Here is a 242,362-nt window from a genome sequence, read left to right as displayed (position 1 = left end):
CCCTCTCTGATGTTTTCCATGGAAGGCAGGAGTGAAAATGGGAGCAAAAGCACTCACTCACGACCCTGAGTCCAAGAAAGTTCTGGCTGCTGTGTAGGCTTTTCTTCCTGGGGTTTGCAGACTAAGCACCTCCTCAACCCTTCACATACTGCACTGGAGCCACAACATTGCTGGCGACTCTTGATTGCCCAGAACAGTGGCAAAGGCCTCCTTTTCCCACCACTCACTCACGTTCACTGTCTCTAGGCTGGTGCCAGACCTCGTGCCGGGGGCTGGAGACCCAGATGACTCTGCCGTGACCCCTGCACCTGAGTTGCTCCAGGAGGCATAAAGAGGAGGAAATGGGCTATTCTGGGGAGTGCAGTGCCAGGCTCCACCACAAGGGGATGCTGTGCCCTGGGGCCGTGACCACTGTCCGGCAGCAGGAGGAACAGAAGCCAGGACGTTAGGGTTGAGCTTGGTAAGAGAGGGGGACCCAGAGGGGACAGCAAAGGTGCAGAGGGCCTAGAGGGAACTATAGCTGGAATGGAGAAGCAGGGTAGGGGAGGGAGGAAATGGACCAGGCTGGTAGGAAATGAGGCTGAAATGCAAGGTAGGTGCTCAGGTCAGCCGGGGGCTTCACACTCTGCTACAGACCATGGAGGACTTCACGCAGGAGACCAGACTTAGCATCTGAATGGTGAGTCTGGTTATCGAATATGGCTGATAGGAGGAGGAAAGGGGACAGCCAGGGTCCTGGCCTCGTTTCTCAGGAGTGATGACCTTGGCAGACTCAAGGGCCTTCCCACTGCAGTTAGGAGTGGCGGGGGGCATCGTGGATGTAGAGGACTGGCTGGTGTCCCACCCTCAGAACCATGAATGTGCCCCTCCCCCAGCCAGGGCGTAATTCCTCACGGGAGCAGCTTTGGCTGCATCTTGGCAGGGTTCTCACCCCAGCACATTAGACTCCCCTGGAGGGTGGGGGGAGTTACCTGTGACATTTCTCCACCCCAAAGAGTCTGATTCAACTCGTCTTGGCTTCAGTATAGTTTTGTTTTGTTTTGTTTTTAATTTTAATTTTATTTTTTAATTTATTTGTGGCTGTGCTGGGTCCTCATTGCTGTGCATGGGCTTTCTCTAGTTGCGGAGAGCGGGGGCTACTCTTCATTGCAGTGCACAGGCTTCTCAGTGTGGTGGCTCCTCTTGTTGCAGAGCATGGGTTCTAGGGCACACAGGCTTCAGTAGTTGTGGTGTGTAGGCTCAGTAGTTGTGGCTCATGGGCTCTAGAGCACTGGCTCAGTAGCTGTGGTGCATGGGCTTAGTTGCGCCACAGCATGTGGGATCTTTCTGGACCAGAGGTCGAACCCATGTCCCCTGCATTGGCAGACAGATTCTTAACCAATGCACCATGAGGGAAGTCCTCAGTATAGTTTTTAAAGTTCCCCAACCCACTCTGAAAAAGTATTAAAAAGAATGCAGGGCCGCAGAAGGAAAGAGCACCCTCTGTGGTCACTCTGCCTCCCCCTTGGTTTTATTCAGCTGGTGGGGAAGCAGGGGCTCCTGATGGTGAAAACCAGCTCTCCAAAGGGAGTGTGGAATGAGATCATGGTGATGGTTGCACCACAATCGACTAAAACCACTGAATTGTACACTTCAAAATGGTTTTACAGTATGTGACTCACATCTCAATTTTGTTTTTTAATGAATGTGATAGAGAAGGCAACAGGTGTGGATGCACGCAGGAAGGACTGCCAAGAAAATGTTATTCCGACAGCCCTTGACAGGTAAAGAAAGTTCCTATAAACACAGTAGAGGGTAGCATAAAGGAGAAGTAAGACAGAGGGAAGACCACAGAGGTCTTCACCTTGCGAAAGCTGGTCCCGGAGCATCTTGAGATGCTTTTCCAGGAGCTGTCCACCATTGGGAAGCCCTGGCAGCCATCAGCTGGACTGTAGCCCATCTCCCCACACGGATAAGCACTGGGCACTGAGAGGGTCCTGATGGAGAAGGGGGTCCTGAGGTAGAGAGAACCATGGAGAAGTAGGCAGAGAGCCCCTAACAGGCCTGTAGGGGAGCAGCCCAAGTTGTATTCCAGGAAATAATCAGTGTCTAGGAACTCAATTACAGTGTGTTGTGGATTCCATGATACAAGTGTCATAACTTAAAAATTTAAATGAAGGACCCAGCAATCCCACTCCAAGGTATCTACCCAAGAAAACTGAAAACATGTTCACCCAAACACTAGTTTGGGAATGTTCCAAAAAAAAAAAAACAAACTCATGTAAAACATGTACATCAATGTTTTGGCATTATTCACAGTAACCAAAAGGTGGAACCAGCCCAAGTGTCCATCAACTGATGAATGAATACACAAAACGTATATCAAGAACAAAACCATCCCCAGATGATTCTGTTACACAGCCAAGGTTGAGAAGGCCAGGGTTAAGGGGTAGAATCTGCCTAAAGGAATCCCAGTACCTCCTTTGGGTGCTCTATGGGGCAGTGACCTCCTCCTGCTTTCCTCCACTCTGAGGCGAGACTGATCAGGGGCAGCCAGCCCCCAGGGCCCCTGCTGGGGTGACGCATCCCTCTTGCCACCGCATCCCCGGCACTGGCAGATCCTGGCATACGGTGGGTGCTCGGGAGCAGGTACCCAATCAGCCTGTGCTTCGTCTCCATCGCCAGCCTGTGCTTCATCTTCAACTTCCCCCACTGGGATGAAGGTCGACTGCAGCTGTGGAACAGCGTACAGTCAGTTTTTGTCTCCAAGGGTGGACTCAAATGGGGCATTTTCTTTTTGTTTTTTTTTTTTTTTAATTGTAGTTGATTTACAATATTGTGTTAGTTTCAGGTGTACAGGGAAGTGATTCAGTGACATATTTTTTCAGATTATTTTCCATTATAGTTATTGTAAGATATTGAATATAGTTCCGTGTTATACAGTAAACCCTTGCTGCTTATCTATTTTATGTGTAATTCCGTATAACTGTTAATCCCATACTCCTAATTTATGCCTCCCTCCCTCCCTTTCCCCTTTGGTAATCATGAGTTTGTTCTCTACGTCTGTGAGTCTGTTTCTGTTTTGTACATGGATTCGTGTTAATTTTTAGATTTCACATATAAGTAATATCACATGTGTCACTGACTTACTTCACTTAGTGTGATAATCACTAGGTCCATCCATGTTACCGCAAATGGCGATATTTCATTCTTCTTTATGGCTGAGTAGTATTCCATTGTATATATACAGATCTTAAACCAATCATCTGTTGATGGGCACTCGGGTTGTTTTCATGTCTTAGCTTATTGTAAATAGTGCTGCTATGAACATTGGGTGCATGTGTCTTTTTGAATTTGTGTTTTTGTTTTTTCCAGATACATGCTCAGGATTGGAATTGCTGGATCATATGGTAGTTCTACTTTTAGGTTTTTAAGGAATCTACGTCCTGTTCCGCATAGTGGCTGCACCAACATGTGTATCAACAGTGTACAAGGGTTTCCTTTTCACATCCTCTCCAGTGTTTATTATTTGTAGACTTTGATGATGGCCATTTTGACCGGCGTGAGGATGATACCTCATTGTGGTTTTTGATCTGCGTTTCCTTAACAATTAGCGATGTTGAGCTCTTTTCATGTGCCTATTGGCCATCTGTATCTCTTCTTTGGAGAAATGGCTATTTAGGTCTTCTGCTAATTTTTGATTGGTTTGTTTTCTTGATATTGAGTTGCATGAGCTGTTGGTATATTTTGGCTGTTAACCCCTTGTCAGTCTCATCATTTGCAATTATTTTCTCCCATTCTGTAGGTTGTCTTTTTGTTTTGTTGACGGTTTCCTTTGCTGTGCAAAAGCTTTCAAATTTGATGAGGCCCCAGGGGTCAAAGGGGGCATTTCCTGATGGGCATGGCTTTGTGTCCTCTACACGCTAGTCTCCTGGCACTTCTGCTGCCACCAGGCCACCACAGTGATGGGAAGACTAAGCTTCTCTGCTCCCCACCCTGTGGGCCGTCCCCACCCCCACTCTCACCAGCTACATCCCACCTGTTTGCCTCCCTGGCAAGAGAGTGGACTCCTGGTTTGAGGAGGGGACCACGGAATCTGGATTCATCCTTCTAAATGTGACTGCTGAGCACGCCCCTCGGTGTGGCCCCAGATCTGAGAAAATACACCTGAGAAGGACTCCAAACATCGTCTCAGCTCACACTTAATCTGGGCTGCTGCTGCTCCAGGCTGAGCAGCAAGGTTTGTGTGAAAGAAAGGCTGGGATTTCATATTTGGTGCAGCGTGAGTCTCTGGGTAAGGCATCCTGGAGAGAGAAAGGTGGGTGTGGGGTTTTGTGGGGAGGGAATAAGTTCCTGGGGGACAGTCCTGGGGCCGGGTGGGCCTGTGCTGGGTGCTGTCCCCAAGGCCATCCATCTGAAAGGGCCTGTCTGTGCGTCACACCAAACGGTTAGGCCGAGGCAGCAGATGAGTTCTGATGTAGCGACTACAGAAAGAATGGCCCTTGGGACGGCTTGAGCCACTCTCATTGGTGGTCGGGAGGTGCTGGAACCGGATGCCACGCAGGAGAACAGTGTGGATCTTCACAGACACAGCCCGAGCTTTCGCCCTGGGCCGGGTTAGCTGGGCACTTAGCCAGGCCGTCACCCGCTGGGCCAAGTCAGCACCGTCTCCACTGCAGGGTTCTCAGCGTCTGACTGTCTAGCAGAACACAGTAAGTGCATAATAAGTGTTTCCTGAAATGTTGGAAATATGGGCAGCCATCTAGTCAAGGGACAAGCGAGGTGGTGACAGGATTCTGCATGTGTCAGGGCTGACCTGACCAGAGTGGCGCCACGTTTCTTATTAGCTGATTTAAGGGTCTGCGCACAGTGACAGCCTGTCCTCCCCCAGAACTGTTATGAAGTGGCAGCCTGCGCGTCTGCCCAGGGCTCAGGGGGATGGAAGGCAGAGACCCAAGCGCCTTGGAAGGGACTGTCCACTGAGGGAGACGGTGGTGGGGCCCCTACACCTTCTCCGGGCTCTGCACGGACCCCAGTGCCCTTGAATGCACGGAGTCTGATTGTAAGGAGAGAGGTCACGTCAGGGTGGCCCATGGTGGCTTCCCTCAGGGTGTCACCCACGCACACACTAACACGAGAGGAGCCCAGGGCCTGCACACGCTGACCCTTCACAGGAACAAGATGAGAAATCACAGCAACCGAGCCAATGGCGTAGAAGGCCTCTCTGGGAGGGGCCGGGAACAAGAGGAAAAAAGCTGAGATGGGACGTGAGCACAGAGGACAGCCACGGGAAGGTCCTGGCAGATGCATTCCAGCCGGGAACCCCCGTCACCCACAAAGGGCACAGCCACGCCTCCTGGCCGGGGAGACCAGACCCGACTGAGAGACGCTGGGTTTTAAGACAAATCCAAGGACGTCCCTTAATACACTCTGGGTGCCATGTCCAGGGTAGAGGTTGTTACTGGATCTGAGTCTTGGTTGCCACTTGAGGGGAGGCTAAAAACCATCCCCACATCCGACGGAGACCGTCCCCACACGTAGCTGGGGGGACCCCACCTGCCCTTCAGGGCCATCGCCCTCTGCCAATCACCATGTGCTTCAAGGCATGTATCTCCCTGAGGAAGGATCACACTGTTCTTCACCGATAGGGGGACATGGTCCTCGGCCCAATGAGGAGCTCTAGGAAGGAAAGTGACAGGTGGCTTTCAGTTTCTATTTCAAGTTACAGAAATACTTTGCTGTAATAAACATAAGAACTGGTCCCCCTACAGAGAAGTGGAGGTGGCATGAGCCCAGACGTGGGGTCCCAGGGCTGCTGCCCCAGACACCGCCTGGCCAGGTCCCACTGCCTCAGGTCACGGCGAGGACACTGGCTCGGTGACACTTCCGCTTTAAACCGCCACCCTCCTGACATCGCCCGTCCCGCTCCTGCTTTTTCTCCACAGCCCACGCAACCACCGAACGCACTTCGCGTTTTGCGTGTCGATTGTCTGTTTTGCCTCCTTAAGTGTAAGCATCATGAGACCTGCTTACAGGGATTTTTTTGTGACCTAGTGTGATTAACTGTGTGGACTGAGTGAATAAAAGGCAGGGGATACAGGCAAACCATGAGTGAGAGCCCAGTGTGCGACACGATTACCGGTTGTTTTTATAGAGGAAGTCCCCTACACATGAACAAGTTCCGAGAGTGCGTTCATAAGTCCAATTTGTTCATTAAGCCCAACAAAGTTAGCCTAGGTGCCCAGCTTACCTAGGCAGCTCCCCTGCCCAGTACTGCACCGTACTGGGTTTATAACACTTTTGTTTCTGTCATTATTGCTTGGCACTTCTTAGCAGTACCAGCTACACCGCCGCAGCTTTCACGCTTGCTTCCGCACATCCTGGGCTTCAAATAAAGATACTGTACTACTGTACCCTATACAGTACTGTATAGTAAAGTACGCAAAAGCACAACCACTTGTAGAGGATGCACGCACATGACAATGTACGCCAGACACGTGAATTAACTAACTTATGTGATTAGACATGCGAACGCACGTTCGCATCTTTGAAAGTTTGTAACTTGAAGGTTCGTATGTAGGGGACTTACTGTACTTCACCATTTTCTCCCAGTTGCACTGCAGGAGCAGACTCTGGTCAGAAAACAGTTTTCATGTGGAACTGTCTTTCAGAGTATTTTTCACTGGCTTCTAGTTGCCTCTTTACCAAAAGCCTTGTTTTTGCAAGCTAATCTCTAAATGATCAGGATAAAATAAAAAGCCCTCTCCAGTTCTTAAAAATGAAAAGGCAGAAAACAGACTTTATTCCAAAAGAGATTTTTAAAAGATGTTTTTAAAGAAAAATGTTACATTACTAACACAAATTCTTCCCCCCGTTTCTGAATTGTCCTTCTCCAAGGCTAGCACTCCAGCCAAGCTTTCGTGGGATGTACTCAGAGCCCTCAGCCCACAAGAGTTTGGCCTTGATCTTCTTCCTGAGGGGACTTCTCAAGTCTTCTAAGCCAGGCAGTAAGAATGGTTACAAGGCTGGTGACAGCCGTGGGCCCGCAGGGTCCCGGGCTGCTGCCCACCGGCGTTTCCAGGGAGAACCCCAGTGCAAAGGGTTTCGGCTGATGTCCTGGCAGTGAGCAGAGATGGCTGAGCAAGCTAAGCTTCCTGAAGACCAGACGTGACACCAGAAGCTGTCGTGCACTCCCTGGAAGGAGCAGAGATGAGCAGACCATCCTCGCCCTGCCGGGGCTACCACACAGCCCTGGGGCTCGACCAATAATGGCGGCATCTGTGCCAAGTACAGCAAGTCTCACCCTCAGCAAAAGTGAGGACCACGTCCCGGCACTTCTAGTCGCGCTGCCCTGGGCTGCGGGAGAGGGCAGCACAGCACAGGGAGGGCCCTGACCCTCTCGGGCCCCATCCGGAGCCCCAGCGGCCACCCCTGCTGAGCAGTCCAAGTGGTCCTGAGGCCGGGGCCGGGCTCGCGCAGGTCAGGGAGGAGGTTCAGATGAAGGACTTGGCCAGAGTCACCATGTGATCCACACCACACGCCACGTCCACGGGCTCCCCAGGCATCGTCACCTGAAAAAACAAGACCCAGCGCACCGTGAGGGGAGGTGGCCTGGCAGCGGCCCAACAAACACCTGACCCCGCCTCTGGGTAGGTGACTTAACCGCTCTGAGCCTTGGCTCCCTCACCTGGAAATGGGGTGTTTACACCCACCTGGCGAGTCTGCTGGGAAGGGTCAATGTGCTCACCGTGGGAAGGGCCATCGCGACTCCCCATCCAGACGAGGGTGACACCCCCCCCCCACCCCAGACGCCACTCCAGGCGCACGTACAGACCCTGCATGCATCACCCCAGGACGTGCACACCCCACAGAGGCTGCTCCCCTATGAGCGTGACTCCCAGAGGGCAGCACCTGCGCTCGAGCCAGCTGTTCAGTGACCTTTCCTAGGGGCTCCAGAAACTCTCCTGCCCTGTCCTGCCCTCAGGGTCCACTTTGGGAAGGAGGCCTCCCAGCCCAGTATCTTCAGCCGCTTTACCCATCAGCTCTGGACCCAGGGAGGCTGCTCCCAGGTCCCGTGCACCCTGGAGGAGAGGTGTTTACTGCGTCTCAGAAGGTGCCAGAGCCTGGCTGACAGCCCTGCCGACACTCCCACCCACGCTGACAACACTCCATCACAGGCAGGCCCAGCCCTCCAGGCGATGCGCAGACAGCCTCGTGCAGGTGTGAAGCCTCTGGCCTGAGGGCTTTTAAGGTCATGTCTCTCATTGTTCCACAGCCAGGCCTTGGAGATGGACAACCTCCACCCCAAACTCCATGGTACCCACGACATGGGCAGGACCTCCAGGTCCACACACCCCCAGTTCTCCAGGAGAAGGGGACTTTGCTTTCTCCTACTGTATTATTATTATACATGTTATTATTACTACTGTTATTACTTTGAATAGGTAATAGTCACATGGCTACAATATAAAATGACATTCAGTAAAAAAGAAAAAAGGTATTAAATACCTTCGGACACCACCCTGCATCATCTGCCCTGCTCCCCACCTTCCCTCTGAACTGGAAACTACTTTTAACTGGTTTCCTGTCTTTCCAGAGATTCTGGATGCAGAAAGCTGGTGCGAGTGCAGCGTCTTCTTAGCAATTTCTAAGACAGAGCACCCACACCATGTCCTCCGCAGCCCCCGCCAGGGTGCTGACGCAGCTCTCCTGACCGGATCCAAATCCTGCCCTCCCTCCCCAGCGGCAGCGCTCAGCAGGGCAGCATGACAGCTGGAGAGCCACCTGTAACAGCCTGCAGAGTTTACTGAGCTTCAGAGGGGAAGGCCTCGTCCAGATGGCCTGCCCTAAAAGCCCAGGGGCAGTGACGCCGACCGTGTGCAGACAAGTCCATTAAGGTCTCCTGGTCACAAGGCAAACGGACGCTAGTAACCAGCTCGTGCTACTCACCCCTCCCTAAACAAACGCCTTTAGCAAAACCTGTTACAGAAATCACTGAACAAACATGCAGCAGTGCCCGCAGCTCATCACAAAGGCCCAGGGCTGCAGAAAGCGTTCCAGGCTGGCCGCAGAAGCAGAAGAAAGCATGCTGCCCGGGGTGACCAGGCCAGGGGAGCTCCTAGCAACCCCCCGGGGCCACGAGGGCGCCTTCATTGACCTTCCCCGGGAGAGGGCCACTGCGCTGACCTGCAGCCGAGCTACTGCACTTAAACACCTCTGTCCTTGTTCCCCAAGGGCTGTGGCCATTAGAGCCCAAAGCAGAGGGGGCCACGTGGCCTTGGCTGACTCACCAGGATGATGGCCGTGGCTGACGCTGGCCCCGGGCACCTCTCCGCAGAGCAGCAGGCAGCTCCCGAGGCTGCGGCTCCCCCAGGAACCACCTCTCAGTCTCAGCCTCTGAACTGAGTCCAAGAAAAGGCTGCCCTCGGCCACGTTTTATTTGTGTCCTCATCAAGGTTAAAAAGCAGTTCCTATTCTAAACCAATTTATATTCACATTATTGCAAAGGCAAACGGTTCCAGAAAGCAAGCCATATTTGGCCTCAATGACTGAAACGTGTGAGCAGCATCAGTGTAGGACCACCTCTCTGCACAAGGACAAGCTCCTGAGACACGCCCACCAGGAGAGGGACAGAGGAAGGCAAGGAAGAGCGCTGGTCCAGTGGTGACCAGGCTGCCGGACTCGCCGAGGGGAACCGGCTCAGCCTGCGAGGAGGCCCGGCCCCCGCAGCGCACCCTCGCCTGAGATGTCAGAACTGCCTGGGCCTGTGGCTCCTGAAGCGGCCGGAAAGAGGTCCAGAAGGCAGGGGGTTCCCAGCTGGTGCCCCAACCCAGGCCCGACCAGAGGAGCATGCACCACAGTCTGCACTGAGAGAACCAAGTTCACGGCGCAGCCCAGCCCACTGAGCAGCTGAGAGACGGGGCCAGCGGCTTCAACTCCCGAAGTCAGTGTGCACAGGTGTGGGCTGGGGGGACAGCCCGACCTTCACAGGTTGCTCTGAGGCTGAGAGACAGTGCAAAGCGCCAGCATCCGGGATGGCTCCATGCTCCCAAGATGGCTGTCATGTTTCTATGGAAAGTGAGTGCAAGGCTGGGGTGGGGGCCACTTGAAAGCTCTCCCTAGTGGCCTGTCCCCAGGCCCACAGGGCTGCCACTGGGCAGAGGGTCCCCGCCTCTGCACTCACCCTCCCCTCCACTGCGGGGACTCCAGCTCAGGCCCTCGCAGAGGAGGGGGACCACAGTGACATCTCGAAGTCAGACATTCTGAGTCTGAATCTTGGCTCTGCTTCTTACTAGGTGTGTGACCTTAAAGAAATCACTAAACTTCTCTGAGCATCAATGTGGAGCAGGAAAACATCCTGGATACCTTCTGAAGGAGAGGTTTCAATCAGGTGACTCAGCTGTCACTTCCTGGGCCTACGACCCACCAGAAAAGCCCAGGCTCTATAAGTAAGTCTAAGAATAACTAGTTAATACCACTGTAGGAGCTACAAATATGGCTTTACTCTTTTCTTTCTTTCTTGGAATACTTTTTAAATGATGTAAAGATTAATAAGAAAATACAGTTTCTAAGGAAAAAAAACACCTGCGATTTTTTTTTTTTAAATGAAACAACAGAACAGACTGCAGAAAGGTCCAACTAGCCAACAACAGACTAACCTCTAAGGAATCCAACCTAGTTGATCGAAAACCTGGTTCCTGCCACCACCGCTCTCCCAGAGCCCCAGCCTCGCATCTTGGAACCGGCAAGGACCTCAGTGCTATCCTCCCAGCCCCAACCAAAAGGTGACAAGGGGGCAAAGGAGTTCCACACACTGAGGGCTCCACAGACACACAAGAGGAGACCGCGCTGTGGCATGAAAGCAGCCGCCGCGGGAGCAGACCAGAGTGTCCTTTCCCTGATGGCACAGAGGCCGGCAATCACCCTTCCAGAGGGACCCTCAGTGCAGCGGGTCCCGTCTGAACAGCCGGGCATCCACCCCCAGGCCTGCCGCTCCCCGCTCCACCGCAGAGGCCAAGGCTGGCCCGGCCACTTCAACAGCAAGAGCGCTCAAACCTGATTTCCTGGCTGATCTTCCCTCTAACTTGGAGGAAAGGAAGGCAGGCAGGGAGCCTCTAGCCTCAATGGTCATTCATTCACAACCCAGTTGCCTGGCCATTTCCCCAGCTGCCCCTCAGAAAGCAGTCCCTGGGCGGGGCGGGGTGGTTAAAGAGAGGGCGGCAAGGAGGTCCCACGAGGACGAGCAGGATCCAACCTGCTCCACATCCTCCCTCCCAGAGCTGCCACCTGCTGTCCGCCACCACTGCGCTTTTCCTCACCCGGGCTGGGGTCCCCAGGGAACAGGTGGGTCAGCACCAGCCAGGCTGGGCACAACTCTGGGCACATTTTTTTTTTCCAAAAAGTTTAAAGTCTCCCTTTTGACGTGTTCTCTTAGCAGCACCGGAGTCAGGGGAGCCAGCGGCCAAGGGAATGGCTGAGACAAACGGCCCCTAAAATACCAAAGCGCCTCAAAACATTTTCTGTGGGTTTCTGACCGATAAATCCTTATTTTAAATTACACTTTTCTTCTGCATTTTTACATATTTTTTAAAAATGCTTTACACAACCTCAAAACACATCATTAAAACCTAACCTTCAAAGAAAACACTGTGGCACGCACACACGCACGTGCACACGCAGGCGCGCATGGCGCCTGCTCCTCCACACACAGACCACCTCTGGGGGGACAGGGTGAAACCAGAACCAGCGGCTGCTGCTGGGACAAGAGGCGGGAGACTTATTTTTCATAATACATTCTGTACCACATCCATGTGTTCTGTATTCAAAAAATAAATAGGCTTTTTTTTTTTTAGAACTTAAAGAACTGACTCAATAAACAACACTAAGATAAACTACAACTTAAGAAGGAACCTCCTTCCCCTTTAATTTTGAAGTGAGCCTTTTTGTATAATTGCATCCTCCCCTAAGAAGAGCCTTCGTCTTGCTCTGGTGGCTGTGGTAAGGCACTCTAAACACTAAACATCCTGCTTTCTTTTAAATTCGCTGTGAAACCCTCCTCTCCACGGGCCTCTGTACACAGCTCCTGGCAGGTCAATTTCTTCATCTCAACCCTCTCCCTCTCAGAGCCCTGTGGCGCCCAGCCCGCAGCTCGCTCCTCCCTGAGGCACCCATGCGCCCGCGGCCAGCTCTCCGATGAGGCTTCTTACAGGCACCACGGGACTGGAACCCCAGGGACCAGGGCTGGCCCGGCTGCCGCGTCAGGCAAGTCTGCTCTGCGGGCACGCAGCCCTCAAGCCCGCCCGGCCCAGCCTTACCCTCCACGGGAAGTACTGGTCTTCCAGGCGACCAATTCCCAGGCACCCTCGGATGTTCTTGCCCCACACAAACAGCTCTCCTCTGTCTGCAAAGAAAGAAAAACAGTGGTTTGGCTGGGGCTTAGGCCAAGGGCAAGTCTCCAAGAGAAGGAAGGGTTATGAGAATAGGCTTTCTAGAACCAGGTACAAAATCAAAGTTCAACTTCTCCCAAGCATTAATGCTTTCTTTCGAAGGGGCAAGTATACAGTACCCTCCCCATACCAAAAACACGTCCCAGCCCGGATTCATGCTGTGTCTTTCTCACAAACATATGAGAGAGCATATGCCTGGCGGTGGGCCCAGGTACACACAGACCCCTCTGCTCGACCCTTACACACACCCCCAGTTATGTCCAACCAAACCCTGCCCTCCACAAATCCTGAAATCTCAGCATCCTCAAAGCCGCAGGTCACACCCTGACAGAGTGAGAAGTAGGACAACATGTCATTTCTTGTCTGGGTCTCCACGTCTCAGGAGCATTTGGTCAAGTGGCACACGGTGACTGGGTGCCCCTCTGGGTCAAGTCTACATCTGTGTGCTAGAATCTGGGCCAGAATGGGGACTGACATGCATGTTCCTGTCCTTGTGGGGAGGAGCTAGTCAAAGAGTGAAAATTAAACTAAACAAATGCATGTTTTCAATGTAAAAAGTGCCACAAAGGAAAAGGACAGGCAGGGTGCTGTAGGGAGAGGCCAGGAGACTGAATCCAGACTGGGGCTCTAGGAACGCCAGCCTCCAGGACAGACCCCCAGACCTGGCAGGGCTCTCAGTCCAGACTTTTGTCCACACCAGCTTGGGGCATCCTCAGCACAGAGGCCCCATTCGCCAGCCCCATCTGGCAGAAGGCTCTGGTCATGGGAAGAAGAAGAGAAGACACGGAGGAGCTGAGACTGAAACAAGCCAGCTGATTAATGAAGGATCCTACTGTGACACGCTGTCAGTGCCCTCCGCTCTTCCTGCCCTCCTTGGTCTTCCACCTCAGAGGTTATGTGTTTAACAGAACAATTCAGCCCGGCCCCCAACACGTTAGCAGACCCCAGCGTAAACCAACCAACTTCAACTGCCAGCTGGCCACAGACAGGGGAGAAACCCAGGCTCTGAGGCTCCCTCCACTGAGGGGCAGTCACTGGCACTCGGAGGGTGGCTTTAGGTCTTGGGGGAAATCTAGGTAGGATTTCATTTCAGTGTGACCCGAGATGGCCACACAGCACAACAGCAGAAAAAGGAATCTACCCTAGTCAAAGGCTTCGTATGGACTTCCAAGCACATGAATTTGCACATAGTTTAAGCCTCAAACGTTTGGGAAATAAGTAATGGTTACCTCCAGAATTCTCCCATACTGACTCTATTTGCTACATCAGAATAGCTTTAAAATGCTCATATGACAGATGCATTTGCAGATGAAGGTGGCCGACCCTGCGTGAGGGGTGGTGAGGGCCCTTCACCCCAGTGACCGCTGTGACCACGCAGTGCCTCGTGCAGGCAGACAACCCTCCGCCCAGCACCACAGCAGCCCACGCTGCAGCTGCTGCTGCTCAAGCCTCCAAAGTCTGAGATGCAGACGGTGGCTGAATGGCAGCAAGGACTCTGGAACAGAGGGTGGTCATCTGGAGCGGTCCTCACGTTAGCATGAGGCCAGGGAACACAGACGAGGATGACCCAAACTGACTGCCCCAGCCCCAGTGTTTAAAAAGGAAACTACTTGCCATGAGACTTTAAATTACAAAGAAAAAGCGAATTTACATGAGAATCACAAAATGAAATTAATGTAGTTCAGTCTTAACTATTCAAGTCAACTAAAGAGGAGCAAATTGAACCGACAGGCACGGTGGTGGCAAGAAGCGCAGACACACTGGAGATCTGCAGAGTAACTGGATATTTCATGGCTTTGTAACTGGGCAAACCTTTGAGAAAACCTCCATTTCAGCCTCCCCTTTGATCACTCTCTCCCCCAGCACTTTGGAGAAACTGGGCACATCTACCTCCTCAAAACCACAGGACAGTCTTACAAATGTGCCTCTTGCCGCCCCATGTTCCTGGGTCAGAAGAGGGTTGGGCTTGGCCAGGGGCCGTGATGAAGCCCCACACGTCCATTTCCTCCTCGCCCACCGCGGACGCACCAAACCTCCGCTGGTTTTCCCCAGCAGCCTGGCCCACTCAAGGGTCCCCTCTCCCACCACCGACTGCATCCTGTTGAGAAAATTCACTGTAATGTTAGCCTAACCACAAACCAAATGAACCGAACACAAACCTCCGGGATGAAAAGGAGACACACATTATACAACCTCAAGCCAAACAACTTCTGGATTAGCCATGCTCTCTAATTATCCACGCAAAGGCGCCACCCCGCTGGACAGATGGAAACTGAGAGCAGCCCAGGGTTTGGGGCTGAACCTGAGAGGCCTTGGGGCCACACAGGCTTGGTCACTTACTGGTCAGGGCAGCAAAGTGGCTGAGTCCACAGCGAATGCGGGAAACCTGGACTCCTGGGTTGAACTCCGTCAAGCCAAAGAGAGTGGGTGGAATCATCTCTGGAAGAGCAGTTTCCAAGAGGTTTGGTCCTTTCCCAAGAATTCCATAGCCCCAGACGAAAACATGTCCTTCTCCTGGATTACAGTAAAAACAATGGTCAGGAAGTCAAACCAAGTGCAGTCCTCCCTTGCTAGAAATTCAAACCACACCACCAAGATGCATTATATCCACATGGATTTTTTTTTTCTCTTCTTGCTTGGCAAGAACATGTTGATAGATATTTAAAATAATGTTTCTCTTCTCCTCTTTCAAATTCTTGCTTGTGGAGTATGTCTAGCCAGCTAACCAATCTCAGAATACAAATGTCCTACATCTTGAGGCTGCTGGACGGGGCCACTCCATAAATCACCCACAAACCCCACATGAACACAGGAGAGCCTTAGAAAGGCTGCTTTTCCTAATAACTCTACATTTCACACAGATGAGAAGACCAAGCCAAGGACACACACAACCCCTGGCCCAGTTCTGAAACTCACGATGACTGTCAGGCTATAAGAAGTTGAATACTCATCAGTGCTGCCAGATGTTTAACCCCGGGGCAAGGACCTCAGTACCTCAACCCTCAGGCTCTCCTCCTGTGTGCCTGTGGGTCCTTGGCACAGCCTCTTTGGAGAAGACAGGGCTGGAGATTTTTGCCCAGGCTCAGGGAGAGGAAGCAAGCAGTTCAATCTCCACTCCAGAGGTGCGCCATAGCTACCCAGCTCTGTGCTGGCTGTTCATCAACATATAAATCGTGGCCGTTATCCTTCTGTCAAGAATGTCACCCTCACCCACTATTAACTGAACTCAAATTAACTAGATCTTCCCACAACCGTGCTCCCCGCACTGAAAACCACAGCCTGAATCCAATGGACACCAACCCTTCCTCACCCACCCCACCCTCAGCTTCCCAATGAACTGCCTGCAAGAGGGTCTCACCGTTTAATACAGCACAGCCTGTCCCCCCACACGCAGCCTGCTTCACCTGGCCCACTCCTGAGAAGGGCAAGCACCGGGGGACGTTCACCTGAATCAAAGAAAGGGTCCACACTGTTAGGAAGACAAACCAGTGAGAACTTGGAAACACTCTGTTTCATGTACGGAGAGCTAAGTCCCAGTTCATTCATTCCCTCCTCAAATATCTCCTGAACAACGTGCACATGCTAAGCGCCTAACTGGGTGCTGGGAAGATGACAGGAGCAGGAGACCCAGGCCCGCTCTCAGAGTACAGTCCAACAGAGGCGGCAGACGTCAGCCAAAACCAACACAGGATGAATCTGCACTGAATGTAGTGAAGGAGAGTACAGCGGTCTCTGGGTGTGACTGCCGGGGAACCTGACCTCGTGTGTTGGGAGGAGCCGTCAGGAGTAAGCAGGCCAGGGGACAAGAAAAGGAAATCCCAAGTCGGTGATGGACGTGCAAAGGGAGCGAGGTGAGCACAGCACATTCAGGAGTTTAAACAAGGTCAGAATGGCTGAAGCAGGCAGGCGAGAGGGAGCATCTATAAGATGCTGGTGGGGAGAAGGGACACCAGAGCACGCAGGATGCTGTTGACCACAGTAAGGATTTGGCCTCTATCCTAAGCACAACAGGGAGGCAGCAAGGGTTCCAAGCAGGAGAGGGACGTGATTTCTAGAGGGGATGTGGGGGAGGAGGGCCAGGGTATCAGCATCAGCGTGAATTCACTCTGGGATGTGAACTTGCAGTGCCTGGGGACAGCCAAGTGGCACGTCTGCTCAGAGTGAGAGACGGGAAGGCCAGGGGTTGGGAAAATGAAGTGTGGCCAACTTCGCTTTCCAGCAGGATTTGGTCTTGGCGCCTCTACTGAGGAATAACTTTGCAAGATAGATTTTAAATGCTTCCATGGCCACCACAAATCTTTTTAGAGTCACTTGCAAACGGAGACAGCTGGAGGATAACAATCCCTAAGTTGACTCCAAAGGAATGAAGGGGCTTCCTGATCCTGGAGGATGCTCTGGCCTGGCTGTCACAGCTTCTCTTCCAACTGGGCTCTGGCGCAACGCCCTCGGCAAAGGCTTAGAAACGCTCCAGCAAAGACCCATTGGATACGCACCACTGTTGTCACCGACAGGATGAGGCTCGGGCCACGTAAAGAATCACGGATGTGATGGGCTGCTTCCAAAACAATTGTCTGTCTCCTGCTTGTCACTGTGTATAATCTGCACCCTAGTGTGTGGGGGCAGGGCCTAGTGACTTGCTTCTAAAGAACAAAATTCCAACAAACGTGAGGGGAAGGCACTGCCCAGGTGAACTTATAAAGCACTGGCTTCTGTCTCGCTGACATGCTCTCTCGCCCTCTTATTTGCTCGCTCAGCTGAAGCCATGCTGTGAGCCGCCACGTGGAGAAGCCTGCATGGCAAGGAGCCGACGAAGACTTGGGCAACCACTAGGAGCTGGCCAAGTGTCAGCAAGGACCTGGGGCCCCAGGGCCAACAGTCCACGAGGACTTGCACCCTGCTGCCAACCACCAGAGTGGGCCCGGAGGCAGAGCCTTCCCAAGGTGAACCCCAAGATGACGTCAGCCTTTGAGTGACTCAGAGCCTAAGACCCAGCTAAGCCACCCCTAGATTCCTGACCCACAGAAACTGTGAGATAATAAATGCATGTTGTTTTAAGCCACTACGTGTTGGGGTCATTTGTTACGCAGCACAGATAACAATGACATGACCCTGGATCTGCCCCCATGGGAAGGCCAGCCGTGTGAGACACTGATCTCAGGCCTTGGTATCAGGAAGCCCAGTCCTTCTCCTGAACATTTTATTTGCTGTTTATCTTATGGAAACAATGAATCATTTAAATGACCACATTTTCACCTCTGTTTTGGCTACTAGAGAGCTCAGAGCCAAATCTGCAGCTAATTCTAGCCAGGGTCAGACTGTAGAGGATGAATTTTTTCATCCGATTGGCTGGTCTTTATCTCTTTGTGCATATCTCTCATCTATTAACACATATTTAAAACCCTTCTGCATGCTGTCAGAAGTTTGATGACATTAAACCCTTATCACTTAGAGATCCATATGATTTGTAGATATGATGTCTAGGATTTGCTTCAAAATAATGCAGGACAGAGAAGCAGATGGAATTACAGATACAACAAGACTGCCCATTAGGTGTTTGGGGCCTTTTGGAGAGGAGGGCGGAGAGGGTTAATGAAAATGTTCTGGAATTAGATAGTGGTGACAATTGCACAACCTTGTGAATGTACTAAAAACCCACAGAGTCACGCAATTTAAAACAGTAAATTATCTATTTTTTTGAATGGGCCATTAGCTGGTAACTGCTGACCATGGGTGATGGACACAAAGAGATTAATTATGTAGTGAGGTCTACTTTTTGCTTATATTTGGAATTTTCCTTACTGAAACATTTAAAACCCTACTGTACTGTATTGATGGTGGCTCCCTTCAGTGAAGGCAGGGCTGTGACAGGGAGAGGCCACCAGTAGGGTTGCCAGTGCCCTACTGCGTGATCTGGGGGCCGCACAGGTGTCTTCAACAAGGTGCACACCTCAGATCTGTGTGTCTGGGGCTACACACACTAGACAGCAACAAGAGGCCCACTGTGACGTCACAGGCACTTATGTAAACAGCCTCACATCCCTTTCAGAACAAGAAGGGCACACAGACACACCCAAATTACTGCTCTAAACCAGAACTATCTCATCAAAGTATCAATGATGACTTCTGAATCTAAGCTTTCTTTTCAGGCTCCAATGATATCGCCAAGAACTCGGCCCCTTGAAGAGGTGAGGCGTACACAGCACTCTATACATCACCCCTTGATGAAGGACCTCTTCTAAATGTCCTTACCACTCCATTTCCAAACCCCCAGCCCCGGGCTGCAGTGACCTCACACCTGTGTGGAGTCAGTGACAGAGGCCAGCTGCAGGTACTCAGAGTTCCCCCAGCCGAAGAGGCCACCATCGGCTGACACAGCCAGGCAGCAGTCCCCGTAGGTGGCCACCTGGACGACGTTCACTCCGGCAAGGTCTCCACCCAGCTTGGTTGGCATGCTGGTGATATCGTAGTGACCCAGACCTGAAACGATGGAAAACTGTGTTACTTTTAATTGTTTATTCTTTTTTAACACACACTTGCATTGACTTACTATTTGCCAAATGCAGTGTGAAGCACTTTGCAAATATCATCTCAAAATCCTGCTCCGTTCCTCTACACACTGCACAACTTCACTTTCACGTCTCACCTTACTCCTTGGCTTATGCTGTCAAATGTATCAACAATTTCATTCGTTTTATAAAAAGCTAACTTTAAAAGTCACCCACACTAAGATTTTAAAAAATAAAAAGAAGCTTCAACTTTATAGATACTAAAGAAATGCACATTTTAAAAACGGGCTTCGTAATTAAACTAGGACACTTAAATTAACAATGCTCACTGCTAGAGAGGTTATGATTACATTGGTACTTCTATACATTGCTGATGGCAATATAAACTACAAAAACTTGGAAAAGCAATTTAACAACACATTCTGAAAACAATAAAAATGTTCTAATCCTCTGACCCACTCCTGGCAATTTAATCCTAGGGCAACAATCCAAATGAATGAAAAAGCTAGATGTGTATACATGACAAATGTCACATCTCAATGGCTACTGCACCCCTCCCAAAAATATGCCTCTTGACAAATGGTTAATGGGTAATTACCTGATAAAATGATTACATGATTAATTTACCTTATGGTACATAAGTTTGACACTGTATCATACAAATATTAAAAACTGCAACTGAAAGTTATACCAACACAGAAAAATGTTTCATGTAAATTTAATGATAAAACAAGCATATAAAATCACACCTATGCTATGATTACCATAAAAGATGTTCACATATGAACAAGGACTGGGAGAAAACATGAGTCAAGGAAGCAAGATGATATGATGAGGGAGCAGGATTAGAGAGGATTTACACAAGATTTAAATCTTAAATTTAAGGCTCTCCCTTCAGACAAATATCAAAACACAGAAAGATAAGCTACACAAGGATGACAGAGCTTATCCTTCATTCCTCCCTCCCTTAATCACATTCTTCACAAATCAGTTAAAATCGAGCTCCCTTTAGGTGCCGTATGCCTCTTAAAAGACTGACTTGTGGCGGGTGCCTCCAATCCTCTACCAGTCCGGGAGTTGGGGGTGATGGCGACAAGAGAGGGAAGAGTCAATGAAGGCAGGTGCACCATCCCACAGGGAGAGGCTGAGGGGGGTGGGGGTGGGGGTAAGGGACGCTACCTGTCTGCCCATCCGCGCCCCATCCACAGGAATACACGTCTCCTTTATCTGTCAGGAACAGACTATGGTCCTGACCACAGGCAACCTATCACACAAACAGAGGTGCGGTTGGTGAGAAGGAATCCTTAGAAGCTGGAGTCCCGGTCCAAGTGCCCGAAGCATGGCAGCACTCTCCACCGCTCCTCAGTGCTGAGGGGGCCAGGCCAGCAGGCTGCCCCGCTCTGCTCCATATCTGACTCTTTCTCAATCCAGCGCAGCCCAGCTTGTGTCTCCCGCTGCCCTGAAACTGCTCTTGCTAAAACACACAGCACCAGGTGTTCTACGGCGTGAACCTGAGAGCCCCTGCAGCCCACTCCACCCAAGCAGCCGCTCCCTCCTCCGCAAGCCTTCCCCGCCGCTCCTTCCCCAGGTGCCCACTCAGGCCCTTCAGTGCTGGAATGCTCCTCCGAGGTCTGTCCTCTGCCCTCTCCCCTCCTTGCTCTGCATGCTTCCTGGGAGAAGGCACCCACCCCCAAGGCTTTTGCGGCCACCACCACACTGTCAACTCCAGTCTCAACCACTCTAGTGAGTCCCAGACCTATTTTGCTAACTGCCTAATGAAAAGCACCACTTAGCAAACATCCCTAATGCCAGGTGCTGTGCTAATAAGTCAATGACCAAGGCCACCCAGTAAGAAACCCAATTTCAGAGAGGTTTGGTAACTTGCTCAAAGTCACCCAGTTAACATGTGGAGAAGCAGGGACTTAAACTCGAATCCCTGTGGCTCTGAAGCCTGTGCAAGAAGCACACTCCATTCCACTGCCACTGCCACCTTGAAAACAAATTTCCAGGGAATTCCCTGGTGGTGCAGTGGTTAAGAATCCGCCTGCCAATGCAGGGGACAAGGGTTCCAGCCCTGGTCCAGAAGGATCCCACGTGCTGTGGAGCAGTTAAGCCCGTGTGCCACAACTACTGAACCCATGCACTGCAACTACTAAAGCTTGAGCCTAGAGCCCATGCTCTGCAACTAGAGAAGCCACCACACTGAGAAGCCTGCACACTGCAACGAAGTGTAGCCCCCACTTGCCACAACTAGAGAAAGCCCAGGTGCAGAAACAAAGACCCAACACAGCCAAAAATACATAAATATTACAGAAAAAAAAGAGAAAACAAATTCCCTCTCCACCTCCTCCTCGCCTACCCTGCTCCAGACTCCGCCATCTGGCCTAAGAGCATCAGCGCCACTCATGTGCCTGTGGAGTCACTTGGCTCCTGCTAGCTCCCCCACTGCCCATCTAACCAAGCCTCGAATCTTGTCAATTTTCCCACGTGTCTCCACACCTGTCCCTTCTCCCCACAGCTTCCCAACGGGCCTTCACCTTCTCACCCAACTCTATTCTATGGCCAAAGTTATCTTTCTAAACAGATCGTGACTTGGCTGTCACCTGCTTATAACCTTTGACAGCCCCCAACCATCAAGAAGACGCACTCTAAACTCCTTAGCAAGGCGTACAAGACCCTGCATTGTCCCCTCTCAACCCGTCTTCCAGCCAGTTCCACCCTGCCCCCCACCCCCACCCCCGCAGGCAGGCACACCACACTCCAGCCACACTGCATGCTCTCAGCACCATCAAGCCTTCAGGCTGCTCCTTCTGCCATAAAACCCTTCCCACCACCCGACCCTGGTCCAGCTGGTCAGTTCCTCGGCCACCTCCTCCATGACGCTGTCTCTCCTTCCAATCCACCCCTGGTAGACGTAACAATTCTCCTTCTGGTGCTCTCATAAGTGCTTTCTGTATACACTCATTTACATATTTAAGTATTTAAGTATCTACCATGTGCCAGACACTGCACCAAGGATGGGAATAAAATGGCCAGCAAGACAAAGCAGCCTGGAACACACACAGCCCTAACATACTCTGAGACAGCTAGTTGTTATAACCTGCTTCTCCCACTAGAGTGTTACCCGCCCCGCCCCACCCCCAATGTGTATTAAACTTTGTATCCCCACAAGCTAGCATAAATCCTGGCCTATAGTAGACAGGCGATAATATTTACTAAAATAATTTATTAATTCAGAAAATCCCCCTAACAATTTGCCATCACCTCACCCAACTTTCGCCCTTCCAAAATCACCCCCCAGGGCAGGACCAGTGGTTCTCAGCCCACGTCTCTTACCTGGACCACCTGTCCATTGAAGTCCTGCATCCTATGGACTTTGTGACTTTCGCTACAGCCAGGAGCAATTTGGGGAGAACCAAAAAATATGGTCATGGTAAGCACTGTGTGATTCTGGCCCCTCCCGTCACCCCAACTGGCAGCCCCCACAGGCATAGTAACATTAGGGAAACTCTCAAGGTCAAAAATAAGGAAGAGGTAAGTCTAGGCATGAAAGTAAAACAAAACAAAATCCTTTTGTGATTTTAATATGCTGCAGATTTGTGACTGGAATTTAGACCTACCAGCATAATGTTAGGAACTAAAGGGAAATTTTTTTAAAGACTAGAGGAATTTTTAAGTTAATCAATTTGGTGCAAATAAACTAAATCAAAGAAGTTCCACGCATCACAGTCAATGCTCACACACCCTCCCTCCCACCTGTGCTGGAATGACACTCTCACAGCCTTCCAGTGAGCTCTCGCTGCCCCTCTCTGGCATGAGGAACCTCACCTTTCACTGCCCTGGGGTCTATCACACTGTAGTCACTCAGGAGGTGTTTAATGCTTGACATAATTTGGGGACACTCCTTTTGGGAACTCACCTGTAAATTTCGTTTTCAACCACCTTTCTTCCACACTGCCCATAAGAATTGTTGCCCATGCTGAAGACTAAAGGATAACACCGCCAATTAAATCAGTTCTGCAGGTTCATGGAATCCTCGAATACCAGGACTGGAAGGGGGTCTCAAAAGTGGTCCTAATCTGACCACTCACCCTAGCTGCCCACTTGGCTTCCTTCTCCAACATTCACAGCCTCTGCAGGCACCCCCACAGGCATGCTGGGGTCCAGGCCGGCCACAGCCTGGGCCACTGCTGCTAGGCCTTCTGCCTCCCTGCCCGGGCGCTGGCTGCACTCCTCAGGAATTTCACAGTATGAGGCAAGCACATTCTATGAAAGGCCTCAGCATCCCCATTCCCTGTACCTGTCACTAGGCTGCCCGCAATGCCAAGCCCCCTTTTGAAAGAGTTCCTAACACCACCTTCAACTTTTCCTACAAAGCACACTAAGCCAAAAAAATGAAATTTGAAAACTTTAGTCAAGTTGAACTTCCCTTGGAAACAATTGCTCTTCTGGAGAGGGCAGGGGTGAGCCAGGAGACTGGACTGTGGAATCCCCCCACCACCTGGAAGAATTGTGAGCAAACAGGATGCTTTCAGTGCAAGAGAAAAAGCCGTCTATACACACAGTCCAGATTGGTGGCTCTACGGCTAAGGAGCAGGAGACCATAATAAGGCTGCCCGGTGTGTGCCATCACATTTATAAATACCTGAGATCGTCTAAGAAGCACAGAGGGCAGAGACCATGAAAGAGTTAGCGAGGTGTGCCTGACACAGCTCTCTTGCACCATTCTACTGACTTGCTCTGGAAATGCCAACAGCTTCACTAACTAGATGTGGCTCAAAGGAACAAGCCACTTCAGGCCCAACAGTGGGAAAGCGGTCCCCACTCTCCCATCCACCTGGAACAGGTCCGTCACCTCCTTCGCTGTCTGTCAGAACGAGAGAGTGGGCTCTGCCACAGGAGACCTGCAGCACTTTCGTCTCCTGAGGTCTGTCCAGCGGCAGTGGGACGGGCGAGGGCTCCAAAACATACTCATATCCCCTCGCTGAAACGAAAAGGGCCAAGTGCACACACATTACACTGCCTGACGGACTCCGTTAGTGGCAGAGCTAAGACAGGAACTCTGGCACCACTCCCAGCCCTCGGCCTCCATCACATGTTGGGTTGTTGAAAAGTATACTTAGCTATATTAAAGAAACCTCTTCCCACATCATTTATACCTTCTGGATTTTTTTTTCTTTTTCTCTCTTTCTTTTTTTTTTTTTTTGGTCACACTGCACAGCATGCAGGATCTTAGTTCCCCAACCAGGGATCAAACCCACGCCCTCTGCAATGGAAGTGCAGAGTCTTAACCACTGGACCACCCACCTTCTGAATTTTTAAAGAAAGGAAAAGCATTTTCTTCCTGCAATACCCACTAGAATTTCTAGTAAAGTGAAGAACAGCATATATGGTATGATACCACTTAGATTAAAAGGAAGTAAAAAGAATACACAGATATATGTGCTTGCATATACAGAAAGTCTCTCTAGAAAGATAAACTGGAAACTGTTGACAAAGGTTGTCTTCAGAGACAAAAACTGTTTGGCTGGGAGGACAGGGGTGGAAAGCAGACTTTTCAACATATATTCAACTGCACCTTTAGGATTCTGAGGTATACAAATATGTTAACTATTCAAAAAAAATTTTTTTAATATTTAAATAAGCAAGAAAGGGTGAGAGTGTTTTAGAAGGCACTCTAAAGAAGAACCTTATCATTCTTCATAATCCTACTGGAGAAGCCAGAATGGGTCTATACAGGGAATTCCTACAGTAGATTTTAAACAATGAGCTTCTGAATATTTATAATGGAGGCTGGAGTTAAGGAGAAGATCTGCAACCCACTCCCCACTAATGACTCTTCTCTTTTCTCCTATGAGCCCCATGTTTAAGAACATTTTGTCCCGGGGAATTCCCTGGCAGTCCAGTGGTTAAGACCTCACACCTCCACTGCAAGGGGCGTGGGTTCGACCCCTGGTTGGGGAACTAAGATCCTGCATGCCACACAGCGCAGCCAAACAATTTTAAAATATTTTAAATAAAAACAAAAACATTTTGTCTTATTATTACACTTGCCTGTCAGTATGCATTAGTGACTGATACAATTTTCAAACAGAGTTTTTGATCAGCATGGGACAACTAATCTATCACAATAAGATAATGTAATTCTAAGCAAAACCAAAGACCCTGGACAATGCTGTTAGTGTATACAGCCTTGTCAGCTGCAAAAATACAGTACTTTAAAATACTAAAAACTTACATCTCCTGTTAGTATCTTCACTGACCCCCTAAGGGCCTGGGAAGCAGTAAATACATAACATTTAAAGGGAACCTGAAGTGTTACAGCTCCTTTTTTAAAAAATAAACAAACAAATAAATAAATAAATGGAATCTGGCTCCACATCCAACTACCAATTGACAGGAAACACAGAGGACAGAGGACCACATTAAACAGCACCACAGGGATGCATTCAGCAAACTCCAGACTGGAAACTTCTACAGGGGAATCAACATGATCCCTTCAATACATAAATATCAAGGAGAAAAACACTGACACAAACTCACAACTCTTTTAAAAGTCTTATCAACCAATTGCAATGGCCAGACCTTATCTGGACCTTGATTCAAATAAATTTAAAATAAAATAAAAGCCTAATGACATTCATGACACAACTGGCAATTAAAACACCAGAGGGGAGTTCCCTGGTAACCTAGTGGTTAGGAGCCGCCACTTTCACTGCTGCAGCCCGGGTCCAACCCCTGGCTGGGTAACTGAGATCCTGGCAAGCCGTGCAGCGCAGTCAAAAAAAGAAAAAAAGTTAAAAATGAAACAAACACTGGATATCTGGTGATATTAAAAGATTATACGGTTGATTATTTTTAGGTGTGGTAATGATGTGTTTATTTCTCTAAGTCCTTAATTTTTTAGATATGTGCTGAAATAGTTATGAAAACATCAATACCGTTAGGATTTGCTTCATATCTGTGGAGGGGGATGGTGGGGGAAGTGAATACACCATGACTGGTGGGAGCTGATGGCTGCTGGAGCTGATGGTGGCACAGGGGACGCATTATACTCCCTGCCCATTTCTGTATATAATAAAGGTATAAAAGAATGTGATGTGGCGTCTTACACAGCTGACAAAGACTGCAGTACCACTTTATAAGAGAATACTGATATAAAATTAAGTGACAAAAGGCAGAAAACAAAACATACGCTGTAATCAAAATTATATTTTAACATATTTGCGTATGAGTAGGGGAAGGGGAAAAATTGGGGGGAAAAAAAAGACTTGTCCAGTATATTTCTGGGTAATTTCCCCTTTGTTTTAAAAATTGTTTCTTATTATACTTATATTCACTGGCTAGGGTCTACTGTTTAAAATGTCATTATAAATCATTTCTAACATTTTTACAATTCAAGTTTCAAATATTTGGAATCAAACCTCCATCTTAAGGATTTCACTGGGGGCTTCCTAGGTGGCGCAGTGGTTGGGAGTCTGCCTGCCAATGTGGAGGACATGAGTTCGATCCCTGCTCCAGGAAGATCCCACATGCAGCGGAGCAACTAAGCCCGTGTGCCAAAAAATAAATAAAAAAAAAAAAAAAAAAAAAAAAAAAAGGATTTCACTGAATTTTTCCCTAGACCATATTCTAGGCACTAAAGAACATTTCAAGTGATGTCCAACCAAGGAAAGAAAGGTCACCTCTTTGGGGCCAAAAAAGAACACTTTTACTTACCAGCAAATGCCCTTTTGCCTAAAAGTTCAATGTTATCACCAAACAGGTTAAAAAATAATGCCGTCTAGATGGTTTCAAACAACATTCCTTTAAAGCCTCCATCTATTTTTTTGTTATGGTTTGGTTTATGAAATCATAGTCTTAAAAATCAAAGGGTGCTTTTTCAGACTAATCACAGCAGATAGAAACCAAGGTGAGAATGCTCACTTTTATCTTTCCGGCTCCTGTGAAATCCAAGCTGCGAGTCTTTGTTGAGCCCCATACCCCAAACTTTCGTAACATCCTTAGTTTTAGAGGACAGCAACGTGAATCCATAGCCACAGGCAGCAGATGAAATCTGAAAAACAATTCCCATAAAGCACGGACTGATGTGTGACATCAAGCTTTCCCAGCAACAAATGACAGGTTGTGTATCCATTCCCAGAGCACACACTATCACTACAGCAACTAACATTTATTGGACATTTACTATGTGTTAAGGGCTTGATATGTACTATTTCATTTAATCGTCACAACCACCCAATGGTCTAGGTGTCACATCACCCCCATTCACCAAGACACAGTCTTGCACAGCAGTTAAGCTGAAGACTACCTTAGTTTGAATCTTGGCAAGGCCACAGGGTTTACAACTGGTAAACCCTTACCAGCTGTGTGACCTGAGATAGACTGCTTAACTTCTCTGTGTCTGTTTCCCTCTATGAAAAATGGAGATAATGAAAGTCTCTCTCTTATTGGGTAGTTGTGAGGACTAAATGAGTTAATATAGTTAAAACCCTTAGAGTAGGGACTTGCCTAGCAGTCCAATGGCTAAGATCCCTCGCTCCCAATGCAGGGGGCCCAGGTTTGATCCCTAATCAGGGAACTAGATCCCGCACACCATAAGTATAGATCCCACATGCCACAACTAAAGATCCCGCATGCCACAAATGAGACCCAGTGCAGCCAAATAGATAAATAAATAAATATTTTAAAAAACAAAAACAAAAATAGAGTAAATAGTACCTGACAATGTAAGAGCTATATAATGTACTTATTACTGGTGGTGGTAGTATGGTAGGTAGATGAGAAAATCAAGGCTCCTAGAGATTAAGTAACTTGCCTACTACAGTCTCACAGCTAGTAAGTGGAAGCTGTCTGATAGCAGAGTGCATGCTCTTAACTTTTATGCTACACTGTTACATGTTACACTGTTACATTCTCAAACCTCCCCTGCCATGAAGAATTAGTATCACAGGGGCCTTGTCTCTGCTGGTGCTGCACCCACACTGCTATCAATCCTCACCTTCACTGATCACAGGAGGACACTAAGGCTTCAGTGGGGCTGGAAGCAAACCAAAGGCAGCCTGGCTTTAGGGTCAACCCCCTTTCCCTAATACCCAGGGTGGTCTGAGATAGTCCTGGTTTACATCTGACATCCCAAGGTTCACTCTCAAGCAGATGATGACAAATTACGCGGTCACCCTCATGATCCCCCACTATCTCTCGGTTGTTTACAGTTTACCAAAGGCCTATGTGGTCAATCTCAGAGACTACATGTAAATCTAACCTAATCCTGATGAAAATGCCAGCTTCCCACTGATAATGAACAAATGTGAGGTTTTTCTTTTAACTCCAGCATTTCTTGAAGAGAGCAAGCTAAATATTTCTTTTAAATTTGATGACTTGTTTGAGTCATCCAAAAGTTACGTATCCTTCCTTCTGCCTTGTGACATTTTCTCTCATAACACTCACGTGGAACGTACACACGTGCACTCCCTGTATTAGTAAATCAGTCAATCAATAAATAACACCTCAGTTCTCTGGCCTTCGGGAATGGCTCTACCTCCATAGAAACGCCCCACTGGGGAGACAGGAGCCAGCAGCCCCTGACCACACAGCAGGAAACACAGACAGGTGAGTCCAAAGCTGATGCCCAGCACACTACTATTATTCCCATCTGCTTATTCAACATTCAACAAATATTTGGGAAGCACCTACTAGATTGTTAAATCTGTTAATATGTGAAAAGGCTTTGAACAATACCTGACGGAGAGTCAGCACTAAGCAGTGTTTGTTATAATAATGTGCTAGAAGGGGACTTTCCAACTACCATGGTGTGAAGAGGTTGGCGAATCTCTTCCCAAACAACAAGTGTTAAACTGGAGAAAACTGCATACAAACCGACAACCATTTCAGGGCTCCAGAAGTCAATCAAAGGCAAATAAATCAAGAAATTACTCATGAAGGGCTGCGAGGACTACAGGCAAGAATATCAGGGGTCTGTAGACTTCCTGTCCTGGGCTGCTCCATCTACCCCAGCTCAGTCAGCACAGACGTTAGAAAAGGGCAGAGCTGGCCATGAAAACCATCAGCTTTGCTGCCAGAAAGGACAATTTCAGGTAAAGGCTCAAAATTCATGCCCCACAGCAAACTCAGCAGAAAACAAACAAGGAAGATCCACAACTCAGCGAGCCTGAGGTTGCAATCCTGACTGGGGTAAGAGGAGAGGCAGACCAGCCAGAAATTTAATGGGAAGAGTCTAGAAATGAGAGAGCCATGGAAGGCTCTCCACACCTGCGTGGCTGACTGGGAAATTGCAAAGAGCTCCCAGGGGAAAGAAAAGCTGAGGCAGACCTGAGATCAGGCTGAACTTTGAATGGGATCCCCAACCCACACACAGAATCAAAGGTGGAGGATAGGAACCTTGTAAGCTCAAGGTGTTTGAGCACAGCCTCTGCCCAAATCACTGGCTAACCAGAAAGGTATGCAGATAAGGGGCAACCCTCAAAAAGCCTGGCTTTAAAAAAAAAAGACAGTGGAGGGAGAGAGAGGGCGCTAGGAAGGGGAACAAAACATAAAGCCAAGCAAAGACACTGGTGGCAGTGGCCACCCACAGCAGGGGAGACTGACTCCCTAGATTACATAAAAGTTACCCCCACCCCCAAAAAAAAGACAAAAACAAAGAACTCAGGGAACATAATGTCAGAATCTGAAGTTGTTATATCAAAAAGTCCAGTCTTCAATAAACAAGTACAGGGTTTCCCTAGTGGTGCAGTGGTTAAGAATCCACCTGCCAACGCAGGGGACACAGGTTTGAGCTTTGGTCCAGGAAGATCCCATAAGCCGCAGAGCAACTAAGCCTGTGCACCACAACTACTGAGCCTGAGTTCTAGAGTCCTCGAGCCACAACTACTGAGCCCACGCACTGCAACTACTGAAGCCCGCGCACCTAGAGCCTGTGCTCCCCAACAAGGGAAGCGATTGTAATGAGAAGCCTGCGCACTGCAATGAAGAGTAGCCCCCTACTCTCCACAACTACAGAAAAGCTCACGTGCAGCAATGAAGACCAAACGCAGCCAATAAATAAAAGTAAATAAATACAGACTACTGCTATCATAGGTCTTAAAAAATAAACAAATGAATAAATAAAAATAAACAAGTACAAGACATGCAAAGAAACAAGAAAGTATGACCTATACTGAGGGGGAAGCAGCCAAGAGAAACTAAGTCGACCAAGATGCTGGATTTATCAAAAACTCCAAGAACTACTGTTCAAAGAATATTTTAAAAACCATGTTTAAAGAATTAAAGGAGGGACGTCCCGGTAGTCCAGTAGGTAAGACTCCGTGCTCCCAATTCCGGGGGTTCTGGGTTTGATCCCTGGTCGGGGAACTAGATCCCACATGCATGCTGCAACTAAGAAGTCCACACGCCACAACAAAAGATCCCACACACTGCAACTAAAGATCCCACATGCCGCAACGAAGACCTGGCACAGCCTAAATAATTAATTAATTAGTAAAAATAAAATATTTTTAAAAATAGCTATCACCTAGGGAGGATGGGGATATGTGTATCAATAGAACTGATTCATTTTGGTGTACCTTAAAAATTGGCACAGCAGTGTAAAGCAATTATATTCCAATAAAGGGCTTAAATTAAAAAAAAATAGCGATCATCTTTAGAAAACAACAAAAAACAAAATAAAATAAAGAACTGAAGGAAAATATGACAACAATGACCCAACAAACATGGAATCTGAATACAGAAATAAAAACATTAAAAGCCTACATGGAAATTCTAGGATGGTAGAATAACCCAAATTTTAAAATTCACTATATAGGCTCAACAGATTTGAGATGGCAAAAGAATCAGTTAAGGTGAAAAATATCAATAGAAATTATTCATTTTGAAAAACAGGAAAAAAAGAAACATTGGAGAAAAAAAAAAGAATAGTGCCTCAGAGACCTGCAAAACGACATCAAGTAGATCAACACCTACATAATGGGAGTCCCAGAAGGGCAAGAGAGAAAGAAAGAGGTAGGAAAAAAATACTTAAATAACAGCAGAAAACTTACCAAATTCTATTAAAAAAAACACACACATACATAAATCTATAGATTAAACTTGCTCAACAAATCAGTTAAACTTTTGAAAGATGAAGAGAAAATTCTAAAAGCATCAAAAGAAAATGGATTCATCAGCTACAAGGGAACAATAAGATTAACAGTTAACGTCTCACTAGAAACAATGGAGACCAGAAACCAGTAGGATGACACACTCAAAGTGTTGAAGGACAAAAACTGTCGACCAAGAATTCTATATCCAGCAAAACTATCCTTTAAAAAAAAAGAAAATGAAATAAAGACATTCCCAAAGATTGAGAGAATTCAGTGCTAGCAGACCTGCTTTAAGAAGTACTAGAGAACTTCTTCCAGTTGAAAGGAAATGACAGCAGATGGTCACTAAAAATCACAAGAAATGAAGAACACCAGCAGAAGTAATTATAAAGATAAACATAAAACACTGCATAAATAACTTCTCTTTTCCCCCTTAAATGATTTAAAAGAAAACTGCATAAAATAATTATAAAATTGTATTGTTGGGCTTAAAATGTACAAAGATGTAATATATATCCCAATAACCACACAAGAGAGAAGAGGAAATGGGGCTATGTTGGAACAAAGTTGCTACAGTTTTTTCAGAATTAGGTCACTGTTCACCTAAAATAGATTATGATAAATTATATATTATAATCCCAAGACCAACCACTAAAAAATCGAAAGCTCAAAAAATATAGTAAAACACCCAACAAAGGAATTTAAAGGGTCCAATAGAAAACTACCTATTTAACATAAAAGAAGGCAGCAAAGGAAAAACCAACAAAGAAGACATATAGAAACAAACAGTGAAGTGGAAGATGCAATCCAATCATGTTAGTAATTACATTAAAAGGACATGGATTCATAATCAGAAAATGGGCAGAGGACCTAAATAGTCATTTCTCCAAAGAAGACATACAGATGGCCAACAGGCACACGAAAAGATGCTCAGCATCGCTAATTGTTAGTGAAATGCAAATTAAAACTATTGATATAATGAGGTACCACCTCACACAGGTCAGAATGGCCATCATTAAAAAGTCAACAAATAACCATATGATCCAGTAATCCCACTCCTGGGCATATATCCAAAGAAAACCATAATCCCAAAAGAAACATGTACCATAATGTTTATTGCAGCACTATTTACAATAGCCAGGACATGGAAGCAACCTAAATGCCCATCAACAAATGAATGGATACAGAAGATGTGGCATATATATACAATGGAATATTACTCAGCTATAAAAAGGGATGATGGGCTTCCTAGGTGGCGCAGTGGTTAAGAATCCGCCTGACATTGCAGAGGTCACAGGTTCGATCCCAGCTCCAGGAAGATCCCACATGCCACGGAGCAACTAAGCCCGCGTGCCAAAATAAAAAATAAAAAAAAAAAAAAAAAAAAAAGGGATGAGATGGAGCTATATGTAATGAGGTGGATAGAACTACAATCTGTCATACATAGTGAAGTAAGTCAGAAAGAGAAGGACAAATATTGTATGCTAACTCACATATACGGAATCTAAAAATGGTACTGATGAACTCCAGTGACAAGAATAAGGATGCAGATACAGAGAATGGACTGGAGAACTCAAGGTATGGGAGGGGGCGGGGGGTGAAGGGGAAGCTGAGACGAAGCGAGAGAGTAGCACAGACATATATATACTACCAACTGTAAAACAGTCGGTGGGAAGTTGTTGTATAACAAAGGGAGTCCAACTCGAGGATGGAAGATGCCTTAGAGGACTGGGGCAGGGAGGGTGGCGGGGACTCGAGGAGGGGGAGTCAAGGAAGGGAGGGAATACGTGGATATGTGTATAAAAACAGATGATTGAACCTGATGTACCCCCCCCAAAAAAAATAAAATAAAAATTAAAAAAAAAAAAAAAGTCAACAAATAATAAATGTTAGAGACAGTCTGGAGAAAAGGGAATCCCCTCATACTGTTGATGGGAATGTAAATTGGTGCAGCCATTATAGAAAACAGTACAGAGATTCCTCAAAATACTTGAGTTGCTACCTGATCCACCAATCCCACTCCTGGGCATATACCCAGATAAGCTATAATTCGAAAAGATACATGTGGGACGTCCCTTGTGGTCCAGTGGTAAAGAATCTGCCTTCTAATGTAGGGGACGCGGGTTTGATCCCTGGTCAGGGAACTAAGATTCCACATGTCGCAGGGCAACTAAGCCCATGTGCCACAAACTACAGAGCCCACGTGCTCTGAAACCCGCATGCCACAACTACACAGCCCATGGGCCCTGGAGCCTGCGTGCCACAGCTAGAGAAGAGAAAACCCGCACACTACAACTAGAGAGAAGCCCGCGCGCCGCAATGAAAGATCCCGCATGCCTCAAAGATCCCACGTGCCACAACTAAGACCCAATGCAGCCAAAAAATAAATACTTTTTTTAAGAAAAGAAAGAAAAGATACATGCAATTCTATATTCACAGCAGCACTATTCACAATAGCCAAGACATGGAAACCACCTAAATATCCATCAACAGATGAATGAATAAAGATGTGGTATATACATACAATAGAATATCCTCAGCCATAAAAAAGAAGAAAATAACACCATTTGCAGCAACATGGATGGACCTGGAGATTATCATACTAAGTGAAGTATGTCAGAAAAAAAAGACAAATACCATATGACATCACTTATATATATGGACTCTAAAATATGACATAAATGCACTTATCCAGGAAAAAGAAACAGACTCACAAAGAATAGATTTGTGGTTGCCAGTGGGGGGGGGGGGGGGGTGGGGGGTGGGAAGGACTGGGAGTTTAGGATTAGCAGATGCAAACTAGCATATGTAGGATGAATAAACAAAAAGGTCCTACTGTAGAGCACAGGAAACTATATTCAATATCCTGTGATAAACCATAATGGAAAAGAATATGAAAAAGAATGTATAGGGACTTCCCTGGCAGTCCAGTAGTTAAGACTCCGCACTTCCACTGCTCAGGGCTCAAGTTGGATCCCTGCTTGGGGAACTAAGATCCCACATGTCATGCAGTGTGGCCAAAATATATGTATATATTTTATATAAATGTATAACTGAGCCACTTTGCCATACAGCAGAAATTAACACAACATTGTAAATCTACTATACTTCAATAAAATTTTTTTTAAAAAAAGAAAAAGGATATGGATTGAGTTACATCAGTGAAAATGGCGAGGCAATAAGAACACTGGCAAACGTTGTCAGAATCAATTCTTTCAGAACTCTAGAAATTAACCAAGGACTTAAAGAAATCTGGGGAATGTTTACTCAAGAAAAGCAGCTGAAACTCAGAACAGCAAGCTTTGCAGCATTAATCTTCACCTATTCCCATCCACCTCTCCAGAGCTCACAATTATGCTGAAAACCATCCATCTGTAAGCCATTGGAGGAGGAGATCAGACTGGAGGAACTTCAAAGCCTCATTCCCAGGAATTCTCATTTGATCTGTCTAGTGGTTCCCCGGGAGATCCAATCACAAGGCTCAGATATCACCCAGGGTAAAACAGCCTTTTCCCCAGGGATGTTTGTTGAAAATTGTCAGAGACTAATGATGAATACTGCAGCTGCCTGGATACTGGTGGATAACAGCTGGAGCAAACAAAAGATTAACCAAGAAGCTATCAACCAACTTGACCTTGACATCTATAGAACACTCCACCCAAACAACAACAGAATACACATACTTTTCAAACACACATGGAACATTCTCCAGGAGAGACCATATGCTAGGCTATAAAACAAAGTCTCAATACATTTAAAAGGACTGAAATTCAAGTATGTTCTGTAACCACAATAGAATTAAGTTGTACATAAATGAATAAAGAAATCAGGGAAAACATACATATTTGGAAACTAAACATTTGTAAATATCTCACAGGTCAAAGAAGTAATCACATAGGAAATTGAAAAATATTTTAAGGTGAATAAAGACCAAAATACAGCATAACAAAATTTATGGGCTGCAGCTAAACAGTGTTTAAAGAGAAAATTATATCTATAAACACCTTCATTACAAAAGAAGAAAGCCCTCAACAATAGCCTAACCTTCCACCATAAGAAACTAGAGAAGAAAAGCAAACTGAACCCAAAGCAAGCACAGGGATAAAATAACAAAAATTCAAATGGAAATTAATGAAACAAAAAACAGAAAAACAATACCAAAAAATGAAAAAATGAATTAAACTAAATGTTGGTTCTTTCAAAAGATTAACAAAGCTGACAAATCTTTAGCTAGCCCTACATTTACTGTCAACTAATTTTCACAAAGGTGCCAAGATAATTCAATAAGGAAAGGATGGTGTTTTCCATCAGTGATAGGACAACTGGATAGCCACATGCAAAAAGCCCCTTACCCCACATCATACACAAAATCAACTCAAATGACTGGTTCATAGACCTAAATATAAGAACTCAAATTATGAAGTTCCTAGACAAAAACAGAGGAAAATCATCTTTGTTATCTTGGGTTAGGCAAAGATTTCTTAGATATACCAAAAGCGTGATCCACAGCAGAAAAACTGATCAACCGAACTACAGTAACTTTAAAAATTTCTGCTCTCCAAAGGACACTATTAACAAAATAAAACAGAAATCCATGGAGTAGCAGAAAATATGTGATAAAGTATCTATATCCAAAATACATAAATAATTCTCACAACTCATTAAGAAGCCAAACAACCCAACTTTTCATTCACCTAGAGTTTAAATTCCCTGTCTCTCTCCATCTCCCCTTTTAGGGCAAAAGATCATTTGTTATCCTTGACAGAGAAGTCAGAAGCCAAACTGGTCAAGTCTGCTGCTTTTTCACCACCCACCAAGATGTCCACAACCACGCCAAGTAAGAACCTAACCTAAACATCCATTTTTGTTTTTCTGGATGTTGGCTGCCAAGATAAGCCGCCGTCCGGTAACTGTTCTTGGCTGCATGTTTTCAAATCTGAGTCAATTCAGGGGGCTCCTGTGCAACCATTCCAGTGTGGTTTGAGCTTTCATCCTTCCTCTCATTCCTGTTACTGCTCCAGTTAACCATTTTCTTTCCGAGTTGTTCACGGACTCCAGTCAGCCAACGTTTTCTCTGACCTTCTTAAGTCGGCTTTCCTAACAGCAGAACTTTTGGAGTCTGGCCCGAAGGCGAATCCCAAAGCACAAACACCTCCCAGCGGTGGGGCCGCGGGCCTGGCTCCTAACCTCTCGGAGCCTCCCTGTTCTCCCCCGTAACTGAGAACCCGGACTCCGGGACGCCGCGAGCCGGGCACACCTGGCACATTTCGGCCACTCGGTAAACGCAGCAGCGCCCCCCGGCAGCCCGCTCGAGCGAGGGTCGTCCTCTCCGAAGTTTGTCCACCCAGCGTCGCCAACCTCTCCAGGAGGGCCGAGTGCCTCGGGAGGAGAGGCCGAGGCCAGAAGGCAGGACGGAGGGAGGGAGCCGACGTGCTCACCTTCTGGTCCAACTCCAGGCGGTAGGGCACGGCCTGGACCCTGCGGCGCGGCCGCGAGCCGGCGCGGGGCTGGGGCCCGGAGCCCGGCAGCACGAAGGTGGGCACGCCCAGCGCCCCCGAAAAGCTGAAGCCCCACACGAAGATGCGGTCGGTGCGGGTCGCGCGCTCGCCCACGTACTGGAACACGGGCGCGTCCGCCTCGGCCTCCGCCGCCTCGCGCCGGCTCCGCGAGCGGCCCGCCGCCGTCCAGTGTCCGCGCCCTGGTCCCGGCCCGCTCAGCCGGCGCCCCAGCCGAGCCCCCGCTGCCAGCGCTGCCAGCGCCATCCTCCGCTACACGCCTCAGCCGTTCCCGGGCGCCGCCATATTGGTGACCCTTGACCTCACGCCCCGGCGGAAGAGCCTGCGGCCACGTTTCCTATTGGCTGAAAGCAAAGGTCCTGCGGGCAGCCGACAGCTCAGGGCTGCGGGAGGGCCGGGCCGGGCCGGGCCGGGCCGGGCCGGGCCGGGCCTGGTATCCCCAGATCCTGAGTGAGTCGCGTAGGGGACCCTTCCGGGCGCTGCCAGCTTAGTGCGCGACCCTTCTCCGAGCTCCGGGAGCCGGCCCGAACTCACTCGCCTTCCCGCAGAGCGCACGTTTGCTGAGCACCTTCCCGGCTCCGGCGGGCGCTCTCGTTTTGCAAAGGTCCTTTGCTTTTTGGCAATCAGCAGGAGTAATGCGAGTCTGGCGCAGTGCTCTCCCCTGTCCACTGTCCCTCGACATTTCTTACCTGGCCTTGCCTTGTTGCCTCCGTTCCCGCTCCCACGCCGCCCAGTCGGTGCTCCGGCCACAGTGAGCTCCCTGCTGCCTTCGACAGTGCATCCTCCTCCCAGCGTCACCTCGCCCCTCAGCCCATTACTCCATGTAAGCCAGGTGGCTCTACTTGTAATTTCTGAATCCCAGGGATGTTTCACGCCTTACTTTGCAGACAGTGCCTTGAATGCCTTTCCCACTGCCCTTCTCTCCCTGCAGGTGTCTAGCAAACTCCTACTCATCTAAGATCCAGCTGGAGCACCTCCTTTGCACTTCCATGAAAGCAAGAACTTCATTCAGATTGTCCTCACCAGTTTAGTGCTAGAGTTTAGCATGCAGCCAGGAACAAGGGATGCCCTCATGAATGATTTGGGAGTCTGGGGACCTGGGTTCCTGTCCTGGCTCTGCTGCTGACTTCTCCGGTGATGTTGGGAAGTTGTCTCCCTTCTCCGAATCTCACCTCTAAAATGAGGAGGTTAAAAAAAAATCAGTGCATGAAAGGAATTTTTGAACTTCATGGCCTGTAGGGTCTCTTGCAGCCCATTATGATCCACCACAGTCATTCCCGAATACTAGTCCCAAATGCTGAGGACAAACTACCTCTTTTCTTCCCTCCTTTTGCTTCCTTTTCTCTCCTTCTCTTTGTATGCTTGATACCCATGTCAGCTTTAATAATGCAGTAGCCAGTTATTTTGCCAGCAAAAGTGAAGTTACTTAGGAATAGGAAGAGAAATTGCAAATCGTGACACAAGCTGTGGCAGACCACAGGCAAATCCAGAGAACAAGGAAAGGGAACTTGCTTTTATAGGGAAAGGGGGATAACTGGGAGGAGCTGTGATAACTAAAGAGTCCACTGGAGGAAGCTGGGAGTCCAAAGTATGGTGGTTTCTCATTGGTTGGGTAGAGGCACCTTCCTGTCCCAGGTGTGGGCATTTGTCTCCTCCTGTTTGGAGTGACTGAAGATGCCTGGTGGGGCATGAGACCTCCCCCTACAGGCCTGTCCCGACTCCAGTTTTAGCCGAGGTTCTTTAATTCCACAACACCTCCATGGGATTAGATGGGCAAGGATTTTATTAGGGAAAATATCTCTGTCAGACAAAAAGGGGGAGGGAGGTGCTGGGAGAGCCATCAGGCCACGATACAAGTCTGACTCTAAAAGAGGGAGAGAAAGAGGGGAGTCTGGGTAAAAGTGTTCTACACTGCTGTACAGTCTAAGGAAGGCTTGGTAAGGTCACTGGGGAGTGCTGGAGCCCACGATGACCATAGGAGGAATCCATGTCTCCCAGGATCGGGTCTGCCTGAATGTCTGTCCCTGCCTCATTCAGTCATTGGGAGCAGTCCAAGGGAAGCATGACCTCCGTGCAAACAGAGGATAGAGTTCATAGCTTTGGTTAATTACATCCCCTGTGGTTGGAGGCCTTTGAGGAGCAGTCTCACAGCTACCATGTCTTATCAATTTTCCCCCATCACCCTCTATAAAATAGCTTCACAGAAGGGTAAAACATCGACCACATTTCACCAGGAACAGTAAAAACACGTTTCACAGAATGACACAAGGCACATTCCAGGACAACAAAGTAATTTGAACTGGTCTTGGTAGCACATTAAAACTGCATATGTTCCAGGTGTGGAATTAATTCAAGAAACTCAGCTAAAATTGGAGTTGGGACAGGCCTGTAGGGGGACCTCTCGTGCCCTGCCATGCCTCATCAATTACTCCAAACAGGAGGAAACAAATGCATATATCTGGGACCGGAAGGCGCTGCTACTTTAGCAGCCCAACCAATAATGACGACCACCAGCACAGCTCCTGCAGCAGGCGGTGGCCCGCAGCACAGAGCAGCCCACAGCCTCCTGCAGCAGCCCCCTCAGGCAGTGTCAGAGTGCCTCCTATGAAGCACCTCCCCATGGAACGCTTTCCTTGGCCCCCAAAAGAGTGCATTTCTGTAAAGTTCCAGAGTGCACCTTTCCTGTGACCTTTGCTAGCACAGCACTACAATGACCCCTACCATTCAGCGAGCCATGGCTGAGCCGTTCCCAGCAAGGTCTGGGGCTCAGCTCTGGGGGTGGCCTCTTTTGGGGGCACCCTATCTCAGCCCCAGGGGTGGGGGCAGCTCCCTGTATCTACCACCCCTGTATTCTTTAGCGCTCTCTTTACTTCATACCAGCCAAACTCTTGTTACTCCAACCCCTTGTTATCATTAATAATACTTCATATTAAAATTTCCCCATTCAAATCATAAGGTGGTTCCTGTCTCCTCATTGGACTTTGACACGCCAACTAACAAACCACTAATTTCACTAAACCCACGTCTAACATTCATTAAGCTAATTAGCAAACCCTGCAGTGCTGATGGAACGAGAGATGCCTGGAGGCTCCTGGGAGCTGCCTCTGGTGTGTGGCTACTCTGATTAAATGCTAACTGACCACACCGGGAGTGTGTTTGGGACCCCACCCCCACTCCACCCCATGCACTCCTCAACACACACAGAGAGCGGGGTGGTTGGAGCTGAGTGAGGAGGTGGACAGAGGTAGGAGATGAGGTTGGAAAGATGGAAGAAGAAGGGCGGCAGATCACCTTTGGCCTTTTGGCCATGGTAAAGTTTGGGGCTTTCACCCAAATTTGCGACTCTATAGATATGTACTGGAGCAGGTGCATCCAGTGTCCTTACCCCTCTCAGCCTTAGTCTGACCTATCCGACGTGGGAGGATGAGCAGTTCCATGCAAGCTTTGACTCTCCTCAAGCTTCTTGTCCCATGTGCATTCTAGGCATTTTTAAATTTCGACCAAAAATTCCACAGATGCCTTAGACACAGAAAGGAGCTCACAGGGGCCATACACACATGCAACCTGGAAGAGAGGAGGAATTAACATCCTAGAGGCAAACTTCAACCAATGGGCTTCGCAGCTGATGGATAAATGCCACCACTGAGGTCCATTCGGTGAGGCCCTCTGTGCCCTTCTCGAGATCCTGACAGAATCAGGACCCCGTTGACCACAGTGACAGCCTCAATAGTGACCCTTATATCTGCTTTTCCTACCTGACTCTTGCCACCCCCTCTCTCCTCTTCCTTACAGTCACCTCCCAAGTAAGCCACTGGGGAACAAGTCTTTATGTAAGGCTCTGTTTGGCGAAGAACACACGCTAAAAGCATTGGCACCTAACGTGGGGTGGCAATACCCCTGGCTTGCAGTGGCATCATGATTACTAAGGTTCTTTTTACTTGAGGTGGAGGGATGAGGTGCAGGTAGACTCAGAGCATTTGGTTAAGCTATATCTCTATAATACAAATACTACGGGGTTAATAGTAATTACAAGTTTGTGCAGTTGGCTGGCTTTGTTAACTGTGTAGGAAGCCTTGAAGAAATAATGACAAGTTTAGGGCAGCCAGCTATTCACTTGGGGCATGCTGAGAAAACCAACAGGCCTCCAGGATGCTGTTTAAAAAGACTTTCATCTCCTGCAGCCAAAAAGGAGCCAGGGGCCTGGGATTTCAGGGTGACAGAGCTGCAGAGGAGGCCCGGTGTACAGCCTTGGGTCTCCTAGGTTGAAGTAAAACCCTGATAGCAAAGGGGTGGGAACATGAGATTAGGGTCGGGTATTGGGACTGTGCACCTGAGAAAATTACAACACAGGCGCCGACCCCCCCCCCCTAATTTCCAGGCCAGCAGACGGCCCCCTCTCCCTTGATGGAGGGGAGCAGCCTCCCCTTGCCTAGATACCATGCTGAGACGCCACCTGAGTGGAGGCCTCACAAGATGATGATTGTTCGTCTCAAGGTGCAACCCACTTTGTCTCATTGCTGCCAGACCGATATTCGGTCAGGTCTCAGCAGAACCTGAGTTGAGGAAGAGCAGTCCCTATTGTAAGAGGAAACAGCTTACTCACTGATAGAATTGCAGGACTGGGCTCAGCAGGACTAGGGGAATATGTGTGGGTGCATGTGTACCTTTAGGGTGTTGGTCCAGAAGAGCAGAATAAAAGAATGGATGGGGAGAGTTTGTTAACACAGGGTCAGCTCCTTCAGGATTTAGCATCCTGGCAAGGAGCCAATTCTAATATGCTGCTGGCATGGCTCAGTGAAGCTTACATATGACAACAGTATCAATAAATGAGGTGGAAATGCTGGAACTGCCTGGAAAAGAGGCAGAAGGCTGGGGGAGGTGGGCATGCTGGAGCAGACTGACCCACCCTGGGAGGGTCCAGAGGACCCTTGCTTCACCGAGGCGATAAGAGATGCACTGTGAGGAAGTTCTGGCATCCCTGAAGAGCTCAGCATGGCGAAGCCAGGGTGACAGCGGCAGATGCCGTTCTGCAACAAGACTCCCAAAGATGATGGTAGGTTCTGGAACAGCAGAGCCAGGTGGCTAGACTTTGCCATCAGAAGGTGTGTGGACTTGGTAGAACAAGAGGCAAGGGCAAAATGGCAACTGTAGTGTCTTGGCGCTGGCAACCTGCAGCATGACTATCTGACCACGGGATCCCAAGGGATAAGATGGAAGGGCATACAGGCAGGGTGCTTCCTTGCCTTGTGTAACTGGAAAAAAACTGGTGAGCAGAAGGCTGACATTGGTTAGTACAATGGAAAATCAATCTCTCACCCGGTTTTAGGATCTGACCCAGTTCTCAGGTCACAGTCCAGCAGTTATAGGGGAGGCTGGGTCCACTTGTGGAAGGACCCTGAAGAGCCACTAAAGTAGCATCAATAAATATGCTCCTTATCAGTTCTCTAAGGCACCTGCGGTTATTTACCAGTGTTACTATCCACTGGAGAAACAAGAATCAGATTTCCCAAGAGCTGGACTGAGGGTCTGAGTTGACACAGACACCACAGGAACACCAACAAGGCCCCAGTGAGAGTGAGGGCACATGAAGCCAGGAAAAAGTATGTCCCACAGGAGGTCAAATGTGTTCACACACCCACCCTGTAGAGATTTCCTTGATTCCCAGGTACACAGTCGGGACAGACACTCTTAGCAGCTCTCATTGGTTCCCTCACTGTGTCTTGACCCAGGAATTATTAAAAGAGAAGACACACTGCAACCCAGGTGGAATTGTAGACCTGAGCACCAACTTCTAAGATGTGAAGGACTCAGAAGTGGTGGTTCCCATCACATCTCCATTTAGTTCACCTGCTTGACTCCTGAAAAAAACAGATGGGTTACGGCAGACAACTGTAAACTATAAACTTAGCTAAGTGCTTAGTGCAATCATAGCTGCTGTGTCGGGGGTAGTATTCTACTGGAATAGAGCAACATGGTTTCCAGAACTTCCCAGGGGATACTGATCTGGTGGATGGGTTCTTTTCAATCCTAATGGTAAAGAGGATCAAAGAACAGCGCTACTCATTAACTCTCCCTGCTCTCACTCCTGATACCTCCAAGATTAAGGTTCTGGGTACAAGACTTTGTCCCCAGCTCTGCTTTTATTGATAAAGCTGAGACATGTATTGATAAAGGAGAATTATGTGAATATTATTGTATGAGGGTTCTCCAGAGAAACAGAACTGACAGGAGAAACAGGAATCCCACTATCTGCCATCTGCAAGCTGGAGAATCAGGAAGGCTGTGGGGTAGTTCCAGTCTGAGCCCAAAGGCCTGAGAACCAGTGCAAAAATGGTGTAAGTCCCAGTTTGCAGGCAGGGAACGTCCTGGGTCAAACAGGCAAGGAGAGACAGAGAGAAAAAGAGAGAGGAACATTCAATCTTCCTCTGCCTTTTTGTTCTACTGGGGCCCTCAGTAGGCTGGATACTCAGTCCAGCAATACAAATGCTCATCTCTTCCAGAAACACCACCACAAGCACACTCAGAAATGATGTTTTACCACCTCTGGGCATCCTGTGGCCTAGCTGAGTTGACACACAAAATCAACCAGCACAATTATTAATACAGTCATAGTATACTTATATATGTATGAAATGCATATAAATTTTCAACTGTTCTTTCATAAGCAGGACTATCCTTTTATCTAGTGTATGGCCTCTCTGATTTTTTGTTTTAAGTATCTGTTCTTTTACAAAACCGGCAATGCTGGTATAGAGAAGGCTTTTTAAAATAGAGTAGGCTTTTAAAAAATCTTTACTTGCCAGAATTAAAAAATTGATAACACTATGTGGGTCTCCTGAATTTCTAGAACATTTTTCTTTTAAAGGACATCTAAAGAACCATTGGTTTGAGATTTAGGAACAAAAGGGCGCAGTAACAAACTCTGCAATGTGAACCATAGCCATTGGGTGGCGATGCTTGCCCATCAATTTTGTGGCTCACACGAACAGAGAAACAGGATAAAACAGCCTAAAAGCTGCGTTTGGCCGAAGGAGACCTGGATTTACAGTTACAACTAGGCTTTTATATTTTACTATCAAAGCCTGGTTGGTTTCATATACTGGCTGTATGCTGGCAAGTACTTACATTTTTGTCCAAATTGCTATTCTGAAAAGATGATCCTACAGCAAAATATTAGCTCCCCCAAAGTATTAAAATGTCTGCAAACTGGTAGCCAAACTAAACCTTCTCCCTAACCTATAAAGACATTTGCCTGTAGAGGTTCTAATTTCTTTGTTACTTGGGGTAGCTGATATTCTCTAGTTTGGGAAAGAGTGAATTTAATTAGCCTTATATATTTTAATTTTTATTATTAACTTTTAAACATACAATTAATCTATGACTTTTACCTTCATAGAAAAATTAATTAATAAAGCACTATACATGGCTAAGGCTAAAGGCTCCTTTAACCACAGCACCACATATATGTTACCATGGAAAAACATTTTATTTTTCTTGTGTGTGTGTGTTTAAAAAACTGGGATTAATATGTATCTCATTCTGCAACTTCATCTTTTTACTCAAAACTATTTTGGAGGGACCTCCCTGGTGGCACAGTGGTTAAGAATCCACCTGCCAATACAGGGGACACGGGTTCGATCCCTAGTCCGGGAAGATCCCACATGCCACGGAGCAACGAAGCCTGTGCACCACAACTAGAGCCTGCACTCTAGAGCCCTCAAGCCACAACTAGTGAGCCCAAGCACCACAACTACTGAAGCCTGCATGCCTAGAGCCTGTGCTCCACAACAAGAGCAGCCACCGCAATGAGAAGCCCAAGCACCGCAACGAAGAGTAGCTCCCAATCACCACAACTAGAGAAAGCCTGCATGTAGCAACAGACCTCATGCACCCAAAAATAAATAAATAAAATTAATTAAAAAAATATATTGGAGATACTTTTACAACAATTTGTTTGGACTTACCCCATTCTTCTCCACTCTTGGACATTAGTGTGAATAAACTACATCTTGTTTAACCATTCTTCTTTTGATGGACATTTGAGTTGTTTCTATTTTTTTATATTACAGTGAATATTCTTGTACGCGTTCCTTTTGCACTTATTTGAGGGTATATCCTGGGTAGATACTGATAAACAGAACTACTGGGTCACAGAAAATGCTCAATTAAAAAATTTAATAGATGTTTTTAATTTGTCTCTAAAAGTTGTGCTTCAATAGTATATGGGTGGATTCATTTTTCCATATACCAAACACCTGATACAAACTTTTAAAATGCTTGTAAATCTAATACCAAAAGCATATCTTATTATTGATTCACTTTATATTTCTGTAATCTCTAGGAAGTTTAAACATCTATGGTTACTAGCATTTCATGTTTCCTTTACTAAGAACTGTTTGTTTAAAAAAAAGAGAATTAAAAAAATTTTTTTTAAAAGAACCGTTGGTTTATTCATATTCTTGGCCACATTACTATTGAGTTGTTTCTTATTAATTTATAGAAGTAATTGATATATTCTGCATAGAAACCCGTATGTGTTGAAATGTGTTGAAATATTTTCTGTCTTTTTTCTTAATTTATGGTGTCTGTTGTCTTGCACAATTTTATTTTCTTGTAGTCAGTTTTACTAACTATATCATTTAGAGCTTCTGCCTTCTGAGTGTTGTTTAGGAAAACTATTACCCAAGATAATAAGGATATTCTGTAATATTTGTAAAACACTTACTCTAATGCTTTCATTTTGCCTATGTAGATTTGGAGTTGATTTTTATGAGTGGTATGAGACAAGATTGTATATTTCTTGGTATTTTTTCAAACAGATATCTGATTGTCCCCAAATTATTCGCTATTAACAGACTTTATCTGAAGACTTGAAATGCCATTTATAACATATGATAAATTTCCACATACATGGATCAATTTCTGACTTCAGTTTTTGTTTCTACTGATTTATTCTCACACTAATATGACAAGGTTTCACCTGCTACAGCTTTATAATATGATCTGATTTTTACTCAATCAAATCACTCCTCTTTGTTCTTTTACAAAATTGCCTTCGCTATTCATAACATTTACTTTCAAATAAATTTTAAAATCATCTTGCCAAGTTGCATTAAAAAATCCCAGTGGGATTTTTTTTTTATTGAAATTGCATTAAATTCATGAGCTAATTGAGAGAAATTAACTAGGAGAAATGACATTTTACAATCCTGAGTCTTCCCATGTCCCATAAATGTGGCATACTCCAATATTACCATTGGTTTCAGCCATCTGCTTGATGAATTCAGCTCACTGCTTGTGGATAAATTCTTCTTTGTTTTCTGAGAAAAGGGGTCTTCCAACTTTCTAGGGTGGTAGTCTCCAAATTATTTTGATTATGCATCCCCAGAGGAAAATTTGTGACCTAAAAATATATATATATGTCATTTGCACATATTATTATACTAATATGTACTTTATGAAATATACAAAGAAATTATTTAAATAATGAGATAAAGATTAAATAAACAGTAATTTTTAAAGAAATGTCTTGTTTTTTAAACTCTTTACTCTCATTAAAAATAGTCATGGTAGGAAACTATCAATAGTTAAGATGATTTTTAGCAAAAACAATGTGACTACATATGCTTAATTTAAAATAATTTTAAATTATTTTTCAGGAAACAGGAATGTGAAGCACTGGCTTTTTAAACAATGTGGGGATAGAATTTATGTAAAATAAACTGCATTCAAACTATAGTTTGAAGAATTCTGAAAAATGTATTCACCTGTGTGAGCACCATCACAATTGAGATAGAGCATAATTCCTTTCCCTTCAAAAGCATCCTCATGTCCTTTGTAGTCAATCCCTTTCTCCACCCTGGTGCTAGGAAATTGACATGTTTTCTGCCACTATAAAATAGTTTGGGGCTTCCCTGGTGGCACAGTGGTTAAGAATCCGCCTGCCAATGCAGGGGACACAGTTTCGAGCCCTGGGCCAGGAAGATCCCACATGCCATGGAGCAACTAAGCCCGTGCACCACAACTACTGAAGCTGCACTCTAGAGCCCGGGAGCCACAACTACGGAGCCCATGTGCCACAACTACTGAAGCCCATGCACCTAGAGCCCGTGCTCCGCAACAAGAGAAACCACCACAAGAAGCCTGCACACCACAATGAAGAGTAGTCCCCGCTTGCCACAACTAGAGAAAAGCCTGCAAGCAGCAACGAAGACCCAACGCAGCAAAAAAAATAATTTTTAAAACAAAAATAAATAAAATAGTTTGCATCTTCTAGAATTACATATATGAACAATCATAAAATATGGGCTTTCATGTGTGTCTTCACTGACTAAGCATGATGAATTTGGAGATTCCCGGTACCTGTAATTCGTTCTTTTTTACTGCTGAGTACCATTCCATTATATGGAAGTATCATAATTTGTTTACCTGTTGACTGACATTTGGCCTTTTCCCTGTATTCAGATATTATGAATAAAGCTGTTAACATTTGTGTGCAAATCTTTGTATTCACATATATTCTTTTTATCTTGAAAAAAAAAGTTCATTGGAAATGTTTACATGTATGTGCAAGAGGGACGTTGGCCTGTGCCTTTCTCTTGTGATGTCTTTGTATAGTTTTGGTATCATGGCAATGCTGTCCCCATAGAGTTAGAATGTATCTCCTTCTCTTCAAGTTTTGGGAATAGTTTGTGTAAATTTATTTTTATCTTAAATGACCAGCAGAAATTATCAGTGAAGCCATCTGAGCCTGGAATTTTCTTTACGGGAAGATTTTTAACTAAATTTCCAATCCTTTTATAGACACAGGGCTATTCAAACTATCTATTTCCCTTGAGGAAGCTTTGGTACTCTGTGTCCGTCAAAGAATTTGTCCATTTCTCTTAAATTGGCAAATTTAGTGCCAAAAATTTGCTCATAATTTCCCTCATTATCATATATTTTCTTTGTTTATTTTTGAGTCATTTCAGACAACAGGATAAATCCAATCCTTGTCACTTTATATTGGCCAGAAGCAAAAATCAAGACATTTACACTTACTCTGTGATGGAGAGTTATTGGATAGTTTTGAGCAGAGTGAAATGAGTTACAAATTACAAAATTCTCCAGGTTGTGGTGCTACGAACAGTCTGAGGGTTAAGGGCAGAATCAGAGAGACAAATTAGGAGCCTACTGCAAAAGATGATGTTGGTTTGGACAAGTGTGGTGGTAGTGGTGGTCAGAAAGCGGCAGTTTTGGTGAAATTAGAGCTGACTGGGTTGTCTGAAGGATTCGTGTGGGGTATGGGAGAAGTAAAGGATGCTTCTAAGCTTTGGGGCCTGAGTAACTGGAAGAATTTAATTGAGAAGGGGAAGACTGCAGGAGGAACTGGGGAGAGTGTGGGAAACGTTCTGCTTGAGATGCCTACCTATCCTCCAAGTGAGGATTTGAAAGTAGGCAGTTGGTTATAGAGACTGGGATTGAGGGGACCGATCTGGGCTAGAGATACGCGCTTGAGAGTCATAACACTATCAATGCTATCTAAGGCCCTGGGACTGGATGAGGTTTTCTAAGGAATGAGAGCAGACAAGAAAGAGATCCAAGACTAAACCCTAAGTCACTGCACTACATAAAGGTTGGAGGGAGCCTCGGAGCAACTAAGCCCGTATGCCACAACTACTGAGCCTGAGCTCTAGAGCCCGTGCACTTAGAGCCCGAGCTCCACAAGACAAACCACCTTACTGGGAAGCCTTTACACTGCAACGAAGAGTAGCCCCCTCCCACTGCAAACAGAGAAAGCCCATGCTCAGCAACAAAGACCCAACGTAGCCAAAAAAAAAAAAGAAAAGGTTGGGGGGAAAAGAAGGACCTGCAACAGATTAAGAGAAGCAGTCAGAAGAGTAGGCAGAACAGCAGCCAAGTGTGGTGTCTTAGAAGCCCAGAAGAGTTTCAAAGAGGATGAAGTGATTGGTTGTCAAATGCTGATAAAGTGATTCATGGACTGAAAAACAACTATAGCAACATGGTGGTCACTTGTGACCTTGGAAATTAGTCTTAGTGGAGTTATGGGGGTTAATTGGAATGGGTGCAAGAGAGAACGAGAGAAATGAGATAGTACATATACACAACACTTCTTGCTGTCAATCAGTTGTTCTTTCAAATCAGAAGTGTATCTTGACATTTTTGACAAATGGGTCAAAACACTGAAACTCTTCATGTAGAAGATTTTAAAGCAGATTAGAAAACTGTTTTCAAGTTAAGTTTTCAAGTATGAGAGTTTTATACTCCCATTGTTTTGGGCAACAAAATAGAATTAATCCTTATTATTCACTAACTCCATATTTGTGAATTCACCTACTCACTACAATTTATAGGTAAACTTAAAAGCAATACTCACTCTGCTTTCCCTGCTTATTTGCAGACACAGCACATTGGCAAAAGAAAGCTGTTTTGCCTGCCACACATATTCCCAGCTGAGGTAGAACAAAATGACACCAGCTCTCATGCTGTAAACAAGTGTCCTTTTCCTGGTCTATTTAATGCTACACTTTCCACATTTTGTGCTTTTTTTCCCTTTTCTTATGATTTTGCTGTTTAAACGGTCCTCAAACGTAGTGAAGTGTTGTCTAGTATCTCCAAGCACAAGAAGACTGCTATGCGCCTTATGTAGAAAATACTTGTGTTAGCGAAACTTCCTTCACACATGAGTTACAGTGCTGTTGGCCATAAGCTCAGCTAATGAATCAACAATACACGTTAAACAAGGTGTCTTTAAACAGACACACACATAAAACAAGGTTATGTATTGATAGTTCACAAAAATGTGAAAAGGCTGGTAGAAACCAACTTTGTATTCCTCCTAGGAGCAGTATTCAGTTTTGCTCAATGTTTGCTAAGAATTTATAGACCATAACTCCTCTGAATAGGCAGAATCAACTATAACATAATGGAAATATTTTCAAACATCTCTTTTAAAAGTGAGGTATCTCTTTCAAAAAAGCAGGCACCATCTCCACTAATTGCTTAATGGTTATCTCTACCTTGAAAGGACAGCTTTTTTAACAGCATCTGCTAGGAAGCATATCTTTGTCAGACACTTACAGAAAAAAAGTGAATTTGGGACACCTGTATTTTTGGTAAAAGAAAATGTGTATTAGAACATATATATTAACTTCAAGACAGTAAACAAAAGAGGAATGAGAATGGTGCCTTCAATTGTGTCTGAATAGTCCTTTAAAACAAGAAATAAGGCACCTTATGTTAAATCTGAGCAATGGGTAAAGTGTTTCTATTATACTATTCCTTTTGGCATATTTAAAAAATATGTAACTGGGGCTTCCCTGGTGGTGCAGTGGTTAAGAATCTGCCTGTCAATACAGGGGATGGAACCCAACACGGGTTCCATCCCCGGTCTGGGAAGATTCCACGTGTGGGGAGCAACTAAACCCCTGTGCCACAACTACTGAAGCCCCTGCGCCTAGAGCCTGTGCTCTGTAACAAGAGAAGCCACCTCAATGAGAAGCCTATGCACTGCAGTGAAGAGTAGCCGCACCCACCCCAACCCCAAACAGAAAAAACCTGTGCAGCAGCAAGGAAGACCCAACACTGCCAACGAATGAATGAATGAATTAAAAAATATGTAACTGTAACTTTGATTAAACAACACTTGCTGGCGTGCCAGCCCCATCTGATGGACAGCTCATGACTGGTCGGTTATGTCGCTGATCCCCATCAGAAGGTCCGGACGCGCTGTGACACTATTGTAACAAATAACCCGCCGGCTTTAAGGCAGGTTCACCAGTCACTGGAGTTGTGGCCTCACCGCTTTAAAGGCACAAACCGCAATCATGCGAAATTATCAAATTAAGTCACAGCAAGAAAGTAGGTCCACGTACGGGGGCGGCGTCAGGGGTGAGACCAGACACGTGCAGCCACCCATCACATGCTGAAGATGGACGAGCACGTCTGGCCTTGGACTGAGCGGGGCTAGGAGACTTCCAACCAGCTCAGTGTGCTGCCGAACAGGATTCCACGGCACCGGAAACGGCAACTCCCACTTGGGGCGCTGCGGACACACGAGTCGAGGCCGCCTTCCAGGAAGCCAAAAAAAAAAAAAAAAAAAGGAAAAGAAAGAAAGAGAAAAAGGAGGGATAGGGGAGAGCAGGGCTTCGGCCGCCGCCCACACGCCGCGCCCTCGCCTCATCGCGGTCGCGGCCGCCGCCCTCGGCCCCCCGGCCACTCCCAGGTGGCCCAGCCCTCGGACCCCGCGGCCGGCCGGGCGCTGCCCGCCGGCGGGGACCTCAGGTGCGTACCCCGCCCCCGCCGCAGCCGCCATTAAGAGCGGGTGCTTTGCTTGGAACCTTCTCGTCCCTCGGGCCTGGCGGGAGAGAGAGGCCCGGAGAGGCCGTCTGCCCAGACGCGGCGGCGAAAGCGCCCCCGTCCCCACCGGCCTGACGGGCCCCGCGAACCGGTTCCTCGCGGGCAGGGCCCGAGGAGTGGGGGTGGGGTAGGGAAGCCCTGGCGCTGGGGCAACGGTCGCACGCACGGAACGCGCATCCCTCTCCCTTCTGATTGGCTAACGGAGGCGCGGGGGGGCGGGGGTGCTGCCGGCTCTGGGCTCTCTAGGACCCGATGTGCGTGAGGTCACGCCCCGGCTGGCGTACGTGGGGATATTGCGCTGCGTGCGGACGCGCTTGATTAGTTACGTGGGGCGGGGGGGCGGGGCGGGGCAGCCGCTGTTGCCTGGTAACTGCGCCTGGCTACACGGCGGAGGCGTCCCCACACCGCCCCTCACGTCGCGCCCGTTGCTGAGTGGCGCGCGCGGCGTGGGTTTTGTAGTGGGTGTGGTCAGGGGGGCGGCCACCAGCGGCCCGTTTGTTGGCAGGAAACCAATCCAGAGGCCAGCAGGAGAGTCTCTGGTCCTAGGCGACAGTCCCTCAGGATGATGATTTAGAGATAACGGAGAAAAAAGGCTTGCAGGGCTGGATTCCCTGCCCCCTTCGAATCCAAGCTTTGCCGTGTAATAGCAGCTTTACTGACTGAAGGCCATGAAACTCACCTTTAAAAGTGTGTGATTCAGTGGTTTTTGTTAATTCACAGAGCTGTGCATCCATCACCACTAATTCCAGAACGTTTTCATCACTCCCCCCCCCCCAGAGAAACCCCTATGCATTAGGCAGTCATTTCCCTTTCCCACCCCAGCCCTGGACACCCAACCATGTGCTTTCTGTCCCTGTGTCTCTGCCTATTGCAGATATTTCCTAAGGAGAGAATCATCAAAGAGGGCCTTTTGGATCTGGCTTCTTTCATTCCCTCTTATGCTGAATAATAATCCATTGTATGGATATACCACATTTTCATTTTCCACCAATGGTTGAACGTTTTTAGATTTTTTTCCCCCACTTTTCGGCTACTATGAATACGGCTGTGAACATCCGTGTTCTCTTTTTTGCGTGGACATTTGTGTTCAACTCTTGGGTACGTGCCAGGGAGTGGAATTGCGGAGCCAAAAACGTCACTGTTTAGTTTCCGCTGGTAATTTGAAGTAGGCAGATGCCTAGATATAAGATTGGAAATTGGCGAATTGGATATGGCTCCTAGCTGCAGTTGAAGAATTGAGCAGCGTTTTCTCCTCTTTTTTCTTCCCACTTGGAGATCTGTGATCTGTGTGACCGGCCACCTTGCCTTCCGTGGACACGGCTTGGCGCCAGGCTACTGCAGGTGTTAATTCATTTGCAGCAGGTCACCGTTCATCCTGCCTTAGTTCCCCGACCAGGGATTGAACCCGGGGAGTCCTAACCACTGGACCGTCAGGGAATTCCCAAGCATTTAATTTTGACCTTTTTTTTCTCCATTTTTTTTGGCATTGAAAATACATGTTATTTCCAGTTCTTTTCCATACTCCTTGGTCATTCCAGGAGAGTCCTGGTTGTCTTGAAATTTGTTATTATTCTTTTCTTAGGATTTTTTCCCCCAGATTGAGATATAATTGACGTATAACATTGTATTAGTTTTAGGAGTACAACATAGTGATTTGACATATGTATGTACTGTGAAATGGCTACCACAATAAGTTTAGTCAACATCCATCACATCACAGTTACAATTTTGTGTGTGTGTGTGTGTGGTAAAATCTACTCTCTCAGCAACTTTCAAAAAAACAGTACAGTATTGTTAACTATAGTTACCATGCTGTATGTTATATCCCCAGGACTTATTTTATACCTGGGAGTTTGTACCTCTTGACCACTTCAATATATTTCTGTTGAATGCTGAATAGGAACACTTGGGTTTGCAGTTTCCACTTATTGTAGGCCTGGGCTGAGTCAGGGAGAAGGTGGCACCTTGGGAACTTGCTAATTAAAATCAAGGCCTCGGGGACCTGAAAAATTAAACTTTGGAAAGGAAAATCTAGAAACAGTTTGAAAAATAAAGCAGGTGTCTATTTCAAGATTTCAGAAGTTTGACAAATGGAGTGGATGACATTCCAAATGATGAAAATTGTAAGTGGTGGAAATGAATTCTAGAACAAGGATGGGCAAACTTTTTTTGTAAAGGGGCAGATAATAAATATTTACAGCTCTGAGGACATGTGAACTCTGTCACATGCAACCCTGCCTCTGCAGGACAGCGGTCAACGGGCAAGATGTAAGCCAATGAGTGTGGCTGTGTTCTAATAAAACTTTATTTACAAAATAGGTGGCAGTCTGGTTTTGATGTTTGCTTTTCATTAGTAAAATATAACATTGAAAAGGAGAGAAAGTCCTCAAAGATTGCTGGGAAAACTATGACATTTGAGAGTTGTTTTAGTTTACATCTCCATTTTTAAAAAAGCAAAAAGTTAAGCACTTTATAAAATCTGTGATCTAAATGAACATAGCCGGTGCTTTAGATTTCAGTAGAGAAGTTAATCACCATATAGGCTTTGGGGGGTTGAATTCTATGGTACAAGCTCTCATTGTCAAGGATTTTTAGCTTTATTAGAATGCAATGATTTTTTTTTCTCAGGGAAATGTTCTCAAGGTGGGAAACCACATGATTAGCTTATAATCATGGTTCATTAGTTTGGATGTGCTATTTACACATGGTGTGTTCTAAATCATAAAACATAAAAGACACAGTTCCTGCCTCCATTTGTTGTTAAGTAAAGGGTGCAAACAGAGCAATAATTATGAAACATTCATTTTTAAAATTATTGCTGGTAGCATAGTCGATACCAACCGATAATATCTTTTTTGAGTTCCACCTAGTTTCATTCTGCCTACTGTTCTATTCTCTGTTCTGGCATCACAGTCCTCTCAGAGATTACTGTGATATAATTACAGAATAGGTGCGAGCATAAGATAAGAGCCTGGAAGATGCCAGTCCCTTAAATGGGGACTTCCCTGGTGGTCCAGTGGTTAAGACTCCATGCTCCCAATGCAGGGGGCCTGAGTTTGATCCTTGGTCAGGGAACTAGACCCCACACGAATGCCACAGCTGAGAGTCCACATGCCCCAACTAAGAAGCCTGCACGCCACAACTAAAAGATCCTGCGTGCCTCAACGAAGATCCTGCATGCTGCAACTTAGACCTGGCCCAGCCAAAATAAATAAATAAATAAATATTTTTAAAAAATTATTTCAAGCTGGGCCTTTCAACATGAAGTAATTTAATCAGAATTCTTGATGATGCATTCTAGATACTGAATGTAACAGGAATTCAAAAGGAATTATAAAACCCATAGTACTGACCTACAATTTTAAAAAACAGAAACATACATGTAATTGACATGCTTTAAAAATAATTTTTAAAAATTTGAAACAATCGAACTTACAGAAAAATTGCAAGTATAGTACAAAGAACTTTTATTTTTTCTGAACCATTTGAGAGAAATTATCAACCTGTGGTCACATCATTCCCATATACTTTACAGTGTACATTTCCTATAAACAAGAATATCCTCCTATATAACAACAATATTACAATCAAAGTTAAAGTAACCTTGATACGTTACAATCCTAAGACCTCATTAAGTTTTATCAGTTGTCTCTGTACTGTTCTCTATAGCAAAAGGGAAAATATTTGCAGATCACATGTAAAAGATTTGTATCCAGAAAGTATAAAGAATTCTATAAATTCTATTCTATGATAAATAAGCAGACAATCCAGTTTTAAAATGGACAAAAGATTTGAGCAGGCATTTCACTAAAGAAGCTGTATGGATGACAGATAAATACATGAAAAGATGCCTAGCGTCATTAGTCATTAGGAGAATGCAAACTAAAACTGCAAAGTGATATCACCACTCACCTATTCGAATTGCTAAAAAAAAATTTTTTTAAGCTGAAAACACTATGTTGAAAAGGATGCAGAGCAACTGGAATTCTCATATATTAGTGGTAGGGATACAAAATGGTACAGCCACTTTGGAAAACAGTTGGTTTCTTACAAAGCTTAAAAAAAAAAAAAAGCTTCAGATATATGACCCAGCAATCCCACTCTTAGGTATTTACACAAGAGAAATGAAACCTTAGGCTGACACAAAAGCCTGTATGTGAATGGTCGCAGTGGCTTTTTTCACAATCAAAAAATTTCAAACAGCTCAAAAGTTCTTTAACTGGCTAAGGGATAAAGAAACTGTGACAGCCCTACAATGGATTTTTCAGTAATACAAAGAATAAACTACTGATACTCTGAACAACACAGCATAGGATTCCACTTATATGATATTCGGGAATAGGCAAAATTATGGGGACAGAAAACAGATCAGTTATTGCCAGAGGGCGGGGTCGGGGTATGAATTGACCACAAAGAGGCATGGAGGAATTGGGGGGAGAGGGGGCGGGCTGGAACTGTTCTATACCTTGATTTCAGTGGTGGCTACATGACTTTGTATTTGTTAAAAATATACAGAACTGTACATTTAAAAAAGGTGAACTTTATGTAAATTATACCTTAATTAAAAAAAATTTTAAGGGGAAGTCTTTGCAGTCCAGTGGTTAAGACTCTGAGCTTTCACTGCCAAGGGCCCAGGTTCAATCCCTGGTCAGGGAACTAAGATCCCACAAGTTGTGGCTCAGCTGGGAAAAAAAAAAAAAATTTAGGATACAGGACATCATGTTCAAGTGATGTTTTTTCATATCACAAACCACCCACATGTAAACATGTTACAGTGCATCTTCCAGGCATTTGAGAGTGAAGGCAGAACTATTAATAATTTACCTGTAGGACAGGTGCACTAGATCTGTCCTGGCCCTGGAGGTTCTTTTTCTAAGTTCCCTGTGCTCTCTGGTTTGCTTGTCTGCTCCTCCACTGCATCACCAGCCCCTGTTCCGCCACAAATGATCTGTACACCCTGAGCAGGCTCCCTCCCCATTCTGTGTGCTTGCATGGGAATAATTTCTCCCTTAGAGGATGTGTGAGTATCAAACTGGATGATCAGAAACACACTGGCACGTAGTATGTGTTCAGTGAGTGTTAATTTCCTCTCTGCCATCCAACCTCTCTTTGATTTCATTTGATTTTTAAAAATTTTTCTTTCATTTATTTATTTATTTTGGCCAAGCAGCATCTGGGATCTTAGTTCGCCGATCAGAGATTGAACCCACGCCCCCCTGCACTGGAAGCACAGAGTCTTAACCACTGGACCTCCACGGAAGTCCCACCATTAGATTTTTTTAATAGCTTCTTGTTGTTGTTGGGCCTGCAGTGTGGCTTGTGGGATCTTAGTTCCCTGACCAGGGATTGAACCCAGGGCCTGGGCAGTGAAGGCACTGAGTGCTAACCACTGGACTGCCAGGGAAGTCCCTTTAATAGCCTTTTTGAGATAAAATTCGCCTGTCATACAATTCACCCATTTAAAGTGTACAAGTCAGTGGTTTTTAATATATGCATGGAGTTGGGCAATCATCACCACAGTCAATTTTAGAATGTTTTCATCACCCTGAAAAGAAACCCTGTCCCTTTAGCCACCCCACCTCCCAGCCCTAAGCAACCACTAATCTACTTTCTGTCTCTATCGATTTCCCTATTCTGGACATTTCATACACATAGACTCATATAATATGTGGTTCACCTGATTTTAAAACGAGGGGGTGCGGGGTTTCATACGTAGCAGAGCAGCTCCCTCACTGCAATCTATTGAAAGTCAACCCTCGACACAAGGGTCTGTAAAATAAAAAAAAATAAAACAAGGGGGTGGACTTCCCTGGTGGCCCAGTGGTTAAGAATCCACCTGCCAATGCAGGGGACAGGGTTCAATCCCTGGGCCGGGAAGATCCCACATGCTGTGGAGCAACTAAGCCCATGCACCACAACTACTAAGCCTGCACTCTAGAGCCCTCGAGCCACAACTATTGAGCCCGAGTGCCACAACTACTGAAGCCCATGTGCCTAGTGCCCATTCTCTGCAACAAGAGAAGCCACTGCGATGAGAAGCCCATGCACCGCAATGAACAGTAGCCCCACTCGCCGCAATTAGAGAAAGCCCGTGCACAGCAACGGAGACCCAAGGCAGCCAAAAATAAAAATAAATAAATTTAAAACAAGGGGGCTCATAAAAGTTCAGAGGTGAAAGGAACCTTCATAGTAGGTGATTGATTTAGAGTCTCTGTTCACAGAGGAGGGGCCTGAGGGCTGCCCACTGGGGTCCTGGAGCTGGTTGGTGGTCTGGGGAACCCACCACCTGGCTTTCCTGGCTCCCGGTTCTGTGAGGACCAGCCCATCATGCCTCGTGCTCTGTAAGCGTGTGTCACCAGCCTGGCCTGGTGTGTCCTCTGGTGGTCATTGTTAATGCCACTGTGTGATGGCAGTGTCTCTCTGGCAAAGGGAGAAGGAGAGGATGCAGTCGCCGGGTTAGGGGTGCAGCCAATGTTCTGTGAACAGTGTTGACTAAAGACTGTAGGGAAATGACCTCTTGGGACAGGCAAAGGACAGTTCGGTGAATTTCTGTGGTAATCCAGAGGCAGCTATTTCTAGAGAGCAGAAAGCCCCGCACAAAATGCATCCTTCCCCATCAGTCCTGAGTGGGCTCAGTCCCTTCCAGTATTCTTACCATCAAAAAGTGCTAAGATGCTCTTGAAACGCCTGTGGCGTCCCCACGGGCTGTTGGTATGGCGTCCCTTCCATTTCTTAACACACACCGAATGTGACTGACATCGTAGCAGATCCATGGCAATTGAAGGTGAGAAGTAGAAACAGCAGTAGGCAGAAAGTTGCCCTGGTTCTAGCTTTGCATGGACGAATCAACGTGTTTACAACTTGAGAGTACATCTGCTCCTTTTTCTCTGTCTGGGACAGTAAAGGCAAAATCAGAATTATGAATGAAAATATTCTGAGCTCCCAAAGTAATGAGGATAGAGCATAATCTAAGTGAATATTCTGGTAAGTGGCAAAAATATCATGCCTTTGCTGTTTGATACTTGTGATACAAATTTCCTCGGCCTGATGTACTAGGTGATAATCATGGAACTGAGACAGGAGAGTTTCTAAGCGTTAACACGTGTCCTTGTCGGGTGCTGCTTGCTGCTGCTTCTGACTCCTGCTCTGTTGGAATAGAGTCCTTGCTATGGCAAACAATATTCACCAACTTCTATTTGTTCTCAAATGTGGGTGTGATAACGAGAAGAGTGTCAAAGGCTTGATTTTAAGATAATTATTTAAAAGCTTCAAATGGGGACTTCCCTGGCAGTCCAGTGGTTAGGACTCTGAGCTTCCACTGCATGGGGCATGGGTTCGATCCCTGGTCGGGAAACTAAGATCCCGCATGCCCACTCGGCATGCCTAAGTAAATAAATACATTTTTAAAAAAATAAATAAAATCTTCAAATTGAAGTGTATTTCCTCACCTGTTCATGCCCAGGTCATGTTCCTGGTATGAAGTCACACTCTCATGTTCTATTTCATAATAGGGAAAGTTATAAAAAAAATTTTAAGTCAAACAATTTGCATCCTAATGGCTCTGTATGTGCTAGTCTGTGTTCTTTTTCAAGAAGACTTTAGCTCTGGGGCTTCCTAGGTGGCGCAGTGGTTAAGAATCCGCCTGCCAATGCAGGGGACACGGGTTCGAGCCCTGCTCCAGGACGATCCCACATGCTGTGGAGCAACTAAGCCCGTGCGCCACAACTATTGAGCCTGTGCTTTAGAGCCCATGAGCCGCAACTATTGAGCCCATGTGCTGCAACTACTGAAGCCCACGCGCCTAGAGCCCATGCTCTACAACAAGAGAAGCCACGGCAATGAGGAGCCAGCGCACCACAATGAAGAGCAGCCCCCACTCATCACAACTAAAAGAAGCCCACGCACAGCAAAAAAGACCCAACACATCCAATAAAATCAATAAATTTATATATATAAAAAAAAAAGACTTTAGCTCTAACTTAGGGACCTCAAGGATCCTCAAGTGTCTTCTGAAAACCTAGACAGATGCGTAGTTACGTATTTAGAATTCCTTTCCAGCCTGCTATATCCATCTAGATTGGCTAGGGTAGGCAATGGTTAAAAACACCACCAGATTTTGGTGCGTTCAAGGAGCAAGGATGTATTCCTTGCTTGCACTAGAGGTCTCTTGTGAGTTGGCTGTAGGTCTGATCCACAGTTTTCTCAATCTGGAACTCAAGCATATGAAGTGTAGCAGATCCACTGCAGAGGAAGAGGGAGTGTGGGGGAAACCTCAGCATGGAAGTGATGTCACTTCCGTGACATCCTCAGCCAAGGCAAGGCACATGGCCACACACCTTCAAGTGGGCAAGGAATAGAACCATGAGCTCAGAAAAAAGCATTTGCAAATATTTCTGAATAGCCTTATAGGACCACCATACTTCACCCCCACAGATCTTCAGGCTCCCTCCCACATTCATATTTATGTTGACCTGTTTATCTTTTGCTTACACATATAGTTAAGCCAGATATTGCAGGGGCAGGACACAATGACAAGTATTTACACTGCGTGCTCTATTTCAAAGAACTCTTCATGGTGTCGGAGAAACTTTTTCAAAGAAACTTTTTAATGCTCAGTTGATTTAGAGTTTGGCAAAAATAAGAATGAACTTTCATGCAGAAGAAGTCCTAGCAGGAAAGGAAGGAAGGGATTTTCTCTTCCCATCTTTAGTACACAAAGCCACTTCTCTCCTTTTTCTGTGTATGTGGACCAGAATGTGGTGTCAGGCACGGCCATGCTGAAATCTGACAAAACAACACTGAATCAATAAAGGATGTTATCTTCTGTCCTCCTCATCTGGGAAATAGTTAACATGCCTCTCTAGCAGAATACCTGAATTTATAAGAAGGTGATATCTAGCTTTCGTGGAAAATACACTAGGGAAAGTAAGCATTGCTCTACAGAGATCTTAGGCAAATCAACTTTAAAGGAAGGTTTGAACTAGGTCACCTGTGAGGACCCTGACAGCTCTAAGCGTGTTGAGTAGGACATTGAATTTCTACCACTCACTTTCTTATTACTTCTCTTTCCTAGGGATCATGGCCCAAGTAGCAATGTCCACCCCGCCCGTCGCAAATGAGGAGTCTTCGGAGAGCAGGATGGTGGTGACGTTCCTCATGTCTGCTCTTGAGTCCATGGTGAGATGGCTTTGCAGGTCTATAAAATGTCACATGGTTGGACCACTGCCAAACATCAGAACAGTGAAACACTTCGCCAATCGCTTTTTTTTAAATTTATTTTTTATTTTATTTTTTAGGCCATGTTGGGTCTTTGTTACTGAGCACGGGCTTTCTCTAGATGTGGCAAGCGGGGGCTACTCTTCCTTGTGGTGCTCAGGGTTTTTCTCAGTGCAGTGGCTTTTCTTGTTGCGGAGCACAGGCTCTAGGCTCGTGGGCTTCAGTAAATGTGACACTCGGACTCAGTAGTTGTGGCACACGGGCTTAGTTGCTGCAAGGCACGTGGGATCTGCCCAGCCCAGGGATCTAACCCATGTCCCCTGCATTGGCAGGCAGATTCTTAACCACTGCACCACCAGGGAAGCCCTCACCGATACACTTTTGACGTTCAGCTTCAGTGTTACATCCTATCTGTGTACACATAGCCTTTTTTTTTTTTTTTTTCCACATAGCCTTTTTTATAGAGGGTGATGGGCTTGTCAGATAAGAAGTTTTTTTCTTACATTATGGATGGAATTGTATAAATGTAAGCTCTCCGGATCTGAAAATTTAATGAAGGCACCTCTGTTACCTTGTTTGAGAATACTTTTTGTTTAAATTCAAAGGTAAGTTGATAATCCATTGATGTGCCTCTATTTACATGCAAAGTGTAAAATTTACCTTGTGGGTGAAAATTTGAGGGGAAATTTACATAACCTCAAAGCATCTGATCACAAGACACGTATCGACTAAAAAAGGGACAATCAGTAGCTTTATAAAAGTGGAGAAACCTGACAGCCACCCCCTTAATCAAGTGACCAAGGGGAACATCAGCAGCAGTGGGACAGAGGGACTTCCCGAGCTTCCGGGTAGGAGGCACCAAGGAGGAGCGGTACCACGTCCATGGCATTCCCGCCTCTAAGGAGGAAGCATCAGACAAGCTCAAATTTAGGGACGTGCTACAAAATAACCGGGCTGCACTTCCATAAATGTCAGTCACACGAAAGACAAAGATGGAGATCTGTCTGTCCCGCATGGAAGGAGACTACAGAGACAGGACAGCAAATAGAAAGTGCGACCCTGGATTGGATCCTGCACCAGAAACACATCTAGAGAGAGACTGTTCTTTTTCTATAAAGAACATTATTGAGTCAATTGGCAAAGTACCACACACATAACTCATTCACATACATACACACACACACGCACACCTAGACCCATCATATTTAAACTGTAGAAAACCAGATATAGAGAGAAATTTTAAAGCAATGATGGTAAACTGAATAACAGAATCTATACCAGGGGCCCCAGCCCTCAGGCCTTTGAACGACACCACCGGCTTTCCTGCTCCAGCTTGCAGATGGTGGGGCTTCTCAGCTTCTGTTATCACGGGCGCCAATTCCTTATGATAAATCCCATCATAGGTACATATGTGTACAGTATACATGTCATAATTATGTAACATTGTGATTACATTTATATATGTATATAACATCTCCTCTTGGTTCTGTTTCTCGGGAGGACTCTAATGTAAGTCGTGTCAGCCACCTTTCTCCACTGTCAAGTTTCTATTTTTTCTTCTCCAAGTCCTGTTCGTGGGAACCAGGTCACTAAGGCCAGCCCACAAACAATGATTCTCAGTGCTCATCATGGTCAGGTGATGTGGCCTCTCTCACAGGGCTGGTGGGGGTGAGAGCCCCTCTGGAATGCTACTTGTAATGTGTCAAGAACCTTAGGAGAATTTACACCCTTTGAGTCAGGTGTTCCACTTATATGATTCCAGCCCATGAAATAATCAAACAGAAATGTTTACGTCCTTGCATTTTTGGTTTTGTTTTTTTGAGGTATAATTGATGTACAACTTGGATGTTTATTGTAGTGTTATTTGTAATAGGAAAATAACTTCAGTAATGTTATGGGTAAACTATGGCATATACATAGAATAGAGTATTATATATATTCATTCAAAAATCATGTTTTTCAGGATTATAAATGCTCAAAAATAAGGAAAGGTGAATAAAGCAGAATGCCAACCTATATACAGTAATATGTTTCTAATTTTGTTTTTAAAAACTGTGCATGTGCAGATTTTAAAATGTGAATAGTGGGTAATTTGGGGTCATGGAATTCGAGGTGATTTCTTTTTCTTTCTGTGGACTTTTCTATATCTGCTAACATTTTTATAACATGCATAATGAGAAAAAAATGCTTTTAAAAAGATCTTTTCTACCAACAATGACCTAAGTAAGACTAAAGATTGATAACTTCACCTAATACCAGATGCTATACTTTAGCCAAATGGCTGAATTTTTGGTTCATTTGACACAGAGATAGATTTGCCATGAAGTTAATGGAGCTGAAAAGTTTCTGGGCACCTCCCTTGCCCTGGCCCCTTCCGTGGCATTGGGGCGGGGGGTGTGGTCCTAGCAACACATGCACAGATGTTTTTGGAAAATCTGCTGAAGAAAGATATTTCAACCAGTTAAGGTTGCTGTCTCCTACTCTGCCTTCCTGTTTCTGTCACAAGCCCAGTGTTGGCTTCCTCTTGCTGCTATAATGAATTACACAAGTTTCGAGGCTTTATACATCACACACTTATCTGACGACGGTTCTGGAAGGTCAGAAGGCAGACAGTGGGTTTTACGGGGCTAAAATCAAGGTGTCAACAGACTGTATGCCTTCTGGAGGCTCCCAGGCAGACGCGGTGCCTCGCCCTTTCCAGCTGCTCGGGCTGGAATTCTTTGGCTTGCGGTCCCTTCCAGCAAGAGCACCAATCTGCCCGCAGATTCCCTTGTCATTCCCTTCTTTCTCCCTCTCTTCCTTATTAGGACCCTTGTGGTGACATTAGAGGACCCTTGTGGGCCCGCCAGATAATCAAGATATTCTCATCTCAAGATCTTAACTGTAATCCCATCTGCAAAGTCCCTTTTGCCATGTAAGGTGACATACCAGGTCTGGGGATTAGGATGTGGACATTTTTGGGGCCATTATTCTGCCCCCTGTAATCTACTGTGTCAGGTGATGTTGGAGTGGACATGGGCATTTTTGGCATCTCAAGAAGGGGAAGTTGGCTTGGGGTTACATTTAGTTTTCGTTTAGTGGTAAGTCTTATGTGGTTTGATGTTATTTCTGTGTCTGGGTAAGTTATTGCTAGATGTCCCGGTATAGGAATGGTTTCCAGGAATAATCCTATGGTTGACTGTGTCAACCCTTCTGGTAACTTGACATGAGGGGCAAGACCCAAGGTCGTATTGTGGTGTGAACATGTTCCCAACTCCAAAAGTATGTGAATAGTAGAGGAGAAACAAAGGGTTTTGTTTGTTTGTTCATTTTTGGCTATGTTGGGTCTTCTTTGCTGCACATGGGCTTTCTCTAGTTGTGGTGAGCAGCGGCTATTCTCCACTGCAGTGTGTGGGCTTCTCATTGTGGTGGCTTCTCTTGTTGTGGAGCACAGGCTCTAGAGCGCAGGCTCAGTAGTTGTGGCGCACAGGCTTAGTTGCTTCACAGCATGTGGGAGCTTCCCAGCCCGGGGATCGAACCTGTATCCCCTGCATTGGCAGGTGGATTCTTAACCACTGTGCCACCAAGGAACTCTGAGAAACAAGATTTTAAATATACAGAGCCAGAAGCTGGCCTGTGGGAAATTCTTGAGTCATTAAATGGGTATAATTGTCAACAGAGGATTTGTTTTCCATTGATGCCTTGTCAAAACAGAAGTTCTCTCTGGTCAGGAAGATACTCAGTACTGTAGCATATTCAGTTATAAATACACCATTCTTTTAAATTGTTGAAAGGAACTACACAAAGTAGGGTTTATCAGCATTCTTGTCTGTAGGAGAAAGACCTGTAGCACCACGATGACAAACAGGACGTGTGTCTGTGCATGGACGTTCATGTTTCATGCACCCTCACCAATAATAAAAATGCAACCAATCATGTTAGGGGAAATATTAAATTATCTCTATTCTCTCCATAGAAAATGATGTCACAGGAAGAGGCAAAGAGTCTACAGCCAAAGATGTAGGGACAAAAAACACATTAGAGAGGCATGTCAGGTATCAGGCGGTCAAGATTCTGCACTTAATTCCATTGTGGGTTTTTTCCCCACACCAACAAGCAATTCTTCGACACCAGCTGGGGGTTCTACCACTCACCTCAATCCGAACGCTACTTACCTGGAGAGAGCAACAGGTTCCACAGATTAAGGGCTCAGTCCTGCAAGACTGTCTTCCCTTCGCCCCCAACTTCAGATGCCATTGGCAAGCCCGCATTGTCACCTGTGCTTCTGACCAAACAGTTATAGGTTGGGTGTTCCCATATCCCCATCCTCAGGTTTGATTAATTTGCTAGAGCCACTCACAGAACTCTGAGAAGCATGTGACTTACTAGATTACCAGTTTATTATGAAAGGATGTAACTCCAGAACAGCCAGATGGGAGAGATGCACAGGGCAAGGTGTGGGGCACTTCCATGCCCTCTCCAGGTGCGCCACTCTCCCTAAACCTCCACATGTTCACCAACCCTACCCTGTTCTTTTGGGTTTTCCTAGAGGCTTCATTACATAGGCACGATGGATTAAACCATTGGCTGTTGTTTCCTGGAGGTTAGGGGGGTGGGACTGAAAGTCCAACCCTCTAATCACCTGCTTGGTTCTCCTAGCAACCAGCCCCCATCCTTAGGCATGGTCCCAAAGTCACCTCATTAATATAGCAAAAGACACCTTTATCGTGCTCTTAGAAAATTCCAAGGGTATTAGGAGCCTTGTGCTGCTAACAGTGGAAGTTGACCAAATACACATTTCTTACTATAAACCACAAACAACATCATGGGTGGTGAATAAAAATCTTCTTCTCAGGGTTTTATGATATTAATGATATTTACTTGATAAGTTTATTTTGGTTTTTCCTAATGGTTTTTCTCATTCTAAAGAAATATTTGTTTTTGTACTTAATTTTGTACTTTTTTCTTAAGGCAGACCTCTCAGGCCCCACAAAATCTGGATCTGCCCTTGTAGATAACATTTCATTCATTTTTTTTTTTTCCATTTCAGTGTAAAGAACTGGCCAAGTCCAAGGCAGAAGTGGCCTGCATTGCAATGTATGAAGCAGATGTGTTTGTCGTTGGAACAGAGAAAGGACGTGCTTTTGTCAACGCCAGGACGGATTTGCAGAAGGATTTTGCAAAATACTGTAGGTGTTCACAATTATTATACTTTGTATTCATAAATCTTAGAATATTTGCAGGCAAGACTTATATATTGTTTTCTTCTACGATGTCGTAAGCACTACCCTAAAAATGGTTCTGACACACCCCTTTGACTTAGCAAAACACTGAGTCCAAGAAACATGGTCAATGTATTTTGCACTGTGTCCTCAGCAGGGCCCTGGTTTTGTAGAATAAATCTGAAGAACACAGAGGAAACTGTCTTTCATTCCTAAAATAAATACTCTTATTTTACTCCTTCCCAAAAGAAAGGGAAAAACTCCTTCAAGGCCTACTCGTTTTTTCTTTCAGTTAATTATGATTATACTCCTTTGTCTTTATTTTTATTTATTTATTTTACTGTGGGACTTTCAGAGCCTTTAATGTGCCAATATGTGTTACAAAGAGCATTAGTGAGCATACGTGGCCATTTGTGTGTTAAAACCTACACACTGTATAATGAGTATCTCTACCACTGTAGGTCCTCTGCCAGGTTTTTTTTTTTATTTTTTATAAATTTATTTATTTTATTTATTTATTGGCTGTGTTGGGTCTTCGTTGCTGCACACGGGCTCTCTCTAGTTGCTGCGAGCGGGAGCTACTCTTCATTGTGGTGCGCAGGCTCCTCATTGTAGTGGCTTCTCTTGTTGTGGAGCACAGGCTCTAGGTGCGTGGGCTTCAATAGTTGCGGCACATGGGCTCAATAGTTGTGGCTCATGGGCTCTAAAGCACAGGCTCAATAGTTGTGGCGCACAGGCTTAGTTGCTCCGTGGCATGTGGAATCTTCCCAGGGCAGGGCTCGAACCCGTGTCCCCTGCATTGGCAGGCAGATTCTTTACCACTGTGCCACCTAGGAAGTCCTCTGCCAAGTATTGAATTAGCAACTTTGGATTCCCTGGAACCAAGAAAGGAAAAAAAAAAAAAAGTTTAACACTGTGTGTATTGGGATGTGTTTGTGTTTGTGTGTGTGTGTGTGCATGCATGTGTAGGGGGCTATGGGTATAGATATATAGCTATCTCTAAGGGTTGGCAAAGGATGTATATATCCTCCCTATATATGTATACAGTTGACCTTTGAACAACACGGGTTTTAACTGCACAGGTCCATGTATATTTGAATTTTTTTCAGTAGTAAATATACAGTATTGCACCATCTGTGGTTAGTTGAATCCAGAAATGAGAAACCATGGGTACAGAAGAAACGTGGATACTGAAAGCTGACACTAAATTATACGCAGATTTTCACCTGCACAGAAGGTCAGCACCCCTAACCCTCACGTTGTTCAAGGGCCAACTGTATACCATTTTACTACAAAACAAACCTGTATCTATAAAAGATCATATATATATGAGAGAGAGAGAGTGAGTGATTCGGATTGACTTCTAAGACCAAACTTAGGGTCTCTAGTATTAATAAGAGTAAAAAAATGAAGCAGTCTCTAAATAATATAGTGAGTATGTAATTGATGACCAAGAAGGGTATTCTCAGATCAATGTCAGCTGCCAATTGGACTTCTAATCGTTGAAATTGAATTACATATTTTTTCTGTTTTCACAGTTGCATGCTAATTTTTCATATATAAGGCTACTCATTTTTTCTTCTTGTACCCCTCTTAGTAAATTTTATCTTTCAATTTTAATTTGTCCATTTCATCTAAGATGGAAGGGGATTAAGTCTGCCTTCAAACACATCTAATGAATTGTTCAGTTCAGTTATTGTATTTTTCAGCCCCAGAAATGCCGTTTGGTTCTTTTTATAGTCCCTCTTTTTCAGTATTCTCATTTTGTTCATGCATCACTGGCTGTCTTTCTACATTCTCTTTTAGCGAATATACAGGATGTTTATTTTAAATTCTTTGTCAGGTAGTTCACAGGTCTACATTTCCTTAGGACTGGTATCTGGAGTTTTATTTTGTTCCTTTGAGTGGCCCTTGTCTCCCTGTTTCTTTGTATGTCTTGTATTTTTTCTTTTTTTTTTTTTTTTTCCCTGGGATTTGAGCATTTGAAAAGACAGCCACCTCTCCTGGTCTTTGCTTACTGGCTCTGTACAGGGAAGACTACCCATCAGCCCTGCTGGCTGTTCTAGAACCTTTCAAACCTTTTTGAATCTCTTTCGCCCCCCTGGTGTCTGCCCATAGAACTGCAGCTCTGAGTTAAGCCAGTGCTCTGAGTCACACAAGATAGAAATCAGTTCGTCCAGCAACCCCTAGACAAGCCAGAATGTTGGACACACAGTCCATTCTTTTGTTTCCACCCCCAGGGAGGAGCCCCAGTCTGGGGGTTCCTTCCCAGCTGCTCTGCACTATGCCATGTAGAGGGAGAAGCACGAACAGGCACACCAAATGCCTGTAGGGAATCTTCCTACCCCTGTGCTGAAATCTCTTTGCGGCTTTCCAGTGGCTGGGATGCCACAGCTTCTCAGCTGGCCTGCAGAGTTCTCACAGAAGTGTTCTGGGCAGTATATTGGTAATTTGATGTATCTGTGGAGGCAGGAGGGCCCGTTGCTTGCTAGTCTGTCATCTTGCCAGCATCGTTCTCCTTGCTTTCGTTTCTGAAGAATATTTTATTTTTTGAAGTATAGTTGATTTACAATGTCAGTTTCGGGTATATAGCAAAGTGAGTCAGTTATACATATATTTATAAATTATTTTCCAGATTCTTTTCCATTATGGGTTATTACAAGATATTGAATATAGTTCCCTGTGCCATGCAGTAGGTCCTTGTTGTTTTTTGAAGACTGTTTTTACTCAATATGGAATCTGGCTTGACTTTCTTTTTCCCTCCAGCCCCTCCCCCCTTTTTGGGGGGCGGTGGAGGAGTGGTGCACTGGGCAGTTTGCGGGATCTTAGCTTCCCTGACCAGGGATTGAACTTGCACCCTTGGTAGTGAAAGCATGGAGCCCTAACTGCTGGACCACCAGGGAACTCCCTTTCTCCAACACTTTCATTCCATGGCCTCCTGGCTGCCGCTGTTTTAGATACAAAGTCAGGTTAGAATTCTTATTTTTGTTCTGCTGAAGGTAATGTATCTTGTTCCTTAGCTCTGTCTCATCTTTGGTTTTCAGCAGTTTGGCCACAAAATGCCTATTTATGGCCTTTCTTTTAACCCTGCTTGGTCTGTGGCGCTTGTTGAATCTGCAGGTTGACATCTTCATCAGTGTTGGCTCTTCTTCATTTACGCAGAGAAGGAAATTTGCTATTCATGGTCTCACAGGTCATTACAGCTCTGTTCTTTTTTTTTTTTTTACCCCCTGTCTGTATTCAAGCTTCAGATTGGATAGTTTCTATTGGCATTTCTTTGAGGACACTGATTCTTCCTCCTGCCATATCCAGGGTGCTGTTAAGTCCTGATGAAATTTTTGTTTCTGATTATTTTCCATTTCTAGAATTTCATTTTCTTTTTTCCTCTTCTGGTTAGCATTTTCATTTCTCTGTTGGAGTTCCCCTTATATTCATTTGTTGTGTTCACCACCCCTATATAAAGTCTTTCATGTATTTATAGCTGTTGTTTTGAGTCCTTATCTGGTAATTTCAACATCTGGGTCATTTGTGGTTCTGAGACTGTAGGGTTTTTTTCTGTCTTGGTCATGGGTCACATTTTCCTGATTCACACGTCTACAAATTTTTAATTTTATAGTGGGTATTATGCATGATATGTTGTAAAAATCTGCTAAATAAAATTGCACTTTGTTCTGGCAGGGAGTCAAATTGCTGGCAGGTCACCCTGTCCCTGTGTGGACGAGTGTTGTCCTTGGCCCCAGAGCATCCCTCTTAGTCTCGGAAGGCGGCCCCTCCTCCTAAGGTGTGCCCCGTCATTTCACAAGGTGTTTAATAAGCTTCTCAGGCTTGGCGGATATTGAATCCTAAACCCTGTCTTTCTAGCACCACACAGCTGTTTCAATCTCTGCTCAGCAATGTCGCTTCCAAATGCTGCTTTTCCTTAAAGCCTCACCCTGTGCTTGCACAGTTTAGGGACCAGTCGAGAATCTGAGGGAGTTTCTATGATGATACTGGGTCTCCCACCTCTGTGACTCACTCTCTCCAGAATTTCCCCTTCAGTATCTAACCAGAATGGCAGTCCTGACATGTGACATGGATTTCCTTGTTTCACTAAGACTGCTGCTTTTTGGTTAAGCTCTGTTTCTCTCTGAGTCCCACAGGAAGCAAGGAGTTCCCATGGGGGGAAAGCCAGGTCAACATGCATCTCACTCCGTAGGGGTGACTTCCCGTCTTTCGAGGATAGCACTGCTTCCTGTGTTTGCCTGTTTCCGGTTGTTCTTCAGTGCTTTCAAATAGTTGATCGTAACATTTCGTCCAGAGCCTGTCATCATTCCTGGCAAATACACACTTCTCTGCCATTGCCGGAACAGGAATACCGGGTGTCATTCTTGAATATGTGATGGTTATTTCTTTAGAAGTTGTCTTGGAAGTAAGGAAAAATTGCCGTGGAATTGCATCAAAAGCACATCTACCTTCCCTCTGAAGTTAGGAACCAACTCCCTGTGGTATAAGCGTTTCTTCACAAATTTCATCCTCAAAACAGCAAGAATTTAGAATCAACCTGGGTTAGGGTTATAGGCGCCTACTAGTAAAGCAATATAGAGTAAACCAGGGGCTGACAAGCTTTTTCTGTAATGGAACTGAATGTTTTAGTCCCTGTGGGGCACTACAGCCTCTGTCGCAGCCACTCACCTTGCTTCTGTAGCATGAAAGCAGAAGCAGCCCTTTTGGTGATGCATGTGCCTGGTCGATAAAACTTTACTTATGGCCCTGAAATGTGAATTTCGTGTCATTTGCTCAGGTCATGAAGTCACACTCTCCTTTTGAACTTATTTAACCACTTCAAAACATGAAAAACCATTCTTAGCTCACAGATCACACAAAAAATGGGCAGCAGGCAGGATGTGGCCTCCAGGCTGTAGTTCACTGACCCCTGGAGTAAACCTGCAGGCAATACTGTCAATTCTCTTTGACTCTGTTCACCTCTTACTTTCCCTATGGGCCAAAATTGTTTGAATGACCAAACACACATAGGTTTTCACCTGCTTCTTTCTTTTAGCTGAATTGGTTCTGAAAGGCAAACATGCCTAAGAATTGCTTTGGAGAATTTTTACACAAAACTATATATCCTGTACTTCCAGGATGTCTGAGGGTTTTTATTTTTATTTATTTATTTAAAGCTCTTCATTCGAATATAATTGCTTTACACTCTTGTACCAGTTTTTGAGGTACACCAAAGTGAATCAGCTGTATTTATACATATATCCCCATATCCCCTCCCTCCTGCGACTCCCTCCCACCCTCCCTATCCTGGCCCTCTAAGTCATCACCCATCATCGAGTTTATCTCCCTATGTTATGCAGCAACTTCCCACTAGCTATCTATCTGAGGGTTTTTAGATATAATTTTGTCTGTGCACGATTTTCCCCTTACATTTGACCTTGGAACATAATTCCATTGTATGAGCCTCTCTGGCCCAAGAAATTGCTTTGTCAGCTTTCAAGTTACTGCCTCTCTATTCCAAGTTCACCCTTCTTTGTTTTGCCTTGTGATGCTGGAGCTGGACCCTGGAAATATTTCTCCCTTGGCAGCTGGCATGGGGCCTACCTTGGAGGCTCAGGAATTCCCTGGAGGAGAAAGGCGCTTCTCTTCTCATCTCCAGTGGGTTCTCACCTGCTTGTACCTGCAGCATGGGGTGACCAACAGCACTTAGGATTCCCAGGGGCACTCCTGCTGCACACAGCGTCCAGTTGGCTCCCCTGGCATCCCGGTCGGCTTCCCAGCAAATCACAAAGAAGTCCCAGAAAGTTCCAGAGAATCTCAGGGGCTCCACACTCACAGGCAGTTTCCCAGGGAGTTAGTTCGGCCACTGCCTGAGAGAGGGGCCTCCCAGAAAGTTCAGCTGGCATCACCCCGCAGGTGGTTTCCAGGGTTCTGCCACCACCCCTGGGAACAGCTTCCCTGCAACAGCAAATCTTGCCGGCACCCCATGGACTACTTGCCAGCAGTTTCCACTGGCACCTCCAGAGAGCTGGTCCCTGCTTGCCAGCCCCAGCTTGCGGCACCCCTGTGGACTCTGCCTCTCCCCAGAGAGGCCTGGATCTCAGCCCCCGGGGGGACCCTCTTCCAGGATTACTCCCTCCCTTAGTCCTAGTGGGAGTCGTGGCTCCTGCTCTCTGCTACCTGTTTACTGTTTAGAGTTCTCATCACCCCTTAGCAGTTAATCCTTGTTACTAAGGATTCTTTTTTTTTTTTTTTAATTAGGGTGTAGTTGTTTTACAATGCTGTGTTGGTTTCTACTGTACAGTGGAGTTCCCTGTGCTATACAGCAGGTTCTCATTAGTTATCTGTTTTATACGTATTAGTGTATCTATGTCCATCCCAATCTCCCAATTCATCCCACCCCCTCTTTCCCCCCTTGATGTCCATACATTTGTTCTTTACATCTGTGTCTCTGTTTCTGCCTTGCAAACCGGTTCATCTGTACCATTTTTCTAGATTCCACATATACACGTTAATATGCAATGTTTTTCTCTTTCTGACTTACTTCACTCTGTATGACAGACTAATGATTCTTTTATTAAGCTTTCACTGTTCAAATTAATGTGTGGTTTCTGTCTTGTAACCCCGATGAAAATGATCAGTTTCAAATATTTTGGAGTAGCAGCGGATTGGCGGGTTGGTCCCGAACCTGCCCAGTGCTGAGGGTCTTCCTACACAGTGACTGTCACTTGAAGACTGGGTAGCAAATAATTTTCTCTTTTTTTTTTGGCCACCCACGTAGCATGCGGGATCAAATCTGCGTCCTCCGCAGCGGAAGCCTAGAGTCTTAACCACTGGACCACCAGGGAAATCCCAGCAAATAACTTTCCGTTATCATTTCCTTTGAACTACTAATATTTCCTTGTATGTTGAACTACTTAAGTTTATCAATATATTCATTTCAGAGATGATCACTGTGTTATTTTATCCCATTCATCATAAATAGCCTGTTCTTTGTTGTTGTGGTGTGTTTTTAATCAAAAGATCCTGTTTTATGTCTATTCCCTTTCTTTCCCCTTTTTCCTTTCAGTACCAGAAGCATGGACGGTAAGGAAACGTACAGTACGGGTACTTGGATACTGACTTTGTACTGATCACTTCTTTACAGGCGTTGCTGAAGGGCTGCAGGAGGTGAAACCCCCAGGCCCTGCCAATGGGATGCAGATCAATTCAGGAGAGACAGAAATACTCAGAAAAGCAGTTGAGGACTATTTCTGCTTTTGTTATGGTAAAGCTCCCTTTAAGCATTAATTCTCTGAATAGTTTACTACAGAAGACAGTATTAGAGATCATTTTATCAGCATAACTTTTAATATTAATTAACTTATTTATTTTTGGCTGTGTTGGGTGTTCGTTACTTTCTCTAGTTGTGGCGAGCAGGGGCTACTCTTTGTGGCGGTGCATGGGCTTCTCATTGCCATGGCTTCTCTTGTTGTAGAGCACAGGCTCTAGGCTCATGAGCTTTAGTAGTTGCAGCATGCAGGCTCAGTAGTTGTGGTACATGGGGTTAGTTGCTCCGTAGCATGTGGGATCTTCCCGGACCAGGGATCGAACCTGTGTCCCCTGCATTGGCAGGCGGATTCTCAACCACTGTGCCACCAGGGAAGTCCCCAACATGACTATTTAGACGGTCTCCAACGTTGGAAAAATCCACATTCTTATCAGGGCAAGAGCCACTTAAGTACCAGATCATGTCTTCTTACGGAAGACAACTTGGTCTCTCCCGGCCCCTCAGAACCTTCATCAGCCTTCAGTCTTTGCGGAGCCCCCTCCCACGGCCACACAGTTATTACAGATGTTCGTGGTTGGTTCACATACCAGCCTCATCCTCATTGGTCTCCCCACCTACCCGCTGTCTTCCCACAGGCATGAAGACAGGGATTTCTTTTTTTTTTTTAATACCTACACAGTACTTTAAAAAAACTAGATAACAAGGAAGTCTGCCGGTGTTGTACTTGTGATAGAAACGCCTTAGCATCTTAGGGCCCGGGTCTTCATTCCTAGACAGCTGCACACATCTATGTGACCTGCGAGCCCCTGTGAGCATTTGGAGTTTGGGGACCCCCCAGCATAAGGGATCTTAGGGTCTCAGGCTACACTTCCCTATGAGAAACGGAGCTCCAGCACCTCGGGGCTGGTCAGCCAGTGCAGAGAGACCAACATGCCCCTGGTGGTGCCCTGAGGCCTTGTGGACTCAGCTTTCTACAGGCAAGTTGGCCTGATCTGTACAGCGTGGCACAGGGACAGTTAAGCTTTGGGTCGGGCTCTCATCCTCCTTCCCTGCAGCCCTGGGTGCACCAGGGTGAGTACCCTGAATTATGCAATCTCCAAGAGAATGGAGAAGAAGACCTATTATTTCCTTTCTTTTGAAAATAGATTATTTTTAGTTAATTAATTTACTTATTGAAATATAGTTGACTTCAGATGTACACCATAGCGATGCAATATTTTTATAGATTATGCAACCTGTTTTCTCTTATGTGAAGATTTTAAGTAAAACATTTTATACTTTTTCTTTTGGCCCTTTGGTTGGAAATTTGATGAACTTGAGATATAGAGGCATAAGACACTTTAGGCTCTTAATAAACTTCAGAGCCAACTGTTACCACCTGTGTTTATGACACTAATTGAAATTGACTGTCAGGGTTTTATGCTCGAATTGTTTAAAGACATCCTGCTTCTAGGCAAAGCCTTGGGGACGACAGCGATGGTGCCTGTTCCTTATGAGAAGATGCTGAGGGACCAGGCGGCCGTGGTGGTACAGGGGCTCCCGGAAGGGGTCCCCTTTCAACACCCTGAGAACTATGACCTCGCAACCCTGAAGTGGATTTTGGAGAACAAAGCAGGGATTTCATTTATCATCAACAGGTGACAGGCTCTACCCCCCTCCTAACCGCTAAACTGACAGCTTAATTCCAGTTAATTCTGTCCCATTACATTTAGAAGTTGGTTACTCAAATGTTTCATCTGTCTCTCTTGTATGTTCATGTCGGGTAACAGTGTTGGTTTTCTTGCAGACCTTTCCTGTGTCCAGCCAATCAGCTATGTAAGTGACAGCTTCTCATACTTGGTGACTTCCCTTGACTGCTAAATCAGTTCTGCTTTTCTTAGTTCAAATGCAAGTTTGGCACTTTCTAAAGCTTGCTTATGCTTTGCCTTCCTCATATTGAGGAGGCCACCTCTAATCCCGGGGCCGGGGGCAGTGGTGATGTTTGCAGGGACTACAGCTCAGGGAAACACACACATCCAGCCCGAGAGCTGAGACGCCACCCTCCTCCCAGCCTGCGTGCCAGTGAGCTTCTGCATCCAGGCCTCAGAGGGCAGGAGACCTACCTTGTCCACGTGCACGGTAGTGTGAGGATGCTGGGGTGACTTCCTGGTCTTTCAGCACCAGCCACAGGCCAGGCATTGTGGGGTTCAGGAGTGGTCTGGGCTGTGTGACCGCTCCCATGCCTCTGAGATGCATGGTCTGGGAGAAGGAAAGGGACTGTTCAGAGAACCAGGCCTGACCCATGGGGGAAATCCCTGAGAGCCCAGGGAAGGGGTTAAATTGTGTGGTCAGAAGAGCTTCCTGGCGGAGCTGGCCCCCAGGATAAGCAGGGTCTCAACAGCCTGGTTTCCCCGGGAAGCCCATTCCATGTGGTCAGGTAGAAAGCTATGAGCAGGGTGTTTGAGACCACGTTTGGGAACCCAGGATCCCTCGTAATCTCCTTATAATGATGTAGGGACCAAAAAAAAAGGTAATTTTACCAGGAGCGCCTAGGCCCACTTCTTATTTTCTCAGATTATTATTCTGCAGTGTAGTTGGAAACCTTGGGTCATGAAAGGTTCATGAAAGACCAGGTCTAAAGAGGGTGTTATGCTGAGCCTACATAGGTACAGAAGCCAAGTGGCCAGGGTGGGTGGGGGTCTCACCGTCCACAAGGCCCACCTTGGAGTACAGAGGGCAGTGAGACACTCCTGCACGTGGGCTACCTACAGTGCTAGTATTTCTGGAGCAGTTGTGAGTTCCTGGGGTCCCCCAGTTCACCTTAAAGGAGGGACTGGAGGGTGAAGGGTGGCAGGTGACCAGGTGACTGTTTTCCCAAGTGGCTTTATAGAAGATGTTCTTATTGAAGAAGGTCGCTATAGAATAATGATAGCAGCTGCTGACACATTCTGTAATAGGCATGGTTCCACTCACTTTGCATGTATTAATCAATCCTCATTCAACCACCATTTTCAAAGGAGGAAACTGAGGCACAAGGAGGCTTAGTAACCTGCCAGAGGTCCCTCCTGCCCTTGTCTGCCGCTCAGCTCTCATTCTGCCCACACAGATGGCCCAGAACCCAGGGGCTGCTGTGAGGCGGTCTCTCCTCCGTTGCTATTCCATGATGACCTAGAGCCAGGAGTTCTGTTCTCTTTGCACTCGCTTTCCCTTTATATGCCTTTGAATGTTGTCATATTTCAAGGTGCAGACAGGGGCTAGCGTGTGTCTTTTTACTCCTGCACAGGTGGGCCTGGGGTGGTAACAGATGCTGAGAGATCAGTGACATCACCAAGTGAAAGGTAAGGGATAAATAAAAAGTTAAGTCCACATCTAACCCCAGTGTATTAGCTTTTAGACTATGGAATGTCTTATTTTGTTACATATTCTTTATTCAAAAGGATGTTTAGAGTTATGAGACTATATTCCATTGACACCTTTAAAGTTCTTAATAATTTGTTACAAAATTAAAGTTGGGGTAGCTGTGCATTCAATTGGATGGGGGGAGGGGAGCTATGATGGTGTGGAGATCCGGGCACTGGATTCAGTGTGTCCAGATGCCTGTGGGCAGTTCTCACCCTGCCTGTCTTGACCAGCATTCCCTTCTCCTTTTAGCTGTGCCCCCATCAGTGTGAAGACTGAACCCATGGAAGATTCTGGTATGTACACTGATGCTTGTAGAATCAAGTGTCCAGCAGGTCATTATTTAACTCCTTTCTTTTGTTTCACTTAAAAATGGCACTTTCAATAAACTAAGAATAGAGGGGAACTTCCGAAACTTGATTTAAAAAAATCTACAAAAAACGTACAGCTAACATATTTCATGGTGAGAAACCAGAATCTTTCACACTAAGATCAGGAACAAGGCAAGGTTTGTCCCCTCTCATCACTCCCTTTCAATATCATACTGAAAGTCCTAGCTAATGCAATAAGACAAGAAAAGGAAATATAAGGTATATGGATTGGGAATGATGAACTAAAACTGCCTTTAATTTGCAGATGATATATTGGTCCATATTTGGGTAGAAAATCCCAAAGAATTAACAAAATAATGGGGATAGGGCATTAACTAACCTCAACTGAGGTCTTATTTGCAGAATAATCATTTTACTCAAATATCTAGAAAAAAGCCTTCTAACTCAATAAATACTAGCTACTAAGACGTTATCAAGTAGATATATTTGTAGACAAAGTATTATTTTAATTATACGGAAATGAGAACCTGACTGCTAAATGAGTAAAAAGTCTTGAATACACAGTTGGAATTATGAATTTGATTTATGAATAAAGCAGTGTTTTTATTTTTGGACATAGCCTCTTTTATTGCTCTCTTACACTCTGTCATTTCTAAATGTTCTGCAATAGACATGCTTTTCTATGACAATGTATATTGGAAAAAAAATCCCTCTTTGAGGAATGAGAGTAGTTAACACCCCGGTCCCTGCCTCTCCCACTCCTCGGAAGGAAGGAAGGCAGGCAGGCAGGCATCAGAGGGGAAAATGTTAAAGGTTAAAAAAAGAAATGTTAAAACTCAAATGTGGAATCAAAGGATGGAAAAATATTGAAAGCATTAGAAGTAGAAAGGTTAGAAAACCTAAAATAAACAAGCACGTAAAACTAAAACTCAAAGCTCAAAAAGATAAAGGTGAACACAAGCTGGCTATAAGGGAGGAAAACTAGAATTTAATAATGTTTAGAAAAGCAACCTAGAAATAAATAAATCGTTCCAAATGTAAAGTTAAAATTAAATCTGAGATAATCGAAAACTATTCAATATTAAGAAAAGACGTAGAGAAAAGGCAGAGAGAGCCTTGACCTCCAGTGAAATGGAGGTCAGAGCACCAGCGCTGCAGGTGTCCGGTGTGGTTTATGCTCAGCTGCCTCCCCAGTTCCTTGGGTCAGGAGTAGCCTGACTCCTCCCTTGTCATACGCCAGGGTCACTTGTGTCCACATGTAAACATGTGCTTGGTAGAGGCTCCACCTTAAATGTCGTAGTCTGAAAAGTAAGAGTGCCTGTCCATGTTAGTTATTCTAGGTAAAACCAACACAAGTCAACAAAAAGGAGCCAAGTATTTCAGCTAATAGAATTCAGCTGTGGAGTCCTCATCCCACTTACACCTGGCATGCCGTACACGCTTGCCCCTTTCATCTTAGCCCTGGATGTGTTTCCAAGCTCAGATACGTTCTACCTGCATCTTTGTTGGTCACAGAGAATTCAAAACCCCCAAGCTGGGCTTCCCTGGTGGCGGAGTGGTTAAGAATCCTGCCAATGCAGGGGACACGGGTTTGATCCCTGATCCGGGAAGATCCCACATGCCTCAGAGCAACTAAGCTCATGTGCCTTAAAAAAAAAAGAGAGAAAACCCAAGCCACAGTCTCCTCTCAGACTCTGGGAAAACAAGTGGGTTGGGAGTGAGAGGTTGTCAGCTCTCCCCAGGGTTGGGGTGGGGAGGGTGCCTTTCAAGGACCCACGGCCCCACCGTCTCCCTTTCCCTCCTAACCAGCTATGGGGTGGTTGAGTGTTTCCCACCAGCCTTAAAATAGGCCTCTTTTGTTGAGGCCTCTCTTTGGAGATGTGATTCCCTTCAAACAAGCTCCCTGATATTGTGACTTTCTACTGTGGATTTCATGACACGAATTGCTTCCAGCTGCCTGCAGGCTTCTGTGAGCTGACCATCCATTGGCCTTATTTCCTGTGATGTTTGTGTAGCACTTGCTGCACAGAACGTTTACATGGTTTTGACTTTTGAATTTCCCCCTCCCCCCTCCTATTTTGAGGAAAGGCTGAAGCAAATCTGTTTCATTAGCATTTCAAACACATTCTGCATTCAGCACCGTCAAATCTGCTTTCAATTGCCTGCATTAAAGAGGAATTTTTCTTTGACAGCCCAGCTGTCACATATTTATCAAATGTTTGTTAGTTGAGTTATTAGTGCCTAATCGACTTGGAACTTGTAAAGTTTTACTATAAATTACAAAAGTTATACATGTTTAAAACAAAAATTCAGACCTAGTAATAAGTAGTAATCAGTAAAATTCCTCTTCACTCTCCCCTCTCAAAACTCCATCTCTCTTAAATCTCACTGCACTTCAAATTCCATCCCCATTTTAAGGGCAATAGCTCTTAACCAATCTGTGAAAATGCTTTCAAAAATCACTTACAAACACAAAAATAGCTTTTTTCTTTTTTTATGCATAAGTAGACCTCCATTTGTGACCTCTCCTTTAATCTTTCTATCTGATTAAGCTCTCTGTCCCATTTCTGAGCGATTTCCTCAACTTTATCTTCCATTTCACCGGCATGGCCATCGTCCATGTCCATTCTGTTCCTCAGTTTAACAAATTTTTCTTTTTGAAAATCACGTTCTTAAATACCCATTCTCACTATCCCTATGCCAACAGAGCTGTTAAAGATTTTCAGAAGACCCCTCCCCCACCCCCGAACTTGTAAATTAATGCTGAACAGTGATATCCCAAGCTTGTCGCTGTTTTTGCTCCTATTAACTTGCCCAGTTAAATTATATGTATACTTCAGTATCAGTGATCTATCGCTGTATTAAAAAGCACCCCAGAACTTAGTGACTTCAAACAATGATTTAGTCTTTCTTACACTTCTTTATGTTGGCCAGGCCATCCTTCTGGTCTGGGCTGGCCTTGCTCCTGGGGCCGAGACCTCAGCTGGCAGAGCTGGGCCTCCCTCTCCTCTTGGTCTCACATCCTCCAGGCTCCTTAACACGGCAACTCTGTTCCAAAAACAGCAGACTCTGATGCAGAAGCACTTTTCAAGCCTCTGCCTATAGCCCATTGGCCAAAGCAAGTCACATGGCCAGGCCCAGCATTAAAAGGTGGAGTATTTTTCCACTGCTGGAAAATAGGAGTGGGACAGTTACATTGCAAACAGGTGTGTATACTGGGATGGGAGACATTTGTGGCTAATTTTTGCCATCTACCACACCTTTCCCTGATAAAGCCCTTTGGTTTTACTAATGCAGTTTTCCCAGGTTTTGAAATTCATTTCGTTATAGTAAGTAAATTAAGATTATCTGTGCCAATTCGGGCCCCCTTGCAGAAGAATATTTACAATATTTCACATAAATGCATGTACATATTCAGCCATCTTGAAAAGAAAAATTTCCCCAAACTGGGAACTAGATCTCTTTCTCCTTCCCTTCTTTTCCTCCCTCCCTCCACCCATCTCTCCTCCCTTCCTTCTTTGCTGTATGTTGTTTTATTATTTTATATTTATATTTTTATATGGATAAACCACTTGTTCCTAGTGCATGAGCTACAGGCTCTTTTGCTGATTGCAGTGTTGCTGTGTTAATCCAAACAGACCCTAGAAGAAACACTAGCCTATCATATCTCTGTTGGTGAGTCTAGCCTAACACGTGATTTTATCATTTCCGTTGCATTCAAAGGCATTTCACTGAAAGCAGCAGTTGTGTCAGTCAAGAAAGAATCAGAAGACCCTAATTACTATGAATATAACATGCAAGGTAATGCCATTTTATAATAATTTTCTCCTTTAGAAGTTATCTGTGATGAAAAATTTTCATTAGCACCAGGAAAAAGAGTCATAAAGATCCATGTACATTTACCCAGGATCTAGCACAGTGCCATTAGGGTAAACAGTTTTACAGTCATAAATTGATATTTAGCCTGAATCCATGTGATTCTAGGCATATGTGAATGTAAAGATATTTCAGGCTGCATTTTACTTGAGTTTGTCTATTAAATGTTATTTTATGTGTTCTAAAATATCCCCCCACCTTAATCCTCTTCTGTCCAGTCTGTCCCCTGAGTTGCTGAGAAAATATTGAGTTTAAAAGAGATGAAGGTGAGTTAAGAAATTCAAGTGCCTTTTCTTAATGGTTGTTTCACTGACAGCATACAAGTTCCATGGGGAGAAGACAGTTGTTACCAAATACACAGACTTTCCACAGGCGGGTGGTGTGTGCAGCTGGGCGGCTTGGTTCTCTACCCAAAGACCAGAGTCCTGCTGGAGCCCAGAGTGATGTCAGCTTGATGATACGGCACCATCGTGTTGCTATGACTGCCGTACAGGGTTCAGATCCTTTCTCCATCTTCCAGCTCCCCTGTGAACGGAGGCCGAGTGCAGGACCATTTGCAATTACATCCTCAAACATTATCAGATTGGAAATGTTTCCTACAAAAGCATAACTTTGAAAAATTTTCTGCAGCATTACATAGCTCTGAAAGGTTTACTAAAAAATTGTTTCAAAAAATCTAAAGGTAGAGGCCGATGGCAGTTCTGTTGTAATTGCGCTGTCCTGGGCCCCGCCCCACCCCCTCCACCCCCATCTGGCCTGTCCCTTGTGACCCATCTCCTTATGTCTGGGCAGAACAGCTCTTTTCAATCCATCCCACAACCCCCACTCATTTATTCTTTGAACACTGAGATCTGTCCACCTCTCTCCCCCATTCACACTGTCTGTGGATCCTTGTCACCTGTAAAGTCCCAGTTTCCTTCCACGTTCCTGCTGCTCTTTCTGGTCTCCCCTCCTATGTCATCTGCCTCCCCCACCATCACCCTCCCTTGGCTCTTCAGACACAGCTGTGAGTCCTTAAAGGTGCCCTGAATCTGCCTTCCACGGGGCTCTTATATAAGCTGATCCCTCCCCGTGACTCCCTTCCTGCCCTGCAGACTTCTGAGGAGTCTCCCCGCTTGTGTCTGGGCACAATCAGAATCTCAACTCCTGCAGGGAGCTTCCAGTATTTAGTGTGACCTGCTGTGTTTTATTTATTCTTTTGCCGAGGACTCCCTCAGCTAGTGGCAGGTCACACAGCATCTTACTCCCGCCCTAGGGCCCCAAGCCCGGGGCTTTTTACATCCTGGGCACTCAGATGTGCTCGCTGAATTGAGTGTGACCCTCATGATGAATCAGTGTAACATTTGTTTCTAAATTACTGTTGTTTTGAACAAACTACTTTTAATTAAATTCTGTCTTGACTGCCAAGAATATATATTTGAACTTAAATGACCTTGGTGTTGATCAAACCGTGTGCGGTCAGGGATAGGATGCTTACAGATTCTGCCCCGAAAGTCATCAGTGAAATAAATAAATTAGATGTACCTGCAATCATTCTATTTTAACTTTTCAAAAAGAAGTACATTATTTGAAGAAAAACATTTACGTTAAATGTGTGAATTTATAGTCTTTCTCCCGCTGCGCTTGGAAATGACAGGACTATTCAGATCTTTGTAGAACGGCTTCCTTCTTGATGCCAAAAAATTCCAAACTGCCTGACATCACAGACTGTATTCCATAGTACTGAATATTTTTGTAACCATTTAAGTTAAATACTTACATGCTGAAGTTTCTTTTTTTAATTTTATTTATTTATTTTATTTATTTATTGGCTGCATTGGGTCTTCGTTGCTGCTCACGGGCTTTCTCTAGTTGCTGAGAGCGGGGGCTACTCTTCATTGTGGTGCTCAGGCTCCTCATTGTAGTGGCTTTTCTTGTTGTGAAGCACGGGCCTTAGGCACGTGGGCTTCAATAGCTGCGGCACACAGGCTTAGTTGCTCAGTGGCATGTGGAATCTTCCCAGAGCAGGGCTTGAACCCATGTCCCCAGCATTGGCAGGCAGATTCTTTATCACTGCGCCACCCAGGAAGTCCCATGCTGAAGTATTGATGTCTTTCTATATCCTTTAAGTAAGGGAGACATTTTTAAATCCAGAAATACAATCAACGTGACCTGCTCAGAATGGCAACTGGCCCCTGGGGAGCCCCCAGTGAAGTCAGTCACAGGTGCTCAGAAGCTACCCCCACCAGGACCTCACGATCCATCTGCAACACAGATCTCTCAGAAGACCCCTGACACACATTCACACATGTACACATCACATCTTGGCCCATGTGAAGCCCCCGGAAGTCCCATAGGTCTTTTACATGTGCAGGAACCCCATCTCCAGGGTCCCCAGAAATGAAGACTGCACAGTACAAGCTTTGCTGAGATATACTGCATCCAGGCTTCCTTGATTTTGATGGATGTCAGAGCATCAGTGCCATTCTGTTTTCTTCCTGGCTGACACTGCGTGATGTGGGGGAGAAGCCTTCCAGGCCAAGAGAACGTGGATGCAGAAGCCCAAGGTCAAGGAATTAGCATAGTCTTTCTCAAATCACACCACTCCGACACTGGCTCTTGCGCTTCCCTTTTCCACATTTAAATACCCCGTAGATTGACTACATGGAGCCCAGGTGGATAATGCGGGATAATTTTTTCTGAAGGTTATCAATGAGCACACTCAATCCCATCTGCAACCTAATTGCCCCTTGCCATGTAATATAATATATTCACAGCTTCTGGATATCTTTGGGGGGGCATCTCTTATCACAAGTACTAAACAGCTGTACGCCAACAAATCGAGTAACCCAGATGAAATGGACAAACTACTGAAACTGACTAAAGATATAACACAAAATTTGATTAGTCACATAACAAGAATTTGAATTAGTGGAACTTCCCTGGTGGTGCAGTGGTTAAGAATCTACCTGCCAATGCAGGGGAACACAGGTTCGATCCCTGGTCCGGGAAGATCTCACATGCTGAGGAGCAAACAAGCCCATGCGCCACAACTACTGAGCTTGTGCTCTAGAGCCTGTGAGCCACAACATCTGAGTCTGTGTGCCGCAACTACTGAAGCCCGCATGCCTAGAGCCGGTGCTCCACAAGAGAAGCCACCGCACAAGAAGCCGGAGCACTGCAACAAAGAGTAGCCCCCACTTGCCATAACTAGAGAAAACCCTTGGGCATCAATGAAGACCCAATGAAGCCAAAAATACATACATACATACATAAATTTATTTTTAAAAATTTGAATTAGTAATTGAAAAACTTCCTACAGACAAAAGCCCAGGACCACATGACTTCCCTGGTGAATTCTACCAAGTGTTTAAAGAATTAACACCAGTCCTTCACAAACTCTTACAAAAAATAGAGGAGGGAACACTTCTCAACTCATTCTGTTAGGCCAGTATCATCCTGATACCAAAACCAGACAAAAACAACACAAGAAAACTATAGACATACAAAAATTTTCAATAAAATGCTAGCAAATGAATCCAGGAACATATAAAAAGGATTATACATCATGACTGTTGGGCTGCACCCCACAGGCCTGCAAGACTTGTAGTTGCCCAGCCTCGAGACCAAAGAAGGAGCCTAGCGACAGAGACATAAGTGGCTTATTGGACAGGGGACCTTACACACCTGAAGCAAAGTCCTGCGGCAAACAGCAGGCAGGACGTAACAGCAACCTTTGCTACTCGGAGGAGGAGGAGGAGGAGGCGGCTACCATTTATAGGGCGAATTGATGTCAGGTTGGCTCGTCAGTTACCAGGGAAACCAGCAGCTGGGGCAGGGGGCAAGCACGTAGGCAGTTACTAATTAAGCCCAATAATTAAGAGGATTGGGTGGTCGTGTGAGTAAAGCAGGGACTGGTCGCGCAGGGGATGTACAGAGAGCAGGAGAACAGCCATCTTGAATGGCCTGACCATACAATGACCAAGTGGGATTGATCCCAGGAAGGCAAGATTAATTCAGCATATGGAAATCAATCAATGCAGTAACAACATAATGAGTAAAGGACAAAACCCACGATTCTCCCTATAGATGCAGGAAAAAGGCATCTGACAAAATCCAGTACCCTTTCATGATTAAAAAAAAAAAAGCACTCAAACTAGGAAGCGAAGGGAACTTTCTCAACTGATTAAGAGCATCTACAGAAAACCTATATAGCTCACGGCACACTCAATGATGAAAGACTGAAGGCTTTCCCCCTGAGACCAGGAACAAGACAAGGACGTCTGTTTTTGCCACTTCTTTTCAACATTGTACTGGAGGTTCTAGGCAGGGCAAATAGGGAAAATTTAAAAAAACGCATCCAGATCGGAAAGGAAGATGTAAAACTATTTCTGTTTTGCAGAGACATGATCTTGTGTATAGAAAATCCCAAGGAATACACACACACACACAAATTAGAGCTAATAAATGAGTCTAGTGTGGTTGTAGGATACAAGGTCAATATACAGAAATCGATTGTATTTCCATTTGTTAGCAATAAACAATCAAAAACTGAAATTTAAAAAATTCCATTTACCCAAGCATCAAAAAGAATACAATAGTTAGGAATAAATTTAACCAAAGTGCAAGACTTGTACACTGAAAACTACAAAACAGGGACTTTCCTGGTGGTCCAGTGTTTAAGACTCCACACTCCCAATCCAGCGGGCCTGGGTTCAACCCCTGGTCAGGGAACTAGATCCCACACGCATGCCGCAACTAAAAATCCCGCAAGCCTCAACGAAGAGCTGGTGCAGCCAAATAAATATTTTTAAAAAACACACAAAGTGGCTGTACCATTTTATTAAAAAACAAAACAAAACAAACAAAAAACTACAAAAGTCTTGAAAAATTAAAGAACTAAATAAATGGAAAGACATCCTGTGTTCATAGATTGGAAAACTTCCCTACAATTCATACGGAAATGCAGGGGACCCCAAAGAGCCAAAACAGTCTTGGAAAAGAACAAAGTTGGAAGATGTGTACTTCCTAATTTCAAAACCTACTACAAGCTGTCATTATCAACATTCCGTGGTACTGGCATGAGGATGGACATATGAATCAATGGAACAGAATGGAGAGTCCAGAAATAAACCACTATCTTTATAGTCAATTGATTTTCAACAAGGGTGCCCAAAACTAGTCAATGGGGAAACAATAGTCTTTTCAAAAAATGGTGCTGGAACAACCGGATATCCACCTGCAAAAAAGATCACTTTGGACCTCCACCTCACACCATATAAAAAAATAAACTCAAAATGGATCAAAGACCTAAGTATAAAAGCTAAAACTATAGTGCTCTTAGAAGAAAATGTAGATATAGATCTTTGTGACCTTGGATTAGACAGTGGTCTCTCAGATAAGACATCTAAAGCACAAGCAGCTGAAGAAGAAAATAAACTGAACTTCACCAAAATTAAAAACTCTTGTTGTGCTTCAAGGAATATTATCAGAAATATGAAAGGACCACCTACAGAATGAGAGAAAACATTTGCAAATTATATATCTGATAAAAATCTAGCATCCAGAATATATAAGAACTCTTTCCACACAATAATAACAATACAAACTACCCAATTTAAAAATGGGCAAGTGATTTGAATAGGCATTTCTCCAAAGAATATATAAAGTGGCCAACGTGCATATGAAAAGATGCTCAATGTAATTAATCACTAGAGAAATGGAAACCAAAATCACGAAATGCCACTTCATACCCACTAGGATCATGTTCAAAAGGCAGACAATCACAAGTGTTGGTGAAGACGTGGAGAAATTAGAATCCTCATACATTGCTGGTGGGACTGTAAAATGGTACTGCTGCTTTTCAGAATAGTCAGGCAATTCCTCAAAATGTTATACAAAGAGTTAGCATATGACCCAGCAATTCCACTCTTAGATATATACCCAATTCTACATTTTCCCAAGAGAAAATATATGTCGACACAAAAATGTATACATTATTCTTCATAGCCAAAAGGTGGAAACAATCCTTTGTTTTCATAAGCTGATGAATGGAGAAACTACATGCAGTCTATCCATACGATGGAATATTATTCAGTCATTAAAAAGAATGTAGTACCGATACACACTGTAACATGGATGAACCTTGAAAACACAAGCTAAGTGAGAGAAGCCAGACACAAAAAGGTACATATGCTATGATTCCATTTATATGAAATGTCCAGAATAGGCAAATCTATAGAGGCAGAAAGTCCATTAGTGATTACAGAGTCTGAAGAGAGAAGGGAGTGGGGAATGACCCCCAGTGGTCACAGGGATTCTTTGGGGGGGGTGATGAAAATATTCTAGAAATAGTGATGATGGTTGTACAACCTTGTGACTATATGGAAAACCACTGAACTGTACACTTTAATAGGATGAATTTTATGATATGTGAATTATATCTCTTTAAAAAGCAGATTCAATGTAAGATTAACTTGTATAATCTGTATAAATCATCTGTATAAAATAAAATTTGTGATTCATTTTGACTTGAAAGGACTGATTATCAGATCGTTTTGAACACATTCGATACCCATTCAATATATAGGGTTTTCTCTGTCAGAACTTTAGACCAGGAATATTTTCGCTGTAACTGTGAATAAATTTAACAGAGAGCACTCATCCTCTTGGTAAATTGATACTAGTCATCTTATCACTCATTTTCTTTTTAAAAAATTATTATCATGGAATTCCCTGGCGGTCCAGTGGTTGGGACTCAGAGCTTTCACTGCTGGAGCCCCCGGTTCGATCCCTGGTTGGGGAACTAAGATCCTGCCAACCACACGGCACGGCCAAAAAAAAAAATCATTATTGTGGTAGAATATACACGACATAATATTTGCCATTGTAACCACTTTTAAATGCACAGGTCAGTGGCATTAAGCACATTCACAGTGCTGTGTGACTACCACCACCATCCATCTGCAGAACTTTTTTATCATCACAAACAGCAACTCTGTCCCCACTGAGGAGTAACTCTGCATTCCCTTCCTCTCTGCCCCTGGCCACCCCCATTCTGCTTTCTGTCTCTATAAATTTGCCTGTTCTCGGTGCCTCATATAACTGGAATCAGGCCGTATCTATCCTTTGGTGAATGGCTTATTTCACTAAGTGTAATGTCATCCAGGTTCTTCCGTGTTGTAGCAGGTGTCAGAATTTCATCGCCACTCATTTTTAACTTTGCCTTTTCTCTTTATGGAATGGCTGCGAATCCATATCTCTAACCCAAATTTGACGACGAAATTTGTGCTCCAAAGCAGGTCCTTCAAAAACTGATCCTTCAAAAAATTCCTCATTTGAAGTATTTCAGAGGTCTCTTCCTCCACGTCCACTTTGCAGAGCATGTCAGTATTTTAAAGTTAATCTACATTGAATTTATTGTGTGTGATATTTAGTTCTGGGTTGGTTTTTCTGTTTGTTTTTGTTTTTTGTTTTTACTTTTTGAAATGGAGGAGGAGAAAAAGAAATGCATTGGCCTACTTCTGGGATTTTTTGTGTTTTGGTTTTTTTTTTTTTAATGTAAACATGATCTTGTTGCTTAGGCTTGTACCTAACAAGAGGCAATTTGGTTTTGTTTTTGTTTTTTTAATTTGTTTTTAAATTACCAATATTTAACTCGACTTCTGTTTGGTAAGGTCACATAATGAGATTCAACATGGGTGCGTGACTTGCTTTTACGTTTAAGCAATTTGATCTTTGTTGCATTTGTGGCTACGTGTTGCACAACCTGACCAGTTTGATGATGCAGCGTTGAAGTTACATGGTTTTCTACAAATGAACCAAAGATGGCCTCTGTATATTGGCCTCTAGGTGGTTTATTTCTTCACAGAAGGATGAGCCGTATCAGCATGAAAGCCTGCCAGCCCCAAATTCCAGGTGCCTGTGGATGTGATACTCTGAGAAGGACACACCATCATCTAGAAGGACACACCATCATCTAGGCAGTGCTCTGACTGAGAATGCAAGACCTGAGTCTTATCATCAGGAAACATCAGACAGACTCAAAATGAGGAACATTCTAGTGTGGAGGGGAAGGGAGGGACTCAAATCTTTAAAAATGGCAATGCCATAAAAAACACAGACAGACTATGGAACCATTCCAGATTAAAGGAAATCATTCCAGACATGACAGCTAAAAACAAGACCTGACCCCAAAACTGGATCCCATACTGGAAGGGAAAAGCTATAATGGACATTTGGGCAACTGATAAAATTAGAATATGAATGGTAGAATAGATAAAATTGTCTCAAATGCTAAATTTTGCAAGTTTATAATTATACTGTGATCATATAAAAGAATATGCCTATTCTAAGGAAATAGTCACTGAAGTGTTTAGAGATAAAGGTCCATGATGTATGTACCTTTCCCTCAAATGCTTCAGAAAAAAAAAGTATGTGTATATACAACTATCTCTCTATATAGATGGGAAGAGAGAGAGACAAAGATTACAAACAAACAGGGTAAACTCTTAACATTATGTTATCTGAGTAAAGGGTAGATGGATCTTCTTTGCACTGTTTTATTTTTGCAACTTTTCTGTAAGTTTAAAACTATTTCCAGTATAAAGTTTTTTTTAAAAAAGACATTTATGAGACAATTGAGGAAATTTGAAAAATGACTAGATATGAGATGTTGATACAGAATCATTGTTAATTCGGGGGGGTCATCATGATATCATGGTGATGCTAACAGAAGAGAGATGTCCTTACTTGTAGGTACGCAGTATTTGCACATTGAATTCTGGGACTCACTTTAAACTACCAGTGGAGGTGGGGTGGGCACAGATAAAACAGGATGACGTGGGCTGATGACTTGATGCTGGGGAATGGGCACATGGCTCCATTATGCCATCTCTCTGCTTTTCTATGTTTGAAAATGTTCCAAGCACAGATAAAATAACAAAGAAAAGTAAAGAAAGGATCATTTCATGTGAATCTGATTTTAAGGAGTTGAATTATTTCATGTATATTCCTGTGCAGGTCTTGAATTATCTACATTCTTTTAAATGATTTCTTTTTTAAAATTTGTATTTCTGCCTTTTTTATGTATTGTTTGCTTTCCTTTCAGAGAGCTATCATTCTTCTGTGAGCACTGAAGTAATAGACACGGAATTACCAATGGAAGGTTAGAAAAATGAGGCATTCTCTCTCTCATTTTAGTTTACAGTATTTTGCAGAGAATACACTCTTTTAAACACACATATCTGAAAATATAGAAGGCAACTTCCTTTGTACTTCTTTGTACTATTAGAGAAGTGGCTGCGTCTTCGTCCTAAGATATGTAATGTATTAAGAACTCTGTCACTCTCTTACTCTTCTGATTTGTAAGTGATTCTACTTTAAGCACCTGGATATAGAAGTTAAGTGGTAAGAAGACGTCACACTGATGCCATTTGTTACTTTATTTCATTTTGTCTTCTTGATGGGCATGCCAAAATTTTTTGAGCAGAGTTGAATAGAATTTTAAGAAATTCTTTTTTTTTAAAATAAATTTGTTTATATGTTTATTGGCTGCATTGGGTCTTCATTGCTGCATGGGCTTTCTCAAGTTGCAGTGAGTGGGGGCTACTGTTTGTTGCGGTGCGCGAGCTTCTCATTGCGGTGGCTTCTCTTGTTGTAGAGCAGGGCTCTAGGCTCGTGGGCTTCAGTAGTTGTGGCACATGGGCTCAGTAATTGTGGTTCATGGGCTTAGTTGCTCCGCAGCATGTGGGATCTTCCCAGACCAGGGCTCAAACCCGTGTCCCCTGCATTGGCAGGCAGATTCTTAACCTTTGTGTCACCAGGGAAGTCCAGAATTTTAAGAAATTCTTGAATCAGAGGTACAACTTGATAATACTTTCCTCCATTTGTATATAAAACCTGAGCATCATAGGGAGTCTAGAATTTTTTGTTGTAGAGGATGGTTCCAACCTCCCCCTGAGCAATTTGTCCATGTCTCTGACCTAAAAGAATTTTGGCAGATTTTGCCAGAGAACATACTATGATAGAGGCCAGTCTTAGAATTGTTGATTCATTCAGGAAAGTAGTCATTTTGAACTTCATAGCTTTAAAACCAAGAAGACAGGCTGACTCTGTCATTATTTAACTCTTGTTTATTTTTTTAAATTATGTATTTTTATTGTGGTTAAAAAATACATAGCATAAAATTTACCCTCTTAACCACTGTGAAGTGTGCAGTTCACTGGTGTTGAATATATTTACATTGTTGTGAAACAGATCTCCAGAAATTTTCACCTTGCAAATCCATCCCCATTAAACAACAACTCCCCCCTCCCCCATCCCCCCTCCTGGCAGCCTCCATTCTACTTTCTGTCTCTTCGAATTTGACTACTTTCAGTATCTCGTGTAAGTGCGATCATCAGGTATTTGCCATTTTGTGACTGGCTTATTTCACTAAGCGTAATGCCCTCAGGGTTCATCCATGCTGTATCAGGTGTCAGGATTCTTCCAGTTCTTCAACTCAATCTCTGACCTTCTCTGGATGTAAGAGAGGACAATTATTTTGAATTTAGTTTAAATCTGTTCCTCCCTTATGACATTTTACTTTCCTTTGTTAAAGCCTGTTAAGGTATTGTTTGGTCATTTTTTCAATGGATGGATAGTATTTAGAAAGAAAACCTGTGTAGAAGTCAGTTGTAGAATTGGTGTTGAGTGAGAATCAGAAAGATTTCATTGGATGTTGGCCTTCAAAATAGTTCATTTCTAAAGAGATTGTTTTTATTACCAGGATATAGTGGGAAGCCCGTTTACAATAGAGTTGCATTTGTTTGATTTTTAAAACCTTTTTATTTTATGTCGGTCCTTTTATTGTTTGTTTGTTTGTTTTTCTTTACTGGCCACTCCGCACGGCTTGCAGGATCTCAGTTCCCTGACTAGGCGTTGAACCCAGGCCACAGCAGTGAAAACACGGAATCCTAACCACTAGGCCCCCAGGGAACTCCCTGAAAGCTTTTTATTTTAAAAGAATTATAGATTCACAAGAAGCTACAAGAATAGTACAGAGCCGTCCAATGTACCTTCACCCATTTTTCCCCAAGGTTACATCCTACATAACGATAGTATAATATCAAAACAGTTGCATTCTAGTCTTTCTTCTTTTACTAACAATTAATGTAAGCGTTGACAAATTTTTCTAAAATGAAGCAAAGTTAGGTGAGATAATCTAGCCAGGCTTTTGTCTGTATGTAGAACTTAATGTACGTGTCATCATCCTTATCCACCAGAGAACTCAATTATGCACCATATAATAATAGGCCATGAATCACCTGGGGGCTGCTAGCAGGATAAGAGGGGAGCGAATGGCTTTTTTTAATCCCCGTAATTCCCAATGACAACCAGAAAACACTGTGACCATGTGCCTTCCATTAGCTCAAGCAGAAGGATATTCTGTGTCCGTTACTGTGGGTAACTTCATATTATTTGATAATATCTGAAAGTTTCTTATCCCCCCTTACCCCTTATAAGGTTATCCTTTATTACCCTATTATCCCTTTTAAAATTGAAATTACCTTTGTGTTTATACCTCAGTTTATGAAATAGGAACTGTATTGAAAATGCCAGGATAAGCGACTTTTTGAGTATAGGAGCAGTACAATTTGGAACATGAGAATACATAACAATGAATGTCATTTTTGAAATTTCTTTTTTTCAAGATTCTACTCAGCTTTTCCCTTCAGAAACGAGTGAGGATCCTGAAGCTGAGGTGAAAATTGAAGGTTGGTTGCCAAAAACCTCGCCACAATCACATGGCTAAGTACAGTTTTCATTTTTTCTGAAAGGATCACTGTGGGGAAAAGATTGCACTCAGTGTGTGTGTAACTATGACCAGAGCAACCCATGTTCCCATCAGCTACCCAGTGCTCTGGGCTTTCCAGACAACAGTCAGGCTGTGTACATTAGCCCTGACCAGGGTGAGGCCAAACTGTGCTCGGTCCAGCGAGGAAAGAATGAAGCCCGAAGCGGGGGGAATGAAGCAGGGAGGGAAGAATGAAGGGGAAGGGGGAAGAATGATGGTGTGTCTCCTTGTGTCCCTTTGAGGTCTTGCTCTTCAGATGCAGAATCTCAAACACCCAAATGGTTTAATCGTTCACAAAACACAGGAACTGAACTTTGAGTCCCTCAGAAAGGACTAGACAGGCTCATTTACATTTCTCACATAGAACTTAAGTGACCAGAAACCATGATAATGTCAACTATGCTTTTACTACTCAACCCCATCCCAGCCTTTCCTTGACTGTCTGTTACATCATTTCTCATAGGACATCTGCTGCTTAAGTGTCCTCTTGGATACATCTGTATGTCTTATTTCCTCCCTCCCCACCTTTAAACTGAGAATAACAACAAAGTAGCTTTTTTCCTTTTTCTTTTTTTTCTTTCTTTCTTTCTTTTTTTTTTTTTTTGTTTTTGTTTGTTTGTTTGTTTTGGCCAAGTGGCAGGCAGGATCGTAGTTCCCTGACCAGGGATCGAACCCATGGCCCCTGCATTGGGAGCTTGGAGTCTTAACCACTGGACCACCAGGGAAGTCCGAGGAAATATGTTTTCAAACACCCTTCTTTTTAAATGAAATTAGACTGACTGAAGTATCAGGGGCTACAAACTAAATAAAAGCCATGGCGCCCTTTCCCCTTTGACATCGACATTAAACTCTAGAGACTCAAATATCAATTAATGCCAAGCCAGCTCATTATTATACAGTTAAATGTTCTCTGGAATTTTAAAAATTTAGTCTGTTCTTTTTTTTTTGGCCATGCCGCACAGCTTGCAGAATCTTAGTTCTCTGACCAGGGATTGAATCCAGACCCCAGCAGTGAAAGCGCTGAGTCCTAATCACTGGACTGCCAGGGAAGTCCCTAGTCTGGCCTTCTGATCAAAGTGGCAATTTGAGTTTTAGAGGAGCAGTAGCCTAATTTTCTATAAGTTCTAAATTTCAATTTCTGTTTAAGGAAACACCAATTCATCCAGTATTACAAATTCTGCAGCAGGTGTTGAAGATCTTAACATCGTTCAAGTGACGATTCCAGGTATGGAATTCTGTGACTTTATCATAGTTTAGATTATGTTTTTCATTTTGTTATATTTAACCACTTTGTGACATGGGTTAGTCTCTTGGAGCTATTTTTTGGCTTAGTTCACCCTGTCAACTATGGAAAGACAATTCCGGAACATAAAGTATGCTGCCAATTGCTGCACACTGAATATCTTACTATATCGTACCTTATCAGACATATTGATTCTCACAGCCCTGCCCGGGTGCATTTCCTGGAAAATACGCCTTAGGGCAGCCAACTCCAAGCACCAGCTACCACTGAATTGGAATTGGCCATAGAGGTGAAATGTATCTTCTTTTCTGAATAGGTGTATGTAGAATATACTGGAGAGATACGAAAGAATCTAATAGCATAGATCCTCCCAAGAAGGAAACTTGAGAGCTAAGATAGGGATGAAAGGGAGACATTTCACGATGTTGTACTAGTTTATATCTCTTGAATTTTGAACCACATAATTGCTTTAGTTATTCAAAATTAAATAGAACAAAAATTTCAAGTATTAAAAAATTTTCCCTCCTAATCCTAGTACATACCTTTTATTCCCTTTTACCTGCCATATTGCACTGGCTAGGATCTCTATTATAATGTTGAAGAGTAGGGGTGAAAGTGGACATCCTTATCTTGCATGATATTGAAAATGTTCCCTAAAGTAGTATGTTTTCTATTTACACAGAGTCATAATTTGGAAAATTCTCTGTCATTTATTATGCCTTAAATTTACGAATTTCCAAAATGCTTAATTATTGCTAAAACTAAATTGAATGATAAGTCTGGTAAAGTGCTTTCTCATGTGCTAACAGGAGTTTCCTCCAACAGCTTTTCTGGGGGCAAATGCATGAATAAACCTGGTTTGCTTGTTTTTTTAATTTTTTTAGATAATGAGAAGGAAAGATTATCAAGCATTGAAAAAATAAAACAACTAAGAGAACAAGTCAATGACCTCTTTAGCCGAAAATTTGGTATGTTTTTACATTGTTACATATCCAAATGTTATACATTTGAAATATTTCTCTCTAATTGATTATCTAAGAAATTGATCTTTCTGTAAAGGAGCTGTGATCAAAATTAGTGTATATTTTTACTGAAGAAGGGTTTTTACATGGAAACACTGTACATAATAATAATAGCTATCTTTTGGCCAATAGGCACCTGAAAAGATACTCAACATTGCTAATTATTAGAGCAATGCAAATCAAAACCACAATGAGGTACCACCTCACACCTGTCAGAATGGTCATCATTAAAAAGTCTACAAATAATAAATGATGGAGAGGGTGTGGCAAGAAGGGAACCCGCCTACATCATTCGTGGGAATGTAAGTTGGTACAGCCACTATGGAGGACAGTATGGGGGTTCCTTAGAAAACTAAAAATAGAGTCACCATATGATCCTGCAATCCCACTCCTGGGCATATATCCAGACAAAACTATATTTCAAAAAGATACATGCACCTCTATGTTCAGCACTATTCAGAATAGCCAAGACATGGAAACAACCTAAACATTCATCGACAGATGAATGGATAAAGAAGATGTGATACATATATACAATGGAATATTAGCCATAAAATGGAATGAAATAATGCCATTTGCAGCAACATTGATGCACTAGAGATTATCATACTAAGTGAAGTAAGTCAGAAAGAGAAAGACAAATACCACATGATATCACTTGTGTGGAATCTAAAATATGACACAAACGAATATATCTACAAAACAGAAATAGAATCACAGACACAGAGAACAGACTGATGGTTGCCAAGGGGGGCATGGCGTGTTGGGAGAGGGCTGGAGTGGGAGGTTGGGGTTGGCAGATGTAAGCTTTTATGTATAGAATGGATAAACAACAAAGTCCTACTCCATAGCACAAGAGAACTATATTCAATATCGTATGATAAATCATAATGGAAAAGAATATTAAAAAAGGAATATGTATATGTATAACTGAATCACTTTGCTGTACAGCAGAAATTAACATAACGTTGTAGATCAACTGTACTTCAATGCAAATTTTTTTTAAATAGCTATCTTTATCAAATCATTGTTCTATACCCAAAACTATTATGTCAATTATAACAATTAAAAAATAATTTTTAAATATTTAAAAAATAATTATAATAGCTATTTTACTTCTGACTTCTTACCATGGCTGAATATTGTTTTTAGTGTTTGACATGTGATTAATCATTTAATCCTCACAAAATCATTTTCAGGTATATACTATGATAATCCCTACTTCATGGGTAGAGAAACTGAGACTGCTATACTACCCATTACTAATCGCAAAATCAATAAAATTATTCATACATCCTAGCTCGGCTGGAAAGTAAAGTAATGGCTGATCATCAATGTTGTCACTTGATATATTTTAAAATCTTAATATTAAAGATAAAGCACGGTTTGGGAAAAGCAAGTGACAAACTCAACTGGTTTTACGCTCTTTGTCTTATCACAGGTGAAGCAATTGGAGTGGATTTTCCTGTGAAAGTTCCCTACAGGAAAATCACCTTCAACCCTGGCTGTGTGGTCATCGATGGCATGCCCCCGGGGGTGGTATTCAAAGCCCCTGGATACCTGGAAATCAGCTCCATGAGAAGGATTTTGGATGCCGCAGAATTTATCAAATTCACAGTCATCAGGTACGTGAGAGTTCCCTGCCTGGTCAGGAAAATGAGCTGCAGGTGGTAACTTGCTCAAGGTGGACAAGCCAGGGGCACAGGGATTCTCACTCCAGGAGGTGGTCAGGGGGTCCCTGCAGTCAAGTGCTATGTCACACTCAGCGCATCGCATTCTGCTTCTGGGAGCTGTGTGCCCTCACTCCCGTTTCTTGGTGATCATGGGCAGCCTGTCTTAGTTTAGAGTCTTGTTGACACTCACAAAAGTTTGTCAGATAGAACTAAATGGGGACTTCCCTGGTGGCACAGTGGTTAAGAATCCGCCTGCCAATGCAGGGGACACAGGTTCGATCCCTGGTCCGGGAAGATCCCACATGCCTCGGAGCAATTAAGCCCGTGTGCCACAACCACTGAGCCCTTGTGCTGCAACTACTGAAGCCCCCGTGCCTAGAGTCCATGCTCTGCAACAAGAGGAGCCCCCGCTCACCACAACTAGAGAAAGCCCATGAGCAATGAAGACCCAAAGCAGCCAGATAAATAAATAAAATAAAAATATCATAGATGGGGTAGGTTAAACAACAGAAATTTATGTTAAAGTATATATATATATATATATATATATATATATATATATATATATATAACTAAATGGACAAGAGAGGAAAAGTGACCCGTGTTGCACTCACCAACGTCTCTTTCTCTTCAGACCACTTCCCGGCCTTGAGCTCAGCAATGGTGAGTATTCTAGGGGTGAGAAGATGGTTCCAGCTGCTGTACTGCACAGGCTGTCTCAGTGCAGTACAGCACTCACCATGAGTCTCAGAGCAAAGCATGCCGCTGTTTATGTGTATTTTGTTTTTCCTGCTTCTCATAAAGCCCTTTGATTCTGTTGCTCGAGTTTTATTGGCCAGGCATTTTTTTCTCATATAACAATTGGATGGAGCTTGCTGTGTGTGATGACATATCACATTCTTATTCAAGAGTCCTTTATGGGGGGGGAGGGGACGGCTCATATCATAATACTGAACTACCACTCTCCCGTAGTTGGTAAATAGCACCTGCCTGGCCACCCCAGTCCCACCCCCAGGATCTCCCACCCCTGACCTCCCCACAGTCCAGAACCAACAGGGCTACTGCCTGGCACAGCAGGGCTCCCAGAACCCCCTCCAGTTGACTTCTGTTCTGATTGGGCCATGTCCCAGCCACTGTGCTTGTTAAATATTTTTAATGTCTCCCCTAAAGTCCTCGCAAGCAAGTCAAAATGCTATTGGATAGTAAAGCAGAAGACGTAACCAACAAGGACCTTCTGTACAGCACAGGGAACTAACTGTACTCATCCTGCAATAACCTACAATATAAAAGAATCTAAAAAAGAACATATATATATTTACTTATATATATATGCATATGTATATATAACTGAATCACTTTGCTGTACACCTGAAACTAACACAACATTGTAAATAACTATATTTCAATAAAATTTTTAAAAAATATAAAGTACTTATAGAAAGAAAAAAAAAGCATCAGATGTAGAGATGTTCCCAAGAGTCATCTAGGGCACCTCCTCATGTAAATTCTGGAAACTAAAGTGTTCTTTTAAAATGCAAAGAAATTATTATTCTGAAACTCCTCTGGTTGTTAAATGGCTTTTTTCACATTTTTAATAGCTTTATTATGGCATAAATTTATATACTATAAAATTCACTTGTGCAAACTGTACACAATCCAGTGGTTTTCAGTAAATGTACAGAGTTGTGCAACTGTCACCACAATCTAATATTAGAACATTTCCATCATCCCCAGAAGATTCCTCCTCCCCATTTCTAGTCATTTCCCATTCCCACCCCCAGTCCCAGGCAACCACTAAATTGACAGTCTGTCTCCGCCTACATTTCCTTAAAGTGAATTTTTGTACCTGTGCTCTCTTGAAGTAAAGCTCACCTGCCTCATGGTCCGTTTCTTTACATTTAAAACAAGTGAGTTCTTTGAGGGTCTGTGGCTGTCACCAGTGTCTTTTGGGACTCACAGCAGGTAAATTATACGCCTTCTGTGCTCATCCTCTTCGCTGTTATTTCACAGTTCTCTTGGAAATCAAATGAAAAAAATATATGTTAAAATGCAGGTGCACTCTTCAAATCATTCTCATTTAAACCAGATGGGGCAAACATAGCCACTTGCAGAACCTCACCAAAGATGTCTTTCGTTCGGTTCACCCACCTTTTGAAAAGGGGAATTAGTGGCCAACATTGAAAAACTGGGGACTTTTTCAGAAAAATCCATTTCCAGGTTTTCTTTAGAAATCTGAAGATCCAGCCGGGCCAGGACCATGCTCCCTTTGGCAATAGTTTGTTGGTCCTGAGTGTCCCCTGTCTCCATCCCCACCCCACCCCCTGCAGGGCTGGGTTACTCTCGGGTTTAACCATGCCCCCCCAGCCACCTTAGCCCCGGCCTTTGTCATCACGGTCTTGCTGGTGTTTTCCTAACATTTGATGTGAGAGAAAAGTGAACTCTCTCTTGTCTCCATGTCTCTATCAAAAGTGGGAAAAAGAAAGATAGACCAAGAGGGCCGTGTGTTTCAAGAAAAGTGGGAGAGAGCATATTTCTTCGTGGAAGTACAGAATATCCCTACGTGTTTAATATGCAAACAGAGCATGTCTGTGTCCAAAGAATACAACCTGAGACGCCATTATCAAACCAACCACAGCAAGCACTATGACCAGTACACTGAAAAGATGCGTGATGAGAAGCTTCAGGAGCTGAAGAAAGGGCTCAGAAAGTATCTCTTAGGGTCATCAGACATGGCGTGTCCCGAGCAAAAACAAGCGTTTGCAAACGCGAGTCCAAGGGAAAACCCTGCCGTCCAGCCCGTAGAAGATGTGGCCGGGAACTTGTGGGAGAAGTTACGTGAAAAAATCAGATCATTTGTGGCCTATTCTATTGCCATCGATGAGATCACAGATATAAATAACACCACCCAGCTGGCTATATTCATCCGGGGCGTCGATGAGAATTTTGATGTATCCGAAGAACTTTTGGATACGGTGCCCATGACGGGGACGAAATCTGGAAATGAGATCTTTGTGCGTGTTGAGAAGAGTCTTAAAAAGTTTAACATCGACTGGTCGAAATTAGTAAGTGTGGCCTCGACTGGCACCCCAGCGATGGTAGATGCCAGCGACGGGCTGGTCACAAAACTCAAGTCCAAGGTGGCAACGGTTTGCAAGGGCTCAGATCTGAAGTCCGTTTGTTGCATTATTCACCCGGAATCGCTGTGTGCTCAAAAGTTAAAGATGGACCACATCATGACCGTGGTAGTTAACGCCGTGAACTGGATCTGCTCCCGAGGGCTGAACCACAGCGAGTTCACGACTTTGCTCTATGAGCTGGACAGCCAATATGGCAGCCTTCTGTACTACACGGAGATTAAGTGGCTCAGCCGTGGGCTGGTGCTGAAGAGGTTCTTCGAATCATTGGAAGAAATCGACTCCTTCATGTCCTCCAGAGGCAAGCCCCTGCCTCAGCTGAGCTCTCAAGATTGGATCAAAGACTTGGCCTTCTTGGTGGACATGACCATGCATCTGAACACGTTGAACATGTCTCTCCAAGGGCATTCCCAAATTGTGACACAGATGTACGACTTGATCCGGGCATTCTTGGCCAAACTGTGCCTCTGGGAGACTCATTTGGCCAGGAATAACCTGGCCCACTTTCCCACCCTGAAATCTGTTTCCAGAAACGAAAGCGATGGCCTGAACTACATTCCCAAAATCGTGGAGCTGAAGGCAGAATTCCAGAAAAGGCTGTCCGATTTCAAACTCTACGAAAGTGAACTGACCTTGTTCAGTTCCCCTTTCTCCATGAAGATCGAGAGCGTTCAGGAAGCGCTCCAGATGGAGGTGATTGATCTGCAGTGCAACACGGTCCTGAAAACCAAATACGACAAGGTTGGAATCCCGGAATTCTATAAATACCTCTGGAGCAGCTACCCCAAGTACAAAACCCACTGTGCCAAGATCCTCTCCATGTTCGGGAGTACCTACATTTGTGAACAGCTCTTTTCCATTATGAAACTGAGTAAAACAGAATACTGCTCCCAGTTGAAGGACTCCCAGTGGGATTCTGTACTCCACATCTCGACGTGACGAAACACGCTCCCGCAGGGGCCCGTGGGCTGGGAGCCTAGAATCCTCTAGGCCCAAGGGGTTGCAAGATGAGAAAATGAGTTATTAAATATATCTGGTTTTCCATTTTTTCCACTTTGACTTGGAAATATCATTTGCAGTTATCATACCTGTTTGTGTGACATTTTATGTTTCCCCATAGCCCAGTAAAAAAAATCAAGAAAGTTTTATTGTATTTCCAGTAGTTGACTCTTCTTACACCTGCCCTCTTTCACTCGCTCCCATACTTGCCTGACCCCTGTGGGCATTGGGGCTGCATCCTGAAGTTTAAATCAGTTCACAGAGAGACAGAGAGAGAGACAGAGAGAGAGAGATGCATATATGCCGTGGGGGTATATGGGCACACACATGCATCTCCCCGGCGTCTGCATGGCATTCCGTGTGACCTCAAGTGTTTCCACGTTGAAGGAGAATCAGTTACAGACGTGTTCACATACTGAGGTGTCCCTAGCTTTTCTGTCCCTGCCTCCACACGAACCCGGAAAGGTAGGACTTCAAGTGGAAAACCCCAAAACAAATAACGTAGGCTTTCAAAGCCTAAGTTAAGGTTTGGAGGCTCTTTTTTTTTTTTTTTAACTTTATTTTGAAATAATTTCAAATGTATAGAAAAGTTGCAGAAATGAAAAGCACGTGAAGAACACTTAATGCCCTTCTGCCAGATTCTCATATTGTTAACATTTTACCTGTTTTTTCATTTGTTTGCTTTCTCTCCCCCTCTCTCATGTGTGTGTAAAACATTTCCTGTGTGTATAAATGACTGTCTATGATTATCTGTAATACGTGTATAAACGTATGTGCATAGCTTTTTTCTGAACCATTAGAGGGAAAGTTACATACCTCATTTATCCCTAAATACTTTAGGGAATATTTTTAAGAAGAAAGATATTCTTTTCCATCACCATCAGTTAGTTCCCAACTCCAGTAAATTGAACACTGATGCAATATTTTTATCTGGTTTACCATTCATATTCCAGTTTTGTCAGTTGACCAAATAATGTCCTTTCCTTTATAGCATTTTCCTCCCTGGAGGGTTGTCACTTAAAAGCATATAGATGCTCCTGAAACTAACACAACTTTGTAAATTAACTATACTTCAATTACAACAAAAAAAATCACACAAGGTAACAAAAATTTATCAACTCAAAAAAAAGCATATAGATACGGATGCAGATATAGACACAGGTATAGGTATAGATATAAAGTTAGAAATATCTGTGTTCTTACTATCTATTAGCTGCTGGAATTAGTGACCCCAAATTGGGAATACTTTCCAGAATTGGAGGAATTAATATGATTAGGGTACAGAAAGGCTGACGATCTTACCTGACGACCCTTTCAGGAAGCAGTGGAGGAAAAGACTTTGGTAGAAATGAAGGGAGAGACCAGCCCCCAGGTGGTCAACTGCACAGGGGACCTAGCCCCAGCTGGGGCCTGAATGTATGTCCTCAGACACAGAAATGACCCAACCCAGGCAGTTCTTGTCCTTAGAAGGTTGACTGCAGGTCCAGTTGAGTCTGGCTGGCTCAGAGGCTCACTTCCTGAGAAGTGATTACAGGATGGACTGGTTCACAGTGAGAGTCTGGGGAGGCCAGCTAATGGTGTACCAGAGCAGCATGGTCCTGCAAACCCTGTGGGGAAAGACCAGCCCCTACATTTTTAGACAGGCAGCTGGGGCTCAGAGTGATTAAATGTCCTGCCCGAAGCCATACAGCCAAGAGATGATTCAGACCAGGTCCACGTGACTCCAAAGTCCATGTTCTTCTTCCTTTTCTAAGCAGCCACCATGCTTACGTGGAGACCTAGTAGGCATCTATCATAGAGCCCCTGCTCATCATTGTTATGTGTGGCTCCAGGGTGGTTAGCCCATCGGGTAACAGGAAGGGGACCGCAGGGTTCAGCCTGGGCTGCCTTCTGTTGGTTGGACCATTCATGGGGCTGTTCTGCTTTGAATCAACTCCCAAGGTCCCCAGGTTCCTTCTTTACCTGCAGTGTGTGCTGGGACCAGGTGGTTTGACTAGCATGGTCACTTGTATGACTGAGCCAAGACTGGGGGAAACTGACTTCCTTTTATCTCTAAGCGACCAGCCTTATCCAGCCTCACATGCTGCTTCCCACACAGGAAGAGAAGCTCTCCATGCCACCCATGGCCTTCAGGACAAGCTGCATCTTTTACAAGGTTTTCAGCTCCAGTTTGCATCATACTATCTTTGCATTTGGGGACAGACCCACCAGCAAAGACTTGAAGGCCGTGGGCTGGCAGCAGTGCTGGGGTGGGTGGTGAATACAACCTCCTAACTGGGCAGGCTCTCAGTGAATAAGCAGAGGTGCCCCCTCACTGTAGCTAAATTACAATTATTTGTCTGTGTAATAAACTATTATTCTTCACTGAATACTCATAGCTCTATTAGCCAAGACCCCCACTGTTTCTCAGGGAGTAAAAACTGGGTAGACATCCAAATTTCTGTGCTCATTCTACGGCTTAGCAATGGCCCCAGGACTTCTATTTTCAACTGAATCTGGAATGAGGGCTCAATAATATTCTGTTTATATTTGCCAGTTTAAAAAATGTTTATTCAATTTATAAACTAAAGAAAGAAATAAGTAAATAACAATTCACCCATTTCTCCCCCCACCCCTCACCTTCCACTTATTGCAACCATCAATCTGTTTAATGTATCCAAAAGCTTGGTTGTTTTTTGTTTGTTTCTTTGTCTTTTAGATTCCACACGTAAGAGAGATAATACAGTATTTGTCTTTCTCTGACTTATTTCACATAGCATAATGCCCTCGAAGTCCATCCATTTTGTTGCAAGTGGCAAGATTTTATTATTTTTTATGGCTGAATAATATTCCATTGTATATTTATGCCGCAATTTCTTTATCTGGTCATCCATTGATGGCTGCTTAGGTTTCCATATCCTAGCTATTGTAAATGATGCTGCAATGAACATCAAGGTGCAGTTACCTTTTCAAATTAGTGCTTTCATTTTCTTCACATAATACCTAGATTCTAATGCAATAACTGGATCATATGGTAGTTCTATTTTTAATTTTTTTGAGAAACCTCCATGCTGTTTTCCATAGTGGCTGAGCCAATTTACATTCCCACCAACAGTGCACATGTCTTCCCTTTTCTCCACATCCTTGCCAACACTTGTTACTTTTTGTCTTTTTGATAATAGCCATTCTAACAGGTATGAGGTGATATGTCATTGTGGTTTTGATTTGTATTTCCCTAAACAAATGATGTTCAGCATCTTTTCATGTACCTGTTGGCCATCTGTATGTCTTCTTTGGAGAAATGTCTATTCAGATCTTCTTCCATTTTTTAATTGGATTGTTTTTTTGATATTGAGTTATCAAATATTGATAACAAGTTCTTCATATATTTTGGACATTAAATCCTTATCAAATATATGATTTGCAGTTATTTTCTCCCATTCAATGGCTGCATTTTCATTTTGTTTATTGTTTACATTGCTGTGCAGAAACTTTGTTTGATGTAGTCCCACTTGTTTATTTTTGCATTTGTTGTTTTTGCTTTTGGTGCAGATTCAAAAAATCATCGCCAAGACCTACATCTAAGAGTTTACTGTCTATGTTTTCTTCTAGGAGTTTTATGGTTTCAGGTTTTGTCTTGTTTTGTTTGTGCTTTGGGTTTTTTTTTTTTTTATGACAGTAAATTTATTCTTTATTCCCAAAGTGAAAATGTCTGATTTCTAAAAGAGCAACATGGTTTCAGGTCTTACACTCAAGTTTTTAATCTATTTTGTGTATTGTGTAAGATAGTGGTCCAGTTTTCTCAAACACTATTTATTGAAGACTGTTCTCTCCCCATTATATATTCTTGGCTCCTTTGTTGTAAATTAATTGACCATATATGCATGAGTTTATTTCTGGGATCTCTGTTCTGTTCTATTGATCTATGCATCTGTTTTCATGCCAATATCATACTGTTTTAATTACTAAAGCTTTGTAACATAGTTTGAAATTGGGGTGTGTGATGCCTCAAGCTTTGTTCTTTTTCCTCAAGATTGCTTTGGCCATTTGGGGTCTTTTGTGGTTTCATACAAATTTTAGGATTGTTTTTTCTATTTCTGTGAAAAATACCATTGGAATTTTGATAGGGATTGCATTGAATTGGGTAGTATGGATATTTTAACAAGATTAATTTTTACAATCCATGAGCACAGAATATCTTTCCATTTTCTGTGTCTCCTTCCATTTCTTTCATCAATGTCTCATAGTTTTCATTATACAGGTCTTTTACCTCCTTGGTTAAATTTATTCCTAGGTATTTTATTCTTTTTGATGCAACCATAAATGCGATTGTCTTCTTTCTGATAGTTTCTCATTCTGATAGTTCATTATAAGCATAAAGGAACACAACAGATGTTTGTGTTGATTTTGTATCCTCCAACTTTACTAAATTTGTTAATTAGTACTGTTTTTAATGGAGTCTTTAAGGTTTTCTATATATATCATGTCATCTGCAAATAGTGATAGTTTTACTTCTTCCTTTCCAATTTGGGTGCCTTTTATTTCCTTTTTTCCCCCCAACCACTCTGGCTAAAACTTCTAATACTATGTTGAATAAAAGTGGTGAGTGTGTGCAACCTTGTCTTGTTCCTGATCTTAGAGGAAAAGCTTTTAGCTTCCCACCATTGAGTATGATGTTAGCTATGTGCTTGTCATATGTGGCCTTTACTATGTTGAGGTATATTCCCTCTATACCCGTTTTGTTGAGTGTTTTTATCATAAATAGATGTTGGATTTTGTCACATGCTTCTTCTGCATCTATTGAGATGATCATATGATTTTTATCCTTTGTTTTGTTAATGTGGTGTATCATTGACTGATTTCTGGATATTGAACCATCACTGCATCCCTGGAATAAATTCCACTTGATCATGGTGTTACCCTTTTAAGGTATTGTTGAATTCTGTTTGCTAATACATTTTGGAATATTTTTGCATCTATGGTAATCAGGGATATTGCCCTGTAATTTTTTTTGTGGCATCCTTGTCTGATTTTGGTATCAGGGTAATGCTGGCCTCATAAAATATGTTTGAAAGAGTTCCCCTCTCATTTATTTTTTGGAAGAGTTTGAGAAGGATTGATATTAACTCTTCTTTGAATGTTTGGTAGAAATCACCAGTGAAGCCATCTGGTCCTGGACTTTTTGTTTGTCGGGATGTTTTTTATTGCTGATTCAATCTCCTTGCTAGTAATCAGTCTGTTCAGATTTTCTATTTCATCACAACTAAGCCTTTGTAGGTTGTATGTTTCTAGCAATTTATCCATTTTTTCTTGGTTGTCCAATTTATCCATTTCTTCTAGTCTGGCATATAATTGTTCATCGTAGTCATTTATGATCCTTTGTAATCTGGTGGTATCAGTTGTAACATCTTTCTGATTTTGAGAACTCTCTTTCTTACTGAGTCTAGATAAAGTTTGTCAGTTTTGTTTCTCTTTTCTAAGAACCAGCTCTTAGTTTCATTGATCTTTTCTATTGTCTTTTCAGTCTTTATTTCAATTATTTCTGCTCTAATTTTTGTTCCTTCCTTTTGCTAACTTTGGGCTTCATGTGTTCTTTTTCTAGTTCCTTGGAGTGTAGAGTTAGGTTGTTTGAGACTTCTTGTTTCTTGAGGTAAGCATTTATTGCTATGAACTTCCCTCTCAGAACTGCTTTTACTGCATCTCATAAATTTTGGTATGTTACATTTCCATTTTCATTTGTCTCAAAGTATTTTGTTGTTTCTCTTTTGATTCCTTCTTTGACCAGTTGGTTGTTTGTAACTTCTTGTTTAATCTCCACATGTTTGTGAGTCTTCCAGTTTTCTTCATGTAATTAATTTCTAGTTTCATACCATCATGGCTAGAAAAAAATGCTTGATATGACTTCAGTCCTCTTAAATTTGTTAAAATTTGTTTTGTGGCCTAACATATGATTTATCTGGGAAAATCCTTATTGATTTTCTGTCTGGATGACTTACCCATTGATGTAAACGAAGTATTAAAGTCCCCTACTATTATTGTACTGCTGTCTATTTCTCCCTTTAGGTCTGTAAATATTTGCTTTATATATGTTAGTGCTCCTATGTTGGGTGCATAAATATTTACAAATGTTATACCCTCTTATTGGATTTACCCCTTTATTGTTATGTTAATGCCTTTGTCTCTTATTACAGTCTTTGTTACAAAGTCTATTTTATCTAACTATAGCTACTCCAGCTGTATTTCTGTTTCCATTTGCAGGAAGTATCTTTTTCCATCCTTTCACTTTCACTTTGTGTTATGTCCTTATATCTAAAGTGTATCTCCCTATACCTAAATTACATTATTTTTTGGCAATCACGGTGCACACACAAGGTCGCCTACAGCCCTGACTCACCCCCCGTCCACTACTTCTTAGAGCTCTTCTGCAGTGAGCCCAGAGTTCAAGCAGGCAGTCTGTCCAGACAAACACCCAGAGGGGGCTGGGGTTTCCTCTTGCACTTGGCCTTGTGCAAACTTGGTCTTGGCCAAGGCCAGGAAAGTGTGCAACCGGACCTCAGTTCTTGCAACTTCCCCCAACAGAGCTCACAGGCTTCAGTCCAAATTCTAGAAACACCAAGGGTGTTGCCCAGCCCACAGTGCGATTTTGCAAAGCATCAGTCCACTCCAAGCAACATTTATTAAGGGTGGCGAATAGCTAGGTGGGGCGGGGCCAGGGGCTGCCCTCTGCGGCCGAACCTCAGGGTCTATACATGTATATACAGGGAGAGGAGCTGGAGATGGGGAGAACACAATGTGGGGGTGGCCTCAGACGGCGGGGGCCAGCTTCCGCTTGGTGCTCTCGCTGCAGCGGTGCAGGATGAGGTCTGCGCTGGGCCTCGGGGGCACAGCTGGCTGCGGCTTGGGGCGCTCGGTCTTGCGCTGCTCCTCCTCTGCTGGTGGACCGCGCCAGGTGAGGCCCGCCCCACCTGCTCGCCCAGCTTCTCTTCACCTTCCAGGCCCCACCCCTCGAGGCCCCGCCTCCATCATCCATCCCCGCCCCAGGCTCTGCCCCAGGCATCACCTGGGACGCTGACCCCATCCCTCCTCTCCTCTGGCCCGCCCCAGGCCCCGCCCCCAGACTCAGGCTCCATCCCCAGGCCCCAGCCCTCACTCACTCAGCGGGTTCCCAGGGTTCTGTGGCCCCGGCCGTCCCTTTTGGCCCCGGCGCTGCTGCAAAAATCGGACGCTGTTGCGCCGATAGGCGTCCTGGCTGAGGCGCTTCCGTGACCGTTGGTGGATGCTGTGCGCGTTACGGATGGACGACCTGGGCCCAGCAGGATGGGGGCTTCAGTCAGCGCCCTGCGTCCCCGCCCTTCCCGCATCCCTGCCCGAGGGGACTCTCATGGCCACCCCTGGGATCCAGCGACTAGCCCGGGGAGGTGAAGAGCGGCAGGGAGGAGAGGTGGAGGGATCCAGCACTGCCTGGGCGGGGGCACGAAGGCAATGGCCCCTCACCGACGCGGATTCCTGCCCTGACTCAGAGCCCAGGCCCATTTCCCACACCCCTCGCCAGCCTTCAGCCTCCCCCCTCCATAGGAAGCCCTCCGAACTGCCACAGCCCTCACAGGCACTTCCATCTCACACCCCTGCTTTCTTGCTGCCCTGTGCCAGCCCCGCAATGTGGGAAGGGGCCTCCATCCAGTGAGGATGCTGCCTCCTCCACCAGGCTGGGCACCCCTGCCCCAGCACTGCCAATCCAGGGCCTGGACCGACAGGGAAGCCGTGGTACACCCTCCTCAGGCCCTGCCCAGCCTGCCCCCCCCGCCCCCTGCCCCCTGCCCCCCAGGGACCCTTGCTCACCTGCGGGGCGGTGCCCCCCTCTTGATCTGGCTTTGGGCCTGGGCTATGTCCTCCCCCGCCTTCTGCAGGTACATAGATGGGAAGTAACCTGTGACATCTTCTTTCCTGCAACAGAGGCAGCCCTTGAGGACAAACTTGAGCAAACTTGGGGTCAAGGCTCCCTCTAAACAGTTGGGATCAAGGCAGCTGGGAGGTTGCAAACACAGCAGCCAACACCACCCTGCACCTGTGTGCCTCAGTTTCCTCATCGGTGTGACACAGGCTTTCCCAGTTGTGACCTTGGGAAGGGGAGGAAGTTAGCAGATCCATCTCCCCGGGGACAGGTGTTGGCTCTAAAACATCTGCAATATTGTATTTGTCAGTTTTTTCTTTTATGGTGAATGTCTTCTGTGTCCTAAGATACCTTTGCCTACCTCCAAGTCACTAAGTTCTCTTATGCTTTCTTCCAAAAGCTTCTTAGTTTTGGGTTTTGTGCTTGGTAAAACCTGTATCTGTCCCAAATAAAGGTGTATGGTGTGAGGCAGGGATCTAGGTTCATTTTTTCCCCCTCATAGGGGAAGCAACCCAGTTGTTTCAGCACCATTTGTTGAAAAGATTTTTCTTTCCATTCTCACTACATTTGGTAGTTAAAACAAAAAAGCCATTGCATAATACAAACCTCACTCGGCAAAACTCTGATTCTCCTCGGCTGGCGGGAGAATCACAAACATTGTCTCAGGGGTGCATGATGGGGGTTAACTGAGTCTGGGTCGAAAAACTAATTCACTTTGCTCTACAGCAGAAATTAACACAACATTCTAAAGCAACCATATGCCAATAAAAATTTTTTTTAAAAAAGGTTGAAAAATCCTGCCTTAAAGTCCCCAGCCAAGGGCCACACTGGTGGAGAGTGTTGTGGCCACAAGCTCACTGGGATCATGAATGAGTCCTATGACTCAGGGCTCTGAAATCATGTGCAAGACCCTGGGATTCTGCTTTCCTCAGAACGAGGAAAACAAATTAGTATTCCTACATTCGTTTGGAGGAATAAACAGATGGAAATTTCAATGAAGGATTTAAAAGGAAAAGGGATGACAGGGTCTGCTCTAGCAGCTATCAAATATAATAATTAATACAATTAATTGTGTTGCTGGAGAATGAATAGATGGACTGGTCAGGGGACGTGATCCCAAGTCACAAAGGAAAGATGTACCCACTCAGACAAGGACACTGAACCCCAAGATACAGGCAGGCTGGGATTATCACGAGTCTGCTTCCAAAATGGAAACAGCCCAGAGAGAGGCAGTGGCCTACCCAGAGTCACACAGCCAAGTCAGGCTAAGCACAGGCCCAGGCCCAGCCCCAGGCCAGGCTGCCTCTCAGTGCAGGTACAGTGGGAGGAAGGGCACAGCTCTCCTACCTGATGACCCACCAGCCATCCAGGAGCTTATGAATGACCTCAATGGTTTCGCCCTGCTCCAAGGACACCTCATCCTCCAATAGGGCAGTGTAGGCTTTGATGGCGACATAGGGCTCACCTGGAGCGGGGGAGGGACACAGTGCGAAGGTCCACCCAGCATGCGACTTGCCACCCCTCCCCTCCTCTCTGGGCCTGGGGCTTCCTCCAGCTGGAGCCCAGGACTCCTTCTTCTCCAGCTCTCCCCGCCACCTCCTGGAGGCACCCTGGACTTCTGCCCTCTGCCTACTTTCGCTCACTCTCACCACCACCATCCACACCAGAAGCCAGGAGCTCTGATGACTGTAGAGACCTGGCCAGGCACGTAAACACGAGGAGTGGCCAGGCAAGAAGTGTGGAGGTCAAGTGCCCATCCAGTAGCCCTTGAGCCACTTAACTCCAGCCCACTCTTCGCATGTGGGGCTGCAGGCTCAGCACACATGCCTTTCCCAGTTTTTAAAGAGGGGCTATAAATCCACATAAAATTGTAAAAATCTTTCTATTTTAAAATTTGGGCAACCAATACTAATTTTTTTCAAACGCCACGTGGGCCCCTTCCAGGGGCTGCCAGTTTTTCTATTCTAGTCAGCCATGGTGCCCCCACCTCCAGGCAGCCCTCCTTGCTGAGCCTCAGGTTGGCTAATCGGGCAGCTTCCCCCTGGACCCAGCCCCAGGCTGGCAGCTATCACGTGGCCTAGGCGGATCTCATCAGCCCCTCACCTCTATTCTACCTCTTGGTTCCCCCTGTCCTGACCAAGGGCACCAGCTCCTACCGCAACCTAGACTATGGGGTCTCAGCTCTGCCTCCCCCTCTGCCCAGCCCACAGTCATGTCGGACCCCAAAGCAGTCACTTCTGGCTCCTCAATATCCCCGGGACCCTCCTGCCCCTCCCTCCCACCCCTGCGGGCAAGGAGGGTAGGGGGCACCTGCATAGTTGGGTTCTGGGTCCTCCGCCTCATCGGGACTGTCGAGGGGCTCCAAGTAGGACGCTGGGACCCAGCCCCGCTTTGTCTTCATTTGGCAGAACCACCAGCCTGTGCCAGGGATACGGGGCAGTACGTCTGGGTGGGCCCGGGAGCCTCCCTCAGCCGTCAGCGGGGGGCGGGGGTGGGTGACGCTCAGACACAGACACACGGGCATCCAACACTCGGATTCAGAAAGGTCACCTGCACCACACTCCACACCAAGATCACACACACCGGTACACACAGGGCCACAGAACTACAGCTCAGAACCCACTTCACACACACGAGGAGAAGTTCGCCTGCCCACACAGACGCAACCCCCAGAGCTGCAGGGTCACGGCCCAGAATGTGTACAGAGCCCCAGAGCCCCCCTCTCCAGGCGCACGCTCAGAGAGAGGGTGACCCGCCGTGTGGGGAGGACAGTCAGGGCCCCCGAAGGAGGCAGAGTCCCCCCGGTGGACCAGGCTGGGAGGAGGCCCGGGGCCGCTTGGCGGGGGCAGAGCCTTGGTGGGGTCTTGTGGCCATGGGCTCAGGCACCAGGGGAGGCAGGTCCAGGCAGGGCAGGGAGGCTGACCACTCTCGCTCTTCTCCACGACATCCACCACGTCACCCGTGGCCAGAGCCATCTCGGAGCCTGAGTTCTTCTCGTAGTCAGCGATGACGCGGTACGTCTGCAGGATGATGGGGCCGGTGATGTCTGGGCAGAGGGAGGGCTGGGTGAGTGGACACGGTGGGCGCCTCCTCCTGGCTCTCCCCTGTGGGCCCCGTGTGGGCCACAGAACAGGCACTGGCATCCCGTCCCCACCCAGCTCCAGGCACACCAGGGGCGGACGCGCCCTGTGTCCTGGAAAGCAGCAGAGACAAACTAGTCTTTGCAGCCCTGCATTTCTTGAGCGCCTAGTATGTTCCAGACACTGGTCACACACGTCACACATGTTCTCCTTCTCATCTGATGAAGTCAGCAGGCAGTCCTTCTCAACTTTACTGTGCACACAAATCACCCAGGGGTCTTGCTGAAACACAGGTGCTGATTCCACAGGTCTCCGGTGGGACCTGAGAGTCTGCGTTTCCTCCCAGCCCCCAGGTCGTCCTGCTGCTGCCTCTTATGGGCTGAATTGTGTCCCCCAGCCCCAATTCACATGTTGAAGCCCTAACCCCAGAACCTTAGAATCGGAGTGTGTTTAGAGATAGAGCCTTTAAGGAGGTGATTAAGGTTAACGAGGTCGTAAGGGTGGGGCCCTGATCTAATAGGACAGGTGTCCTTATAGGAGAGGAAGATACACCAGGGGGTTGCATGCACAGAGGAAAGGCCACATGAGGACATAGCAAGAAGGCAGCTGTTTGCAAGCCAAGGAGACAGGCCTCAGCTGAACCCAAACCTGCCCATACCTTAATCTCAGCCTTCCAGCCTCCAGAACTATGAGAAAATTCATTTTTTCTATTTAAGCCACCCAGTCTATGACACTTTGCTGGTGCCTGGGCCACACTTTGAGTGGCCCAGAGTGTCCCACCAACTGGTTGAAATCCTACTCCACATTTAGTAGCTGTGTGTCCCTTGGCAAGAGTCTCAACTTAAATCAAGCCTCAGTGTGTCCAGTTGCAAAATGGGGATAATAGCGCAGATGTACCTATTTCATACTGTTACAGAAACAATTACATGAGTTAATACATGGAAAACATTTAAAATTGTGCCTGGCACAGGGTAAACGATCGATAAATGTTAGGTAGTGTTATTAACAATTACCATGCAATAAAGATTAGATACGGTCATGCCCCTGCATCACCCCTAAAGGCCACTTTTGCCCCCAAATCTATTCATTCATTTGGCCAGAACATCCCCAGGGCTGTTGGGAGCCAGGGTCTGTGCTGGGCGATGCAGCCACAGAGGTGAGCTCCCTTCACTGCCCAGTGACCCTCAAAGACCCCAACTCTTCAATGCAGCCACCAAGACCCTTCACAGCTGCTCTCACCTCCTGTTCTTTTCCCTGCACACCCTGAGCTCAGGGTCCCTGGTGGTGTCAACAGCCCCTTAGGGTGACCCGCGTTTGTCTGGCCCCTGGCCTCTCACCTGCAGCATTACTCTTGCCATCTCTGGGCATCAGGAATGTCTCTGGTTTTTTCACCCTGCAGCAGAGAACAGTCTGGGTTAGACACTCGGCTTCCGCCTGGGAAACAGGATGCTCCAGGTGGACCTACAGAAGAACTTCCCAAGAAAGTTCCCAAAAGGAATGTGGGAAATGGGGGCCACCGCTGAGAGAAGGTAGTGACTTGACTGGGAGGAAGGGGCTTTGAGGAGAACAAGATCTGCTCAGCCAGCCCGAGGAGCGGCCCCAGCCTCCTGCAGACCCAAAGGAGAGGGTTCATGGGCCAGCTCCCTTCTGCAGGAGCCTCAAAAGAGAGAGGCCAACGGCAGTGAGTGCCCCCATCTCCCGGGGCTGATGGGAGCCGCCCTGCCCAGGACCAGGGATATGCTCAGGGGCCCAGAAGCACTGCTGTCTGTCTGTCTATGGCAGTCCTGTCCTCCAGGCCCCCCCCGGCACTCAGTACCAGAGAGGGACAGAGAGAGGGAGCTTCTGCAGCACATCCTCCGGAGATCTCACTCAGCATCTGCGATGCTGTCCACACAGGGCCCTGAGTACAGGAGACCCTGGGGGCAGGGGCAGGCAGAGAATGAGGCGACAAAGGACAGGCAGGGGCCTGAGACACGCTCAGGAATGAGCAGAGGCCACTGACCCCCTACATCTTCTCAGGGGCTCCACACTTCACAGTTTATAAGCACTCTCCCCAGCACCCACTACTGCACCCTCTCGCCCTCACCACCCGGTCACAGATGGGGAAGCTGCTTTCAGAAGTCTCCAGGTCCCAAGGCCAGGCAGTCTCAGAGTCAGGACAAGGACTTAGGACCTTAGACCCCCCCACCAGCCCAGAGTGTCTCCCCACCCCAGCACCCTGAGGCTCAGAGGGGTCCAGGTAGAAACTTGCCAGGGATTCTAGAGTTGGGTGGGGGGAGGTGGTTCAGCGTTGGAATCCTGCCTCTTTGGCTTTCCCTGCTGTGTGACTTTGGGCAAGTCGCCTCCCCTCTCTGAGCCTCAAGCTCCCCCTGTATAATATGGGGAAAGTCCCACCCCCTCCTGGCCAGGGTCTGACCACCCCCTTCCCTCCCTAGCCTCCCCACCACTCACTGGTTGTCCGTGGGGAGCTTGAGGTCATCGGGGCGCACCTTGAAGAAGTTGAGAAGGTGGGGGCAGCGGGAGATCTTGACAGGCAGGCCCATGAGCGTGTTGCAGTACTCAGTGAGGGTGCCCTGGCGGCTCTCAGCCACCCGCTGCCCATCAAACCACCGTGGGGCTGGCCAGACCAGGGAAGGGCACCAGAGGACCAGTGAGCACCCCCACAAGGTCAAGTCCAGAGAGGGTGGGAGTGGAGGGGGCAGTCAGAGGGCAGGTGAGGGGAGCCGGGACAGGTGAGCCCACCCAGGTGCCTCAGCCCTGCTCCTCACCTGGCAGGTGGGGGATGATCCTGTTCTCTGGGTTGATGTCCCCCGCCTCAATAGGAAACATCTCCTTTAAGATTTTCTAGAAAAGCAGACATGAAGGAATCTGTTTTATCACAGCACTGCAAAAGCACAGAATGGGACATGACCTAAATACCCTTCCAATCTCTCAGGCTAGAAGCTTCTGGTGGCACCCAGGATTCTTCTTTCTCTTCCACCTCACATCCAATCCATCAGCAAATCCTTTTGGTTCTGCTCCCCAAAACTATTCAGAGCCTGATCCTTCTCACTACGCTTGCTGCCCCCACCCTGGTCTGAGCTTCCACCGGGCCTGGCTATCATAACCTTCTTAGGTCACTCCGCCCTCCCCGCTTGTCTGTCCTCAATCCAGCAACCAGAGGGATCCTCTTAAAACCTAAGTTGCATCCTGTCCCTCTTCTGCTCAGAACCCTCCCTGCCTCTCAGGTCGCTCAGAATGGAAGCCAAAAGCTCCACGTTAGTCTACAAGGCGCCACGTGACCAGCCTCTGCCCGCCTTGCTCACCTCTCCTGCCACCCGTCTCCCTCTGTTCACTCTGCTCTAGCCACCCTTGAATGCTCCATGCCCACTCCTGCCCCAGGACCTTTGCACATGCTATTCCCATTCTTCCCCCACACAGATCAACAGCTCACTCTCTCTCTTTCTCCTTCTTCAAGTCCTTGCTCAGCTATCTGCCCCTCCATGAGGCCTCCTCCCTGACAATTGTCCCTCCCTGTCCCTCCTTTCCCATCCCTCCTTCCTGCTTTATTTTTCTCTGTAGTTCTAAGGACCACCTAACATACTATACAAATTACTTACTTTTTTAATTTGTCTGTTATCCTTACTCCTCCATTAGAACATAAGGTCTGCTAGGGTGGGCAAGGATTTGAATCTGTTTTTTATCCCTTTAGCAGCATTTCCTGCTCACTAAGGAGAACATGCCTGGCACTTAGTAGGCTTGATAAATAGTGGCTGGATGAATGAATGAGTCCACCAATTAATAAAAGGAGCTAATCCTACAATGGAATAGCCCAGAACAGTTTAAAGAGGTGAGATGGAGCCCCATAATGTATCAGTATGGACTGGTCTCAAAAATGTAACCTCATGACATAATAAGATTGAGAAAGAGGCAAAAGGCACACTGATGGCATTTCTAAACACTACAGAAAATGTACGCTCCATGCTACTGCATGTTGTTCCTGGGCTGTGCGTGTGTATATGTGCGTGTGTGTGTGTGTGTGGCCACCCCGGGTAGGAGCCGGGACAGGCTATGAGATGAAGGGCGATTTCCACTGCTTCTGTAATGTTTTATCTCCTTTATCTTAATAAAGCCTTGTTGCAAACGGCCCAGAGACATCAGCTGTGATTCCAGGTGCTGGGTATGCAAGGCTGCTTGTAGTTTTCTTTGCATTTATCTGCATTTCACTTTAAATAATTCACACACGGGAAGTGCAGGAACCTGGACACTTCCCGGACCACCTTCCCTGGTTAAGGAGGGCTCTGTGTGTAGAGTGAGCCCTGGTGGGGGGGACCCATCTGGCTTTTGTGGGCCTTCCATCCACCTGACCTTGTCTCAGACCAGGGCCCAGCAGCCAAGCTGTGCACCCTGTGACCCCCGATGACCACCCTCAATTTTGTCCAGCCAGCCTCCGGTGTCAGGAACCCTGGGGGATTCTCTCATGTAAACCTTGGTGATAGCAGGCACCCACAAAGCAAGAGGACCTGGTTTCTTGGGTGTCAGGATTATCCAGCCTTCTCCTGATCCACCAGGGGCCCTCATCAGGCCAGTGATGGCGAGTGAAAGAGCAAGCTCCTGGGATGACACCTGCAGTGGTGACACTGGCCAGGCTGCCCCCTGCAGGGACAGAGCACTCAGGGCCCTTGAGAGGGCCCCCTTGAGATCCTGTGGAGTGGGTGCAGAGTTTCGGTTTGGGAAGACGGAAATGTTTAGAAATGGGTGGCGGTGATGCTTGCGTGACATTGTGAACGTACTTAATGACACTGGCTTGTACACTTAAAATGGGTAAAATGGTAAATGTATGTTATGTATATTTCACCAAAATAAAAACTGCTTTAAGTAAAATGGTTTTTAGAGTTTAAAAATAATGTCCCTTCATCTGTGGGCTGGGAGGCGATGGGGGTACTCTGGGCTCCTCCGCTCCCAGCCAGCACCTGGGCTGCTTCCCTCCCCAGAGGGCAGAGCTGGGACTGGGTGTGGCCTCCCCTCCCCGGACCCCCAACACAGGGCACTCACATGGAATTCATAGATCTCGGTGAAGCGCCGGTAGACCACCTTCTCAGACAGGTCCTGCCACTTCACCAGGAACATGTAGACCTGGGGGCAGCAGGAGTGGGGGACCTCGTTCAGCCATGCACCTGCGCAGCCCCCCACCCACTAGTGGAAGCCCACAGGACTAGGGGTAGAAGGGAAAGTGCTCTTTGGGGCAACCTGGGCCATAGAAAGAGCACCAAGTTCATGGACCCCAGGGCAAGAGTGATGGCGTCTCTCACATTAACTCAAACTTCTCATCTGTAAACTGGAGGTAAAAGTAGGACCTCACTGCTAGGGCTGGTATCAGAGTTAACAGGAGGTAAGATACAGAAAAAGGCTGGCCTCAGACAACACAAGAACTCAGTAAGATGTTGTATGGTTCCATGTATATGAAATGTCCAGGGAGTTCCCTGGTGGTCCAGTGGTTAGGATTCCATACTTTCACTGTTGAGGGCCTGGGTTCAGTCCCTGGTTGGGGAACTGAGATCCCACAAGCCAAGCGTGTGGTCACACACACACACACAAAAAGTCCAGAAGACACAGAAAGTAGACTAGTGGTTGCCAGGGGCTGGGCAGGGTTGGGGGTTGGGCAGCTGAGGCTTCACTGCTAATGGGTATGCGATTTCTTTTGGGTGATAAAGAAAATCTTCTAAAATCGATTGTAGTGATGGTTGTGCAACTCTGTGAACATGCTAAAAACCACTGAATTGTACAATTCACATAAGTTAATCATATGGTATAGGAATTATATCTCAAAAAAGCCATTATTTAAAAAAAAAAAAACTCAGTAAAGAAAAATAAGCATGCAAAATAGGAGAATACCACTCAGCCACAAAAAAAGAACAAATTACTGCTATTTGCAACCACGTGAATGAATCTCAAAAGCATTAAGTTATGCTGAGTGAAAGGCTACAAATGATTCCGTATCTATGACATTCTAGAGCAAGCACAACCAATTTAAGATAGAAAAAACCACAACAGTGGTTGCCTCTGGGGATGGGGAGGAGTGACTGGGGCGTGAGATGGATGGATGATGGTTGAGATCTATGTTTTGATGAGAGTTTGGGTTACATAGGGAGACATATTGTCAAATCTCAGCAAATGTATCTCTAAGATTTGTGGGTTTCACTTCACATAAATTTTACAACAAAAGAGAAAAAAACTATAAACAAATACTGAACCCTAGTTGTGAGATGCATGCTGAAGTATTTGGGTTGGCCAAAAAGTTCCTTCTGGCTTTTCCATAAGACCTTAAATTAAAGCAACAGGGTTTTTTATCTTCAAAGTTGGAAACAAACAGAAACAAATGAACTTAACTATATATAAAATGGGTAACAACCTAAATATTAAAGAAAAGTAGAAAAGAATCCAAGTAGCTTTTAGTACAGCACTTTCACTATTCTCAGTCCAAAAGGACCAAAAGAACGGCAAAGAAAACTTAAATTTGACTTAATAGGTTAGTAGGTTTATTGTTAATAGTGGCGTGTGTGTGGTTATTCCGAAACAAGTTTATGTGTATTCTAGAATTGAGTGAATATACTGATCTCGTTGGGAGTCAGGGTTCCACAGTGAGAGAAAGGAGCAACAAATATATATGATGAGAGGCAAGAATGATATGAAATAACTATTTCCCCCAGTCTGTCCACTGAAAAGGCAGTCACGAGGCATGACACCTCAGTGGCAATGAGCACACCTAACTTCCAGATCTTGGGTTCTAATATCACCCCCACTGAAAAGAACCAGGGCTCCTCAGTGAAATGGTTGAGTCCAGGACTAGGGCTGGGAGAGTCCAGGTTAAGCTGGACCACTTTGTCCCATAAGAATGTATTCAGCTGCCCCCTCAAAAACAAAACAAAATAAAACAAAACAAAAAAACACAGAAGCCAACCTGAAGGAGCTCCCAGTCACCAAATCTGGGACATTCTGAGCATCAAATAAGTAATGATAGTAATGGATTATAACCCACTGAACAAAATAGGAATCCACGGATCCACGCAGATATAAATAAGAAAGAAGGGAAGACAGGAAAGTGTTAGCTAATAAATGCAGAAGGCCCAACAGAGTATAAAAATCATTATTTGGCAACCATTATAGTAATTTGATTCAGGCAAGAGTCATACAGGTACTGTAAGGCACAGGATATTCACGTAGCTTTACATACCCTCCCCACAGTTTTGTTGTTCATTACAAAGGGGAAAATATTAACTTTACAGCAGAGAAACTTGGAGGACATGTCCAGGACTTAGTGATCAAAGTGAACATCACCAATAAAGGAACAAATCAAAATTACCTGTCACCTGACAGGATTAACGAGATGAACATAATTCTGGGGTATTCCTGAATTACCAGGATCTAACAAAGTATGACACACCCAAATCGAGGGGTGTCCTGTAAAATAACTGGCCCCATCTCTTCAAAAAGGTAGAGTTGAGAAGGACAAAGACTAAGACTGATCTAGATTAAAGAACGTCAAAGAGACGGCAACTCAGATGCAACAGCTGATCCTGGATTGCTTGTGTTTATTTAATTTGTGTAATCTTGGATTGGGTCCTTGACCTGAAAAGATTTTCCTACAGAGGGACAAGTAGGACAACTGGTGAAAGCTGAATGAAGTCTATGGGTTGGACAATAGAGTTTTATCACTGTTAATTACCTCATTTTGACACCTTTGGTTATGTAAGAGAACGTCCCTGATTTTAAGAAATATGCACCTGTAATGTTTACAGGTAAAGAAGCACAACGTCTCCATATAACTCTCAAATGATTCAGAAAATGTATATTCAGAGAGAGGTCGGTGGTGGCAAAGAGACAGAGAGACGGAGGGAGGGAGGGAGAGGGAGAAAGAAAATGTGGGTGAAGGAATATCGGAGTTACTGGTACTTTGGGGGGCAACATTTCTGTAAAGTTGAAATTACTTCAAAATTAAAAGTTAAAAAAAAGAAGGGTCTTGGCATATACACTAAAAGCATCATGCAAGTGCCAATTTACAAATCGGATCCCTCCCCGGCCTTCCCTGGGGCTTGGGGACCCCACGATGGGGTGGCCAGTGTCTGGGCCTGCACTTCCCCAGCTCCCTCAGGGCAGGAGGGCGGGCTCTTCTGGTCCCTGTGGTGGTGTCACCCTGCTGGAGCGGCCACGACTCTAATGTAACTGATGGCCACCAGCGCGCCCTCCCGAGGACCCTTCCCAGAGGGGCCGCGGGGACACGTGCCGGGCGCGGAGAGGGGACGCCGGGCTGGGGCGGGCAGGCGGGGGGCCGGGCCGCTGTCCCCGCACCAAGGGCCCGGGGGGCGGCGCGCATCTTTTGAAGGGTGCACATCGGCTGCGGCCCCGGACGGGCGGCCTGAGGCCCGGAGCCGGGGAGCCTTGGCCACGACCCCGCGCCCTCACCCCTCGGCGCCCGCGTCTCGGGCCGGGAGCCCCGGGGCTGCGCAGGGACCGGCATCTGCGCGCTCCCCTGCCCCCCGCGCCTGTTCCCCGCCGCTACTCACGTAGTGCTGGCTGGGGACGAAGCGCTTCTCGAAGCCCAGGATGGCGATGTGGCGGATGAAGGGGTCCCCCATGGCTGGGCTGCGTGCGATGCCCTCTCCTCCGGGGTGCTGCGGGCGGGGACTTAAATAGCCTGGAAAGAGGAAGTCGCCTCTGCCGCGGCGGGGCCGGGGGGCAGGAGGGGGCAGGGAGAGTGCTGATAGGGCTTTGCTGCTTCTTTCAGTTTCTGGAATTCCTCGGACTCCCATGTTGTGAACATGCGTGGCCACACGTACGCAGGTGTGCGGGGACATGCTCGTTCTTCTCCTCCCCGTGGCCTACAGGGTCCCACAGGAGGGGTGCCAGACTCCCAGCTCCCTCCCGTCTCCTCTGGGCCGGCCACGTGGGCCCCTCTGCTCTGGGAACAAGCCCAGGTGCTCCCACCTCAGGGCCTTTGCACAAGCCATTCCACCCGGACCATCTCCCACACACCTGTAACTCCCACCCTCATTTTCTACAGGTTCTGCTCAAAGGGCACCTCCTCTGAGAGGCCTTCCTTGATAACTTCACATAAAATAGCAAAACTTCAGGCAGCCCCCACCCCTTTTCTGTTTTGTTTTGTTTTTTTTTTGTCAGAGTACTCAGCACTATTTTATTTTCACAATGTCTTTCCCTGCCAGAATGGGAGCTTCATGAGAGAAGCATTTGGCCTGTTTTGACAAGGGCTCTGGCCCCAAGCCCTAGAGCTGGTGCCTGGCAGGCAGTGGACCCTCTGTAAGTATTCAGATAGTAACTGCAACTCCAAGGGTATGTGTGCAAGCCTCAGGTGCACATCCCAGGTGAGTGTGGCTGAGAGCAGGGGCAGTGGGGCAGACTGAGACCTGAGTTCAAATCCTGATCAAAGAATGGTCCCTCAGAGCCAACATGGTTTCCTCCTGAGTGAAAGGGGACCCCCCCCCCAGCTCTGCTGAAAAAGGGGAGAAGAGGATTTGGTATGAAGGGGTTGGGAGGGGAGCAGCTTGCTGGGGGAGAGGCTGGGGCCTTACTAAAGCCTGGGGTGCTTGGCCAGGTAGATGGGGGGCCTGGGGAGCTCAGAGGTTCTAGAGCTTGTTCAAGGTCACGTAGCAAGTGGCCTTAGACTCAGGCAGTTGAGCTGCAGGCTCAGGTGGACAGGGCCAGTTTGCCACCCAGATCCATTAGCAGTGGGGACCCTCTGAAAGCCACAGGGCCCCTGGACCACCAGGGGTAAGGGTTCGCCTCTGGGAGGGGGTTTTATCTAGGAAACGCGAGGTCTGTTTCCTCTGCTCTGAAAGATTTGCCTGTTAGGTCCCCTCTCTCCACTGCTGCTCCCTAACACCCTAAGGTCACCAGCCCTGGGTGTGACCAGCCTTGCAAGTCCTTCTGATCATTTCCATTTCCACATCAAGGCTCTTCCTGCACTACTCAGCAATGGGAAGGAACTGCCGCACACAAGGGTGAACCTTCCAGACACGATGCGGGGATAAAGGCAGACACAAAGCGCACCTTCTGCGGGATGCCACTGACACCAAGCTCAAAAATTGCCCAAGCCAGTCAGTGGGGTCGGAAGCCAGGGTGACTTCCATGGCAGAGGCTGGGTCCAGGAGTGAGTGGAGGGGTGTAGGAGGCAGCAGGTGATTTGCTCTCTGTAGATAAGGATGCCACATCACAAGTGCGCTCACTTTCTGCAAATTAATCCAGCCCCAGGCACGTGAGTTTCACGCACAGCCCTTTTCTGTGGGTGTGTTGTACCTCAACAGAAAGTTGAAAGCAAAGAATAGATTGAGTGGGAGCACATGATGGATGGTGGTCCTCGCTTAATTCCACATTGGTGGCCTCTGCAGCACAAGGCACTTGGCTCACAGCTGAGTGGCTGTCTTTTAATTATTCACTGAATGCCCCTCCCTGAGGGATGCCCAGCTTGTCTCAGGTCTTCCCTGTCCCACGTGGTGCTGCCTTGCAGTCCCCACACAGAGGTCAGACTCACAGCATTGCTCACCTGGGAAGGGCAGAGGAAGTGGCCTGTGGCTCTGGCTGCAAGTGGTACCCCGTCCTGGGCCCCGGCAGTTCCTTCCCTTCTTCTCAGTGGTCTTTCCACTCTTGCATAATTGCCCGGCCAGGCTGCCCTGTCCTGCAGACACCAGGCACGACCCAGCAGCCTAAGCCGTCAACTGCTGCCTCTCCACTTCCCTCCTGTGGTCCCCAAACCTCACCTTGGGCTCGTGTTTACCTTGTAAAGACCTCTGTAAGCAGGCTCACAGCCTTTTGTTGGGATGAGATAGGATATCCTTTAATGCGTGGATGAAACGAGTGACCAAATGCTTAAGTTAAAAAAAATGAACAAAAATGGAGGTAATTCATAAGTAAAAGTTTGGTGTTTTCTTTTGGGTGGGGGGGAGGGGAGATACAAACTTAAAAAGTTTAGAACTTTCAAATTGTGAAACTATAGAAAACTGCAGGAAAATGAAGTTTAAGTTTAATATTTTAGCTAACATTATAAAGGAGATTATCTCGTTATCCATCACCCGGGTATTAGATGAATACGAGTCCCCAGAATCCCCCCCACTTCCCATCGAGTGCTAACAGAGGACTGAGCCTGGCTCAGGAGTGCTTTATATTTATGATCACATCTTATCCTCACAGGGAGACTATTAGGTAGGCACTGTTATTTCTCCCACTTTACAGATGGGAAAACTGAGGCACAGAGCGGTAAATAGGTTGCCACCACTGGTAAGTAAAAAGCTGGGTCTTGAACCTAGCAGTCTGGACCTGGACCCACGCTCTTGACCATCGGCTTCCCTGAGTGAATGAATGATGACTGGGGGTTCACGAGGGGCCAGACTGTGCAAATGCCCCAAAGAGGGAGATTCTTACAACAGGCCAGACTGGACGGGAGGCAGGACTTCCCAGTCTGCCCCAAAGACCTTGGCCTCTCTCCAGAGGCCACTTTCCCCAGATGAACCGGGCTGGGCAGTTCCTCAGTCAGGAAATCCCCAAGGCTGGGCCTTGGAAGGCTGCGTGGAGAGGAGTTTGGCATGGGAGACTGATGCCCAGGCAGTGCCCTCTGGGACCTTCTGTCAGGCTTCCCAAGATGGGAACAAAGCAGCCCTCACTATGGGACAGTTCTTTCCCAAGTCTCAGTTAAACCCCTCCTGCTGGTCCCATGCCAGGCCTGCGACGAAGGCCTCCTGGGCCAGCCCGCAGACCCAGTTCTCTCCGGGTGCCTGGAGGAGTAGGAGAGGCCCTGAGGCACGGCTGGCCGGTAGGCTGAGGGCTCCCCTGGCGGTGGGGCTGGCTGACAGCAAGCAGGTGTCGCTATGTGAACATGCAGGCCACTCACAACTTGCTTCCTGAGGGACCCCGAGCCTCCCTTTCTCAGCAAATCAGACCAGGAACGGGCTCTGGCTGGGTCAGGGATGGACCTTGAGGCCTCATCAGAAGAGAACCAGGAGCCTGTCCTCAGGAGCGTGGCTTAGGACACATCTGAGTCATACCTGGGAATTCCTTCTCCACTGGACCTGATGACACGGCTGTCCAGTCCTTGGCCTAGGGACACAGGAATGAGGGCTCCAGTCCTGAACGTTCACGAGTCAGACTGAGCCTTTGGTCTGCAGGAGGCCACCCACACACCTACTGCTGGCTATGGGTACGTGGCCTGGAGCCCAACCCACACTGACCTTCTCTCATACAGAGTTGTGTGCCCCTTGGCAAGCTCCAACCCTCCGTTTTTTCCATCTGTAAAACGGCATTAGCAACTGTACCGACTGCAAGGACTGTGGAGGACTTAGGGAGATCCAAGGCAGCTTCTCGTCATTTAAACCGGCCTTGAACGAGGGGCGTGTCCCACGAACGGGAGCTGGCACTCCAGGCTGCTGGGGCAAACTGTGCAAGGCTCAGACCCCAGGGCAGGCCCACGTTCTCTGCTGGAGCTGTCACCAGAGAGCTGCGTGGGCCAGGGTGTGGCGCAGCCCCCGTTCCAGCCCTGGGAGAGCGCCGCTGTGCCCAGGGCCGTGGAGGTGGGGTGGGGACGTTCCCAGGCCAGGTTGGTGAGGAGAGCAGTCTGAGTTCCGGGGGCAGGGCTGGGGCCGTCCGCTCTGCACTCCAGCGTGTGGCAGAGGTCCTGACACCACGTGGGCCCTCAGCAAATACCAAATGGACGGGGACGCTGCGCGCTGGTCCCACTCCAAAGCCAGGACCCCGATGGTGCCCCCACGGGCCCCCAGGAACTGCCTGTGCCCGCCTCCCACCCCACCTCCTCACTGGGGGCTGATGTATCTTGTGGTGAGTTATTTCAAGCCCATCGACCAACCATCAAGGCTAAGTCCAGCAGCTTGCTGCTGCCGCCTCAGAGAGGTTTGTGATTTGTTTTGAACCGGAAGCTAATTCCAGTAATGAGGCAATCCCGCCCCCTAAATCCAGTCACGGGCGCTAGGTCACCATTTCCACATCTCCCCAGCCCACAGTGCAGAGAAGTCAGCTGGCAGAGTGATGAAGTCAGTCAGTCTGGGACCTGCCGAGGGCTCGGTACCTCTGCCACTTCCAAGGGGGTGCAGAACAGTAAAGACACAGGCCTGGGGTGAAGGGCTGGTCACCTGGAGCAGGTGGTTTGCTTACAAAGGTGTCTGGCAGTGCCTCGTCCTGCCATCAAGCACCAGGGGCAATGATTCCACTCCCCTGGGAAGAAAGCTCTTCTTCCGAAGGCCAACAACTGCTGTGGCTTTTTGACCATATGCCACGGGGTGCCTGCTCTGACCTTGCCTTTCTGGAAACCTGCACTTGCTTTCATTAAGGATTTTCCCTAGAGGATCTACTGATGGCTCGTTGTAAGGGAGAGGACAGTGTGTCTACATGACAGAGGATGCAGAATCTATAGATCCTTAGAATTTATCTAAATCTTCTTAGGAGCCTTGGAGGTGGGCTCTTCTGCTGCCTCTGGGTGGGGCTCCCCAACTGATTTTTACTGAAGTGAGTGGGATGAGCAGGCACCACCAAGCACATGGACTTGGTAAGGGTCACTGTCGCTTTCTGGAACTTGAGGCACTCTGGGTTTCAAACAGGCATCCTGAGATCATGCATGAAGTTGATGTACAAAAGGCCCACCAACCACCTACTCTCACTTCTGAGAAGGAACCTGGCAGGAAACACTATTACAAATGGGTATTTTACCATAGCTTATTTTCAGTGCTACCTTTCCTGATACTTCCTCAAAATAAAACCACAAGGTATGGGGCGGTTGGAGGGTGGGATGGGACAGGAGGGAGGTGACACACAAGACCATTGTTGACCAGAGTGGGGGAGCTGGGAAGACAAGGAGTTTTGCTGTTTTTCACCCAGTTCCCGGGGTGACAAAGCCCTCTGGAGCAGCAGCTAGGTCCACCCACGGTGATTTGTCAACGGGCCACCACACCCTGAGGTACTTGTGATTTCAACAACCTGCTACAGCTGCTCTCTTACCTGACCTTTGAGCCAAGGAAGTTGGCAGCCAAGAGGTGAAGTACAGAAAGCTAACCATCCCTTCTTAGTAGTACCGGAGTAAAACATAATCCAAACTGCACAGGCTGGAGAGCAACTCTATAGGGTTCTAACCAGAAGGCTCCACAATCCCACTTGTACTCAATTTACTGGACTCAGGGCTGAGTAGAACAGGGAACCCAGAGCAAGAGAGGGTCCCAGAGACCACCTCCATTCCCCAAATCCTTCTTCCCTATTATAGGGAAACCAAGGCATACCTGGGAGAACACACCTTTCAAAATACACACAAATGCATAAAGTGGGGCTTCCACTCAGGAAGGCGAGTACCAGATGGTACATGTCCAGAGATGCCCTTTGGTGTGTGCCAGTCACCTTTCCACTAATGGTAAGCCAACCGGGATCTTGAGTTTATTTAGACTGGGGCCTGGGGTGTAGAAACCGGAAAGGCCTGCTCTCTCAATCTTCCTCTCCAATGGACCTTTTGGTCCCTCGTGGGGAGGAAAAAGAAAAGCAGAAATAAGGCTGGAAGGATGCTCTGACAGGCAACCTCCTTCAGAGGGCAACTGGCTGCCCGCTGTAGCAGACAGCTCCATCCTGGGAATATCGGGCGCTACAGACCTGGGCCCAGTCTCGTCGTCTTGGAGGTGAGACAGTGGTAATGACTCGATTCCCGGCCTGTAGCACAGGACGTGAATGCACAGTGAATACACCTGACCTCACTTGCTGTATCACAGAAGACTTTGACCCACGGAAAGACAAAGGTCTCTTGGGATGTGCTAACTGCTCAGCAGGGTGAGCTTATGTGCGCTGCACAGTCTGAGTGGCGGTAGGCTGGGCAAACGCAAAAGATTTCTCTCCGCTCTGCCGCCCGCCTGAGGGTAGAGGCTGCCCAGGAACAGAGCCCGGTTCTCCCCGCCAGCCACAGCCCGGCGCTGGGCACGGGGTTGTCGGCACGCGGCTCGGCCAACACAACTCACACAATCTCGTGACGGACACATTTCTTTGTTAGAAACGAAGTTAACAGCTGTCCAGAAGCAGAGCCTAGACATGTTCACAAAGCCATTCTGCTGCATTTCCTGGTAAAATAAGGTTTGACCATCAACTACCATGGAATCGGGACGTTGTTTCAGAAACACGTTAGAATTACTGATGGGACCGATGTGAACTGTAGTTTTTCAGACTGGTCCTTGCTGATCTAATAAAGACCTTGGAGGGGGAGTTTCATACCCCCGCGCTCTGAAGGGCTGCGCTATTTATCACCGGCTCATGTGCGCGTCCGCCGCTTGCTCACTAACACAGGCGAGGGCTCGCCTGTCTCGTACACCGTTCCTGGTTCCTGGGCCCCGGGTGCCAGCCAGTTCCACCAGCCCATGGCGCCCCAGCCAGGGCTAATTTTGACCTCTGCAGGCAGGTGGCCGCTTGGTAAGGCAGTCACCTCACCAGAAAGCAGTGCTGTCCCGCGGGAGGCTTCACTGAGAGACCCCTGACTGTGGGAAGCAGAGCGTGGAGGAGGCATGTTAAAACCTTTGGAAGACGGGGTGAGTTAGTAAAAACGACGTGTTCCACCTCCAGGCTCTTCCACTCAAAGACGCGGGAACAGCTTCCCTTGCCTGAGGTTCAACATTTCTTAAAGGAACCAACAAGCCTGTTTAGAGGAGAAGCAGAAAGGGACAGGACAGCGTTCCTTAAACCTTTCAAAAGTTCCGAAAGGACACAGCACTGCTTCTGTGCTGCTGTCCACACTACAGAAACTGATGCACTTGTTAGACGTAGAAACTTTAAAAAAAAAAAAAGGCTTTTCTGACAGTATATATAAAAATGAAAGCCACGTGGATGCATATATACAGACTTTTCATACTGGATGTATACACTCACACTGAATAGGAAAACAGATCTCTTTTTAAGTCTGTGCTCCCACAAACTTTTTGTTAAAGAGTCATGTGTACAAGCTTAACTCCTTGTAAAAGCAGCTTTTGGATGACTGTGATTCTCCAGTGACTGGGACGGGAAGTGTGGGTGGAAGGGGCAAGGTGGGGTACACCGCTTTACAACACCCTGAGGTCCTGCTGCAGTAGCTGTCTCCTCCTAATGGCAGTGGGTAACTTAGTAACACATCGGCTTTGCTTTCCCTGAGGTCACACCTGTGAGGGTGAAGCAGAGGCAGAGGGGGATGGTTGAGAGAACAGAGAAGGCCTGGAGTGAGGGTGTGGTTCTCCCACGGGGTGGGGGGGAGGGAGCGGGGCAACGGGTTCGGAGTCTATCCGGGGAGGGATTCTGACCTCAAACATCAGACATAAGCTGCACACAGTTGGCATGTCACAGACAGAGGCAGAGGCTCCAGACCCAGTGCAGACCAGAGGCACAGGGGTCTCAGACACACCCTGCGCACTGGACAGGGCCCACCTAACCTCAGCTGCCATCCGCCTACCGCCCAGCCGGCCCGCGTTTCCCCACACAGTCATGAAAACACCTTAGAAAGAAATGAATTAGTGTGTGAAAGGCATGGATGGATTTTATTTATTACCCTATATCTACAATTTAATTTGAGGTAAAATATAAGCAACACATAAAAATGCCTATTTCTGCTACCATGTAATATAATTCTCCATTGTGAATATTGTGATAAAGCTAACGAAAACTCTATGCTGTCACATACTCTAGCTTTTCTTATAGCTGGTATTTTACAACTCTTCCTGTCTGTGACGTCTCAACACATGTAAGATTCCCCTACAGATGGTGCAGATTACCAGAGGCTGCCTCATCAGCTTACTGACCCCTCACTCCCCACGCTGCAGCCTCCGTGTTACAAGTAAAACTGTGAAGTAATGAAGGCAACGAGACCCCCTTGAGTTTCTGATCCAAGCTGGAGTAGTGTTCCAAAGGATGCCACACCACGGTGGGTGACATGGTAGGGAGGCTTAGTGTCATTCAGCGTGCCCGAACACTCATACCTGATCTGAAGCTTCCGGTACACCATGCATTTTATTTAGATGAAAAGTAAATGTGGATGGTAGAGGTTCTCTGTATTCCATCTATAAGCCACACGCTGAGATACTGACCTCGTACTGGCTGTTAGGTGATCCAGATGGTTGGTTTTTAATTATGATAAAAAACATATGAACCATGATTGAGAGCTTAGGAAAAGGTTTAGTCAAATATACAGATATACTAACTGTTCACTCAGTCATTAAGGAGAGCCGTGAACAAAAGGATCATTTAAGTGATTTTCCAAATAGAAAAACTAAAGAACTGAACTATCAAGGTGTTTTCTTCACTGCAGAAGCTGAGATGTTCCAGTAGGAGCTATCTTCACTTGATTGGAAAATAAACACCATAGCCGAAGGCTCTGCTGCATACATAAAAAATCTGATGAGATTCATCCCTGTCATTTTCCCTGTCATTTTTCCAGCACTGCTGTAAAATCCTTATAATACATTCCAAAGGAAACCAGCCATTCCAAATCTACAGTCACTCTGCTCTTTAATTCAATTCACAGAACTGCTGAAAAAGTAGACATTTCTATCTAAAAGTAGAAAAAAAGGTTTGTATAGAAGGTATTTCTGTTATACAAGTATATTACACAGCTTGGGGCAGTAACAGGTCCGAAAAGCTCTTCTCACCCACTGATACTTTAAGCTAAAATAGGAGAGAAAACAAACAAGCAAGAAAACAGGTTAATCTGATTATAGGAATTTATGATTCACTAATATCACAACTTAATTACCATTTAAATCCATGGACTGACAGTACAAGGCCACTTCCATGACCAAAAAAGTCTCTGTATAAAAAAACTGGAGTGTCAGGTACAGATGAGAGCTAACAGTATCCTCTAACTAGCACGAAAACATTGAACAGCTGGGGCTTAGTGTGGTTCAATACGACACGAAAACCAAGTTTTGCTGACTCCTGGTCTAGAGACGCCCCTCCTGGGTAGTAACCTGGCCAAGTTTAAGATGTCTGGAATAATCGGATCAGGCCTGTAACTTAATTATGCAAGATGCACAATGGACTGTGTAGCTCAGCCATACTGTGCGAATACTGCTGTTATGATTAGGGCAAGAAGTCTGGTGATACTGACTCACAGTGAATTCTAATGGCAAGGACAAGTTTTAACCTACAGATTAGAAACAAAACATTTTCCATTTGAGGCAAAGTGCTGTAACATCTTTGCCTGACAAGACATATACTGATCCAAGGAAAAATCTCTCTGCTTGAATCTCCTAGCTCAAACCACCCAGTATGCTTATACTTAGTCCTCACGTGCCCTGAAGGCTGGGCCACCATTTATGGCTGATGCAGGGATAATACTTCAGCCTGTGAATATACAGGTGGGTTCAGATGGGCACCATGTGGCATCCTGGGCACAGAAGCTGATTTACCCTAGGAGGGAAGAGGTCTACCACGTAGGGTCTGGTTCTTGCTTGATTTGAGAGCTTCCATCAGTCTCTTTTATTTCTGTCAATAAAAACAAAAGGGAACTGATTAATTGCACTATCAATGCAAATCTGCTCCATTATAAATCTACTCATACCAAACTATTCATTACAATGACTTAATAGGAATTACAAGATACTAAAAATAACATCTTCAGACTTTTCTCTAGCAGTAAAAGTTCTAAATTTTGTTACTTAGATTTTCAAAGTAACAAACATTAATTACGCATGTAAAGGACCCACACTAACTATATCTAGGTTATATAGCAGTCATTCAGCTATTTCAGAATTCATTAAGAGTCATTTGGGGAAAATAGAGGAAAAGAACCCATGAGTCACCTCTAAACACAATGTTTCTAGGCATAAACTACTAATCCAATTCACCCAGAAACAAAACCACCACACAGTTCCAGTTAAACTTTAATACCACAATTAATCCTTTGTCTTTGGCACTTCAGTTTTTGACAACCAGACTACTCTTTTTACCTTCTGTTGCAGGAACTTCCAACTGGCTTGGCTCAGCTGATTCTGAAGAGAAACACATGAAGATTTTATTTTAATACTGTTTACAAGCTGCTTTCAATTATTTAAAGAGCCCAGAGGGAGAAAGCGCTCTAGATATTGTACACAAAGCACACATCTAGGGTGAAACAAAAGCCATAGATTCTTGGGATTAAACACTGTTACACTCAACCAGACTTTCAAAAATCTGCTTTTCTGAAACCTATTAAGTTAGCTTACACAATCGAAATCCTAAGTAACAATCTTAACACAGCTCTAACACGAAAGTAGGAGGTTTTCTCCAAGTCTTTTTTCCCTTTCTTCTGTGGGCTCCCTTTTAATAAAAATCTTTCGTTACTTTCAATGACTCACACAGCAGGCCTAAGCACTTTGTTTTTAAGGAATTTTTAAAACTATAATGCATGAATTTCCATCCAACACAATTGCTTACAGCAATCATTAGAAACAAATGACCTATGGCCTGAGCTTATACAGGTTTTCAGACAAAGGAGTCAAAGCAACCAAGTCTGTGTGTGTATGGGCGTGTGGATACGTGTGTACATGTGTGCCGTGGAATTCACTTTCCTTGGAGTTAGGTAAACATAAGCATTTGAGCCCACACAATTTATGCGACCTGTTTTATTGAATAAGTAGGAGCACTTCTATGTTTCACCCTGCTTAATTTACCTTGGATCACTGGGCCTTCTGACTCACTCTGATCAACCAACTCTGAAAAGAAAGCAGATTCATTTAAGTAATAATTTAATGACATGCTGTTACATTTGAAAAGCATTTTTTACACACATTCTCTAATCTGATGCTCCAATTTTGCTATAACAGGCACTATTTTCCTTATGACAAGAAGGGAACGAATAGTAAAAGTTCTATTTTTGTTTGTTTTTTGGGCACACGGGCTTAGTTGCTCCGTGGCATGTGGGATCTTCCTGGAGCAGGAATCGAACCTGTGTCCCCTGCACTGGCAGGCGGATTCTTAACCACTGCGCCACCTAGGAAGCCCTAAAAGTTCTAATATGTCCCATCAAAGTAACTAATTCATAGTAATTACCATAAAATTCTATAACAGACTACTACAGACTACTGCACAAGGAAAAGAACAAAACTGAACATTTTAAACATAAGATAAAGGGGCAGGGAGGCATAAAATACGTCTTTTAAAATTAAAAATTACACAGAAGGTAGATGAATTGAGATCAATAAAATGTTATTCCCCCCCCCCCCCCCCCCAAAAACCCCACACCTTATCATGGGGTTTCTTTAAATGACAAAGTTCCCAGGTGTAATGAAAGCTGAAGGCCAAAGATGACTGCAGATCTACGAAGCAAGGTTCATTTCCCTTCCACTCATTACTGACACCCCCAGATAGAGTATAATAGAAACAGACTCTAATAAAAAAAAAAAACAACTCATGGCTTGGGGGAAGAAGCAAATAAATATATTTTATGATAAAGTGAAACTTGAAAACTTGGAGGCAGAAGAGGTACAGCAGTTGTGCGATTTCTCAGCTTAGGGGGCAAACCAACAACTTACAGGGCTCAGCTGCTCAGCAGTCACTGAAAACTCCTGAACACTTTCCCAACGAATAAAGTATAAAACGGAACACTCAATACGATGGATTTTAAAGAGCTGGAATAATACCAGTTGGAAAAAAGACTGAAATGCTAACGGTATTAGTTAAGGATAATTCTCACTTTTGAAATTTTAACAATAAAGTTAGAAGAACATAGAACATACTAGTATAATTAAGTTTTGCTTAAAAACACTGTTTAAAATATGAACATCAGGGGAACTGGAAGAACATTTACAACACCTGTTCACACAACAACATCTGAGAGCCCAATGGCTGCCAGCCACTACACCTAAATGTTAATAGAAGGAGCTAAAATCCCATTAAAAGACTTTTTCCAGCCCGGTAATTTATAAAATCCTAGTAAAATTAATAACAGTAGTAGTAAAAATAGTAGCAAATATAGATTTTGCTTACTGAGCACATACTATAGGTCAGAGGTCAACAATGTTTATTACAAAGAGGCAGTTAGTAAGTATTTCAGGCTTTGCAGGCCGGTCTCTGTTGCAACTTCTGAAGTCGGCCGTAAGCAAATGTGCCTGGCAATGCTGTGATAAAACTTCATTTACACAGGCAGCAGCTTGCTGGTCCCTGTTTTAGGGGCGTGACATATAATGTGTCATTTAAAATGCTCTATAACTACCAAAATGGGTACAAATATCGTTACCATTTTACAAGTAAGTAAACTGAGATTTTAAAAAGTGAAGCAACTTGCTTAATTTTACATCTAGGAAGTGCCTAGAGCCTTACATCAGGGGCTAAAACAACTCTGAACCATTACTGCTGTAGGTTATTAAGTAAAATGCTATTCTCATGTAAGCGCGCGCGCACGCACACAACCTTCTCACCACCCAGAAAAGAAAAAACCAAGAAGATGTCAAGAAATACTCACGGTTGTTAATCACAAGTCCTGGAAATGGTCTAAAGAGAGAAACAAATTGCACAAGTTTTTTTTTTTTAACTCTATGAGAGTTTACACGTATATTCATTCAGTTTATTCAACTAATATTTAGCCCACGTCACTTACGTGCTAGAATGAGAAAAGCTATCCACCACTGTTCAATCTTATACTTTTTAATCTACAGACAGACAGACATGAACAACTAATACGGCACACTATTAGAAAATGCTACACCAAAGATGGTGGGGGAAAAAACAGAACAGTGCAAAGGGAATAGAGTAATTTTAGTGAAACGAGAAAAAGCCTGGGAGGGTAATATAATACGTTCGCTCTTTCTGAGTGTTGGTCCTATGCAGACAGCGGGAACCTGGCAATGAATGGGTATATTTAGTAACAGCTAACTTCTGGAAGGTGGAAGAGAAGAGTGAAGGGCACTTGGGACTTTAGCTTAGGTGGACGGCGAAGAGGACGACATCTGTAGCACTCACTGTGACAAGCACACATCAGTGCCCATAATTCTCACAATGCTGTTAGAGGGCAGGTGTGACTGTCACTCTCAAAGGGAACAACTACAACCTCACTGGACAGACAAGGAAACAGAAGTGACTTAGTATTGAATCCCTGTCCGTTCTGGAGCCTGTGAAGAGATGCCTAAGGCAGAGGCTGGCAACATTTTTCTGTAAAGGGCCAGACAGTAAATATTTCCAGCTTTGTAGACCACACTGTCTCTGTCCCAACTACGTAATTTTATCACTGCAATGTGAAAGCAGCCACAGACAGTATGTAAACAAACGGATGTGACTGGGTTGTAATAAGACATAAAAATAAGTAAAAACAGCTGGCAACCTAGAGCTGGTCCACGGGCCATGGCGTGCTAACAACCCCTTGTCTTAAAAACCAGAGAATTAAAAGAGTCAGCACCAGGAGGAAAGAATCTAACAGTACAGTAACTAAAGGATTTCATTAGCTCACTTCATTACACGGTAAACTTACTACATATGACTACATTTTGGAAGATGACTCAGTCTCAATCATCTGCAGGTTCATCTTATGATCAAGCAAGGAACTCTCACATACCTAATAACTGTGAATTTAATGAACTCAGCAGAATCTAAGATCCTTCTCATGGAGCTGATTTCCAGATAGCTGGGGGCTTTGAATGACACTCCGGGAGGCATGCCATCAACCACCACACAGCCAGGGTTAATTGTGATTTTCCTGTAGGGAACTTTCACAGGAAAACCCATACCAATGGCTTCACCTACAGTGAAAGAAGTGGCATAAAAGCATAGGTTAACCTAGCACCGTAGTGAGTGTTATACAAGCACAGATTACAACTACCTGAGCATAGTTTACTTTTAAGATCTTACTGAGACGAAATTTCCTTGCTTATTGCAAGCTGTACTAGCAAATGCAAACCTTACCAAATTTTCGACTGAAGAGGTCATTAACTTGCTCCCGCAGCTGTCTGGCTTTTTCAACCTTGGACAGCCTTTCATTATCATCATCTAAAAAGGTTCAGAGGAAGGCGTAACTTAATAATGCACTTTTAATACCAGATAATGTTTTAGGTGCTTTACGTGTAACTTCACGGCTTTACTTGCTGTCACATACACACTAGGCATCTGGGTAGCCTACAGGTTTTAGCTGATGCCACGTCTAATGACTACTGAGAGAGGTTTACAGATAAACTGGCAAGGTGATGCATCTGGCTGATAACTCCTGCAGGGGCTGGCGGGGACAGCGCACAGTGCGCAGTGTAGTCAACATCCATGAAGCCCCACAAACTATGATTAAGGCACAGAGACCATACCTGGAATTGTCACCTGAATGATGTTAAGGTCTTCAACACCTGATGCAGTAGTATTAACATTGGGCGATGAGTTTATTTTTCCTTAAAACAGAAAACTTGAGATTAGAACATATGTAAAATGTAATTAAATCTTCCCTAATAGAGTGCTTACAATTCAGACTACAAAAGATAGTATTTTAACCCAATTTTGTTCCTCCTCATGAAATGTTTTGTTGTTCTGCAATATTAGGCTTCCTGAAAGACATTTTTCACTTTTTTCTCTTCCTCGTGGTGCTTCGTAGAGCATCAGATATGTGGAGATCCTTAGTTATTAAAGAACTTAAAAATCGCAAACTAGTCACAACCCCAACTTTGAATGAGCTTTCCTGGTTTTATTTCAATAGCTACTCTTTCAACAATTTTTTAAATTAATGCTGCAAAATAAGTGTCTAACAGCATGTTTTCTGTAGCCAAATGCTTACTTGGAGGGCTCTTAGAGGAGGAGGTGCTCTCCTTAATTGCCGTCTCAAACATTTCGGGCCTAAAAACAAGAAAAGAGAAAAAACATCTGTGTTAACATTCCAATAGTAAAATATTAAAAATCAGACAAGTAAGAGATTTAAAAAGCCAGTAACTTTCTATAAATACACATTCTTAGGAACGGAAGAACAGAAGTAACACAGATCTCTAAAGGAATGCACACATAAAGACCAATCATAACTGTGATTTTAACACCCACCCCAGCCCCATCCAATGTAAATAGTTTCTTGCTATGGTTTCAATATATCCTGGGAACAGTCAATGCCAGACTGGAGAAGGAAACAGGAAGAGCCCCGTACGCAAGTAGCACGGAAACATAAGACAGGCTGTGAAAACTTGAGCACAACAGTCTCTCTCTCTTAGGAGGCAGAAGCAGGGACCTGCGCCTCTACAGACCTGGCTGAAAGTACAGAGGGAGGCCATCATGGTTGGCAATGTCAGCTTTGATTATTTGACGGCATCCTTAGGGAGCTAAGAAGTAAGCTTTAATAAATAAAACCTAAAATTCCTTTCAATTCATTTCAAATAATCCTTCGACACTGATATATATTTTGTTAATTCCAATTATTTCCATCTACTTCAACTGTGCTGGCATAATTCATAGATCTCCAAAGCAAACAGGAGAGAAATTTAAAATATTCTGTAAGCTGGAGGACTAAAAACTGAACCACTGCTTAGACTCCAGAAGTATCAACCATTAAAATTATGCCTGTGCACAGACTTCACAAAATCAAGTTGTTATCCCTCTGATAAGCCAGAACCCTCCTTCCCTCTTTTGACTAGTTAGGAAAATCTAAAATATATACAAAGGTACAGCTTAAAGAGCTTCTCTGACTCTAGGGTTAGTTTGGCTGGGCCCCCAAGTTGAATCCACATGCCATTTCCCTGTGTCAAACTGTATCAACTCATGGCCAATCTCGTTTCATCTGATTTCCTTACTTTTTAATGATGAACTTAATTTTGGCTTTGTTTCTGAGTATCTTCTCCAGCCTTGGAATGCCGAAAGTAGACGGTCGCCGGAATGGCACGCCCTCGGGCAAGCCTTCCACGTAAAAGTCTTCTGGGAAAGACTCAAATAACGCAAACGGCACTTTCACAGCTTGTTTAAGGCCAAGAGCTTCACCTAAAAAAACAAAAACCAAAACATCTTTATTGGTTCTCACATTTAATTACTTAAAAAAACTAAAAACTTTTTAAAAAATGCATTTTAAGTTGCATTTTGCAGCTACGAAAACCATTCTTTTCAAAAAATCACATTAATTTTAATTTTAGAAAAATTTCTTCAATTTCTTGGTGCTCAGAGATGTGGGAGAAATTATAAATTCATACCTACAAAACCCACACACTTCTGATGACAGTAATATTTAAATGCTGAACAATTTTACTACGCTCACATTTTCCTATTTTTATAAAAAAAAAAAGCTACCTCATATTTTAGTAATTGTATTTCAAAATAAACTTACCGCATTTTTCATTGAAAAGATTTTCAACTTTCTGTTTTAGGTCAGTGATTTTGGCATTCCAGGCCTCTGCATATAAAAAAAAACAAGAGTGGTTAAGATGTTACTAATAGTTACTAGTATACATCCAATGGCAGGAACTTTTTCATCTTATTTTACTGAGTATCTTTAAGCAGTACAAAATAAAAAATACAGAAGTTTTTAAACAAACATGTCTTGATAACTACTTGAATCCTGATGCATTATTTAACTGTTCTGTTATATTACTATGTTGGCTACGAATAAATAAAAAGAAAGAAAGAAAACCAAACTACCCCCCAAAACAATTACAGTATCTACTATGTGCCAGATACGGTTCTACCCTTTAAATGATCTGGTATTTATAATATTCATAACAACCCTATGGAACAGGAAGTAATGCGATCCCCACCTACAGATGAGGAAACTGAGACACAGAGAGGTAGAGCAACTTGCTCAACAGAATAATAAAGTACTGGCGCCAGGTCTCAATTCACTCTGGCTCTATAGCCTGTGCCTTTAATTGCTAATATATACTAACTCACCAAATTAAAAAAAAAAAAAAAAGTTCCACTAGTAAAATACCGTATTTTACTAATTCTTTTTGTTTAAAATAAAAATAAAGAAAAATAAAATGCATATTTACCAAAGGAAAACTCTCTCCCTCGAGGCTTGAAGGGAACATTAGAACCATTAGTCTGGGTAGGAGTTCGAACAGCTGAAGTTTGAGGGTTGCTGTTATTAGGGCCTAAAGAAGAATTAAAACACATAAACAAAAAACATAATCAGCACATATATTCAATCACCCTTAGGTACTGCTCGTGATTTCTCTAGGACATGCACCTGAAGTCCAACCTGTGCTGGAAAGTTAAGCTCAGTGAGCATATAAGCACTCTGCAGTGAAAACAGCCACTGCTGTCAGTTCTAAAGTGCTCCAGCCATTTTCCTACTTCCATCCCTACAAATCGGGCATTTCCTCCCAAAACACATCTAGCTTTCTGGCTCACCTGAGGAACTTTCAACTCACTTAATGGTTCATTACGCCATTCTGAAGCCACTGGTTACCTATGTTTGCCTTTATGTTTTCCTTTCATCCTTTGAACATAAACACAACTTTAGAAACAATTATATCATCTCCACTATGAAGCCTTCCTTTGGATTCTCTAGCTGACACAATTCTTAGTAATATACAGAAACAATGCTATGGGCTATTAGTTGTTTCCCATTAAAAGCTTGACTATGGCTTCAGAATCCTACAACATGTCAAGATTCAACATTCTAATCTTTTTGTTTGTTTGTTTTTCAAAATAAATATTTATTTTTTATTTTTGGCTGTGTTGGGGTTTTTTTTTTGTCAGTAAACAAAAGAATTTATTACCAACGAGGTGATCATGTAGGTTTTAATTCAATAACTTATGTGGATTTCTGAGGAGCTTTTATTCTAATTTTTCATGTGTACACAAAAGTTGAATTCCACCTTCTGCCCTCTGCTGCTGGCCTAGTCTTCCTGCTAGAAGTCAGAGGAACTGCGTGCGGGCTCTAGGCGCACGAGCTTCAGTAGTTGTGGTGCACGGGCTTAGCTGCTCCATGGCATGTGTGATCTTCCCGGACCAGGAATAGAACCCGTGTCCCCTGCATTGGCAGGCGGATTCTTAACTGCTGCGCCACCAGGGAAGTCCTGACATTCTCATCTTTAATTACTTCAATCTCCTGAATAAAAAGCACAACTTCCTTAAACAGCATAGTGATGAAAGCAGCAAAGTATTTCTGGACCAGCTGTATCTAGCAGCCTGGTTGACCTGGCAGGTATAATAACCAGACAGAGGAACTCAGTACACCCTATCACCACACTTCTTTAACTAAGATCACCCAACTCACATCTCTTTTCATACTCCATGTTCATGAAGCAACCTTTTCATAGCAACAGGGCAAGACAGGAAGAGACCTGTGATCAGCTGACAGAGTTAAGTTGACTGAAATATCTACTTCCTATTCAAAAATCAATAAACTGGCATTTTGGTTTATGCTTACATGAAATAACACTACACACCAAATGGCTAAATTAAAAAGAATAACAATACCAAGTACTGCGAGGATGTCTAGCAACTGGAATTCTCATACATTCCTGGCAGGAGTGTAAAGCGATACAATCACTTTGGTAAAGTGTTTCTGAGAAAGTTAAAAACCCAGTAATTTCACTCATAAAAATCTACTCAAGAGAAGGAAAGCATATGCCGTGTTTTATACACAAATGTTTATACAGCATCTTTACTAGACAAAGACAGGAAATAAACCCAACTGTCCGCTGACAAAAGTGCACAAATAAATTCTGATGAACCCATATGATGGAGTAATTAATACTCAGCAATAAAAAGAAATACTGAAACACGCAGCAAGTACAAATCTAACAACACTGTGCTAAGCGAAAGAAGCCAACCACAAAAAGAATAGATACACCATGACTCCATGTATATGAAATCCCAGAACGGGCGAAAGTGCTCCATGGACAGGGACTTCGCTGGTGGCGTAGTGGCTGAGAACCCATCTGCCAATGCAGGGGACACGGGTTCGATCCCTGCCCCAGGAAGATAACCACATGCCACAGAGCAACTAAGCCTGTGCGCCACAACCAGGGAGCCTGCACTCTAGGGCCCATGAGCCATAACTACTGAAGCCTGAGCTCTGCAACAAGAGAAGCCACCACAATGAGGAGCCCCCATTCGCTGCAACTAGAGAAAGCCCGTGTGCTGCAATGAAGACCCAACACAGCCAATAACTAACTAAATAAATTTATAAAAATTAAAAAAAAAAAAGTTCCATGGTGACGAAAAGGAGATCAATGGTTGCCTGTGGCCTGGCCTGCGAGGGAGTGGCCGCCGAGGAGCCCTGGGGAAATCTTTTAGGGTTGGGGAGATATTCTACTCACTGACTCGAGTGGTGCTACAAACATTCTTCAAAACACAAACTGTACAACTAAAATGGTTGCATTTTATCACATATAAAGTATATTTAATACATTTGATTTTTAGATAAAACAATCCATTCATAAGCATGATGTATAATTTAAAAGAAAGCATTAGTACCATGAAAAAAAAAAAATCCCTGAACACAGACACAGCTCTTTACGACTCAAATCACCTTAAACCTCTAACAACTATTTTATGGCATTATAACGACTATAGATGAAATTTGGGGTCTATATGGGGAAATTTGCTTGGTTAAGCAAAAGAAAGCTACTGTGGGACAAGGTCCTCTGTGGCTTGGGTAAGACAACAGAAAGCGATTCTCTGGTAATCTGAAGGCAGGTCAAAACCATTTTTCATTAACCCATCACTGCCCTTGTACACGAATGTTCATAGCAACATCTGTCATAAATAGCCAAAAAGTAGTACAACCCAAATGCCCATCAATTGATGAATGAACAAAATGTGGTATATCCACACAATGGACTATTACTCATCAATAAAAAAGGAATGGAAACCCATTAGGATCAATATTATCTAAAAAGCAGAAAGTAACAAGTGGTGGTGAGGCTGTGGAGAAATTCCATCTTGTAACTGAAATTGTTAATTAGAAACATTCAGAAATCTAGCTTTATTCACAAGTAAGCTTTCTGTATCTAAAACAAGTTTTGTAAAAACTCATTTGCATAAAAATATAAATAGTAAAGTGAAGAAGCGACAGATGTAACTGGGGAACTGGAGAGTGGGCAGAAACGGGCCACAGAACAACCTCACCTTCCACAGTGACCTCAATTTCAGGAACTTTTGAATTACTCCCAGGGCTTCGTGGTCTTTTCGGGGACTGCAAAGCTGTAAAGTAAGCATACAATTTCTTTTGCATATTGTAAAAAATCCAGAAGGAGATGCTTTATAAAAGCAGAGTACTAAGATTCATACAGTTTGGTTCTTTTTAAAGAAACGTGAAGACTTAAACTGGTAGTGTAACTCTCCACACGAGTCCCAATAAAGCTGTGGGAACGTGAATGGAGGAGGACTACAGACATGAAACTGCCAACGCCATGCTTACTGTTAAGAAGGCGGGGGGTGGGTGGGGGATCTCCTTAAATACAACACCTTAAAAAGCAAAGAAACAAACCGAAAGCCCCAAAAAGATATCTGCCAATGACTCAGAATGCTTTAACACACTGAAGTATAATAAAGGTATATACATAATCTCTTACCTTTAGTGTTTATTTTACTAGCCATTCCAGGAGGCAAGTAGGAAATAACTAGTTCAGGTCTAGAGAGAAAACCAAGAAATATTACAGTGGCCAGTAAGATATTGGTCTTCACAGCTAGTAAAAATCGTGATGACCAATGTTTTTTTTAATAAAGGCGACCACAAAATAACTGTAATGCAACAGTAATTTCTATCGTTATGGAAAATTCATTTTTCCTTCCCACAACTACCTGCTAAATGACTTCATGAAGAGTAAATGACTTCTTTCATGAAAATGAAAATTAACCAACACTAGTTTAGCTTCTTTAACTACTGAAATTCTGCAGGCATATAAAAGAGAAACTTAAATGGCTGAAATTCAGTTGCCCATAAGTTTAACCAGGAATAATAGAGCACATAAAACTCAGCACTTTTCATCCTTCCTTCAAGTACCTATGAATAGTAAGAGACATCATAGCACCTCTTAACAAACTTCACCACCACCACCACTGTGAGGCAGGTACAACTCTCCTTGTACTGAGGAAGAAAATCAAGTACAGATTAAAGGACAGGAGGCAACGGACAAGGCCAGGACTGTAGCTCAATGCTACACTTTCCGTCATGGACTTCAAAGCCTCAGCCGTAACCTGAAGCTAGAAAAAAAAAAAAACATGCCTTGATTGTTTTAATTCCAGAAATGACTACATTGGCAAAGAGAACTTACTTTTTAACAACAAACTTGATTTTATTACTTCCACGAACAATTCTTTCAAGTCGTGGAATTCCGAACCAGGTAGGGCTTCGAAAGGGAATCCCTTCTGGCAAGCCTTCTACATAAAGGAACTCGGGGTTTGATTCAAACACCGGGTACGGCACTTTTACTGCCTCTGTGAGTCCAAGAGCTTGAGCTGAAAGTGTAAGAGAACATAACTTACGGAAGGTAAAATTTTACAATCTTTTACTTTTGTCTGACAGCAGTCTCTTATGTTTTTAACATATATATTTTACAGTGAACATATAACATTATAGGAGTTTCAAGTGTAGAACATAATAATGATTTGCTATTTGTCTATATTGTCAAATGATTGCCACATTAAGTGTAGTTGACATCTGGGCATTCTCAAATACTTTGTGGAAAAGTTCCCAACAAGCTAGCAATTGCCACTTAATACTGTAGGTATTCTGCTCAGTGTATTGTGTAAAACTGCAGAACAAGCCTAAGAAATAAGAGGAACATTTTAACACTTCAAATCAAAGGGATAATGGATCAAAATTGCCTCTGTGCTCTGGGCAGAAATGAACTATAGCTGTTTCACACTGAAATGGCAGTGACTCAGCCCTTGTGTTATCACCTAGGTGCAAGCTCGCTGTTTAAAAAATAAGAGGGAATTCCCTGGCGATCCAGTGGTTAGGACTCTGTGCTTTCACTGCCAAGGGCCAGGGTTCCAATCCCTTGTTGGGGAACTAAGATCCCACAAGCCTCACAGCACAGCCCAAAAATTAACAAATAAGAGGTGCGTAAGATGCGTCTGAGCAGCACTGGTCAAAAGTACTGAGGAGCCCTGACTCAGGACACAAACATCAATACCAGTTATTAAAACGACGATGGCAACGCCCCGGGAATATTGATATCACTCCACTCCTTACTTCCTTCTCCATGACAGACACACCCAATCATCAACTGAAACACTCTTGCTGAGCCTCCTCAGAATCCTCAAGACAGCGCTCCAGGAAACCGCTGTCAACAAATCTACGTTGAAACAGACGATGAAACCTATTTGCCATACGGTGTCAGCCAGGTTACAAGCACAGACAGCGGAACGGAGATTCCTCCCAACGCTTCCCTTCCTCTCCCACTCTGACGCACGAGAAAATGGAGTCCAGGAGACAGGAAGTCACCTGCTCAGTCTAAGCAGTGAATGCAGTGGCAGAAAGAAAGCCAAACCCAGTTTCTGGGACCTTCCTTCTTCAGGTCCCGGACTGCCTTTCGTTAACGTTTTTAAATTAAGACATAATCACTGTGTCTTACTTACCAAATTTCAAATTAAAAATCTCTTCCACTTGCTTCCGCAGCTTGGTAATTCTGACGTTCCAATCTTCTTTGACTAGAAAGGAAAAATAAATCTAATTAACAGTATCCCTTATGGACGCTGACACAAAATTAGATTGGATGCCGTTCTTCCCAGTGATGGTATTTTTTTAAAAATTGAGATATGACTGACATATAACACTGTATTAGTTTTAGGTGTACAATCCAGTCACACTCAATACAATGTTGCTTAAAAGTAAAAACTTCAGATAAGGAAAAGAATGATTTCCTGCACTTGTCAAATATCAGAAGTACAGGGAGATAGAATTCAAATTTAAGTTCACATTGTAAATAAAGACCTTGTTCATAAGCATTTAGAATGAACGGTTTTTAAACATTCCTCCTTGGAGGTACATCAAAGCACCCTCTCAGGGCTGGGAGGACCAGCAGTATAAAGATCCAGGACTCCTATACCAGGTTCAACCAGAGCAGCTTCACCTGTACTTGCTTTCTAAACAGGCATTCCTTGTTTTATCGAACACTTGTGCCTACAGAATGTACACAAAGGAAAACTTCACTAATCACAGCAAGAAACAAATGATAAAGTGATTAGGGAGATGTCACTCAGCACTACTCACATCTACAATCCGGTTTATTTCCTTACCCCTTATTTGTAAGACAACCATCCCCTATTAAATGCAACATAAAAATAAAGAAAAAATAAGCTATTATAAAAGACATGTAGGGTGTCACTTACTTGGACAGATAATCAGGGCTTGTTTGGTGGAGCTGAGGATGGAGAGGACGGAGGTAGACTTGGAGACAATGGAGGATGGTTGGAGGTATTGGATAAGGAAAGGAGGGAAAGAGAGAATAAGAGGAAAGGGTAGAGAGTGCAAGAATCGCACTACGTGTGAAAGTCATTTGTGTCTGTGGACAAGGCGGCAGGAAATGGTGGGGAAGTTCTGAAAATACTGCTAAAGGTTGGGAACCTCAGAAAATCTTTTAACACTTCTTTTACTTTACTTTTACTGTGAAAGTACTTTAAAAACCTTTTCTTTCAAAGAAAACCTAGCATCTCAAGGGTTTAATATGGTAACTCAGCCAACCAGATGAAGTAAGCCTGGTATAAACCAAATATGAATATTATCAATACTATAACAATATCCAGACTCCTCTTCTCCAAGGTAAAGGGCTTCTGTTAACTTGCTGCTCAGTCTCCCCTTCGGCCTCACCTTGCACTTCCTTCCCTGGTATTTGCTACTCTAATACAAAAAGATCTCTGCACTGTTCCACACAAGAACCAAGCGCCTTCTCATGCTTCCCCTTCGAAGCTCAACTATCCAGCTAGTGCCACAACTTTCTCACACGTGACATCTACCTTTTACCAAATTGAGAACGAAGAGCAGCCACACGTGTTTAAGCACACAACGGTTAACCTGAAAGTTAAGCAGACAGCTCTGATGGCAACGACTTCTGCCAGGTACTCTAGGCCTTGAATTGGCCCCACAAGACTAACGCCGCGGTCACTGGCAGACCAAGTAACATTTTGCTGGAATGAAGAAGGACAACCTTTGATTCTTTTCAAGGTCTTCTACAAACGGTAGGAGGACAAGCACTGTTAAAAACTGGGAGAATGGAGAGTCTTTTGATAATAGGCCTGTAACTATCTATGCTAGGAAGCAGCAGATGAGGTACTGCTAAAAATATTACTAAATCCTCAGAGTAACTTCTACGGTACCTACAAACTCTTCCAATGATACACTTTAAACACCCTCAGTTTGCAGTCACTATTAGAACTGCTCCTAATAAAAGCAGTGATCACATTAATCACAAGCTTGAACTTGAGGTCTGTCTTGAGAAACAAAGACTCATACACAGACTTTCATCATATTCAGACTAATGCATATTGAAGCACTACCTTTGGGAATAGTTTTCTTTGCATAATTTCACTTAGCAAAGTCTCTGTCATGTCCAATCTTTAATTTATCACCAATATTTTGTTTCTTTGACTATATCAGAAGCATCCTGGGGTGCTCACTGGGCTGATGCTGCTGTTCAACCTCAGAAGCTAAGCATCAACTCTCTCTCCTCCCCAGCAGGATCTGGGGCACACGATAGGTTGTTTCCCTAGGACGCTATTTCTCAAATACTTCTCATGCCATGATAAACACAAAAGATTATACAATCTATTTGGCATACTGGTGACCTTAACCGGTTACCCCCAGGTACCCTAAAAGCTCATGAATCAGTATTTTAGCACAGGGAAATAACCCCTCTTGTATAGCAGTTCACCTTAGCATTTACAAGAAAGATTAACTGAAAGAAAGAAAAGAAAAGGAAAGAAAAGAAAAGAAAGAAAGAAAGAAAGAAAGAAAGAAAGAAAGAGAGAGAGAAAGAAAGAAAGAAAGAAAAAAAGAAAGAGAAAAGAAAGAAAAAGAAAAGGGAAAGAAAGGGAAAAGATTAACTGCAACAATTCAGAAACACCCATTGGTTCTTAGCAACAGAAGTATAGAATGGAAAACAAAAAGATGGGAAAGAAATAAAGGCATGCTTATACCTCAAAGAAAATAAAACCATTCAGACAACTGAGTCCAAGACTTTTAAAGGTCTTTTCTATTGGGCGTTATGTCAGCACAGCTGCTGCAATCACAGGATTTGTCACTTTAAAACAAAGTCCCTGTGAACAGATTAAGGTCTAAATCTGCACAGTCTGGCACATTAGCCACACGTGGGCAACCGAGCACTTGAGATGTGGCTACTTGAATTAAGATGTGCTGTGAGTGTACAATACACACCAGAATTTCAAACAAAGAATGTAAATAAATGGGATGAAAAATGTAAACTAACTCATCGTGTATGAAAAACAGATCTGGCCAATAGAAAAATTTACATGACATATACAGCTTACATTTCTACTGAACATCACTGGTCTGAATTCAAACAAAGCTCAAGTTCCCCCAAACTGCTTATCTCCATATTGATAAATCAAGGAGTGCCTGTATTGATCTTCCACAAAGATTTTTTGTGTGGAAGGGAGAAAAGAAGAATTTCAAGGCTTTAAAAGATTAATAGAAGCTTAGAAACTATTGATTTCAGATTTTTTTCACAACTACCTTACCTGGTGTATTCGTTCTTGGCTGAGTAACTTCAGTAGTGCTGTGAGTCAGAAGTTCTGGTCTGTAAAAATGCAATTGATATTAGGATGAGCACACTTAAGACCACCTTTATTTCCAATATGGTCCATTCTACCTTCATTTGCAGTGAAAAAAAATCATTTTGGTGACTTTAGATTATTTTGAAAATAGCAATTTACAAAGATTCAGGTGGAACCACCTGTAATGTCCTCAAAGGCATTTTAAGCTTAACTTGTGCAAAACAGTTGCGTTTTGCCCCAAACCAGTTCAACCTCCTGTTTCTAAACTTCAGATGAACTAGAGCACAATACAGGTAGATATATCTGGTTATATCACCCTGAAGTTTATCCCAACAAACAGACAAATGCACAACCCCCAATCAGCAAGCAAATTCTACCCCAACGACAATTCTTCTATATTAAAGGGGCCTTCCATTCCCACTACTTGCCCTCAAATTACCCATTCTGCTATCCTTCAAACTCAAGCCAGAATAACCCTTTTAAGGTCCAATTCAAAGTATTTTAAGAGGAATCAACTTTAAAACCTCTTCAATAACCTGCTGACCATGCAGGACATCAGGCCTTCCTCCACGGCACCATCTCAGTCTGTCTATCATGCTACCTCCGCTAGGGCATCGCTCCTTCCACACAGAATGCTCTGCTTATCTGAATATTCAGGTACATCTGACGCTTCCCTGCCCCTGCCTACTTCTGTTATTTCCTTTATTTGAACCCTCTTTCTTGCGTCTCCATGCACAAGTGACCAATCTGCATGCCACCTTTGCCTTCTCCCCCAAAGCGCTCAGGGCACTTTATGGCATTTATCTGTGTAATAAGCCTCCCAAGGACAGGGTTCCTGTTGAACCCAATTTTGTACATTTGGTGCCTGGTACTGCATAGACATTTGCTCAAAAAATGAATCTAAATGTAATACCTTAATTTTAAATATGGAGAGTAAGCCCAAATGGGAGGCGGGAAAAGCCCACTTTTATGAAATTAATTTCTTCTTAAGAACAACATTAAATTTGTTTCTGCAAATTAAAATCCTACCTTTTAATAACAAATTTAATTCGATTGCCCACTTGAATAATTTTTTCCAGCCTTGGGATTCCATACCACGAGGGACTTCTAAAAGGAATGTTTTCTGGTAGTCCTTCCACATAGAGATCATTAGGATGTGCTTCAAATTTCTGGTAGGGTACAGCCTTGGCTTCGGTGCTCCCCAAGGCTTCAGCTTTACAAAAGAAAAGCATTTCAAAAGACTGGAGATGAAGTTTCCGTTGAAATCATATTTTAATACAATCCATAGCAAAGCATATGTCAACCTTTTAAAAAGCAAAGTACTATGAAAACATCAACACCAACTATTGGAACAGACTTAATAGAGCAAATGCAAATGTTAAATGACCCATGATCAAGAAGTAACCGGGTGAATTTAAGTTTTCTGATTCTAAGACCATCTTAATAGCTCTAAGATCTTATTTTTAAAATTCTCAGTATCTCTGAGAATAAATAAGGAGAAGAATATCATGACAAACTATAAAGAACGCAACTTAAATACTCCTCTTTCAAATATCTGGAGGCAGACTTCTGCTACTTAATGCTTTACGAGTGCAACAATCCTTTTTCATTGGCTCTTGCACACTAACTTATTTCAGGCTATACTTTTTTTAAAAAATTTATTTATTTATTTTATTGGCTGTGTTGGGTCTTTTTTGCTGTGCATGGGCTCTCTTTTTAGTTGCGGTGAGTGGGGGCTACTCTTCATTGTGGTGCGCAGGCTCCTCATTGCCATGGCCTCTCTTGTGGAGCACGGGCTCTAGGTGCGTGGGCTTCAGCAGTTGCAGCACATGGGCTCAATAGTTGTGACTCATGGGCTCCAAAGCGCAGGCTCAACAGCTGTGGCGCACGGGCCCAGCCACTCCGTGGCATGTGGGATCTTCCCAGAGCAGGGCTCGAACCCATGTCCCCTGCATTGGCAGGCAGATTCTCAACCACTGCGCCACCTAGGAAGCCCTCAGGCTATACTTTTCTCTGTATTGCAACCAAGAGACTACTGTTCTTTGCCCCTTAAACCTCATCAATGTACCATTTTCAAAGGAAATAATTCATGGAATGACAAAAATAGTAAGCAGAGACTGGTTTAGATTAAGAGAGACTTAACCAAAATTAATGCACGAAACTTGTTTATTGTTTAAATCCAGATTCAAAGCAAAAACTTTAAAGATGCTTTTCAAGTAAATGAGGAAACTCAATGAAGGACTGCAAAAGAGCAGACAAAGAGACCGTTAATTCTGTCAAGCGTGATGAGGACCCTGTGACTGTGTTTAAAACATCAGTGTTGTTCACGGGTGCACTGAACAAGAAAAATGACACAATGCCTGTTCCTGCAAAGGGAACGAAAGAGGAAAGGATGAACAAAATGCGGAAGATTTCAGAGATCACTGAATACAAAAATGGGTATATGGGGATGCATCGTACTATTTTCCTACTTTTGAAAAGGTGTGGCACTGGAATTTTAAAATGTGAAAATGTAATTACTAACCCCTACTCTGAAGCTATACCCAAAAAGAACTGTAACAAGAAAGATTCAAACAATTTACAAAATATCAGCATTTATAGGTGTCCCTTGTATTCTGTGTTACAGTTAAATATTTTACAATCTGATGGCTCCTTGAAGAATTTGCATCTCTTTGATTCTTAGTTTGACTTTCAAATTCAAAGGCCTTCTGTCTTACTTTCTTCCTTCGTTTCATTAGCACCAAATCTGAAGAGCTCAAGTATAGAATCTCTTTGATGTAAGTAAGGAGTGTTTATTTGAAAAACCAAATACAATGTAATTTAGATCACGGCTGTTAGAAGAAATATTCCCTTTAAAAATATGGTAAAGGTTTTCACACTCACATCTGGGAGTAATATTCACTGTAATTATTCTGTTATATATAACAAAAAAAGAGCATAATCCTAATTCTAACAAACTTTCTATAAAATAAAAAAGAACCACCAAAGTGTTGGAGTTGAGAGAGAAACAGCACAAGCTACAGAAAAGGGGAGGCCAAGCGCATCAGGGTTCATCACGTCATCAACAAGGTCTCTCCCACATTAAGTAACCAACCCCCTCTCCCTATTCCCCTCATTTTGCTTATTAATTTTTTCCTGAACACTTAACATGTTCTAACACCCTACATACTTACTTGTTGCTCTGCGATGCGTATTTCCCTGATTTATAAATGAATGCTTCAGGGGGCGCGGGAGCATTCACTTCTGTGCTGCTGAGTTCTCGGCACCTGACACACAGGGTTCACAGGTGCTGGACGACTGACTGTGCTGCTGCTGCTGCTGCTGCTGCTGCTATATAGCTTTCAAGACTTGTGTTTGATACGACAGACAATCTTATATTTTCCTCTTTCCCTTTCAGGAACCTTAAAGAAAGCAACAATTCTACCTGCTTCTCACTCTCTAACGTAACTACAGCTCCAGATGACCCACCTCAGGCCACCAGCAGATTTTGTTGTTTATAATGTAACAATACATAAACTCTTAGCTATTTTCTTAGCTCTGATACAATGCCAAAATATTTTTTAACAGCCAATTTTTCTTTCTATGACTATCTCACCCACAGCTTTCACGAGGGGAAAGTCAGCTTGTTGACAAGCACCAATGAGCTAATAGGATGGGCTGTTTCTTACACCAGGCTCAATTTCTACAACTAAATATGAGGCCGAAGTTTAAGCCTGTTCATGTAGATGCTCATCACCCTACGTCAGCTACTCATCAATTACGACGACACTACGGTGGCATCCCTAGTGATAAATAATGTTCATAATCTTATTTCATTACATGTCCTGGAAACGTTTTAAAGTGGTGAAGATTTTTTATTGTTCATTAGCTGATTTCTAACCAGATGTACGAGGAGATAAATTTTCACTGAGGTCTCACATTCATGTTGGGTAGTCAAGGATATTGATGAAGAAACACTTAAATTCTGACTTTTCCTCAAAGCATTAAATTCTCAGACAGTTAAATCATATAGTAAGTAAAATATAAGCGCGTGGATTCTGAAGAGAGCAAACAATACGTGACCTAAGTTTGTAGCTACCACTTGAATTGCACCTAAAAGCTGGTTTACTGGGTCTTTAAGACCCAGGGCCATACACCACTCTTGGAAACCATGGGAGGAACAGAATTTGCACCCAGGAGACTTGGACTTTTTGTGGTACAACTCATATGGTTTCTTTCCCCAAAATGAGAAAAGCCCTGTGTCCTCATGATTCCCTGAAGCACCTATGGACTTGCTTTGATCTTCTCGGTGTGGTAATTCAGTGAGGCCAGTGTACGCTACAGGACTGAAAGCCTCAGTAATTTGTCAGTTTTTTTTTTTTTTTAATGTTCCATGTTATTTTTGGCTTTTAATTTAAAAAAATTTTTTGGAGTCACATACATTCATTCATTTATTTATTCATTCATTCATTCATTCATTCATTCATTCATTCATTCATTCATTCATTCATTTATTTATTTATTGGCGGGGTGGCATGTGGGATCTTAGTTCCCCAACCAGGGATCCAACCCGCACTCCCCCCTGCACTGGAAGGGTACTGTCTTAACCGCTGGACTGCCAGGAAAGTCCCTCTCAGTAATTTTTGATGACACTGGTCCATTCAGTATTTGCTGAGTACTAAGCACCAAACACTGTTCTACTAACAGCTAAGCAGACAAGATCTGGGCTGTTATATGAATTATGTTGTAGTGGAAGGAAAAAGGCAGCCATTAGTGCTGTAAGAAAAATTAAAAGGTGATGACATACAGTGTGCTTCATGGTTTATGTCAGAAGGGCAGTCAGTGAAGACCTCCCCAAAGAAGCCACGTGTAAACTGAGATGTAAATATAAAGGAAAGGCACAAAAAAAATCTGAGGTAAGAGCATTCCAAAAACAAGAACACTGACACTGCAACAACAATCCCAAGGAGGGTATGAGCTTACAAAAATAAAGAACAAGGACGTTCCTGCTGGCGCAGTAGTTAAGAATCTGCCTGCCAATTCTGGGGACACAGGTTCGGTCCCTGGTCCAGGAAGATTCCACAAGCCGTGGAGCAACTAAGCCTGCGAGCCACAACTACTGAGCCCAAGTGCCACAACTACTGAAGCCCGTATGCCTCGAGCCATGCTCTGCAACAAAAGAAGTCACTGCACTGAGAAGCCCACACACCGCAACAAAGAGTAGCCTCCATGCAGCAACGAAGACCCAACGCAGCCAAAAATAAATAAATAAAAATTTATTAAAAACAAAAAAAAAGGGCCTGGACTTAAATGCTCAGGAGAAAACCCTCTTTTAAAAAAAAATGGGGGGGGGGGGGGGCGGGGTGAGGTGACATAAAGAAATGAAGGGTGGCCACAATCAGCGGCTGTGGAGTTTATTCCAAGCACAAAAGGAAGCCACAGAGCACAAAACAGCAAGATGACGACGTTTTTAACGGGATTAAAACATGGCTGCTTCAGTGCGCTGGTTGTGACTACAGTGACAGATAGCAGTGAACAAGAAAAAGATACGGGTTTGCAGTATGTTTTACATGCAGTCATCATCCACCTTGTGGAAATGAAGAAATGAAGTGTGACTGCTGGTGGGGGGCGCTGGCTTGGATGACTTGGTGCTACTGGGAGGACTGGGAAAGGAACAAGCTGCAGGGGGGACCAAGGACTCTGTTTAGGGCGTGTGAAGTCTGAAGAGCTGTCCGACAGCTGGGGGAATATAAAGGTGTGGTATAAGAGGAGCTTTCAGGGCTAGAAACTTGAATGTGAGAATCATCAGGAACATCGACCATGTACTATTTTTAGGATGGACAGGGACCATCTGTGGAGAAAGCACAGTAAGAGAAAGAGGGCTCAGGACTGGGCTGTGGAGTAGTACCCCAAAATTTAAAGAATGAACTCAAGGGAGGTAACAATAGGAAAATGAAGAGGACAGCCAATGAGACAGGAAGAAACCAAGAGTCAATAACTCTTGAGGGACTTCCCAGGTGGCGCAGTGGTTAGGAATCCGCCTGTCAATGCAGGGGACATGGGTTCCATCCCTGGGCCGGGAAGATCCCACAGGCCGCTAAGCCGCTAAGCCACTAAGCCTCTGTGCCACAACTACTGAGCCTGCGCTCTATAGTCCGTGAGCCACAACTATTGAGCCCACGTGCCGCAACTACTGAAGCCTGTGTGCCTAGAGCCCATGCTCTGCAACAAGAGAAGCCACAGAAATGAGAAGCCCACGCAATGAAGAGTAGCCCCCGATCGCCAACTAGAGAAAGCCCACGTGCAGCAACAAAGACCCAACGCAGCCAATAAATAAAAAATTAAAAACAAAAAAACAACTTTGAAACTTTCTATAAGAATAGTCTAAAATGCTTAAGAAAGAGAAAAATAAAACAACTACGTTGAATACTGCTGAAATGTAGAATAAGGCAAAGGAGTTACTTTTGGTAACAAAAGATGTTGTAATGAAAAACAAAACCTGAACATTTTAAGTGTTTAGGGATGCAAGCACTACAAATAAGAAAACCAGGGCCTCCTAGCTGGTGCAGTGGTTAAGAACCCGCCTGACAATGCAGGGGACATGGGTTCGAACCCTACTCCAGGAAGATCCCATATGCCGCGGAGCAACAAAGCCCATGTACCACAACTACTGAGCCCACACTTTAGAGCCCGTGAGCCACAACTATTGAGCCCGTGTGCTGCAACCACTGAAGCCCACACGCCTAAGCCCACACGCCTAGAGCCTGTGCTCCACAACAAGAGAAGCCATGGCAATGAGCCCACGCACCACAACGAAGAGTAGCCCCCACTCACCACAACTAAAGAAACCCCGCGCACAGCAAAAAAGACCCAAGACAGCCAATTAAATAAATAAATATATATAAAAGAAAACCAAAACACTGCTAACCAGCGGCCTGCCCTCTAGGGACAGAACTGCTATTGAACCCCTCTATCCCAATGTGGCGCATCATTAGAAGGTATGAAGACAAAAGGATTCCCAAACTGTGAAATGCCTGTGCTGAATAACCTACACACAGCATAAATAACTTTTCAAGTGTACATGGGGGTCCATTACAATACTCTCTTCCCTTCTGGACAGGTTTAAAACTTTTCACAGTATATGCTAAAAAAGCAACAATAAAACAAAACTGCAGATGAGTCATCCATTGTATTTACTTTCTGAAAGCAAAATCTGGAAAAATTATTCTGTGATATACTTTAGCTGGGTGGTGGGGAGAGAATTAAACTTACCAAATTTTTTGCAGAAGAGCTGATCTACCATCTTTCGTAACTTAGTGATTCTGGCATACCACTCTTCCTTTACTGTAAGGGTAACATACACAAATTCTTCAATTTGATGACATTAATAAATTACTAAATGTTACTAAATAAGTTATTAAATAGGCAGTATTGTTTTCCTCTCCTAAAATTATTTCTAAGATTTCAGAATATGTTTATTAAAACAACTGTGCTGACACTGAGTAAAAAGTGTAAGAACTAACAAAACAGCAACAATGAAAATTTACAATTCATAGTAATTTTACACAGATACTCTAAAGTGTCATCTTTAAAGCCAGGAAACAGAATTCGTTTTTCTCAAGAACAGCTAGCAGTCGATTTTTGCAATGAAAGATCTGGGGCTATAATGCTGGCAATCCTTTCATCACAGCCAACCGTAAGTGATACAATTTCCATTTTATATCCCCACCCTACCCTCTCCACTCCAGAGCAAAAGCAACTAAGAGAACAAATCATGACTCTATTTCCTTCAAAACACATCTAAGCAATAAGTGATGATGCCCATGGCTACGTGCTCTAAGAACTAAGTCTTTAAGTCCTGGGTATAATGACGGATGACCATTCAACTGACTAACACAGACTAGGATAATAAACTGTTCAACATGTCATGCCAGAAAACTTCTGCATCTCCAACGTAAAACAGACACGGTCCTTTAATAGTCTATCCAGAAATGTGATGTTTACATTTATTTATAATGGGTTATTAAGAACAAAATGAGTTTATTATTCTAGAGAATCCTGGGCAATATTCCTTGTACAACATGTTCTGATTTGATGTACAATTTGACACAAGACTGGAGACCTACCTCCTGAAGCTGGTTTATCAAGCTGTAAGTCTTCACGTGTTGAATTCAAAAGTTCATGTCTGAAAGGTGAGAAAAATTACTAAATATTTATCAGATAATATTCAGCAAAAGTAATAACTACTAGTACTTCTGTGATATTCAGTCATCAAGGCCAATTTTTAAAAGACAGCCTGGACTCTTTGAGCACAATTAAATTCTAATTTCTTGAGATTTCCACAGTAATAAAACCAAATGGTAACGGCACATTGCCTCATAATGTGCTTCATGGAGCGTGTGTCCACACACACACCCAAACAGGAGTTAATTTTGTAAATCAAAGGTATTTCATTAAAGCATAACACAAAAGGAAGCAAACCAGAAAAATTTTAAATGGGATTCTTCAATTTTACCTTACATTCAAGACCACCTTACTTCAACATGTCTATATAATCTGGTTATAAAAATCATATATATTTCAAAATATATTGCCCTAAATTTACAGGACAATATACGTTTTTAAATTTTTCCAAATACATGAACACCCCACAGAATTTGCAGAATCTAACTTAGGTGTCCCGCATCACTCTGTTTTGTTGTAATATCCTGAAGTAACAGGGACAAGGGAGTGCGATCACAGAGAAGCATGGCCATACATTAGCCATAATCTCAGAAATGTTGGAAATTAATACAGGATTAAGTCAGTGGAGGAGGTGTGAAATAAAACACGTGCTGAAGTACAGAATTACCCTTCTAAATAAACCAAATGGCTTATGGTTATCAAGACTAACGACATTAACCTTTGGGGAATGGCTTACGAAGTCCCTTCCAAGTGTGAAAGATGGCGCCCCATAAATAAGGACATCGAAAGGACTTGAACAGAACCTGCACAGCAGCAGTGCCTTGTGGTGAGCTTGCGCAAACATGTAAACATGCAAACATAGTTTTATATACTTTAAGATGAGCAACCATGAGCAAAATCTATAAAATAATTTGTATGTTTTCCTTAGATATTGAAAAAAATCTCAAAATTTTTAACAAATTAAAAAGCAAGCACTATAAGAACATGACAGTACACAAGAGTTCTTAAAACAACAGGCTTATTGATAATATCAGTACATGGAGGGGGAGAAGCGGTTGTTTATTATTCCTGTCTAGGACTAGTGTCAGGGTTTATAACAAGCCTTTCTGGTTTACCATTCAATTTCATGAGAGATTATGAAACATTTATTCATTCATTCATTCACTCATTCCTTCCTTCCTTCCTTCCTTCTCACTGCCTTGTTTCCTCATGTGTTAAAAAAAGTGTGGGTGATAATGTAAATTGCTTGCCTGTACTGGACACATCGGGCTGAATTGCCATTACTACTATTCTGACTTCACAGCTTGTTCACCACACCAGGGTGTCTCAAACTTTAACAAGCACTAGCATCATCTGGCATCCTCATCCCACACAGGTTGGATGCAGCAGGTCTGGGAGGATCTGAGATGTGGTGTCTCTGAAAGCTCCCGGGTGATGCCGACGCTGCTAGTCTGCATGGCTGCCTACCACGCTATCTCATGTAAGAAGAGCTACACTTGAACTGTTCATAAAAAAATGGAGGACAAAGTCCTTAAACTACAATTTATTTGAAAGAAAAACATCTGTCAGCAATAAGTTTCTCCGTGGAGGACAGCGCATCTATTATCTAAGGTATTTCTTGGGTCCTTTTTATCCTTAGTTAAATCCTATCATTCCCTTATTTAATACCAATGCAGAGGCAAGTCTGGTTGGCTGTAATCTTTGATCAAGGTGTTTGTTAAATTCCTACTTTCTCAACAGCATCAGAGCAGTGCCAGAAAAATGAATGTGAATACTTCTGCAAACGACTACCATCCTGTGACTGTTACTGACTTTACTATTTACAGCCCAAAGATATGTCAGAAAAAACTAAATCAGTTACAATATGCTCACGACTCAAAAAGATGCATTCATATTAGAACTTAAAATGGAAGCCACGTCTTTCGGGAGAAGCGAAGCCACCCCACGCTCACTGCAGAGTGAGTACTACATGGTCTATGCCCACCATGGTGCTATCTTTCCCATGCCTGTGCCTGGCTGAGGAATAAGCACTTGACATAATCCTAACCAAAGAGAAGTAAAGCCACATTCCAAGGTTTCCTTGCTCTCACACAAACACAGATAGCTACTGTCTCTCCTCAGCAGATGTGTCTGGCTAGGAGTTCTGGAACTACTGCATCCAGGTCACTAGTCTAAGAAAACCAATAGCACAAGGAAGGAAGAATCTGGAAAGGAGCAGACACAGAGCCTCAAGTATCACTGTTCTATTTATTTTTTAACTTTTTTTTTTGGCTGCACCATGCAGCATGTGGGATCTTAGTTCCCTGACGAGGGATCAAACCCGTGCCCCCTGCAATGGAAGCTCGAAAACTTAACCACTGGACGGCCAGGGAAGCTCCCAAGTATCACTGTTTTAATCACCCTTCTCTCTGACCCCCTCGCTAAGTGAGATAAGAATCTTACCACCGTAACAAGCCAATTTGAATAAGGGTTTTTGTTACTTGCTGCTGGAGACATCCCAACTGCTACTCAACCTCTTTCATGCTGGAATCTCTATTTGCTTTCATACATGTTTGGCTGGCTACAGAATTCAAAGTTTAAATCATTTCCACTTAGAATCTGGAAAGAATGACTTAACAGCATTACATCCATTACTGCTCAAATCAAGTATATGATGTCAGTGTGATTTTCATTGTTTATGATGACATGGTCTTACTCTCTGGAAGTTAATGATTTCTACTTTTATCCTGAGGGCACTGAAACTTTATGAAATGCGACTAGGCACAGATCTTTATTTACTTCACATATCCTTTCTCATGTCTCATATACAGAATCATCTCTACAATTTATAATATGAATAATCTTTTAGCTCTTTCACTGAAAATGTCAGTTTAGCAATAGTATTTTGTAATTTCCTAAGACAATTATTCTCTAACTATTCATGTTTACAAATGCATCTAATACTTGCATCATGAATCTAATAGAAAGTTTCTATATATCTACATTTGCTGAAATATGTTGATAAATGCTGTCTTGTTTTGTTTTTTTAAATAAATTTTATTTATTTATTTGTTTGTTTATTGGCTGCATTGGGTCTTTGTTGCTGCATGTAGGCTTTCTCTAGTTGCCGACAGCAGGGGCTACTCTTCGTTGCAGTGCGAGGCCCTCTCACTGCGGTGGCTTCTCTTGATGCGGTGTACCGGCTCTAGGTGTGTGAGCTTCAGAAGCTGCGGCACATGGGCTCAATACTTGTGGCTCGTGGGCTCTAGAGCGCAGGCTCAGTAGTAGTGGTGCACGGGCTTAGTTGCTCCGCAGCATGTGGGATACTCCCGGACCAGGGATCAAACGTGTATCCCCTGCATTGGCAGGCGGACTCTTAACCACTGCGCCACCAGGGAAGCCAGCCCTCTTACTTTTTTAAAACCTTTATTGTAATTTTAGTCAGCAGAAATTATGTGAATGTGTGATGTGGCTGCCATTTTAAAAGGGAAGCATTTACACTTCCAACTGCTGCACATACTTTTTTTTTTTAAAGCTCCTTACTACAACCCTTATGTCAGTGCTAAACAATTTATAGCACTCTGCTAATTTTTTTCATCTCATTCTTATTTCTAATGTTTATTTTTACAATCTACTTTATTTCCACATATGCTTTTTAAAATTCAGGCCTAAAAAATAAGACACCGATACTTCAGTATCTTCAGCATACACAGCGGAAAAATTGGAAAAGAAAATAATGGTTGTATGCCAGTCAGGCATGGACAGGTCTTCATACTCAAAAAACCAACCCTGGCATAACTTACATAGACATACTGAAAAGTAGAAACAAAACAACATATAGTAACTCAAATTTAATTTCAATATAGCCCTAGTGTTTAGAAAATATTTGTAAACAACACAAAAAGGTGCACTAATCAAGGACAAAGACAAAAGTCCAAGAGTCTTACTTCTTAATCACAAAACGAATCCTTTCCTTTGCAAGTAATATCCTCTCAAGGCGAGGAATTCCATAAGTAGATGGCCTTCTAAAAGGGATTCCCTCTGGAAGTCCTTCTACATAAAGATCTTCCACATGGGACTGGAAAAGAGGGTACGGGATCGTCACAGGACCTTTGGCTTTTATAGCTTGAGCTTTAAGGGTAAAAAGAGAAAGGAAAAATCATGAAATGACAAGGATTAAGCACAATTTGTAGAAAAGAATGATAACTGAATACACACATATTGCGCTATAACTTTTATAACTATTTTTAATTCCACATATTATCACTGTATCAGAAGAAAACTAGTATGAAAGAACTCTACTTAACCAAAACTGCAATGAAATAATATATTGTTTTGAAATAATGTAGATATAGGCGGGCTTTCTATTGAAATTTGAACCACAAATAAATACAGACAAATATACCAGTTAGTATCAGCTAATACACACAGCATATAATGAAAGAGAAGTTGTTTTTAAAAAATATAAATGTTCATGTAGAAAGGATTTTTTAAATAAAATACCTGAAGCAGAACGTTTTTCTGAACTGTAAAAATGCTAAGATTAATTTACCTGAGAGTAAAACAATACAACAGCTGCAACAAGCTAAATGCACAGGGAATCTTAAGAATCAAATATAATGAATAGACTTTGACAGTTTTATTAAACAACAAAGAGTTTTTCTAAACAACAGGGGATATTTAAATATCACTGCGTATTAAATACTGTAATGTTTTTAGGTGTGACAATGAACTGAGATTAAGACAACACCTTCCTCTCACCCAACTCGGCATTTTGTGATTTAGAGTTTTGAGAGGTGAAATGACATGATGTCTTGGACATCAGAGGTTTAAACTGTTCTTGCGTCAAAAAGAGATAGGACAGGAAAGGGCAAGGAAGAAAATATTATAAAATATTAAATACTGTTGAACTAGGGTGATGGATATTTAAAGAGGGTCTTTGGAAATATGAATTTCATAATAAAAAGTTTTAAAAAGCATCAGTTTACATTCGTCTACAATACAAGGACATTTTTAGTTAGCACTAAAAATTGCAGTTAAACTTTTTGACACTAAGTAAAGCAATGCCAAATTTTCCATCACTACATAGCAAACACTATTATTCTTTCAAAGGTTTCTATTTCATTTAATTAACAAAGCACAGTTATGTAAACTGCTTTCTAGTGAAAAGAACAGCACAGATGCTACTGACATTGCCAGAAAGGTTCCAAAGCAAAAGTGACTACGGTGGATTCCTCTCAGACCCTGCTCCCTTAGGAATCACCTCTCAGAGCAGTCCCACTTTTGTGCTGGTATTTTATGTAAAAGTTTATTTGCTAAACATTAATCTTTGTACTAAAGTTTCAAGTGTATCATATTACACATTAATTCAGTTAGTCTTAATATCCTTTGTTGATATACTATATCTGAAGATCATATTGACACATAACAATGAAAATGTCTTCCCTGAAGGCAATTACCATTAAAGATGCTTTGAAATTATGAAATGTGAATATTGTTATTACAATTTCACAATGATTGGTAAACATTATTCTCTTATGTGCAAAATCATCAAATAAATATATCAGCATCGCAACAAAAGTAAAAACATAACCTCTGCTTTTCTTTACGAGGAACACAGAAATTTATACAAGTGATGTGATAAGTAAATTACTTTTACTCATAACAGTATTAAATTAAGAATATAATAACAAAAATATAAACAGCAAGCATTTATTACATATTTACATCCCAAGTATTACAGGAAGCACTTCACAAGCACTCTCATCTCACTCATCAAATCTTCACAACAGATCTACAGTTACCATGCCTTTCACAAATGGCTCAGAGAGGATTAAGAGACATGGCCAGTCTGTCCCCCACAGCCTGTAATCTTACCACCACGTTATAGTGCTTCCATGTAGATAGACTATGTTGTGAGTTTTTATTTTGAAATGGTCCAATTAAAGTCACAGGCAACAGACTCTGACTACTGAAACATGGGAAAAATACTAAGAGAACCTTAAGAAAATAACTGAAAATATTAAAGAAAAAGTTATTGAATTCCTCATTAAGTTTACTCTAATTCTAAATTTTCATTGAGGAGTAGGTTATCACCCATGATAGAGAACTGTTCAAGTTTATTAAATTATCCCAATGTGAGTTATCATTTAAAAACTTCACTTCAAGAAATTCAGTAATGCAGGATAGCACTACAGATTTTCAAGTTAAAATTCAGTGTATTATACAATTTTACAGCTTTGCCAGTTGTTTGCAAAGTAAAGAATTCTCCAAATCTAAAAAACCCAACAAAAAAAACAGATATTTAAAAATAGTTTTTGCTTTTTTTAAGGTGAGCATTTGATATATACCATCAGGTGATGAAGAATCTTATTTCTTTGATTCCTATATAAAGGTAGCTATAGGACAGAATATTAAAATAAAAGGAAAAGAGAATTTGAGATCTAACAAACTCAGGTATATATGAAGAGCAGGGAAAATAAGGGCATCTAGATGAATATTAGATCTAACATAGATTAAGAGAGACTACTGCTTAAGAAAATACTTTTCGATTAAATCTCCAAGATTCAAGATTTTGCAACAAATATATAAACTCCCAAACATGTATGCTGAAAGTTTAAAGGAAATACTAATTGACAATTAAAGAAAGGAAACTTCTTCTAAAGCTTTGTTGTGATCTAGAAACAAAATTTCTAATATTTGGACAGACACTATCCACTACCTTTCCAGGGACCGATAAGTAAGGAAGGCACAAACACTGGTAGAACTGGACTTGCTCACATTAGATGAATAATAATTCCATTGTTTAAAAGCTAATGAACAAAATATTACAAGAATTTCTGAGTTTAGACTTACCATACTTTCTTTCAAACAACTCTTCAACTTGTTTACGCAGGTCAGTAATTCGAGCATTCCATTTCTCTGAAAATTGAGACAGTTAAAACTCAATGATAAATCCCTGTTTGGGGGCACTAATATGTTCTTAAGATGACCCAACATCTAATGACTTATTTTCTACATTATATATCCTGATTTTTAATAATGTACCTCTGCCTATATAATTTTACTGCTTTCCTAAGAACTTCCTCCTGGGCTTCCTAGGTGGCGCAGTGGTTAAGAATCCGCCTGCAAATGCAGGGGACACAGGTTCCATCCCTGCTCCAGGAAGATCCCACATGCCGCAGAGCAACTAAGCCCATGTGCCACAACTACTGAGCCTGCACTCTAGAGCCCGCAAACTGCAACTGTTAAGCCTGTGTGCCGCAACTACTGGAGCCCATGCACCTACAGCCTGTGCTCTGCAACAAGAGAAGCCACTGCAAAGAGAAGCCCGCGCACCACAATGAAGAGTAGCCGCCCCTGCTCGCCACTAGAGAAAGCCTGCGCACAGTGACGAAGACCCAACACAGTCAATAAATAATGAATTTATTAAAAAAAAAAAAAAAAAGATTATAGGGATGTTTAAAGTTTATCTTTGGAACATTTCATACTGAGTATCTCTTTAAACTTATAATTTCTAAAAAACAGGAGGACAGAAAAGACCCCTCCAATTAAACACTACCAAGTGAGGCAAAAAAGAGAGAGGTCCCCAAGACTGTGCAGGAAACCTTCTAACACGTCTAAATTGTATGGAAATAAGCCTTTATATACAGTTGCAACTTACAATAGCAAGCTAAAGAATATATATAAACTTACTATATATATATAAATTCAATTTATATTCAGTAATTATGACTGAGAAGTTAAAATATTAAAGTACTGTTTAAAAAAATGAGTAAAGCTCAATGTTCTATTTATTTAAAATATGGACCATGAACACAACTTGCCACTAATATTTTATGAGTCCCTTCAAAAGGATACATCATCCACTGGGGTTTGATTAGATTAGCAGTTACACAAAACAAGAAAAATTAATACAAAAACTATATCTGAAATAAAAAAGCAATCCAAATCTCAGATAAATAACTGAATTACTGTCATTAACACTGATTTTTAAGTCTACCAATTCTTTTTTTTTTTTGACTGCACCACGGTTTGTGGGATCTTATTTTCTCCGACGAGGGACTGAACCCAGGCCCCAGCAGTGAAGGCGCTAAGTCCTAACCACTGGACCGCCAGGGAATCCCCTAAAGTCTACCAATTCTAGTTAACGGAAGACACAACATCTCACGCTTTGGTATACGCAAACGTGTGTAAGCAGGGTCTGTAAGATTACTTCAAACTGTCCCTGGCTTCCCTCAGGTTAGATTATAAGGCGGTAACACAGTTAAGGCATCCTCCCCAAAGAATGCCATAACTCTTCAGTAACAGAAAAAGGACAGAAGAAAAAAAAAAGAAAAGAGGACCGCATGTAACTGAGAACTTACCGAAGTTGAACTCCCTCACTTTCCGTTTGCCGGCATTGGCAGGTTCTGTGACTGGCGGCTGAGGAGGCTCATTGCTCTTTGGTCTCTTGGTCGGTGGAGAATAATCATCATCTTGAAAAAGAAAACCATCATCACTGGAGGAACAGTCTAAATGCGGGACAGCCACTGCCTGTACATTTCTCAACATTCGAAAGAAGTGGGGGGATTTAAATGTGAATGAAACAGCAACTGTTATTTCTGTTCTGCCATTTTCAGCGTATTTTTTCCCAGTTACACTTCCAGCTTTCCTACTCTTTTGGAGGTGCTCAAGTGAATAATCCTCATGTCCCTTCATCTTGCTCCTTTTTTTTCAGTTTGCTTAATTTGAATTAAGTCATTATAAATTTCCCCTTCTCCTAACTCCTCTCATAGAGCTGTCTAGAATTACAGTGTATTTTAAATCTTTCAAGAAAAAGATTTTAATAGAGACAGCTACCAACAGCTATATAAGTATATAGAATAGGGGGAGAAAATATAGCTTGACTGGAAAAATATTTAAGCTTACACAAAATTCAAGCATACATAAAGAACGCTGGGTAACTGTATGTCAAAAACTATCAACAAACAAAACTGAAAGAAATAAGATTATATTATTTGTGAAACAGGTATTGTTGATTCATCCAATATAATACCTATGTATGTAGAAAATGAGCAATCATATATTTAAGCCCGGAATATATACTATCCAAGACATCTTTAGTAAGAGTTCTCTGTGGCTATGCCTGCAACTCAGCCCTGCTGTGATACTTCCGCATATCTGGTGCTAGAATTAAGGACATTGGATCAAATAAGAAAAGCTATCACTGTCATCTTCTGGTCCCTGAAAATATCAGTTGGCACACTACTCAGATTTCTGCTCAAATACCACCTGTAAATTATTGAAAATACCATTTTAAGAAATCTATACTTAAATGTGGGATGAAAAATCACTGAGTTAAAGGCAACAGCAGTAACAAAAAAGACACTGTAAGATACAATAAGTTACCCTTTTCAGTATAATTTTCATTTTCATTTTACAGCTAAACAAACAGGGTCAGAGAACGTTACATGACAATCACGTCATATACTAGGATAGTGCAGCTGAGAGGAGATTATCGGTATAATTCTTTCACCTAAACTAACAGGTTAACTCTCAAAAAACAACAAGAAATCCAAATTTAGCCTAATATACAATGATGCCTTGGACAGCAATGGATAACTTTTATATACTTTGTATGTTAATCAAGGGAAAACCTGACTAAAGCCTAAAATACTTAAATCTCATTTTTACCATAGCATCAGAGAACACAGATGTCGAAGCCCTTGTTCACTGACTGGGTTCTTCCTTTACAGACAAACCCTGTGGATACCAAAATCTACGGATGCTCAAGTCACTTATATAAATTGGTATATTATTCACATATAACCTATGCACACCCTCCCTTATACTTTAAATCATCTCTAGATTACTTATAGTACCTAAGACAATGTAAGTGCTTTGCAAATAGTTGTCTGGCACGTGGCAAATTCAAGTTTTGCTTTTGAGAATTTTCTAAACAATTTTTCCTGAATACTTGCCATCTGCAGTTAGTCAAAGCTTGCGGATGTGGAGGGCCAACTGTCATGTCAACAGATATTCTGATAACCTCTAATCATTTACTGACTACTCAAACCAACAGAAGAAAAAGGTATCAATGTCACTGATACCAGATCAAGTCACAGGACCCATTCATGTGCTGGGAAATATAAAAATGTTACTTTAGGGGGTACCATTTCAGGAAAAAGAAGAGCTATGAACTCAACTCATATAAACAACTTATGACACTACAAAAACTTTCATGTGTTGAATTCCACTGTAGAAACCCATGTTCAAATCCAGAAGAAAAAAAAATCTGTAGTAAAAAACAACTTAAAAACAACAAACTACCAGTAAAATAAAACTTGACTATGTAATCTGGGCTCATAATGATTAAATTACTACAAGGATAAAAAATTGTCAAAAGATTCTATAATAGGTTATTAAATAGATTCAAAACTCAGTAGATACATTTTGGAAAACATATTAGATATCTCTAATGTCTGGCTTTCAATTCTGAAAACAGACTGACAAAAACCCTCCTTTCCAATTTCCAAACAGATTTTTAGAAGCCTAAGAGAATTTTCAGGCTAGTTTGCAAAGGGTAAAATGAAATATACTCATTTCACCTATAAATACTGTGAAAGCATTTTAAATGCTTAGTATTAATACTTCTTTACAAACCTTAAGCAATGACATTTAAAACAAAATATTTTCCTTATAGGCTAATGTAGCCTAAATGTTTCTATAGATTATTATTTAAAATTATTGTTAATTGAAGTATATAATATGAAAAAAGAAAGAGTAAAAAATAAAAATAAAATATAGCTTTAGGATGGTAATGAGAATACACGGTGCTCTATCATAGTCACCCTAATTGTAATCTGAATGCTTTGAAATTGAGGTCAAGGGGAAAGGGCAAGATAGCTTTTCTTCAGTGTCCAAGACCTCATTTCTTCACTCAGATTAACTTACTTTAAAACAAAAGGATTTAAAAGGAGAAATATATCTTATAAAAGTAACCTCATCAACCATAAATAGAAGAAGAACAAATCTAGGAGAGTGTTTTTTAACAAGATAACAAATGATTTAACAAAGATTGTAAAATATTAAAAAGCGATTATCACATTTCTCTCCAGTGACAAATAATGAAGTCAATCTATTAAATGTGAACAGAGATGAAGTTGATTATGTGATAATAAAATACAACATATATTCTATTAAAAGACTAACCCATTTCATATACATATTACCTAATCTTATTGTGTTTTAATTCATGTGAAACACAGAATTAAATCAAGAAGAGCTATGAACTCAAGCACACCTTCTATTTTTTTTTCCTCCACTCTTGCAGCAGAAAACTCTGATTTTGAGAAACTGAGAAAATGTTACTCTTGACCTCAAAATTCTTCTCACAAAGGATTAAAATTATTTCTCTGTAGCAGAAACCAGTCTGCCTCTAACAATCAGTCCAGCAGGTAACACTTCTAATTATCATGGTACTTCAACATTATAAACAACCACTTCTGTGTAAAAAGAAACGTATCTCTGGATGTTTCAAATTTAAGCTCACACTAAAAACGTTCACATCATCAAAACTAAAAGCTTACAAAATGAATTTCAAGACATTTTAATGTGCAAAAGCTGCAGCTCAGCAAGGAATATGTCATAGCTATGCCTCAGTACTAAAAACAAGCATCCCACACCTTAAAAAAAAAGCAGCAACAGACCCTAACTCAAAATTTCTATAGAGAAAAATTCTATCTTCCTTTTTACAACCTACTTACAAACATGCCCACAGGTAATACAGACTCAGAGCTAAAATGTGTTGCTGAATTCATCTAATTCTTGATGATGCATTAATAGCATGTGAAATCTTTTTCTGATACTCTTATTTTCAACATAATCAAATTGGTAATATTTTACCAAATAATCTGACACCTATTCAAGCGAAAAGAAAAGAAACAAATCAAAATAAACCAGGCACTGAAATTACTCAGAGGCATTAATTACTCTACACATTTCAAATTAATAAATGGCATTTTGCACCCATGGACCCAGGTTCTAACTCCTCCAAAAGCCTAATTTTTACATAATAATTGGATGTTCACTAAGTGATTTGTTAGCGACTATAAAATTAAAAATACAAAATATTCAGATGATAACCTACCCAATTACATAGATTCTATGAACTCTCAAATATCATTTATAAGATAAGCATAATAATTAAACAATGACAAATAGCAAAGACTATTTATTGCTCTATCTTCAGAAATATCCAGAATTCAATCACTCTTTATCCCTACTGTCACCATCCAGTTCTAAAGCACCTCCCTCTCTGCCCTGGATAACTGCAACAGCTTTGCTTCCACTATGGTCTGCTCTAAGTCTATAGTACCCCTGTTTCTTCAAAAAGAAGGACAGAACTTATCACTTGTCTGTCCAAAACCCTCCAAAGGACTTGCCTATCCTTGTTCACTCCAAAATCCTTAGCACCTGGACTTCCCTGGTGCCACAGTGGTTAAGAAACAGCCTGCCAATGCAGGGCACACAGGTTTGATCCCTGGTCCGGGAAGATCCCACAAGCCGCAGAGCAACTAAGTCCGTGTGCCACAACTACTGAGCCTGAGCTCTAGAGCCCGCGAGGCACAACTACTGAGCCCGTGTGCTGCATCTACTGAAGCCTGTGCACCTAAAGCCCGTGCTCAGCAAGAAGAAAATCCACTGCAATGACAAGCCCTCACATCACAACGAAGAGCAGCCCCCACCCTCCACAACTAGAGAAAGCCCGAGCACAACAAAGACCCAACACAGCCTAAATAAATAAATAAATAACAAATGATTCAAGGAATAAAAATTTAAAAAACAAAAAAACAAAAACAAAACCCCCCAAAATCCTTAGTAGCTATTTAAAAAACAAAAAAACAAAACCCCCCAAAATCCTTAGCAGCTAGCATAGCCCCCAGCACAGCCCCCGCACACGAGGTGACTGGTATTTGCAGACTGATTAAATGAACACTTGAATAGCGTAGTCCTTAATTATGTGCAGCAGCCAAATGTTTATGAATGTCCTAAGCATCAATTTCACAAAAAGGATACCATCAGAGGATGAGATCCAACTACTGAAACTCTAAAACAGTGTTATCCAAAGTGTAGTCCATGTATATAGGTGGCGGTGTGAACTGCATCCTGTGTGTAAATATTTATGTATATTTTTAAATTTACTTAAGAAAGAAAATTTTAAATTTCAAAAAGTTTTACTTAAGAATACACAAAATTAACCTTTTTAATCTATTCAAAATCAATCTGAAGACAGATTAAGTTAAGAAATAATCAGGGGGTTAGGCCAGAGCAGAATAAACACGTGTGAATGGCTCAAGTTTGGGGGAAAATGTCTTGAAAGTGAACGCACTGTAAGGAGACCTCTTTTAAAGCAAAACACTTCCCAATTAGCACAGCCATGATAGCAAGACCTCAAACAACTCTTAGATAAGACTGTCTCTGCACTTATCAAAGACATGCATATGCCAAAGATCTGATTTTACCCAAAAATGTAGTCACGATGTTTATTAAGGCATGTACAGCCATAGTACTCCAAAGGGTATTTCCCAAACCTGTCACAAAAGTTACACATCAGCACCACTGACTTCAAGAACAAACCGAGCATCACAAATGGAAGACCACATCTCAGCTCAGTGGACTCCTTGCCACAGTTTAACATGTCTGCATCAATTCAATTAGACCCTTCATCATGTCACATAATTGCAAATAAAGATATCAACCATACAGTACTGTAGAAAATCTTGCAAACTTACGTGATGACAAAGTTTTTTTTTTTTTTCTGTTCTATAAACTTTTTGGGAAATGCAGAAAGATACAATAGGAGAAAACAAAAGTCAACCCCAAGCAAGCCGGAGTATCTTATTTCCTTCCAAGCACATGTATTTTCCTAAACAAAACTAACACAGTTCTCTAGATACACTTTTCCTTTTAAAGGCGCCTTGTTCGTGAAAGGCAGGTTTTTTCACTAAGTGTATTATTACACTAGGGGTCGTTTTTCAGATCGCATATTTTTTTTTAAAGTTACCATTTCAATGCCTATATATTTTTTCTAACTATTAGAATGTATCAAGATTTAATAACTATGGATATTTTTCTAGTTTCTACCATTTTATAATCATCTTTCCAGAAAAAAATACAACATACTTATCAAAAATATAAGCATGTGCAGTTCTCATTTGACCTTCCTTGTTAATATCAAAGACTTACATTTTACCTACCTTAATGTATGGATAACAATTAGCAATTAGAGTTGGTATATAATAGTTTGTTCATGAACACACAGCCCACAGAAATGCTACCCTGAAAAGTAATTACTTTACACAGATCTGGTATTTCACTGGTCTTCTGAACATAAAGCAGCAGCCTAAATAGCAAAATTCTACTTGTTGAGAAATTTGGATGATAAATCCAACTTCTGGTACTATGTCTAGTTTAAAAGAAGTGGGATTTATCACTCCCTCCAAAGAGCTGAAACTGAAAAGACTGACATGCATGTCAGGTTTATAAGCCATTTATTTCACAATTATCTTAACATCCCTTTAAAGGTCTTTCTTACACTATTAAAAGCAAGTGTTTATCTTCTAAACAATTCTAATATGGCCTTTATCAGTTTTAAGATTCGTTTTAAGATAAATCAATGTGATTATTAGTTCTATTTAAAAGTTTAATGCTGATAATTTTAATCAACTATTTTTCTTATCTCTATAGGAAGGAAAGGTTCTGAGTGTTCATATATAAATATAATATTTATAGATTTTCTTCTCATAGTTGAGTTTCTAATTAAAAAGCAATTAAATTCAATTATTGGGGACTTCTGTCCAGTGGTTAAGACTCTGCACTTCCACTCCAGGAGGCGCAGGTTTGATCCCTGGTCGGGGAATTAAGATAAGATCCCACATGCTACCTAACGTGGCCTAATTAATTAATGTTAGACTAGAAACAACTCAAACTGCTTTTAGATTAGTAAAATTACGTTAATGATGAAATACGTATATTAAATTGAGATGTTAACACACAAAGTGTTGAGAAAATTTCTGATATTAGGTGAAAGCTACCAATCAGCTTATAATTTAGAAGCAATGAAGACAAACATTTTGAATAGCTGGAAGTAGCCAAACACCACAAATAACCAAGCAGACACCAGCAGGAGACAGGTTATTTAAAAAAAAGAGAGCAAGAGAGAGAGAGAGAGACACAGAGATAGCAAACCAAGAAAGATTATGCAGTGGTTAAAATAATAATAATATGAAGCACCAAGATGTAAAGCTATGGGAAGGAAACTATGGGAAATGTGATATGTGTTTATTTTATTTGTTCACTATAATGCTGTATGCTGAAAACGTTTACGTTATTTTTGCAAAACTAAATGTGTGTGTGTATATCAAATCATTTTGAGATGTATACACAATAAAGTGACATCTACCACTGAGTATAGGGACACTGGAACAGGGTGAGGGTTAACAAAAATTTATTTTTACCTTGGAAAAGAATTACTACAAGGAGAAAAAACTTACAGAGGAGTAGTGTGAGATAACTTAAAAAGAAAAAAAATCAATACAGATATAATAATTATTAAATATAAAGCATGATACTGTTAATAATTATATTAGCTGGATCTTTAAATAATTTAGGACAAACTGGCTCATCTGCAGTCATGCATTATCTTTGAAGAAAAAACTACATTTGAGGCTACTTTAACTATAAAAAGAGATTAGTTTAGAATATTTTTGTAGCTACTGCTTCAAAAGTTTTGAAGAACAAATTATATGTTAGTCTCTGACTGCATTTTATGGGGAAATCTCGCTTCAGAAATTCACTAAACTATCAACACCTTCTCCTCCACTTTACTAAGGTAGACACAAGGTTTCCAGTATTAGTTAAGTCTCTTATATCACAACCCAATAATAGGTTATACATCTGTTTTTGTGTGCATCCAGTCTGGTCATAGCTTTCACTTTTTTAAAATTCTCTATTCCCAATGATAAAAGTATATAGCTTGGTCCACCGCTCATTTTCACGGCTTACTTTGTCTAAAACTCCCAAAGCACTGGGTGTGCTGGTGGGATATGGGCTGCTTTGGTCACACATACACATATATGCTTCAGTTTTGTTTTTTTTCACAAGTTTCCTTTAAAAATGAATGAAATGCATACTTAGCAATGTGAATGTGACAAATATTATGACCAGAAGTAAACTTTTGGAATCAAGGCTTTTAGATAACTAACCTTCAATAGTCACCTCAACTTCGGGGTCCTCACTTGTTTCTGAAGGGACATGTTGAGTAGAATCTTGAAAAAAATAAAATTCTAAAATGACATTCAGTATAAAGCACTTTCTATTATGTTCCAACATTTTATTGATTTGATATTCCAAAAGCAGCCTACTATAAAATTTTACTGGCATTTTACTTCATCTCATATTTGTTAAATTAAAATATCTGACCCTTTTAATTGTAAGTAGGGATAAGAGAAAACAAAAAGTAGAGAAACTCTGGAAAACTATCAGACAATACCAAATTACCTGCATTAAGGGCCTCAAAAAAACTTGTATTTTTAGAGGAATAGAATTATAATACAGTCACAATTATTTTCCTGCTGTAACTAGAATATGCTAGGATAAAAACAAAGGCTTTGTTGTTGTTTTTTTTAACTATTTTCCTCTTCTTTCAGAAATCTAGGAGTGGCTTATATTGTTAAATAAAACCACAATCAAATTTTTTGCAATGGGGACCTTCATATCAAAACAGTGACTATAGCAAATGCATACAGGACTGTATCACCTAACTTTATATGCAACATACTTTACAAAATTAAATATTTGTGTTACTACACAAAACAAACGTACATCAGAATGTTAGTGCTGGAAGCTCAGCTAGAGAGTATCTTCATCAACTCTCTTCACTTTGCAAAGGTTGAGAGATTAATTGATTTGCCAAAGATTATGTTTACTTGTTAGTAAAGGAATAAAGAACAGAACCTAACTTCAACTCTATTAACACTGCAATATGACAATAAAAATTTCCTCAAAAATAAAGTAGTTCAAAGCCTAATATCTAATTCACAATGCCCAATGAACCCCAGTACAATTTGTCTTGTATACAGGTACTTCCTTGTTATGATTACTGCCTATCCTAAATGGAGGATTTCATTACAGAGGAAATATCTAATTACCTACACATGGTAAGAGAAAACAAAAAAAAATTCATCCACACCATTGTCTACTTAAAAAACTCAACAAGAAATTTAAAATATTATTTAAAATGAGCATTTCAATATTTCTGCAAGGAACGTATTCCAATTAGAATACTCTAATTCTAAAACTGAATTTGGAAAGATCAACTTTCCAGGGACCTTCAGAACTCCCTCCACTTGAAGAGGGTAAAAGATCAAATTACTGATTTTAAAAAATAAAACAAAAAAAGCAAATATAAGGAATAAAAAGGTACAGAATAGACTCCCTTTTTATTCTTAAAAAATTAAGGCTTGACACGACCAGTTTATGTAAGAAATAATAATTTTAAAACAAGGTCCAATTACCTTACCAGTTATTTTCCTTGGGAGAAATCTACAAAAATTCTTTTGGATCTATCTAAACAGTTTAGAAATAGGAAGCCATTCTGAATGGCAACCATTTAACTCAAGATTCCCATAACTAAAAAAACTGTATCATAGTTGAATATTCATTCAATGCTACAATCAAACGAGGATGGCTGGTTAACAGACAGCAGTTCATGGGGTGGCTGTGGGTATAAAAATGAGCAGAGAGGAGACCTCTCTTTTATTAATCTTATGGAGCATACATTACCCTACTTTAAAAAAAAAACGGTACCAACAGTATGTTTTAAAGTGAAATATGAACAGAGCCAGTCATAATTTAAATTCTAAATAACAAAACCATTCTTTTCAAAATATGGCATAAGACGACCAAGAAAAAATGGGCAGTATTTTGCATCATGAAGTGTTTTACTTACCACTTACGTTTTCCTCCCCATATGCTTTATTATTCAGTACAATAAAAGAGGTATATTACATCTTAGGACTAAAAAGACAACCTGTTGGCTAAGAAGGCATACCACAACAATCATCATTTTATTTCCAAATAAGGTGTTTTAAGGGTAATATTTTCTACAGTACATAACAACATTATACAAATACAGCAAAGTAAAAATCCCTGTATCTAACCTTCTGCTGGTACTTCCATTTCTGTTCCTTCGTTGCCCTCTGAAGAATGATGGCTTCCTAAAAAGAAAATAAACCACATATAATAATCCAATAAAGACTGACATTGGAAAAAGAGAAACTAGGTAACAATGCAAATAATAAGACAAATACAAACAGATTCTTTAACCCCTTAGCAGTTAATTCAAACAATGTTATCTAATTCAGAAAAACATGTAACACTTCTGTATGAAAGCTCAAAAAATTATTTTAAAATGTAAATATATAGAGTAAACCTAAGTAGCTTTGGGGATTTAATATTAGTTACTGGAACTACACAATATAATTACTGATAGATGTTAGAATTTGAGAGATAGAACAGTATGTTTCTAAGTGCCATGCTCATCTGTCAACGACATACACACAAAAACACACACCAGAGTAAATTCTTTCTTTGCTCACAGACTCTATCAAGTTTAGATAAACAAGTTCAGGTTTGGCAGTGAAACGCTTCCTGCTTTCCATTTTTACTATGGTGGAAGCTATGGAAACTCAATCCCCATTATTTAGTCAAAGTTGCACTTAAAGGAAACTCATAAGTTAAAACTTAAGATACTACCTTTAGTCTCAAAAGCATTTTAATTCAGGTAATATAATCTGCCTGCTTCTAAAAACTGGAACATAAAGCAATGTATCAGGTTAGGCAGTCAAACGGTCAACAGGCTCATCCCACTAGAGAAGAAGCTTTACTCATAAATAGGAAAGAAGGAATCTAAAACCCAAGAGAGCCAATTAGGATAAGTGCCCAAACTGCCCCAGAATGTTTATCCTCTGTCCTTAAATGTCTGAGCTACTAACACAGAAAAGATTGAAAATCACTGCGTTTGTGTATAAATAAAAATATATTACCTATAAGTATGAATAAAGCACAAAAGCGGGAGGGGAGGCAAAAATCAGGTCTATTTTGTCATCCACTGAAAACTAATTAAACTATACTAAAGGTACAACTCCCAGACACAGGTTTCAAATACAATTTATCTTGATTTTTAAAGAGCATTGACTACAGTTTCAAAGATTGTCATTCAGCGTCTAGCACCTCTGAATTTAAAGTGCCATGCAAAGACCAAATGTTTTTGGTTTTCAATGTCTAACTTTATGGAGCTATAATTATCTTGGGATTCTTTTCCACTTATTTCATATTCTGAAAACTCACCTGCGCTCAAAACACTAAGTAAATCTATGTATCTGTAGCCATGAATTATTCTTTACTTAACTTCTAAAATATGCTTTCTCAACACATAGACCCCCCCACCACCTAAATACACGTTAACATTTGAATTCATGGAGTACTGGGTTCTTTGACTATAATGCCAAAGAAAACAGAAACATGAGGTCAAAACAATGAGAGATAATGAAGAGGCCAGTACTTAAAAAGGGAAGATTGGGTAAGAATAAGAAAAATTAAGGTGATTGTTCCACCCAGTCAGAATATTACAAGAGTGCATGTAAACAACGACTCTACGGGTACTTTTTTGTTCTTTTAAAATCTGAAATAAGCAATTATATTTATATTAAAAATAAAGCTAAAGAAAATAAATCCTATGTGCTCAAAGCCAGAATAGACAGAAGTAAAGTAAAAGCCATCACAAATAGTCTATGATCATTAAGTCAGGGAACACTACACAGAAATTCCCAAAAAGGTATCCAATCAATACACTTAGGGGTTCACAAATGATATCTTACAATCTTTCTAAAAACTAAGTATCAACATGACCTTATTGATATTTACATTACTAACTATGCAATATAAGCCTTATTTCTGACTATTCTGATATAAGGTATAAATGTGTACTTTACCTTAAATATGAAAGTGTGTCATGTACCCATTTCGAGATTCATTACTAGATTCACAAAAGGGAAAATCGGTTTTGAAAAATTGTTGCTTGTGAAGTTCATTTATATGTTTAAAAAAAAAAAAAAGGCCAATACATTTCTTTTTCCTTTTCCATTTAGAAAAGTAATAATACAGATATAAATACTAAAACACAGTCTGTCCAATATAAAGAAACATTAAATAAGAACAGTATGTGGGAAAATGGAAGTGAAAAACTTATACCTTGCAAAGACTTCGAAAGGGGGAGTTTGTCATCAACATCATCAGTTTCAGAAGGGCCTGCTTTGGGATACAAAGATAACACTTCAAAAGTAAGCCCAAAAATGTATCTTGGGTCACTTTAGCAAACAAATTTGGGTGAGAGATATGGAATAATACAGCCTTTTCATGAACAAAAAAGGCAAAAAAAAAGACTGACAAAATGAATGGTGTCAATTTATGGTCTCAGAGAATGGAGAACGTGTACTCACATAAAGTCAAATATAGACAGTTGAAAGGAACTTTGAAAATGACTAACTAGATATGAATTGAATGGGAATGATATGTCTAAAATGGTGGATATGGGTAATGTTTACGACGGCAAACTGCAGCTTTTACTTCATACAGATTGTAAGTGCAGACATATCTCACAAGGTGCATTTGTGTCTTCCTTGACAAATGTCTGGCTCAATGTTTTGTCATACTAAAGAAAAATGCAGAACTGTTATACCGTCCTTAGACTCTAAAGTCACGCAAATTAAACTATCTCCACTGAAACAGAAACACGACAAACTAACAATTATCCAGAATCCTCCTTCCCTGAAGATGCGTAAACACTTTTTAATAACTTCACATGGTTTTCCCAATCATTAACATACAGCATATTGTGTTGATTAAACCTTCACAGACTGCTATAGATGCTGACGACACACTTGCACGTGTTATGTTTTTAGTGAAAGTAATAGATTTAAAAGAGAACAAAACATTGTTTTCAATGGCTACTTAACATAAACATTTCGCTGTATTAATATGAATGCAAACCACTTCACTATCTCTGAATATTTTTTGGAAAACATCCTAAGACTTTTGAAAGGCTTTGCAAATGCATGAGGGATTTTACGAAGAGGCACAAAACTACACATTATAAATAAAGGACAGGCTTCCTAGGTGGCGCAGTGGTTGAGAACCCGCCTGCCAATGCAGGGGACACGGGCTCGATCCCTGCTCCAGGAAGATCCCACATGCCGCAGAGCAACTAAGCCCGTGCGCCACAGCTACTGAGCCTGTGCTTTAGAGCCCATGAGCCACAACTATTGAGCCCATGTGCTGCAACTACTGAAGCCCACACGCCTAGAGCCTGTGCTTCGCAACAAGAGAAGCCACGGCAATAAGGAGCCCGCCCATCACAACGAAAAGTAGCCCCCACTCACCGCAACTAAAAGCCCGCACACAGCAAAAAAGACCAACACAGCCAGTAAAATAAATAAATAAATTTATTTAAAAAAATAAAAATAAAAGGACATAGCATAGAAGAAAATAATTGCATAGAAAATAGAAAAATTATTTGTATTTGGAATCTCAACTAAGAACAAGACGCTAAATGCAAGAGACCTGAATTCAAATGCCAGATTCATTGCTTCCTAGTCATGTGATCCTGGGTAAAAATACACAGAAAAAGTGAGTTCAATGTTACCTAAATGTATTAATTGACTTCTAAATACTGCTTTAGCTGCTCTTCCTCAAGTCTAGCTATGTATCATTATCGATATTGTTCTGTTCTAAATTATTTTAATGAGGTCCTCTTTGAGTCAACAAAAATATATTTCTTTGGATTCCCAATGTATAGAATTTCTATTTTAAATAACATGCTTATTATCGATTTCTAATTTAAACAATTACATTATTTTCAGGGAATTCTTTAAGGCTATGTATGAACAAGTATAAAGTCAATTTTTGTAAAAGATCCGTGTTTTGTAAATAAACACTTATTTGCAGCCTACAGAGTTCTGGATATACATCAATTAGCGTACGTTTGTAACTGCAGAGTTCAAATACTCTACCATTTATGAGCTTTCATCATTTGTTAAACTCTCCCACATGACTGCATTTACAAATGTATCAATTGTATCAAATTGTATCAATTCTTTATTTCCACTTTTGAGGCTACATTGTTAGGTATATACAAATTAATAATTATCCTATCAAGTTAGTGATTTATTAGTACATAGATTATACAGTCTTACTCTTTATACTTGTTACTTTTTTCTTTTTTGTCCTCATGTTAGTATTACTAAACTTGGTTTCTCTTGGTTAATATCTGCCCAGCATACCTTCACATATCACTACACCATCAAATTATGTTGTTTAATTTTAGCCATACATGTTATAACAGCACATGACCTAGACTCTGTCAAAAGATCAGCAGCACACTTCACCCTCACAACTTGAGGAGTGTCTAACAGCCACTGCATACAAATCACACTTTTCCAAAGCTCACATCTGAGAACATCTTAGAGGAAGACTGGGAGGTACACAGAGATGTGTCCAAGCCTGTTCTGGAATACCAAAAATTGTGGAAGAAAACATAAATGATTTTTAAGTACAAGAATGAACAAATGAACTATAATATAATCATACGTGTAACTACCACAATGACAGTATTAAATCTGTACATGACAAAAATAAACCTCAAAAACTTGTATTGACTGACACACAAGGACATACACAAAATACATATACAGTATGATACCATTGGTGTCAAGCTTAAAAACTGAGAAAATATAATACATAAAATGTATGTGGCCTGGGACTTCCCTTGTGGCGCAGTGGTTAAGAATCCACCTGCCAAAAAAAAAAAAAAAAAAAAAAGAATCCACCTGCCAATGCAGGGGACACAGGTTCGATCCCTGCTCCAGGAAGATCCCACATGCCGCAGAGCAACTAAGCCCGTGTGCCGCAACTACTGAAGCCCACGTGCCTAGAGCCCGTGCTCCACAACAAGAGAAGCCATGGCAATGACCCCACGCACCGCAAGGAAGAGTGGCCTCACTCACCGCAACTAAAAAGAAAGCCCGCGCACAGCAAAAAAAGACCCAGCACAAACAATAAAATAATAAATTAATTAATTAAAAAAAAAAAAAGAATCCGCCTGCCAAGGCAGGGGACACAGGTTCGAGCCCTGCTCCAGGAAGACCCCACATGCTGCAGAGCAACTAAGCCTGTGCGCCACAACTATTGAGCCCGTGTGCTGCAACTACCGAAACCCACGCACCTAGAGCCCATGCTCCTCAACAAGAGAAGCCACCACAATGAGGAGCCCGCTCACCACAATGAAAGAGTAGCCCCCACTTGCCGCAACTAGAGAAAGCCTGTGGGCAGCAATAAAGATGCAACATAGCCAATAAACAAATAAAATAAATAAACTAATTTTTTTAAAACACGTATGTGGCCTGGATACACATACAAAGACATTTCTGTGGGAATGCATATGCATTTAAAGTATAAAATTGTTACCAGGAAAGACAACCCTCAACTTCAAGAAAATGATTAACTCAGGAGGAACAGAGAAATAAATGGGAATTGGAAGGGCCTAAAAAAGGGTGAAAAATAACATAGTTAACATGTTATATCGCGTATGATTCAGTAAACCTGGGTAGATGTATATTATGTTTGTGAGTTTTAAACATTTTAAAAAAGCATTTCAGAAATACAGCCAGCTACCTGTATCCATGCATTCAGCACCTGCAGATTCAATCAACCATGGATCAAAAATATTGGGAACAAAAAAATTCCAGAAAGTTCCACAATGCAAAATTTGAATTTGCAGCATGCTGGCAACTATTTAGATAGCATTTACATTGTATTAGATATTTAAGTAATCTAGAGATGATTTAAATAAAGTATGGGTGGGTGTTCCTAGGTTATATACAAATACTATACCATTTTATTTAAGGGACTTGATCATCTGTAGGTTTTGATACTGGAGAGGGGATGAGTGGGGGGTGGCCCTGGAACAAATGCCCCTGTGGATACTGAAAGATGACTATACAATACAGCAATGCAAATAAACGATCTATAAGTACACTCAACAATACGTCTCACAAATTATATGTTTTACAGAAGAAGCCTGATAGGTGCTGACAGATTCTATTTGTATGAACTACAAAAACAGACAAAATAACCTAGGTTGTTACAAGTCAGGACAAGGGTTTGCACTGGAACAGGGCTGCCAAGAAAGGAGCCCAAGGGAAAAGGAGCTTCCAGCGTACTGACCCCTAACAACAGACTTTTGGAATGCATGAAGCAAACTGAGAGAACTGGAAGGAGAAACAGACAAAGGCAGCTGGAGATTTCAGTACTTTCACAGCAGACAGAAGTAGAGAGAAATGCCAGTATGGATATAGCAGACCTGAATGACCGTCAAGCAACCTTAACAAAGCTGAGATAACTGAAATTATACAAAGAATATTCTCCAACCACAATGGAAATAAACTAAAAATCAGTAACAAAGCTATCTGACAAGTCCACAAATATGTGGAGATTAAGACTACACTTCTATGGGAAATTCCCTGGCAGTCCAGTGGTTAGGGCTCTGCACTCTCTCTCCAAAGGCCTGGCTTTGATCCCCGGATAGGGAACTAGGGATCCCACAAGCCATGCAGTGTGGCCAAAAAAGACTACACTTCTACATAAACGAAAGGACAAAGAGAAAATCACAAGGGAAATTAGAAAATGTTCTGAAGTGAATGAAAATAACTATATCAAAGTATATAGGGTGCAGTTAACCTAATGCTTAAGAGGGAAGTTTATGGCACTAAGTGCTTACATTGGAAAATATCTCAATGATTTAAGCTCCCATCTTAAGAAACATAAATTAAAACCAAATTATAATTAAAGCGACCAGAAAGAGGGAGGGGAGGGGAGGGGAGGGGAGGGGAGGGGAGGAGAGGAGAGGAGAGGAGAGGAGAGGAGAGGAGAGGAGAGGAGAGGAGAGGAGAGGAGAGGAGAGGAGAGGAGAGGAGAGGAAAGAAAAAAAAAGAGAAAGAAACACAAGAGCAAAACATCACTGAAGTTTTGTAAAAACTAGATTTTTGAAGAAAAAAAGAAAAACCTGAGGAAGTTCTAGAGCCAAACCAACAGTTCTCCACTGGAAGTAATACTGTCCCCAAGAGACATATGACAATGTCTGGAGACACTTTGGATTGTTATGACGAGGGAGATGCTACTGGTATGCACCTAGTGGGGAGAGGTCAGGGAGGATACCAAACATCCTACAATACACAGCATAAGACAGACACTCACAACAATAAACTGTTTGATCAAAATTGTAAATACTGCCAAGCTTAAGACAAAGCTCTGAGCTAGAATGACCAATAAAAAACAAAAAACAAAAAAAAGACACAAATTACTATAATTAACTTACGACAGACCTTGCAAATATTAAAATAAAAAAAGAAAGAAAACTTAAGACAAAGTAGACAAATTCCTTGAAACACACAAACTGCCGACTCTTAATCAAGAAGAAATACATTGGGGACTTCCCTAGTGGCACAGTGGTTAAGAATCCGCCTACCAATGCAGGGGACACAGGTTTAATCCCTGGGCTAGGAAGATCCCACATGCCGTGGAAGCAAATAAGCCCATGCACCACAACTACTGAGCCTGCCATCTGCAGCCTGCAAGCCACAACCACTGAGCCCACATGCCACAACTACTGAGCCTGTGCTCTGGAGCCTGTGATCCACAACTACTGAGCCTGCCTTCTAGAGCCCACGTGCTGCAACTACCAAAGCCCACGTGCCTAGAGCCTGTGATCTGCAATGAGAAGCCACCACAATGAGAAGCCTGCGCATCGCAAGAAAGAGTAGCCCCCACTCACCGCAACTAGAGAAAGTCCCTGCGCAGCAACAAAGACTCAACATTCTTCTTTGTAAGAAAAAATACATAACCTGAACTGAACTACAACCCTAAAAGAAATGTTAAAATTTAAAAATGGAGCAATTTTTAAACCTTTCATTAGAGAAACCTCAAGGTCCAGGTGGCTTCATTGGCAAATTTTACCAAAAATATATAGAAATGGAATATCAATTCTACAAAAAAATTCTTCAAATATATCATTTCCCAATTCACTTGGGCCAGTATTACCAAAACCAAATAAAGACATTTACAAGAAAGGAAACTTCTGACTAATATCTCTTAAGAACATTCAACAATATATAAAAAGAACAATACATCATAACTAAGCAGGATTTACTAACTTAGACCAACATTTGAAAATTAATGTTGATAACCATTTTAACAGACTAAACAAGAAAAATAATATAATCACCTCCAGAGATGCAGAAAAGACCTTTCACAAAATTTAACATCCAATCGCCATAAAAACTCTTCACAAACTCTGAAGAAAATTTCTTCAATCTGATGAAGGGCATCTACAAAAAACCTACAGCTTTTACAGAGACAGATTTCCTTCCAAAACTGCAAATAAAGTAAGGATGTCTACTCTCACTACTATTCAACATAACACTAGAATGTCATGAAGCTGGTGCAATTAACACAAGAGAATGGAAGGGAAAAAATAATACTGTCTACTTAGAAAATCCAAGAGATTTTTTCCAAAAAGTTGCTATACCTAATAACTGAATTTTAACTAGGTCACAAGATACAAGGTCAGTATGTAAAAGTCAATTATACTTCTACATATTAGCAATAAACAGTTGGAAGCTGAAATTGTAAAAGAACAGTATACCATTTAGAGTAACACCGAAAAATATGAAAAACCTAGATATAAATCTTACAAAATACATACAAGATCTGTATGCCAAAAACAAAGCACTGATGAAAGGAATCAAGGAAGAACTAAATAGATAAGAAACATATATCATGCTCATGAATCAGAAGATTCGTTATTAAGATATTCAACCTAAATTAGTCTACTGACTGATCACAATCTCCGTCAAAATCCCCACAGGGCTTTTTGAACAAATCAATTAGCTGATTTTTAAAAATTTATATGAAAAGGAAGAGGAACTAAAATAGAAAAAATAATGTTGAAAAAGAAGGACAACTGGTGTAATTTAGTGGACTCTCATAATCCAATTTCAAGACATCATATAAACTATGGTCCTTAAGACAATGTTATTTTGGAAAAAGATAGAAACAGTTCAATGTAACAGAATATACCTGAGAAAACTGACAGAGATGTAAATGTAATGCAATAGAAAAAGAAGTCTTTTCAACAAAAGGTTCTGGGAAACATAGATATCCGTATGCTTAAGTTTGAACCTGGTATTTTGCACATTATACAAAAATTAGGTCTAAACCAATCACAGACCTAAATGTAAAACTATAAAAATTTTTATAAAACAGAAGAAAATCTTTGTGACACTGGGTCAGACCAAGATTTCTTAGCTATGACACTTAAGCACAATTCATACAAGGAAAAAGAAATCACTACTTGGACATCATCAAATTAACCTAGTTGCAAATCACACCACAAAGGACTTTATTCAGAATATACAAAGAATTGCCAAAGCTTAATTATTAAGAAAAGCACCCAAACTGCATGAACTATATCTCTCACCCTACATGAAAAACTAGGCTGTACTTAAAATATTACCATTTCTGCAATCTTTTCCTCTATAAACATCTGATTTCCACTCTTATTACTCAGGTATTACCTTAAATCACGCACACTCCCCATTTCAAAGGGGGAAAAAAAAGCTTCTATAATCCTGCCTAGTAACAACAAAGCTAAAAAGGCAATACCAAAGATAAAGGTAGACTTTTTATTTTTTAAATTAAATATAATGTGCTAAAAAGATTTTATTAAACATTATTAAATATGTTAGTAAGGTACCAACAACTGCTATAAAGGCTAAATATTTTCCAAAGTTTTAACTTTTTAATTAAAAAGCCTCAGAATTATCTCAACCTTTTAGCCATGTGATTACCAATGTCACAAGCAATAAAACAGTCAAAGCTGACAGATAAAAATTATGAAATTCAGATATTTGTATACAGATATTCACATGACTACAAACAGAATAAACTTATTCATAACTTTTACAACACTCCAGAACTGATAAAGCCACATTTTTTTAAATGAACTAAACCTATTAGGCAAATGCAAACTAAAACCAAAAAGAGGTATCACAAGACATCCACTAAAGTGGCTAAAAATAATAACACAGACCGTACAAGTGATGACAGGGACGTGGAGCCACTAGAACTACTGTCCCCACTGATGGAGATGTACAATAGTAAAAGCACAGTGGAAAACAGCTTAAATACCTACCATATATCCCAGCTATTTCAGTTCTAGGGATCTACTCAAGAGACATGAAGGCATATTTCCAAACAAATGTTCATAGCAGCTTTATTTTTAATAGCCCCAAACTGGAAACAACCAAAATGTCCATCAACAGACAGAGGGATAAACAAATTGTGGTACAGCCAAACAATGGAATAACACAGCAATAGAATGGAATTAGCTATCAATATATGCAACACTATGGATGGATTTCAAAACAATTATGTGGAATTTAAGAAGTCACAGCTCCCCACACCAAGAAAACAGTATATACTTTATGATGATTCCATTTATATAAATTTCTTAAAAACGCGAAGTAATCTAAAATGACAGAAAACAGATCAGCGGTTGGCTGCAGAGGGCTGTGAATTATAAAGAGACTCAAGGCAATTTGAAAGTTAAGGACATTTCATCATCTTGACTGCAGTGAAGATAGTTTTGGGGTATATACATAAAACCAATCAGAGCTTATACTTTAAATGTTTAATGTACTTTATGCAGGTATAAAAATCAAACTTCACATAAACTATAGACGATGTTCTAAACTAAAACCCATCAATGCATAAAAGCAAACTGCATTGTGAAATTATGACCTTTAATTCCTTCTTGATAATAAGCAAAGATACAGAACAAGATGATAAATACCTGAACTTATCAATGTCTTATTGTCATAGATTTTTAACATAATGATAATGTGAAGTTATTTTTGTTGCACAAATAGAGAAATTAAAAGTTTAAAAGTCCTCTTGTGCCTTCCAAATAACTCTGAAAATTGAAATTGAGTTCTAGGTTGCACCACAACTTTTGCTTGTCCTTTTAAGAATATGAATGATTATTTAATATGTCTCCTGTAAACTCAGTTTTAGTGCCCGCTTTTGAAATCTATTTTATTCCAGTGATAAATTACATGTATACACGCTAGTCAAAGACCAAAGGACCAATCAATAAAACAGTATCTAAGGAATCTGGGCAAATTAACAAACTTTAATTTTAATCACCAATAAATTCTGGAAAGAAAAATTGTATTAAACAGTGTTACCTTGAACATTATATTGATAGTAATCAGGATCTTCTGATTCTTCCTTTACTGTCACAGCTGCCATTTCCAGAGAAATGCCTGTAAAAACAAATTATTTTTAAAAAATTAAATTGTATAATTACACTTCAGGGCATGCAGATAGCACAGGGAAATTCCTTCTGCCCTCCTGTTAATGCATAATAATGCATACAGATTTTAAAGGTTTTCAAAAGTCAAAAGTTTGCTAGGTGTCAGGGGGACAAAAATAACCTAAAACACAACCTAAACAAAGTTTTAACCACACTACTAATATTCTGGGATTATTTAATGCTAAATTTGTTCTCCAAGTTCTTATCTTTGCAATTAGAGAAAATTAGTCACACTCTATTTTCACTCAATATTAAAAATATTTTTATGTCACTGAAAATTACCTGTAAACATAAATTTTAATGACTCACTATTCCAGAGAAAAGATGGCATAATTCTTAACTATTTTAATAATGAGATACATTGATTTTTTTTCCCCCTCTTAATATATCCCCTTTTTAACAAGGGTAACAAATCATACCTTTCAGTATAACACTTTGCCCACAATGAGGAAAAATAATTTGAAGTACACCTTTGTGGCCAGATATAAATGAGTGCATATTTTATAATTCCATGTAGAAGAAGGTCAAAATTAGAAAAAAGAAATCTATGTTGTTAAAACTCAAGTAAGGGACTTCCCTGGTGGTCCAGTGGTTAAGAAACCACCTTCCAATGCAGGGGACATGGGTTCGATCACTGGTTGGGGAACTAAGATCCCACATGCCATGGCACAACTAGGCCCGTGCAACGCAACTACTGAGCCCACGTGCCACAACAAAAGATCCCGAGTGCTGCAACTAATATCCAACGCAGCAAAATAAAGAAAATAAAATTCATCTTAAAAAACAAAAACAAAACAAAACCTCAAGTCATGTCAATTATCCCCCAAGAAAGCTGAAGAAAAATTAAAATGCACAAGCCTTAGGTTAAAAAACACTCAAGCAAGTAACTGACTTTGGGAGAAGAGTAATGAAAGGGGGGAAGGAGAGGACCTTCTTGGGGTGTTATTAATGTTCTGTATCACAATGAGTGTTAGGTTACAGGCATGTGTACTTTTTATTTATTAAGCATATATATATATATACTTATACTTTGCAAATATTATACTTCAACTAAAAGTTTTAATAAAGAAGAAGATCCTTAAATTCTTTAATGAATTCTTAATAATATATTCCCCATATATTCAAAAGTATAGGGGTCAGACAGGAGGGGCTAGACAAGAGGGGCTTTAAGAAATGAAATGCTGATTTCACCAAAGGGTTGCAGGGCCCACTCTCTTGCTCACCTGCCAGGCCAGGTGTAGATAATACTCTCAGACAAGTGTAAGAAATCAACAGTGGATGGGTGTAAGTACACATTTCAGACTAAGCTATCAACTATAATCGTATCAGTCCCATGGTGGACTTAATATTGAGCTGGTGCTATGTGACTTTAGAAGGTTTGTACAGAATATTTTCAGCTGAAGAAATGCCTCAAAAAGAGAGTTAGCTTGATATACAAAAGGATATTTGTCCCTGAAGCAACAAGCAAAGGAGGTTACTCTACGGACTGCAATCACCAATGGGAGGTTGGTTTGCTGCCAGCAGGTGGTGGCAGGGAACTTGTCTGGAAACCCTGGGATTCTGTGGGGTGTCTAGTATTCCCACGCTCATTAGTAAAAGTTAACAGTAAATTAAAACAAACACTGGGGAATGAAGGCTTCCCTGGTTCACCTAAACCAGGTAAAGAACCTTACCAGCTAGAGTTCTGGCTGAAGGCAAAGAAAAGATAATGAAATGGGTAATGAATTAAGAAAGGTATGAATTTTTTGACAAGCTGCAGAAATGGGGACACTACATGTTTTCTTCCCTGTTATGAGTATGTGTGTTTCCTTAAATATTAGGTATTTGGTTATATTAACTGTTCTCTCTTTTCCTTCCCATTATAATTTTACAAAAATTCTGTTGGAGGTTTCCTCTCCCGGTTAGCCTTTTACTAAGAGAATAAAGAGGTTGAGGGTAAATTTGAAGAGTAATTAACATAGCCCATGACTGGGCAGTAAACTAGTCTCCCAGAGATGGGTGCAATGACTACTGGAACATTTTATCTCCTCATTGTGAGGAGAGGGCGAAAATGGTTCCCTCTGTAGGAAGGGAAAGTTGCATCCCGTCAGTGGGAATTGTTGTTTAGTTGTCACATGGAGGTTTAAACGTGTGGAGGTGTGTGTGGATGCTGAGTAGCCAAAGGCGTAGCCTGTGCGAGTCATTAAGCTGCTATCTAAGTTCCAGACCTGCCCTCTTAGACTCTGCTCAAGTGTGGAATGCAAACCAGTCGGCTCCCTGACAATCTCTGCCACAAGGGAATACAGCAGGGAGGCTACAAGGCTAGAGGAGAGAAAAAGGACTTGCACTTTTCCCCTGGCTTGCTGCATCCTGTTCCCATCAGGGTCACACCCTCCTTGGTATACTCGTTTAATCTAGTGAAAGCAGACCCTTCCCAGTGCAATAACTGGATCCACTTTACAATTTTTGCAACACTACCAGAACCAGTTTCAACATGTTTCCCACAAAAACCAGTACCATCCAAATAGTATCCCAACCTTAGAAATCAGAATTAAAGCTTTAGGGGTGGCAGCCAATTCCTTGAGTTGTTACTTACATGACACCTTAGTATGTAGTCCTTTTTATTACAACTAATTCATTTGTAAAGTTTTTCCATTCAAATAACTGGTATGGCTCAAATAACTGGTATGGCTGTTTTCTCCTAACTGGACCACAAGTGTTATGCCCAAGAAATATAAAAAATAAAATAAAGTAGAAATATTTAAAAGAAACTGCAAGATAAGTTAAGAATACAAAGACACACACACACAAATATAAAGACACAGTGGCAGAAAAAATAAACCTCTATGATAGAGATGTGTACTATTATAGCTACACTTTAGACAAAAAAAACAAAAAATATGATTTTTGTCAAGATAGCATGTTTATTTTTGGATATAAACTACTCAGGAGACGACTATATAAATAAAGGGGAGAAGATTTGAGAAATGATGATTTCAGCACAATAAACTAAACTAAACAGGAAATTGAGATTTCCTGTGACATGGGGAGGGGGGGAAGGAAATTTCTGTAAAACAGTGTAATAGATTCAAATACTTATTCCCAAAAAGAATTCAACATTGCCTTTCTTGCAGACCTCCCTAAAAATAACATACATAAAAATTCTCATTCATTCACTCACACACACACATACACACAGAGTTCTTCTTCTTACCCCAACAATTCATTCCCAATACCACTAGATTACATTAAGTTAGGCAGCTGCTTCGGGGAGGTTTGATGGCTCAAAGCAGAGTGGCAGAATGAAACTATTTATATGAGGGAGCAGAGGAAACTGAGTGACAGGTCTGGGAGAATAAGGCAAATGGAGGACATGAGTGGTGACAGCCCAACGAAGAGTGTCACAGTGTCAGCAAGGCAAGGAGGTTGACAATGAGACCTAGGTTAAACAAAGTACGTAAACATACTGAGAATATCTGGTTGCCATGATTCTAACTGTGACAAACAAAATTCTCCAGGAAAGGGAGAAAAAACACCTTGGGCTGTCAAGAGTGGAAGTGAAGATATGGGCATGAAAAAACATAGATGTAAACAGATGTACATATGTACACAATTATGTGTACATAAATACAAATAAGCATAAACAGATATCCTAGCATTGTCCACTTAGAACAATGACTTCTCAGCTGCAATAAGAACACTGAGCACCTAGACGATGATTTCTTAGCAAATAACACTTTCCACAATGAGGAACCAGGGCCAACTCTAGGGCTGGATTAGGGAAAGAATAAGATGAACCCTACAACATTATTTAGCAAAGAATTAGAACTTCTTTAAAAATGATGGGGATAGCTTCCTCCACAAGAGGGCAGACAGCAGTTATCAAGCAGTATCAGCAGTATTTCGTCTAGCAGAACTGAAAACCACAGCCACAGAAAGATAGAGAAAATGAAAAAGCAGAGGACTTTGTACCAGATGAAGGGACAGGATAAAACCCCAGAAAAACAACTAAATGAAGAGGAGATAGGCACCCGTCCAGAAAAAGAATTCAGAAAAATGATGGTGAAGATGATGCAGGACTTTGAAAAAAGACTGGAGGCAAAGATCAAAATGTTTACCAAAGACCTAGAAGAATTAAAGAGCAAACAAACAGAGATATGCAACACAAGAACTGAAATGAAAAATACACTAGAAGGAACCAAGAGCAGATTAACTGAGGCAGAAGGGCGAATAAGTGACCTGGAAGACAGAATGGTGAAAATCACTGATGCAGAAAAGAGTAAGGAAAAAAGAACAAAAAGAACTGAAGACAGCCTTAGAGACCTCTGGGACAATGTTAAACACACCAACATTCGCATTATAGGGGTCCCAGAAGGAGAAGAGAGAGAGAAAGGACCCGAGAAAATAAATAGCTACCCAAGTCCAGGAAGCGCAGAGAGTCCCAGGCAGGATAAACCCAAGGAGAAACACGCCAAGACATATAGTAGTCAAGCTGACAAAAATTAAAGACAGAGAGAAGTTATTAAAAGCAACAAGGGAAAAACAAATAACATACACGGGAACTCCCATAAGGTTAACAGCTGATTTCTCAGCAGAAACTCTGCAAGCCAGAAGGGAGTGGCACGATATATTTCAAGTGATGAAAGGGAAGAACCTACAACCAACAATACTCTACCCAGCAAGGATCTCATTCAGATTCAATGGAGAAATCAAAAGCTTTACAGACAAGCAACAGCTAAGAGCATTCAGCACCACCAAACCAGCCCTACAACAAATGCTAAAGGAACTTCACTAAGCGGGAAACATAAGAGAAGAAAAGGACCTACAGAAACAAAAACAAAACAATTAAGAAAACGGTAATAGGAACATACATATTGATAATTACCTTGAATGTAAATGGACTAAATGCACCAACCAAAAGACACAGACTGGCTGAATGGATACAAAAAAAGGACCCGTAAATATGCTGTCTACAAGAGACCCACTTCAGACCTAGGGACACATACAGATGGAAAGTGAGGGGATGGAAAAAGATATTCCATGCAAATGGAAATCAAAAGAAAGCTGGAGTAGCAATACTCATATCAGATAAAATAGACTTTAAAATAAAAAATGTTACAAGAGACAAGAAAGGACATTACATAAAGATCAAGGGATCCATCCAAGAAGAGGAGATAACAATTATAAATATATATGCACCCAGTATAGAAGCACTTCAATACATAAGGCAAATGCTAACAACTATGAAAGAGGAAATGCAAGTCAGAAATAGAGACACAGATGTAGAGAACAAACACATGGACACCAAGTGGGGAAGCGGGGAGGGTTGGGGGGAATGAATTGGGAGATTGGGATACCAAATTGTTATACTCTAAATATATGCTGTTTATTGTCTATTAGCTGTATCTCAATAAAAGTTCTTAACAACAACAACAACAAAAAATGATAGGGATATTTTCAAACAACACAAGGAAAGGACACTGGGGACATCTTGAAGTGGCTCCCAATGGCCAAAGCAAGGACTATTTGCAAATCAAAATAAATAATGATGAAAATGAATTGTAATACACTGAATAAAATAGAAGTATATGAGTGTACTCTAGTATAAATGAATTAATTTTAATTGGAAGTTTGACGAGGAGTGGTATATATGTCCATAGTCTCAGAGAAACTCCCATGAATATAATTATTACAAAGGAAATACAGTTAATACAAAGAAATTACAGTGGAGAAGCCTAGAAAACCCTGGTCACATAAATAATCCCTTCAGTAAAGGGATAAACAGAACTCAATTTCCACCTGATGTGACAGGAAAAAAAAAACCCCCACAGTTTCTGTGCTATTTTTTGCAAAAAATGCATTACATGAAACTAATAATGAGGAAATATCAGATACTACCTTCGAAAGTGTCATGGTCATAGAAGACCAGAAAAGCCTGAGAAAGCTGAAGAAGCCATTAATGGGAAAACAAACAAATCAACAAACCCAAAACTTGAAAACAGTTTGAGAATTAGTTAGGAGTAACTTATCTTCCTTATTTTAATGAGTATATTGTGGAAATGTGAGACAGTATCCTTGCTTCTAGGAATCACACACTGCAGTAGTTAAAAGAGTGATAGGGTAGACACTGCTTTGGGAGAGATCCCTGGTGTTCTTGCTGCACATAATAAATCTTTCCTTTCCCCTCCCCACCCAAAGAAAAAGGGGGGGGGGGAGGAATCACACTGGCAACTGACTGCCAAATGGTACAGGAAAAAGGTCTTCATATTATACATACATGCAGCTTTTTTATTAGCTTGCAATAATTTAAACATGTAACATTTTTAAATAAAAAGTTTAAGGCATTACAATATTATTCATTTCTTTCATCACATCTAGCTTTTCTCTAGCTAACAAGTAGTCTGTCTTATAGATACCTGTGCATCACTGGATACACACCTATTGCCTCACTGTGTTCAACGACAACACAGGATTCACTTACGGAGCTGCAGGTTAATTGCTTTTTTCAAAGCAGCAATGGGTCAAAGAACACGTGCATCTCCAAATGAGAGATATTACCAAAGTATCTTCCATAAAATAGCAATAATTATTACACACATCAAGAATTTTTAAAACTGTTTCTCCACTCAGTATACTGAGACTGGGTATGAGCAAAACTTAATGTCTGCCAACCTGCTGAGTGCAAAGCTTTTTCTTTCTTGGATTTTTATCTCCATTTCTTTAACTAGACTGAGCATCTTCTCTCGAATCTTTGGTCTTTTATTTCTCAGATTAGCTCTTTGTAAGTCAAATCAAACAACCCTTTGTCACTGTCTTACAAACAGCCACTCCCTGTTTCTTACATGTCTTTTGACACATTTTAGCTGATTTTGCTACACAAAACTTGTAGAATTTTTCCTCAGTCAAATTTTGTTGCTTAGAAAATTTTCAAAGGATTATTAAATTTTTCTCACTTGCTCTTAATCTAAGTTTTTATTATATGTTAACACTTCTCAAAGTAAAATAGATTATGGATATTTTATTTTTAGTAGTTTTCTAGTTGATTCTCTCTGGTGTTCCGTACACATAACCATATCACCTGCAGAAGTTAATGACACCCTTCATTTTCTAATTACTTACTTCTCTTATTTATAATGGTTTGGACACCTGGGACGCTGGTAAGAAACATGAGAACGTGCTAGAGTATTAGGAGGAGTGCTTCTTGTGGTTTGCGGGGTTGGCGTTTAAAATTATGCATGATGTTCTAGCCAATCATATTAGGGACTTCTGCTGCCTCTCATCATCTACCTGAAGCATACATTATTTCCAGTTAGTTCCATAACAAGAAAGTGAATTAAGAGATCTTCTTTTTCTTTTTTAACAAATTTATTTATTTATTTATTTAGCTGTGCTGGGTGTTCATCACTGCGTGGGGGCTTTCTCTAGTTGCAGCGAGCAGGAGCTACTCTTTAGTGCAGTGTGCAGGCTTCTCATTGAGACAGCTTCTCTTGTTGTGGAGCACGGGCTCTAGGTGCGAGAGGGCTTCAACAGTTGTGGCACACAGGCTCAGCAGTTGTGGCTCGAGGGCTCTAGAACGCAGGCTCATTAGTTGTGATGCACAGGCTTAGCTGCTCTGTGGCATGTGGCATCTTCCTAGACCAGGGCTTGAACCCGTGTCCCCCACACTGGCAGGCAGATTCTCACCCACTTCCTCACCAGGGAAGTCCAAGAGATTCTCTAATAAAATGATCCTTGTGTTCCTAGATGAACCTTAAATCTGAAATTAACTGCATAAGGTAATTTCTAAACTAATCTGAGAGTACAGTAAAAGTCCCACAATGACAGGCCCTGAAACAGTGAAAATTCAGATACAACACAATGTAATACCAATTGGCGTCCATCCTCTGCAAGAGGTCGAACAGGAGACATCACAGTTTATATTTACCTTTTATAAGAAAAAACTGTAAAAATCCACTTTTCCTTGTCAATCACCAAGACTAATTATAAAATATATCCCTTGTTATAATATGATGACCTTTAAAAATTGTGTATTACCTTAAAAAAATGAAGTTGCTTTCATTCTGACTCTTATCATAGAACCAGAATAACAAAAATTACAATAAAATCAATCACGTCAGGAAGACGTGTGTTTTTAAAACAAGCAAAAACGTTCTGCCCTAGAAAGGGAACATGGCAAGAAAGTAAAGATTAAGTACAATGTCCAAGACAATGCTCAGTTCTAAAAGAAGCTGAACAGTAAAAATCAATTTACCTCTATGATAAAAGTGGGGAAAAGGAAAGAAGTGTTGGAAACAAGTAGTAAAATAACTATGTTCTCCTTTTCCATGTTAATAGGCAACAAATATGCAAATCAAAACTACAATGAGGTATCACCTCATACCGGTTAGAATGGGCATCATCAGAAAATCTACAAACAGTAAATGCTGGAGAGGGTGTGGAGAAAAGGGAACGCTCTTGCACTGCTGGTGGGAATGTAAATTCATACAGCCACTATGGAGAACAGTATGGAGATTCCTTGAAAAACTAAAAACAGAGTTACCACATGACCCAGCAATCCCACTGCTGGGCATATACCCAGAGAACACCACAATTCAAAAAGACACATGCACTCCACTGTTCACTGCAGCACTATTTCCAATAGCCAGGGCATGGAAGCAACCTAAATGTCCATCAACAGATGAATGGATAAAAAAGATGCATTACATATATACAATGGAATATTACTCAGCTGTAAAAAGCAATGAAACTGGGACATTTGTAGAGACATGGATGGACCTAGAGACTGTCATACAGAGTGAAGTGAGTCAGAAAGAGAAAAACAAATATTGTATATTAACACATATATGTGGAATATAGAAAAATGGTACAAATCAACCGGTTTGCAAGGCAGAAACAGAGACACAGATGTAGAGAACAAACATATGGACACCAAGTGGGGAAAGCCGGGAGGGTTGGGGGGGAATGAATTGGGAGATTGGGACTGCCATATATACATTACTAATAAGAAAAAAAATACCAAATTGTACACTCTAAATATATGCAGTTTATTGTCTGTTAACTATATCTCAATAAAAGTTCTAAAAAAAAAAGGCAACAAATAAAACCAAACCTTAAAACGTCATGAAATACAGTATGGTACTGGTATAAGAACAGGCATTAGAGCTTAATGGAATAGAGTTGAACGTGCAGAAGTAAACTTGGTCAACTGATTTTTGACAAATGTGTTAACAGGGCAATCCAAGAAAGGATATCTTTTCAACAAAAGATGCTGGGACAACAGGACATTCACATGCAAAATGATAAATTTAGACCCTTATCTCACAACATGCACAAAAATTAAAATGGATCTTAGACCAAAACATAAGAGTTAAAACTATAAAATTCAAGAAGAAAGCATAAGTATAAAAATCGTTATGACTTCAGGCTGGGCAAAAATTTTCTAGATTTAACACCAGAAGCACAAGTGTTAAAAGAAAAACCTGGACTACTGGATTAATCAAAATTAAAAACTTCTAGGCTTCAAAGGACACCATTAAGAAAAGCCACAGACTAAAAAAAATATATTTGCAAACCCTTATTTCTGAGAAAAGACTTGTATCCATAACATATAGAGAACTCTTATGACAAGGAAGGAAGAGAGGGAGGGAGGGAGAAAGGAGGGACAACCCAATTAGAAACTGCGCAAAAGATTTTAAAAGACATTTCATCAGAAATGATATATGAATGGCTAATGAGCACATTAAAAGGTGTTCAAAATTATTAGAAAAATGCAATTAAAACAACAAGTACGGGCTTCCCTGGTGGTGCAGTGGTTAAGAATTTGCCTGCCAATGCAGCGGACTCAGCTTTGAGCCCTGGGCCAGGAAGATCCCACATGCTGCAGAGCAACTAAGCCCACACGCCACAACTACTGAGCCTGAGCTCTAGAGCGCGAGAGCTACAACTACTGAGCCCACGTGCCACAACTACTGAAGCCCGCACGCCACAACGAAGAGTAGCCTCTGCTCTCTACAACTAGAGAAAGCCCTCGCATAGCAACAAAGACCCCACGCAGCCAATAAATAAATAAATAAATTTTTTAAAAAACACAAAAAAACAACGATATGACATTCTGGAAAAGGCTACGCATTTAAAGGGGGAGAGAGAGATGAAGAGGCAGCGCATAGAGGAGTTTTAGGGCAGTGGAAGTACCGTGTATAATACTGTAATGGTGGAGACATGGCATAATACATTTGTCAAAACCCACAGAATGTACAGGACTGACCCTGATGTGAATTAAAGGACTTTGCGTGATTGTGGTTCAGCAACTGTAACAAATGTACTGCTCTGATGCTGCTGTTAATAGTAGGGGAGGCTGTGCATGTGGGGGGCGGCAGGGAGAAAGTACACGGAATCCTCTATACTTTCTGTCCAATTTTGCTGTGAAACTAAAACTGCTCTAAAAATAAAATGTCTATTTAAAAGCAAAAGAAAGGAAGGGAGGGAGTGGGGGAGGAAAAAAGAAAACACTAGAACTGCAATAAACAAAAAAGAGGTAGTAACAAGTGTCAGTCAAGCTATGAAAAAACCAAAACCCTTATGTACTGCTGTTTATGAACATAAAATGGTGCACTTAGTTAAACAATTTGCCACTTGCTTAAAAGTTAAGCACAGAACCACTCCTAGGGATCTACCCAAAGGAAAGGGAAACACATGTCCACACAGACGCATGTATGATGTTCACAGCATTACTCAAGACAGCCAAGAAGTGGAAAAAACTCAAATGTCCACCAGACGGTGCACAGAGAGAATATCCATACTATGAAATAACATTCAAGTATGAACTCTTTATATATGCTACAGCTTTTTAGAAGATGTGCCTCAAATCATCACGAAGAGTGAAAGAAGCAAAATGCCAAACACCACACATTGTACGATTCCACTTACGTGAAACGTCCAGATAAGACAAATCTATAAAACCTGGAAGTGGGTTGATTCGTGATGGGAACAGAGAGCGACTGCTAATGGAGACTAGGTTTCTATCTGGGGTGATGGAAATGTTCTAAAATTTGATTGTGGTGATCACTGCAAAACTCTTCATATTTACTAAACATCACTGAATCTTATATTAAGACAGGAAAAGTCTGCGCCATATAAATTATAGCTCAATAAAGCTATAGCGCCCTCAAAAAACTACATGAAATAACAGTATGAGAAAGCTATTTTAAAATAAAGAATTACTAAGCAGTATTCTGTAATGGCCTATATGGGGAAAGAATCTAAAAAAGAGTGGCTACATGTACATAACTGATTCACTTTCCTGTACACCTGAAACTAACACAACACTGTAAATCAACTACACTCTAATAAAAATTTTTAAAGTAAATACATAAAATGAAATAAATAAATAAAAATAAAGAATTAAATACCAAAAACAGCTTAAGAGTTAAAAACAGTTTCCTTGGAGGGTTTAAAAAAAAGGGGGGGGAATGCAATGGGAAAAGGCAGAGTCAAGACAACATTATATCGATTTTTGTAAAAAGCACTACAGGACTAGATGACATTTATTATTATTATTCCTGTGTAATTGGAAAAAACTATTAATAAATTTTGTCTACAAATGTGTAATTAGCAATGACTTTCTAGCTACCACTTTGTCAAACAAATTACTATCTTTTGGGGTTTTAGCATAATATAGTAATATTAACAAATAACGTCATCTTTGGAATAAATTTATTCTGTCTACTAAGTAATGAGTCAAAATACAACCTTCTACATTAAGGAAAGGCTTCTTTACTTACATTTCATAATTGATTCTAAAAGCACCAGTACATACCAGACTCTTCTGTGGGTTCAGTTTTCACTTTGATGGGGCCACAACTGAAAGGAAAAGAAGCCCTGATGAAGCTCTGCATGGTGTGGGCGACTCTCATGGGGCTGGATCTCAGCGTACAATCTCACCCACCTGACCAAGCTCAATGCAAAACTGACTCACTTTAAAATTTACGTATTTATTTCTTGCATAAATGACCTGTCAACTAAATTTAGTACTTTAATTCCAATCAATCTTTTGGGAGGGAAAAGTATAATAAACAACACAGAGTAGTAAATCACATCTTATTATAAGGCCTTCCTATTCACAATGTGGTCACCAGACCAATCACATCAGCTTTACCCAGAAACTATTACCATTCAAAACTACTAAGTCAAAAAGTGCATTTTCACAAGACCTCCAAAGGATTCAACTGCACTATTAAACTTCGAGATGTGTGACACAAGGCTTTTTAATAATCTAAATACTAAAACTTGCTGAGGTGTAGAGGTTCATTAGCACTAACGAAATATGCTTTACCTTCCACCTGGAGATAGCATTGACCTTTCAGCATCTGTTACCATCACACGACCACCTATGTACAAAAAAAATTATATTTAGATTTTTCCAACACTTGAAGTATGACTAAGTATTTCCAAAGGTCCTAAATACAGAATGAACTGGGAGAAGGGAGTTCACAGCTCTGGGTCATGAGAATGAGTATTGTGTTAGTTTAAAACAGTGTCCTTCATTCTCCCTTACAAGGAAGATAGTTAGGGATGATAATCATCTAACAGCTTTTATCCCCTCAACCCTCCAGGAACGTCCTTTTAATGAGAAAGCTCTTATTTTTATCAGTGAGACAAATACACCAACATACTATTACTGAATAAGACAATACTGATGTATAAATGATGCCGGAGTAGAACAGTTACTGCGAACAGGTACAGCGTTCTTCTTGAGGTGATGAGACAGAGTGATAGTTACACGTCTTATAAATATCCTAAAACCCACCTAATTATACAACATAAAATAGTGAGTTTTATGTTTGTGAAAATAAAAAAGGGAAAAAAAAGACTGACACCCCCCCGCCACCACCCAAATGCTGACAAAGATGTAGAACTAGGATTCACACACTGCTGGTGAGACCATAAACTGGAACAACCACACTGAAAGCCAGCTTGTCAGTGTCTTAAGAAGGTAAATATGTAACTAACTACTGTATGATCTCACCATTCCCTTTCAGGTATCTACCCAGGAGACATGAAACTATATGTCCACATAAAAACCTGCATTCAAATATCATAGTGGCTTCTTTATAATAGCCAAGAAATGGAAACCCAAATTTTCATGGCCAAGTGAGAGTAAACAAATCATAGTGTATCTGTACAGTGGAACACTAATCAGCAATAAAAAAAATAATAAACATCAATACATGAAACATGGATAAATCACAAAACAAGAAGCCAGGCCAACAAACAAGAGCACATACTGTAAGATTCCATTTCTATTAAAAAAAAATCTAGAGAATGCAAACAAATCTATGCTGACAACAAGAATGATTGCCTGGGGAAGAGGCAGAGAAGAGAAGAGGAATTACCAAGGGGTGTAAGGAAGCGTGGGGATGAAGGATGTTTCATCATCCTGACTGCAGTGAAGGTTTTCACAGAGTATTCATGTGTCAAAACTTAATAAACTGTACACTTTAAATATGTGTAGTTTATTGTATGTTAACCATATCTCAAAAAGCCTGTTAAAAATTTTTATACTGGAAAATACAATCTCAATACAATTGCAACTTTTCAATTACTTTGAAAGTTATAATGGCAGAAGAGCTGAGTCATACAAACCCACCCACTAGGAAAACCCATTATTATAAAACACTCCATAGAAATATTCTTTCCTTAACCACCAGGCCCCAATGTTTCAGAACAAGTTTCTAGAATCAAAGACCTCATAAAATAGAAATGGCAAACTAAGGATACTTAGTTTATTTATCACACTCAGGAATACTTCCGCGGAAAAACTGCTGATCACAAAAAAAGTGAATTTTAATTTAAACATGACAAATACATCTATACTTTCTCAGTCTTAAGGAGGGCATACACACAAACCAACAGCTAACATCATAATGGTGAAAGCCTGAATGCCTTCCACCTAGTACCGAGAACAAGGCCATGTCAGCTACGGCCACTTCTACTCAATACTGTATTGGACGTCCTTGCCAGAGTAACAAAATTAAGAAATAAAAAGCATTCAGATTGCAAAGTAAACTATCCTGATTTACATACAAGATGATTCACTGCATAGGAAGTCCAGAAATAAACAGGGTCAACTAAGTTGCCAAAGCCATTCCATCTACTATACGCACTATACACTTAAAGTGGGTGAACTTTACGGCATGTTAACTATACCCCAACAAAGCTTCTAAAAAATTAATCTTTTCATCATAACTTACCTATCAGAAAACAATATACACTTGGGTGTCTATATATTATTTTGTCCTTTCATGTTTACATTGCTTAAGGGGTTGCCAATGACAATGGTTATTTACTTGTAACCCTGGCTCCAAAGGGTACTGGTCTTCTAAATATCCCTTTTCCCTTCAAATGGAATGTCTGGACTTCCCAAAAGCAAGTCCTATTGAAATCCTCTTCATTCTTTAAGGGCCCACCTTAATGCCCTCTTCCTCATAAACATCTTCCTGGGCTTCCTCAGTGTGCTCTTCTTGTGGTGACTTTACGAGTTTTTATCTCCACCACTAGAAGACCAGCACTAAATAGCTTTAATGCTTCTACATAGGTGTATATCCCCTCCTCACCCAATCTTGTGCCCAATATTTCTGTGCATGCTCAGTGAACACTATGTAAATTAAGTCACTCATAATTCTGGGAAATAAGGGCAGATCAGGATACGACCTTACACACTGCAAACATAAAACTTTGAACACATCATAAAGCAAGCCGCTGAGCTGAAAACAAAAAGCAAATCTCTGGTTTTTCAGCTCAATGACTTTTCACTGGTTAGATAAACATCATAACACTCCACTCCAAAACGTCTTACATCATATTCGCAAAGACAACAAAGAAGAAATCATTAAAATGCATTAAATTTGACACAACAAGTTTAGGAACCCATTCTGTTATCATGCAAGCAGCAAAGCAATCACTTACCTAGGAGCTTCTTTGGCTCTAGGAAAGGCCTGCATTAAAACGAAACAAAAAACTGTACGTAAATACACAAAATTATCATAAAGCATAAATTTAAATGGCTTCTACAGTAAACAAGAATTTTAAAAACATATTAACATAAGTTGAATATTCAACTTTATATGAACAAACTGTTGAGGGCAAGGGAGAAAGTACTTCACCTCTTAATGATAAACGAAATCCCTGCTTTGTTCTCCAAAATCCACTTCAGGGTTGCAAGGTCATAGTTTTCAGGGTGTTTAAAGGCTACTCCTTCTGGAAGCCCCTGCACCACCACAGCCGACTGATCTCGTAGCATCTTTTCATATGGAACAGGTACCACTGTTGATTTGCCTAAAGCTTTCCCTGAGGATAAGAGACAGGGATGAGGTAGAAAGAGGATAATTGTTAAATGTTAAGACTTGAAAAACTAAGACCTGGGTATCATGGCTTAATAAATGGCATTTGTGGGGGTTTTTTTGCTTTGTTTTTTTGGCCACGTGGCTTGCAAGATCTCAGTTCCCCAACCAGGGAGTGAACACAGCCCACAGGAGTGAATGCCCAGAATCCTAACCAGAAGGCCACCAGGGAATTCCCTGGCATTCGTGTTTTTGTAATATCTGATTTCAAAACTACTTTCATATACCATAGGGCCCTATTACCATGTTAGCAGAAGTCTAAGCCTGAAACGAATTCAAAAGGCCAAAATGAAAAGTATATAAAATACTTACATAAAACCCACACAAAAGGAAAGGAACAATGGCCCCACCCTGGTGTAACACAATCCTTTCATATACAATTCAGCCTCAGAACATGGAACCCAAACAAATCCAACTGTGACAATAAAATACCAGGCAATTTTTGGCTAATATTCTCATTGAAAACTTATTAGATAAACATTCTCTACATTCACAAATGAATATATCCTTTCAGCTGTCTGTATGTATCAGACAGCGAGCCCACACACGCTAGAAACTCCATCCCCCGTTGACTTTTTTTACCTACAACCTCACAGTGTAACCTGTATCCTCCCCCTTTCCTTTTAAAAGAGCTGTTTACTGCATAAATGGACTAACAAAAGATGGTTTCTTCCAGGGATTTGGTAAGACCAGCACATATGTCAAAAATAAACAGCCCTGACCCACCATCAGTCCCTCCCATCAGCAAGCATGCATGAGCCTCCTAGATAGCTTCCTCCACAAGAGGGCAGACAGCAGTATCAAGCAGTATCAGCAGTATTTCGTCTAGCAGAACTGAAAACCACAGCCACAGAAAGATAGAGAAAATGAAAAAGCAGAGGACTTTGTACCAGATGAAGGGACAGGATAAAACCCCAGAAAAACAACTAAATGAAGAGGAGATAGGCACCCGTCCAGAAAAAGAATTCAGAAAAATGATGGTGAAGATGATGCAGGACTTTGAAAAAAGACTGGAGGCAAAGATCAAAATGTTTACCAAAGACCTAGAAGAATTAAAGAGCAAACAAACAGAGATATGCAACACAAGAACTGAAATGAAAAATACACTAGAAGGAACCAAGAGCAGATTAACTGAGGCAGAAGGGCGAATAAGTGACCTGGAAGACAGAATGGTGAAAATCACTGATGCAGAAAAGAGTAAGGAAAAAAGAACAAAAAGAACTGAAGACAGCCTTAGAGACCTCTGGGACAATGTTAAACACACCAACATTCGCATTATAGGGGTCCCAGAAGGAGAAGAGAGAGAGAAAGGACCCGAGAAAATAAATAGCTACCCAAGTCCAGGAAGCGCAGAGTCCCAGGCAGGATAAACCCAAGGAGAAACACGCCAAGACATATAGTAGTCAAGCTGACAAAAATTAAAGACAGAGAGAAGTTATTAAAAGCAACAAGGGAAAAACAAATAACATACACGGGAACTCCCATAAGGTTAACAGCTGATTTCTCAGCAGAAACTCTGCAAGCCAGAAGGGAGTGGCACGATATATTTCAAGTGATGAAAGGGAAGAACCTACAACCAACAATACTCTACCCAGCAAGGATCTCATTCAGATTCAATGGAGAAATCAAAAGCTTTACAGACAAGCAACAGCTAAGAGCATTCAGCACCACCAAACCAGCCCTACAACAAATGCTAAAGGAACTTCACTAAGCGGGAAACATAAGAGAAGAAAAGGACCTACAGAAACAAAAACAAAACAATTAAGAAAACGGTAATAGGAACATACATATTGATAATTACCTTGAATGTAAATGGACTAAATGCACCAACCAAAAGACACAGACTGGCTGAATGGATACAAAAAAAGGACCCGTAAATATGCTGTCTACAAGAGACCCACTTCAGACCTAGGGACACATACAGATGGAAAGTGAGGGGATGGAAAAAGATATTCCATGCAAATGGAAATCAAAAGAAAGCTGGAGTAGCAATACTCATATCAGATAAAATAGACTTTAAAATAAAAAATGTTACAAGAGACAAGAAAGGACATTACATAAAAATCAAGGGATCCATCCAAGAGAGGAAATAACAATTATAAATATATATACACCCAATACAGGAGCACCTCAATACATAAGGCAAATGCTAACAACTATGAAAGAGGAAATGCAAGTCAGAAATAGAGACACAGATGTAGAGAACAAACACATGGACACCAAGTGGGGAAAGCGAGGAGGGTTGCGGGGGGGAGAAGTGGGAGATTGGGGTACCAAATTATACACTCTAAATATATGCTGTTTATTGTCTATTAGCTGTATCTCAATAAAAGTTCTTAAAAAAAACAAAAAAATTAAAAATTAAAAAAAATAAACAGCCCTCTGTAGGTGACTATGTAGGTGTCACTGTAGTTTCTCCTGGTGAGGATGCTGACGGTGGGGAAGCTATGCATGGGCAAGGGGTATATGGGAAATCTATGTACCCTCCTCTTAAGTTTGCTGTGAACCTTAAAACTGCTCTTTAATAAAAAAAACAAAAACAAAACTCTAACAGCTATATTTATTTCTGGGTTCTTACAAACTGGAACTAGAAAGAAACTGGAACGAAAGAAAGAAAGAAGGAAAGAAGAAGGAAAAAAGGAAAGAAGGAAGGAAGGAGAGAGAGAGAGAGAGAGAAAAGAAGAAAGAAAGAAAGAAAGGAAGGAAGGAAGGAAGGAAGGAAGGAAGGAAGGAAGGAAGGAAGGAAGGAAGGAAGGAAGGAAGGAAGAAAGAAAGAAAGAAAGAAAGAAAGAAAGAAAGAAAGAAAGAAAGAAAGAAAGAAAGAAAGAAAGAAAGAAAAAGAAAGAGAAAGAAAGAAAGAAAGAGAAAGAAAGAAGGAAAGAAGGAAGGAAGAAAGGAAGAAAGAAAGGAAAGGAAAGGAAAGGAAAGGAAAGGAAGGAAGGAAGGAAGGAAGGAAGGAAGGAAGGAAGGAAGGAAGGAAGGAAGAAAGAAAGAAAGAAAGAAAGAAAGAAAGAAAGAAAGAAAGGAAGAAAGGAAGAAAGAAAGAGAAAGAAAGAAAGAAAGAGAAAGAAAGAAGGAATGAAGGAAGGAAGGAAGGAAGAAAGAAAAAGGAAAAAGAAAGGTCATTCGTAATGTTAACCCAATATTTGGAAATTAACCCATTCAACTGTGAAAGTGCGTTAGATTATTGTTAAATCAATTACGTAACTTGCCCTTCAGAAATGTCAACTATATAACATATCTGTTAGAAAATTCAAGTGTATAACCTACCATAGCAAAAGCAGAAATAGTCCTCAACTGTTTTTCTGAGTGTTTCAATCTCTACAGCATCTACACTCATCCGATTCGCCTGGGTTGTCGATTTCATCTTATGCATCTCTGCAGCCTTTTCTTCTTCTTCAACACCTATAAAATATTAATGATATACAAGCTCCATATCCATTATCTTAATGTTTGATTTTTACTAAGAATATTTTTTCCTAATGCTAACATTTATGATTTGACAGAAAGGAAAGAGAGGATGTGGAACTTTAAACACCTAAAAGACATAAATGACTTGAATGGAAATAAGAAACTGCGATTATCTCTGAAATAAGGGGAGCCCTAACTAACAATTCTACAAAGTAAAAATTACGTAACAGTTTTAAAATGAAAAGATATCTTAAGAGTAACTACAAACTTAAACATGAGAAGATTATCATCACAAAAAACATTCTTGTTGCAAAGTCTAACACAATAGCCACTAGAAACTTGTGGCTACTGAGCCCTTGCAATGTGACCAGTCCAAATTAAGATGTGTGCTAAGTTTACAATATACACTAGATTTTGAAGATTTAGTACAAAAAATAGTATGCAAAATACCCCATTAATAATTTTTTATATTGATTACATGTTGAATGATAATGTTTTAGATGTCAGGTTAAAGTATAACCACTAAAATGAACTACCTGTTTCTACTTATTTTTTATTAGAAAACTTTAAATTACCTAAGTGATTTACATTATATTATTTCTATTGAATAGTGCTTTTCAAAACCTTGGAAAAGAGCTTAGAATTCTCTTCCAAGAATTTCTGAAACTGACTCATAAACCTACTGATTGGGTTTCAGAAGACAGCTATTGATCCTTGTCTGCAGAGTAATTTAATAGAAACCAATATTAGGTACTTAAGAATTACACCCAAAGAGTATTGTCTGCGGCTTCAAATCACTGGTAACTAAAAAAGGTATGAACACTAATAGGCAGGGACTACAATTTGCAACTGAGGACAATCCCCCTAATGCTTAGCTCTAACCACTGAAGAACCACACTAGCAAGGCAGTATAGGGAACAGGAATGTAAACACAGCTGCCAGTGGGATTACAGTAGTCATAGGACAGATGGCAACCGATATACACATAATCAAAGCAACATTATTAGTATAAATTTAAATACACAAACATAATCAAAGTCTTAAAAATTCTCAAAATAGTAAGAAATAATGGAAAAAAACTTAAATAGATTACTACCATAAAGCTTAAAAGATTATAGCGGGGGTGGGGGCAGAGTGTACAGTGGAGGGGAGATGTTTTTTAAAAATACAATTGAGAGGGTTTCCTAGGTGGTGCAGTGGTTAAGAATCTGCCTGTCAATGCAGGGGACACGGGTTCAAGCCCTGGTCCAGGAAGATCCCACATGCTGCAGAGCAACTAAGCCCATGTGCCACAACTACTGAGCCTGCGCTTTAGAGCCCATGAGCCACAACTATTGAGCCCATGTGCTGCAACCACTGAAGCCCAAGCGCCTAGAGCCCATGCTCCGCAACAAGAGAAGCCACAGCAATAAGGAGCCTGCGCACCACAACAAAGAGTAGCCCCCACTCACCACAACTAAAAAGAAAGCCCGTGCACAGCAAAAAAGACCCAACACAGCCAATAAAATAAATAAATAAATAAATTTATTTAAAAAAAATACAACTGAGCTTTTTCCTATCTTGCAAGATGGTGGGTGAAAAGGCTGAGAAGCCAGATACTAAGGAGAAAAAACCTGAAGCCAAGAAGGCTGATGCTGGTGGCAAGGTTAAAAAGGGGAAGCTGATTAAGAGGGGGAAGCCCCACTGCAGCCGAAACCCTGTCCTGGTCAGAGGAATTGGTAGATATTCCTGATCGGCTATGTATTCCAGGAAGACCTTGTACAAGAGGAAACACTCAGCAGCTAAATCCAAGGTTGAAAAGAAAAAGAAGGTGAAGGTTCTTGCTATTGTCACAAAACCAGCTGGTGGTGACAAGAATGGTGGTACCCGGGTGGTTAAACTTCGCAAAATGCCTAGGTATTATCCTACTGAAGATGTGCCTCAAAAGCTGTTGAGTCACAGCAAAAAGCCCTTCAGTAAGCACGTGACAAAACTGCGTGCCAGCATCGCTCCTGGGACCATTCTCATCCTCACTGGGCGCCACAGAGGCAAGAGGGTCATTTTCCTGAAGCAGCTGGGCAGTGGCTTGCTACCTGTGACCGGGCCTCTGTCCCCCAATCGAGTTCCTCTGTGTGGAACACACCAGAAATTTGTCATTGCCACCTCCACCAAAATTGATATCAATGGTGTGAAAATCCCAGAACATCTCACTGATGCTTACTTCAAGAAGAAGAAGCTGCGTAAGCCCGGGCACCAGGAAGGTGAGATCTTCGACACAGAAAGAGAGAAATACGAAATTACAGAGCAGCGCAAGGTTGATCAGAAAGCTGTGGACTCACAAATTCTGCGAAGAATCAAAGCTGTTCCTCAGCTCCAGGGCTACCTCCACTCTGTGTTTGCTCTTACCAATGGAACTTATCCTCACAAAGTAGTGTTCTAAACTTCTTACAAAGAACCTAATTAAATAACTCTGGTCCATTTCCTTTGTGTCTTTTTATTTTTTTTAATCTGCCTGGAGGTGTGGTATGACTTAGCCAACTGGTTGGGATGTCAGCCGCTACTAAGAGCGTGGGATTGGAGGGGAGGGCTGTCAGCTGCAGTGGGTCAGCATTCTTAGCATCCTAATTGTCTTCTCTGCTTTCACCAGGCACCTACCGATACAAAGTAGCGGCATTCTCCCAGTCATCTCTGAACAAGTCAGTCCTAACTGTATGTGAATAAGAAACTACTGTGAGCTCTTTGGGCCACAAACTTTCCTCCCTTTCCATGACTTAACGTCCATTTCTGTCCAATTCAGCCCCTCTCCATAGTCGTTACTATTAGTTTCTTATGTATCTAGTTTCTTAAAGCACAGGCAGCAAGTTAATACAGTTATTTGCCTTTCCCCTTCTCAACCAGAAACCTTATGTGCAGTAGATGCTGTTATACAGATAACAGTGAATTTGATTATTCCATAGGAAGCGTCCATCTTCACTGCTGCATAGTAGTGCCTTCTATGAATATTTGGGTTTCCATCATTTGTAATTATACAGGTTTCCCCTGCTATCCGAAAGTAGAGTATGCCTCTGAAGTCTTTCGTAAGCCGAAATGGCATAAAGTGAAGTAATTATATGGCACATCTTGCTAACAGAGGCATAAAATGGGATAAAACACAGATCCTCACAGACAGTTCAAAGCGATGGCTCTTGATGCTGAGATGTCAAGTGTTCCAGGGAAGGAGCTTGGTGGTGCCACTCCCACTGCCCAGACATGGCTCTAATTTACATCTGGTAAAGTTGATTTTGTGTGCTGTGTTCTGGCATCTATACAGTTCGGGAAGTGCCACCACCACCACCATGGTTCCTTCATGTTCTTTCACAGTCAGTTCCTGCTCCTGGTAACCACTGATCAAATTTTTGTTTTTATAGTTTTGTGTTTTCCAGAACATATAATCTGTTTTTTGGTATGATATCTGACGTTTGTTCACATTAATAGCTCAGTAGTTCTTTTTATTGTCAGCATTGCATTGTATCAGTGTATCACTTTATTTTAAAATATACCCATTGAAAGATAATTTGGGTTGTTTATAGTTATTGGAGATTATGAATAAAGCCACTATAAACATTCGCATACAAAAAAAATACAATTGAGAATAGAAGTTAATGAATTAAGTAAATTATTTTTATTCACTCTATCTGCTTGTTGTATCATGAATTGGATCTACCTTGATAATGGAAATTTAAGTTTGGATCTTAAAGACATATATATTATATGCTGATAGACGTGTTTAAGAAAATGCTGTTAACATAAAACCTATGGACAGTGTTAAGTTAAAGACAGATACGAAAACTGTCATACTGTGAGAGGTCCTAGGTATTAACACCCGACAGTAAATTTCTCTACTGCATTTGTTCCAGTATCAAATAAGTACACTACCTGAACTCCTGATGGAGGATCACAAAACTCACTGAGGACAGAGGATAAGATGATTCCATTGAGGGAGTCAGGAAGACCTGTTTAATTCTGCTTCATGCTTACTCAAATTTAGTGCACAGAGAAAGACCTTTTTTTCCCCCAACACACCAACCTGCTTATCTGAATAAGAAACTAATCAATCTGACATTTCTCTACCTTCTCTCTAACATGTTTTAATAATCCAGAGTAATGTCAAGCAAGGAGCACTGTACAATAAACATGTAACATTTTTCTTAAACTCTTCAGTATCTCCCCTTACACGTTACCAAGTCAGGGATTCACTTTGAGCATTCTGAAATGTCTCCATGGACTTCAGAAAGTCTTTTTTTGGGTATAAATCTCACTCGGCTTTAGAATAAAATACGATGTGTTATCCATAAATACTGAGGTTTATTATCTATGAAATACAAAAGATAAAAATACAATACTTACAGTATTTTACAAAATCTTTCTGAAAATCCTTTCTGGTGTTGACAAAAGCACGTCCTCTCTCAGTTCCAACAACAAATACGTCTGTTTCATACACTGCGATGCAGGCCACTTCTGCCTTGGACTTAGCCAGTTCTTTACACTGAAATACACAAATAGCAAATCTTATGTTATATACAGATGCTTAAAAGCACTATTTCTGCTGGATGAATTTTTATTCATCTTATCACTTGACCTGCCTTAATACCTAATCTAGAATGTAATGAAGTTCCTAGTTTCTGGCCTTAAGTTATCATATACAGAAAAGAGTCCCCATTTTTTTAAGGCACTTCTCTTTCTAATAAATAGTTTACAACCCTTATTTTAAACAGAAGAAATCACGCAATTTTTAAGAAAAACAGGCAGAAATCCTTTGTAATCTGTTATAGGTCAAACACCCAAGAAACAGACTCAGATTTGTACACAGGCTTACTGGAGAACACTCTCAATAACAACAGCTGTGCACTGGGAGGGGGCAGGATTCTGCAGAGGGAGAATCAACAGCTGCCGCAGATGCACTGCACAAACTCTGGAACCGGGACAGGCCTCCCCAAGGAAAGAGTAAGACCCTGGGCAAGGGAGCCTCTGACACTCCCAGAAGCTGGGGGATGAGTGCCATCAGTCCTGAAGGGGGGGAGGCGGGGTCTGGAAGCCACACTACAACTTCCATCACATAATCCCACCTCGAGAAGTATCTCCATATGTATACACCACAGGAATCCCATTTAGATGAGTATACTTTTACTGAGTATATTCCTATGAGATTAAACATTCTTTAAAATCTTAACAGAGTATATACCATTCCATTTTATGGATAAACAATAATTCATTTAGTGCAAACCTTATTGAAAATGTTGCTGACTCTAATTATCACTCCTAAAAATAACACTGAAATAATAATCTGGGAACAAAACATTGATGTGTATCTTGAATGACTTTCTCAGAAGAGAGTCAGAGACATGAAACAACATAGTCAAAAACCTCTGACTCTAAAAATAAATACTTTTAAGCTTCTCAAAACCTACTGAAAATTGCTTTCTAAGAAGGTTCTATCAGTTGACACTCCCATCTGCACTTCCAGAAGAGCTAACTCACAATATCCCAGCAAATGTTATCGTACAACTTTCCCAGAACCATTTAAAAAGGGTGCTTTAGTATAATCGAGAATCCAGGGAGTTCCCTGGTGGTCCAGTGGTTAAGACTCAGTGCTCTCATTGCTGGGGCCCGGGTTCAATCCCTGGTTGGAGAACTGCGATCCTGCAAGCCACAAGGTGTGGCAAGAAATAAATAAAAATCAATAATCCAATGATTAGTATTAAAATTAAAGAGTATTAAAGACTATCGTACCTCCGACAGTTTTCTGTAAATCAGCCTATCTTTTGCTTATTTTTCCACTATGTTTGTGTTTCTCTATTGATACATAAAAGTGCCTCATTGATCTTAGGCATAGAAAAGCTATTTATTGAATTAAATACATAATTACATGTATTTTCTTCTGTTTTTTTAAGTTTATCTTAATATGACTTTTTTAAAATTTTTACTCATCTAGAATATAACTTGACACACAATAAAGACTTTTTTCCCCTGAACAGCCTATGTTTTCAGTATCATCTGTTGAAAACTACAGCTTCCTCCATTCGTTTTTCATTTGTACAATTACCACCCTCTAATTTCTTAAATGGAAATTACTTGCATAATATCACTTAAAAACAGTATTTTGAATAATTTTATACCTACTATCATGATCAGAAATGTTTTAAACTGTAATAAAGCCACAGTTTAGAACTTGTGACCTAGAGGTGAGTCGACAATCGTTCCCAGCGTGACGAACAATGCTGTACTATAATTTTGTTGTATTACATTTCTATGAGATGTACCATGGCTGCTCACCTGTGAGGAACTATTATTTACTTACCTTGTGATAAATGAGGGTGCATTCTTGCTGCACTATCCACTCTTAGTTGGACAACCCTGTCACCAAAGGCAGTATTTACGAAACAGCAAAGCAAGATTCATGTACTGTCTAAGAATTAGATCAAAGAAATCTATGGGCCAAAGGAAGAAGGATGAAGCTGACCTATACACCTATAAGTTATACTTCATAGTATACAATTGGGAACAGGAGGAGAGATACTCTTACTTCTGCCAAAGATGAGAGAACTATAAAGACATTCTAAGGAAGAGAATGGCTCCTATGTGACCCTATGTCACTCTACATAGAGAGTAATAGTAAAGAAAATTATTTAATATTAACAGAATAGGATTTAATCTCTAAACTATTTAACATTACAGCCACAAATCCACAAATTTTGGCTGATTTTATGACCAAAAGTGAGAAATAAGTAACATTCAGAAAGTAACAATATATATGGCCACTAACCATTCTAAAATTTCTTTAATGAGAAAGAATAAAAAAATGCCCTAGTGGAAAAACAAAAAAGATTCCACAAACTATGTCATATTGAGAACTGTGAGGTTAAATGCCATATAATACTAGTCAATGCTTAAGGCAGGAAATACACAGCTTCTTCCTGCTTAGAATGTATAATTTCATGTGTCAGAAAATAAGTCTGATGTTTTTTAAATCTATGAGCTCAAATGCATATTCATAAAAACATGATAAGCAAACTGTATTATTACCATGATAGTAATATAATACAGCAAAAGAATAATACTTAATATTTTGCAATTTGATGTATTCTTTTAAAAATAAAGTTAACACACTACATATTTGGTAGGTCACAGAATTCAGGCAATTCTGTATGCATAGCACAATAAAATAAAGAATAGATGTAAAATAGTGAATATGCTCTTATGGCCCAAAATTGTGGTAATGTTCTTTACATAAATTCAATAAGACACCAGCACCACACTATAATATACAAACTCATTCTGAGTAACTTCAAATATTACACTTAAATTCAAAGTTAATGCTTGCAAAACAAAGGATTGCCTAAGATACTGGGAGGCAAAAAATTGAAATCACATGTTAAAAAATTACACATTCAGATAAGTTAAGAACATTCAGACACACTGTATGCAATAAAATTCAGAAGGCTTAAATCCCATAACTAACATTCGAGCAAAAAATCTGTATTTATTAAAAATGAAAGACATTGTGTATGTTTTCCAAAAACAAATCAATCTCATCCACAAGCCCAATCTTATCCAACTATGGAAAACTTTATAGAATGGCAAAACCATCTCACCATGGACTCAAGAGCAGACATGAGGAACGTCACCACCATCCTGCTCTCCGAGGACTCCTCGTCTTCGACGGGCAGGGTAGACATTGCTACTTGGGCCATGATCCCTGCGAAAGAGAAGTATTAGGAAAGTGAGTGGAAGAAATTCAGTGCCCACTCAACACATGCCTACAGCTGTGAGGGTCCTCCATAAATTGCATAATTTACAGTTCTCTTGCTTAAGAGAAAAAGACTCAAAAACCAAGTATTCTACCAATATTTGCCCTAAACTCCTATTATCCTATAAGAAAAAGAATCTATTCCCCAACTTTCCATCTAGTTTTATTTCCATAAAAATAGGTCAGTCATCACCTCCCAAAATAAATTCAGATGTCGCCCAGAACCAGTTAAAAATTTTCCCAGTGGGAAAAAGAGGTGATGCATTTCACAATCCAGTGACAGTTTATCACAGTTCAACATAGGAAAGAGAAGCTACCTCCCCTTTCTCCCATGCACATACTGACTGCTGAAGAATGAGTTAAATAGACTGAGGTTGGGTGAGTAGAACTTCTTTTGTACTAAGAAGGAAACAGGATGCAGGACAAATAACATCTAAGATTCCTTTATAATACATTCTCTTTAGAAAACACTGTCTGATACTTTGGTATCAGCAAAGAGGCTCAGGTGAATTTCAAGCGCTATAAAAATACAACACATAAACCATTCAATGTGTCCGCAAGGATGTGGAGAAATGAGAACCCCTGTGCATTGCTCTTAGGAGTGTAAAATGGTGCATCCACTGTGGAAAACAGTTTGGTAGTTCTCTAAAAAATTAAACAGAATTACCATGATGCAGCAATTCCACTTCTGGATCTATACTCAAGAGAACTGAAAGCAAGGACTTGAACTTGAATGAGGTATTTGTACACTCATGTTCACAGCAGCACTATTCACAATAGTCAAAAGGTGGAAACCCAAGTGTCCACTATCAGATGAATGACTAAACAAAATATGATATATCCATACAATGGAATGTAATTCAGCCTTAAAAAGGAATGAAGTTCTGATACATGCTACAATATAGATGAACCTTAAAAATATTCTAAGTGAAATAATCCAGACACAAATGGACAAATGTTGTGTGATCCACTCACATGAGATTACCTATAATCATCAAATTCATAGAGACAGAAAGCAGAATCATGGTTGCCAGGAGCTAGAAGGAGGGAGCAATGAGAATTTATTATTTTGGGATGACAAAAAAGTTCTGGAGATAGGCAGTGATAATGGTCACACAACAATGTGAATGTACTTAATGCCAGGGCAACTGTACCTTTTTAAATGGTTAAAATGCTAAATTTTATGTTATATATATTTCATCAAAATTTTTAAAAAGGCAAAAATACATCACATAAAGACATTCTAAGAAGCCAAAATCTAAAAAGCAAATTTTAAAAAATTCTAATACTAAAAGAATTTTTTCTATAAATAGCATGCAAATTAGATGCCTATTAAAAAGTATCCCTTTTCAATTCAGTTAATTCTAGGTTTTATTAGCAAGAGACCAAACAATCAAACGAAATATGAAAGGATGACCAAAAAATTAACCACTGGAAGCATGAACAGGAATTTTAAAAATAAACCTATGTATATAAATTAATTTACTAAAGACACCTGGGTGGAAAAATAAAAAGACACCTGGGTGTTCCTTAACTGAAGGCCCAATATTAGAGAATATGCTGAGCTGTTAGCATGAAAAACTGTTTTGGCTAAAAATGTATGTAAATCCTTCCCGTGTTATTAAAGAGAATGATCAGGGAAGGGAGAAGGGGCAAGACAAGGGTACGGGATTAAAAGGTACCAACTACTACACATAAAATAAATAAGCTACAAGGATATATTGTACAGCACAGGGAATACTGCCAACATTTTATAATAACTTTAAATGGAGTACAAGCTATAAAAATAATAAATCACTATTTTGTACACCTGAAATTAATACAATATTGTAAATCAACTAAATTTCAATTTTTTAAAAAAGGAGGATGATCTACTTCCCTATTACTAAAAGCTGTGATCTAGCTCCACCATCTGTTAGCATGTGAATTAACTGCTAGGCTAGATTTGGGCATCAAAAAGTAATGAAGTATATATACTTAGGAAATAAAATTTTATAATTAAAAAAATTGACACTTATCCCCATATCTGTTAATAGAATTTTGTTTCCCGAAACAGAAAAGGCAGTATAAGCAAGAGAATGGTTAGATCACAGAAATTACTTTCCATAACAGCCTAGGTCCTATTCCTCTCTCTTGGATAAATAAGTTTAAGTAAACTGATAGTAAAATGTGGCTCAGTCAAATTGGACAAGGCACACATTTTCCCATAATAACCTACACTTAGAATATACTCTCATTATTTCCTAAAGTTCAGAGTCTATCTTAATAATCTCACTTTTCCTTTAACTCTCCAGCAGGAGAAAAAGGTGTGTTCTCATTTTACAAATGCAATGATTTGTCAAGGTCACACAGCCACTATCAGAGCCAGAACACAACACTGGGACAACTTTCTGCCTACTGCTGTTTCCACTTCTCACCTTCAATTGCCACGGATCTGCTACAACGTCAGTCACATTCTCAGTCACATTCAGCATGTGTTAAGAAATGGAAGGGACGCCATACCAACAGCCCGTGGGGATGCCACAGGCGATGACAGGTCCTATTTCATTACCAGGACATCTGGTTTCAAGAGCATCTTAGCACTTTTTGATGGTAAGAACCCTGGAGGAGACTGAGCCCACTCAGGACTGATGGGGAAGGATGCATTTTGTGCGGGGCTTTCTGCTCTCTAGAAAATGGCTGCCTCTGGATTACCACAGAAATTCACTGAACTGTCCTTTGCCCTGTCCCAAGAGGTCATTTCCCTACAGTCTTTAATCAACACTGTTCACAGAACATTCGCTGCACCCCTAACCCGGCGACTGCATCCTCTCCTTCTCCCTTTGCCAGAGAGACACTGCCATCACACAGTGGCATTAACAATGACCACCAGAGGACACACCAGGCCAGGCTGGTGACACACGCTTACAGAGCACAAGGCATGATGTGCTGGTCCTCACAGAACCAGGAGCCAGGAAAGCCAGGTGGTGGGTTCCCCAGACCACCAACCAGCTCCAGGACCCCAGTGGGCAGCCCTCAGGCCCCTCCTCTGTGAACAGAGACTCTAAATCAATCACCTACTATGAAGGTTCCTTTCACCTCTGATCCTATAAACTGACTCAATCTAAAATAAGAGCAAGATAGACAAAAAAGAAAGAAACATTTATTAAATATACTTATGTTTTGTTAGCCATCTTTTAAATATTTACAACAAGTCTGCGAGGAAGAAAAGGGCAGAAAAGCAAAATGGAAGTATCCAGGGAGCCTAGAAAAAAAGACTTTTGAAGGAGATAGCATCTCATAAGCCACTAGTGCAGGAACCATGCACTCTTTTCCTGGTTTAATTTAAACAGGGTATGGCGCGCGGGGGGGGGGGGGGGGGGGTGTTGTGTGTGTCAAGAAATGAACAAAAATCACCATGATATGATCTGTTATATCTATCATGTCAAAACTCAGAAGTCTCCCAATTAAAAAGATCATGGGGATTTCCCTGGAGGCCCAGGACTCCATGCTTTCATTGCAGAGGGCCCAGGTTCAATCTCTGATCCGGGAACTAAGATCCCGCATGGCACAGACAAAAAATAAATAAAGGCACAGCTAAAAAACAAAATAAAAATAAAGAGACCATGAAATAAAAATTTTTAAGTAACTAAAATAGTAGTTGGAAAATGACCAAAATCATCACATCCTCCATAAAATAGTAAATACAAAAATGGTGGATCCCTTTTAATCTTTTTAAAGACAGAGAAGGAAGAAAAATTGAACTGAGACAATTCAGGGGAGCCCAATGTTAGAAAGGAAATGACTTCTGGGATTTGTACCATATGTATTTGTTCCCCATTGTCTTCTCTCTGATGCTGTCTTGGTAAATGAGGGGTGGTATGGGGGAGCAATGGTGATCTCTCTGTATAAGGAAGAAGGCAATCATCCAAGGCAGAAGACCAGTAGTCAAGGAAAAACCTGGGGACTTCCCTGGTGGCGCAGTGGTTAAGAATCCACCTGCCAATGCAGGGGACACGGGTTCAGTCCCTGCTCTGGGAAGATCCCACATGCCGAGGAACAACTAAGCCCATGCGCCACAACTACTGAGCCCACGCACCGCAACTACTGATGCCCGTGGGCCTAGAGCCCATGCTCTGCAACAAGAGAAGTCACTGCACTGAGAAGCCCGCACACAGCAAGGAAGAGCCAACGCAGCCAAAAAATTAATTAAAAAAAAAAAAAGAAAGAAAAAGGAAAAAGGAAAAACCTGGAAGGTATCCCTCTAGAACTGTGCTATCCAATATGGTAGCCAATACCCACAGGGAGTTATTTAAATTTAAGATTAAAATAAAAAATTCAGTTCCTCAGTAGCTTTAGCCACATGTCAAGTGCTTAGCAGCCACATGCAGTTAGTGACTACTGTATTGAAGAATCACAGATAAAGAACTTTTCCATTATCACAAAAACTATCCTGCTATAAAATTAAACTATGTAGGGTAAACTTTTAAATTCTCATGACCTCTGGAGCCACCATGCTGGTAGCTACAGTAAAAGAATGAACTAACCAATAGAAAAGAAAATTAAGGGAGTATGAGCTAGGAAACAAAGGCCAATCCCAACTCTGTGTGAGCATTCTTCGCTGACAATCTCCAAGGATTATTACTACAGGAGTATTTCTATAGAACAGAGTACCAAGGTAGCCTGCCTGAGAAAGAGAACACAGAAAAGGACCAGAAGTCCAGTTTTAGAATATACTAAAGTTAAAATGCATACACAAGACATCTGGGACACAGATTCTCAGAGCTGGTAAAATTGCAAAGAGCCTAACTCACTATGAGTACACTGACCTTGCCTTAATGATCAACTAGTATCATCTTTCATGTTACATATTCTTACAGAACAAGTTATTTAAATAGCTGCATAATAAACAGCCCATCAAAATGGAATCTCTCAGCATCTTCATAAAATTAGCTTCTGCCTCTTTAGTTCTGTATTTTAAAAATCTTAATGCTGAAATATAACATGAAAATCTTTATACCTCTCAATATATAATGCTAAAATTTTTCCATTGCTACCAGAAATGTTTAACTACACTAAACTCAGCGGTCTCACCAGCATATTGGAAAACTACAACCTAATCACTATGAATACCTCATTATTACTAAAATAGTTGAATTTCTTTGCTTACTAAAGAAACATTTTTCATAGCTTTATCATCTGTATTTCTTCTTGGGTAAATCATCTACTTAGGGTCCTGTGCCCATTACTAAACTGATATCTGATCATGACTACATATTTACATAAACTGTCAGAATTTGGATAATTATTATGTGGATGTAGCTCCTTAATTATTCAGCTTTTGTGAATGTGTATTTCAATTCTGTATTCTTAATGTTATATTATTTGTTTCCAAAAAATTTTCATTTTGATTTAACCGCATACATATTCATGATATTCCTTGCTCATTCTTTCTTGCATCTCAGATTTTCCTTCTGCCTAAAGTTAATCCTTTACAATTTCTTTCTCATGGCAAAATTACTGTTTGCTAAAAATTCTTTATTCTTGCAGGACTTCCCCGGTGGCGCAGTGGTTAAGAATCTGCCTGCCAATGCAGGGGACACAGCTCGATCCCTGGTCCGAGAAGATCCCACATGCCGAGGAGCAATTAAGCCTGTGCACCACAACTAAGGAAGCCCTCGCACCTAGAGCCCATGCTCTGCAACAAGGAGAAGCCACCATAATGAGAAGCCCATGCACCTCAATGAAGAGTAGCCCCTGATCGCCGCAACTAGAGAAAGCCTGTGCACAGCAACAAAGACCCAGAGCAGCCAATAAATAAATAAATAACTTAAAAAAAAAAAAAAAAAGAAAGAAAGATGTTTTCAACTAGGATAAGAACCTAGGTTGACAAAAACTCCGTGTCAGCACATTGAGGTTATTTCATTATCTTTTGGCTTCCATTGTTGCTATTCAGAAGTCATCGAGAATATCTTTTAAAGGTAATCCCAATCCTCATTCCTGCTGTTTTTAAGATATTTTGTCTTTGGTTTTCTACAGTTTCACTCTGTATAATGTGTGTGTAGTGTAGACTTCCTTTTATTCCGTACATTTGTCATTCAGTGGGCTTCTTGACTAAGGACTGTCATCCTTCAGTTGTGGCGAATTCTCAGCTATTCTCTCCTCGGGTACTGTCTCTGTCCCATTGTCTATCTCCTATCCTACACTGTATGCTACTCCTTACACCTCTTACCTTCTTCTGTATTTTTCTCATTTTCCCTCCCTAAACCAAACTCTTTCTTCTGACTGATCTTCCATTTCACTAACTCTTTCTTCGCTTGCACTTACTCTGTTGTTAAAACCACCCAACAGGTTTTTAACTTCGTTTATAATTTTCGTTTATACAATTTCTATTTGTTGCTATGTCACATTTAAAGTTTCCTACTCCCTAAAGATTTTCAAGCTTGACATATTTCTTTAAACATAGTAGGGGTAATTGTTTTATAGTCTATGATAATTCAAAAATCTCAAGTCTTTTCAGGTATATTTCTGATGTTTCTCATAGTTCTAGCTCATACTCACAGTTCTTGTTCCCATGTAGGCTTGACTGTCTTTTACTGTATGCTGGTCATTCTACATCAAAACATTGTTTTAAATATGAGACTTGGTGTCCGGGAACAATACCTGCCTGAGATCACCATAATCCAAAGCTTCAGGTTCCTCAGATCACCCAGAGACGCTAACCCAGACCACAAACAGGGACGCAAGCTGGCTTGTTTCTTAATCAGCCTTATCCAGTTTGGGGTCTCAACGTATTGAGGGCAAGGGTCTAATCTGTCCCCTGAATTTTGTGCAGATTCTGGGCTTTGATTTCAGCCTCTCATCCCACATGGTTTTCAAAACTCAACTTCATATAGCAAAAATGGCAGACACCCTCAGGACAAGAGAGATTCCCACTTCCCTTTTCCCTTCTTCCTTTTTTTTTTTTTTTTTTTTTTTAAATTCTGGCCCTGCCTCAGGGCACACGAGATCTTAATTACCCAACCAGGGATCAAATCCATCCTATCCTAACCACTGGACTGCCTGGGAATTTCCCCATTTTCCTTTTAATATCAGCCTTCTCTCAGCAGCTCTTCAAAATTCCTGTCTTATCAACTTTTTTGGCATTTTTACAGAAGTTTTGTTTTATAATTCTAGAACATTCTTATTAGTCCCACCAACTCTGAGAACCACACCTTACTTATAATAGTCTTTATTTTCAAGAACCATTTATGAATTAGCCAGAACTATCTTAACACTGCAAGGTTACAAATACCCAATTCAAACCACCACAAGTAAACAAAGGAATGTTTACTGTTGTATTTAATTATTCCGCCTAAAGGCTGCAGTGACTCTATATACAGCTAGATGAAGCAACACAAGAGATGTCTTTAGCGGTCTCTATTCCCTCTCTACAGGCCTCACTTCTCCTTGAGCAGATGAGTTTCTTTCCCAAGACAAAGATGACAGCCACACGCATCTTTAAGCTTACCACACACCTATACTGTGATCCCAGAGGCAGCAGACTATATCTTCCTGCTACCTTTTGCACAAAAGTTCTGGGGATTGGCGTCACGAGCATATCCCAAGCCCACTTACATGACTAGTCAGAACAAGATTACCTGGATACACTGTGATTGGCAGTCTAGGCAGAAACATGTGGAACAGGAAGGTAAGCAGTTAAAAGGCAATGCAGGACACTGTTATCAGGAGAAAGGGGTTGATGAAGTGCGCCAGTACACAAAAACAACAGCTACCAGAGTCCGTTCCGTCTTCTTTCCCATTTTTTCAATTTCCTTAATTCTTTAATTCTGAACATTTTTTTGACTTCATCTTTTGTTTCCCTGATTTGATTTTAATTCTCCTTTATGAGTTTCAAAGCTGAATTTAATTGGCCTGCTGTTGTTTCATCTTTTATCCTGTCAGCTATTGTTTAATAGAAGCAATGCCTTCTCCTATGTCTCTGAAAACAGACTCCAGCCATTCTTTACAATCTTCTCGTGTTTCTTGCTGGAGATTCATTTCAGGGATTAGGTTTATCTGTGTCCTTACTGTACGGATCAGTTCTACCTCAAAATAAGCCAAGAATTAATTCCATATAAAAAGTGTTTTTATTTGACCACACTTTTGCTTTTAATTTATTTATCCTTGCCGTTAATGCTGAACAGCAAAATAATAAGAAATTTTATAGTGAGTCAAAGAGAACTGTAAAACACTCTCACACAGGCCATCATCACTAACAAAAAACTGAGATTCTCAATATTTCTGATTATGTTTATTTCTAAAATATTACTAAATTTTCAATATGTTTCTGCTTCATACTAAGCTTCAGGTCAGACTATTAAGTCCATGGGGGGGGGGGGGATCCATAACACTGATCTTGTTTTTCTAATTACATTTATGTCTTATTTCTTTTTTGTTATTATATTGTTATTTTCAACAAATATTTTTCTATTTCAATCTTAAAACTTACAATCTTAGATCAAGAAGAAAATTCAAGGGACTTCCCTTGGTGGTGCACTGATCCCAATGCAGGGAGTCTGGGTTCCATCCCTGACCAGAGAATTAGGTCCTACATGCATGCTGCAATTAAGACCCAGAGCAACCAAATAATAAATAAGTAAATAAATAAATATTTTTTTAAAAGAAGAAAAGTCAAGATATTTTAATTCAACCTCTTTGTTCTATTATATTATAAATGAGAAACCCAGCAGAGCAAGATTACCTGCCTTGATAAGGTCATATAGACAGTTAATTTTATAACCGGGGACTAGAATTGTTATCTCCAAATTTCAACTTTCATGCATGATAATAATCAAAGAAAGACAGGTTAAAAGGTAAATAATTGTGGGCTTCCTAGGTGGCGCAGTGGTTAAGAATCTGCCTGCCAATGCAGAGGTCACGGGTTCGATCCTAGCTCCAGGAAGATCCCACATGCCACGGAGCAACTAAAGCCCGTGTACCAAAAAATAAAAAATAAATAAATAAAATAAAATAAAAAGGTAAATAATTGTAGAGTGCTTAGAACTGTACTTCTAGGCAATCTTTCCAAGGCAGTAAATTAACTGCCACTCACAAGCAAACTGAAGCAAAACTATATCCTTCTTATCCAAAAAGCAAATATTATGGCGGACACTAAAGCGTACATATCAACACCAGTAGCACTCTGAAAAAATAAAGGATATTGTTCAAATAAAAAATACTAATGAGTTACAGACCAACTGTCTAGATGAACACATAACTTATGTCATAAAACACTGCTGACAGGCACTGTCAGGCACACACATCGCCGTTAACAATGACCAACAGCCATGAGAGTTGTTTAAGCAATAGTTTATCTCAGTAAAATTTTAGTAAAATCCAAACCCAAGACCCATGCTCAACTAGGAGGAAATGGATTTGAATTGATAAAGGCACCAGGCTCACTATTTTCTTTTCTTTTCAAAAATTTTATTTCAGTTTTGTACAAACAGCTTAGGTTATGTTATTTTTACTTATAATAAGCAACAAAGATCCACCCTATACATTTACTTAAGTATGGAGAAATAAACTTCAAGACTGCAAAAATCAGCAACTTTCTTGTTTTTTAATTTTTAAAAAATATGTATTTATTTGGCTGCACGGGATCTCAGTTGCAGCGTGCAGGATCTTAGTTGCAACATACAGGATATCTTTAGCTGCAGTGTGTGGGAATCTTTTAGTTGCGGCATGCGAACTCTTAGGTGCGGCATATGGGATCTAGTTTCCCAACCAGGGATGGAACCCAGGACCCCTGCATTGGGACTGCGGAGTCTTAGCCACTGCACCACCAGGGAAGTCCCTCAATGTTTTATACTAGAGTTGTAATTACTAAATCCCAGATACGTGGATCAATTAAAACTGAGAAAACGTTCAAAATTAGCTAAAATATTTACCACTAGGACATTGGCCATGGAAGACCACACAAAGTATTTAGGATAGGTAATGGTATTCAATTCTGCAATTATTGGGACAGGCTTAAGAGCTTTTCTTAGTTTTTTTGTTTTGTTTTGTTTTTTGTTTTTGAGAAGGGGACTTCCCTGCTCTGTAACCTTCAAGAAGGTCAAGGGCATGAACATTAAAGACTGAAGAACTGTTCTAAAGTGAAGTATACTAGAGAGACAGGACAACTGGGTGAAAAGCGTGATGCTGGGGAATCCCCTGGCGGTCCAGTGGTTAGGACTGTGCGCTTTCACTGCTAGGGCCCAGGTTCTATCCCTGTTCAGCCAACTAATAAGTGTGATGCTGCATTAGGCCCTTTAGCTATAGAGTTATGTTTGCCAAAACCTGAATGGGCTTTCTGGGTGAAGGATATGTGGGAGATTTTTGTTTCTTTGCTCTTCTTGTAACTATTTTGTTAAGTTTAAAAGTGTTTCAAAATAATTTTTAAAATATTTTACATTAATTAAAATATATGTACTAATTAAAATTTCTCCTACCTTTGCCTGATTTCACTTTTGCTGTCACAGGTGGAATATTAGAATTGGGAGCACAAAGGATGTTACACAGTAAATTACTGATTACAATTTGTCCCCTAATATTAGCTAAATAATACTGGAAATGAACTGTTTTCTTGCTTCTTGCATTATAAGGAAGGAGTGATTAAATTTCATGTCAAAAGTGTAAACATGCACACTACTTTATCTAAAGATTATCAGATAAAACTTCTCTACAGACTACACATCAATCAAATGGTATATCAGGGTCTTTTAATTTTTGGTATGTCAGGGTCTTTTAATTTCCATAGTACTATATTTGTTACTGACTTTAAATCTGTAAGCTGGGGGTTTGGGGGAGGGTCCTCCCATCCCAATTCTGCACAGTCAGCACTCACCATACACTGGCTGAATTCAAGAATGAATATTAAGCTCCTGGCTAATTTTTTCCCCGAATACTAGAATATTGAATGCTATCATATAGTAGACCACTGGCTAAAATGTAGAAGTTGTAATTTTACCTGATTTTTCAGCCTTGCAGCTATCTGGTTCATAAGCTATCCTGTTCATTAATGGTTAAGTAAAATTAAGAAAGACAATGCTTCTCAATTTATCAGTTAATATCATTATCTTTACTCAAAATGTTAATATCAGAACTGGATATAAGCATAATATATAGTTAAAAGCATAGGCTCCAGGCAATTCCCTGGAGGTCCAGAGGTTAGGACTCAGTGCTTTCACTGCAGTGGCCGGGGTTCAATCCGTGGTCTGGGAACTAAGATCCCACAAGCTGCACAATGTGACAAAAAACAAACAGGCAAAACAAAAACAAACAAACAAAAAATGGGTTCCAAATCCAATTGCCTAGGTTTATATTGAAACTGTCCCTTACTGACTTCTCTGATGGCTCAGTAGTTAAGAATCCACCTGCCAATGCGGGGGACACGGGTTGGATCCCTGGTCCGGGAAGATCCCACATGCAGTGGGGAACTAAGCCTGTGCGCCACAACTACTGAGCCCACAAGCCACAACTACTGAAACCTGCATGTGCTCCGCAACAAAACACTGCAATGAAAAGCCCCTGCACCACAACGAAGAGTAGCCCCCACTCACTGCAACTAGAGAAAGTCCACAGCAGCAACAAAGACCCAATGCAGCCATAAATAAATAAATATATGCATGTATGTATGTATTTAAAAAAAAAAAAAAGAAACTACCAACGGTGCCTACTTTAGGACACAGTACTGCTGTATTAAATGCATTAATGTAGGTGATACTTAGAACACTAAACTCAGTAATGTCTCAAAAATTGTTACTAGTTATTATTGCTGGTATTCTTGCCCAAGGCCCACCCCCACCCCGATTTTGACATATTCTCCAATAGAGAGAGCTTGCTACTTTTAAAGTACCAGTTTGCAATTACTGGAGTAGTTTAACATTAGTCCTTGTAATAAATTAATCCATCTCTGCCACTGCTGCCTCCTAGAGAGCCTTCTACAAAAGAGCCCTTTTGATGCATTGTGCTCCATAACTGTCTTCTCCAAACTAAGCATCCCCAGTTGGTCCTGTGCTTTACCTGTAACATAATTTCTAAAACATTCCTCAATGGCACAATTCTCAAGACATTCTCTAGCTTGTCCAGGCAATGTCCCAGAAGTGGACAGAACTTTATGGACAAGATCACTTACCAGAGACTACACTAGGACCTGTAACTCCCCAAATTTCCTTATTCCTTGCCTTTTAATTAACACAGAAGAATATTTTAACAGGCATCTCTGAGAGGTTATCTCTATAGGCTTAATAAGTATTTTCCAAGGGAATAAATTAGGTTGGTGTTTCACTCAGAGGTTCCATTTCACAAATATTTAATAACAGAATATAAAGTATCACAATTCATATTAATATGGTAACATATATATTTAACATACACACTCGACAGACAAGAAATAGAGCCAAAGAGACCATTTAGAAATAAAATTAGAAATCCCTAAGACAAAGCTTTGATCAAGATTGATTTTTTTTTAATTTACTTATTTTGGCAGCACCTGGTCCCAGTTGCAGCACACGGGACACTCTCTGCAGCATGTTTAGTTGAAGTAGGGGGGCTCCTTAGTTGCAGCTCACTGGCTCCTTAGTTGTGGCATACAAACTCTTAGTTGTGGCATGCATGTTGGACCTAGTTCCCCGGACCAGGAATCAAACCCCAGCCTCCTGCACTGGGAGCGAAGAGCCTTACTCACTGGACCACCAGGGAAGTTCCCAAGGCTGATTTTTTAAAAATCAAGGCTTTTAAATTTTTTAGCAGGTTATGCTTTTCTTAAAAAAAGTAAATTTATTTATTTTTTGGCTGTATTGGGTCTTCGTTGCTACACAAAGGCTTTCTCTAGTTGCAGCGAGTGGGGGCTACTCTTCATTGCAGTGTGTGGGCTTCTCATTGCAGTGGCTTCTCTTGTGGAGCACAGACTCTAGGTATTCGGGCTTCAGTAGTTGTGGCACACGGGCTCAGTAGTTGTGGTTCTCGAGCTCTAGAGCACAGGCTCAGTAGTTGTGGCACATGGGCTTAGTTGCTCCAGAACATGTGGGATCTTTCCGGACCAGGGATGGAACCCGTGTCCCTTGCATTGGCAGATGGATTCTTAACCATTGCACCACCAGGGAAGTCCCTATGCTTACATTTTAAAATACTAATTTTTTTATTTCTTTCTGCTAAAATAAAGCTGGTAATTTTATTGGTAAACACCAAGTGATCTCTCGAGAAGAAACAAATTACATCTGAAAGGCTAAGATTTGAAATGATCTGCAAGTGTTTATGTTTCTACTTAAAACTTTATACCCTCTCCACCCCATTTCCAAAATACTATTGAGATAGCTAACAAAAATAGCTAAATATTATCTTTTTTAAAAAGCCAAGTGAAGGGTAGAATGATAAATAAAATGAAGGCATGGAAAGAGAATCTGCCCAAAGGTAGATCACACAAGTTCAATACTGGGTGTCACAGCAGCCAGAACACTGCTTTTGAAACAAACACCTTATCAACTATTCAGGAAGACCTACAACTTTTCTTGGGGCTAGTCTGAAATTTTTCACAAAGGTATAAATTATACTTTTAAATTGATAGTCCAGATTTTTAAAAAAGTAGCAGCTTTCTCTGCCAATACACAAAAACTATACCCCTTTGTCCTTACTTCAAATTTAAAAATCATTTGGTACTTGATAAGCCGGCTCACTTGTTCTTTTTCTAACTTCATATGAATTGGAAGAGGAAATGAAAATCAAGTAACTGTGACCTAAAAGTTCCATCCTTACTTTTTAAATGTACTATTCACAGAAAGCAGGCAACAGAACAAAGCTAATATGAAAGGCAGCTTTGGAATCAGGCCAAAAATGTGAATTCAAGTCCTAGCTCCAATATTAGATACGGCTGACTGTGGGATTCTTTAATCCCAAATATACTAGTCTGGAAAATGACAATGATATGCACACCTACCTCACAAGGTTGCTATCAAAATCTATTAAGTACTTGACAGAGTGCTTAACACAAGCATTCAATAAACTGGGTACGCACTTAATTTTATTTTTTTTTTAATATTTATTTGTCTATTAATTTGGCTGCATCAGGTCTTAGCTGAGGCACAGTGGATCTTCGTTGCAGCATGCGGGATCTTTAGCTGATCCATGTGGGATTTTTAGTTGTGGCATGTGGGATCTAGTTCCCTGACCAGGGATTAAACCCGGGCCCCCTGCATTGGGAACATGTAGTCTTAGCCACTGGACAACCAGGTAAGTGCCAGCACTTAATTTTAAATTTAATCAAACTATTTATGTTTAAAATACACATATATGTAACACCTATCTTCCTACGAACTCTCCAAATCCAAGTCTGACAAATGAAAATTTCCCAACTAGCTGCTTTAATTAATACTGCTAAATAAAATAACCTATTTTCTGATAGGGCAGGAAAAGTAATAATAAGAAAGTTGTCAAAATAAATTACTGCCTTTTTTTTTATACCATTTATTTTAATTTTTTCCCAGCTTTGAGATATAACTGACCTATAACATTGTGTAACTTTAAGATGAACAACAAATCACTGCTTTGAAATGTAGTATGTGCACCTTTTAAAGCATATATCCAACAAGCATGAAAATTTGCTTATATGAAATCTACTCCTCGGGACTTCACTGGTGACACAGTGGTTGAGAATCCACCTGCCAATGCAGGGGACATGGGTTGGATCTCTGGTCCGGGAAGATCCCACATACCACGGAGCAACTAAGCCCATGTGCCACAAGTACTGAGCCCATGCACTGCAACTACTGAAACCCACATGCTACAACTACCGGAGCCCTCACGCCTAGAGCCTGTGCTCTGCAACAAGAGAAGCCACCGCAATGAGAACCCTATGCGCTGCAACGAAGAGTAGCCCTGTTTGCCACAACTAGACAAAGTCCTTGCACAGCAACAAAGACCCAACACAGCCCAAAAAAAAGAAATCTATTCCTCAAAGATTGTTTTACAATTTAAGTTTAAAAGTCACCTTGCTCCAAATACCTAAAAAAGTAAACTACGCTGAATATACAAACTGAACTAAGGAGGCTTTACTATGAAGCTCTCAACAGACAATACAATTTGCCCACACCAGCATTCTCCTAGAAATAGACTGTGTTCTGGGGGTTGTGTTCCGAAGGCCTCACACAATACCTAACCCACCCAGAAGGCCTTCAATACGTTGGGTAAGTGGATAAATGAGTTCTGTTTCAAATGGAGTAAGGGATCTCTTCTTTTCCAAAGCTTAAAATATAACCAATGAATAGTGAACAACAGTTCAAACACTCATTTTGTTATTATAAAGAAAAATTTTTCCTATAGGTAAGATTACAAATAAAAAAAATTATGAAGTAAGTAGACTCAAAAAGTGAATATCTAGTTGGGTAAAGTGACTATCCCACTGTTTTACAACACACCCTAACAAAAAGCACTCTAAAAGCTTACAGGGACTTCCCTGGTGGCACAGTAGTTGGGACTCCAAGCTCCCAATGCAGGGGGCCCGTGTTTGATCCCTGCTCGGGGAACTAGATCCCACGTGCATGCCGCAACTAAGAGTTTGCATGCCACACTAAGAAGCCCGCCTGCTGCAACTAAGGAAACCAAGTGCTGAAACTAAGACCCGGCACAACCAAATAAATAAATAAATATTAAAAATAAATAAATAAAAGCTTTACAGAAGCAATCAACATGACAAAAATACATAATCAGAAAATAACCTTTAACTTAAAATAAAAAAGTGTTATGGTCTCTAAAGACAGTGTATGCAAATGGAATCAAAACACACATCAATTTTAAAAAGTATGCGACCTATACAATCAGAAATCTTCATAGGCTCAGTCTAACCAGGGCTCATTTTTTTTTTTTTAAGAAATTTATTTATTTATTTAATTTATTGGCTGTGTTGGGTCGTCGCTGCTGCACAGGGGCTTTCTCTAGTTGCAGTGAGCAGGGGCTACTCTTTATTTTGGTGTGCAGATTCCTCATTGCCGTGGCTTCTCTTGTTGCGGAGCACGGGCTCTAGGCACATGGGCTTCAATAGTTGCGGCACACTGGCTCCATAGCTGGGGCTCACGGGCTCTAGAGCGCAGGCTCAATAGTTGTGGCGCACAGGCTTAGTTGCTCTGTGCATGTGGAATCTTCCCAGAATAGGGCTCGAACCCGTGTCCCCTGCGTTGGCAGGCGGATTCTTAACCACTGCGCCACCTAGGAAGTCCTAACCAGGGCTCATTTTAACCAAATACCCTAAATAGGATCAAACTCTTCAATATTCTCCACTTCTATAATTATACCATAATATAGTCACGTACAGTACTTTAAAAAAATTATTTCCTTTGCCACACTATAAAACCAAAAACTTTAAAAATCACTATAAGGATCAGAAAGGATAGATATTCTGACACATCCTACAACGTGCATAAACCTTGAGGACATTATGCTAAGTGAAATAAACCAGTCACAAAGGACAAATACTGTTCAAATAATTCCACTTATATGGGGCACCTAAAACAAATGCGGGATCTCCCCAGAGGTCCAGTGGTTAAGACTCCGTGCTTCCACTGCAGGGAGCGCGGGTTCCATCCCTAGTCAGGGAACTAAGATCCCGCATGCTGTGCCACCAGGAGGCGGGGAGGGATGTCAAATTCATAAATTCAGAGACAGAAAGCAGAACGGTAGGAGCCAGGCGCTGGAGGGAAGAGGGAATGGGAATTACTCTTTAATGGGCAATTTCAGTATAGGAAGATGAAAAAGTCCTGGAGATGGATGGTGATGGCTGCTCAACATTGTGACTGTACAACTGTGCACTTAACACTGTATTAAGTTTTATGTTATGTATATTTACCACAAGTTTTTGCTAGTCTTTTTTTTTTTTTTTTTTTTTTCTGACCGTGCCAAGCGGCATGTGGGACCTTAGTTTCCCAACCAGGGATGGAACCTGTGCCCCCTGCAGTGGATGCTTGGCGTCTTAACCACTGGACTGCCGGGGAAGTAAGTCCCTACCACAATTTTTAAAAAATCACTCTAAGGGGACTTGTCTGGTGGCGCAGTGGATAAGACTCCGTGCTCCCAGTGCAGGGGGCCCAGGTTCGATTCCCTGGTCAGGGAACTAGATCCCACATGCATGCTGCAACTAAGAGTTTGCATGCCAAAACTAAGGAGCCCAGGAGCGGCAGCTAAGGAGCCAGAGACGGAGCCAGCGACCTGCAACTAAGGAGTCCGCCTGCCAAAAAAAAAAAAAAAAATCACTACAAGGAACCATCTGAAAGAAAGAGGTTTTCATCGCGGAAATGGCCGACACAAATTCTTCACAAAGGCACAAACTCATTTCACAGGGGTTTTCTATGCTACTGAGAGATTTGTTCAGATCCATCTAAATTCTGCCCCAAGGAAAGCAATAAAAAGAAAAAGCAACTACCCAGCAAGTCCACTAAGTATATACACAAAAAATTTGAAAACAGGGACTCAAAATATGTGTATACCAATGTTCATATGGCAGTACTGTGATGTCCAAAAGGTAGAAACAAACCTAAATGTCCACCAACAGATGAATGGAAAATAAAATGTGGTGCATCATACAACACAATATTATTCAGCCATAAGAAAGGAATGAAGTTCTGATATGTACTACAACACAGATGACCCTTGAAAATATTACTCCAAGTGAAACAGCCAGAAACAAAAGGACAAGTATTGTATGATTCTACTTAAATGAAGTATCTAGAATAGGCAAATTCATAGAGACAAAAAAGTAAATCAGAGATTACCAGGAACTAAGGGGAGGAAGGAATGGAAAGTTACCACTTACTGGGTTTCTACTTGGAGGAATGAGAAAGATTTTAGAAATAGTGGTGATGGTGGTACAATCACTGTGAATGTAATTAAAGCCACTGAACTTAAAAGGCTAAAAATGCTTAAAATGGCCAAAAAAGGGAAAAAATAGCAGGAAAAAGTGAAGCTAATGAATCTCCCTGTACCCTTTAAGCCAATTTTGAAACTAATTCCAATACTAGGGTCAATTTCTCTGCTCTTTCCTCACATATATAAAGTGGGCATTTTACATGCTGCCATTCTCATTTGTCAAATTATCATTTCAATAAAGTAATCTAACCTCAGCGTTTTAAAGTCTTAGGCCAAGAACACTTTTTAATTTTAGTTCAGTTCCAATACCTCATTTTCTTTAAGTCAATTTTGGTCTGAAAATCCAGCGTACACAAAACTCTATTCACATTTATGTCATAGTCAATATGAAGAGCTTTTGCTAAATATAACAAATTCTTAATAATAAACAACATATAAGCAGTTTTCTCAGGTTTCATCAAACTGTCCATTTCTAGTAAAAACACTTCAGCGAGTGAGACCTGACCACAAATAAGACAGCTAAACTTTTCTTACCTCCTTTAATTGCCCTATAAAAGCAAAGAAATTGCAATTACCCTTCAACTCACTTACTAGTTTTTATCTCAAATATATCGACACCCCCAGTGGGGAAAGAAGGTGTTACCTCTAAAACTTGTATGATAGCTGAAGATGGAGGGACTCAGTGTTGGGTAACCAGTTCCAAAAGGCTATTTTCAATTATAAGTTCACTAATTACAAGGAAGACATTAATCTCCATTATAAAAATTCACAAGTTGTCTACTAACCAGGGCTCATTTTAACCAGATACCCCAAATAGGACCAAACACTTCACTACTCTTTTCTTCTGCAATTATACCAGAATACAATCACATACAGTACTTTAAGGGGGGGAAATGTATTTCCTTTGCCATTTACAAAGACAAAAACTATTTAACAGTCACAAGGGGAAAAAATTCCAGAAGACCAAGTCCATGCCGTCACAGAATTTATATTCTCCAGAATTTATGGAGATTAACCTTGTAATCAGTATTACAAGGACTGGTATTACCAGTAAATTTTTTATTTCCTTAGGAAACTCAATTTCTCTGAAGTACTAAACATAGTATTTAATTTTAATTCATTCCATCTTCACAACAACCCTAAAAAAGAGACGGGTTCTATTATCATCATCCCCTTCTTTTAAAATAGGGAAACTGAGACACAAAGAAGTGAAGGGGACTGTCCAAGGTAACACAACCAGGAGGTGGCAAGAGCTAGGATTTGAATCTAGGCAGTATAATTTCAGAACCTGTGCCTATCCCCACTAAGCCATACTCCTTCTCTCTCAGTTATAAATTCATTGTGCCTCTCAAGCTATACTTTTTAAATAAACTCATTCTTTTAAAATCCTCTATAATTTTTCATCCACTTAAACCAAGAAACATGAGTCAATCCTCCAACTCCAACAATCCCTGGTTATATGGAACTCTCTTACTTTCCCACTAGGTCGAAGTGGGAAAAAGCAGAGGAGTAGTGCCAGAAACAGGCACGTGATATGAAGACAAGGACTGTAGAAACAAAAGGAAAGAAAAAGAAAAAACAAAAACAGGGAAACTGCATCTGTGAGCATTCCAGTAAAGGAAAGACAAGAGGGACTTCCCTGGTTGCGCAATGGTTAGAAGAATCCACCTGCCAATGCAGGGGACACAGGTTCAAGCCCTGGTTCGGGAGGATCCCACATGCCCTGGAGCAACTAAGCCCGTGCGCCACAGCTTCTGACCCCATGAGCCTAGAGCCCGTGGTCTGCAACAAGAGAAGCCACTTGGAATGAGAAGCCCGTGCACCACAATGAAGAGTAGCCCCCACTCGCCACAAGTAGAGAGAAAGCCCACAGACTGCAACAAAGATCCAATGCAGCCAATAAATAAATAAACAAATTTAAAAAAAAAAAGGAAAGACAGGAGGGAAAATGGTAAAGGAAGAAAGAGGAAAGAATGGAAAACAAAGGATATTAAGATAATACCTTCAGTACTTCTGATTTATCCACATAATTTTTGTTCCAGTATACACACATCCTCTAAAATACTAATTCTTAATTTTACTCCCCCAGGAAGTAGCTTCAGCTACACTCTGTTTAACCAAATAGTATTCTTCATATTGCTATGCTGCCATTTAAGCCCACTGATTACAAGAAAACAACTCTACAATTACAATGAACTGATTAACTGCACGTCCTACTTTCAGTTAGTAACAATGAATAAGCTTAACCCAAAAAAATGGAGACAACTTTTGAAGAAAATGGTACCAATGACCTTTGTTAAATTGCTATTAATAAAATTCATGATAATTACCTTTCAGGTAGATTACCTCTAATGCATTTCAGAAAAGTGAAATACCATTCGCAAAGAGTATCACTTCTCAAATAACTCTTCAAAAAATGTTTTCCCTTAGACATATATAAAAATAACTCGATCAGCATCTGTTTAAGCCAGTGATGAAGGTAATTTCATGTTAATTATACCACAGCAGTTACAGGAAGAGGATTGCAATGTTTTAAAATCCACGTTTTCAATGAAGGAAGAAACAATGGTAGAACTGAATTAGGTGTAATGCAATGCAAATAGCTACTCACCAGTAACAACAGAAAAAGTGAGTGTTTTACTTACTGCTTCTTTAGACAGAACAACCTGGAATGGAGAACCTTGCCTTTTATATTTTATGTTTTGGAACACACCATCAATCTATGGATCATCAAAAAAAATGATAGGACTTCTCTGGTGGTGCAGTGGTTAAGAATCTGCCTGCCAATGCAGGGGACCTGGGTTTGATCCCTGGGCCGGGAAGATCCCACGTGCCGCAGAGCAACTAAGCTAGCCAAATCATTGGTGTATGGGGGGGAGGAGGTGTTGGGGAGCTCTAGCTGCTCTGCCTGCCCCAGCCTGGCCCAACCTACCTCAGTTCCAAGTTCAGGCCCTACCTTTAGACTCCACAGTGTGGATACGACTGTTTAGACATCAGTTGAAGGAGATAAATGCCTGTGCCATGAAAACATTAATAAATGAATGAGAGTGAAAAAAAAGCCAAGATTAGACTTCTAATTGTATTCTTTTTTTTAAATTTATTTATTGTCTACATCGGGTCTTCGGTGCTGAATACCTGCTTTCTCTAATTGCAGCTAGTGGGGGCTACTCTTCATTGTGGTGCACCAGCTCCTCACTGCAGTGGCTTCTCTTGTTGCAGAGCACAGGCTCTAGGGTGTTCGGGCTTCAGTAGTTGTGGCATATGGGCTCAAAAGTTATGGCTCACAAGCTTAGTTGCTCCGCCGCACGTTGGGTCTTCCTGGAGTAGGGATCCAACTGGTGTTCCCTGCATTGGCAGGCGGATTCTTACCCACTGCGCCACCTAGGAAGTCCCTCTAATTGTATTATGTACTCAAATCCATAGCTCCTTTTAAAACTGAAGACCTATTAAATTTTTAATTTTGTAGCCAAGGCTAAGAAAAATACTTAACTCTCAGTTTTCCAAGCAAGCTACAATAAGCAGTCCGAATTACTTTTGGTTCTTTAAGATCTCGTTTTAAAGTAATGAAAAGCAAGCATCTACAGTATACTTCCCTCACAACTTAATTTCGAACCTTAAGTGAATAGTTCTCAAGGTATTCATCTTGGGAGCAGCAGCAGCAACACCTGGGAACTAGTTACAAATGCAAATTCTCTGGCCCGACCCAGACCTGCGGGATAAGAATGTCTATTGTTTTAACGAGCACCTCCAGGAGAAATTGATGCTTGCTTGGGTTTTCAAAACCACTGGCTTAGCGGTTAAAAGTCCTATTGCCTAGGTTCAAATCTCGGAGTCAAGGTTTACTTGCTGGGTAACCTAGACGTAATCACCCAGCTTCTCTAGTCTTATTCCTCATCTACAGAATGGAATTACGGGGTTGTTATGAATATCAAATAAGAAAAACGTAGGTCAAGTGCTTAAGACCGATGCCAGGCATATAAACATTATTCAAGCGTTAGCTGTCGCTAATGATATGAGCAAAGCACTTGGACGGTTGTAGGCTGGAGAGGGAGAAAGACAAAGACGCAAAAAGGTTTAATCCCTACCGCTCCAGGAGTTTTAATACCTAGTGTCCAGGCCAGACACGTGTACACAAAGTAGAAGCAAACACACTCCAAGAGGAAATAAAGACGCCAGCCTACGAGGGGCAAACAAGCTGACTGTAAGAAGAAGCAGCAAATTCCGACCCAACGTGACAAGATAAGGCTTTAAAAGAATTGCATATGAGCGAAAGAGTTCCACAGCCTCAAAAGAAGAAAAAGTGATTCCAGCCCACAGGTGTGAGCCAAGATCCCAAGAAGCTGGAAAACGAACAAAGCAAAAATATGTACTAGAAAGTAAAATCGCTCATCCCAAATCCTAGGGCTTATTGGGGTGGGGTGGGGTGGGGAAGACCCGGCCTCCTCCGGACACTCTACTGAACACTCTTCATTTGCAAACTAACTTCCCCTTTTGTTTCCTGAACACCCGGAGGCCACTTTTACGCACTGGCCCATCAAGCCATTGTCTGCAGCAATGTTGAACGCTGGGAGGTAAGAAGTCTGCCCGGACCCCCACATTCCGGGCAGCGAGCGCCCCTCCAACAGGACCCAACATCTGAACATTCTCAGACGCCAATGAGCGCAAAAACCGTAACATTTAAAAAGAAGGGGGGGGGGGAGCTCGCCTTATTAAAAGGCAAAACTTGGATGAGCATAAGTGGCGGGGAAAGAGGGCAGTTTTTTTTGTCTCGTTCCCTGCACCCCAGGACTGGGTGCTGGCCGAATCCAGACGGCTTATTTTCCCAGCCTGCAGGCTGAGGTTTTCCTTCCGGTCATTGTGTTTATTTCCCCCCAAAGAGCAGGCCCCGCGGGGCAGGCGCGCCGGCCCGGCCGGGGACAAAGCCCACTCCGGGCTCCACCTGGGAGCGGGCAGGGGCAGGCAGGGCCAGGGGCGGGGAGGGGCGGCGCTCCGGGGCCCGCCGGCCGCAGTTACCAGGCAGCGCGGCGCCGCCCCCGCCGCCCGCCGGCCAATCCGGCGCGTCTGCTGCCCGGGCGCACGAGCCCCGGAGACACCAGGCCGAGCGCGACCCCACGGCTCGGGGCCTGGCACCGCGCGCGCACCCGCACCGCCGCAGCCGGCCAATCAGCGGCCGGGCATGCGCAGCCCGCAGGCTCGCTCGCGCGCGGGCCTCACGCGTGAGGGAGCCTCCCCCCCCACGCGCGCGCCGGCGCGCGCGCCCCTCCCCCACGCGCCCAGGCGCGCGCGTGCAACTGTCGTCCCCCGCGACCGCGTCTGCTCCTGCCCCACCCCCACGCCGGCCGGCCGGTCGCGCGGCCGAGGGGGGGGGGCGGGGGGCCCCAACACGGCCGCCGACAGTCCCCAGACCCCTGTCCGTGCAGGCCCCTGAGGGGGCGAGTCTCAAAGGCCTTGCTCGCGACGGCAACCGGGGCGGGGGACCCGGGGATGAGGCGACAGGGACTCACCCGAGTGCAGCCGCCTCCAGGCAGCGCCGGGGCCAGGGGAAGCCGAAGGGAAGCGAGTATGGGCCGCGCGCGAACTGCGGCCGCGGTGGAATAGCCTCGGGCTGAGGCGGGCTGGCGAGCGGGCAGGAGGTGAGAGGGCGAGGGGCCCGAGCGTCTCGGCCGAGCTCCTGTCACCGCCGCATGGCCGCCCCGGCAGGGCCTCGCTCAGCGCCTGGATCTGCTCACAGGGGGCCGAGGGATAGGCCGGGGTAACCGCGGCAGGCGGGCGGCCACGGCTAGAGAGCGCGTGCGGGAAAGCGGGGGGGCAATCGGCGGCCCCTTTTCTCTGCTCTCCGAGCTTCTCTCTCACCCTCCTCCTCCTCCTCCTCCTCTTTTTTTTTTTCTTTTTTTTCTCTTTTTTTTTTTTTTTTTTGTTCCTCGAAGGCGAGGTGCGCGTGCGCACCCGCAGCGCCGCCCAGCGGGAGTTGTAGTCTCTGATTCGTCCCCACCAGCGCGACGGTGGGAGCGCTGGACTACGACTCCCAGAAAGCCTCGCGCCGACAAGCCCGGAGCCGGAGGACGCGGCGAGCTCAGCGCCCGGCCCTCTCGGGCAAGGACTGTCAATGGAGGCGCGGGTGGTGGGAGCGAGGAACATGGCTGCACCTGGGGCCTGCGCTGCTGCCCGGGTGGGGGAGGGGAGCCGGGGCGCAGGGTATGGAAATCCAGGCCCGGGGAGCTCCAGTCTGCTCCCCGCCGCGCTGCCGCGGGCCTCGGACACGGTCCAAGGCTCGCACTCACTCTCGCACCCCAGATTCCCTGCAAATTGGGAGGCCGGAACACTGCAGAGGCCGGGGAGTCCCGGGTCGGCCTGCCGCCTTCCATGCTCCGCCAAAGGACTTCCTCCGCCCTGCATCACCCTCCGGAGCACAAAGAACTCCTGTTAGTTTTGAAAGCTTGCCTCAAAAGCGGCCAAAACAGACTATTGCCCCAAACTTCGGCCGGGCGAGGGAAGGGCACTCTTCTGTTTTTATTTACACTCCCACCCCCCAGGCTTTGCTCACTTGCACTCAACATTTGGAAGGAAAGTTAAGGAGGAAAAGCCATGGAGGAGAGCAGAAAACGCGATTTGCAGCTCGTTTTGTTCCGTCAACCGCTATGCAGTTTTACTCAAGTCCCTCCCCCTCAAGAATGTCTTGCATCTCAACTTTCATTAGCTCGTGAATTTCGAAAATGGTGAGACGTTACTGTCCACCCGAGTCAGAAGTTTAAGAAACTCGAGCCCAGAGATTTTTAGATGTTTATGTAAAGAAGAAAATCAAGTGATCTGGGGATGTTTCTCCCCCACCAGAGATTCGGGCCACGCCAGCCATCCTCCCCCTCCCCCTCGGTAGGTGGCGACCACGGCGCTTTTTCCAGCCTTTGTCGCTCGCAAGAAAACTTTCCGAGCAGCTCGTCTTTTGATGTAGGTCCAAAACCTTTTCCTTTGAATTTGGGTTCGTAGATTGGCGTTCCCCATCTTCTTTCTTCCGTAGACCGCACCCATAAAGCCTCATCTAGAATGTCCATGTTGGATTTCTTTAAAATGGATGGAGAATTTAAAGATCCCTGCGAAGCAGTCTGATTACAGAAGACTCACACATTTTTCCGATTTCCCCTGCAATCTTTTACAGTCATTTTGTCCTCGCCTAATTAGATGAGAACTCTCCTCTGGCGAGTCTCTCCACAGCATTTAGTTTTCCACAAGGACAGTTTTCTTTTTGCACTCATATTTCTTAACATTTTGGAATATTTAATTAAATTCCTTCTTCCCAATACCAAGTACAACTGACATATTCAGGAACAAACATTAACTCTTGAGAAGCCTACAACTCAGCTCCTAAGAGCAGCCAGCTTATGAGCTGCAAACTCAGCTGCTGTGAGCATCAGTGAGTATGTTTTATAGAGGGACTGGAGTCCTGAACTGTTGGTTTCTTGGGAAGACTGGGAGGTTGAGGACAGTGAAGGGGGGATGCACTGGGTGTGGTGGAGTCATGGAGTAGCATTGGAAGGGTGTTACAAAGTGAGTAAGACAAAAGTTCATTTAGTCTGGATTACCCTTGTCATTAAAAACTTAGTTAGGAGATAGTCCCTTCCCTTTTTATGAGTTTAACAGCTCCGTGTGAAATTTTGCTGCTGCTTCATGAACTACTCCAGCTTCCTTGAGGTTGAAGCAGTTCCTAAAACTATCAAATCCTGACACAGGTCCTAAAACTTTAGCTGGCTTTGAATTGCCTCTGGACGGAAAGCTGGCCCTTTGGGGACAATGAACAGTGTGTGGAACGAACGGTGTGTGTGGGTGTGGATAGTGTGCAGAGGCCAAGCTTTTTTCCCAGTGCAAGCCTGTTGGCAGGTGTAACCCTCAAATTCATGTCTTACAGTCATAAATACCATGCATTTTCAGTCTTCCCTAAGGCCTGGCTCACCATGCTGGCTGCCAGTGGTAACGCTTGTTGCTGTTTGTTAGCCAGTTTCTCCCTCACCTCATTGGATCAGATGCTGTGTTAATAGTGACCAGAGTTACAAGCCACTTTGGATACCAGCTCAGTACAACCAGTTGTCTTTCCAACACGGGACTGCACTCTTGTTTTTTGGGGTTGAGCAACAAATGAAAAAAAAAAAATCATTGATTTGTATTTAGGAATGATTTCGTGTGGAATCCTCCTTTGTTTAAATCACACTCGACTTTGTTTAGAATCACATTCAACATAACAAAATGTGTGTACCAGGGCTGAGATTGCAGCAAGAAGAGACTCCCAGATCTCGACTCCTGCACACTTGAGACATGAGTGCACACAGGCCAACAGCTGGCAGAATCTTGCAGGTTATTTCAAATAATTTCAAATATTTCTCTCTTTTTAATGTTTAACCTAGTGGCTGCAGTCCTGCAAATGAGCGTCCAAATAACATGACACTCCATTCTACTGCATACAGTAGCCCCTTCTTATCCATGGGGGATATGTTCCAAGACCCCCCAGTGGGTGCCTGAAATCAAAGATAGTACTGAACCCTCCATATACTATGTTTTTTTCCTATATGCCTATATGTACATACCTATGATAAAGCTTAATTTATAAATCAGGCACAGTAAGAGATTAATAATAACATGGAATAATTATAACAATATACACTGCAATAAAAGTTATGTGAATGTGGTCTCTCTCAAGCTATCCATATCTTATTAGGACTTCCCTGGCGGTCCAGTGGTTAGGACTCTAAGCTTTCACTGCAGCAGGTGCTGGTTCAATTCTTGGTGGAGGAGCTAGGATCCCATACATGCAGCGCAGTGAGGCCAAGAAATAAAATAAAATTTAAAAAATTTTAAAATGTCTTATTATACTGTACTCACCCTTCTTGTGATGATGTGAGATGCCAGGTAGCACCAGAGTTAATCTGTCCTTTCGTGTCTTATGCCCTGGTGCCTCCTTTGTACTTTTATGAATGTAGGTTCTATTGGGCATCTTTTTCCAGAAGAGCCCAGTTTCATCGCAGTTGAAGACATGCTTTGGATAGCATCCTTTCTCCTTAATCAGCTTCTTCAACTCTGCTGGAAATGTGGCAGCAGCTTCTTCCTTACCAGGCACAGCCTTTCCAGTAATTTTTATATTTTTCAGTCCAAACCTATTCCTGAATCTGTGTAACCATCCCTTACTCGCAGTAAATGGCTTGATGTCACTCATTTCTGAGGATCCCTGGCTGAAGTCTTCATACAGGCTCAGTGCTTTCTGGCGCAACACATTGCTGTCAATAGGAACACGTTTTCTGTTCATGTCTTCCACCCACAAATTTAATGCCTCTTCCATCTTAACTATACACTTATCCCGCACTGTGGCTGTAACTTTTGCAGTTTGAGGAGCTACAGCAAAACTAGCACGGATTTCTTTTTCCTTCTTCACAATTTCACGGATAGAAGATTCGTTCTTACCGTAGATCTTAGCAACCTCAGCATACGATTTTTTTTCTTTCCTTACTAAGTCGAGAACTTTCACTTTTTCAATTAAAGGAAGCACTTTACGGCTTCTCTTTGGCATATTTGAACTGCCAGCATCACTACTCTTGAGCTTTGGGGCCATTATTAAGTAAAATAAGGGTTACTTGGGCGCAAGCACTGTGATACCTCAGCAGTTGATCTGATAACCCAAGCGGCTACTAAGTGACTACGGGGCAGGATACGCTGGACAAAGGGATGATTCACGACCCAGGCAGGACGGAGCGGGCGGGCTTGAAATTTAAACTTATGAATTGTTTATTTCTGGAATTTTCCGTCCGCAGTCAGCCCTCCGTATCCGCGGGTTCTGCATCTGCATCTGCGGATTCAACAAACCGTGGATGGAAAATATTCTAAAACAAACAAACAGAAAAAATGCCAGAAACTTTCAAAAAGCAAAACTTGAATTTGATGGCTGGGTGCCCGGCAACTATTTACATAGCATTTACATTGTATTTACAACTATTTGCATAGTATTTACATTATATTAGGTATTATAAATCCAGAGATGATGAAAAGTACACGGGAGGATGTGTAGATTGTATGCAAATATACAGCCATTTTATATAAGGGACTTGAGCATCTGCAGATTTTGGCATCTGGGGGGTGGGGGGTGGGGGGTAGGGGGGGGGGGGTCCTGGAACCAATCCCCCTTCCAGACCAAGGGATGGCTGCAATATTTTCCAAATGCCTGTAACTGAAACCGTGGAAAGTGAAACCGCAGATAAGAGGGAGCTACTGTACTGTGGGAGATAAAAGCCAAGTCAGAGGGGCCACAGCCAGGCTAGAGACAGATCTAAACCAAGTGTGAGCTCTTCCACCAACTTAAATGCATCTTCATACAGTCTCTGAGCAGGTACAGACTTGTTAACTGCTTTTAAATAGCAAATGATGTGGCAATGTTTGAAATGTCTTCACTAGTCCTGAAAAATAATCACCTTCTTCTTGGATTTTTAATACTGGTATCAGGAGTCTGCTTTCTCCATTGTCACGTTACCCTGTAGGAAACCCCTATCAGCTACCTATGCTGACATAACCACACCTACACCACTTGGTGAAGGTCACTGTGGTTGAGATTACTGAGTGGTTTGCTTTTTTTTGGGGGGGGGATGAGGGGTAGTGGGGATGCTGCAATCTTAGTTCCCCCACCAGAGATTGAACCCGGACCGACAGTGAAAGCTCTGAGTCCTAACCATTGGACCGCCCTTGTGTTCTTTTAAAAAGATGCTCTTTGAAATCCAAAGTGAATAATTAATCTTTTTGTGACCCTGTCATATATTTTAGATTGCTCAAAACCATAACTCTAGCAAAAGCTGAGGTACTCTTTTTAATTTTTTATTTATTTTTTATGTATTTATTTATTTTGGCTATACCAGGTCTTAGTTGTGGCACGTGGGATCTTCATTGCGACATGGGGCTCATAGTTGTGGCATGCAGGCTTCTTAGCTGTGGCATGCATGTGGGATCTAGTTCCCTGGCCAGGGATGGAACCAGGGCCCCCTGCATTGGGAGCACGGAGTCTTACCCACTGGACCACCATGGAAGTCCCCAGGCTGAGATACTCTTGACACACTCTTTTTTTGAAGTACATCAGTCTTTTGATGAACACTAAACACAGGTCTTTTTTTTCCCCCTTAACTCTGCTTGATGCAGGACCAATAACTTCCGGGTCCAGTTTCTTGGTTTTTCTTTACAGTCTATACATAGTGCAGTATAAAGAGAGAATGGGATGTAAAATACATATCATGTGTAAAGTAGCAGTTTGATCTTTTAGATCTGGGATCCCAGTTAGGAATTGCACGCCTAGTCCAAATCACATGGGTAGGGCCAAAATGACATCTTTAGCTTCTGCATGGGTGTCTGCCCTCTAACAGATAACTCCTTTGTTATGACAAGGATGCTTTTTTAACTGTTTATAAAACACTGTTTCTGAGCAGTTTTTTTGTTTTGACAGTTTGAATATTTCAAATCCTGGATAAATTACCTTTTACAGAACTCTTCCGAAGATGGGGAAAAAAAAAAAAAACGCTAAGTCCAAGTTATAATTTATTCATAATAATTAATAATGTAGAAGTGACCTAAATAGACCTTCTAGCCCTTGCTATGCCTTTTTCTGCAAACATTTGCCCTATGCAGTAAATCTAATATTCATGTAACATCACTTGAAATGAAGTTTTATTTGTTGTTTTAATAGGATTTAGATGAATGTTATCTTCTATTTAGTATTTTGTTACTATTGCTGTAATTGATGTATAACTTCATTTTTAAAACATAAAATCTCTATAGTATTTTCCCTGCCTCCCTCAGAGATTTGGGGAAATCAAGCAATATGTAAATGAAAATACTTTGTAAACTCTTAGTTAAGTGTTCTATAAATATTAAATGGTATAATTTAGTGTTCAAAACAGTATTTTAAAATATCTTATGAACAAAATGTTCACATTTCTAACTAAAGGATTTTAAAAATGCTTTTTATTCTAAAATTTAAGAAAATATATGTACACATACTAACACATCATTGGATTCAGGTGGACTTATCGTATCTGACTGATCAGGTGATGCAACTAATAAAATTACTGGCATTACAAGCAACGCATCCTTTCCGAATATGTCTCCACCAAGAATAATGTACTCAGAAACTTTGAGTAAAAAATCAACTCAAGGAAAGTTATTCCCAAACAAAATGCATAATCAATAGCCTTGCAATGTATCATTCAAAAATTAAGAAAGGATAATTGGGACTTAATGCTGAAAACAAATAGCCCCATTCTTTTCCTTTTCGATTTTTGTTTCCAAAAAATCAATGTCTAGGTGCTTGATAATTATCTTTGCATTTACCAAGCCTTTACTCTTTTTCTGGTGAATCAAAGCAACTTTTTAACCCTCTCCTAGACCTGTGTCTATTATAATTAAGGTAAACACATTGGGAAAGTTTTCATCTAAGAATAAAGGGAAATTGTGAACAACAAATTAGAGGGGAAGAAAGAAACCAAAAATAAGGATGCTGTTCAAATGTGAAGTTAGCCCATTATCAGTGGGGCAAGTACCACTTTAAACGGTTTTCCAGCAGTGGGAAGGTATGCTAACCATCGTCTCTCTTCCCCCTGAATCTAAGGAGAGGGGTTGGCCAGGCTCTGGGTTGTACCTGGGGCCTTTGACTTCACTCATTCCAGCCAACTATGTAGTCCAGTCCCAAATGAACTCAGATTGACCCCAAAGTGAGCAACAGGAAAGAGGCTGAGCATCTATCAAATTCTGGAAAGCCTGAGAGACTGTTCCAGTCCTCCAGAAATGTATAATAAGGGCTAACATTTATTGAGCATTCCCTCCATGCCACATGCTGTGCTCGACACTTACTAGATCATCTCACTGCACTGACAACTACCCGCTGTGGTAGGTGCTTAGAACCTCCTCACATGCTAAAAAGACTCAGAAAGGTTAAGTTACTTGGCCAATGATACACAGATGGCAAGATCCAGATTCTAATCTAAATCAGCCTGTGTCCAAGTCTGAATTCTTAACTATTGTTGTCGATTTATTTGCAGGCTACAGTCATCTCATCCGGGTTGATGTGACACATGAATCAGATACAGTACCAGGTACACTCCGGTAAATGCCGTGAAGTAGTATGAGACGGTTGGAGATAAAGCAGGCAAGTGTAAATGGAGGAGGCAGCATTTGTAATGAATATGAAAGCATGGATGGAATTTAAAAAAATAACATGAATTTCTTTTAAAGGGGGAGAAACTCTCTTAGCCTTCTATGAAATAAAATTCATATTTTATGGCAAGACAAGAAAAATTAAAACATAAAAATTCTTCTCTGCACTTTGGCCTCCTCTCTCCCGCCATTGTGCTTTGTGTGTTCGGATTATGTGTCGACCAGAGCTCCCCCATCCTCAGGAACACCTGCTCAACCATAAGCAACAACAGTCTCCCCACATCAATAAGACAACTCCTTAAAAGATAACATTCCTGAGGAATGGGTTGGGAGTTTGGTTTTGCAGGTGAAAACTACTATGTATAGAATGGATAAACAACAAAGTCCTATTGTATAGCACAGGGAACTATATTCAGTATTCTCTGATAAACCATAAGGAAAAGAATATGAAAAAGAATGTATGTGTATGTATATGTGTATATACACACATTTATATAAATATAATAACGGAGTCGCTTTGCTGTACAGCAGAAATTAACACATTATAAATCAACTATACTTCAATAAAATAAATTTAAAAAAAATACATTATTTGATGTACAGCCCTCTGTCTCAAAAAGCTTATATAACTCTGCTTTCTGAGATGCTCTTCCTGGGTTGTAATCCTCAACTGCAGCTCGAATAAAATTTCCCATTTCTTTCCTAGATCGACTGGTTAATTTTTCATTGACACTTTTAATACCTCTAATCAAAGGCATAGGGGGCAGGGGCGGGAAGGCTATAGTAGTATATACACATTGCTTAAAAATGTATAGAAATGAGATCATACTATGAATATTCTTCTAATCAATTCCTTAATGATGGACCTTTAGGTTATTTCTTATATTGGCATGTTTTTAAAGCAAATTCTTGGCAGCAAAATCATCACGTAGAAGGATCTGTGCACCCTCCTATGTTAGCACTATTCACAGTAGCCCAGATGTGGAAACAACCTAAACTTGTCACCCACAGATAAATGGATTAGAAAGAATGTGATCCTATATATACTATGGAATACTCTTCAGCCTTAAAAAAGCAGGAAAATCTGCAGTATGGAACAACGTGGATGAACCTTGAGCAGATGATTCTAAGTGAAGTAAACCAGTCACAGAAAGACAAATACAACATGATTTCACTAATATGAGGTATCTAAAATAGTCAGACTCATAGACTCAAAGAGCAGAATGGTGGTTGTCAGGGGTTGGGGAAAAGGGCAAATGGGGGTTATTAATCAACAGGCATACAGTTTGTTAAACAAGGTGAACAGGTTCTGGAAATTCGCTGTACTGTACTTATAGTCAACAATAATATACACTTCAAACTTTGTTAATAGCACAGATCTCATGTCATGTTTTTACAATAAAAATTTTAAATGACTTTTTAAATGTAAAAAAAAATCTGTGCACCTGAAACTTTGATACACATTGCCAATTTGCCCTCCAAAAAGATAGCACCTCTATACACAAATGGTGTGAATGTGCCCGTTTCCTCCAC

At 42.3% G+C, this 242,362-nt stretch overlaps 4 protein-coding genes and 1 pseudogene across 21 annotated transcripts; 2 read left to right on the top strand and 3 right to left on the bottom strand.

Moving 5' to 3' along the window:
* Nucleotides 1-6,748: 6,748 nt before the first annotated feature.
* Nucleotides 6,749-42,724, bottom strand: RCC1L (RCC1 like). Of its 6 annotated transcripts, XM_057747573.1 has the most exons (13): nucleotides 42,185-42,723; nucleotides 39,931-40,109; nucleotides 37,569-37,719; nucleotides 26,858-26,987; nucleotides 23,787-23,915; nucleotides 22,851-22,917; nucleotides 22,268-22,319; nucleotides 20,111-20,195; nucleotides 18,721-18,902; nucleotides 15,784-15,871; nucleotides 14,766-14,939; nucleotides 12,294-12,379; nucleotides 6,749-7,550 (listed from the first exon to the last, which is right to left on the bottom strand). In XM_057747573.1, exons 3-13 carry the CDS (start codon nucleotides 37,617-37,619, stop codon nucleotides 7,473-7,475), a joined length of 1,122 nt encoding a protein of 373 aa, XP_057603556.1. In that variant the 5' UTR covers nucleotides 37,620-37,719; nucleotides 39,931-40,109; nucleotides 42,185-42,723; the 3' UTR covers nucleotides 6,749-7,472. The 6 variants fall into 6 exon arrangements, with proteins under 6 accessions (XP_057603556.1, XP_057603558.1, XP_057603555.1 ...); XM_057747575.1 differs by lacking the exon at nucleotides 37,569-37,719 and having other exon boundaries at nucleotides 42,185-42,724; XM_057747572.1 differs by lacking the exons at nucleotides 37,569-37,719; nucleotides 39,931-40,109; nucleotides 42,185-42,723 and adding an exon at nucleotides 36,468-36,822.
* A 7,972-nt stretch (nucleotides 42,725-50,696) lies between these two features.
* Nucleotides 50,697-100,721, top strand: LOC130859952 (general transcription factor II-I repeat domain-containing protein 2). 5 transcript variants are annotated; one of them, XM_057747566.1, is made up of 16 exons: nucleotides 50,697-50,828; nucleotides 59,977-60,080; nucleotides 65,149-65,287; nucleotides 72,450-72,569; nucleotides 74,026-74,209; nucleotides 74,359-74,387; nucleotides 75,835-75,889; nucleotides 76,203-76,246; nucleotides 80,006-80,083; nucleotides 89,247-89,303; nucleotides 91,831-91,893; nucleotides 93,121-93,198; nucleotides 94,101-94,184; nucleotides 95,680-95,863; nucleotides 96,546-96,574; nucleotides 98,381-100,720. In XM_057747566.1, the coding sequence occupies exons 2-16, from the start codon at nucleotides 59,982-59,984 to the stop codon at nucleotides 99,982-99,984; spliced, it is 2,847 nt and encodes a 948-aa protein (XP_057603549.1). In that variant the 5' UTR covers nucleotides 50,697-50,828; nucleotides 59,977-59,981; the 3' UTR covers nucleotides 99,985-100,720. The 5 variants fall into 5 exon arrangements, with proteins under 5 accessions (XP_057603549.1, XP_057603553.1, XP_057603550.1 ...); XM_057747570.1 differs by lacking the exon at nucleotides 98,381-100,720 and adding an exon at nucleotides 97,965-98,373; XM_057747567.1 differs by lacking the exon at nucleotides 89,247-89,303 and having other exon boundaries at nucleotides 98,381-100,721.
* A 5,989-nt stretch (nucleotides 100,722-106,710) lies between these two features.
* On the bottom strand, nucleotides 106,711-119,656 carry NCF1 (neutrophil cytosolic factor 1). Its single transcript, XM_057748860.1, has 11 exons — nucleotides 119,538-119,656; nucleotides 116,029-116,109; nucleotides 113,763-113,838; nucleotides 113,446-113,611; nucleotides 112,332-112,387; nucleotides 110,838-110,960; nucleotides 110,225-110,332; nucleotides 109,262-109,379; nucleotides 107,863-107,967; nucleotides 107,178-107,326; nucleotides 106,711-106,955 (listed from the first exon to the last, which is right to left on the bottom strand). The coding sequence occupies exons 1-11, from the start codon at nucleotides 119,607-119,609 to the stop codon at nucleotides 106,828-106,830; spliced, it is 1,182 nt and encodes a 393-aa protein (XP_057604843.1). The 5' UTR covers nucleotides 119,610-119,656; the 3' UTR covers nucleotides 106,711-106,827.
* Nucleotides 119,657-127,498: 7,842 nt separating this feature from the next.
* Nucleotides 127,499-233,543, bottom strand: GTF2I (general transcription factor IIi). Of its 9 annotated transcripts, none has more exons than XM_057747315.1 (36): nucleotides 233,167-233,543; nucleotides 210,792-210,843; nucleotides 209,652-209,755; nucleotides 206,407-206,545; nucleotides 201,901-202,035; nucleotides 198,394-198,577; nucleotides 198,197-198,225; nucleotides 195,564-195,618; nucleotides 195,048-195,091; nucleotides 183,126-183,203; nucleotides 174,019-174,078; nucleotides 171,927-171,983; nucleotides 169,971-170,033; nucleotides 162,090-162,200; nucleotides 160,579-160,644; nucleotides 157,671-157,854; nucleotides 153,687-153,745; nucleotides 152,833-152,904; nucleotides 146,611-146,794; nucleotides 145,546-145,604; nucleotides 142,429-142,500; nucleotides 141,120-141,303; nucleotides 140,418-140,476; nucleotides 139,972-140,046; nucleotides 136,881-136,982; nucleotides 136,220-136,285; nucleotides 135,696-135,879; nucleotides 134,699-134,757; nucleotides 134,238-134,318; nucleotides 133,849-133,932; nucleotides 133,502-133,685; nucleotides 132,416-132,444; nucleotides 130,626-130,667; nucleotides 129,924-129,965; nucleotides 129,384-129,459; nucleotides 127,499-128,640 (listed from the first exon to the last, which is right to left on the bottom strand). In XM_057747315.1, exons 2-35 carry the CDS (start codon nucleotides 210,829-210,831, stop codon nucleotides 129,401-129,403), a joined length of 3,045 nt encoding a protein of 1,014 aa, XP_057603298.1. In that variant the 5' UTR covers nucleotides 210,832-210,843; nucleotides 233,167-233,543; the 3' UTR covers nucleotides 127,499-128,640; nucleotides 129,384-129,400. The 9 variants fall into 9 exon arrangements, with proteins under 9 accessions (XP_057603298.1, XP_057603299.1, XP_057603303.1 ...); XM_057747316.1 differs by having other exon boundaries at nucleotides 174,019-174,075; XM_057747320.1 differs by lacking the exon at nucleotides 169,971-170,033.
* LOC130859860 (60S ribosomal protein L6-like) lies at nucleotides 203,596-204,495 on the top strand (annotated as a pseudogene).
* Nucleotides 233,544-242,362: the final 8,819 nt, after the last annotated feature.

Source organism: Hippopotamus amphibius, chromosome 9 (assembly GCF_030028045.1).
Source record: "Hippopotamus amphibius kiboko isolate mHipAmp2 chromosome 9, mHipAmp2.hap2, whole genome shotgun sequence".
NCBI lineage: Eukaryota > Metazoa > Chordata > Mammalia > Artiodactyla > Hippopotamidae > Hippopotamus > Hippopotamus amphibius.
The sequence above is the reverse complement of the archived record's forward strand: the minus strand, read 5'-3'. Positions and strand labels throughout refer to the sequence as shown.

What these genes read in the sequence shown, in the direction of transcription:
- RCC1L (XM_057747577.1), bottom strand. Translation starts at nt 36,791, where the DNA reads ATGGCGCTGGCAGCGCTGGCAGCGGGGGCTCGGCTGGGGCGCCGGCTG. An exon ending in GTTGAAAACGAAATTTACAG is followed by an intron (nt 22,320 to 22,850) that starts GTGAGTTCCCAA and finishes TCCTGGCTGTAG; the next exon opens with CGAAAGTCACAAAGTCCATA. An exon ending in CCACTTTGCTGCCCTGACCA is followed by an intron (nt 7,551 to 14,765) that starts GTAAGTGACCAA and finishes TTGTTTTTTCAG; the next exon opens with GTGACGATGCCTGGGGAGCC.
- LOC130859952 (XM_057747566.1), top strand. Translation starts at nt 59,982, where the DNA reads ATGGCCCAAGTAGCAATGTCCACCCCGCCCGTCGCAAATGAGGAGTCT. An exon ending in TGTCTGCTCTTGAGTCCATG is followed by an intron (nt 60,081 to 65,148) that starts GTGAGATGGCTT and finishes TTTCCATTTCAG; the next exon opens with TGTAAAGAACTGGCCAAGTC. An exon ending in CTATTTCTGCTTTTGTTATG is followed by an intron (nt 72,570 to 74,025) that starts GTAAAGCTCCCT and finishes TCCTGCTTCTAG; the next exon opens with GCAAAGCCTTGGGGACGACA.
- NCF1 (XM_057748860.1), bottom strand. Translation starts at nt 119,609, where the DNA reads ATGGGGGACCCCTTCATCCGCCACATCGCCATCCTGGGCTTCGAGAAG. An exon ending in CCCAGAACCCAACTATGCAG is followed by an intron (nt 109,380 to 110,224) that starts GTGCCCCCTACC and finishes CCCCCGCTCCAG; the next exon opens with GTGAGCCCTATGTCGCCATC. An exon ending in GATGGCTGGTGGGTCATCAG is followed by an intron (nt 107,968 to 109,261) that starts GTAGGAGAGCTG and finishes CCTCTGTTGCAG; the next exon opens with GAAAGAAGATGTCACAGGTT.
- GTF2I (XM_057747315.1), bottom strand. Translation starts at nt 210,831, where the DNA reads ATGATTCTGCTTTCTGTCTCTATGAATTTGATGATTATAG. An exon ending in AGGACTTGTGATTAACAACC is followed by an intron (nt 130,668 to 132,415) that starts GTGAGTATTTCT and finishes CTTTCTTTTCAG; the next exon opens with AGTTGGTTGATCAGAGTGAG. An exon ending in GGAAGTTCCTGCAACAGAAG is followed by an intron (nt 129,460 to 129,923) that starts GTAAAAAGAGTA and finishes TTTTATTGACAG; the next exon opens with AAATAAAAGAGACTGATGGA.